This window comes from Dipodomys spectabilis, unplaced genomic scaffold (assembly GCF_019054845.1).
Source record: "Dipodomys spectabilis isolate Male_0828 unplaced genomic scaffold, ASM1905484v1 ptg000373l, whole genome shotgun sequence".
Lineage (NCBI taxonomy): Eukaryota > Metazoa > Chordata > Mammalia > Rodentia > Heteromyidae > Dipodomys > Dipodomys spectabilis.
This window is the reverse complement of record NW_024871050.1, coordinates 1,615,205-1,903,562: the sequence shown is the minus strand read 5'-3', so window position 1 is coordinate 1,903,562 and position 288,358 is coordinate 1,615,205. Positions and strand designations below refer to the sequence as shown.

At 40.4% G+C, this 288,358-nt stretch overlaps 4 protein-coding genes across 7 annotated transcripts in view; 3 read left to right on the top strand and 1 right to left on the bottom strand.

Annotated features, from left to right (window-relative positions):
• Window positions 1–63,995: 63,995 nt before the first annotated feature.
• On the bottom strand, window positions 63,996–144,979 carry Cdk15 (cyclin dependent kinase 15). 2 transcript variants are annotated; one of them, XM_042667018.1, is made up of 13 exons: window positions 144,857–144,979; window positions 143,867–144,016; window positions 143,558–143,652; window positions 138,374–138,453; window positions 126,471–126,565; window positions 125,538–125,600; window positions 118,047–118,170; window positions 116,860–116,980; window positions 105,679–105,772; window positions 99,222–99,285; window positions 80,556–80,604; window positions 75,810–75,949; window positions 63,996–64,105 (listed from the first exon to the last, which is right to left on the bottom strand). In XM_042667018.1, exons 1-13 carry the CDS (start codon window positions 144,977–144,979, stop codon window positions 63,996–63,998), a joined length of 1,308 nt encoding a protein of 435 aa, XP_042522952.1. The 2 variants fall into 2 exon arrangements, with proteins under 2 accessions (XP_042522952.1, XP_042522953.1); XM_042667019.1 differs by having other exon boundaries at window positions 63,996–64,087.
• A 15,128-nt stretch (window positions 144,980–160,107) lies between these two features.
• On the top strand, window positions 160,108–240,629 carry Als2 (alsin Rho guanine nucleotide exchange factor ALS2). 3 transcript variants are annotated; one of them, XM_042666956.1, is made up of 34 exons: window positions 160,108–160,185; window positions 175,182–175,261; window positions 177,867–178,021; window positions 183,170–184,107; window positions 187,822–188,164; window positions 189,409–189,577; window positions 191,199–191,295; window positions 193,613–193,690; window positions 198,035–198,217; window positions 201,766–201,937; window positions 204,337–204,517; window positions 206,853–206,918; window positions 211,015–211,177; window positions 215,123–215,254; window positions 215,636–215,764; window positions 216,743–216,813; window positions 217,193–217,259; window positions 218,257–218,459; window positions 218,573–218,638; window positions 220,067–220,165; window positions 220,689–220,853; window positions 221,716–221,827; window positions 222,299–222,376; window positions 225,565–225,698; window positions 227,161–227,328; window positions 228,815–228,932; window positions 231,130–231,287; window positions 232,777–232,899; window positions 233,916–234,092; window positions 235,090–235,135; window positions 235,751–235,812; window positions 236,342–236,491; window positions 236,731–236,827; window positions 239,352–240,629. In XM_042666956.1, exons 2-34 carry the CDS (start codon window positions 175,242–175,244, stop codon window positions 239,388–239,390), a joined length of 4,959 nt encoding a protein of 1,652 aa, XP_042522890.1. In that variant the 5' UTR covers window positions 160,108–160,185; window positions 175,182–175,241; the 3' UTR covers window positions 239,391–240,629. The 3 variants fall into 3 exon arrangements, with proteins under 3 accessions (XP_042522890.1, XP_042522891.1, XP_042522889.1); XM_042666957.1 differs by lacking the exon at window positions 160,108–160,185 and adding an exon at window positions 160,552–160,646 and having other exon boundaries at window positions 227,164–227,328; XM_042666955.1 differs by lacking the exon at window positions 160,108–160,185 and adding an exon at window positions 160,552–160,646.
• Window positions 240,630–248,102: 7,473 nt separating this feature from the next.
• On the top strand, window positions 248,103–285,509 carry Mpp4 (membrane palmitoylated protein 4). Its single transcript, XM_042667020.1, has 21 exons — window positions 248,103–248,178; window positions 249,423–249,544; window positions 251,036–251,113; window positions 254,079–254,159; window positions 255,065–255,196; window positions 256,586–256,667; window positions 258,005–258,090; window positions 259,627–259,698; window positions 260,093–260,289; window positions 260,830–260,894; window positions 263,862–263,879; window positions 264,913–264,951; window positions 267,749–267,769; window positions 271,923–271,937; window positions 273,766–273,807; window positions 276,097–276,267; window positions 277,503–277,583; window positions 282,479–282,572; window positions 282,956–283,064; window positions 283,966–284,100; window positions 285,009–285,509. The coding sequence occupies exons 1-21, from the start codon at window positions 248,103–248,105 to the stop codon at window positions 285,198–285,200; spliced, it is 1,908 nt and encodes a 635-aa protein (XP_042522954.1). The 3' UTR covers window positions 285,201–285,509.
• Window positions 285,510–287,501: 1,992 nt separating this feature from the next.
• The window catches only part of Tmem237 (transmembrane protein 237), a 19,075-nt gene continuing 18,218 nt past the window's right edge, over window positions 287,502–288,358 (top strand). The window contains exon 1 of the mRNA XM_042666991.1: window positions 287,502–287,644. Coding sequence (XP_042522925.1) covers window positions 287,603–287,644 — 42 coding nt within the window. The 5' untranslated portion in view covers window positions 287,502–287,602. The remainder of the gene's footprint in view (window positions 287,645–288,358) is intronic.

Below are 288,358 nucleotides of genomic sequence, written 5' to 3'. Positions count from 1 at the left end.
TGCCTGAGCAGGCTGCTCTGGGGGAAGAAAGGTGTTATGTACATGCAAGGTGTAATTATTATCCTGTAACTACATGAATGTTTACATTGTGCCTACCCTGGTAATTCCAAGGGGCTTTGACAAGCACCTTGTCTCCAGCTAGAAGCTAGTCCAAGGAGTAGGGACAATTGAAAGATTTGCTGAGGCCCCCTCCCCCCACCCCAGCAAAGTGGTATCTATGCTACCTGGTGTCAGGGGCTTTGTACGCACCAAAGGAACTGGGGTCACTGATGCCGCCACACCTAGGATCTTGTGATAGTCCCTTACGGCTACACATAGCATCTGAGTTGGAATGGAAATTCAGGCATAAGCATAGCAATTTTGTAGCTGGCAAAGATGTTGGTGTAGGTTTTAGCAAATTACAGTCTTGCTCAGTTTATCCTGCCCCGTCCCTAACATGTCCGTCTCTCACTCTCTGGACTGTCAACATCACCAACACTATCTTTATTATCTCTTAGAAAGTACTGCCAAAGGAAAGGACCAAGTGCTGGTTGTTGGCTTTGGTTGCTTCAGAGTTGAGGACTGAAAACAGCACTCTGCTCTTCTTTCTAGAATCCTTCTAGAAATAGTGTGCTAGTGTATTAGAGGGAGAGAGACACAAAGAAATGGTTGTGTTAACCCCTTCTCAAAGTCTTATGGAGAGAGATGAAGGTGGGTAAAGGATATGGCATGGAAAAATGGGGTCCTAGAATAATCTGTGTTTAGTCAAAAATGTGGATGGGAGACAGGAGTCAGATCTGGGTTTGCATCCCAGTCTGCCTTTCATCAGCCTCACTGGCCCCGAGAAGTGACTTATTCTCTCTGTAGCATGGATTTCTTTCTCATCTTGTGAAGACGTGATGTGACCATTATATGAAATAACCCCAGGCGGCACCAGGTCTGGAATGTCATGTGCCCCAGACATATCCCAATGAGTTGAAGTAGACTCCCCTTCCTAGCCTGTCACAACCAGAAGTTGGAGACCTGTGCACACCCATGGGGGAGCTACCAGGAATGAGCTTCCAGAAGACACAGACACTCTTGACCTTGGGCTGCTATAATGAAATACCTTAGACTGTGCAATTTGCAAACAATAGACATTTATTCACACAATTCTGGAGACTGAGGATCTAGATCTAAAATCCAAGATCAAGGCATCAATAAATTGGGTGTCTGAAAAGGGAAAGTGAGAAAAATCAGTCTCTTAGAAAAGATACTGAATGAAGTGATACAATAGTGGGCTATGAAATCCAGACTTCCAAATCCTGGCAATGATGAGAGTAACAAAGTTGATGATGACAGCAATAATAATTTTATAGAACCTTTAATTTTCTTTTTGGATCCAGTACTGGGTTTGAACTCATGGCCTCACTCTTGATCAGCTTACTTGGCTGGCATTCTACCATTTCAGCCACACCTCTAGCCCAGCTTTTGGCTAGTTATTTTAGAAATAAAGTCTCATGGATTTTTCTGCCCATGCTGGCTTTGAACTGTGATCCTTTGGATTTTAGCCTTCTGAGTAGCTAAGACTTTAGGAGTAAACCACCAGCACTTGATTAGAACTTTAACTTTTCAAACTTTTTTTTTTGGTCAGTCATGGGGCTTGAACCCAGGGCCTAGACACTGTCCCTGTGCTTTTTTGTTCAAGGATGTGGCTCTTGAGTGCCTGTTCTGAGGGTGTTTTGACAAGGTGGGAAGAAAGAAATAAAAAATTGGGGTTATCTTGGAGCTATGAGGGTGGAAGAAGCTGTACGTATGAAATATTTATTTTAAACACTCAGTGGGAAACTCTCAGGCCACTGAACAAGAATATTTGGGTGTTAGGAAAATGTGAGTCATCAGGCTTCCATGATTTGATGGAAACATCCCCTCTAGACAACTGGAATTCTTTCTCCTACAGTTCTGTGCTCACCAGACAGGCTGTGGCTTCATGTTGGGAAAGAGGGGTTCTGACGTATATGTGCTTAGTCTGCTCAGCTCTGGGATTAGTAACCTGACATTTCAGTGAGTGTAAGTTTTGCAGGAACCAATCACTTCTGGATGATTGGGCTAGGGTCCAATCATAGTCACAGGGATAAGAAATAAGATCCTTAATGGAGATTGACATCCTCACTGTAGGCCCTGTCTCCTCAGCCATAGGTAGATGTCTGTGCCTAAGGCTATGTGTTTGGAGACAGTGAGCAAGGAGCCCAGCCATACACCTTAGATCCTTTATAGGAGACATGAGATGTGGCAGAGAAGGATTTCAGAAGGGCAGGATCAATTTTTTTTTTTTGGGGGGGGAGGTGTTGTGTGCCAGACCTGGGACTTGAACTGAGGGACTTGGCATTGTCCCTAAGCTTTAAAAAAATGTTTCTTTTTTGGCTTAAAGATAGGACAGTACCATTTGAGCCACAGCTCCACTTCTGGCTTTTTGCTTGTTAATTGGAGATTAGAGTCTCAGCCCTATCTGGGCTAGCTTTGAACTGAATTCTCAGATCTCAGCCTCCCAAAATGTCCAAGTCTAAACCCAGAACCAGGGAATAGATCAGGTTACATGGTACAGGGAAATTTAAGTTGCTCCTAGGATGACTTCCCATAAAGAGATAATTCAGTTGGGTGCTGGTGGCTTACACCTGTAACCCTCAGTATTCAGAAGGCTGAAATATGAGGATTGCAGTTCGAAGCTAGCCCAGACAGGAAAGTCCATGAGACTTATCTCTAAAGGAGCAGAGATGGGGTAGGGGTAGAGATAATTCTACTAACAGAGTGTCCAATGGGGCCAAAAGACACCTCAGCAGGCAGAAGAATAGCAAGTTCCACATCAGCCTGGGCCATACTGGGAGATTCTGTCTCAAAAATAAAGCAAAACAAACAAAAAAAATCAAACCCAAAAACACACCCAAAGAAGATAATGTAGGCTGACATGAAAAACACCAGACCATTGATGGCTTGGAAGGTAAAGAAAGGGCTACTAACCCTAGCTGCAGCGGGCAGCTGCACCATCTCCTCCAGAAAGACACACAATCTAGACACACATGTCACATTTCTGATCTGCAAAACAGAGAATAAAATGTAAATGGTTCTAAGCCGCCAAACTGAGTGGTAATTTGTTACAGCCACAATAGGAAGAGCCTGGGACAGGGTCATACAGTGAAAGGAGGAGAACATCTTGACATTGTGGTCCATGCTGTCCTTGGATCTGAGAGGAGACCAAGGCTGGCTCCTTCCCAGGATGCCTTGTGTCACTGAGTTAATAAGCTCAGGCCTGGAAGTGAGGAAGGGGAGTCCTAAAGGAGGTGGCTGATGAGGCAGCACAGGGCCACACAGGCAGCTTGGAAGTCCGTAGGAAGCATAGCTGGATCACCACAGTCCAGGACTTCCCATGTCTGCCCCGCATGGGGGGCTGTTGATCTCAGCACAGGTTACACTGCTTGCTCCCAAGTGGCTGTAGGCATTTGTAGTCTTGTTGGCAATAAGGAAACAGGGTGCCTTTGTCTTTAAGAGAAGATTCTTTCAAGGTAAGTCTTGGCTTCTCCATATCCTACTTTAGACAAGCTGGTTAGCCTCTATGAAGCTCACTTTCTTCCTACATACAATAGACTGAATAATATTCAACTCAAATAATTTGTGTGAGGAGTCAATGAAATGAGGATGTAACCGCTTGGCACAGAACCTGGCACACAGCAAGTGCCCAATGCATAGGTACTTGATTGCTATTCCTGGACACTCAGAGTGCCTGAGCACTCTGGAAGTGATGTACAGAAAGAGCAGCCACTTGAGATTTACACACATTCACCCTCCCTCTGCACTCTAGAAAATCAGGAGAATTGCAAGTGCCACACTAGCCTGGGCTACACTGCGAGACCCGATCCTGTCTCCAAACAATCAGACACACAAAAGACACCAAAAACATAATCGAGATTGATACAACATGGAAAAAAAGGTGGAGGAAGGGCCACCAGCCAAGGCATGTGGGGAGACTTAATTTACGTGAATCCATCACAACAAAGATGAATCATTTCGTAGTGAGGAAGAACTTTATGGGGTAGGCCGGGAGGGTGTCTGTAACCTCTCACAGATGTAGCAACATAGCTTCAGCAGGGCCTAGCGTCAGAGTCGGGACAGGCTTTGGTGCTCTGACGCCAAGGGCAGCGCACATTCCATTGGGCCATCCTTGAGCCTGCAAGCGTGTCTCACCAGCAGCAATTCCATTCTTCATGAATGGGAAGATCAAGGTCAAAGGTAAGCTTTGGCCTTATGGGTAAAGTGTGTAGGGGGACTGCTAGGGGAATTGAGGGAGGGAGGCTGGGTCTGGGTTCAGACTCCTGATGTGGCAGTCACAAGGCATCAGGCTGCCCTGCTCCCAGCTCCTTCGCTCAGGGTGGAGAGGGCAGGTGGCAGTGGTGGTGGCAAGGAAGTTCCTCAGCCTTGGCCATCCGTCCCTTTCACATTTTCCTCCACACGCTCCTTTTGGATTTTTATTAAGACCAGGAATTGTTTGGAAAGCCCACACCCAGAACGAGCGTTTGTCTCCTTTCCAAAAAGCCTGTGCCAGGCCTCTGGCCAAGATTGATCCTTTGGTCCACAGACTTTTTAGTCCCTGGATGTGTAACGCAGGTCCTGGTATTTGTTTTTGGAAACCAGAGGTGGAGTGAGCAGATATTTGGAGACCACATCAGGCATTCTAAAGGTATGGGGTGGGGGGGGAGAGGTGTTACAGGGGGGAAGGGGCTGAAAAACAAGCAGGAAAGAGGATAATGGCAGAGTGGGAGGCTTTAATTCCACTGGGGGTAACCAGGGGATGTGGCAAAGGCCAGGGCCTTTGGCTTTGTGCAGGCGCTGCCTGAGCTCTTTTGCCACAATTGCTTTCAGTCCTGTGAAAACAAATGATTGTGATTAGGAGGGAGACGTGGAGAGGAGCAGCGTGAGCTCCCACCCACCACCCACGGGAAGCAGCAGAGAAACAGAAACAGATGCTTGGGGCTGGCACTCGGCATCAATGGGCAGGCTGCTGTCATGCTCGACTGGTTTGGCTAGTTAGCCGGAGGCCCCAGGAAAAGAAAGGGCCTCTCCTCACTTGGCTGGTGGAACTGCTCAGGGGGTTCCCTCTGCCCTGGTGGAACCAGCTTGTGGCAAAGGGGCAAGTGCCTAGGAGCAGTTGGCTGTCTTGGATGGGGGTGTTGGGAGGGAGGGTGTTGGGCTGGTGCTTAGCAGAAGGGCCTGGACAAATGGTTCAAGACAGGAGTCCAGTCCCCACCCTACTCCTGAGGCCTCTACAGCCCTCAGATTCTGGCCTCCATTCCACACTGGTCCAGTTGAGGCACCAAGCTCATTAGATCACCTTTGCCCTCTCACTGATGTGCTCATACAAGATGGTAGAAAAGACCAAAGGAAAGCAAGGATTTTCGTGTACTGGAAAAGAACTCAGTAAGGACAGAGTCTCAAGTACTCTTCTGTTTGACAACATGAATCAGCATCCCAGGCCCAATGTACAGTGAAAGAAGCCAGGCAGTCCCCACACCGTGACTCAATGTACCTGGAGCCACAGAACAGACAGAGCTAACCTGCAGTGACAGAAGCCCACAGACTTGTATGGGGTTAGGCAGGAAAGGGGCAAGTGACTTCCCGGCTGCCGGCAGGCACTGTTCTATAACTTGATCTGTGTGGTGGGGGCATAAATGTATGTACTTCTATGAATTTGCCAAGCTGTCTGCTTTAGTTTGGAGTATGTACATACATACATACATACATACATACATACATACATACATACATGTGCTCCTGGGATTTGAACTCTGCTTTTAAGCTTCCTAGGCCAGGTGTTCTACCACTTGAGCCACACTGAACGCTTTTCGCTTTAGTTATGTGTCAAATAGGGACTGTGGATTTGCATGAAACTGCCCTCAGACTGAGATCTTCCTACTTAGGCCTCCCATGTAGCAGAATTGACAAGCACACCTCACTATATCAGAGTTTTGGGTCTCTAACTTTTTGTTCAGGCTGGTGACTAACATCAGGTCTCCCAAACTCCGTGTCTTGAGTATCTGGGATTGCAGGTATAAGCTACCACCCCTGAGGCAAATGTTAAAAAAAAAAAAAGAAGTAAGAAGTATAAAACAAGCCAAGAATACCCTCTTAATCTTACCCTCTTCCACTATCTTAAATCATTCTTTGTGAAGTCCTCTGTGCTCCTCTTGACTTCCAGGAAATATAGTAGTCCCACTTTATCCAGAGGGGACACAAGCTACGCTCCTCAGGGGTTTCTTGATGCTACAAGTAATATCAAACCCCAGATGTACCATGTTTGTTTGTTTAAATATGCTACATAGCAGTAAATCTGTGCTTTTGTGCCTTCTTCGCATCACTGCTCTTGGGATAGGGCCATTACTAAATAAAATAAGGATTAGTTGAACACAAGCCCATAACCCCAGGGGTAGTCATTCTGATAACTAGACAACTACTAAGTGACTAACAGGCAGGCAGCATGTATAGTGTGAATACAGTGGACAGTGGATGATTTATGTCCCATGCATGATGGAGATGAGCAGCATAGATTTCAGCATGCCCTCAGAATGGTGCACAATTTAAAACTTACAAATGGTTCATCTCTTGAAATTTCCCCTTGGTATTTTCAAACCATAGTTAGAACCATGGGAAACTAAACTATCCATAAGGGAGTGACTATTGGATTAGAAAGGTTATCTTTATTGAAAGTCCGTTTAAATTCATTTCTCTATGACTTTTGATTTTCCAAAGCATCATTCTGGAGAGTGTGGGGCTTCATATCCTGCAAAGAAGTCTCTTCTGGATTTTTAAGGTGTGCCTATAGAAGTGAATCCAAATGTGGGATGTAAACCCACTTCCTTCTCTGGATAAGAAACTGGTATGAGGAATAGCATCAAAATTGTCTCTACTCTCTGAGTCTTTCTTAAGAGAAGAGCAGTTGTGGGTGTTTGGTTATAAGAACAACAACTTAGTGGTTGGGCATCTTCAAATGCCTGGTCCTTGATAGTTCACAGATTGCTTTTCCTCCTGACTGACCAGGTATAAGCCATGATAATTCATGGGGTCTACACTTTGCTCCCCTGACCTCCTGCCCAGCCTTTGGTGCAACCAACAAGAGTGAAACGGGTAGAAGGCTGTGGGGGTATGAATGACTGTGGATGACAGTTATTTGTTTCTGGATATTAATTTCTCCCACGTAACTGGGAGCCCTGGTGAATTCTCTCCTCAGTTTCTGTTTCTCAATGACTGATTCTCTCAGGTGACTCCAGGGGCATGGAGAAGCAGCTGGGTTGCAGGCCAGTTTGTGCCATTTCCTTGGCTGATCTTGTGGAGAGTAACAAGCTTTTCTTCAAAGCTTGGAGTCAACTAACTCTGCTTCAGAAAAGTGCTGACACATAGCCTGAATGCGATCAGACACTTTTCTCCCATTTTCTGCTGCTCTTGGTGAAAGCTACTGGTGTTTGATGAACGGAAACAAGCCGCCCTGCTGAGATTTCCTGCCAGTGCCAAGTGTTTCTGCCAAGAGTGCTGAGCGTCCGCCATGTTGAAGAGCCACCTTTGTGTAGTCTGGCTCAATGAGCTGCCAACCTACACATCAGGGGCTCTTCTTCACCATTCCTGGCTGGAGCAGAGGCCTTTCATTTTCCACGCAGTGACCATGTTCAAGGGTGTGTGTGTGTGTGTGTGTGTGTGTGTGTGTGTGTGTGTGCACGCACATATACATATACATCATGAGACTTAAGGCTTTTGAGGAGGGTGGAAGAGTTATTATTATTATTATTATTGTGACAGTACTGGGGTTTGAACTCAGGGCCTGGGTTTTCTTGTTTAAGGCTAGCATTCTACCACTTGAGCCACAGCTCCATTTCTGGATTTTTTTCTTTAGTGGTTAATTGGAGATAAGCGTCTCATGGACTTTCCTTCTGGGCTGGCTTTGAACCATAATCCTCAGATCTCTGCCTCCTAAGTAGCTAGTATTACAGAGGTGAGCCACCATTGCCCAGCTGGAGTGGAGAAAGTCTTAAACTTTCTATGCTTCCCTAAAGCTTTGCTCGGAAATGCTTAATTTTAATACAGTTTTCAGGGAAAGAATAACTCCCTTTTGAGCTATATACTTCCTCCACTTCCGGGTTTATTTTATTTTATTCCTGGTCAAAAAGGAACCCAACCCTCTGGAAGCTTAAACTTCTTTCCCACTGGTATTTCTCCCATGTGTAATTCTGTGCATGTGTCTGTGGGAGTCAAGAGATGCTATGAGTGATTTTTATAATTTTCCGTGGCTCACTAAGCGACCTCATGTGCTGAGAGCAAATGAAAACCTGTGGCTCAGGAGCCCAGGGGAGCTGGGCACGCCCACCCCTCCCACATTTGGTGGTGTATTAATAACTAGGATAATTGCTCCCATAATGATCCTAGCAACAGTAATTTCTTGGGCGCACCCCGAGCAAAGCCTGGGACTGCACAGACAAGATGATATGCAATCAGAGCTTTTTCTGGGACTTTCAGGCCAAGTCTTTGCAATAGATTTTTTTTAGAGCTTCTGCCTTTCTCAGATGTGGGCCTGCCCAGGCGCAAACTGTTCTGGCCTCATGGACTTTTCCACTATTTCCTTTGATCCATTTCTCCTCAACAGCTGGAAGCTTCTGTATGTCCACCAGCCAGTGGGAAGGGAAACAGTCCCCCCATACCATTTCTCCCCACTCTGTCAATACAGCATAATTTTTTGCAGTGTCCCAGGATGGCAGAGAGGAGCCATTGTCTTGAAATCACACAGACTTTCCCCAGATTGCCCTGTGGAACTTGGTTTTCCCTTCCCCTGAAGCCCAAATGTAGACCAGAGGACAAAGGCCAAGCCATGCTGCAGAAGTTACCATGGATAAAAACTGGAATCCCCATTGTTTTTTTTTTTTTTTCTTTTTAAAATACAACTTTTACTAAATACCATGAGTTGGTCACTGTTAATAGACCTGTCCAAGCATCTTGTTTAGAAATCAAGGGGAGAAAGACATTATGGGGCCTAAGAACAGATGAATTGCTCCCAAGAATGGAAAACAAATGAGCTGGGGTATAAATGGATGGAAAAACAAAAGGAAGAGATTTCCTGAACAATGCAGACTATTGAAGGAAAGGGGCTGTGGACAGAGGCCCAGATCGTGGGACCAGCTAAGGAGTGGCGGGACAGGGTAGTTTCACTGTCAGTACACAACAGAGTCTAAGTGTCTTTTCCCACTGTCTTTGTGGGTATTTTTTGAGGGGGAAGGGTTGTTTAATGTGCCGGTACTGGGGCTTGAACTTAGGGCCTTGCACTCTTTGCTTGATGTTTTTAATCAAGGTAGATGCTCTACCACTTGAGCCACACCTCTACTTCTGGCTTTTTGATAGTTAATTGGAAATAAGAATCTCACTGGGTTAGTTTTGAACCAGGATCCTTTGATCTCAGCCTCCTGAGTAGCTAGGATTACAGGCATGAGCCACCAGAACCTGGTTTTCCTTGGTCTGTATCTCATGTAAATATAGTGCCTTGCTTATTGTCTTTGCCACAACTGCAATCATCTTTGCAGGAGTAGGTTTTTTTGTTTTTTTGTTTGTTTTTTGTTGTTGGTTGGTCGTGGAGCTTGAACTCTGGGCCTGGGTGCTGTCCCTCAGCTCTTCAGCTCAAGGCTAGTGCTCTACCACTTGAGCCACAGCGCCATTTCCAGTTTTTGAGTGGTTTATTGGAGATAAAGAGTCTCTTGGACTTTCCTGCTCAGGCTGGCTTTGAACAGTGATCCTCAGATCTCAGCCTCCTGAGTAGCTAGGATTATAGGCATGAGCTACGGCACCAGCTTGCAGGAGTAGTTTTGTGGCTCTGAAAGGGTAGGGGATGCCAGGATTGCTTCCTGCCTCACTTGTTCCCACTCCCAACCTGGTTTGCACTAATGTGTATAATGGATACCAGCTATTACTGTCATACAGGAGGCCTATAGCTAATTTCAGGCTACCATATGGACCCTCATGGAATTTGATCTCCTCGTCCCTATTGATAATGGTGCCAGCAGGAACACATCAATGATCCTGGCTGGCCCCTCCCTCCAGAAGGTGTGATTGAGGCATTTCAACTTCTCTAGACTAGAGATCACCTTGCCCCTTGGGGCACATCCACAAAAGTCAAATCTTTAGACAACGAGGAACTATCCAAAGGAAAATTGTCCATCTGTAGCTACTAAGACTAATTTTTCTTGTGGAGCAAAGATGCACCTTGACTAATGATAGAGCCCCATCCAGATAAACTCATAACCTGAAACTACTGTAAGTTAAAAATGCATTGAATACACCAACCTATTGAATACTATAAAGTTTACTAAGGCAGTACCATAAAGTATTCCTTTCATGGCTGAGAACTGCAGCTCTCTGTCCAGCACTATAGCAGAGGGCATTCTGCCGTATATAACAAGAATCAAATTCAGGGGTGGGGTGTGTGTGTGTGGGAAGATGGGAAGGGCTGTTAAGGGGAAAAAAAGGAGGAGGCAACAATGCTTGATAAGAAATGTACTCACTACCTTGTTCATGTTATAATCCCTCTGTACAGTATTTTCACAATAAAAAAATACATAGAAAAAAAAGAGTCAAATTCAAATTTTCTATGGTTTCTACTGAACACATAGAGTTTTGCACTATTGTAACATTAAAAAAATCACAAGACTGCTGGGTGCAGGGGGCTCATACCTGTAATCTTAACTACTCAGGAGGCTGAGATCTGAGGATCATTGTTCAGAGCCAGCCCAGGCAGGAAAATCTGTGAGACTCTTATCTCCAATGAACCACTAGAAAACCATGAGTGGTACTGTGGCTCAAGCGGTAGAGCGCTTGCTTTGAGTTGAAGAGCTCAGTGATAGTGCCCAGGCCCAGAGTTCAAGCCCCACGACTGACCAAAAATAAAAATAAATAAAAATCATGAGACTAACCATGGTGAACCAAGAACCAACTTGGTTGGAAGTGGAGGATTCCCCACCTCCCACCACCTCCAGAACCTACCTATCAGCGGAGGTCCCAGAAAGATAGCCCAGCCAGTCTACCTCTTGTGTTGACAGTGGCCTTGGGGCTATCATTCTTCACAATCAGAAGTCAATTCTCAGACTCTTTGGGAGGTGTGGGAGACAGACTTCAGCATCAGGAGACAGGGCCAGACTCACTGGACCTTCAAGATGGAAACCATAGATAATTTTGAATCCTCACATCTCACTCTTCATGAACAAACAAGGCCCTGAGAGGAAGCAAATGGCACAGGTATTATCAGAACCTGGCTTATGGCCAAGGTCTCCCAGTACCATATAGCTCCTTAGTCACAGAAAGGCAGTTGTAGGAGACACTGGCAACTATGTGAGTAGTGTTTATAAGATATTGTCAGAGACAAATGGTTCACTCCTGTTGCATCTGTGGCTCATGTTTGTAAATCTAGCAACTAAGGAAACAGATCTAGAGGATTGTGGTTCCAAAGTCAGCCTAGACAGAAAAGTCTTTAAGACTCCATCTCCAAAATAACCAGCAAAAAGTTGAGCTGGTGGTAGGACTCAAATGATGAGTACGACTTAGCAAGCAAACCAACAAGTTCGAGGCCCTGAGTTCAAACCTCGGTACTACCTCCTCCCAACTGTTCACTCTTTCTTATGTGCCTACCAAGTTACAAAGACTCAATAAGCTTCCCATTAAAAAAAAAAAGACTGAACCTCCAATAGCTAAGACTAAAACTTACCAAACTGGAGTTTAGAATTGTTAGAAGACAGTATTATGTCACCCAGCTAATTATTATTTTTAGGGAAATAGCTAAAACCCATTAAGGTAGAGTTTCTTTAAAAAAAAAATTTTTTTTTTTTGATACTGGTCCTGGGGCTTGAAATCAGGGCCTAGGTATTGTCTCTAGGTATTCACTCAAGGCTAATGCTTTACCACTTAATCCACACCTTCATTTTTTGCTTTTTTTGGTATTTAATTGGAGATAAGAGTTTCACAGACTTTCCCGCCTGGGCTGGCTTGGAACTATGATTCTTAGCTCTAAACCCCCTGAATAGCTAGGATTACAGGTGTGAGTGACTAGCACCCAGCAATATGTCCACTTTTTGATTAGATTCCTTTTGTTGTTGTTGTTGTTTTTGCTGTTGAGTTGCTCAAGGCTGGATAGTAATGTCACGTCAGATGAATAGTTTATAAATATTCTCTCCATCCTACTGGTTATCTCTTTACTCTGATGATTATTTCCTTTGTTGTATAGAAACTACTTAGTTGGATAGAATCCCATTTGTCTATTTTTACTTTTGTTATCTATATTTGGAGGGTTTACCTGAAAGGTATTTTTCTACATCAACATATTGAACAGTTTTCCTTATAATTATTTCTAGTAATTTCATAGTTTCAGGTCTTACATTTAGACCTTTGATCTATTTTCAGCTATTGTGTGTTCAGTTGGTGTGTGTGTGTGTGTGTGTGTGTGTGTGTGTGTGTTGAGAGTTAGAGATCTAGTTTCATTCTTCTTTTGCCTGACTTGACAAAAATGTTGTGGCGTCCATGCTCCCTGGCAACGGGTGGGAAAGCTAGTCTCCCCACATCCTCTCTGGCTTCCAGCTTGGTTTTCATTATTCTCTGCTACCACCCTTTGGGGAAGCATTTTCTGACTGCCAAGCAGATGTGCTTATAGTGGCCTGATGAGTTAGTATTAATTGCCTTCAGAGATTTGGCTTCTAGAAGACATCTGTTCTTAAATGACAAATGAAGCTAGCCTGTGAGTCTCAAGTTTTGCTAAAGCTGTGACTGCAACAATATCAGGAATTTGAGTGAGTTTTGATCCACGATCTGCAGCCTAGAAGCTTCCTTCCTTTCATTTTATTGATGCACACACTATGACATGTCTTGGTCTGATGCTATGTATTAACTGGTGCTAAGCCTCTTCTTAGAATAGTACCCATTCTTCTAACATTCTCCATATTTCTTTTTTTAAAATTTTCTATTGTTATTATAAAGGTGATGTACTGAAGGATTACATAAGTCAAGTATGGAGTACATTTCTTTTTGGACAGTGTTACCCCTTCCTTTGCTCTATCCCAGTCCATATTTCTTTAGTGTGTGTGTGTGTGTGTGTGTGTGTGTGTGTGTGTGTGTGTGTGTGTGTGTGTGTGTGTGTGTATTAGACTGTGAGTGACACAGGGTCAGAAAGCAAGAGGACCCAATGAGGACAGACACCTGGCTCTGGAGGGCGAGGGAGTGGCATGTTGGCAGGTTAGGAGATTGAGGTTGAACAGATTTCGCCTCTGGCTCCAGATCTCAGAAGGGAAGCATAACCATGAAATGTGGTCCAGCTGTGGTTGCAATAGCATGGACCAAAGGGCACAGAAGGCAGCAGTCAGGGCACTGGTCAGGTCATTGACATGAAGACTGAGGTCAGCAAGGATGATCAGTAGGGGAAGAAGAAAAAATGTGAACTAGGAAGCAGCTGGGCCTTGGAGGGGATGGCATGACCAGATGGTGAGGTCTTGACTGGCATGACCAAATGGTATGGACTCCACACACTCTTCTCCTGACTTTATGGTAAGGGCCCTATAGAAAGTGGCATCTGTGGGGGAGGGCAGTAGCAGGTGGGATGGGTTAGGGGAGGAGAGCACTAGGGCTTTGGGGACAATGAAGTCAGTACCGTGGAAAGGTGACAAGTCAAGAGGCACTCTAAGAAAGTAAGAGTGGGATTTGGGGCTGGACGAGGATGTGTGGCATGGGAAGGGCTCACCCATGTGCATCCAGGAAAGAGGAGCTGAGAGCTAGGAAAGGAAGCTGTGGTTAACAAAATCTCCCCGTGGAGAGTCTGCAGCTCCAATAGAGCAAAGAAGGGGAAAGGACTCTATTTGATGGTTATGCAAAGAGGAGGGGGCAAAGAGGAGGGAGATGCTAGCTCCCTGGTGGTCCTAGCAGCACGCCCAGCCTCTCCCTCCCAGTATGCTGTCATGGCCCTCTGGCTGACCATCAAGTGAGTGCTCTGGCTCTTGGAGCCTGGGCTCCTGTGCACGGGGCATTGGCCTCCTGCCCTCCCCAGACACGCAACCAAGACTCACCTGCTGCAGATTACTCTGTGCTCCTATTAAAACGGAAGGTTGCCTGCTGGCTGGCAAAGTCATTCTTGGCACCCAGAAAGAAGAAAAGGAAACAGGAAAAGGGGAGCTGCTCAGGAGTTGGACAACCTGGCCTCTGTGGTTCTCACGTATTTTTCAAGAGACATCAAGGCAGTTGGCAGTTCCTTAAACTCAGGGCCTTCTTTGCATTCTCTCTTGTCTCTTTTGCTCAAGGAGGGTGCTCTACCACATCTATCACATCTCCACTTCTGGCTTTTTGTTGGTTAATTGGAGGTGACTTTTCTGCCCAGGCTAACTTCTAATTAGGATCCTCAGATCTCAGCCACCTGAGAAGCTAGGATTACGGACCTGAGTCACAGGTAATTAGCTTCTGGCAGCTTTTCCATGTCCACTGCCAGGCTTCTTGTGGCCTGCCAGAGCTTCAGAGTAGCCTTTGTTTCCCACACACCTGTGGGCACTACTCAGGTAATACTTGTATTTTCAAACTCCTGATGACATCTGAGAGCCATTTGTCCAAGATAAAAATCCTTCCTGGTCTCAGATTTGCATACTTTTTTTCATTTCTAGTTCTTTTTTTTCTTTTCTGCTTAACTGTTGCTCTTAAAAGATCTAGCCAAGCCAGAGTATCCTCAGAAAAAGTTTTGCTTTGTCTCACCTCTAAGTCATCTTCTGTCTCTTTCCACCTGCCTGGATGGCCACTTCCCCTGAAGGAATGCTGGAAAAGACATCAGTTGCTAAAGCATGTGCAGGTACCCCATTCTCTTGACTCCCTTTTGCCACAGTCTCTCCAGAGCCTTCCTTTCCTGGCCTTTATTTATTTGTGTGTTTGTTTGTTTTTGCAACCTCCAGGGCTTTGAGGTTTCTTACTTTTACTGCCTGCCAGTAGGGGCAATTATTGTACCCACTCAGATTACTTTCTTCATGAGACATTTGACTCGCTGAATAAATCAAGCCATTTAAATTTTCATCCACCCCATCCTTGACATTTTATGTCCTTTTGTCTTGCTTTATTTTTCTTTCCTAGCCTTGTCTTCTACATTAGTTAGTGCACAGTAGGGTATTTTAATAGCACACCCCACAAAAAACTTGAGCAAAGAACATTTGGTGATTGATGTGTGTCCTTAGCAGTAGAAGAAATCCAACATTCTGCCAAGTCACAAGGATCCATACAGTTCAGTACAATGCCAGTGACTCATACCGGTCACCCTAACTACTTGGGGTAGAGAGATTGGGAGGAAGAGTTGCAGTTTGAGGCCAACTTAGGCAAGAATGGTTTTGGACTTAGACAAAGCTAGGTGTGGCGGCATATGCCTGTCATTGGTTGGGCAAAAAGCTAGATGCTACATTGACAGTAGTCGGATCAGAAAGGCCACAGGGGTGGCTGTACTGTTATAGATTTTGGACTGTACTTTTGGGTTCTATTGATCTTATTTTCTCTGTATTTTCACTTTTCATTTGTTTATTGCCTGTCTCTCCTTGTTAGGATGCAACCTTCAGGAGGGCAAGACTTTCGTCCACTTGGCTTTCCGTTGTGCCCCAGTGTCTAGGACCTCTCAGGCTCTCAGAGAGCATTTCGTGGATGGATAGATGGTTGACTGCACCCACTCTTCCATGCTTGAACCCTCACACCAGGGTCTTTGTCAATAGGGCCTCAGTCTTGGGTTAAAAGTGTTAGTAAATTTAGGTATTAAGGGGTTCGGGACTTAGCTCAATAGAAAAGCACTTGCCTGGCAAATGATAAAGCCCTAAGTTTGGTTCTCAGCTCTGAAAAAAAAAAAAAAAGGTATTGAGAAGTGTACAAGTCTAAAGAGAGACTCCTTTGATAAATGAGGAAATCAGTCCAGCATGAGTTCTGGGCAGCAGCTGCTCTGAGAAACAAACCCATTGCAGCGAAGGTAAAGCTGTGTACTAGGGCAGGTTTTGCCATCTAGGGAGCAGTACCAGACCAGCCTGGATAGGCCACTTGGATCACGAACCTTCATGGATTGATTTTAAGAACCCCGTGGGATTCGGATCTCGCTCAGAGGAAAGAAGATGAAGATTAGATTTCAGATCCTTCGGGTCTCTCCTGGTCTTACTGGAAGGTACAGTGAAGCAGTGGATGGGGTGTGGTTTTGCAGAAAGCGCAGATGGCTTGGCTGGACCCGAGGTGGGAAGGCCCGAAATCCTATGCATTACAGGCTCAGCCAAAGGTGGGGGTGGGGTGGCAAAGAGGGCCGGAAATGAGAGCCAGGTGACACTCATTATTCTAGCCAGGAATCAGATGGAACAAGCAATTGAGAGAGAACCAGACAAGGGCCTGGGCCTGGCTCAGTCCTTTGTGTGAACTCGAAAGAGGTGCTGCTTTGGGCAGCAACATGAGGGTAGGAGAGGATGCTTCCTCACAACTGTTGGTTGGCAGGGTCCAGGTGGGGACAGGAGACACTGAATCAAGTTCTGGAGTGTCTAGTCTCTGGGGTGACAGAGACTGTGGATGATGAGAATCCTGATCTCTTAGGAAATAGGATCCCAGGCAAGGAGCCCAGAAAGTGAGAACAAAGGTTGAGCTGCAGGTAGTGGGCAACAAGCAAGAAAAATGTGTTTAGTGGGTCAGCATCAAAAGTAACTCTAGGTGATCCGGAGATTGCTACCTTTGCTTGTACACAGATGGCTCCAGCTTGAGGCTTGCTGGAACCACAGATCTACACAGCACAGGCTTTAGATTTGTCCAGAAAGATCCATCGTTGTTGTTTATGAAGGTTGAGAGGCTGAGTGTGGGCAGTGTGCTAGAATTTTTGTCATCTGGGAACTTGTTAGAAATGTGAATTCCTGGGGCTAGTCTCATGCTTATGAATTGGAAATTCTGGGGGTGAACCCCTACCCCAGGTGATTCTGATTCCTTGTGCAGTTTGAGAACATTCTGGTAGCTGAAATGCCTAAGTTCTTGTTTGAGAGGCTACCTTGATGCTGGGCGATGGAATACCCATGTCTGTGTAAGATGAAGAAGTGATGTTTATGAGCTATGTCATCCTGCAAAACAGAGGCCAAGGTTTTGGAATGGAAGCTTAGGGAGGGACTAGTGTTCAGTCCATCCTCACCCAGGGTAGATTTTCCTTGGCCTTGATCTTAACCTTGAGGTCTCATTTTTTATATTCTTATATCAGTAAATTGTTGACTATTCCAGTCCATTAGGCACGGACAATAATATTAGTGTTTGGTTGTATAAAAATGTACATTTTTAGATGAATATTGAAGTAATTCAGAGTGAAATATATTTGTTGCAATTGCATTCAATAATGCATTTCAACAAAGATAGAACAAGGAAGAGTAGGAACCGAACAAATATGACAAAAATCCTGGTAATTGTTGAATGTGGCTAAGGTGCATATGGTATTAATTGTATTATTTCCTCTATACTTTTTTGTGGGTTTATTTATTTATTTTTGCCAGTCCTGGAGCTTGAACTCAGGGTCGGGGCACTGTTCTTGAGCTGCTTTTTGCTCAAGGCTAGCACTCTATCACTTGACTCACAGTGCCACTTCTGGCTTTTTCTGTTTATGTGGTACTGAGGAATTGAACCCAGGGCTTCATGCATGCTAGGGAAGCACTCTCCAACTAAGTTACATTCCCAGCCCTATCTGGTTATTTATTTTGAAAAAGCTAATATGAAATAAGTTGAGGCATAAACAACTGCTAAATGCTCAGCTAAAATTAACCTTATTTTGTACATTTGGCTACTACCTTGGGGTGAGAGTTAGGTCCACTGGGGACACATACCCCCCAACTGCCCAGTCAGCCCTCCTGAATCTCCACGAAGACTTCATAGTAGCCAGAGTGGCTCAAACCAGCACACACCTGTGGGAACCTGAAAGGAATGGCTAGGCTTTAGGAGAAAAGGCAGTTCTACATCATTAATTACCATGGGCCCTGGGGAAGGGCTCAAATGTCAACCAGGACGGAAGGAGAGGTCTCCCTGCTCCACACCTGCCTCCTCCCAGCTCAGCCTCTGCTTTCTTTTGGATTCCTTTGAGGATAGCGTGGTTGCTCACTTTGAGTTCCTGTGGTACTTTTAAGATGCAAGCGTTTCCTGCTCTTTAGTTGTACAAAATGACATGTCATTTTCCTCATTCTCTAATTTCTCTGTGGTGTGTGTGTGTGTGTGTGTATGTGTACAATTCAGAGGCCTGCAGGGGCTCCACACTGAACCTTCATATTTCTTATGCTGACCAAAAAAAGTGTCCATTTTTAAAAGTCTTTGTTAAGAGAATTCATTTCCTTTTATTCCTTGCCTTTGTGGTACGTTGTTCATCATCCTTATTGTAAATTATTTTAAGTCAGAGTCTTACTATGTACCCCAAGTTGGTCTAGAAGTTGCCGTGTAACTGGCCCTGGTCCTGCATATATGTGAGAACCACTATGCACTGTCCCTGATCAAACTGCCATGGTGGAAGTGGAGGTCCGTTCAAGTGGTAAAGTGCCAGCCTTGAGAGAAAAAGCCAAGTGAGGGGGAGAGGCCTTGAGTTCAAGTCCCAGTACCAGCACAAAAACAAAACAAAGGAAAAGAGAGAGAGAGAGAGAGAGAGAGAGAGAGAGAGAGAGAGAGAGAGAGAGAGAAAGAAAGAAAGAAAGAAAGAAAGAAAGAAAGAAAGAAAGAAAAAGAAAATTACACACACATACAAGCCACAAAACAGAAACCTTTTGGTGGTGGAAGTCTGTCTGGTCCTGTTGCTCAGTAATAGGGTAATGGCTACAGGATAGGAGACATAAGAAGATGAAAGGTAAAGTGCCTGCCCATAATCTTTAGATACTCACTAGCCACCACTTGCTGGCTTGTGATGTGTGTACAGAGCCCTGCTAGGTTATAAGCTCTGTAAGGACCACCAGGCCATTCAGCTACACCAGCCTCCTAAACTGCTTCTGGCTTCCAGGCTTCTCTCATAGGCCTCTTGAATATGCTTATGACAATGAAAGCTTGAGTACCTCCCAAAGACCAGGAGCCTTTCTAAGCACTTTCACATGCTTATTTTACCCTCTTTCCATCTGTATGTATGAAAGTCTTAAATTCCCAACATTTACCTAACCTGGCTTCCATAGATCTGGGCCTGGGGAAAGTACCCAAGAGTCAAGGGAAGTCTGAGGGAGGGCTCCCCACCCCCCATTACTGAACCTGCTCAATTATGCTCCTTTATCCATCTGAAAGGTGGTTAATACTGGAAAGAATTCAGCCACTGAGGTCACTTGCCCCCAGGCGACTCAGATAAGAGATTATAATTGTTATGCAGTCTGCTCAGGTCCCAAGATGGCAACAGAGATAATTCTTGGCTATTTAACACGAAGCTGGAGTTCTTTGCAGACAAATTAGAAGAAGAGGAGGGGTGGCAGTAGGGGAGAGGGGAGATCTGTTTAAATCTCTTTATTTTCAGGAAAACAATCATTTTAATGATTCCCCCCCTTTAATTTATAAAACAAACACAGCTGTGGCTTGCTGCCCTTAATCTGATTTCAAAAGTGCTAACCTAGTGTGGCTCCAGCGGGCCCCCAGCACCAAGCCTAATGTGGGGGAAGAAGGCCTTGTCCTAGACTCTGACTTGCCCCAGGAGCTGGGGGGCAGGGGCTGGGAAACCTAACCGCCCAATGCTAAGTTCTCTCCTGCTTTCTGCACATTTACTTGTAGATAGTTTGGGACCCAAAGATGTAGTTCTTGATAATAGATTCTCAGATCCTCCTCGCACACGCACAACTCCCTACACTCTCACTGTAAGGTCTGAACAGGGACACCTCCCTCCTTCTTGGCTAACTTTCCACCCAGTATCTGTTACCTAGGTAACTGGCGGACCTGGAAGCAGTCACCTTCCCCTCCTGCTATGTCACCTCCTGGGTCACCTCTGGTCACAGGCCTCCCATCTGAACTTAGGAGGGTCCCAGACCCTGAGGTCACATCCAGATCCAGTGTGGCCACACTTTTCCCCCACCTGGCCACACCTCTTCCTGTCCCTGGCGTAGATAAGTCCTGGCCCAGAGGTGTCTCCCCGCCTCTCCCTTCCTTTTCAGCCATGCTTCTCCGCCATGCATGGCTGGGGCAGCAGTGGCAACAGTTTGGTAAATAAACTTCTTATCCTGCCTGAATAGCTCATGGTGTTCTCTACATCGGCTACTTAATGAAACCTACCTGTTTAATATACCTTACACTTAACCCATGTTAAAGGCCAAGTGGAATCTTAGGTTGCATTCAGGAGCAGTGAAAAGTCTTTGGTGGAAAAGCTGATCCAGACATTGGTTAATAGTAATAGCCAGTGCTCATTTCTTTTTTTAAATCAGTTTTGACAAAGGTGCTGAGATTATGCAAGGTGTTAACAGTGGAAAGGAGTGCAGAGGAGTGGAGGGATGTTTGGGAATACTGTTCTAGATCTGCAACATTCTTGGAATGTTGTAAAAGAAAAAGATTGTCATTAAGAAAATTTTGAGGTCAGAAAAAAGTTATGAAGGCATATGAAGAAATATAATGTGACGTCAGCAAGCTAGACCCAGAAATATAATGTGATGTCAGCAAGCTAGGCCCAGAGAGACAAAGGGCATGTGTTTTCTTTCACACGTGGAAGTTACATTCTTTTTCTTTAGATAAGGTTTTGCTCTAGATAGTCTCCAACCCGCTCTGGTGGCTCACATCTGTAATCCTAGCTACTCTGGAGGCTGAGAGCTGAGGATTGTGGTTCAAAGCCAGCCCCGGGGGAGGAAAGTCTTTGAGACTCTTATCTCCAATTAATCACCAGCAAATCAGAAGTGATGTGGCTTCAAGTGGTGGAGTGCTAGCCTTGAGCAAAATTGCTTAGGGACAGCACCCAGGTCTCGAGTTCAAGCCCCACAACTGATCAAAACAAACAAACAAACAAATAAATGAAAATCTCCAACTCCTGATTCCTCTGCCTTCCAAGTGTTGAAATTACAGGCATGGGCCACCTTGTGAGAAGGGACTGTCTGTTGGGGACCTTGAATGGAGCTGGGTTAGAAGTAGAGAAAGAACCAGCCCTTTGGAATTGGGACATGGCCCCAATACAAGGCCATACCAATTGGGTCTTCTAGTATAGATACAGGCAAGATTTCTTTCTTTGCCCATTGCCAGGTTCATGCTACCTCAAATATGGGGCTAAGCCCCTGTAGCAAAAGGAAGGTTAAAAGAGGAAAAAATACAAATGTATTTAACTTAAGCTTTGGTTGACAAGATGTGTGCTTCAGATAATTTTTGTGTTTTGCCAAAGGCCATCCTCAGACTATGTAGCAGACTATGGGTTTACAGGTGTGCACCATTACACCTGTCCGAAACTTGTGTATTTCTCCAGGTAAATGTGTTGGAGACTGGGCAATTGTGGATAAATGATTGGAAAACAAAAGGGTGTGACCTAATGGTAACAAACCAGAAGGGACTTAGCAAGGCCCGTTTGTCAGATCCTTCTCTGTGCCCCAGCTTTTCAGACATAGGGCTGCTGGTAGGTCTAAGAATGACACCTCCCCAGAGAGATTCTTAGAACTGCTGCAGGGAGCCACCTCCCTTCCTAGGCTTTATCACCTGCTTTTACTAATTTCTTAAATGTCAAGATGTTGTACTTAGGGCTAGTATGTCTTCACTGGGAAGCAGATGCTAAAATGGAATCAAGTTTGGGACTGGTGGATTATGCCTATAATCTCAGGAGGTAGAGATAGGTGTATTGTGGTTTGAAGGCAGCTTGGGGGGTGGCTGGGGGGTAAGCAACAAAAAGGGCTAGGGGGTGTAGCTCAAATGCAAGGTCCTGAGTTCAAATTCCAGTACTGCCAAAAAAAACCCCCCAAATCCATAAAGTTAAACAAAGGGCCAGAGGGAGAAAATTGGGTAGGAAAAGCTTTGGAACACAAAGCTAATCTGACTGTCAGCTAACTCCAGTGATGGGTTCTGGACACTGTCCTTCGAGGAACTCTGTGCTGGCAGGGTGGCCATGCCCCAGGGTGCCACCACATTCAGTCCAGGCTGGGACCCCCTAGGAGGAGCTGGCTGGGTTCTAAGTGCTCTAATGGCTGGAGGCTGTCAGCTCACTGAAGCCCTAGTAAGCAGAATGGTCCATTGTTTCTCTAGCAGAGGTCTAAGCAGCTGCTTTCACAGCTGCCCCAAGGCAGTGCGGAAGCAGCCAGATTCCTACATCTGGAGCCGTTATTGTCTAGCTTTCCGTGTGAGCCCCAGGCCCCCTGGTCTCCAGGCTCACACATTTCTGAATGTGATGCTTTAGGTACTTAACTGACAACTCCTGGAGGGGCTAGAGCCCTCCACCTTCAATCACTAACCAGACATGTGAATAGAGAAGAAAGAGAAACTTCCAAATTGTATGTGAGCATTCTTTGAAAGGTAGCCCAGCTCTTGCCTCTAAGCAGATCTGATTCTGAGCCTTAGTCTCTGGTATGTTTAGAAATAGTTCTTTTTACTGATAAGGCCTTGTCTCTTCATCATCTAAGCTTACTTTCTCTACCCACTTGCTGCCCCTTTAGCGATAGCAGAGCTAGACTTCTTCTCCCCAACTTTCCAGTGCTGGAAGTCATCCAATCCTCAATGTTCTTAAAGCAAGGAAGAAGGGAGTCTTGTGTTCCTACATGTGGGAGACCCTCCTCTTAGCCCTCCCCCTTCCCACCCTTCCTTTTCTCTCTCCCTGAACCCAGACTGGTGAGAAACAACATCCACAAATAAGTACGAGGTCACATTTAGTTCAGCACCATTGGCTGCTTAATTGGCTGATTCTATTGCTGTTCCCTCATCGACCAACACTGCCTCTAACGAGCAGCTCAGGACAATTAGTTCTCAGGTTTTGAGACTATGGAAGCAAGGATCCGCTCCCCTCCTTATCTGTGAACCTGTTGATGCAGGGAGGAGATTCTTCTCTAAACATCCTGGGTGAAACTTGTATGGCTCAGAGAACTCGAAAAAAGGCTTTGGGAACCAGAAAGAAGCTCTATCTTCTTGGGTCTTAGATCTCAGTGGTTATAGAGAATGCAGAGTCAGGCAGGTCATGGCTATTTTGAAACCTGGCTCTGCCCTATTTTAGCTAAATGACTTTGGGAAAGTTATAGTTACTGATGTTTTCTGGGCTTCAGTTTCTTTCCATGTAAAAACAGGCTAAGGTAGGTGCTAACCATTTACACCTATAATTCTAGCTACTTGGGAAGCTAAGATCTGAAGTTCACAGTTTGAAGTTAGCCACGGCAGAAAAATTCAAGTGTCTTTTATCTCTAATCAACCAGCAGAAAGCTAGAGTAGAATGTGGCTCAAGTGGTAGTATGCCAGTCTTGAGTAGAAAAAGCAAAGGGAGAGCATGAGACTCTGAGTTCTGCCTCCAATTTTCACACACACACACATGCACACACACACACACACACACACACACCCACACACACACACACACACACACAAAGAGCTGGGCACCAGTGGCTCACACCTGTAATCCTAGCTGAGAGGGTGAGATCTGAGGACTGTGGTTCAAAGCCAGCCTGGTCAGGAAAGTCTGTAAGACTCTTATCTCCAGAGGTGGGAAGGTGTCTCAGAGGCAGAGTGCTTGCCTCGCATGCATGTGGCCCTGGGTTCGATTCCTCAGCACCACATAAACAGAAATCACTGGAAGTGGCACTGTGGCCCAAATGGTAGTGTGCTAGCTTTGAACTGAAGAGCTGAGGGACAGTGCCTAGGCCCAGAGTTCAAGCCCCATGACCGACCAGAAAAAAAAAAAAAAAAAAGACATCTCCAATTAACCACCAGAAAACTGAAAGTGGCTCTGTGGCTTAAGTGGTAGAGTGCTAGCCTTAGGCTGAAGAGCTCAGGGACAGGGCCCAGGCCCAGAGTTCAAGCCCCACAACTGACCCTCCCCCCACACCCCCAAAATAGAGGAGACCAATGACAATTACTATTCTATTATCACCTGTAAACAAGGATTATATAATATTATATATGTAGAGTACTTAGTGCCATGCCTGATGCCTATTATTAGGGCAATAATGACATTGGAGAAGCAAGTAAAACCACACAGTCCAAAGCAGATGTTTTTAATCCCAAACTGGCAGAAGGATTTGAAAATGACAATGGCAGTGTCCTCTGCAGGGAACAGGAGACAGCTGTGAAGGTAACTAAGCATAGGCAATGTTGACACTTAAACTTTCATGGAGCCATCTTCTCTCAAGAGGAAAGGCACTTGGGAGGCCCAAGGGCAGGAAATGCCTTGGAGCTATTGAGAGGTGCTGGTACCTTAGGAGGTGGAGCCTAGTGAGAGGTCTTTAGGTCACAGAGAGTAGTCCTCAATGGGAGCTCCAGGCTCTTCTTCTTGTCCTTTCCTGCTGGACCAAGAGGTGAGTGGTTTTGTTCCAATGCATGTTAAAGTTCCATACCAGCAAAGGAGGAGGAGGAGGAGGGGTGGGGGAAGAGGAATGAGAGATAAAGAAATAGGAGATATCTTAAAATACATGTCAAATGGAGCCATCTGAAATGTCCTTTCTGGAATCCTTAGAATCCCTTAAAGCTACCTCTTCCAGATTCAGCTATTTTCAGTGTCTCTATGAAGCATAGGGTGGAGTAGGCTTGGGGAAGGAGGGAATAAAGTTATCACAGATAATGGAACTTTAACTCAATCCCAGCGTGTATCATTTCCTTTCACTTATTCCTCAACAATTTTACTGAGGCTGATAAAGGAGCTAAACTGCTGATTGGGAGTTCTTTGCTTTGCTTTTTACTTTTTTCTTTCTTCCTTTTTTCCTTTCTCCTAGTCTTTTCCTCAGGCAGGATTGTTAATGAGCAGGGTGATAGCTAAAGGGCAGGCAGTAGTAGGAAGAAAAAGGAGTTGCTGTGATAATCCACAAAGTAGATAATTGGCCTGTGGTTAATCAAGGGCAATATGTGGCTGTCCGTTCATGGAAGCACAGCCAGGGAACACATGGAAGAGCTGGCATCTCAAACTCCTCAAGCCCTAATGAAGAATTCTAAGCTCCCAATTAAGAAAGCCCTTGCAAGATTATTCACTCCTAGGAAGTGTGAAGAAGAGAAGAAAATTTGTTCATTAAAGATCAAAACAGCTGGGCATAGTGGTACCTACCTGTAATTCCAGCACTCAGAAGACAGTGGCAAGAGGATCATGAATTTGAGGTCATCCTGGGGCTACATAGTGAGTTCTAGGTGAGCTTAAGCTAACTAGCAAGGCCTTGTCTCAAAATAAATAAATAATAAATAAATCAAAACAACGATGACAAATTTGTCAGCTTTTGTTGGTCAGCTCCCTAGTACTTATTCAGATCCATCTCCCCTTCCTTGTCTTAACAACACTCCTACTTTTATGTGGGAAATCATCCTTTCTCTCATTCTCAGTTTGTGTGCTTCCAAGCTTAGTGTTATTAAAAGGGTAGATTAGTTGGAACCCAGTGCCCCAGACAGCATCTTGGCCTAAGAAGCCAAAACCAGATGCATGCTAAAGAGACATTGTTTCTTGCCTCTGCTCTCCCAAGTTCCTCCTGGTTTCTATTACTTTTCTATCACCCTGGGGAGAGGATTTGCTAAAAGGACCTGGTTAGAAATGAACAGAAATTTAGCAATAAAATGCCACCTTCCAAAAATACCTAATTATAACAAGGGCAGCCAATCAGCACACAGCCCACAGAATAACAACCTCTACACTCAGAGCCACCTACACATGAAGCAGACTTCCACAGGCCTAGATAGAGATATAAGGTTCTTTGCATTCACCCTCCCTGTTGTGGACTTTTTCCCTCCAATTCCTGGGACAAGAAACAGAGAACGCTACTATGGTAGCAGTGGAGCTGCAGTAATGGTAGGCATTGCCTGCCACTGAACTGAAACCCTGGTAGGTACTATCTGCTGCTGAACTGAAACATGAAGCAGGCATTGTCTGATACAGGGCTGCAACCCTAGTCATCTCTGCTAGCTTCAGAGGCAAGGTTGTAATGAGCCAGAGGGCTGAGCGGTCTCTGTCCACTGATAACATCCATTTTATTGTGCTAAAGTCAAGATGTCAACCCATTTCTTCACTTTTATAGAGACTGCTTGCACTCCTTGGCTTGTGGCCTCTTCCTTCATTTAAAAAATACATCATCCCATGCTCTGCTTTAGGTCTTTTATCACTACCTCTTCTGTAGCCAAAGCTCCCTTTGTTCTCCTCTGATGAGGATACTTGTGATTATGTGTAGGAGCCACCAAAATAAATCCATGAATAATCACCCCATCTCAAGATCCTTAACATAATCATGTCTGCCAAGTTCCTTTTGTCATATGAAGTAACATGCCAGGTTCCAGGAATTAGGGCTGAGTATCTTTAGGGACTATGACACACCTACCACAGCAACCAAGACTGGTCCAGGCTATAGTCAGAGGCCTGTTTCTATTGGCTTTGGTGATGGCCGTGTCATAAGAAGATGAAAAAAAAAAAAAAAAAAAACCTTTTCCTCAAAGGATGCCTTTGCTTTACTTTGAGTTGGATTTTCTTTGCTGGTGATCTCATTTTGTGGCCCCTTTTGTCACTTGCAAAAGGCAATGGAAGTCCTGATCGTATTCATCCTGCCATCCCTTTCTGCCTCCAGGATACAGGTTTATGAATGCTTCTGCTGCTGGTGCTAGCATCCTTGGCAGCCCTACACATGGGGTGAACTGTTGTTGGGTCTGGCTATACCTCAACCATTCCCAGAAGGTAGGGGTGACTCTTTCCAGGTCATCAGAAACCTTGCCCTTCTTACTGGGTGTGGCCAGTGTTAGGCAGCCTGTGTTAGGCATCCCCACTCCAGAAAAGTCTTTCTCACACAGACCTGTGCTGGCCTCCCCAGGGGATGGGCATTATGTCCATGAAAACAGCAAAACTACAGGGCCCTGATAGGTGGGGCTCTATTCTGCCAAATCCTGCAGGCTACAGAGCCCCACCCTGCCTCCCCTCTTTGCTGTGACTCTGAGGGATGGCTTCAGAGGATACACTAGAGCACAGAGGAGAAGGAAAGGGAGAGAAGAATCTCTATAAACCATAAAGTAGGAGATAGTTCTTGTTCCAATCAAGATTAAATTTAAATGTGGTTCTGGTTGTTGTTTTTGATCATGGAGCTTGAACTCAGGTCCTGGGTGCTGTCCCTGAGCTCTTTTGCTCAAGGCATGCTACCACTTTGAACCACAGTTCCACTACTGGTTTTTGAACGGTTTATTAGAGATAAGACTTTTCTGCCCAGGCTGGCTTCAAACCATGATCCCCAGATTTCAGCCTCCTGAGTAGTTAGGATTACAGACATGAGCCACTTGTGCCAGGCTCTGGTTGTTATCTTTTGAGTGACTATATGGGCTAATATATTGAGTTTTTTTGTGTGTGCCAGTCCTGGGGCTTGAATTTAGGGCCTAGGCACAGGTTTTTTTCGGGGGAGGTGGTCCGGTAGTGGGGCCTGAACTCTGGGCCTGGGTGCTGTCCCTCAGTTCTTCAGCTCAAGGCTAGCGCTCTACCACTTGAGCCACAGCTCCACTTCTGGCTTTTTTCTTTTTGCTTATGTGGTGCTGAGGAATCAAACCCAGGTAGGCACAGTTCTTGAGCTTTTTTTTTTTTGCTCAAGGCTTGCACTCTACCACTTGAGCCACAGCTCTACTTCTGGCTTTTTTGGGGGTTAATTGGAGATAAGTGTCTTGGGGTTGGCGGTGTGGCTTATATGGTAGAGAACTAGCCAATGAGCGAAAGTGTCAGGTACTTAGTTCAAGTGCTAGTCTCAGACCACAAAAAGAAGAGTTTCACAGACTTTGCTGTCTGGGCTGGATTCTAACCACAATCCTCAGATCTCAGCCTCCTGAGTAGCTAGGTATAGGCATGAGCCATTGGCATCTGGCAACATATTAAGAAGAATGTACATGTTATAACTAACTAAAAAATAGAGCTAGGAAAATATAGTCCCAGATGCTGGGGAATGGAATTTTTAAATGGGCAAATGTGAAGTCTGCATGCAGTTATCCAAGTCCTCAAATGAGCACGAATGAACACAGTTTTATAATCCAAACTAACCAAGGAGGAGGTCTCAGTGAGATGTCTAAATTAATATTTATTAAAAAGAAATGATGTTTTTATGGTTTTCAAGAACTTTGAGTAATGAAGCTAACAAGATGTTACCTAGGAAACATATTTGTGGGTTTGTTTTTGGAGTTAGTAATGGCTTCAATTTAGAATTCAGCTATTGGAGAAGCAAAATTAGTGAATTGAAGGTGGGTTCTTCCTGCAGGTGGGGACATGTTGAAGTGTTTGATTCACAGAAAACACTGACTTGTTTTGTTGTTGTAAACGTCTGGGTCAGAGTTTCGCTACTAGCTAACCTGACTGTCTGTTCCTGTGTGCCACATAATAACAATAGTTCATTAGAACAGGAAGCAAGGTCTGCGGTCATCTGGTCAACCACCATCTCTCAACCCATGAGGAGCTTGAGGCAGAGTAGTGAGGTGACTTCTTCAGCAGGCCTTTATAGAATGGGGAAGGAATAATTTTTGGCTCTTAAGTCAATTCCTTTTCTGTTCTTGCTACCTGTTCAACACTCATAGTCACAGTAGGGAAGGAGGAAGAGGAAAGAGTGAGCAGGGACAACTGAAGAGATGAAGGATTAGCTGACTCAGATTTCTAACAGGGCTTGGAGTAGGATACTATTTTACTTGTTCTTCACTGCTTTCCCTGGAGCTAATGCAGTTGTGACAGCAGTGCTTGCCATTTATCCAGTGCCCTCTCCGTGCCAGACGCTCCTCTTAGTACATGACATAGGGTAACTCATTTCATCCCTAGAATGGACTCTTGGAGTAAGTACTATTATTTGCCTCATTACATCTGTGAGAAACTGAGGTAAGGAATGATTACTCACTCAAGGCCATAATTGAATAAGCCAGGAACTCAAATCCAAGTTCACTTATCTCAGAGACCTTCTCACCCAGCACTGTTCTGTCCCAATCATTCTGTTCTGTGCCCATAGCCTTCCAATAGGTAGCACAAAATATTGGTCCTTCAAACCATTGGGTATCTAGGTGAGGAATGGCAAAAGCCACCTGGTTGATTACAGTAAGTTCCATCTGTTTATCCTAGGGAGTTTGTCACGTGGCATTATCATTTTCTCAGTGAGCCGTAATGTGAAAAAAGCCATGCTCTATTCTGTGACATAGTCTTGATAAATGATTCAATCAGTTTCTACATTATTTGTCTCACCAGCTAGGGATAAACTAGCTGCGGGCTGGTGATTTAGCCTCCCAGACTCTGCTCCTTCAATCTCATAAACACAAGGGAGAAAAGGCAAGAGCATGCTTAGAGTCACATAAACCTATCATCTACCAGAAAGGCAAGTGGCCTGTGAGAACAAGTTAACAGCCTCTTGTATAGAAAGGTCACTACTATCCAATCCATGATGGATGGCCAGAGGTGGTGGTATGTGCTTGTATCTTCAGCTACATGGGAGGCTGCAGCAGGAGAATTGTGAGTTTTCGTTCAGCCTGGGTAATATAAGCAACATAGCAAAATTCTGTTTCCAAATAATAATAAAGCCAACTTTCAAGGAGGAGAAAGCATCAAGGTTCAGAGTTACAGAACCTGAACTGGGTGTCAATCCTTTGTGAAACCTCTCAACCTATTGTATAGAGCCACGTGAATTTCATGCTGGGATTGTAATGGCGTGTTCCTTGAATGAGAGCTACCTGTTCCAGAGATGTCAGGAAGAGTCAGCAATTATGAGCTTATGAGATAATGACATGTGTGTTTCGTGTGAGGGCAAATTATACCATAGAAAGAATTTTTTTTAAAGATTCAGAATGAACTATTTTCCCATATAAACTTACTGCCTCAGGAAAACTGTGGTTAAAATGATAAATTACCAGGAAACATCAAATTTCCCCTAGAGAGCCAAAATAGAAATACAAGAAGCATTGTTGAAATCATCCCAAATTGGAAGTAATGATTATTCAATTAAAAATAAGTGTAGTTACACTTTGTGCTTATATGGTGTCATCTAGCAGCTTTTAGCTAGAGGCTCAAAGGGCAATTTAGTAATCCTAGATGTCAATCTCACCTCCAGGATGGATCATGCTTTCCTATGCAGCAACTAGGCCGTTTCCTTCAAATCTCCAAAGATGTAGCTTTCTCTCCTCTCCCACTTTGTGGTTTTCTTCATGGTTTTCATAGCCAAAAGGTTCCTTCTAATGTCCATTCTGATCTTCCTTCTATGGTTTTCATCTGTAATCTCCTTGCTTTGTCCTAGGAAAAATGGCAGCCACAGTTTCCTTTTAGAGAGGATAACTAGTTTGACCCTTATCTCTCCTTTTCCTTGCCTATAAAGATAGGACTCATATCACATAACTTCAATTTGGGAAGGGAGTTGCCCCTAGGATCTCTTCAAATCCACATCAGAGTGGACTTCCGAAGTGCACTGTGGTCTCTCTGGCTTCTATCAGTTGTCATGATGCATGGCTCCATGTGTAGTGTGTTGACTAGTGTCTGGCCTCCTGAAAGGAGAAACTTGGGGTCTTTCACTTACCACCCTGGAAGTTCAGGGTCTATAGGAAGAAGAGGCTCTGGTGACAAAAGATTAGATCCATGCTGCACTATTGCATGTTGGCCTGACATCTTGGTCAACTTAGTAGAACCTTCTGAGTCCCTCAGTGTCCTTTGCTGTGTAAGGGAAAACAGTACCTGCTTCACACAGCCTCCCAGGTATGATCAAACAAGATATAGGGCTAGAGGTAGCTCAGTGGTAGAGTGCTTTCCTAGCACATTGCAAGCTGTGGGTTTGATTCTCAGTATGTCAAAAACAAAACTAGTCAGGCACCAGTGGCTCACGCCTATAATCCTAGCTACTCAGGAGGCTGAGATCTGAAGAATGCCATTCAAAGCCAGCCCTGGCAGGAAAGTCTGTGAGATTCTTGTCTCCAAAGAGTCATCAGAAAACTGAAAGTGGAGCTGTGGCTTAAGGTGGTAGAGTACTAGCCTTGAGCAAAAGAGCTCAGGGACAGCTAAGTTCAAGCCCCACAACCGACCCAAAACAAAACAAAACAACAAAAAAAAAACAAAACAAAATAACCCAAACCCAAACCAAACCAAACTTCAGAACTTACCACCCCTCTGCCCAATCCCCCCAGTGAGGTTAAGTTGAACCCAGTATCTGAGTCTGGCTGAGGATGGAGAAGGGGTAAAGATTGCTTTGCAATTTCATAATGTCTTCTTTTTACTTCAGAGACCATAGATTCAAAGCAGGTAACAAATCTTATACATCGAAGGGAAAGGTGATTTCCCACTAGGTTAATGTAATTCACAGCACTTGTCTTGAAAGTACTACTAAATAAAAACTGTAGAAGGTCACTGCTTTGGATTAAGCTCCTGCATTAAGCATAAGAAACAGGTGAAAATCAAAATAGGATCACTCAGGCTAAAGTTCCATGTCACCAAGCTAAAACTTAGGTGTTTATTTTACCTTCAGAAAAGTCAGGATTAAAGAGATAATACCCAAATTTCCCAAATGGGGCTGTTTCAACTGGCATGATAATGAGTTTCCTTTGCTTAATCTTTACCCACAAAAAAAGGTAACCTGCAGTAACCTGTTAACTAAGCAACTGTTTTTCCATTGTCCTGTCATCCTGCCCTGCCTTACAAGAAAAGTAACTTTGAAATGACCAATCTGCTTGCTGGTTTTAGTTTCTGCTTTGCTTAGCCCTTCTCAGCTACCTTTGCTCAGTTCATACTTAGCCCATTTTCTTTTTCTGTTTATTTATTTTTGGCCAGTCCTGGGGCTTGAACTCAGGGCCTAGGCATTGTCCCTGAGCTTCTTTTGTTCAAGGCTAGAACTCCTCCATTTGAGCCACAGTGTCACTGGCCTTTTCTGTGTAAGGGGAACTAAGGAATAGAACCCAGGGCTTCATGCATGCTAGGCAAGTACTCTACCACTAGGCCACATTCCCAGTGCACTTAGTCCATTTTATAAAAGAAAGTGTTGCCTAAATCCAGAATAAGTAAATCTTTAAGTTATCACATTTAGTTGCTTGATAATACCCTCACACTGAGCCATTTAGATGAAGGTCATCAAAATACAAATGTTACCTGGAGCTGGTGGTTCATGCCTGAAATTCTAGCTACTTAGGAGGCTGAGACCAGAGAATCCCAGTTCAAAGCCAGCTGGGGCAGACAAATTCTAGAGACTCTTATTTCCACTTAACCAGCAAAAAAACCTAGAAGGGAATGTGTAGCTCATGTGGTATAGTACCAGCCCTGAGCAAAAAAGCCAAGGAAGAGTACAAGGCCCTGAGTTCAAGCCTTAGTTCTAGTGTGTGTGTGTGCATGTGCGCGTGCACACACATACACACAGTATTTTACCTGGCATGAGTAACCCTTTGATAGCAATTTCTATGTTATTACAGATGAATCAATAGGTAACTGGGCCCTGGGGTGGTGCAATGATTAAGTGTTTGGAAATGAAGTTGTTGGTCTATGTATGTACAGGGTACTGGGCAATGGGGGCTTTGTTATAGGAGAGAGAACATTATACTTCAGTCCTAGATCTGTTGTTTGTGAATGATTTGCCTTTGGGTACCACCTCTGTCTAGAGGTGTCTGCCACCTTTGGTGCTTAGGTTTCTCCTCTAGGGGAAGAAGAGGCCCAAGAATACACATAGGTGGGTCTCAGAATTAAACAGCAGTATGTTTGTGCTGTAAGAACCAGGAAGGGAAATGGGAATGTTGGTTATGGCTGTTACTTTGATCTCTGCCACATTCTCAGGACTCAGGGCCACTGGGGAGAGGTGTAAATCATCAGTGAAGATCACTGGGTATTGGGATGTATGTGGACAGTTCAGGAAGGCTGTCAAATACTATAAAAACAGCTTTCATTCTAGAGCACCTGCTGGGGTCTGGCACTGTTTTAATGACCTGGCTGCCTCACCTTGAACATCGTTAATAATCTGATAACAGTGATATTATCAATATACCCTCCAATGAGGAGAGTTTAGAAGAGCAAATAATGGTGTAAAGTCATATGGCTGTAGGAGGTAAGGGGTGGAGTTAAGAGTCAGACTCAGGATGCAAGACTCCAGGGCCCAAGTGTTTGATATTTGCTTTTCTAGTCTCTTTTTAGGTTCCGTACTCCAAAACACTCATCAGAAACACTGTGGTTTAAACAGGAGATGGCAGATCCCAGCAATGCTCCAACTCAGTTTACAGAAACAGCAAGCAAAGTAGAGATCCCCAGCTCTGTCCTAGGAGAAATAAGAAGTGACTGTCCTGTATTTGATGTTGCCCTAAAGCTCCTGTTCCTCATTTGGGGCGTTAGTGGTTGTAACAGAAGTAGCAATATTTCAACAACAGTGGCGATGAGTTGCAGAAGGAATCAAGCAGCAGCTCATCTTCACATAAAAGGACCTCTGGGCCTCCCAGGCACCCTGGCCTGTTCCCTCTCATTCTTGTCCAGTTCCTACTCTGCCTGGCACCCAGCTGCTAGTACAGAACCACAAATCTCTTCCACAAATCCCTCCCAAGTCAAATTGCTTTCAGTCAGCCTGCAAGGTGGGGAAAGGGTAGGGGTGGAGGGAGGAGGGGGCAGGGCAGCAGACCCAGGAATGTAAGCACAGCCAGTGAGGGTGGTAGGAAGGAACCCTTCTGCGCAGAGAAGGTTGGAATAAGCAAGAGGAGTTGGCAGAGGAAGGGGACAGGCACGCTAGATGTCCAAACCCCGGGGTGTCAGCCTAGCCTTGATGTCATATGCTCATTGAGCTCTCAGCCACTGGGTAGGTGTGAGTGGAGAAGAGAAATGAGGGGTGATTTGTTTCAAACACATCATCCTTCATCCACAGGAAGTAGAGGGACTGTTGGTTTCCTCCTGAGGCCTCTGGGACCAGAAGGCCAACACTGTAGGTGTGCAGTTTCACACGCTGGGTTTCTACCATAAGGGGACCAGTGGAGCAGACGGGAAGGAAAACATCCCCTGAGAGGCTGGTTCAGCCTCCTGCCCTGTGGGAGGGCTGGGAATCAGCCTAGGAGGAGGCCAGAGTCAGGAGATGGACGATGGACGGGTGTTAGTGTGTGGCTTGAGCCAAGAACAAATGTGGGTGAAGTAGAGAAGGTCTAATTTAGTAAGGCTTGTGTCATAACTGTCTCTTCAACAACCACAAGCTACAAACTGAGCAAGATGACTGGGCATCCTTATTTAAAGATCCATATATACCCACACGTATTAAAGATCCATATAGACCCAGGAGTATTAATAATGCAAGCAGGACTCTCTCTTTCTCTCTTCCCCTCCCTCTTTTCTCTCTCCCTGCCTTCTTTGTTAAGATTCTTGTTCTATAAATCAGTGGCCATGTTAAATAAAAAAAATAAAGCTAATGAGTTAAATACAAGATTAAAAATAGTAACGATACTCTTGCCTTTATTTTCTTCATTTCTGAGCCCCCTTCTCTTTTTGTAAATCTTGGATCATGCCCAAGTAGTAGTTTCTGTACATCTGCCCTGGGAAAAACGATGCCAATGAACAGTCTTCATTGATCTTACAGACATTTCCATAGCTATTATACTCAAAGCAGAAGGTACCTGCAACTGAAAGTAGGCTATCTCTGTTTGTCTGAGTTCAAAGAGAGAAAGCACAGAAGGTACACAGTGAGGTGGTCAGGGAATCCAAAAGTTTGTGAAGGTCTCAGTTTCCTTCTCTGATCCTAAGGAACTTTCTCAATGTCATCCTTAGTGACTTTCCACATTTAACTTTAGTTATGTTCTTACATTTTATATCATTATAACATTAGTTGCTCACATGTTTCGAGTACTTACCCTATGCCTGGCACTGGGTTAAGCCGACTACTTATATTTTCTCTGTGTCTTCATCTTAGCCTGGTGTTACTCTCCCATTTTTCAGATGAGGAAATTGAGATGTTGACTGACTGACAGGAGGTCATAAGCTTATGATGAGGTTTGTGCTGAAGGCTACCTGATACCTTTGTCTCTGTCTCTGAATTCCATGCACATTTTACTGTATGAATGCCTCACTACAGCAGGCCAATGGAATAGATATTATGCATCCTATAAGAGGGACACTGAAGTTGAAGAGATAAATGTACAGTTTCACCATTAGGAAAAAGCAAAAGTAGAACTGGCACTTGGGGCCATTAGACTTCAAATTCAGTGTTCTTTCTCTTATACTTGCAATTATTAGCCACAAAGATAGGCAGGCAACTTTAGAGTCATACTCCTATATTAACATACCTTCAGAGTGTCCTTTGTTTTTTGTAGCTAAAACTTTTAGGAAGAACCTGCATGCCCCAAAGTGTGCCTGTTTGTTATTTTAACCTTATAAACATGAGCTCTGTGACCTTGAGCTGAGCATACCCCAAAAATGGGTCTGCTATTTTTTCCTCCTTCAACTTTGACCTTAAACTGAGCATGCACGGGAATGTGGTAGCCCCTACCATACTCTGAATAAAATCTCCAGGCTTCCTTTGTTGAAGACAGTGCTGATTTGAAAATACCTCCACTGTTCTCCTTGCTTGCTGCAGGTGCTAAATCTCTGCTCTTCTTGGCCATGCTCTTGTTGGCTTTGTACACACCAAGATGGGAGCTCATGGTGTCTGCTTACACATTGGTCCTCAGTCACTGGCAAATGAATTCTTCCAGGGCCTCTTGCCTGGGTCTTTCATTACCCAAGTCCCAAACTCAGGTGTTTAGTCCTTGGGCTGAGGAAAATAAGTCATAAGACCCTCAGCAGTTATTACCAAGGAACACTTTCCAGTGCATTTTAACCATAATTGTTCTCACCTTGGTTTGGCTACATGATTAATTTCTCAGGGTCCTTGTTGGCATTTTTAATTCACTAATTCCTTTTTGGCATCTCATTTGACAAGCAAGCCTTCCTTCTCATTGGTGTTGGTTTCCCTTCACTCTTCTGCCATGGGCCATTCATGATAGTCTATGCTCCATCCCAGAGATGGTCTCCCTGGAATCTCAAACTCCTAATGTTCCCTGGAAGGACTCATACATTTAGGGTGGGTAGATAACCCAAAGGGAGCTTTCCCAGCTTTTGAATCCCAGCCCTCATCCCCATTGCTCCCATCTTGGCTTCTTCATCCTCCTGGAAAATTTTTGAGGTGGACATAGGATGAACACAGCTCCAGCCTGTGAGGGAGAGCTTGGCATCAGTTCCAAACTTCCTCACTGCTAGGAGGCCTGGTCATCATCGTCTGCTCCCTTTCTCCAAATAAAATGACCCATTTAAGCCAGATTTTTCTGATTAAGGAGCTTCCTACTAAATGGCTTCAGCTGTACTTGTTGATTCATGAGCTTAGAAAAGAGCGCTGTTCAGTTGTGGTCCTCCCCCTTGGTCAAGGGCCTGAGTGAATCATACTGCTCTGGTGTCACCATGGCAGGCACACGCCACCCTCCAAGAGGCAGCTGCTGTGGGGGCGACTTCTTAATATTTTAAGTATGGAAATGTCCAAACATACAACATTAGAGCAAATGGTACAATGCGTTGAACCATCATCTGTCAGTTTTGTTTGATCCATGGCTTCCTGCTTCCCCCACCCACAGCCGGATTGCTTAAAATGAAACCCAAAACATTAGCTCATTTGATCCAAGAGTATTTTTGTATATTTTCTAAGATATAAAGACTATCTCTGCTTTGTTCATTTATTTATTTTCTTGTGACACAGTCTCCCTATTAGCTCGGGCTGATCTTGAACTTAGGATCCTCCTGCTTCATGTTCCTAAGGGCTAGAAGTACAGCCATGAACCACTATCCCAGCTTTGAACAATCATTCCTTAAAGTTATTTGATATCCATTCAATGTTCGAATTTTCTTTAAGGTCTCAGTGGGAGGTATTGGAGACTGAATCCAGAGCCTTTGAGCTCAAGCCACAGTACCTAGCCCTTTTCTTGCCACCATGCCTGGCTTTCCATAAATATCTTTTTATATTTGATTCATTTAAATGAAGATGTAATCAGTTCCTACTGCATTTGAATAATGTGATCACTTGTGTTTTTTTTTTTTTAAAAAATCTATGTTTCCCTTTCCTTTTTTCATCTTTCTCTGAGAGAGAGAGAGAGAGAGAGAGAGAGAGAGAGAGAGAGAGAGAGAGAGAGAGAGAGAGGACTTGTACTGAGGATTGAACTCAGGGCCTAGACACTATTCCTTAGCTTTGTTGCTCAAGGCTGGTAATCTACCATTTGAGCCACAGCTACACTCTGGTTCTTTGCTGGCTAATTGGAGAATGGACTTTCCTGCTTGTACTGCCTTTGAACTGAAATCCTTAGATCTCAGCTTCCTGAGCAGCTAGGATTATATCCTACCCACCAACATCTAGATGTAAACAATTTCCCAGAATATATGTTCACTGTATCTTTAGCAACAAAGAAATTCTCAAAGTGCCTTACCAACAGAGACCTTCCTGACACTGTTGAGTTCATTCTTTGCTGTGGGTATGACATGAAGCCATGCGCCTTTTCCTGATGGCCCTCAGGATGCTGTAAGAAGGTGAAGTCTCATCTCAACTTTGCTCTCAACAATGGAATTCTAGAGTGCTGAACAAATCCATTCACCCCAATAACTCACAGTAATTAGCACCCAAAAGGTGTGTCTCACAACCCAGCAGGCTCTTTACAACCTTCATTTTACAGATGAGGAGCTGGTGGGAAGGAAGAGTCCATTCTTTGCATCCTCAGTGGATTTGGGCTTTGGAATCAGGTTGTCTGATAGATCACCCAGACTTAACCTTAACTTTGCTTTACCATACACGGCCTGGTTTCTTTTGTGGAGTTCTTTGTCCTTGCTGGCTGTGCCCAACCCTGAGGGAGTCAGGAAACAGGCCTCCTACCCTTTCTCTCTTTCACAAGTCTACACAAACCAGTATATCACACATTTTCAGCCCCCACAGATACTTTGTGCATTCCTTTACAGGCACACCATGCACTCAGCCCAGCTACATGGCCCATAGGCCAGCAACATAGGGTGTACTTCTACAAGCACTGCCAAGGAGCGTGCGTGTGTGTGCGTGTGTGTGCGTGTGCACACACACGCATACACACTCCTGTTTGTTTTTCCTTGGTTGTATCCAGAGGAAAGCCTACCTGACTTCAGGTAGAAAGGTTGTCTATCTACATATCTATCAAGCTATCCTTTTTTTAATTTATTTTTAAATGATGGTACTAAGGTTTGAATAGAGAGCCTTAAGCTTGCTGGGCAAGTGCTCTACCGCTTGAGCTACATAGTCCCACATCCATCCATCCATCCATCCATCTATCCATACTTCCTTCCTTCCTTCCTTAACGGGCTTTCTTACATCCTAGAAAAGCTCAAGGATTTGGGGCTCCTGGGTGCTATAGGCTACTGTGGAGTCTGCAGGATTAATGAGGCCAGTGTTAGGAGGCCCATGCACAGTGAGGAGCAGGTTGGTTAAATAGAGCTAAATTGAAATTCCCCCCATCTGAAGGAGGGGAGCTCTCATCTGTGGTTCTAAGCCATAGAAAAAACACCAACTGCTAGCAAGATAATCCAATTTCCTTTCTCCATGGTGGGAAGGGGACTGCCCGGGTCCTCCTGCTCCAACTTCATGCTGGGTCTCAGTCTGGCTAGAACTCTTTACCCCTCCAGCAGAATTCATATCAAAGCCTCCGCCCTCCAGGGTTCATTAGAAGGCATTTATTTCTGCATATTCTTGAAGGGTAGGAGGGAGGATAACTTGATTCGCAATGCAAATGGCTTGGCTGTAATTTCTACTCTCCCTCCCTTCTCACAGGGAGATTTTGCAGGTCATTAAAAATATATGATTGTCTCCAAAATAGCAGTGACAGCCGCTGTGCTGGGCAGGGCCAGGTGCTGGTGTTTGAAGGCTACAGGATGATTCGGAATGGATTCCCCAGGCAATGAAGCCATGCCCTCGCTCACTTGTTTGCCAGCATCTGGGCTCCAGATCACAGGGATGGATAGTAACTTGGTTCTGAGGCCAGTCAGGGCTTCAGCCCTCATCTGTCTTTTGCTCAGTTTTGCCTTCTGCTGCTGAGGGGCACTGGCAGGATTTTCCATCTCTGAGCTCTTGTTTTCATCCTCCATAAAGATGGGGTTAAATAAGGAGCTGGATAGAGAGCAGGTGGTGCACAGTAGGTGGGTACCAGCTCTGCTTGCCAGGTTCTCTCCCACTGCAAGCGTGTTGCCTGTCCTGTTTCTCCCTTCTTTATCCCTCTCCCCTCTCCAGTTGTTGATGATGATCTGGTCTTTCCCATGATGCTCCAGGAAGAATCCCCAGAACTATATAGGCCTTTACCCTTAATCTTGTAGACATCATTGAATAGAGAGGTGGAAGCAGAATGAGAGCACTGATCTAAACCAATAGCAAGAAGAGAGTTTAGATCAGACAGGAGGGAAACTTCCTCCAGGATTCTCTTGGGAAGATGGATGGAAGCCCCTCTACCCTTAGGCCAGCCAGAATCTACAGATGCTCTGATTTGTAAGGATGTTATGATGTACTGTCTAGATAATAAACTGTGAGGAGCACAGATGATCACCTACCACTATGACAGGAAAGCTATATATTTTTAAGGTTCAAAAATACATGTCAGGGCTGGGAATGTGGCTTAGTGGTAGAGTGCTTGCCTAGCATGCATGCAGCCCTGGGTTTGATTCCTCAGTACCACATAAACAGAAGAAGCCCGAAGTGGCGCTGTGGCTCAAGTGGTAGAGTGCTAGCCTTGAGCAAAAGGAGCTCAGGGACAGTGTCCAGGCCCTGAGTTCAAGCCCCAGGACTGGCAATAAAATAAAACGAGAGGAAAGTGATGGTATATAGTTGGTAGAAATTTACACCACCCTTGTCTTTCAAGAGATGGTGTGTTTTGAAAATATGCCAGTGATGTTCAGGAAAGGTTTAAGCAAGTCTGGCTGACAGTGGCAGTCCTCACCTTTGAGGCTGATGTCATGAGCTTGTCAAATTAAACAAATGATACCTTATGTGACATGAGATCTAAAGGAACAGTTATACAAGAATTCCAATTTTTAACAAATTTATTCAGCATGAACTCCAACTCTCTCTCTCTTTCTCTCTCTCTCCACACACACACACACACACACACACACACACACACACACGTTAACATTCACAGTTTGGTTTCACAGTTTCATGAAGAAATTCAGGCATCTGCTCTATAGAAGGGATGTGGAGACAGATTTAGTCCAGGTGTCTGGGAAGAGAGATCTCCTCTCCTCAGCTTGACCTCCTGCTGCTCTTCAATACCCCACCCCTCCACCCTCCATATCTGTCTTATGTTCCAGATGTTCAACTCTTTGCTGCTGAAACCTTCCAGGCCTATGCACATTTTGACCATGAAATGCTTTTCTCCTGCTTTTCTCCCCAGAGACCACCTGCTTGTCTTCTAATAGTGTCTTCTCTGGGCTTTCCCCAGAGGCAGCTGATCTGTCAGCTATCAACTGTGGGAGAGCTGTGGCTGTCCCTGGGTCAGAAGCAGGCACAGGAAAGCTGGACTACGAGCATCCCAGGGACTTACAATAAAGCCCGGATGATGATGGGAAGGAAAAGAAAAGAAAACAAAATATAGGCAGAGGGATAGAAGGAAAAAGGAAATTTTTGTGGTTTTTTTTCATTTTTTATTGTTATGATAAAGCTGATGTTTAGAGGGGCTACAAGTACATCAGTCAGGTAATAAGTACATTTCTTTTTGGATAATGTCACCCCTTCCTTTGCTCCCACCCAGTTTTTCCCTCTCATCCCCAACCCACAGTTGTATAGTTCATTTTTAATGTGTGTTGTTCCTTACATAATTTTTTTCACCAAGAAATTATAACAATTTAAAATTTGTATACAATACACCTAATTACACATCCAAAACAAATAAAACTGAAGTGGAAAGTATTAAAGGATAAACATATAGTAGTTATGATTTTTTTTTTCTTTTGGATCAGTTGTGAGGCTTGAACTCTGGGCCTGGACACTGTCCCTGAGCTCTTCAGCTCAAGGCTAGTACTCTACCACATTGAGCCACAGTGCCACGTGCAGTTTTCTGGTGGTTAATTGGAGATAAGAGTATCAGGGACTTTCCTGCCCAGGCTGGCTTTGAACTATGATCCTCAGATCTCAGCCTCCTGAGTAGCTAGGATTACAGGCATGAGCCACTGGTGCCCTGCAGTAGTTCTGCCCTTGTTTTGTGTTGGTCGTGGAGCTTGAACTCTGGGCTTGGGTGCTGTCCCTCAGTTCTTCAGCTCAAGGAGAGCACTCTAACACTTGAGCCATAGTGCCACTTCTGGTTTTTTGGTGGTTTATTGGAGATCAGAGTCTCACAGACTTTCCTGCCAGGGCTGGCTTTGAACCATGAACGATTATCAGATCTTAGCCTCCTGAGTAGCTAGGATTACAGGTGTGAGCCAAGAGTGCCCACCTTTAGTTCTGATTTTTATACCTAGTATTTGAAAAGGCATTAGTTATAAGAGGCATTAGTTATAAGAAGTCTCAGGTCTATGACTTTTTGTTGGCATGGTTTATTTATTAATAAAGTAGGAAAAGAAAAACGTATATTATACATGTTAATGAAATTCAAATAGCTGTAAGGGCTTGATGGCATGCATCTTCATTTCCAGCTATAGGCTGGAACAGGAGGATAATAAATTTGAAGCCAGCTTGAGGAACCTAGCAAAATCTCTCTCTGTGTCTCTTTCTGTCTCTGTCTCTCTGTCTCTGTCTCTGTCTCTTGCTCGCTCTCTCCCCTTCCTTCCTTCTCTCCCTCCTCCCCCCCCCCTCCCAGAATTGAGGACAGAACTCAGGGCCTTGTACTTCCCAGGCAAATGTTCTTCCACTGAGCTAAATCCCCAACCCCAAGGTTTCTCTTCTCCAAAAAAAGTTAGCTACTGCTGGCACTGGTGGCTCATGCCAGTAATCCTAGCTACTCAGGAGGCTGAGATCTGAGGATCATAGTTCAAAACCAGCTCGGGCAGTAAGGTACTAGATACTCTCATCTCCAATTAACCACCAGAAAACCGGAAGTGGCTCTGTAGCTTAAGTGGTAGAATACTCACCTTGAGCTAAAGAGCTTAGGGACAGGGCTGGGAAGGTAGCTCAGTGGTAGAGTGCTTGCCTTGCATGCCTGAGGCCCTGGGTTCGATTCCTCAGCACCACATAAGCAAAAAGAAAAAAAGCCAGAAGTGGCACTGTGGCTCAAGTGGTAGAGCGCTAGCCTTGAGCTGAAGAGCTGAGGGACAGCGCCCAGGCCCAGAGCTCAGGCCCCACGACTGGACCCAAAAAAAATTTAAAAAAAAAAAAAAATAAAAGAGCTTAGGGACATCCCTCAGGCCCAGAGTTCAAGCCCCAGGACTGACAAAAAAAAAAAAAGGTTATCTACTGAGATAAAACACATACCATTTAAGTCACTTCAGCATTTAAATCACTTTCCATGTACAATTCAATGGTATTAAATAAATTCATAATGTTAGCAACCATCTAAAGAATGGCAATTACAGCCAATATTTATTTCTCCAATACAGAAAAGCTTCCCTCCCCCCCCCCACTTCCTGAATGAATTTGATTTTTACTATTGCTGGAAAAATGGAGTTTGACCACTCTAAATTCTGACCATGAAGCTCACTTTCTTTGTCTAAGAAAACACACACTGAGTCCTTCTCTTTCAGAGCAGAAGGGCTAAACTTTTTGTTCCAAATTCTTCCCACACAAGCCTCATTAAGGCTGTGGACTCCAAGGGGAATCCCACATGAGTGCTGGAGATCTGGGTGCAGCAGGTGGGAATGGTCCTCTTTATTACTTAGCATTTACTGAGCCTTTTAATCATTAACTAGTTGCCCTGGTGGAGTTAATCCCGTAGGCATCAATAAGAATTGTCAAACCTAGCAGAAACTGACCTGACTGGGTAGTCCTGTTCTATTTCCAAACAGGTCTGAGGCATCAGCTGGGGCTATATGATGCTGAGGCAAAAACAGTGAGTGATTCTTGTTTCATCTGCATCATTTACCAGCTGTGTGACCTTGGATGCTTCCTCACCTGTTTTCTTGGTAGTTCTATGGCTGGCTTCAATCAGGGAGTGCAAATAGGTAGCAGATGCTCCACCACTTCTGTGTACCCATCAGCAGGCAGACATTACTAATCAATCACAGTCCTCCCTCTGTTCCTGGACAGAGCTCCATCATCCTGAGCACCTCCAACTGAGTGGATGCTCTGTGGGCTGCTGCTCATGCCTGGACTCCATGGTCTTTACGATTCCTTCCAGGGCTAACTCAGATAATTTTAAGCATTGGAGCTATTGATTGTGTTATGGCAAACACTAGCAACAGACATCATAAAACTGTGTTCTTCTATTCCAAGGATTCCCAAAGAATCTCAATCCTAAAAACACTCCTATGAAATAGGAAAATAAGCATGACATTCTATGGACCCAGAGGTCAAGCTTGCCTGAAACAAAGACGGTGGCCTATTACGCTAAAACAAATTCCAAGCAAAGAACACCTGATTGGTGTTGGTGGCTCACGCCTGTAATCCTAGCTACTCAGGAGGCTGAGAAATGAGAATTGTGGCTTAAAGCAAGCCAGGGCAGGAAAGTCTGTGAGGCTCTTATCTCCAATTAACCATCAGAAAACAGAAAATGAAGCTGTGGCTTACAGTGGTAGAGTGCTAGCCTTGAGCAAAATTGCTCAGGGATAGTACCCAGGCTTTGAGTTCAAGCCCAATGACTGACAGAAAATTAAAAAAAAAAGTAACAGCCACCACTGTAACCATTACCCAGGCATTAGGAGTGAGGACCAGGACCTGGTCCTCCTGTGCAGAGGAGCAATTCCTATAAGAATTTAGGATTAAAATTTAGGATTAAATTGTGATAGGAAACTTGGGGAAACAGTCTGGCAGTTCCTCAATATGTTAAATGTATGAATACCATGTGATCTAGTGAGTTACTCCCTGGTATGTTATATCTAGGAGAAATAAAAATATACATCCACACAAAAACGTATACCATGTTCATAAAAGCATTATTTATGATAACTCCCAAGGTACAAATAACCCAAATGTACATCAATTGATGAATAAATATATACAAATGGTAACTGTGTGTCTGTAATCCAAGTTCTTGGGAGGATAAGGCAGGGGGATTGAGAGTCTGAGGCCAACCTAGGCTAGCTAGCAAGATCCTGTCTCACAAATAAAATAAAACAGGATAAAATAAAACAGGATAAAATAAATAGGTACAGGGGCTGGGAAGGTGGCTCAGCGGTAGAGTGCTTGCCTTGCATGCTTGAGGCCCTTGGTTCGATTCCTCAGCACCACATAAGCAGAAAAAGCTGGAAGTGGGGCTGAGACTCAAGTGGTAGAGCACTAGTCTACAGCTGAAGAGCTGGAGGACAGAGCCCAGGCCCAGAGTTCAGGCCCCACAACCAACAAAAATAAAATAAAATAATAAATAGATAAATAAATAATGGGTATAATATTCAGCCATAAAGAGAAAGGAAGTACTGAATCATTCTCTAGCCTGGATGACACCGGGAAACATTATGCTAAAGGAAGAACCTGATACCAAAGACCACAAAGTGTAACATTTCACTTATATGAAATGCTCAGGCTATCCAAGTACATAAAGACAGATTAGTGATTGTGTAACACTAAAAGAGATACAGATTTGGAGATTTGGGAGTGAAGACTAAGAGCTGTGAGTGTTTGGGGGCAGGTGATGAAAATATTGAAGAGCAGATTGTGAGATAAAGTAGAATATATACTTTTTTTTTTAAGGCAGGTTCTCAATATGTAGCCCAGGCTGGCCTCAAACTCATGATTCTCCTAACTTAACCTTCTAAGTTCTGGGACTTGAAGGGTTATCATACCTGGCTCTATTCAAGTCTTACCTTGCTCCTGTGTAACTTACTAGGTGCCCTCCAACACTTTCCTGACACACTGCTATGGTTCACATTTGTCTGCATGCCTTCACTGGTGAGATGCCTCCTGTCCCCTTGCCCCATGTCTTGCTTTTGTTCATCTTCTTATCAGGCAAAAACTGCCTACTTCCTTGGGAAGCTGGAGCCTGTTGGAAACCTCCAGACCCCAGGCAGCACTAGTCACTGTAATTCTATGCAGGTTTCAAGGTTGATACACTGTGATTCTCTGTTCACCCACCTCCCTACCTCGCTCTACTGTAAGCGCCTCAGGCTGGGATGATGCTTTCAACAGGTAGGGTTCCAGGTCCTACCAATGGGCCTGACACATGGTTGGCCCTCAGAACACAAGTGAGACACTTGGTGTCCCTGAACTCATGGCAGGAAACTGCATTATTTTAGTAAGTGGGCTAGATGTTTGCCTTTTAGAATGGCAAAGTGATCATGGTTCATGTTTAGGCAGAGCCCTTGCGAGTTTAATTTGATCCTACGACCAGCTTTTTCTATAGAAATCCAATTGTTGTATGGAATGAAGACATGTTGCCCCCTTAATTATGGAAATCTCCTTCGGATACAGGATCAATTTCTTCTCTACTGAGGGAAATTCCTGAACATCTCAGTTTTAAACAAAAGAGAAAACAACATCCTGGTGTTTCTTTGTCAGAAAGGACAAAGTGGTTAGAAACATGAAGCATGATGAAAACCCACCATGTGTCCATTGGTTCCGCACCATGGATACAGAGCAATCCAGAGTGATGATCTTAGTTGGTTCTCCAAGCTCATCCCAGTGTATGTGTGGTTTGTGATGTGTGTATAACTGTATAAACTGAACACAATTAAAAGCATACATGGCTTTTACCTACACAGCTGTCCCTCAGAATCCTTGGGGAATTGGTTTTAAGATCCCTACAGATTCCAAAACCTGCAGATGCTCCAATCCCTTACCTAAAATAACCTAGTGTTTGTTCCTATAGACATTTGGTTATTTCTAGATTTCTTAGAATACCTGCCATAATGGAAATGCTGTGTAAATAGCTGTTATACTGTATGGTTGAGGATATAAATAAATATATGTATATATATTTATTTTTATTTTTTGCCAGTCCTGGGGCTTGAACTCAGGGCCTAGGCACTGTCGCTGAGCTTCTTTTTTGCTCAAGGCTAGCATTCAACCACCTGAGCCACAGTGCTACTTCTGGCTCCCCCCTCCCTTCCGCCCCCCCCCCCCCCCCATTGATATGGTACTAAGGAATCAAACCAGGGCACTAAGCCAAATTTCCAGCTCAGAGGAAATATTAAAAAAAAAAAAAAAAGATTTTTCAGCCAGGTGCTGGTAGCTCATGCGTGTAAATCCTAGCTACTCAGGAGGCTGAGATATGAGGATTGTGGTTCAAGGCCAGCCTGGGCATGAAAGTCCATGAGCCTCTTATCTCCAATAAAACCACCCGAAAACAGGAAGTGGCTGTGGCTCAAGTGGTAGAGTGCTTGCCTTGAGCAAAAAAGCTCAGAGATAGTGCCCAGGCCCAGAGACAGCACCCAGGCCCAGAGTTCAAGTTCCATGACTAGCCAAAAAAATCCAAAATTTTGAGCTGAGATTGCAAGAATCCACAGATGTGGAAAACTGCCTACATGAAGGACTAAATTCACACACAACTACATAGGTATATATGACATATAAAACCTTTGCATGATTTTAGATTTTCATCTTTAACAAAATGTCATGTTACCATAAAATAGCATGTAAATACAATACTATTTGTATCTATACTCCAAACTTTATTCAAGCATTTCAATTAATTAATTTTTTTTCCAGTCCTGTGGCTTGAACTCAGGGCGTGGGCACTGTCCCTGAGCTTCTTTTTTCTCAAAGCTAGCACTCTACCACTTGAGACACAGTAGCACTTGCGGCTTTTTCCGTTTATGTGGCATGCAGGAATTGAACCCAGGGCTTCATGCATGCTAGGCAAGCACTCTACCACTAAGCCACATTCCCAAGCACTCTTTTTTATTTTTATTTTTTAAATTGAGACAAGTTCTTACTGTGTATCCCAATCTGGCCTCCAACTCACCATCCAACTCTTGATCCTCCTACCTCAGCCTCCTGAGTGCTGGGATTACAGGTATGTATCACTGCTCCTTAATGGATCTTACTTGGTACTACCACTCTTTTTCCTTTGAAGCTACCTATTTCCATCATCACTAATTCCAAGTCCAAGAAGCAGAGCTCATTGTCTGTCATGTAAGGGTGAGAAAAACAAGGTTGTGAGTTAAGGGAAGCACCACACTTGACAGAGTCAAGTTCCAAACCTTCCCAGGTAAAGTCTCACACTCCTCCCACAGGCCCCAATTGCAGGGGGAGAGCACTTCTCCGCATGCACATTGGAGGAGCCTGAGAACTAGAAAGGGTAGCTACAAGTTGGACACAACCCAATTTGATCCCCATCCCCTCTTGCAAGTATTACAACAAGCAAGAGTTAGTGTTTTAGTAGGACATCACTGTTTCGTACAATTCTTGGGCTTGAAAACTCACATGTAGCAAGCTGTGGGTTGATAGCAAACCAGTCCTCTGTGTATATCCAAAATAAGTGATGGCCCCATAAAAACGTGGATTTCTTTAATCTACTGAGGGAGCACCACTGACAAGACACCACAAGGGCACAGCTGTGTTTACTCCAGGGTCACCTAGTGTTATTTATAATAAATGCTGGCGCTTTTACACTTTGAGTATGAAGTATGTTACTCCAGGACCAGACGCCGTTAATGGGCCCCCAAGGCTATGAACACACCAGCCAGACTGAGATTTTATAGCATCTATCATGGGACATCAGGATCCTTATTAAAGAAGAGAATTTTCTTTTCTTTTTTTTTTCTTTTTTCTTTCTTTCTTTTTTAAACAGCATTTTCCAGAGCACCATATTTTCTGGGCCCAGCCCACAGGGAGAGCACTGCAGTGAACGATATTGCATTGTAGGCCGTTAGACAGGGTCCGAGGCCATAAATGCGAGGAAAGAAAATCATCAAATAGTATTTATTATGTGCTGTCCCAGGCTGATGCAGTGTGAGTGAGCCCCACGAAGCAGGTTAGAATGTCTTGACACTTTTCCCCGAGGAGCTTCTATTCAGAAAGAGAATGCTGAAGCATAAGTAAAAATTATGGCCTAATTCTCCATGTGCAATAAAGAATAAAAATGTAATTAACTTTGATTTACAGTGTGCAGTACAAATCTTGATCTACTCAACCCTCTGGAGCCAACAGAAGGTCTTTTTCATTTCAACCTTTGTTTTATAGCTTATCAACTGGTTCGGAGGCTCTTTTCCTATTTAGGAAGCCAAATTTACCCAATATAATCTTATCTCTCTTTGAGGTCCAAGAATCTCCCAGTGTTAGATTGATGTTTGTAGATGTTAGTTGTTGGATCATGTAGGCTGGCTTTGATGTCCAAACCCAGCTCTGCCACTTCACTAGGTGGGTGGCCTGACACAATTTGTTCTAGCAGTAGGGGATTCTGAGCCTTAGTGTCCTCATCTACAAAATGGAACTAGAAATAGTAACTATGCATTAAACTGATTGATAATACAGTTCGTATTATCTGTCATATCAAGACAAGATGGGTTATACAGTAGCTTGATCCCAGAATGTATGGTAGAAATGTAATTTGCCTGCAGTAAATGTGCTGCTCCCACCCACTCATCCCCCAGCAACTAGGAAAGACAGAAGTGAGTCGCTCAGCCATGTTCCTTACCTAGCTGAGCACAGCTCTCAGCGACGTGGCCTCACCCAAGGTTACATCGCACCTTCCCCAAAATGGAGACTGTGGATAGATACAAAGCTTTACCCTTTTTCTCAGTTTAGGACAAGTTGGAGGAGCCATCCTAGCTCCAGAGTTGCCTGCAGAGCCAGCTATGACTTCAGATGCAACTTACAGGCAGGTGTCTCTCTATTGGGTCCAGCTTTCCCCATCCGAGAGCTCTGTCCGGTAAACCTGCCTCCCTCCCCACACTGCCATCCAAGTCAGAGTCCCCTTCATTCGAAACCAATCTAAGATCTGGCTTAAAAGTAAACTACTGGCTTAAATTTTTCTTGGCATCTGAATATCACTCGAGCAAGGGCTATGAAGAAAAAAAAAAATGTCCATGGATTTGTTTACTGGTTGTTAAGGTTTTAGCTATCTAGATTTGTTTCTACTTTCTGATACTACAAAATGCCATAAAAATGTAGTGGCTTAAAACAAATATGCACTAGTTCTCTTATGATTCTGAAGTTCCTAAGTGTAAAGTTGGTCTCACTAGGCTAAAATCAAGTCTATTCATCTTATTTGGATATTCCAGGGAAGAATCTGCTTTCTTGTTCTTTCCAGCTTCTACAGGCTGCCTGTATTCCTTGGCTCTTGGTCTCCTTCCTTCATCTTCACAACCAGCAATGTAGCAGGGCCAGTTTTCTATCACATTACCCAACCTTCCTGTTTTGCCTCCCTCTGACTCTCCTTCAGGGCCCTGTAATAACACTGGGCTTACCAAACTACTCTCCTTATTTTAAGGTCAGCTGATCAGCAACTGTAATTCCATCTGCAACAGAATTAATTCCTTCTTGTCATGTGATATAACGTAAGTTTGTGGGTATCTTCATCCTGCCTACCACATAAATCCAACCTAAGCCACTAAACCAACAAGACAAATGGGAACCAGACCAAAGCAAGGAAAGATGGACTTATTCAGACAATTACAATATGTGTATATTTTGTCATAAGGGACAGTTCAGGAATGTGAACAGCTGGGAAGCCCGTTATGATAAGGAGGTGTTTGGGAGGAAGTAAGCACCAGTGGACAAAACCAATCCTGCACAAAGTAGAAAGGCTGTGCTTTGAATAAATTATCAAGGGTCCTCCATAGTAAGTAAGCCTCCCTGGCTGAATCATGGAGTGTTGGGGGTTTGAGAAAGTGTAGGGAATGGTGGTCCCCTGTCTCTGACATTATTGATCATCAAATGTCAGGCTACATAAACTACTTGGACAACTTTTGTCAAAAGTTACCTGGGACAGGGCGAGGGAGTGGAGGCTGGGAAGGTAGCTTAGTGATAGAGTGCTTGCCTAGCATGCATGAAGCCCTGGGTTCGATTACTCAGTATCACATAAATAGAAAAAGCCAGAAGTGGTGCTGTGGCTCAAGTGGTAGAGTGCTAGCCTTGAGCAAAAGAAACTCAGGGACAGGGGCTGGGAAGGTGGCTCAGTGGTAGAGCGCTTGCCTTGCATAACTGAGACCCTGGGTTTGATTCCTCAGCACCACATAAGCAAAAAGAAAAAAGCTGGAAGTGGCGCTGTGGCTCTAGCGGTAGAGCGCTAGCCTTGAGCTGAAGAGCTGAGGGACAGTGCCCAGGCCCAGAGTTCAGGCCTCACGACCGGACCCAAAAAAAAAACCAAAAACAAAAAACAAACTCAGGGACAGTGCCCAGGCCCAGAGTTCAAGCCCCAGGACTGGCAAAAAAAGAAAAAAAAAAAGTTACCTGGCACTGTGTGGGCTCAGCTGACATGCCGGGTTTTCTGGGAAGCAGAAAGCATTTAATACAGCTCAGGGCAGTTATACACACAGGCAATAGCTGACTTCTTAAGAACGAGGCTGCACGCCATTCTCAAATTTGCCTTTTTAGAGTCCCGAAACTTTTTTGGGGGGTGGGGTGGGGTGGGTCATGGGGATTGAACTTTGGGCCTAGGCACTATTCCTGAGCTCTTCAGGCTCAAGGCGAGGGCCCTAACACTTGAGTCACAGTGCCACTTTTGGTTTTCTGGTGGTTTATTGGAGATAAGAGTGTCCGGAGTTAGTTTCCTGCCCAGGCAGGCCTTGAACTATGACCCTCAGATCTCAGCCTATTGAGTAGCTAGGATTACAGGTGTGAGCCACCCGTGCCCTGCTGAGTCCCCAAACTCTTGAACTAAGAAATGCTACCTTTGGCTGAGGACCCAGCATTGCAAAAAAGAAATGGGCCAATGTGTTTGTGGGGTGTCTCTGAATAGGTGGAACCCTTCCCTCAGTGATGCGGGCCTTTTGTTCAGTGTATAACCCACTCAGTGGCAGTTTAAAAGGTCAAAGACAGTTCCAAAGGACGTGGCGACCTTGTCCATTTCCCTTGGCTCAGTGGAATGGAGTCCCTTGTGAATCTGTGGAAGGACATTGAAGTTAAGTTTTAAATAAACATACCAGAGCATATGCATCCCACACGAGTCGCCCCTTCAAAGCCGTTTCTTTGGAAGACGAATCACTTAGCCCAAAGATGCTGTTAAAACCCTCTAGGTGGTTTCTTTTTAGACACTGCAGTGAATTCTTGAGAGGATTTTGATGAGGGCATATATTTATCCTTTCAAGATGGGCTTTGTTTTTAATAATAGCCAAAATTCATTCAGATCAAAGTCTGGGGACTGAGGTGCATAATCGAGTGAATGCCAGTTTAGAGTAAAAGACGAGGATGATAATATGGAGTGAGACCAGTTTTCTTGGGAGGCTCTGTGTGCTCCTGAGGGTCAAAATGTGAGGATGATGGCAGCATTGCTGGGGTAATTTGGAAGTTTATGAAGTGACTTCCGTAAACAGAACATACATTTGAAGGTAGCAAAATTTAGATTTTCTTTTTGGCTGGACTGGGACTTGAACTTAGGGCCTCACACTTGCTAAGGCACAGCTCTACTACTTGAGCTAAGTCCCCAGTCCTATAACTTGCTCCTTTTTCTTTCTTTCTTTCCTTTCTTTCTTTCCTTCTCTTCCCTTCCCTTCCTTTCCCTTCCCTCCTTCCCTTCCTCCCTCCCTCCCTTCCTTCTTTCCTTCCTTCCTTCCATCCTTCCTTCCTTTTGTCTTTCCTTCCCTCCTTCCTCTCTCCTTCCCTTCCTTCTCCCTTCCCTCCTTTTTTGGTGCTGGCACTGAGGCTTGAAATCAGGAGTGGACATTGGCCCTTAGCTTTTCCACCAAGACTGGCACTCTACCAATTGAACCACAGCTTCACTTCTAGCTTTTTTTGCTGGTTAATTAGGGGTAAGAGTCTCTCTCATGGCCTTTCCTTCAAACCTCAGTTGTCCAATCTCAGCTTCCAGAGTGGCTAGGACTACAGGTATGAGCCACTGGTGTCTGGTAACTTATTTATTTTTTAAAGTCTATTACTTTACTTCAGGGAAGCCTGCATCATAGTATTTAGAAGTAAGGGCTCTGGTGTCAGTATTGGAAGTTCAGCTCCTTATTTGCTAGCTGTGTAACTACACAGAGTCACTTAACAAAGCTTGTTTTTTTTATCTGAGAAGAGAGGTTATAATACTACCACACAGGCTAGCTATGAGGAATACATTAGGTCACAGATGTAAAGTACATGGTAAAATATGGAGTCTACTATATGGCATGGTATAAATGTTAAAAAAATAATGGTTATCATTTTCTTTCATGGTCATAACATGTACACATACACACAACCATAGATATTGGTTGCAATTGTGATCTACTTGATTATCCTAGTAACTATTATTTATTAAACACTACTGGTTGGTCAGACGCTTGAAGCCTCACTTACTATATAGTCTCTTAGAAGTAGGTCTTTATCATTGACCCATTTTTACAGATGAGGAAATTGAGGTCTAATGAGGCTGAGTAAGTTGCCCAAAGGCATTCAGCCAGGAAGCTGTAGGCTAGGATTTGAGCCCAGCATTCTGACACACAGGCTGGTGCCTTGATCCCTTCCACAGAGCCTGAAATCTTGTCAGTTCTCGTCTGTAGGACTGGAGTCCAGTGTGGTCAGTAGACCACATAGGTGGGATTTGAGAGTAAATCCCTGCTTCCCAAAGTGGTTGAGAACAAGGAGCCACAGGAGCATCATCTTGTACAGAGCTGGCCTAGAAGCAGAAGCTGCAACCTAAAAGGAATGAAAACTTCAAACAAAGAACATACACATTTTGTGGCTTTGGTCACCTCCTCCTACCCCGGAGGTACATACAACCTGCAGCACAGTGACCAGAGCAATGTTCTGAAAGCCTTTGGCGATAACCTAAGTATAAAAACTGCCCTGCTGACACCAAGGATCTCCTGAAAGCAAGGGAAGTGCTTCCATCAGATAACCCAAATTCCAGTGGGGAGTGGAGGAGGTGACAGACACGACCACTTAGTGCTCCTCTTTGGCCCACAAGTTGACACTGTGATCATGCACTTTTCCTGACACACGTTCCTGAAGTGGGTCTTGTTATCTGGGGCTGGCGGGTGGGGCTGGGCATGCCTCTTGACCTCTACACTGGCCCGGGACTCCCCCCATCCCATAGTGCTTCCTCATGTTGTCACCTTAAGTCACAATGGTCAGGGGACACATCTAATGGTGTTCATAGTTTTGTCTCTGGCTGGTCTGGAATATTTATTCATTCCCTTTTTAAAATTCTGCACTTCTGTTGTCTTTCTTCTGTACCTGAGCAATTCCGCACTGGGCTGCCCTGCCTGTAGCGTTCAGACCTCCCGGGAGTGATTCAGTAGATCATGCCTACTGGGGTAACAGATTTTTGTCAAAGGCACTTTTTTATATGGTTCCATCTGCTACGTATTTTTATCTGTTCTTAGTTGTTGCTGGAGTAACACCTGTTAAACAATCCACATTGTGTATGCTGCTTGGCTTGGGAAGGGACAGAGCCATGTAAATTTAAATAGATGCTGGGTAGAAAGTGTTTTGTTTTCCATGACAGGAACTATGTATCTGAAATTGGCAAGGCCTCCAGTGATTTTGCCTAAAATGATTTTCAATCTCCCGGTTTTTCTCCACAATGAAAACCCTGGTGTTTTCTAGTTCAGTATCAACCCTACCCCCATCCCAGTAAGTCACTTTTAGGGCAAGAAATTCTATAATTCTCCATCCATCCATCCATCCATCCATCCATCCATCCATCCATCCATCCATCTATCCATCCTTCCTTCCTTCCATGCAGGCTAGGTCTCACTATAGAGTAAAGGCTGGCCCTGAACTCATTATTCTCCTGTTTCATCCTCCTTGTGCTAGGGACTTCTTTATTAAATTTATTATGTTGAAACTTAAATATTTGCTTGAAGCTGGGTTCCAGTGGCTCAAACCTGTAATCCCAGGTACTTAGAAGCATGACATCACATGGCTCATGGTATGAGAACAATCCAGGCAACAAAGTCTGTGAGATTCCATCTCAACAGAAAAAGCTGGGCATGTTTTGGAGGAAAGCCTAAAACAGGTGGGTCTTTGTCCAGGTGCATGTGTGGGCAGGAATTGAGACCCTATCTCACCTGGCAAAAGACTGGAGGCTGATTTGTGCCAGTATGAGTAGGAAAGCTGAGCAAGTGCATGAGGCCCTGAGTTACAATCCCTGGTACCAACCAAAATAAAATAAAACAAAATCAGCATTATTTTTTTAAAAGCAAGAATTTAGACTGGTATGACCAGTCTAGCATGCTCCAAGACTCCTCCATAGCCAAGCATATGATTCTCTATTTTGAGTGGTGGACATATGTGTGAGTCTCTGTGTCCCAAGCAGCCAGTTACCATTCTAACCCAAACATCCACTTCATTCAGTAACTTAATAAATGCTGGCTGAATGAACAACTGAATTAATTAATGAATGCATACTGTGTTCTCACTCCAGGGAACACACATAAATAGAACAGTTTCCCTACTTTGAGAAGTTTATACTCTGAAAGGGGTGACAAATATATAAATGGAAGTGTTGTTCATTTAGCTTTCTTTTTAATTTTACTTATTATCATAATACAATATCATAATACAAATTTTAATTTACCTAATGCTTTGTGTGTGTCAGTCATGTTGTTGGTATGTAATACATTTTCATACAGTGACTCTTCTTTTGTTCTAAAAAATAATTATTTTGGATCCTGTTTTAAAAGTTAGAAAGAGAAGGTGAGCAAGTGACAGAGCCTAAATGTTGTTGGCCCCTAGGCATGTTCAATTCCTCAATCACCTTGTGCATGTAAGCTGTGTGAGCCCTACTGATTCTGGAAAGAAAAGCAAGATGACTCCATGATTTGACCTCACAGAAAGGAAGCTAGTGGTATTGATATATTTTCAGTTCTTTCACTTAAGTAATCAGGACCTCAAATTTACCTGAATTCAAAATAGGCAGGAGCCGATGACTATATATAGTTAAAGAGTACCCATTTTCTGAAAACATGTTTAATCACTAAAAGACTATGATGTCTTTAGCCACTGTAAAAACATACGTAATAACACATATATAGATTTATTTATATACATAAATACATGCATTTGTATATACACACACACACACACACACACACACACACACACACAGGCATACATATACCATTAAACATCGTTGAGTATGCTTAGATCAAAATATTTAAACTGCATCCACCACATTTTTCCACTTACCTTTACATATACATTTTAAAAGAAAGTAAACCTTTATTCCCTCACTATAGTGACAGGTTTTTTTTCTTACCTGTAAGCAGAGCCTAAGGGCAACTCTCTGAGCCTCAGTTTCCCCATGGTAAAACAAGGGGTTAGGTTTAGTGACTGGCAAGGACCTGCCAACTCCAGCAGCAAGCATTTGCCTTTGATTCTGTGTCGAGATCTCCAGGAGCTGCTAACACTGGGGAAGTTTTTGCCCATTTCAATTTAACTTTTTTTTAGAGTACATTTCTATCACAACACAGTTAGGTCCTATCGTCAGAGCTGTGTCTTAACGCCATTTCCAAACTTGTTTCTTATTCTCACTTGACAAGCACTGTCATAGGGCTCCATCACTCCTAGGCTAACAGCTACCAATAAACACAAAATTATTTCCAACCGGCTAACATGCTGTTTACTTTCCAGAAAAACTGCACTTTCCAATCTGACAGTTGATCAAGGGGTACCCCGCTGCTGTCAGCAGGGAGAAATGTTTAAACACAGAGATGGGAGTTTAAACATTTTCTCATTATCACAGAATAAGGGGGAAAAACACAAATAAATAAATAAGTAAAAATGGCATCCAGACTCTCTAACCCCCCACTGGGAGTGTAATGAAGCTGTGTCATGTGACCAGAAGGAGTGGGCTTTTATCTCTGGGCCCCGGTATCTTATTCAAGTGACACCTGTCACATGACCCAACTTTGGTCTTTTATCTGCCTTCCCCAGCCACCTTTTTGGGCAATTGTCTTTCTAGAAATGTGCAGCCCATTGCAGCCCTTGTCCTGGGCTCAGGGAGTATCAGTACCTTAACCCCTTAGATCTTTCTCCATGTGTTGTTTGAAACAACAAATTATAAAACTAAAACCAGAAATGGGAAAGGTCTCAAGGAAGAAACAAAAATCTATGGCATTATTGTATTTCATGTAAAATTTCAGGAATTGGGCACTTGTCTGCAGAGAACACTTATCTGTATTTTAACAAGTCCAATTCTCAATTTGGGATCTGTTCTCTAGAGCAGGAGGTGAATGCCACTCAAGTACACTTCACTATAGACCTGCTGCAATGGTAACTAGCCAGCCTCACCGAGTGACCTGCAGTCACCACTGAAGCCCAACCAGGTGCCTGCAGCAACCCCAAGGCCACCTCCAAGTCCAGTATTACTCTGGAACCTGACTTTGTTTCTTGATTTCCTTTCTTTTAACATTGCCATTGGCTTGAACTCAGGGCCTCAAGCTCTTGCTGGGTCTTCGTTGTTCATTGCTGATGCTTTACCATTGGAGCCACAGTTCTACTTCTAGCTTTTGCTGGGTAATGGAAGACAAACATTTCTTGGCTTTGTCTGCCTGGGCTGGCTTAAAACCTCACTTTTCAGACCTCAGACTCCTGAGTAGCTAAGATTATAAGTTTGAGCCTGATTTAGTTTCTTATCATTGTCCAGTCTCCCCTTGCGAGGAAGATCCTGTGGTCTTGGGCATATTGAATTCCCCTGTGCCTTTTTCTTCCACTTTACTCCACTCCCTCACCACTTGTGCAGCTGCTGCAGTTGTTGCTACAACTAATAGTACTACTACAATTACTACTACTCCTGACAGCACAAAGCATCAACTCTATTCTGATTTCCTTTGTATGGAATTCTCTTCTTTCTTCTTCAATTACCTGCCGGGCAAATTCCCCCTTGAAGGAAAAGCTTGCCATCACGTCCTCTGAGATGGGCAGATGGGTAGGTTGTCACTGGTTGGCTTTACTTCCACCTAACATTCCAACACACTATAAGGTCCCTGAGGGAAACGTTAATCCAGTGCCTAGACATATGTCAAGTGAACTAACAAATGTATTAGAAAGATGATTTTATATTTTGGTTTATTTTGATTTATTTTGCGCAATTGCAATGTCCCATGATAGTGCTCAGAATGGTGCTAATAAACTTTGATGAATTCATTACTAAGCGCATCAGGTCTTCTCTTCATGCACATTAATCTGCTTAGGGATATAGGAGAGTTAGAAATACAAAATGTGAAGCTCAGCGGCTTCACCTGGACTATGTAACACAATCCTGGAAATTCCTTTATGGAAAGTGTCAAGAACAATAAAAAGAGATCAAATCTTCTTTGTTGATGTAATCATCAGGAAAAGACCTCTGAGCTTTTTGGTTCTAAGAACTGTAATTTCCCAAGATAATATTCTAGAAGTTAACCTCTATTGGATTCTTTCAAAAACTTCATTTTAAAAGATGAAATTCTTCAAGATTAACTTTAAGGTGGTATTAGAAGTACTCACTTAAAATATCAAGACATGTTAGGTGTCATAACAAACTTCCATAAAAATCCTAAATCCTTCCTTCCTTCCTTCCTTCCTTCCTTTCCCTCCTTCCTTCCTTCCTTCCTTCCTTCCTTTCCCTCCTTCCTTCCTTCCTTCTTTCCTTCCTTCCTTCCTTCCTTCATTCCCTCCCTCCCTCCCTCCCTCCTTCCTTCCTTCCTTCCTTCCTTTTTCTTGCCCCTCTCCTCCCTTCTTCTTTATTTTTTTCTATCTTGTGATGTTGAGAATGGAGCCTAATACATGTTCCAACACTGTCCTACAGGACTTTTTGTAACAATGGAAAAGTTCTTTGTATTATACAACATGATCATCACATGAACACTTGAAAACTGGTCAGTGTGATGACTGAGGAATTGATTGTTTAAAAGTTAATTTAAAGCCGGGCGCTGGTGGCTCACACCTGTAATCCTAGCTACTCAGGAGGCTGAGATCTGAGGATTGCAGTTCAAAGCCAGCCCGGGCTGGAAAGTCTGTGAGATGCTAATCTCCAATAAACCATCAGAAAACCCAGAAGTGGCTCCGTGGCTTAAGTTGTAGAGAGCTAGCCTTGAGCTGAAGAGCTCAGGGACAGTGCCCAGGCCCATAATTCAAGCCCCAGGACTAACAACAACAAAAGTTAATTTAATAGATAATCAAACAGAATATAAATAGTTTCTCATGTGGCATTGCGTGGTAGACAGTGTATGTCTATGTTTTATGTGACCTAATATTGGGCAGACCACTGTTACACTGTAGTAACAAATAATTGCCCCCAAATATTAGTGGGTTAAAATATAACAGTTTTATTTCTCTTTCCCAGTAATATTCATCACATATCATCTGGGAACTCTTCCATATCGTCTTGTCCTAAGATCATCTGAAATGCTGCTGGTTACAGTAACAGGCCTGAAGGGCCTTTGACTAGCAATCCAATGACACAGAGTCATTGACTAGACTAGATCATGTTGCTCTGTCCACCTACTAAAAACTCAGGAAGGGCCAACCAGTCACAGATGCCTGGGAGGCAGAAGGATTAGCTGAGTAGCACTGAGGAGTAAGTAAGCACTACTAATCAAATCGGACCCCTGTAAATCAGTTTTTAAAATTTTAACTGTGTTTCTATCAGTCAACAAAATCATGGGAGGAATAAAACCATACACAAATACCAGGAATACTTACATAATTTTATTAAGCTTTTGAACAGGTAACTCCATTAATTAAAGGAGAAAGAAAATGAAGCACAAGCACAATTTATCTTTTATTGTAATTAGAGAGAGTAATTGTATCGATGTAGATTTTAAAATAGCCTTTCTTAGAAAATAAAACAAGTCTACTTATTCTTGCTATGACACAGTCTTACCAAAATTCCAAACATGGTCTATTCACAGTTGTTGAAGAGTTATTATCAGAGAATGTTGGTGGTCAGCAGTTCTTACCTCTGCTATGGAAATCCCTTCTACTGGTCTTCATGTCTTGGGGGTGAGTGCAGCGGAAGTTCACCCCTTTTTTATTTGTGGGAACATGTGAACAGGCACAACTCTACAGACTCTTCCTGCTACATCACTTAAGTAGCATGCTTGAGCTTTTCATCTGTCCTAATTCTGTGGCTACCCTTTTGAGCACACTAGACACTTGCTTTGAATCCCCTAGATGGAATTTCTCTAGCCCTGAGTTTTCTTTTTTGTAGTTAACCTTCCCTACCGATAGCTTGGCCCCATGCTTCTCTTTTCCCCTATAACCTTCCCTGGAGCATGCCCAGAGTTGGAGGTGGGCTGGGGAAAGCACAGGCTTTGGGAATAGAGTTTGTACATCAAACCCTAGCTACTTATATTTGATTCTTAATCTTCTTTGTAAAATGGCAACCAACTGCACTGAAATCTTAGCATTATAAAGAGGATTACTCAGGATTAGGTCTGCAAACTAATAGGTGCACAATAAATATTTCAATATGACATTTAAAATGGAATGCGTGGAGTTGAACATAATAACTTAAATATGGTCCGATCCATAGAGGGGAGGCTATTTCCTTTTCTTAGGACAACATCTTAGCCCTTCATTTATGTGGACTAAAAGCATTAGCACTATCTGTTGGAGGCAGCCAGATTATACCATTAATTCACATTGTACTTCAAAGTGCCATTTTCCACTAAGTCATAGCCTTACTTAAGTTGTAGGCATTTAAAAACCAACATAGAATAGAAATTAAAATCAGATAAAATTTGATAGGAATAAATATTGCTTTGGATTGTTACTCATTAGCTCTTAGTCCTCTGAATCATGTGCTACAGAGAAGCTAAAAGTGTTGCATATTCTACAGATCTGATAAGCCTGTGGATAATAGAAAAATCAGAGATACTGAGACAGCCAGGCCTGAGGTCTGCATCTGAACTCTGGCATCCTACGGACTATGGAGGAGTTAACGTCACTGAGCCTCAGTTTCATCTTTCATAAAATGAAAATAATAAATAAACTATGATAATAGTATTATTTCAATGAGTTGTATTCTAAGTTGTAAGTGCATTCTCTGATTTTATTCAAGTAATTCATAAATATTCGACTAGGGCAAGACTCAAGTATGAGCCCTTTACCACATCACTACTGGCCTTCCGCTAGGTTGAATGAATAACCATTGTTCTCTGAGTCCAGCACCTGTCTGTCCCATCATCCAGCCCATACCACTTCACATGTCAGGTACATCTGGGCAAGCTTTGTCCAATGTCTTACTTAATGCTCATGAAGGCAGATTTCTTTGGTCTAGCTATGCATGTTTCCTCTCCCACCTCAGATACTGGGAGACAGTTACCATTTTTTAATTCTCTCTTAATTGGTTTTCCCTTGCTCTTCAAAAGGAGACATAGAGGTCTCTGGTTTCAAGGCTCCGATATTTCCTGAGATGATACCCCGGTGAAGTAATTTGAGTTTCCCTGGCTTGTTTTAGAAGGAGTCATTGTAGGAAACGGTGTATTGGCACAGGCAGATCTCCTCTTACTTGAGGGGTATATGTGTGTGTGCATGCATGTCTGATGGCTCTACAAGGCCTGAATCGCATCTTTGTAGATACTCTTTTATCGCACCATCAGCTGGCTTATTACTTTTGCCATCACCCTGAACCACAAGGGTGAAATAGAAGGAGATAACCTGAAATTCAGTTCTAACCAGCAGCTCAATTCAAACTCCTAAAATCTGAGTGGGGTGGGGGTGGTAACATTCCCATAGTCCAGTGAGTGAGTGAAGAAGCAGCGCACTCTCCCAGGAAATGATAACAAGTAGTCTTTAACAAGTCCTTGTGTTGCAACGTTATCTAAGAGATCATCTTCCCTGGAGATGTCTAAACTTTAATCCTCTCCTTGCCACACTGTTTTGTTGTTGTTGTTGTTGTTGTTGTTGAGGGTAAATTGTAAATAAATACAAAAGTGACAGGCTTCTGTAAGCACCCGCTCGGTTTCCAAGTTCTCTCAATTGTCTGTCTCCTGCCTCTTATCTTGGAAAATCAACCTTGTGACCTAAGGATGGATCAAAATAATTGGAGCTGTTTTGAAGTCTTCTTAGACTCTTAGTCTGTGTTCACTTTTGAATCCAATCAGCATCAAATTCTAGACAATGAGAATAGCAATTCCACTGCTTTATTTTTAGGTATTATGTGCTTGAGCATCATATCTAAAACATTCCAGGACATAGGTGATGATGTTAAACCCCTGGTCCAGTATAGAATTAGATTTGAGGTTTCTTAGTAAGCAAATAAAACAGAAATAGTCTGAATTTAGCCCTGAAAGAAAATGAGGAATAAACAAAATAAAAATAATGAACAGTAGAGTATAGCGTTGTAAGAAAAACCTAATGGATTGAGCGTTAAATAAAGGAAAAAGTGACAATAAAGTATAGAAGATATAATATCGTAGACCTGTTAATAAGAACAAAGAAGTTTTAAAAATGAGCAAAACCAAAGCCAGGTGCTGGTGGCTCATGCCTGTAATCCTAGCTACTCAGGAGGCTGAGATCTGATGATCAAGATTCAAAGCCAGCCCGGGCAGGAAAGTGAGACTCTTAACTCCAATAAACCACTTGAAAACTGGAAGTGGTGCTGTGGTTCAAGTGGTAGAGGTTCGCCTTGAGCTGAAGAGCATAGGGACAGCACACAAGCCCAGAGTTCAAGCCCTACGACCGACCAAAAAAAAAAAAAAAAAAAGACCAAAACCAGCCGGGGCACTGGGGGCTCACGCCTGTAATCCTAGCTACTCAGGAGGCTGAGATCTGAAGACGGAGGTTCAAAGCCAGCTTGGACAGGAAAATCCATGAGACTTTTCTCTCTAGAAAACTGGAAAACCAGAAGTAGAACTGTGGCTCAAAGTGGTAGAGCGCTAGCCTTGAGCAAAAAAAGAACCCAGGGACCATTCCCACACCCTGAGTTCAAGCTCTACAATGGACAAAAAAAAAAAAAAGATCAAAACCTATCTCAGGGGTCACAACTGAAATTCTAACTCACCGCAACCCATTGTTTGAAATACACCAAGCTTTGAAATAACCTGGGGAAAACACCAGTATAGTACCCAACATGTGGCAGCACCCAGTAAACTTTAGTTCCTCTTCATTTCTCTGTTGTAGACATCAGCATACATTTTTTTTTTCGTGCCTAACACTGACATTTTGAAGATGTATCAAGAGTCTTAATTTTGAGGAATTGCTGCCAGTTACCAAGTCCTAATGCCCCAATTTACATTCTGACTCTCCTAAAAAGTGAATATTTTAACATAAATTCAATTCAGTGCAAAAGATTTACAGGCCCCCAGTGTCCATGTGATTACAGCTTTTAGTCTCTTCAACTTCAGCACTGTTAGAGTTTGTGGATCCTAAGCCATTTATTAAACAGTTTAATTGCTCTAACTTCTCCCTCTGTGGTTCATCTCCTACAGGTTTTATCTCCTTACCTTAGTTCTGAGGCCTCAGGGACATCACAAGATTACTCCAATAGAGGCTAAATCTGCCTCCTCCCTTCTTCAATTGCTGGCACAGGCACCAGGCTTGACTAGCTGCATTTAATTGATTTTCTACTGTGACCAATTTATGTCTACAGGTAATAGTTCTTTGTGAAAGAAACTGTATGTACATCAGAAAAGCAGCATTATCTCTTTCTCTCCCTTCTGGCTGTGTATATAGGACAAAATCTATAATAACAACAATAGAAATAACGATAATGCTTAAAAGGCGCCCATATCAGAGACCATTTTCATTAGTGTCTTTGATAATTTTATGAAGGGTAAACCCTCCACATTTGGAGACTGCAGATAAAATTCATCCTGTAAGGAAACAGCAAAAACTACTCTAGAATATATTTGACCTGAAGACTATCATGTAATTGTACTGCCAGTTAGTAATTCCAATTATTTATTGTCAAAATACAAACATGTATTTCATAAAAATGCTCTAGGGAACAGCGATGTCTCAACTTCCCTGTTCTTTGAAAACAAGATCGTTGTTGAAGAGCCAGAAGGCAGACATCCTTGATATCTATTTGCTTTTAAACGGTGACAGAGATCCAAGAGAAAATGGCAAAGAGCTGAGTCTTGCCCTGTGAGTGACATGGGACTGCACACATAGCATGTGCCAATGGTTACCATTTAGGCCTCAGAATTCTGTTAGGGAGCATGGACAATGTGTGTTTGTCAAAAACGTAGTAAATATCATGCTTGTGGTTTGAGATATGGCAAGTGTCCCCAGAAAAGCTGGTTGGCCCTGAACAGGAGCACCACTGTGATTCCTCTATACAGAGTATTGTCCTTCCTATTCTTCTAGAGGCTTCTGTACTGTGGTGTTTTTTGGCATTGTCCTACCTGGTTTTCTGTGCCTATTAGCAGAACTTCTTTTAGTGTGTGGTAGCTTTGGGGAGATGCTCCACAGTACCCCTTCCTCTCAAGATTACCTTAGAGGATAATTTATACCACTAAGGTGACCAAATATCTCAGTTTACTGGGGACTGTGGCAATTTTTGAATGGAAGGACTGACATCAGTCTTAGGCAACTGGGATGTGGGTCACCTCTGATTTACTCTTGTCAGCTGACACAGAGATCTATCTGGCTAAGAGAAAGCAGCATCCATTCATCAGTGGAAGGTCTCATCATGTGTAGAGGGGTAAACAGCAAATACACAGCTTAGGAATGAAGGTCTAAGTAGTCAGACTAGGCTTCCTACAGTTGGGGATAAAGAGCTAGATCCAGAGCAGAGGTGCTCTCAATTGGTAAACAGTGACCTGTCCACCTGGTAGTGATTGACTTTCAGTTCTGTCCATCAAGAGCAGGACTGGTGGGATCGCTTACCTGGAAAGACCTTGGTGGCCTCGCGCTTTCTTCTTACCAGCATTTGCTAAGCCGGGTTGGGAGGTGACCCTTCCTGTAGGAGGCCAAAAGGTCACACATTTCTGGCTTTAGCCTCACTCCTGAAACTGTGAACAAAGACTCTTCTGTAGGAAGGGAAAGAGAAAAGCACCAACATATTATTCCCTGGGTTCTTTCCCAACAAATGTTACCCGAAGAGACATCAACAGGGGCAGACTTATTTACTGTTTATACTGACTCATCTTGCTGACTCTGCTAATAGTTGTCAAGTGTTTCCTATTGAATTCAGTTCAATCCATATTTGCCAAGTGGAGACTGGAGGCTAATGTTGGAAAGGTTTGGGAGGCACATTGAAGGAAGTGAATGTCATACCAACAAGACTGGACTCTAGTCCCAACAAGGAGACACATCAAGCATCAGGCTGGCTATGTATTTTAGAAAGTTTTAAGTTCTGTTTCATGTATTAGGCAATCTATTTAACTATATACACTCTAGGTAAATTTTATAAATTCAGAAATACACACTGTAGGTGAATTTTATAAACTAAAAACATTATTTAGAACATACACATCTGTGCACACACACACAACTTTCACCCTTACACATGTACAGATAGTCCTCAACTTACTGATAAATCTATTATGGCAAATCCCTGAATTCAATTTCAGCATTAAAAAATGCACTTAACACACTTAACCTAACTTATTGAACATAATAACTTGGCAACATAGTACATGGTAGACTATTGGATGTTTCCTAGTGATTGAGTAATTGGGAGGTGTGGCTCTTTGCCCCTGCCCAGAATGGAGTAAGAATGCCACCATCTCCTAAAAAGATAAAATTTCAAAATTTAAAGTCCAGTTATCCTCTGATCCCTGCTTCCAGGATACTGCAGATACTCACACCTAACAATGCTCTTGTCTCTCATTTAAAATGGCACCATATTTGCCTCTAACCTATACATATCCCCCTCTAGACTTTAAACCAGTTCTAGATGATTATACCTGACACAATGTACATGCTAGATAAGTAGTTGTTATAGTGCATTGCTTCAGAAATAATGTTGAGATAAAAGTCTGTTCATGTTCAGTACAGATACAATTTTTTTCTGACTGGTTGGTAAATATGACATTGATAGAAGTCAGGGGCACAGAACCCTCAGGAATGAAGGGTCCACACTAGGATTTCTGTTGAATGTATATGGCTTTCTCACTCTCATAATGTAAAGAAAAAAATCTTAAATTCAGGAAATCTGTATTTAGTTAATTGAGCACCCCTGCAGTTTGCATTTCCATAAATGACTAGGGGAATCATTAGGGGTCTGCTGTTTCTAAGTGCTCACTAAGCTACAGCTATGAGTCAGGTTCTTTAGAGGTTAAAATGGAGTTCAATGGTGAAGTGGGGAGAACGTGAGGTGGAGGAATAAATTTCCTGGCAGACCGCTGTAAGTTTAAAGAGATAAATGTATGTGTATTTTCCTTAAATGCAGTATGTTTTCAACAAAGAGTAGCCACTGTCATAAGATATCATCTGGAAAAAACCAGCAAAGGATAGGAACCATGTGGGTCACCAAAGTACACACACGTGCACGCACACACACATACATATACATGTACACACATACCCACCCCCACACCCCCACACACATTTTCCTGAGGATGTCTTTTCACTTGGGCACTTCTTTTGCAAGATTTACAGGCCACATGAATTTGAGTTGCTCAAAAATATCCCCTGTTTTACAAAGAGAGAAATTTCCATGTTTACCACACCAAAATCATAAAACTCCTTAATGTTATTGTTTGCTGGAAGCTGCTCACACCCAAAGAAAGAAATAAACCTGCAATGCTGGGCCTGCCTCACTTGGACTGCACTCTGCTTTGATACTGTAAATAATCTGTGGCTTTCACGTCTTTGGCTTGGAATTATAAAAGCTAGAAAGGGGAGACCTCAAATCTTGTTGATATGCATAAGACATTTTCACAGGGACGTTATAATATGCACTTTTGCATTCTACTTTCTTTTAGCTCACATCATAGCATAAACAGTTCAACAGCTAAAATAAACAGTGTGTATACTTTACAGATGACTAAAACCAAACTGTCTTAGGAGCTCCTCTCAGGGAGAAACCTCCTCTGACCCTGGGGACAGTAACAGGAAAAGCCAGAATTTCCCTCAGGCCTTCTTGCCCCTCAAAAGCAGGGGGAAGGAAGGAAGGGAAAGGAGGTGAAAGAAGGAAGAAGGAAAGGAGGAGAGAGAGAGAGAGAGAGAGAGAGAGAGAGAGAGAGAGAGAGAGAGGGAGAGAGAGAGAGAGAGAGAGAGAGAGAGAGAGAGAGAGAGAGAGAGAGAAAGCCAGTTAGTCAAAAGAATTTCAGTTTAGCTGTGGACTGTAAAATTCTCTTTCCCAGCTCACAGAAAAACAAGAAGAAAAAGAGGGAGGGGGAGAAAGAAAGAAAAAGAGAGAAAGAGAGAGAGGAAAGAAGGAAGGAAGGAAGGAAGGAAGGAAGGAAGGAAGGAAGGAAGGAAGGAAGGAAGGAAGGAAGGGAAAGAAGGAAAGAAAGAGGAAGGAAGGAAGAAGGAAAGAAAGAAAATAAGAAAGAGAAAAAAGAAGGGAGGCAGAGAGAGAAAGCAGGCAGGCAGCAGGCAAAAGCTATAGAACTGCTTTCCAGCAATCTCACAAATGCAAGCCTTTCCACTCTGGTGACTCCTCATTAGCTTACTGAATCTGACAGCATAATTATCACAGCTGCTTTGCGCTTAGAATAAATAAATACGAAAGTGGGTGTTTAAAAATTTTTTGAGATGGAAAATTCAGTCATCTAGACAGTCAGTAGGACAAATTTATTTAAAACTTTTAGATTCTTATGTATTTAGATCATTTCTGAACAAGATAATGAGATAGTTGTCTTTCAGTTTAATTGAGTCCCTAAGTTCCTGGCTGCTGGCTGTCACCCCTTTCAAACTTTGCTTTAACTTTCCTCTCTTTAGAAATCTGATCCTGGTGTCTCCATTTACTCTTCCTGGGCTGATAACCTGGGGAAGGTTGGTGCACTGGAGTGCAGAAAGTGACTTAATGGGATTGAAGGGCTAAATAACCTTTCACAGGAAACAAGATAATCAAATCTCCTTTGCTTGTCTGCCACAGCTAAAAGAGAAAGCATTCTTACAAAGAGCTTGGAAATCAAACTGTCCTTTCAAAATGTCCTGTCAGGTGGTATTTGCACTATTCTTACACATCATCAACCCATCAGCTAGAGTCACTGAGTATGTATAATTATTCAAAGTGAACACGTCTTCATGCTGAGGTAGCAATTTTAGCTCATGTGTATGTATGGAAGCCTCCTATCTTCAAAGCCCAAAGGATCACATAGTACCTTAAATTGAAGTTGCTAACTAACACAGAGTGCACTTACGACTCTGACTAGGGGCACAGAACATATGAATTTCCCATTAGAGCAGATGACTTTCCTTTCAAATTAATTAGTACCTATTTATCTTTTCCTCTCCCTCCTGCCTTTCATTCTCCAGGGCCAAACTTCTATGAACCCTTGTAGTCAATGAGTTAAAAGCTTTATAAAGGCAAACATACTGTTCACTCTGGGGTAAGGGATACTAGTTAAGCTCACTCTGTAGATAAAGAAACTGAAGCTTGGCGGGGAAAATAAACACTAAAGAAGAAAACACAGTTCTTTAATTTTAAGTGTAGAGCTCAAATTGCCTGCACCATTTTGAGTGTGTGTGTGCACACGTGCACACGCGTGTGCATGTGTACACCAGTCCTGGGCTTGGACTCAGGGCCTGGATACTGTCCTTGAGCTTTTTTGCTCAAGGCTAGTACTTTATTACTTGAGTCAGAGTTCCACTTTCTACTGGTTAATTGGAGGTAAGGGTCTTAGACATCCTACCTGGGCTGGCTTTGAACCTTGATCTTCAAAACTCAGCTTCCTTGAGTAGCTAGCAGTACAGATGTGAACCACTGGCTACCTTTTGATTTTAACTCATTCTTTCAAATAATAAAAATAATATAGTATCAATATTAAACAAAACATTGAAGAAGAGAAAAATAACCTACAATCCCTCTAACTAGAACATTTTTTGCATGCTATCAGCTTTGCTCATATGCAGTGTAGTTTACACAAGTACATTCCACCATGCAATTTTGCATTCTAGTTTCTTGTAGCAAATGTCCCAGCAAATACTTCCATAATACCATGCACTCCTGTTGATGACTTTAAATGGTTTTATATGCTCAGCTAGTGGGCCAACATAAGTTCAATCAGTTCTCTAGAGTTTAATATTTAAATTGTTTTAATTTGTATTGAATAATTTTAAAGCATAATAGACACCATGGTAATGAATAGTCTCATTAATCTAGGTTTTATTTTTTTCTGTTCTTTGGATAATTTTCAGGAGAATAAAACAAAGTAGAGTGATGAAGGGAGTGAGCTTTCATTTGCATGTTTCCTGATGCGTGTGTCATCATGCTCTGCAGAGATCACCCCAATTTACACTCCCATCAGTGGAGAATCACTGTACCCCAACCTTCATAGCACTGAAAGTCATCTGGCCAAAGGAAAAAATAACCAATTTAACAGTTATTTGTATTTGTTTAACCTCTTGCAAAGCTGTCTATTCCATGTGCTGGTATGCTATTGCCTCTTACGTAAACGGCTACTTCAAGTATTTGTTCCATTTTCCACTTGATTCTTAATGCTTTTCTTATAAAACTATATGATTAATATAGCAAACAAAAACAATAATCACCATTAAGTAAGGAATCTTACAACTCAAGAGTGATGAAATATGGCACAAAGAACAGAATATAAGATCCACGAAGGATGTGAATCGCTAGTAAACGTAAAATTGAGCCCTCCATGGTGAGATAATTAAACACATTACTTAAAGACATGTGGAATCTTTCCCTGGAAGGATTTAAAATAAATGGAACAGTAGAAAGTGCACAGACTGAGAATCAAACTCTTGGTTGTAATTCTGAGTTCGCTATGAAGTTCCTATAGCCTTCACAGGAGCAATGAGTTAGTTGGAAGGAAATGACTTGGAAGTCTGATGTGAAGTCAAATCTTTGCTCTACCACTTACTAGCTGTGTGACTTCAAGCAACTGACCTCTTTCAGTCCTCATTTCATTTCCCCCTCCTTCCTCCTTCCCTCCTTCCCTCCTTCCCTCCCTCCCTCCTTCCTTCCTTCCTTCCTTCCTTCCTACCTTCCTTTCTTCCCTTCCTACCTTCCTTTCTTTTCTTCCTACATCCCTTCTTTTCTTCCTCCTCCTTCCCTTCTTCCTTCCTTTTCTCCTCTTTTCCTTCCTGTTTTCTTTTCTTTGACCTTCTGGACAGGGTTTAGCCACACAGCCAAGGATGCTCTCAAGCTCATGATCCTCTTGCCTCACCTTCCTAAGTGCTGGCTTTACAGGCATGTGCCATTATGCCTCGGCAGCCTCAATTTTCTAATCTATAACATAATGAATGATAATAATCCCAGTCTCACAATTAGCATATAGTTTGAATGAAATTATGCAAAGTGAGCAGATGCCCAACAAAAGGCAGTTACTATGATTCTTCTGTGACACTGCTACATAATGAAGGTATTGGGATAGGTAGGGTCTATGATCCTTACTCTCCGTCTCTAACTCAGAGGCTCTTAACTCTTTTCTGAATAGTTCATCTTGGAGATTCAGCCTATGGGGCTAACATATTTAATCAACTTAAGGGATTGGCAGGGCTGAGGGACTTGGTTTACCTAGATGTCTCCTAATAACAAAAATCTATGCAACTATATTGCAGTTTCAGATCCCTTTAATGTAAAGGAATGAGGTAATGACAATTTTGAGTATAGAAGGTGAATAAATATGCAATGGTAGATATTTCCTAATTTGTATCTTAATATATCGCTTTTTAAATATTGATTAATGGACAATTTAAAAGATGGGAAGAATTGTCTAACACATTATGAAGTCTTAGAAGCAGCATAGAATCAAGAGACCTGGCTCATAATCGCTCTTCCATAACTATCCCCAGCTTCTGAATCTTCAAAAATATTCTGATTAAACTTTGAGTAAATCAGTCAACAAAAACAACAAACAGCCAGGCACTTGTGGCTCAGGCCTGTAATCCCAGCTACTCAGGAGGCTGAGATCTAAGGATCATGGTTGAAATCCAGCCTTGGCAGGAAAGTCTGTGAGATTCTTATCTCCAATTAACCTCCAGAAAACCAGAAGTGGCACTGTGGCTCAAGTGGTAGAGCGCTAGCCTTGAGATGAAGAGCTCAGGGACAGCATCCAGGCCCAGAGTTCAAGCCTCATGACCAACAAAAAAGCAAAAGCAAAAACAAAAACAAAAAACCCCAAACAGATGAAGTCTAAAATCCTATAGAAGTACACTAAGAGTTAACTAAACCTCATTCCTATGTGTTTAAAAATGTTTAAATGGTTGCAAGAACAGACACTAGGCTTGAGAGTAAAAACGGTGATGGAATGAGTTAGGAATGCATCACTATTATTAAAAAGAAGACAACTTTAGGATAATATTCAATAGAATGAAGAGAAATATGGCATTCCTTCCCTGAATGCCCTTCCAGCCCAGCCATCTAGACTCATCATCTTTCAATGCCTACCCAGAGCCACCCTGGGTCCCCACAGGCATTAATCTGGCCTTCTCTGGACATGTGGAATACTTTGCATCTGTTACTTGATCTGTACTTGTTCATATACCTGTCTCATTTCCTTAAGGATTGTAAGCTTTTTGAAGACAGAGTCCATGACTAATTCATTTTTTGTGTCCTTCTACATCACACCTACTAGACTCTCAATTAGTCTTTGATGAATGAACTGCCATATAATTCTCCCTCTCCCATTATGTTAGAAACCTGAGTCTAAGATGGATCCAGAGTCTTAGAGATAAGAAAAATAACTGGAACAGACTGAGATAGGACACAATGAATGAAACACAATGATTTAAAAAGTGTGAGCTATAGAATCTATATTTGGAAACAACAGAGGCAAAAGCTAAGGAAATTCATCCTAGAGAAGTGAACTTTGGGAAGTGATTTTGTCATAGGGATCTTCAAATGTACTAAAGATATAATTGCTCTGTATATTACCTTTATAATAACAATAAAAAAATTTAAAGATATAATTGTTACACTATCTAAAAGAATGTTTGGAGGTGTGTGTTTGTGTGTGTATGTGTGTGCTAGAACTCAAGACCAGGGCATGATACTCCCTTAGCTTTTTTGCTCAAGGTTGGTGCTCTACTACTTGAGTTACAAGTCTATTTCTGGCTTTTTGATGGTTAAATGGAGATAAGAGTCTCCTGGGCTTTCCTGCCTGGCTAGCTTTGAACCTTGATCCTTAGATCTCAGCCTCCAGAATAGCTAGGATTATTCACAGGGCTCACCAGTGGCCGGCCTGAAGTTCCTTTAATGGAGGGAAACAAAATATAGCTCAGATTTTAACAGGACACCAAGAATGGGGCCTGCTGGAGGACTTTCAGTGTAGAGATATTAGGGTGATATAAGAAAAGATAGATTAGAATGCCAGGGTTTCTATGAATCTATCTATCTATCTATCTATCTATCTATCTATCTATCTATCTATAGACAATACACCAGGTGACACACAGCTTTTGTAAAATTACTTGTAAAACAACTGCCAGCTTTTAAGTGTTAGGATTTTATTTTTTCCTAAAATGCTAAGACCTGTTTTAAAGGAGATGGGGGATTTAGCTCAGGAAGGAACAGTAGAGACTCAAGCCTGGGATTTGGAAGGAAAATAGGACCAACCCAGGGAGAGAAAGACAGCCTTTGATGTCTTGACGATCAAGGACCGTGGCTTAAGGACCAGACTCTTAAATCACGTGGCATTTACTGCCCTAGATAAAAAGTATTTTTCTGGATCAGTGTGTGTGCTTCAAAATGGCTAGGTTCCAAGATCAGTCTTAACTTTCCAAGGGCAAGATTTGGAAGGTTTCCTGTAAGGACGGAGTGGAGCCAGTTTCTAGAAGGGGCAGCCTAATGATTTTCTACTCCCCCACCCCCAAATCATTAAACAGTGTTCCTTCCCAGAGCCTAAGTTCATAGTGAGGGCAAAGGGAATTAAGTGAAGAGGATGAACCTGTGGCTAAGATTAGAGAGTTGCCATGGGCCTAATTTTAGGTCCACTGCCCCAGCTGACATCCTGCACTGTTGGCTTGGCTATGAGGACCAGGCTCCCTGGCCATCTGCAGAAGCAATTAACTTGCTGTTGGGTATGTTTTGAGAGGGACTACCAATAATTTCTCCTTCAACAAATGTTTCTTCAGGTGTTCAAGAGTCAAGGAGGGAGAATGTGAGAGCTTTGCAGACAGTCCCACATGCCTGCCATTCTCATATTCACGCTTTTCTACTTAAGAGTGAGCTCCAAAAGGGAACTAATCCTGGAATTCCTGGTTTTTCATGGCAAATAACCCCCTGATAAATTTCCTCTGGCTCCGAGCTTATGGCTACAACCTAGAGAAAACACAATTCAGGACTTGGTTTGATGAAAATCAACAAAGATGGGTAGGGGCCGTTCTTTCATTTTGTGGAAGAATTTCTACAGCACACTTTCCTTGGGATTTTAAGCTGTCCTTCGCTCCACACATATATTTCCCACTTGCAGGTTTCATGCTTTAATTGTCTTCTTCAGAGGGTAGACAATAAGAGCTGGCTTCTTACAGATCAAAGGGGAAACAGAATATATTTTAAAATGACAACTCTGTTATCTTGCAACCAGACTTAAAAAAAAAACCTAGAATAATAAACTGATATAAACATAAGCATCCTAAATGATTCTATACTGAAGTGCTCCCAGAGAAAACCATTTCTTGCCTAATTATGGCAGAGAAATTCTCTTTGCACATCACTCCCAAGAGCAAGTCTTATTTTTATACAATTCTCATGCCTGGGGCAGCCCACCTCAAGGATGGAGGTTTTATATGCCTGTAGGTTGGGATCTTGGATACTCATGGGTCCTCTCCATGTGCAAAGAAGACTCTTAACAAAGGGGTTTTTTTTGGTTTTTGTTTTGGGTTTTTTTTGCCAGGGGCAATGAAAGAGCAGGCTGGCACTGCCAGGCCCAGAGAATGCAACCCTCAGTGGTTGGATAATGTGCCCTTGGCCAGGACCACTGTTAGAAAGAGGTAAACCCCAGTCCTATCAGCTTCTTCTCTGGCCTCCTATTTTCCTTTCCAATTTTCCTGGTAGCTGGCCTTTTTGGGGATCCTCATGTCGCTCTATCTCTATGTCCATTTCTACCCTTCCCCAAACACACATGCATAAGCACATGCGTGCACACACATACACACACAATGCCCCCTCCCTGCTTCCCTGTCTCTTGGCACCGACTCTTTCATCTTCTCCCTCAGGGATTCGAGATGTCGCTGCAGGAAGTGCTTGTCCGCCGAGGCGGCAGCAGCAGAGCCCCGTGGCTTTGACAAACCTCATTTAATTGGGAGGAAGCCAGGAGAATTTGAAAGAACTGAAACATCCACGAAACTCCTTTTATCAGGCATAATTTAAACTCTGCATGGAAAAACCCCTATATGTATAAAGAAAAGTCAACTTCCCTCCTGCTGTGAGCACTCCTCATCTCCCCCCACCCCCCAGCACAGGCAGGCTCCTGCAAGATTCCATCTTTTCATTTTTCTAAAAGTGTCAAAGTAGATTTGGGTTCTGTGGCGGGGTGAACAGAGGAGGAATACAGATTGTTCTGTCTCTCTCATCTGTGTGTATGTGAATGCATACACACACACACACACACACACACACACACACACACACACACACACACACACACACACACACACACACACACACACACCCCTCTAGATGTACATTCACTAGAGCCCCTCTGTTGGTGACTTTGCTGTGGGTTGCCCGGGAAGAATCAAAACCCAAGTTCCTACCAACATATCAGTTTGGACAGTGATTGTTTCATCCTAATTAGCCTTCATCAGGCAAAAAAGCTGGTACCCAGAAAACTTTGAAAAGCGCAGCAGTTTTCCTGTACAATAATACACACTGAAGGAGGACCACTGGGGAAGTAGAAGTGGAGAGCTGTGTGTGTGTGTGTGTGTGTGTGTGCGTGCATGTACACTTGTACAATGTGGTAGAGTTGGAAATCCCAATGCCCAAAGAAGAAAGCTGAGAAGGAAGGATCTAGGTGCTCAGACTGAGAAGAAGGGAAGGGGATGGGAGAGTAGAAGGGGTCCTGCGGAGTAGGGCAGAGGTATGGGGAAGAATTGCAGGTTGGTAGCCATGTCTTTGATCCCACCCATATGCCAAACCCTGTCCCTCCCCTCCTTCCACATTCCTCTTCAGATTCACCTCCAGCCTAATCCATCTCCCTTGAATTATTCTCATTTCTCCAAAGAATTGCCTTTAACACATGCAGTCTCTGCACATCTGCAGTTGATTACACACAGATTTTAGCTGTTTAAATATGATTTGTGCTAATATGTAGACGAGGGTGCCCTGTTTCCTCTTCTTTACCCTCTGTTCCTCCCACTCCACAAGATCCTTAAGACCAAAGACCAGTCCCTTGTTTTCCTTCACTTTTTATAGCATTTCCTATGTTCTTGACACTTCATGGCAACTAAAGAAATTCCAATGACTGACCTTCTTACAGGTTTAAGTAAGACATTAACCTCCATTGTATCATAAGGGTGATTTGGGGAGGTCTTAAATAACTCACTTTACTAATAAAAATTGAAGTCACAAACTAAGAATTTGGGGCTGTAGCAGGACAATGTCCTAGACATGGAACTGTGTTCGCAAACCCTGGCAACTTGTGCCAGTATGCTTCTTGGGTATATGTCTATGCCTCTGGAGCAGTATTTCCTCACCCCATCATACTCCTTCCTTACCTCAATGTACCCCCGCCCCTCATACCCCATCCTTACCCACTGTACCCCAGCTCCATTTTCCCCTTACTCTCATCCCAGACCCTTTCCCCCAGTCTGAGCCCCTAGACCCTCCTCCTTAACTTTCCTTTCTCTGGGTTAAGACTTCAAAAAACTGTTTTCTGTTGAATGAGGAATATTTTCAAAGAGATCTCAGCTAAGGATAGTCTCCCCCTCTTCCTCCAGAGGGCCCAGCCCTGGACTGCCCACATCCTCCACCCAGCCCTTCCTGGCCACATTCTGAGAAACACGAGGAGAGCTCCAGCCACATGACCCCATGGCGGATCTCAGATTTGGAGGATGACTTCAGGCAGAGCAGCAAAGGCTGATTTCAGGGTAACTTGGGTTTCCAGTGGGAGGCCAGCCCGGGAGGACACTTCCCCTCCCCCAGCACCCCACCTCGGCACTTCCTTCGGCAGCATCGTATTACCAATCAAGAAAGGCCCGGCTCTCCTCTCTGACATATCCATGTCACCTATCATCTTACTGTCTTACTCTTGGTGGAAAAAAGAGCAGGGGCTTGTTAGAAACTTTGGTTTTGCTTCTCCTGGCAGATGCTAGCTAAAGCAAACAACTCAGACGCAACTTTCATCTCAGCCAATTTCTAACTGTAAGTGTACGTATGTGAAATGTTTGCATCATCCCAAGGAGGATCTTGTCACCTCTCCTCCCCGGAGCTTTCGAGTTTTAGAGAATTTCATTGGAAACTCAGGCAAGATTGAGTCCTATCTTGCTTCTCTCAGGCAAATCAATCTCTGACTTCCCTGCTGGGTACAAATTCTATGGTTCTCCTATGTTGAGAGAACACTTAAGACATGCACTGAGACTTAGCACATACGAACATGTATGTATGTAAGGTCATATAGACACATGCACACACATACACACTCCCTCACCCACCATCAGGAAGGTGGTACAGCTGGGAAGGCAGGGCACTGAAATAATGGTGAACCAGTGCTTCCTGGGCAGATACTCGGTCTCTGGGGAAACCTTTCAACATCTGGGAGGCCAGGTCTTCAGCTTCAGGAACTCCACCCAGCCTGGAAAGAAAAAATGGGAGAGAAAAATAGTTTCTCCAGAGGCCTCCATTCTGAAACATAAAGGGAGAAAACAAAAACTGAAGAAAAGAGTTGGTGAAATTTAGAATGGTCTCTGCAATAGAACCTTCCCGAGATTACTAACGTTGGTGGCAACTGGAAAAATAACTCCCATGCTAAAGCTCTTAACTAGCCCATTACTAAGATGAAGGGAGAAAACCTCAACATTCTCTCCTTTAGTTCCCCACCCTCTGCTGTGTCTCTGGGTACCATGTGCACACAAAAGACAGAGAACTTGTAATTATAGAAGCAGAAATATGTAATTAAGATTCTTCTTGGAGGGCTACAGTAGTCCCAGCCAAGCAAAAAAGCCTGGCTGAAAATATCTTCCAGGCTCTGGTCTCCAAAGACACCAGGTATTGAGTCCTAAAGAGGTCAAAGGAAGAGAGAAAATTCTGGAAGGTATAGTTTGGTTGGAAAAAAATGGCCCCAATAAACCTTAGAGCTTATTCCATCCCCAGGATGGAGCTAAGGAGCTCCCTTGGTTACTCTGATAAGGTGCAGAGTAAGAGAGATCATTAAGCAGTCAAATCACAGTAAGGACTAGTCCTCGTGTTGAATTTGATATTTGGAGATGAGCAAACACATCTATTGAGCAACAATTGTATGCTAGTAGGTGGTTAGGTTTGGGAGGCACAGGAAAAAATTTTTGGCATCTCAGTCTAATAGAGAAGTCAGATACTCACCAAATTATCATATAAATACTTAAATGGGACTGTGAGGAAAAGGCTTTGCTCTGGTCTGAATGTTTGTATCCTTCTAAAATTCACATCCTGAAACCTGATGACCAAGGTTGTGCTATTAAAAGGAAGGGCCAAAGCTGAGAATGTAATGTTAGAATGTTCAAGGCTCTGAGTTTGATCCCCAACACTACATATAATTTGTGTATATATACACATATGTCATATGTATATGTATATGTGTATGTACATATATACATATATACACACACATATACAGCAGGTGAGGCCTTTGGGAGGTTACTAGGTTATGAGAGAGTAGTTATTATGGGATAGAGGGAGCCCTGAATTTCAGGCATCATTTAGGAAGCACAGAGACCTTACTAAACACCGAATCTGCTGATACCTTTGATCTTAGACTTTCTAGTCTGCAGAACTATGAGCAATAAACTTACATTGATTAGAAACTATCCATTTTGTTATCGCAGCCTGAACCTAGTCAGCCTGGACTTAGAGTAGGAGGAGATGGTCAGAGCAGGCTTTCTTGAGGATGTGATGTTTGAGCTAAGATCTGGAGAACTGGGGACAGGCAAGGAATAGCCACTGCTGGCATGTTTCTATGGTCCTTGTGCAGTCTGGGGTAGTTTAAGGAAATGGATCACTGAGCTGGGGTTCTAGCCAAGAGGTAGAATGTGTGCTTAGCATGCATGAGGCCATGCATAAAAGTTGGGTAGAATCAAGGCTTATTGGCTGGTTTGGGACAAAGACAGGAAGAGAGCCCTGATAGAAAGGTGAAGAAGGTGGTAGGGGCCAACCCTGCAAGCCTTGCATGTTTCATAGTGCCTATTTACTTACAATACTAAAAGGTCTTCCACAATTTAATGCCAATCATTTCGGTGCAACCATCCCTACAACCTACAAATAAGTTTACAAACAGAAAGCCATAAGAGGGAAAACTGCAGATTCCTGAAGATCTGAAAAGTCATAGGACTGATAGCTAACATTTAATTAAGTTTCACGGCTCTAAACTAATAAAGAAAAAAAACAGAAGTGCTTGCTGAGTGTCAAATTTGCATACCAACTTAAAGCACCTTCCTAGGTGCAGGATGCAGAGGTCCTGACCCCAGGTGGTAATTGGACTAATTTTTGCATAATATTTGTGTAAGAAACTTTCAAGTATCTGATTGCCATGAGGTAAAACTATTTCTGCAAATTGGTTACTACTCTCTAATTCCAGAATAACTGATTCATAGACAAAATAAAAAAAGCTTAGGGGGCTGAGAAGGTGGTTCAGTGGTAGAGCGCGTGCCTTGCATGCATGAGGCCCTCCCTGGGTTCGATTCTTCAGCACCACATAAGCAGAAAAAAAAAAAGCCAGAAGTGGCGCTGTGGCTCAAGTGGTAGAGCACTAGCCTTGAGCTGAAGAGCTGAAGGACAGCACCCAGGCCCAGAGTTAAGGCCCACAACCGGACCCTCCCCCCAGAAAAAAAAATGTTTAGAAATTCCTAGTCCTTGCAAATCTCCAGGCCAGTTAGCACAGAAAGGAACCTAATGGTGAAGAGCTATATATGAGCCATGACCTAATGGAGGCTGGCAGGGAACCTCCATCCAGAGTGCCTTTTCCAGGCTCTGTAATAACATAACACAGTATTGGCCAATCCAGCAAAATGAGTGTGTACTTAGTAGGCTCATGTTAAAGAGGTTTTCCATCAAACCCTAATGAAAGTGCTGTGTCCATTAATAGGCCTTGCACAGTTCCACTGCACCTCTGTAAGAATCTTGGAGAAAGGCCACCACATTGACAACCTGATTCCACTGACAAGGTGTATAGACCTGTGTACCAGATATAACTTGTTTACTCCACTTACTTAGCAGCAATTACTTGGTCAGTTTCTTTGAGCCTCACTTCCCTCCTCTTTAACCTGGGAACACATTTTATAAGGATTGAATATACTAATATATGCAGTATCCTGCTGAGCATCTAGTGAACAAAGTGAATAAAGTTAGACCTCTTAGCAGAGCCCTTCACAGAACCAAGAATTTTCTCATGTGATAATCTGTTGGGCAGGTAATCTAACCTGTCCAATAGAATGTCCCATGCTGAAAGAAATGCTGTATTTCTGCTCTGCCCAATACGACAGCCACTTCCCCTATGTGGCTATGTCTCCCAAGGAATGTAGCCACTGGGATTGAACACCTGTCTTACACATGGCCACTGTTTTAGGACAGCTCCAGACATTGCTTCTTGCTTGAAGATTTGAACAGAGAGAAGGTAGAAAATTGAGTGAAGGTCAGATATTACCAGGAGCAGGAGAAGAGGCAGAAGTGGTAGGTGCTATATGGTCAGAAAAGCTCAGCACTAGAAGGAAGGGCTGAGGCGGGCAGGGAGAGACAGCCAGAAGCTGGTAGCACTGTGCACAGCGAGCAGCAGCATGAGTATTAAGGTGCTTTGTAGGTTTGAAGTTAGATTTACTTTGGAAGTCAGCAGTGAAATAAAGCAAACACTTAGCAGGTAGCACAAGAATTCTAATGTCTCAAGCCAGGTACCAGTGGCTAACACCTATAATCCTAGCTACTCGGGAGAATGAGATCTAAGGATCAGAGTTTAAAGCCAGCCTTGGCAGGAAAGACTGTGAGACTCTTATCTCCAATTAACTAGCAAACAGCCAGAAGTGGAGCTGTGATTTAACTAGTAATATGCAAATTGAGCAAAAAAGCTGAAGTATAGTACTTAGGCCCTGAGTTTAAGCCCCAGTAGTGGCACCAAAAAATAAAATAAAATAAAGTGAATTTCTTGAGATATGGGTTAGGGAGTGATTGTGCATCTCCAATAAAATAAATGACAGACAACAGTTTCCTGGACCATGTCTCCAAGACAATGGGGAATATCAGGTTCTACGGTGCTTTTGAAAATAAGCATTTGGGTTCTATAGGGCAGTCTAGGGAATGCTTTTCCTCTAAATAAAAGAAGCTTTAGTAGTATCAATTCTACATTCCTAACTTGTTTCATTCTTTCTACCATGCTATTCATTCTGTGACTTTAAAGCATGTGAACAGTATGTACGGAGCAATCACACAACATTTGGTTAGATTAAACAATTCCACATTTTCAGAGAGCAACATTGAAACGTTCGCTTAGGATCTTGGTGGATGAAACTCTTCCACGTTTCCTCACCTGCGAGACTGTGTTTTTCTTTGACATTTGAGCTCCCTTCCTCTGTCTCTGATGTTTTCCTCGCTGCCCTTTTTGCCTCCTCACTGAAGCAAAAAGAACAGAGCCTCGGCTAATTACTCTCAGATCAAATAATGCTGGTTATTGTAATTGGTCATTGTCCGAAAACACTGAAGTTCTTCTTAGCCCTGAGGTTGCCTGGCACAGCTTAGTTAGCTAACTATTCCCGGAATGTCTCTATTATCTGTTTTACTTTGCAAAAGAAACTAGGGATTTGTTGAAAGCTGGTAATAAAAGTCTGCCCTGGTCTGAGCCGAGACTGAGTTGAGAGGGCCTGGGAAAGCATGACCTCCATGAATCAAGTTCCCCCTCCAATGGCCACTCAATGATGTTATTTGGTTTCTCTGTGTCAGAGAATAATAAACCCACTAGGTTTTCTTGCAGGCCAACACTCCCACAGTTCTCAGGGCCTGGGGCATGGTTGAGGGGCACAAAACAACTTTAATGACCAAACTCACTGAAAGTAAAATGGTTCATAGAGAAAAACTAACACACTCCCAGGGGGCTGGCGGGTTGGCTCTCTCCCAGAGTGGGGTTCAGGGCCCCCAGATGGAGGCACTGGGGGTTGTTGCTCAGTGGATTGAGGTTTGGGGGAATTTCTCTTTGCCTAAAGAGAGCTTCTTGATGTGACACTTACCTGTTCCAGACAATCTGAAGGCTTTGAGGCTTAGGCAGCAGGAACCATTCTGGAAAGCACACAGAGAAACATTTAACCACACACACACACACACACACACACACACACACACACACACACACACACACACACACACACACACACACACACACACACCAAACAAACCAAAAAACCCCAAAAACACAGCCCTCCAATAGGTTGCTAAAAAAAATACTATTAAAATTCTAAATGCTCTTCTTGGCCAGGATAAATGAGGATTCCAATTTTAAGCTAACTAATGATTTTTTTTTCTTTCTCATTGTGAGGCTTGAGTTTAGGGCCAGGGCACTGTCTTTGAACCTCTTTGTACTCAAGGCTAGCACGCTACCACTTGAGCCACAGCTCCACTTCTGGTTTTTGAGAGGTTAACTGGAGTTTCACAGGGATTTTTCTGCTCAGGCTGGCTTTGAACTATGATCTTCAAATCTCAGTCTCCTGGGTAGCTAGGATTACAGGTGTGAGTTACTGGTGCCTAGTGATTTTTTTTTAATGGCAATATTAACTTGTGATTTTTAAGGTAGACTCTCACTCTGAACTTTTGTGATTCAGTGAAAGGTCACTATTATAGGGTGAATTGTGCGCTCCCCCCCCAATCCATATGTTAAAGTTCGAACTGTGAGTACCTAAGAATATGACCTTATGTGGAAATAGGGTCAAGGCAAATATAGTTAGCTAAGATCAAGTCAGAAGGGTGGGCCCTGATAAAACCCAACTGACATCCTCATAACAAGGGAAAACTTGAAGACAGACTTCTATCAGAGAAGATGATGTGAAGACAAACAAGGAGAAAAGAACCATCTATAAGTCAAAGAGAAAGGCCTGAAACAAATTCTCCCTCACAGCCATTAGAACCAACTTCATTTGCAGACCCTCTAGAACTGTGAGACTGTAAATTTCTGCTTCTTGAGCCACTCTGTTTATAGTCCTTTTCTGTGGTAGACATAGCAAATTAACACAGTCAAAATACCCAGTAAAGTCAACAAGCATTTATTTAACATATACTGTGTGCATAGAATTGTGTCAAGTGCGAGGGGGATGCAGATAAATCAAAAGAAAACTTCACCCTTGCAGGGCTTTCAATATTCATCACATGAAAAGTCATGAGATGACTGATAGTACAGAGTCCCAAGGACTCAGTAGTGATAGAAACAAGGAAAGCTAATTTTATATGCCACTATGGTAAAATAGAAGTTAAACCTGGCTTGATTAATCCAAAATAGATGACCATACAAATTGTAATTTTATTTAGAGCCTTCAATAATGTTTATTCACATATATGTGTTTCTATTACTTCTGATATTAGTATCAACCCAAACTAAAATGATGAAAAGGGTAATTTTTCATTCAACAAAATTTCAATGACTGTCAGGTATAGCTGTATATATATGCCTGTAATCTCAGCAGAAGAGGATCTTCAGTTCTAGGCTAATCTGGCCGATATAGCAAGGCCCTTTCTCAAAAAGAAACCAACCAATCATGTTTCCCTGCCCAAGAAACAAGAGTAACTAAATGTCTACTGTATGTGAGGACCATAAGAGAAGCTGTAGCAGACATTAGCTGATGCAGCTTGTAAATATCTCCTTCTGCTCATGCCTGTAATCCTAGCTCTTCAGGAGGTTGAGATCTGAGGATCACGATAAATTGCCAGCCCAGGCAAGAAAATCCGTGAGACTCTTATCTCCAGTTAACCACCAGAAAATCAGAATGGAGCTGTAACTCAATATGGTAGTGTGTTAGCCTTGAGCAAAAGAGTTCTGGGACAGTACCTAGACCCCGAGTTCAAGCCCTATGATCACCACCAACAAAAAAAAATCCCCTCCTCTTTCTTTTGAGATAGGGTCTTGCTACTTCACCCAGGCTGGCCTCTCCTTTTGCCTCAGCTTCTTCCTGGCTTAAATTTCCTGCTTTAATTATCCAAATTGACCAAAGTATATATTGATGCTTGTTTAAAATATTTCCGCTTTTTGTTTTTCTTAGGCTTGAAATATAATTGTTCTGGTTCTGAAAATCTTCTTATTTCTATATGAAAGGAATGAAGTAAGACTGTTTATCACAACTAAGAATTTAATCATAGAGTCACAAAATCGTTTTAAGAACACTGACATATTTATATTGGTATGTGTATAGAAAAAACTAGAAGACTATTGACTAGATAATGATTGTGGTTAAAGGGGCTTACCTTTTATACTTGTATATTTATTTTCCTAAAATGAATTTTCGTTTTCAGTACTGAGGTTTGAACTCAGAGCCTCACACTTGCTAGTTACACTTAAGCCATGCCTGCAGTCCCGAACACAACTTTTCATAAATTGTATATGCAGCTGGCCCTCTGTATCTACAAGTTCTGTATCCATGGATTCCTATCCAAAATTTCCTATCCAAAAATTCAACCAAGCATTGTTTTTAAACAATCATAATGAACCCGTACAGATTTTTTCTCTCACTATTGCCTAAACAACATATTATAACATCTATGCATGTGAATTAGTCATAATAAGTAATGTAGAGATGACTTAAAGTACATGGGAGAGTGTGTTGTTGGTTATACACAAATATTGCATCATTTTATATAAAGGCCTCTACTACCTGCAAGTTTTGGTATTTGAGGTGTACTAGAACAAATCTCTGTGATGCTGAGAGATGCCATTAATATTTTTCAATTTCAAAGATAACTCCAGACAGGGTCAATATGATCAAAGTACATTATATGAATATGTGGAAATAGCATGGTGAAAAATCTATTATGTTTTATTTAATACATGGGAATATTTTTAATTAAGTTTAATTGAAAATTGGAGTTCAGACAGGAACCAGTGGCTCATGCCTGTAATCCAAGCCACTCAAAGGGCTGAGACCTGAGCATTGTGGATCAGAGCTAACACAGGCAGGAAAGTCTGTGAGATTCTGATCTCCAATTAACCACAGAAAGGCTGAAGCAGTAGAGCTTCAGCTCAAGTGATAAAGTGCCAGCCTTGAGCAAACAAAGCTCAGGGACAACACCCAAGCCCTGAGTTCAAGCCTCAGTACCAGTACTAAACAAACGAATAAATATATAAACAAATACTTAAATGTACGTTGGATTTCTAGTGCTAGAGTTGTAGATAGAGAAGTGTGATATCAAAATAGCCTAAAAGCTGAAATTCCAGGTACAATCAAATGTGACCACAAGGCTGGTGGTTTCTAGTTCCAGGTGGATACAAAAAGAAGCAGTAGATTAGAATATCTGGCTTTTTTTTAAAGTATGTTTATTTTCAAACTACTTTCTGCTGCCTATTTCCGGTTTTCTCTGGGCAAAGAAATTAACATTTCTTCACTCGGCTTACATCCCAATCACTAATCTAGGTAATGAAATCCATTTCAATCTCCCATTTTTCATCTTCCCTTTTTAAGAGTTCTGCCCTGTTTTTTTTTTGGGGGGGGCCTTTAACATTGGTCTACGATTTCCAGCTTTAGTGTTATTCATATTGGAAGTTAGATTCCTTTGAGTACTGACTGAAGCAAGATAACTCTATAGCCTTGGTGACCCTCTGTTTCCTCAACCCAAGCTGTTTCCAAATCTGGGGAATGGGAGCCATTTTCCAGTTGTGGGAAAGAGAACATATATTAAGCATTTGGCTCAACAATATTAGTCTCATTCCTTTGCTTCCTATTGTCCTTCCTCCCTGTTTCTGCAGAGGTAGCAAGGTCTAAATAGGAGGCTCTGGAGGAGAGCTGGTTATTAGCTTCACCTGCAGAGCTTTTAAAAGCAAGCAGCCCTGGCTCCACCCCCCAGAGAGTCTGATTTAACTAGTCTGGTAGGGTCCAGGCATTGGTTAGTTGTTGTGCTGTTATTATGTCTTTAATGGTCTCCAGATGTCTCTGGTGAGGCTGAGACGGAGGACTGCTGGTCTTGCCAAGAAGGCAGGGTCTAGCACTCACCAGCAACTCGACATGCTCCCCTGAACTTCAGTTCCTCATTTGCAATCATTCAAGTGAGGCTGCTGAGAGAATTCCATTAATCAACATATACAAAAATGGCATTGCTGAACCTAGTATCTGACGCATACTTGATATGTTGTTCCAGGATATGAAAGAGGAAATGTGACAAGGGAGAAATCAGCTCTCATAAATGCTACCAAATAAAACAAAACAAAAGGATGGCCTGTAAGACTTGTTCTAGGATCCCAGGAGTAACAACATTTTGAACTTGAGGTCCATGTCCTGTGTAGATGGATAGTAAGATTCACCCCACATCTGTTTTGTAGCTGTATTAGCCGAGATAGAGCAACTGATGTGGCCCAGGTCAGCTAGGGAGATGCTAGGGAGCTCAGCCAAAACTGATCTGTGGTCTGCCCTCAAACTCAGGCAGATAACCAATTGCTAAATGACCTTGTATCTCTCCCATCGATTTTTCCCAGTAGTTAAGATGCAGGCAATCAATGTGAGAATAATCCACAAGCAGATAGGCATTTCACACAACACCCTTTCAAGAGGAGACTGTTTCTCTGGCTTCAATAGCCTCTAAAAATAATAGGCCTTGAGGTAGCTTGTTTTCCTGCTCTTTCCAAAGACAGTAGTAAATCATTTTTCCTCTATCTCTTCCCTCTACAGTTCTCTTTAGAAGATGTCTCATTTAAGTTCAATTGGGATTTGGGAAAGGAAAAGCAAAGCAAACTTGCAAAAGAAACTAATAAAAGCAGCATATTTAAATTTCTAAACTAAATGGAGTAAAGTTAAAATGAGAACTGCTGTTGCTATAGCAAATGATAATCCATTTTTTCATACATGTTTAATAGAACTCATTTCACAATTCACTCCAGTTTAAGAATCTTAGTCAACAGAGAATTGTTGGCTGATTGATTAAACATCACTGGGGCATTCTGAGTCTCAGCTCAGGGTAAAACATTTTCCAGTTACTATAGTCTTGCCACAGCTGCCCTAAGGTTATCTTATAGTGTGGTCTACTGAACTATACCTCTGGAATTTCCTGAATACAATACATTCTTGAGATACCATATATTTATATAGTTGATAATGTTGTTAGCCTTGTTTCACTATCTCAAGCAGTAACTTTAAAAGTGTACCACACACATTTGTAGTTTCTTTTCTCCTTCCTGTGCCTCACCCAACCCAAATGCTAGCCCCCTTATGTCTCCAAACTGCTGTCTTTCCCCTTCCTCACTGAGAGCTTGATCAGAAGCTTCCTTAGACTTTGGCTCCAAGGGTCTTGACAAGACTTTATGTTTCTCGGTGTGCATCATCAGCACTTTGGAACGTAGTGTTCTCAGGGACTAGGCTCCTTGGCATTTGAAGCTGGCCTTCCAACTCAGATTTGTGGCCTGTCACTTTTGTAACCCTGCATCACCCAAAACTTTCTGTTGTTCTGAGATATTATCCTTGGAAACCTGTTTCTAAGGCTCAGAAGAGGAAAGAGAGACTAGACATCACTCCTAGAGAATGGAGAGTGAAGAGAGAGGACATAGCCTCTTATAGGTAGCACCATGGTCAATGTCTGTCTACCAAAGGGTGTCTGAGTTTAGTCAGGCTTTTTAGTGTTAATCATATTTAATGATACATCATTTAACATTTGTCACTTTCTTGTAGGCTCTGTAAGTATTCTAGGGCCACCACAGGTAGGCCCTTAAGAATAACACTAAGAATACATACAACTGGCACAAAATAGTATTCTGTGATATTGTAGTTATGATTGTTTGTTTTTCTGCAGTCCATCTGGCTGTTCCTTCTTAGCTTCTGAAGATTCATTTTGGAGGATGATTATTTTTTTGGAGTGGGGGGAGGAGATGGGTGTTAATACTGATCCTGCAGGATTCAGTACTGTCTTTTCTTCTTTCTCTATACCCTTCCTTGGGGGATTAAATTCATAGCTGGGGCTTTGGTACTAACTTTAAACAAATTACTCCCAAATCTGTATTTCTAGATTAGAGCCTTATAATCACAAGCTGTACTTCAAAATTGCTTTTCTTATATTTCCATCTGACTCCAAATGAAAGACCTTATAGTAATGACTATACTATTACCTTCCCCATAAATTGATTCCTTTCCTTTTTTATTTATTGAAGTAAATGGTGCTACCTCACCCAGGAAAATCTAATCAGTTATAACTTCTCATGGACTTTTCCTTATAGATGCTTTAGATTTGCCTTCTCCTCTCCTTCCTCATTATTACTGCTCTAGTGGAGACATCCTAATTAGGTTGTCTCCAATATAAAGTATTGCCACATTGCTTCCAGTCTCACCTACCACCAATTCAATTCTGCATATAGTCTTCTAGACAATTTTTTCTAAAAGTTAAATCATTTCCTTATTTATTTATTGTTTTTGGGGGGGGGTCCAGTCGTGGGGCCTGAACTCTGGGCCTGGGCGCTGTCTCTCAGCTCTTCAGCTCAAGGCTAGCGCTCTACCACTTGAGTCATAGCGCCACTTCTGGCTTTTTTCTTTTTTGCTTATGTGGTGCTAAGGAATTGAACCCAGGGCCTCAAGCATGTAAGGCAAGTGCTCTACCACTGAGCCACCTTCCCAGCCCTCATTTCCCTATTTTTTTTTTTTTGGGTCCAGTTGTGGGGCCTGAACTCTGGGCCTGGGCACTGTCCCTCAGCTCTTCAGCTCAAGGCTAGCGCTCTACCACTTGAGCCACAGCGCCACTTCCGGCTTTTTTCGTTTTGCTTATGTGGTGCTGAGGAATTGAACCCAGGGCCTCAGCATGTAAGGCAAGCGCTCTACCACTGAGCCATCTTCCCAGCCCTCATTTCCCTATTTAAAAACCATCTGATGTCTTCTCTTGGCTAGTAGGATAATGTCCAAACCCTTAGGAGGATGACCTGGCACTTGTCAATGTGGTCCTTGTTCACTTCCAGCATTTTCTCCAGAGATGGCTCTCCATCAAGTCAATATTCTAAATGCCCTGTACAATCAATGTGATTGATTGATTAGCAGATACTTCGTTTTTCTACTCTTCTGCATGTAATTCCTTTATTTGGGACATCTTTTTCCTCTTGCTCACCTGGAGAAAGCCATCTTCCTCCAGTTAATCTTTCTCTGAGTCATTGTGGAGATTCCGTTTATGTCTTGTTCTCTCAAAACCATCCCCAAGTTCCCTAAGTCAAGGGCAACTTCTACCAAGGTCCCTAAAGGTCTTCTGGGATGCTGTTATAATATATTTTTCAGATTGTGTGACTGAATTATTTTTCCATCTAGACTATATTGGTTGAGAGCAGGAATCCATGCTAGATTTCTCTTTTAATTCACTAGTTCTAGAACTTAACATTTAATGAATGTTTGTTGAATGAGTGAGAAAAGCTGATGTTTGAATAAAAAATAAAAATAACACAAATTTACTACATACACCTTACTCTTAAAATGTTAGGTAACTCAAGAGATCCCACTTGTGTGTCCATCTCTTTTACAGAGCTGGCATAAGACGCTGGTCCTGACGGTGGAACACAGCCCTGCCTCTGCTTTGAGTCATTCCCTGGCATGTGGTACCTCTGGGAACTGGGAAAGTCCATTGAAGGATTTTCCTTTGTTTTTATTTTTTTAAACACTTAAAGAGCATTTATTTAATTTTAATTGACAAATAGGCAGAGTTTCCTATTAGAAAGCAATATTTTAGCTACTTCCCTCACACTTTTTCCTCATCTTAATTACTATAAGATCATCTACTCCCCCTCAATAAAAACTAATAATTGCCACCAAATAAATTAAAGATGAGCAAACTAAAAATAAATATGGAAACTAGAAGAAACTATTAATGAAGATCAAAGTGGGCTGTGTATCTAAATTAATTTCACTGACTGATACAGGGGATGGGTTAATAAAGATGTTAATAGGACCTCCCCGGGAGCTTGCGGCAGTGCTGCCCAATGACACAGTAATGAGCCCCGTCGCAGTTTATACATTCTGTGATTGCTGGTGGCTTCATTAGCTGTAGCAAGGGAGGAATGCTGAGGTCCCAGGGCAGGCTCTGTGCTGATGTCACAATCCACAAACACATTTCCAAGTGCATAGACTGGAAAATAAAGTCTGAAAAGACAAAGTAATTTGGAATTGGACCTGGAAAAATATCATTCTCTTGTCTCCAATGTATGGCATTGGTTAAATGACCAAATCACTGTATTTGCTGCTTGATTAGTTAAGGTGATGTGGAATTTTGCTATGAGCACTACTTTGAAGCCCAACAGGTTTAGATAGTCTGAGTCACTCCCTTACTGGCTGGGTGACTCGAGAAAACACACACACACACACACCTGCACATATGTGTGTGTGTATATATATATCTTTTTCTCTATAGATATTTCTAGAGGCAGAGTTAGATGTCTCAACCTTAGTTTCAACTCTTCTGAGTAAAGAGTAGATAATCATATTGTTCCTACTAGATAAGATAGATGTGACTTCAAGTAAACTGCTGTAGGCAAGTGACTCTAACAGTTAGTGCTCAAGGAATTGTAATTATTACCTGGAGACATAGTGATTAGACATCCAGAGCGTTTAGGTGTGGGAAACAGTAAGGACCCCTGGAAACCACTTAGGTATTTGAAAACAGAGTCATTTCTTACAATGTGGGAATCTAAGGAATATTTAGGCCCAAACAAGCAAAATGATAAGTAAATTCTGGTGCCATAAGGCATGTCTGATGTCTAGGAGGCCAAGATTTCTAAGGAGCTAAATATAAAAAATAGAGGCAGCATCAGTATTCCCACACCTGTCATTGGGCTTGCACCACAGTGACCACTGAGCAGCTGAACTACTACACTACATTTCAAAGAAAAAGAAAAAGAAAAGAAAGAAGGAAGAAAGAAAGAAAGAAAGAAAGGGAGGAAGGAAGGAAGGAAGGAAGGAAGGAAGGAAGGAAGGAAGGAAGGAAGGAAGGAAGGAAAGAAGAAAGGAAGAAAGAAAAGAAAAGGTAGGAAGGCTAACTTTGAGCATCTACTAAAAGCTAGGCAACCATAGCTGGGTGCCAGTGGCTCATACCTGTAATCCTAGCTACTCAGGAAGCTGAGATGAAGATCACAGTTAGAAACTTGTCTGGGACAGAAAAGTTCATGAGACTCTAATCTCTAGTTAATCACCAAAAAGCTGGAAGTAGAGCCCTAGTCTTAAGCAAAAAAGTTCAAGGACAGTGTGCAGGCCCAGTGTTCAAGCCCCATGACTGACAAAATAAAGCAGTGGATGCCCTTAATTAATGCCTCTCTTACCATTTTTTCCCCAAGTGCAATCAACCAAATAACTCCTTCAGCTAACGTAATCAAGTTGATAGTGAAGTAGGCACTATCGATGATTATGTTCACAGAAGACACAGAGATTTGCTCAGAAAGTTCCTTAACATCCCAATGGGGAAAAGGCTGACTTTAGATTTCATTCTTCCCCTGTTCCTTAGTGGTACAAGGCCTTCACACTGGATGTAAAGTCAAAACAAAACATTCCAAGAGTGAGATTTCACATTGATCCATTGCTCTAGAGTCACTATTCCAGCCTTGTTATTTCTTGCTTCCACCTGGTGGCCAAAAGTTGAAAAAGCAAGCATGCCAAAAATCAACTGGGCATGGGCAGGACCCGTGGGCCCTCTGTGGGCCCTCTGAGCCCCTCTGGTGGGGCTTTTTGTACTGTTTTCCCGCCTTTTGATTCCCTCCAGCTTTCTCTAGTGGAAAAGTCATGTGAGATGTTCTTTCCTGGGACAGAAAGAACTGGGACAATCCCAGATGCTTCCCTGCAGCTGAACTCATGTCACCAATCAGGCATGATTTTCAGCAGATATTTCTTAAAAAGCTGGAAGTCCTCTGTGGACTCGATTCCTTCTCTATGGGAACAGGCATCAAAGAGACAGGAGTAAAATGCTTTGCACGCACATCAGGAACTAATTGCCAATTTGGCAAATGCATTGACTAATGTCATGCACTGTTATTTCTAAATCCTCTCCTGTCCTTGACCCCCAGTATCTTGATGTAAACTTGGAACCATTAGTGGAGTAGGATAAACTCTTCTGGTGCCTCAAATGGAATTGAGAGGGATTTAAACTCAGCGCTTTTGAGCGGTGGAATGAACTCAGCAGTACATTAATGCTAGGATTTGAGCTCACGCAGCGTGAGCGCTTTCAAAAACCGTGTTTAAGGAAGCAAACAGAGCCACGACAGACCCTTTCAGGAGAGCAAAAGAAGTTTGAAGAAACAATCAATGACACGTTAAACTCCACAACTGGGCTGCAATCATGTGGGCAAAAAAAAAAAAAAAAAAGGTTCTCTTTATCACAGGATCTTTGCATCTAATGAGATGGTGACTGGACACCTCCAGTGGAGTAAGGCCCCCGTTTACTTTAGCTGAGACTTGTCCAAATATTTAGCTGATTCTCTGAAAAGCCCTACATGATTCTTTAGCAAATGGGTTTTTAAGGTATGATCTTATCAGCTCTCCATTGCCTTTGGGAAACCTATTTAAACGGGATTTAGAAAAAGAAAAATCAGAAATATATTGTGCTCAACAGCACACATGTTTAACGTTTTTGTTCCCTCCAGAACTTTTTGTTTTGTTTTGTTTGTGCCAGTCTTGGAAGTTGAACTCAGGGCCTGGGCACTGTCCCTGAGCTCTTTTTGCTCAAGGCTAGCATTCTACCATTTGAGCCACAGCTCCACTTCTGGCTTTCTGGTGTTGATTGGAGGTAAGAGTCTCAGACATTTTACTGGCTTTGAACCTCAATCTTCAGAGCTCAGCCTCTTAAGAAGCTAGGATTATAGGCATGAGCCACCGACACTGTCTTCAGCTTAACTATTTTAATGGTCTTCAGATACCAAGTTTAGGACCAATACCTTGCCAGTTGATAGTTTATCTTCCTTGGATCTAGCTACTGCATTTACAATTGTCTTTCCTCAGAGTTCCAATGGTGAACCCCACAGGGTGGTTAGACATGTCCTCTGCTTAGTTGGTCCTTAAATGTCTGAGGCTCAGATGGTAGTTGCCCTAAATGTATTTTCTTGGGAACAGACAGTGAAGATAAGAAGGCTGAAGGAAGTATTTCTATAGTAATCCACTATTTGAATTCACACAACTAACTTCCTGTCTTAGCAAATTTCAGCCAAGGTGAACGTCAGTTTGCTCGAAGCTTCTAGGATCTTCTGTGCTATGAACCTACTCCATCCTAGTTGGCCATGAAATGGAACTTTAACCTTTTCAAGCTTTCGGAATAGTCGAACCTCCTCCAAGGTTTTTCAGCTTGCTTCCTAGGGTAGTTTACCAAGGCTCACCAAAATTTCCCCCTCCCTCACTTCAGCAGGTCAGCACAGCCCCGGTCCCTAGCCAGTTTGATTAATGCGTCTTGGTTAATTGTGTGAAAGATGGCAGCCCTTTTGCAAGTGTGACCAGTTTATTGTTCAGCCAATCACAGGCATGTAAAAAGGGGGAGTGATTTGGAGTGGGGAAGGGGAGTGTTCTGGCAACTAAGTCAAAGGAGCATTTTGGGGGTCACAGAGCAACACCCACGTCTTTGAGGGGATGTTACTATGCTCTGCTAAACCTGTAAACCGCATGCTCAAAGCACTTTTTTTCTCTTCCCTCTGTTTTCAAGCTTTTTTTCTCCCCCCCTCCATAGTGCAAGCAAGCAAGACACTGGCTACTCTATGGATGGAGTTCACGTCCCAGGGTTTTTAATATTTCACTTTTATATTTCGGTTAGAGAATGATCCTGCTGAGAGTCTGGGAATCTGGGCTCGTCAGAACCCCTCACTGACACTTGGATATATTGCTCTGAAAGCTATCCCAGGAGAAAAGATTAAACAAAAAAAAGCCTACTTTTCAAAGCCTACTTCTCAATCTGCCCACATCAAAATAAGACAACTGGCCCTTTGAAGTAGAGGACACAGTTCTCAGACGTTTGCTTCAAGTGGCGAGTGAAGGGGAAGGAAAGAAAGGAGGGAAGGAAGGAAGGAAGGAAGGAAGGAAGGAAGGAAGGAAGGAAGGAAGGAAGAAAGGAAGGAGACAGATTTTAAAATGATACACCACTCTCACCATCCTAGGTTTAATCGGACACAAAAGTCTGCATTGATGGCTAGAAAGCCTGCAGCCTGCTCAGCAGAGCACCAAGAAAACTGGTAACGCATGGGAGAAGCCTGACAGTAGAGTTAGCACTGGGTGATTTCTTTTTTACTTTTTTCTTTTCTTTTTTTGGGGGGGTGGGGTGGGGTGGGGTGGGATGGGGTGGTCCTGGGGTGTGAACTCAGGGTCTAGGTGCTGTCTCTGCTGAGCTTTTTTTTTTTTGTCAGTCATGGGGCTTGAACTCCAGGCTTGGACGCTGTCCCTGACGCTTCAGCTCAAGGCAAGCACTCTACCGCTTGAGCCACAGTGCCACTTCCAGTTTTCTGGTGGTTTATTGGAGATAAGAGTCTCATGGACTTTCCTGCCCAGGCTGGCTTTGAACCATGATCCTCAGATCTCAGCCTCCTGAGTAGCTAGGGTTATAGGTGTGAGCCATCTGTGCCTGGCTTCTGAGCTTCTTTTGATCAAGGCTAGCACTCTATCACCCCATTGCCAGTGTTCTCTAAGTACTGAATTGGAGATAAGAATCTCTTGGACTTTCCTGCCCAGGCTTCAACCTGTGATCCTCAGATCTCAGCCTCCTGAGTAGCTAGGATTACAGGTGTGAGCCACCAGCACCAGCTGTCTATGAGCTTTTGTGCTCAAGACTAGTGCTCTCCCACTTGAGCTCTACTTCCAGATATTTTTTGTGGTTTATTGGAGATAAAAGTCTCATGGACTTTCCTGCCTAGGATGGCTTTAAAGAGTTATCCTCAGATCTCAGCCTCCGGAGTAACTAGTATTACATGTGTGAGCCTCTGGTGCCCAGCTAGCACTGGGTGATTTTTAAAACCTGTAGGAACAGAGCCTGTATTGTTTTTGCAGACATAGTCTAGACAAAGCCTAGAAATGGTGGAGTGGATGCTGATGGGCTTTGATAGTTTTCCCATGCCCAGAGCAATGGGGCTTCCTCAAAGTGGTTGGATAAAGATATGTCTAAACAGCACAGAACAATCCAATTTTTAAGATGGGCAAATGAATAGACATTTCTCTAAAAGCATACATATGGCCACTAAGTACATGAAAAATGTTCAGTATCACTAATCATCAAGAAATGCAAATCAAAACCATAATTAGCTGTCACCTAGCTAGTTAGAATGGATTTTATTTTAAAAAAGACAAAATGATAAATGCTTGCAAGAATGAGGAAAGGAGGGAAGTCTCATATACTACTGGTGGGCATGTAAATTAGCACAGGCATTAAAGAAAACAGTTGGGTGGTTCTTCAAAAAAGCTAGGATTAATCCTGGAGTAAGTGGCTTATGCCTGTAATCCTAGCTACTCAGGAAAGTGAGATCTGAGGATTACAGTTCAAAGCCAGGTTAGGCAAGAAAGTCCATGATATTTTTTCCTCTAATTAACTACCAAAAAAAAAGTTAGAAGTGGACCTGTGGTTCAAGTGGTAGTGTCCTAACTCTGAGCAAAAGAGCTCAGGGACAGTGTCTAGGTTCAAGCCCCAGGACCTGAACAGAACGAAACCCAAAACAACAACAAAAGAAATCCTAAATACTAAAACTAGAATTATGCTATGATCCCCCAATCCCACTACTGCATATGTAGCCAAAGAAACAAAACCAGCATACCATATAGATATCTGCACTTACATGTCTACAGTAGTACCACAATAACTAAGACATGGAATCCATCTAGATATCCATTAACAGAAGAAGATGAAGAACTGTGATACAGCCAGGCATTAGTGGCTCATGCCTATACTCCCAGCTACTCATGAAGCTCCAAAGTCAGCCCAACCAGGAAAGTCCATAAAACTTTTATCTCCAATCAACTACCAAAAAAGCCCACAGTGGAGCTGTAGTTCAAATGATAGTTCAGGGACAGCACTCAGGCCCTGAGTTCAAGCCCCAGGACTGGCATACATATGCACACACACACACACACACACACACACACACACACAAAAGAAGAAAAGAAAATATGATACACACAGAAATACTATTCAGTCATAGAAAAATGAAATTCTATAATTTGCAGTAATGTGGGTGGAACTGGGATAAGTCAGTGAAGTGAATCAGGCACAGAAATACACACAAATTTTGATGTGTGAAAGCTAAAAAACTTGGTCTCCTAGAAGTAGAGGAGAGAGTTGTGGTTATCAGCATCTGGAAAGTGTGTGGAGGAGAGCAGGTCAAAAAAGATGGTTAGTGGGTACAGAGGAAGTTAGAAGGAATAATTCATTTCTGGGCTGAGGTGTAGAGTGGTAGAGTGCATTCTTAGGACATTCAAGATGCTGGATTCAGTTTCGGCATTGCAAAAAAAAGGTATCAAGAGGAATAATTTCTCATGTTCTATAGCTCAGCAGGATAACTTCAATTGATAACAACTAACTGAACATTTCAGAATAACTATTAGATCACTGGGATATAGTTGAGTGGATGAGCACTTGCCTAGCACATGTGAGGCCCTGGGTTCAATCCTCAACATCCCCAAAACAAAAACAACAAAATAGCAAATGGAGAGGATTTCTAATGCTCCCAGCACAGAGGAATAATATGCTAACTGATTTGATTATTACACATTACATATATGGACTGAAATATGACACTGTACTCTATAAATATGTACAACTATATGTTAGTTTTTAAATGTATAATTACATTACATTAATGTCCAATGTACAATGTTAATTGTGCTGGCTGAATGTGAAGTTGGGAGCTTTATTACTACTTGGAATGAGAAGGACAGGAATGGAAGTCTTGTCCAGAATGGTGTTAGCATAGTTCTCCTCTATGACAATTTTCTGGCTCCCATCACCTCTTCAGTTCCCTTTAAATGATTAAAGTTCAACTGTGTAGCAGCAGCAGCAGCAGCAACTCTGTAATGGGGGTGGGGGAAGCTCAAAAGGACTTACTGATTCATATAAAGGAAGGCTCCTGGAACAGATCTTGATGACCCATTAAGATAGTGCTTAGGATTGAGTTATTAATATAGTCTGATATTGGGCCCAAGATATGCCAGACGCTGAAGATTTGCAGCAGCAGGGTTAGACATCTTGGCTGTGGCTAAAGTTAAACTCCCTTCTTTCTATAAGCTTAGCCTCACCCATAGTCTCGAGCTTCCCAAGCCAATGAAAGCAGCACTCACAAATGAGTATCCAGGTAACAAGGAGAGTGGTTCAAGAGTAGAGAGTCCAAACCCAAGTTCTAGAGACCCACCAACATAGCACATCCTTCTGTGTTGCGCTGCACCCTGTGTAGCACCTAGTAGGTAAGTGCTCAAAAAAGCTGACTTCTCTGAATTAAACACTTACTAGAAAAATAACACAAAATGTGAGCCTTCTTGGTGCTAAGCCTGGAGAATTTCTTTGTAAATAAAAATGGCATATTGCTTGGACTTGGCAAAACAATGAAAAATGTAGCAATTTTCTATTTTATTGGAGCCTTGTTACCCTATTTCACACAGAAATTACAGGGAAACATTTCAGCTAAGTTTCTGTTATTTTCATCAAGATGTTCTATGATTGCCGGGACCCACTTAAAATCCAAATGGGTGAAGTTTGGGAAAACAGCATATGATAATCATGGAAGCTTCATATTTACAGCATCTAAAATATTTCCTGTGACCCTAAATTTTTATACCCATAGGTGGTAGGAAAGTGAGGAAAGTAAGAGGACCAATGTTTACCTGGATGGAGAATTGGGTGGAGGGGAAAAGCGTAGGCAGGATAGAAAGATGAGAGCCAGGTTCTGGAAACCATGGTAACTGGAGATGGACTACTGCATTTTGAACCACATTCTCCACAAAAGGCTTTTCCTTTTTCTCTCAATTTCACAGCAAACAGAAAAGGTACTGTTCTAAGCTCTCTGGCTGGGATAACATTTTCCTTATTGTGTTAAATTCAAGCAAATAGTAAGAAATGGTAAACCATTGTAAGTGGAAAAAAAATATAATCATTCATAAAACAGTTGAGAGGATTTTAGTCTGCTGTTAGTTTGTTTGTTTTCTTTTTGTCAGTCATGGGGCTTGAACTGTGAGCCTGGGCACTGTCCCTCAGCACTTCAGCCCAAGGCTAGTGCTCTACCACTTGAGCCACAGTGTCACTTCTGGCTTTTTCTGTTTATTCCTCATGTGCTGAGGAATTGAACCCAGGGCCTCATGCCTTCAAGGCAAGCACTCTACCACTGAGCCACCTTCCCAGCCCAGTCTGTTGTTAGTTTTATGTAGGATTTAAAAGTAGTAGATGTTATATTAAAAAAAAAAATGAAAAGGTCCCTGCCTCTTATATCTGTTGTTTTCTCCTTCTTCCTTCCTTTCCTTCCATTTATTTATTTATTTATTTTTATTGTGAAAATACTGTACAGAGGAGTTACAATTACATGGGCAAGATAATGAGTACATTTCTTATCAAGCATTGTAGCCTCCTCCTTTGTTTCCCCTTCCTATCCCTTCCCATCCTCCCCCTCCCCCCCCCACACACACATCCTTTCCTTTCTTTAACTAATGGTATTGGGGCTTGAACTCAGGGCTTGGACACTGTCTCTGAGCTTTTTTTACTCAAGGCTAATGCTGTACCACTTGAGCTACAACTCTACTTCCAACTTTTGTGTGTGTGTGTGTGTGTGTGTGTGTGTGTGTGTGTGCTTAATTAGAGATAAGAGTGTCACAGATTTTACTTCCTAGGCTGGCTTTGAACCGTGACCCTCAGATCTCAGCCTCCTGAGTAGCTAGGATTACAGGTGTGAGCCGTTAGTGCCTGGCCCATTTCTCCTTCTTTGACAATCATACTACGTAACCTAGGCTGGCTTTAAAATCCATATATACAAGCCTCAGCCTACTATGTGTATAAGTGACATGAGCCACTATGCCTGGCCTTTTGTTTTCTTCTTCCTCTTTTTTTTTCTTTTTGTTTTTCTTTTTGTTAGTTGTGGGGCTTGAACTCAGGGCCTGGGTACTGTCCCTGAACCTTTTTGCCCAAGGCTAATGCTCTACCACTTTGAGCCACAGAGCCATTTCCAGTTTTCTGGTGATTAATTGGAGATAAGAGGCTCATTGACTTTGCTGTTTGGCCTGGCTTCGAACCTTGATCCTCAGATCTCAGCCTCCTGAGTAGCTAAGATTACAGGTGTGAGCCACTGGCACTTCCTGGGATCTTTTCTTCTTTAATCACTTTTTACTCTCCCTCTAATATTTTGCTCTCAGGAAACCATGTTACTCACATACAGTTGTTTGTAATAACTCAACACTTTGTAATACTAACAACTTGAAAAGGTTTTGGATTTAATAATGGATGAGAAAAGAAAGTAAAGACTAGAAAAATCTGACTTGAAGCACATTCATCTTAATTTGTCCTCCTCAGTACTACTCCCCATTAATCCTATCAATGGAGCTTGGATATAGCTTTTGATTGATCCTCTACTTTTTGATATTGTCATTTACCCTGCCTTACTGCTTATCCCCTCTCTTCTGACTCAACATCCTTGAAATGATTTCTGGGTAATCTGAATCACTTGGTATGACTTCATGACTACTTTTCTGTTTTCATGGATAAGACTTTTTCTTGTTATTCTTTTTGGTAATGGGACTTGAACTCAGGGCCTGGGCACTGTCTCTGAGCTCTTTTGCTCAAGTCTAGCACTCTACCAAATTGAGCTACAGTTCCACTTCCGGTTTTCTGGTGGTTAATTAGGATTACAGGTGTGACACTTTTTTTTTTTTTTTTTGTATGTGTGGTATTGCCATTTGAATTCAGGGCTTGATACTTGTTAGGCAAGAGCTCTACAACTGAACCATGCTCCCAGACCCACAGAGACATTTCAAACACCTCCAACTCTTATGCAGTCAGTTTTGTAGGACAAAATGAACAAGTGTTGGGTCTGGAAGCAATGGATGAATTCTTAATAAGTATAATCTAGAGACATCATACATGGTTTGTTCTAGGTCTAGCAAGGCTCTAACTCCTCTCTGTTGCTTTAGCTTCCCTCCCTGCCCCTCCAGTACTTTGTAAGTTCAATAACCTAGCAAGTCAAATCAATGATAGTCAAGGGGCACAAAAAGTGAGATCATGCCAGGCACTGGTGGCTCACGCTTATAATCCTAGCTACTCAGGAGGCTGAGATCTGAGACTCGCAGTTCAAAGTCAGCTCAGGCAGGAAAGTCCATGAGATTTATTTCCAATTAACAACCAGAAAACCAGAAGTGGAGCTGTTTCTCAAAGTGGTAGACTGTTAGCCTTAAGCAAAAGAACTCAGAGACAATGCCTAGGCTCTGAGTTCAAGCCCCACAAACCAACAACAACAACAACAAAAAGCTATACCATGTCCTCACTCAAGGATTTAAAATCATATTGTTCCTTTGAACTACTGGGTATTAGAAATGGCTGTGAAACTCATGGTAACAATAATTCCAAATGACTTTTTAGCTTGCTACTTGTGTTTCACAGTCTCAACTACTATTTTAATACCTTTCTCATAAAAGGGTGAGTCAGGAAATACAGGAATCTAGAAATCTCATTTTTGTTGTTAAGTTCACAATACAAGATAGACACTCTATGTAACCAATGCTCTCTTGTCATTGCTGATCTTCACCATATTCCAGACTTTGGATCAATATTACCTGGATTGTAGTTAGGTAGCTTGGAGACTCCAGGCCAAGTATCCTCTGTAGGGACACCCAACACCTGTATAAAATAACAGAAAAATGAAGGAAGATGAGGAAGGGAAAGAAAACTAGGTATGGAGCAGAAACAAAGATTAAAAAGGGCAGATGAAGGAAGGAGGAAGACAGAGGAAGGTGTCACCAGACACCAGCTGATATACATGAGAAAGAAATTTTAGTGTCTCTGATCTTGTTTAGTTTATTGGACAATCTCGAGCATATCCCTATGAGCTTGTGTGCTCATGACTGGCTTGTTATCTTGAGGCAGATTACACAGCCTGGCTGAAAGGCTTTCTCATCTGCAAATTGTCATGCGTGAAGATCCATGAGGATCAGCGTTGGCAGCTAGGAATATAGAGAAGCAGCAGTGGCTGTCCCTTCGGCCTTACATCCTATCACCACAAGCATATTGACCGTAGAGACACTTGACAGCTTAAATCATGCCTCAGGATGACCATTCAGCTGTTCCTCCGTGTGCTCAAATTAAAAAGGATTCAGATTACTGACCTCTGGGCAGTGGAATGCTAGCAAAAAAAAATCATTCCGAATTTATCTCTAGTCCCTTCTATAAATTCCATCTCTTCTCTTTGTTTTCTCCATGCTTAGCACCTTAGAATATGGTATTTGATGTTTCACTGGAGGATTGTAATGGCAACCCCCATTGACCCATGCTTTTGGTGACCAAATTGAAACTTAGTTTTTCATGAAGATGTTATATGGAAAGAAGAAAATCTTTGAAAACAGGAAGCCAAAGCAGAGTTTGGATGGAGCATTATTCTTTTAAGATAATCATAAAAGCCCGGAACCAATTACACAGGGAGTCTGTTTTGTGAAATAAAGCACAAGTAACTTTCACTTCATGACTACCATATAGTGCTTCTGCACGGTGCTGAACATAGATGTTTCAGGTTTTATGGTAGGAAATTAATTGCCTAATAATGGCTAAATATATAATCAGTGAGGAATCTAGGATTTTAAATCGATCCATTTGCTGCCTAGGACTCTGACTGAGAAATATGCTTCTGGAGGCCCATGAAGCTTGTCCACAAACAAAAGACATTAAAGTGCTATTTTTGTCACATATAATAATAAAATCATACCACCCAGTAAAATCTTCTTGCTTTGATCCATTCTCTAAACAAACTGGAAAGTCACTGAGAGGATTATAGGCTTTTCCTATTGACCACCCTGAGCCAGAGGGAACTCTGACAAACTAGGAATCCACTTTGAAAAACCAACGGGACTAATTCTTCTTTTGTAGGAGAGCACAGCTCATTCTGCTTTCTCAAGCTACCACCTTATGTATTTGCACAGATGCACTTGTGAATGGGTGAGTGTGAGGCATGGGTACCCATTCATTTGTTGGCTGGCAAATCCCAATGGAAAGAAAAACAAAATAATGAAAAAAATTCAGGAAATAAGTATATTTTCTCTAAGGTGAAAGTTATCAAACTTGTTGGTTACTTTGTATTATGTTTAACTAATGCCAACAAAAATGGATACTAAACTTTTGGGACAGTCTTATGCTCAAAGCCTCAAGGTTAAGATTTTAGAAATTAAAATTTTAATGTATTTTTAATGGAAATTTGATGATCAGTTTCCATTTGGAAGTTATAGAATTCTTTTTCACTTCTGACAATTACTACTAAAGCTTCCCTTCCCTTTCTAAGAAACTGAAGACCAGCCATTGTTGATTTAAACCCATGAGGACTCTTTCAGGACAGCTAGTGAGTTCTGTGTTTTAGACCATAGTGTCTATAGAAGCTGTCCACTGCCTTTGCTGAAATGGAAACTAATGGCATTTGGACTGATAGATTCAAAATTGGAGTAGTTTATTCTCAGTTTTGAACTGAGTCCAAAATGATTTGACCAAAAAACCCCACTTAACTGCAAATTTACATTTTAAAAATTAGCCACAAATCTATTATCTATTACATAGATACTTATTACATAGATATAAATACATGTATGAGTGCACACAGATGAGAAAGATGATCAAATACTCAAGGGGAAGTGGCTCAAGTGGTAGAACATCTGCCTAGCAAACATGAGTCTCAAAGTGCAAACCTCACTAACTGTGGTTAGATGTTGGAAAATTTAGAATAGACTTATTTATGTCAAAGAAGCAATCCCTGCATTAAGTGCCATGAGACCTCAAAAATAAATTTCATATTTTTATCTGTGTAGACCACATTTAGTAAAACTCAAACTCAGGAATGATTTGTAATCTGCTTAATTTTCTAGTTTAGTTCACAGGCAACAAAAGTGAACATAGACAAACAGGACTGCATAAAACTAAAAAGATTTTATACAGAAAAAAAATAGTAGAGTATGGAGACAACCTATGGAATATTTCCAAACTGAATCTGATAAGGAATTCATATCCAAAATTTGTAAGAAACTCTAAAAGACTGTATAGGAAGAAAATAAATCACATGGACTTCAATACAAATTTCTCGAAAGAAGATATGCAAATGAAAAAATGTTTAAAATCAATACTATCAGAGAATTGTAGGTTAGAACAACAATTAGTTATGATTAACAGCACAGAAATATCAACTCTTTCCCATTGGAATGATCACCATAAAAAAGATAAAATGTAATTTTGTACTGTTGGTGAAAATGTATGTTAGAAAAGCCATTAAAAGAAAAAGTCTGAGTGCCAGTGGCTCATGCCTGTAATCTTAGCTACTCAGGAGGCTGAGATCCAAGGATTACAGTTTAAAGCCAGCTAGAGTAGGAAAGTCTATAAGACTCTTATTTCCAAATAAGCATCCAAAAGCCAGAAATGAAGCTGTGGCTCAAGTGGGAAATTAACTTTGTGCAAAAAAGCCCAGGGACAGCACCTAGCTCTGATTTCAGGCCCAGGACCAGCCCACACAAAAATAATGAACTAACTCACTAAGTAATAAACAAAAGAGAAAGAAAAAAAAAGAGAAACCAACCTGTGGGGTTAGAGGCATGGCTCAGGTGGTAGAGTGCCAGCCAATAAGTCAAAGTGTCAGATAACAAATTTGAGTCCTGGTCTCAGACAAACAAACAAACAAACAAACAGTGATTAAGGAAGTACATTGTAAGTTCTTTCAAAATGAAACTACCCTATAACCTAGAAATCCCACTACTGAGTATGCACCCAAAAACATGAAGTGAGGACATAGAGGGGACATTTATAATCTTGCATTTATTGCAGCATTAGTCACAAGATATGGAACTAACAAGTATCCATCAACAAATGAATAGATAAAAATAATGTGGCACATTATCCATAATGGTATAGCATCCAGGCTTAAAAGGGAATCTTGTCATTTGTGGCAATATGGAGAACACTGTTAAGACATTATGTAAAATAAAATAAGCCAGACACAGAAACAATGAATACTTTATGACCTCAAAGGTACAGCCTAAAGAAGCTGAACTCACTGAAGTATAATAGTGGTTACCCCAGACTAAAGGAAAGGGGAGCTGGGGAAATGTTAGTTGAAGGATACAAAATTTCAGGGAGATAGGAGAAATAAGTTCAAGAGACCTGTTGAACAACAAGGTGATGATTATGTATTGAATTATTGAAAATTGCTGAGTAGATTTTAAGATGTCTTATGGGTAAGGGCAGATAAGTATGTGAAGTGATGTATATATTAATTGGCTTGGCGTGGCCAAATCCACAATGTTTATTTAAAACATTTGTTGGTGCTAGAAAATAGCTCAGTGGAATAGCAGTACATGAGGCATACAGGAGGCCAGAGGGTCCAACCCCAGTACTACAAAAATGAATGAATAGTTAATTTAAATTTAGAAACCCACGTCATGATAAATATGTATACATTTGTCAATTGCTAAATAAAGAAATCAGTCCATATGGATATACTTCCTAAAGAAATGTCAAGGTCATCAAATGTAATGTCAGTGGTTTGTTGGTCACTGCTGGAATTCTATTACTTGAACCACACCTCCAGCCCAGTGTTAATGCTTTTGTAAGACATCACATGAAATGTTTTTTCCTGTGACATTTTTGCTATACCCTTATTTATATGTGTTCAGCTGGATTGAAACATTATTTCCTATGAAGATTATACATTGAGCTGGGCACTGATTGCTTACGCCTGTAATTTTAGCTACTCAGGAGGCTGAGATCTGAGAACCACTATTTAAAACCAGACCAGGAAATAAGGTTTGTGAGACTCTTACCTGCAATTAAACATACCTACACACACATACACACACACACACACATATATACACACACACACAGCCAAAAGTGGAGCTTAGCCTTGAACACAAAAGCTCAAGGATACTACCCTAGCCCTAAGTTCAAGCCCCAGGACTAGCACCAGAAAAAAATGACAAATGAATCCAAAGTTCTATAGTCCCTTCTTAGCTGTTTCTTTCCTCATGCACTTTCCACCTGGCCCAAATTTTTGTAAGGTCCACTCCTGGATGGCCAGCAGACTCCACCCTCATCGCAGCAGTCTCCACCCAGTACCTGCGTTACCTAGGCAACTGGGACACCTGGAAGAGGTCACATCTGCATCCGCTGAGGCCACATCTGAATTTGATGTGGCCACACCCTTCTCCACCCATACCCTAGATAAAGCCTAGGGCAGGCCCAGATGCTCTCTCGCTGCTCTTTTCTAGCTCTCTCTGCTCTTTTCTAGCTCTCAGCTTTTTCCTTCTCTTCTCTTTTCTAGCTCTCTCTTCTCTTTTCTAGCTCTCTCTGCTCTCTCTGCTCTTTTCTAGCTCTTTCCTCTCTCTTTCCTCTCTTTCCCAGCTCTCTCTCATTCCCAGGCCTTTCCCAGCCGCGTGCAGTGCCAACCTTGCCTGGTCCCAGCAGGTCTACTGAATAAACCTACCCCTTACCTGAATATCACGTGCGTGCTGCTGTTCTTACTCGGCTACCTCTTTTTAAAAACCTAACAATTTTGATCAAAGTTAAATATATTATTATTATTGTGTTGTTGTTGTTGTTGTTATTTAGCACTTATTTTCAGCCAGGCACTGTAGTAGGAAAAAATAAGTCTAATCTAATTGAGATGCAGTGGTGTAAACGACAATAATGGTATTCAATGTGGTGATTTTCCTCATGGTTTCCCCAGAACTACAGATGCTGGAACAAAACTGCTAGACAGAAGTATAAGAAAATATGACTTAATTAATCTGACCTCCTAGCACCCAAAATGCTTAGCTAAGTAATCTAGAACTATCTCCTTGAAGCACAGGTTGAAACTTGAGAAATAACTAAGGGAAATAAACCTAATAAACAGAGGACAAGATTTAAAAAGACTGAAGCCAGAATGTTCTTTTTTGTATTTTGTTTAAAAACTCACAACTTCATAGAATGAGAGAATCAAACACAATTTAAGACTCTGAGACCTTAGAAGGTTAGCTGTAGTCTTGCTTTACCAGAACTGTGTTCAAAACCCATGAGTTCTGACACCAGACCAGTGTTATTTCTCATCTGTTTACTTATGTTAAATTTCAGATGAGCTGTCACGAATGTTAACAATAAAACCACTTGGCTTTACTGAAGTATGATAGACACCAACATGATTTCCTGGTAGGACTTGTTGGACTGATTTGTTAAGACAGATTCACTCTTTTTTTTTTTTTGGAAGTTTATGTCCAGCTTCAAATCTGACATGTTTTACTTACTAAATCACATAGTTCATTCTTCAAGGGGCCAGGGCTGGTCACCAGTGTTAGCCTTACAACTTGAACTAATAACTCGAGTGGCATTGTTCCAGGAAACATCTAGTCTATTCTTTCTATTCTATGATGGCTGCGACCAAAAGACAAATTTCATGTGATTCCATGGACAGGAGTACCTAGAATAAGCAAGTTCATACAGATAAAAAAAAGTAGCTGCATCCTAGGGACTGAAAGGACATGGTGCATGGAAGCTAGTGTTTAATGGTTGAGGTAATGCAAAGGCGCTGGATGTAGTGCGTTACAATGTGCAAGCACCTTGTAAGACGAACTGTGCACTTGAAAGAGCATGTGGATGAGTGTTGTAATTACTTCTTTTACACTAACATGAGAAGTCTCTGTCTCCTCAGAGTTCAAGGTATACTTGGTGTTTTATCTTCAGTTGGGAAAGATCCAGGGCCAACTATATGGTTGAATTAGTGTTGAGGGTGATAAGGCAGGTGGGATTGAAAGAGATTGCCCCAAGAAGTTGAGACAATAATGATAGAAAACAGCAGCCTGGGTGGTTATCAGTGGGTAGCTTCCTAGGCTGCGTTGGCACAGCAAAGGTTTTCCTAACTACTAAGAGCTAAGGTACTTAGTTCTCCTGTGGCCAACATCAGTTTCTACAACCTTAATATATAGTTCAGGATCTCAAAGCAGATGGACCGTTTCATTTGTCTCTAAGACAATTTGGGTTCAAAGTGTGAAATGAAGATGGAAGTTTTTCTCTTACCTCCCAGATCTTCTCCAGCTGTTCAAGGATGTTGGAAACCCCAGGAAACAAAGGTTGACCCTGCAACATTTCAATAAAGATGCAGCCTGCACCCCTAGCAGAGGAAATAAGAGTTGTCAAGGCAGCCAGATACAAACTGAACAATTAGGGTGTCTCCTTCTAAGAAATATTCTGGGGTCAGTAAAATAAGAGCTACCTGCTTTTGAAAATCTTGGGCAAAAAAAAAACCCTTTGTCAAACAAAAGAACAATTTCAAGATTTTTGTTAAAATGGACAAAACCAGAGGAGTTGGGAGCACAGTTTAGTTATCAAAACTTTCAGGTCATTCAAGCTTCCTAGCTCCCCATTTTAGGAGAGAGAGGGGAGTACTGAATCTCCAAACTGCATATCCTTTCAGCCTAATGTGTTCTTACTATAAAAAAAAATCTGGCTGATGTGTCATATACCTATAATCCCAGCCTTCCAGCAGCTAAGGCAAAGGAATCACCGATTCAAGACTGGCTTGGCTCTATAGTGAGACCCTGTTGAAAGCAAGCAAGCAAGAGAGAGAGACATAGAGAAAGAAACAGAGACAGAGATAGAGTGTGGGAAGGAAGGAGGGAAGTTCTAGGAAGGCAGGAAGGAAGGAAGGAGGGAAAGAGAAAGAAAGAGAGAAAAGGAAGGAAGGAGGGAAGGAAAGAAGAGAAAGAGAATAGGAAGGAAGGTGAGAAGGAAGAAAGGAAGGAAGAAGGAAAGGAAAGAGGAACAAAGAAAAAGAGGAAGGGAAGGAGAGAAAGAAGAAAGAAAGGAAAGAAAGAAGAAAATTTTTTTCAGTCCCCTTCCTCCCACACATGGCAAGTTAAATTATGACAGGATCAGTGTTTTTATTTAACTTATTAAAAGAGCTGTTATAAACTCAATTACAGATTTTTATCATACTATTACATGTAAAATAAAAGGAATATCAAATAAAATAAATTGGCTTCAATATTCCAACATTTTACTTTTCGTACTCAAAACTTGATTGAGACTCTTTGATGTCTGTGTTTACCCACACTGTCATCCTCTGTATTAAAAGGTTGGTGATACAGCATTTCTTAAAATAAATCATAAAAGAACCAAGAGTCATAGAGCTGGGCTTCTAAAGTGGCTTTTGCAATTACATAGTTAGCTTACTTTTGACTCCTGTTTAAAGAATGTTGCTAAACATGTCCGATTCACTCCTCCACAGCCATTTGGTTCATAGGGGTATAAAAGGAGAAAAAAAAAAACTCTCTTGCTTGCAGGGTTTTCTTCCAAGTCACTGGCACCCACTCTGCAAGTTTTGATGCTGGCTCTTTTGATGTTCACACTTGTGCAACCATGCTCTAGTTCCAACTGCAGCTTGGCTGCCTGCTTTCACTGTAGGCTGCTGATAATTATAAAATGTACCCCCAACTTAACAGGAAATGTGCAACTTAAAGTATATTAAACAGAGAAAAATATCTGGTCAAACTGAGGGACAGGAAGGAATGAGAAGTATTTTGTTAACAATGCATGCATATTTTTATGTCATATATGTACTACAAATACATCAGATGACTGATGGCAGAAATTATCCCTGCGGTTCAATATTCTTAGTTTTTTTAAAAATTAGTTTTATGTGTTCAGCATAATGTATAATTTTGCAGACTTCATCATTTTGCCATTCTTTTATGGCATAATAAAAGAAGGACATTTAGTGAAACATTTCATTACAGGTGATCATACTTAAAGATGTATTATCAAGTTCATTTATAATATAGTTTTTTAAACATTACTTATAAGTTTATTACATATGATAAGTGTTTTTCCATCTAACCATAAACACTTTCTATTTAATTTACTTTCATTAATTATATAGCAAGAAACAGATTAGGGGGAGAGTACTGGGGGCTTGAACTCTTTTTGCTTGGCTTTTTCACTCAAGGCTGGTGGTCCACTATTTGAACTACATTTTCACTTACAGATTTTTTTTTTTGGGTCCGGTCGTGGGGCCTGAACTCTGGGCTTGGGCACTGTCCCTCAGCTCTTCAGCTCAAGGCTAGTGCCCTACCACTTGAGCCACAGCGCCACTTCCGGCTTTTTTCTTTTTGTTTATGTGGTGCTGAGGAATGGAACCCAGGGCCTCAGGCATGCAAGGCAAGTGCTCTACCACTGAGCCACCTTCCCAGCCCCTCACTTACAGATTTTTAAAAAAAAATTTTTTTTGGCATGTATTGGAGATTGAACCCAGGATGTTGCTCTTGCTAGGCTAGTGCTCTACCACTTGAGCCACACTCTCAAGTATTAAACTTCCTTTGTCTAACAAATCTAGAATGTAAGGTTACTCATATATACATGTGTGTGAATATATATGTGTGCATAGTGTGTGTCTACACTTATAGAACTCTTACAGGACAGACAAAATTCCAACATCCATGAGTAAAAAACTCATTGGGTGCCATAACAGCATAAGTCTCTGAGTACTATAGAGTACCATGGTTACTTACTATAAGTACATGGTTGCTATAAGTAACCATTATTATTTGAAAACTATACATTTTTCTGCTTCTACATTTGCTTCTAAAAGCTGTTTTAGTTTTTATTTACTTCTTAAACTTAAGAATACAAGTCATGCGGCCTCCTCTGTTTTGCCCACTCCATGCTGGCCTTAAGCAAATATTATAAATATTCTGAACATTCAGGTCCAGACAGGGAATCGGCTCCTATTTCCTTTTATTCTGCTGTTTTGTTCTTAAGTCTTCATTCCCCTGGCTCTTCCTACCTTCTGTATCCTTCCCTTCTCAGTGGATTTCTGGTCTGTGGAGACGCCCTTGGGGCAGCCCATGTAGATAAAGGGAAACTTCACACGAAGGGGAAAAAAGGACCAAGAGGCATCAAACAGCAAATTCTTCCAGAAGGAATGGTTGTACTGGGTCATTTTCTTGCCCCAAATGTGGTCCTTTCGTCAAGTCAGAGGAAACAGCTTACTTGTGGTCTACTTTTTTCTGGTTATCTTGCTAACTTCCCTCTATTCTAAACATGAACAAATTCTTCCATAAGACAAATTCCTTAGGCAATGGCTAGTAAGGAGGGTGACATTGCAGGGGTTTTAAGTTTCTCAGAGGTGCAAGGAGCACATGAAAATTGTGGTGGTAGAAATGAATCAGAATAAGAATTTTTTTTTTGGCCATTGAAGTTAAAAATTCAGAATTGCATAATATATGGCAGTGACAGGACATTTCCATTTGCTTCCCCTAGACCACATTTTACATCTGAACATTTATATGGAGAAGACTGATAGTAAACAACTACACAGGGACAACTTTCTATAGTCTCTAAACCAGCAGCTGCCTGACATCTGTTCTAAAATAAATTCTTCAAGGCCCAGTATATAAGACTGAGCCCTTAAAACATTATGCTAAATGAAGTAATCCATCTACACGAGCTACTAGGACAACCATAGAGACAGACAGATGGAAGTTAAGACATAATAAAAAGTAGAACAGTGCCTAAGAGGTGCTTTGGGGAGGGGTGGAGAAGTGACTGTTTATTAGCTACAGCTTCACTTTCGGGTGATGAAGGGTTACGTGGATGGATAATGGTGCAGTTCATACACACATTTTGGTTGTACGAAATACCACTGAATTATATACTTGAAAATGACTAAGCTTGGTACACTTCATGCCATTATATTTTAGCATAACACAGAAAAGGAAAACATCACCACCAACATGGAGAATTTTCCTCTCTAAAGTCTTTAATGGACTCCTTTAAAGTCTGGAAAGGACAAAGAGAAAAAAGAGGAAATGTGGGGAGCTGAGAGAACATTGATGACTTGCACTGAAATAATCAATATGGCCTAATTTTGCTTTTCTCATAATTAACCAGGACCAGGCTCCTTTGCTCTGGCCCCCTACTGACACTGCACCACCAGGCCTCATTGTCAACGAGAGGCCCTTGCCTGGCAGGCTATAATTGCTTTCTTTAACACAAAGGCACTAATACTTAGCTGAAGCTTACTTGCTGTCATCTATCTCCTAAAAAGACATTCAGCAACCCTCCTATTGGGTTACACAACCTAGCAGAATAGGAATTGTTTTCACTTTTTTTATTCTTTTTCAGTTGGAAATCTCTCTACTCACTGCCTCTTTTAAGACTCTGAAAAGAAAAAATGAGGGAGAAGAGATTTCAATGTAAACATCCACATTCTAGCAATTACTTTGAGAGTGAACAAATGTAGTAAACTCGCTGGAAGATGCCTATTGTTCTACTTCTACATTACTTTTTTAGTGTTATTAGGCAAACAACAATAATGATGGCATGAATTTGAATAATGGCAATAAAATGTGTAGTTGAATTTTTATAAGTGGTGTCATTATTCATGGTAAAATTCAGGGAATACTAATCAATGGTATAATGTTCATTTTCGTGTATGCAGTAAAAAAGGGTATGAGTTACATGTTTTCAGGGAGACTTAAAGAGCTGGTAGAGGAGTTGAGGAAATTACCCAGAAGGCGCAGGAGATGGAATGTATGAAAGAGAGAATAAAAGATAGGACTACTAGACTACAGTTCAATAATTTTGTTCTTTAGAGCTCTAGAAAGACAGAAATAGAGACAATGGAATACAGCCAAATTTTTTTAAAGTTGCTGATGAAAGGCATGAATTCCTAAATTGAAGAAGCATTCTAGACTGATCAAAATTCCACAATGGCCTCATCATAGTGAAGACTGCATAGTAAGAAGGGCAAAGAAAGAATTCTTAACATGCAGAGAAAATGAGAGCTCACTTGCATAAGGAAGGCTCTAAAGCTCAAAGTGAACTTTCGACAGCAACCATGGCAGACAATTCTATCTTCAAAATTGGGAATTAATTCTATCTTCAAAATTTTGAGAGAAAACAACTGTCAGTCTAGAATTACATCCCAGAAGAATTGCCTTCCAACAATGAGGGTTTATTTTCACATAAACTAAAGCCAAGTAGGCCACTAACAGGCCCACACTAAGGAAAATTCTAACCTCAGAAAAATGGAAAGCTACTCCAAAAGTAAGATCTACGGTGCATAAAGAGCTCATGGACAGCTTCAGTTTTATTTGTATTTAATGAATTTAATAAAAACAGCTTCTATATTAGTAAAGTAACTCAGTGTGTGTATATGTAGGCCAGAGTTCTACCACTGAGTTCCCAGACTGGAAACCATATTTTGGAACAATTTTCTTTTTTAGTGCTGGTGATAAAACACGGAGCCTCAAACAGGCTAGGCAAGTGCTCTATTTCCTAGCTACATCTCCAGGTCTTAAGTAATTTTAAACTTACAAAAAAGTAACTCATATCCTTCCAACAGATACTCCATTGCCAAAGTGTTTCACTTCCATTTTAGTTTATCCATCCATCCATCCATCCACCCATCCATCTGTAATCTATCATCTACTTATCTGTCCATCCCTCCATTCTATCTATCTATCTATCTATCTATCTATCTATCTATCTATCTATCTATCTATCTATCTATCTATCTATCTATCTATCTATCTTCCTTGAAGTATCAGAGAGCATCTTGTGACTCCTAAATACTTTTGGGTATTTGCTAAGAACAAAAGCATTCTCTTCTATAACAATAATACTAATTAGCTTAAAAATCAAGAAATTAAACATCAATCCAATAGCAGATGTTTAAATTTCACTCCTTCACAGCTCCTTTACCTCTAAGATCCAATCTAGGACCATACTGTGCATTTAGTTGACATGACAGGTGTCTCCTTTAATCTGGAATGGTTTTTGTTTTTTTTTTGTCTTTCTTTGCTTTTTAAATATCTTTCCTCATGCTGGGCATTGGTGGCACATGTCTGTAATCCTAACTACTCACAAGGCTGAGATCTGAGGATCAAGGTTTAAAGCCAGCCCACTCAGGAAAGTTCATGAGATTTTTATCTTCAATTAACCACCAGAAAACCAGAAATGGTGTTGTGCTCAAAGTTGTAGAGCCCTAGCCTTGACCACAAAATAGAAGCTCAGAGTCAGTGCCCAGGCCCAGAGTTCAAGCTGTTGAACCAGCAAAAGTAAAAATAAAAATAAATCAAGATTTGGTGGTAGACCAACACTAGGAAAATTACACCAATACATTTCTTTTAAAAATGCACCCATTGAAAGCAATGATTGGCAAATAGGAGTGTATAAAATAAAGAGTTTCTTCACAGAAAAAGGAACTATCACCGTGGAATGGGAGAATATACTCACCAGCTATTCAACAGATAAAGGATTAATATCCAGATTATACAAAGATTAAAAGAAAGGCAGCAAGACAACAAACAATCCAATTAAATGGGCAAGTGAACTGAACAGTTCTCCCAGGAAGAAATACAAATGTCTAATAGATCCATGAAGAAAAATAAAGGAAATGCAAGTTAAAACCACACAAAGATTCCATCTCATTCCAGTCTGAATGGCATCTATCAAGAAAACAAAAACAACAAATGTAGGTGAGGATATTGAAGGAGGAGTTGTTGGTGTGAATATAAACTAGGGTAACCACTATAGAAATCAATATTGAGATTCCTCAGAAGACTAAAAATAGGCCTTCCTTATGACCCTATCATACCCTATTCAGTGTATTGCCAAAGAAAAATAATACCAGCATTATTGTAGCATTGTTCACAAATAGCTGAAAGTTGACATCATCTAAGATGCTTAACAACAGAAGAATAGATAAAGATGTGTGTGTGTGTGTGTGTGTGTGTGTGTGTGTGTATCACATCTTTATTTATAGTATATATTATGTAATGAAATATATAATGGGGGGAGATGGGAGGGCAGGGATGATAAGGGGAAACAAAAGAGGAGGCTACAATGCTTGATAAGAAATGTACTCATTACCTTGCTCATGTAATTGTAACCCCTCTGAATGGTATTTTCACAATAAAAAACTTATTAATAAAAAAAGAATAAATGAGATGTAGAACTAAAAAAAAGAAATATATAATGGAATATTACACGGATATAAAAATGAAATCATATCATTTGTGGGGAAAAATGGATGAAATTGGAGAACATCATGTTGAGCAAGACAAGCTCAAAAACAAAATATTGTATGTTTTCACTCATATGTGGAAGCTAGACCTACAAGACATATTCATGGGCATGTACATATGATATATTCATATGTATAATTATATATATGGAAAAACATAGAACATGAATCTAACTAAGGGACTACTTTGGAGGAGAAGGGAACAAAATAGAAGATGAAATCCGTTGAAATAGTTTTGGAAAGGGGAAAAAAAGAGTAATGAGAGAGGCCTGATTAGACTATAATAGTAATGTGTGAAAATATAACAGTGAAATCTACTCCCCTCCCAACACTCCTTTATACATGTAAGCTAAATAAAAAGCACCATTGGGTTGGGTGCTGGTGGCTCACACCTGTAATCCTATTACTCAGGAGTCTGAGATCCAGATGATCAGTTTGAAGCCAGTCCAGAAAAATGTTCACAAGACTCTGTCTCCAAAATAACCAGCATAAAACTTGACAGGAGGTGTGGTTCAAATGGTAGAACACCAAACAAGCAAGCATGAAGCCCCAAGATCAACCCCGAAACTGGCAAAAAAAAAGGAAGATACTATAGAGATGCCGAGTACTGGGCTTTGACCTCAGAGCCTGATGCTCTCACTTAGCTCTTTGACTCAGGCTGACACTTTATTTCTTGAGCCATACTTCTACTTCCAGATTTTTGCTGATTAATTAGAGATAAGCGTCTAAAGGATTTATTTGCCTGGGCTGACTTTGAATTAAGAACTTTGGCTAGGTACCAATGGCTTACACCTGTAATCGCAATTGCTTAAGAGGATGGAATCTAAAAAACAAAACAAAACAAAAAATCTATTATAAGGTTATGCACAAAGAGATTACAGTTCTATATGACGGGTAATGAGTACATTTCTTTTTGGACAGTGTCACCTTTCAAGAGGCTGAAATCTTGGTAACAGTTTGAGGCTAGCCCAAGAAGAAAAGTTTGTTAGACTCTATTTCTAACATAACCAGTGGAAAGCATGGCTGGATACATGGTTCAAGTGGTAGAATTCTGGCCTAGCAAGCATAAGGTCCTAAATTCAAACCCCAATATAACCAAAACAACAACAATAACAACAACAAAACTTTGTCTAAAAGCATAACATCAAGCTGGTTCATTGGCTATAACTGCAATCCTTACTACTTAGTAACCTGAGACCTGGAGGATTGTGGTTTGAAGCCAACCAGGACAGAAAAGTATATAAGACTCCATTTTAACGTAATTGGCAAAATGCTGAATTGGATGTGTGGCTCAAGTGGTAGAGCATCAGCCATGAGCAAGAAAGCTGACCAAGAGTACAAGTTCCTGAGTTCAGTCCTGGCATTAGCACATATACACAAGAAAAGTATAACATTGAGATATGAAAACATAAGCCCTGAATTGAGAGAGGCTACTTATAACACTTATAACTGAAAAATAGATTAGTGTCTAGAATCTATGAAGACCTATAAGTCACTAACAAAGGAAGGGATTCAGAGTCAGGCCAACAGAAAACAAACAAACCACATGAATAAGTAGGTCATAGGAAAAAAACCCATAATGAACAGATGTCCAGTCTTACTAGTTATTAGGGAAATACAAATTTAAATCACAGCATACTATCATTCTATACATTTGATTAGCAAAAATGAAGGATTAGCCCGGCATTGGTGCTCATGCCTATAATCCTAGCTACTCAGGAGGCTGAGATCCTAGGATCACGGTTCAAAGCCAGCCCAGGCAGGAAAGTCCATGAGAATCTTATCTCCAATAAAAACCACCAGTAACTGGAAGTGGCGCTGTGGCTCAAGTGGTAGAGCGCTCTCGTTGAGCTGAAGAGCTGAGGGACAGTGCCCAGGTCCAGAGTGCAAGCCCCATAACTGACCCCTCCCCAAAAAAGGACTATAATACTACAAATTTGGTGTAGATATGGACAAGGTATATCCTTATGCCTATACTGCTGGTATATCAACTGTTAACAACCATTGTGGAAAAACAATTGGCACTGTTTTATAAAATTGAATATTGACATGCCTTTGTTGTATATAGCTCTAGTTATCTCTAGAGCATTCCTTAAATATAAACATCATTCTGTCCAAAGTAACAGAAACAAAACAGAAAAACAGAAATGTTTGTCATCAGGACATAAGTTGTAGGTGCACAGATCGACATGGATGAATCTTAGAAAGATAGTACATAAAATAAAGACAAGTCTTGGAGTATTAAACAATGTAATATCATGTTTACAAATGCTCAAAACAGGTTAAAATAATATTTCTTTTCTTTTCTTTTCTTTTGTGCCAGTTCTGGGGCTTGAATATAGGGTCTGAATGCTATCCCTGAGCTTTTTTTTTTTTTTTTTCCTCAAGGCTAGCACTCTACTACTCTGCCACTTCTGGTTTTGTGGTTGATTGGACATAAGAGTTTCAGAAACTTTCCTGCCTGGGCTGGAACCATGATTCTCAGATCTCAGCCTCCTGAATTAGGATTATAGGCATGATGTACAAGTGCTGGGCTAAAAATAATATTTTAAAGAATGTAAATTAATGCAAAACTGCTATTTTAAAATAAGGAAATAAAGATCAAAAGGGAAATAAACCCAAATTTAAGTAAAAGTCCCCCTCCCCCACCAATGGAGGGCAGGTTGATAGGGAAGGCATGTCAGCTGGTGCTGATTATATCCCAGTGGTTACAGTGGTAGGGGGTCAGGGGGTTCACCATATTATGCTTCTTAATCTATACCAGCTCTTTCAGTCTTGACACCACTGACATTTTGTGCTGGAGAAGTCTTTGCTTGGGAGCTGTCTTTCACATTACAAGATGTTGAACAGCATCCCTTATCTCTCTCTCCAGTAGTGTCAGCGACACTCCCTCCTGCTCCTCAGCCATGACAATGAAAAATGTCTCCAGACATTGCAAAATGTCCCCTGGGGAGCAAAACTGCCCCTGGTTGAGAATCATGGATCTACCTACATAGTATATATGTGCTTGAACATTTGAAATATTCTGCAATAAAACAATGTTCAAAATTGATAGGTAGAAGTTTCACTCTGTCAGTGAAACACAACCAGGAAGACATCATTAAGAGCTGAGCCTCCCTGAGTCTGCTGAAAGCCTTTGATGTGAGCCCGCAGAACTGGGAGAGCTGACAGCTTCAGGGGATTTTGACTAGCAGGTGATATTTCTAGAAATGATATCTAGTACCAGAAATCTATGACTCATAAACACTGGAGGAACATTTTTGCAACCTTTCTCAATTCTTTACAAAATCTAAAAGCTTAGGTTTGCCTTTCAGAGCACTGTTTAATTCTTTTATTTTTTTAAGGAAAAAATCTATTATTGACTGATCGATCGATTGATTGATTGATTGACTGATTGTGTGTGTGAGTGTGTGTGTGTGTGTGTGTGTGTGTGTGTGTGTGTGTGTGTGTGTGTGTGTGTGGTGGAGAGGGAGTCCTGGGACTCAGGACCTACCACTATCCCTGAGCCTTTTTTTTTTTGCTAAACATTAACATCCTACCACTTGAGCCACAGCTCCACTTCCAGCTTTTTGAGTAGTTAATTTGAATGAGAGTCTCATAGGCTTTCCTGCTTGGGCTGGTTTTGAAGCATGATCCTCAGATCTCAGCCTCCTGAGTAGCTAAGATTACACGTATGAGCCACTACCTCATTATGGGTCATTTTAAAAAAATGAGTCCATGTTTAAATTCCTTCTAAAGCCTTAAGAGACATCCATGTATTATATTAACTTAGAGGCACTGGCTACTGAACTCATTCACATGTCTAGCTGATTGTGATAGCTCCAGTGTGTTGTCTCCATTGGTTGTTCTCAATGACAAGTACCTGCGATGCCACATTCACGGCGATGGCCCATTAACCCAAGTGCCTCCTCAGCTATGGGTTCTGACACTTGACTACAATCTCAACTCATCTCTCAGGGGGAGAGGTTATTCCCTTCATTTTTTAAAAAAATGGAGAGACAGCAATTGTGAGGCTATATGACATTTTCAAGATAACAGAATCCATGGTATTTATTAGAAATAGAATTGGCATGATAGCTGGGTGCCGGTGGCTCACGCTTGTAATCCTAGCTACTCAGGAGGCTGAGATCTGAGAATCACCGTTCAAAGCTCTCTTTGGTATTATCTCTTACCATATGTCCAGCTCGGAGGAATATTCAGTGGCTCCCAGCAAAGCATCAGGAGGCCGGTACCAGAGGGTTACAACTTCTGAAGAGTATGTCTGGCTAGGAATGGACTTGGCCCGAGCAAGACCTGCCCAGAGGAAAAAGCATAGACCCCATTGTCTTGGGCCTTCCCAGGAACACATAATGCCCTATACCAGGGAAAGTATAAGTGGGAGAGCAAGCAACATTTAAACACGACACATATTTAAGGTGTTTCTATGAAAACCACTGTATATCTTGATCCTTGGACATCATTATATTAAGAGTATATCTGAACATTTGGCTTGTTTTGTAGCTAGATATGCCAGACAAGTGTGGTCAGGTGACTACATTCTTGCTTACATAGCATGAACAGAGTGACATGTGAACTTCTGGGTCAAGTGCTTAATGGAGGGGTTAAATATTCTGCATCTGTTTTCTCCTTTCTCAGAGCTGTGATGAGCAGGAAGAGACAACCTCCTTCAGCCACAGTATGACCATTTGACATCTGCCCTACAAGGAAGGCACTAGACATATAATGATAAACAAAAGTAGACTTCAGCTGTCTCATAATGCTTATAGTCTAAGTGAAGGGGGAAAATCAGTTATATTCAGCAATATCTATATCTCTCTATCCATCTAAATACACATATGCATACATGTATGTGTGTGCATTTGGGTAAATAGAATTATAAACTTTAAGTGTTAAAGTAGAGAGATACAGTGATAGGGAAATGTACACCATTGTATTGGTGGGAATACAGGCAAGCTTCCATACTTAGGTGAGCAGGAATGAGCTTTCATTCTTGCAGGAGACTCTAATATGGTCTGGTGTTAAGTTCTTTTTCCTCCTTGATCCAGTCTGAGAATTTGTAATATCACTCAGATGAAGGGAAACCTACTAAGTACCCATCTGTTTTCCAAATGTCTCTATATCAAAAGTGGACATGGCTTTGGCCATCTGGCTAGACTGGCAGCTGATGGAATCCTGAGAAGTTACCAAGCTCTCCCTCCTTCTTGCCTCATGTTTCCTGTAGGGTAGCTTGATATCCTCACAAAGCATCATATTCCCAGGCCCCCAGTTTTCAAAGGCCAGGCCTCGTCAATACTTTAGACAAGTGTACACAAAAGGATCATTGTTCACCAGCCAGAAGGCGACTTGAGGAGTAACTTACCGAAATCAGCCAGTTTGAGCTCTCCCAGGTGACTGATGAGCAAGTTCTGAGGTTTCAGGTCCCTGTGAAGAACGTGTTGGTGGTGGATGTATGCCAGGCCCCGCAAAAGTTGAAACATGAAAAGCTGGAAGGAATGAACATTACTGAAGGACATTCGAGCTCCTATGTGTTGATTTCTCCTCTAAATCAAAAACAGTCATCTGAAAGAATATAGTGAAAGTGTCTCTTGAGAGACGAAAGGAAAAAAAATTCACATTTGTTCAGAGGGAGGAAAAAGGACAAAGAAAATTAAGTAACTGGACTATATCTTAAACAAGGGATTCTGGCTTTTCCTGACATCTCGTTTCCTTGATACTGAATTACCCTTCCTTAAAAATCTGAAGTGGAACTTTGAAGTTTCCTGGGAACACTAGTTCTTGATTTAGATGTGAAAGATACAATTTTTTCCCTACTGATGATCTTGGCATATAAGATCAAAGTTGACCTGGAAATGATATTCTAAAGTTTGTAACAGCTTAAGTTTTCTAGACTTTCTGATAGGAAGTCCTTTTAAAAGCGCAATACAAGGAAACTCAAGTAGGAAATATATCTTTAGATGGTGTTGGGAAATAAAACCATCATTATCTTTATAAGCCTTTTTTTTTCCATTCAACTGTGCCTGGGCACAGTTCCTGAACTTTTGTGCTCCAGCTAGTGCTCTACCACTTGAGCCACAGCTCTGCTTTTGGCTTTTTGATGGTTAATAGGAGATAGGAGTGTCGTGGACCTTCCTGCTGTGGCTTGTTTTTAACTGCAATCCTCAGATCTCAGACTCCTAAATAGCTAGAATTAGAGGCTTGAGCTACAACACCAGGCTTATCAACCTATTTTTAAGCCCTTAAATTCAAAGTTAAAAACAGAGACATATACAGTATAGATGAAGAGGAATTAAAGGCCAAAAGATATGAGACCCTCTCCAAAATATAAAATAATAAAATAAAATTATAATAATAAAAAGTAAGATGAAGAAAGAAGAGTGTGATTGTAAAGGGTACATTCTGGCCCTTGATTTTAAAATGTCTCATGTGATGATGAAACTCCAAAACCAAACATATCACCAGGTTTCCATCAACACTGAAGCTTCAGGATGAAAGAATAGGTAGGGCTCTTGCTATTTTCCAGAGCCCTTGGTAGTGGAGACTTCAGACACCTACTTATGCCAACTGAGAACATGTTCTGGCAGTTTAGAGAAGAAAGAGTCAGGCTTGCATTCCGGGGGTCACAGGCAAAATGGCAGAGGAGAGCCATGAGGATAAATCCATTTTTCCCCCCATAGCATCTTGGAAACTATAAACTTCAGAGCTGCTTAGGAATAGAATTAACCCTAACAAATGATATAGAGGCATGGGAGTGAAGCTCTAAGGAGTTTACCTGCTACACACAGCATACCTGCAGATGACTATGGAAGTTCCATGCTCCCACCTCAAGTACAAAGTTATTTAAAAATGATTGAGTCAGCTGCCAGTGGCGCATGCCTGTAATCCTAGCTACTCAGGAGGCTGAAGTCTGAGAATCATTGTTTGAAGTCAGTCTCAGCAGAAAAATGTGTGAGACTTCATCTCCAATGAACCAGCAACATGCCAGACTAGAGCAAGAAGGCTGAATGAGAGCCTGAGACTAGGAATTCAAGTCCTGGTACCCACAAAAAATAAAATAAATAAATAAAATTTAAAACATCAGAAATTTCTTAGGACTTCTTCAAATGTTCACTGATCCTATGAGTCTTCCTAACATTTTTGTCTTCTGAGATTTCCAACACACACACATACATACACACACTATTCATTTAACCACTCACTAAAACACTAAGCAACCAAAGCACAAAATTCTTATATAGCATTTAAGCCTCTCAGTTTGTTAAAAATATACATACAAATGTTAGAAAATCTAAAGAACCAATTTAAACTCCAGCCAAAAGAAAAGATCCCATAGTATATCCTTAAAAATATGTTCCAATGAGAAGACACTAAGGAAAGAGGAAGAAAAGGGCAAGTGAGAGCAGGGATTAGGAAGCCAGTGACCAGGGAAGACTACAGCTTTGGAAGGTAATTTGTCCTCAATTTATAGATGAAAAATCAGGGTTTAAGAAAACTAAAAACATGTCAAGTATGATGGAACGTGCCTATAATACTAGCATTTGGGAGGTTGACTCAGCCTGGGCTATGTAGTTAAACAGACAAGAAGGAGGGAATGAGCTGGCTAAGTCAGAGAGAGCTTCTCAGTCCGTCAGCTTGAAATGCCTTTCATGCCCCAAAAGTCAGCAATTCTAATTAGCCACACCTTCCTGCTGCCCAGTCCCTCTCCTCTCTGCCTCTTCCAGTATTTGTAAGCAAGAGGCCCTGCGGTGTTAAGGTATGTATCTCACAGTCACAATTGCACGCCATGCAGACTAAACTCACCACCCACTCACTCTGATCCCATGACCTGGGATCTTCCTTCATCAATTCCCCCATCATAATACAACCAAATCCTGGGGCATTTTCTCACTCAACTTAAGTCGGATGGTGGGCAGACTCTTTCCAGGTTTCCCAGACCCCAGGGATTAGAGCAGCTTCCAACACAATCAGTAGGAACAGAACAATTCAACTGAGCTAATGCCATCTGGGCTAGGAGTCTTTCAAAAACTCAATTTATTGTTAGGTTCCAGTGGCTCCTGCCTGTAATTCCAGCTACTTGGGAGGTTAAGATTTGAGGATTGTGTTTTAAAGCCAGTCCAAGCAGGAAAGTCCATGAGAACTCTTACCTCCAATTAATCACCAAAAAGCCAAAAGTGGAGCTGTAGCTCAAGTGATAGAGTACTAGCTTTGAGCAAAAAAGCTCAGAGATGGTGGTCAAGCATGAGTTTAGCCTCAGGTCTGGCGCGTGCTAGCGCGTGCACGCACACACACACACAACCAGAACCCATTCGCAGTCAGCCAACCCAATTCAGAAAAGCCCAAATCCTTCCATTCACCAAGGGCCCTTGGACTTGTTCTATTAGAAACCAGAAACAGGTTTAATTCACTTCATCTGCCTTTCTTTGTCATTTTTCAAAATAAGTCTCTAGCTATTGCTTTGTCTTCTAGAGAACCCATCTTCATCCTGAGCTGCATTTCTTCTTTTTGAACTAGTTTCTCTTTTCTTTCTCAAATCTTTTCACTCTTCCTTCTCCATTACTCAATCATGGTTTAAAACTCTCCACAGTTAAATTCTAGCACACTCCTTTCTAGTTCCTCTCAATTGAGACATGACTTAACTGCTTCTCTCTGCATTCTTAAGTGAATGCTACTTCTCCCATAGTTTCTTCATTAGTCTCAATCACTGAACAGTAGAATGAGCTGCCTTTCCTTCTCCAATACCACTTCAATCCCATCACTCTCCAACCTGAGTTCTGGGTGTCCCTTAGATATCCATGCCATCCAGCTACATCTTCCTCCACCCCTGTTCTGGTTGTCATCTACTCATCTGCTTGTCACTACCTTTCACTGACGACTGTATTTGGGCCACAGCTGTTTCTCACAAAACCAGTGCCCTTGAGACTAAGTCTAGCCAAACTCCTCAGCTTCTATGATCTGCTTCTTCAGTTCTCTTCATCCACTAAGTCCTATGATCATATGCTAAATCTTTCCATCCTGTGGAAATGTTTGTCCTCTGAAATCCAAGTTCACCTTCTCATGGAAAGTGTTTCTGCCTCTGCAGTAATCATTTCATTCACATTTTTTAAATTTTTTTTTTGGGGGGGGGTCCGGTCGTGGGCCTGAATTCTGGGCCTGGGCGCTGTCCCTCAGCTCTTCAGCTCAAGGCTAGCGCTCTACCACTTGAGCCATGGTGCCACTTCCACCTTTTTTTTTTTCTGTTTATGTGGTGCTGAGGAATTGAACCCATGCATGCAAGGCAAGCCGCACTACCACTGAGCCACCTTCCCAGCCCGTCATTCACATTTTTTAAAACCATGGTCACCAATGCCTTTTGCTACAAAATCCAAGAGATGTCTCTAATTTCTATATGTGCTAGTGTTAGAAACTTTTCTTTCCCACATTCTTCTGATTTTTTTTCTCCTAACCCCTCTGATTTTCTTTTTATAGGTTCTACTTCTAACACAGATATATAATACATTGCTGTGCTTTAGGGTCCCTTCCTTGACTTTCTTTTTTTTTTTTTTTCCCCCGCTGGTCGTGGACCTGAACTCTGGGCCTGGGTGCTGTCCCTCAGCTCTTCAGCTCAAGGCTAGCGCTCTACCGCTTGAGCCACAGCAACACTTCCGGCTTTTTCTGTTTATGTGGTGCTGAGGAATCGAACCCAGGGCCTCATGCATGCAAGGCAAGCGCTCTACCACTGAGCCACCTTCCCAGCCCCCTTGCTTGACTTTCTTCTCTTATTCTTCTGCCACTCTCTCCTAGTCATCTTACTCCCATACATGGCCACAGTGAACAACTGTATTCTATTCATCTCAAAGTCTTAACTCTAACTTAGATTTCTATTTTGATCTTAAGTCCTACATAGTCTGAAGGTCACCTGAACATCCCATAATCATCTCACTCAGCATGTCCAAAACATAATTGACTATAAATATCCAAAATCCATTTTCTTCCCATTCTTCCATCTCAGTGAATGCACAAACCATTCATCTTACCACTCAAAGCCAAAGAAATTTGTGCTGACTTTTCCTTTACCTGCCCATTCTGGGTAATTGATATCTATCCCTTTTTCTTTCATCTCACATTTGTATCACTGCTGTTCTTATCAGCCTTACTGTCAAGGTTAGAACAAGCATTCAGGGAATAAGTAGCAGGATGTACTAGGAGAGTTAGAGCCTGGGGATATAGCTGGTTAAGAAAAAAAAAAAAAAGGCATATGGTAGGTCAGTGGAGTGTATTTTCGTTTCCAAAAAAGCATTTTTTCTCTTTCCAGTCAAAAAAATACCAAAAAAAACCCACCCACCTATTTTCCTTTCATTGAGATGGGGCCTTGCTAACTTCCTGACTGGGTTGCCTTGAACCATGATCCTTTTCATCTTTGTAGTTGATAATCTAGACATGAGCCACTTCACCATACATTTTTGTTTGCTTTGAGACAGAGTCTCACTACATAACTTAATCTGGCCTTAAGCTTACCACTGTGTAGCCCCGGTTACCTGGGACTCATCATCCTCTTGTCTCAGTTCCATCCAGAGTGCTGGGATTGCAAGCATGAGCTATGACACCAACAGCTAGCATTAACACTGCTAATTCTAAACTCTAGGGTTACTGAATTAATTTTAGTTTTTGGAATATACCAGTCCTTTTCTGAAATTCACTCAGCTCTATGGGCCTTGAGCTCATACAGCTTTCTTACTTATGACTGCTACTCTAGCACTTGAACCCTGCCTCCAGCCAGCATTTTGCTGGTTATTTTGGAAAGGGAATTCCATGGACTTTTCTTCCTGGGATGGCTTGATAGTTTTTACCCCTCATTTGAAATTCGTCAAAAATATCCTATAATAGCATTCCTGTATATTTTTTTCTCTTGGCTTTACAATAAGTCCCTTGTGCAGGAATTACGTGTTCTCTATCTTTTTTTAAAAATCCTTCTCTGCATTTCCTGGTCACTCAAGACTGATAGGTCTTTCTCAGTTACTCTTTCTGCATCTGTTCTATTGACTCAAAATCTCTGATATCTTTGCACGTACACACTCTCTTCACTTTCTACCTCAGGTTAAACTGTCTTCACATTCTACCTTGGGTTAGTGTAGGGACAGGATCATCACTTTAATTCTTCTTGACAAGCTCTTCATCTTTTTTACTCAACTATTTTTTTCCCATATGTCTGATGACCTCCACTTCTGAATCAATCCACATGCCCATCTCCTTCCATTCTTTGCTCAAATTATTAAACACTGCCTTTAAAAAAGAAAAAGAAAATCCCATAGCTATGTGCTGGTGGTTCATACTTGTAATTCTAGCTACTACAGAGGCTGAGGTCTGAGGAGTATAGTTTGAAGCCAGCCCTGACAGGAAAGTCCATGATACTCTTATCTCTAATAAATTACCAAAAAAGCCAGAAGTGGAGCTGTGGTTCAAGTGGTAGACCACTAGCCTTAAGCATAAAAGCTCAAGGACAGGGTCCAGGCTCTGAGCTCAAGCACCAGGACTGGCACAAACAAACAAACAATCATGATCATGCATATGATATAATGATTTTTCATTCTTACCAGGGTCCTTAACATTGCCTTCCTGCTTTCCCTGGCTAGTTCTGTCTTCCATTTTCTCCATAGCTATTTAATTTTTTTGTACTCTCCTTAAGTTCTTGCCCTCAAACTTTCTTTCTAACCTGTACCTCCAAGACTGCATTTAGAACCCTTTACTATGTATTCCTGTTATATTTCTACTTAACATGGCCATCTTACTTTACATTTTCCTGCTATCTTACAAGTCCATATATCTTATAGCTTTTTATGTCACTGAGATGAAGGAACACAACTTTTTCATTATTGAAACCCTAGAACTCAATATAGCACTAAGTACTCAATAAATATTTCTTGGATGAATTAATAAATAAATTCATAAGTAAATATTTGTTAAATGAATAATTACATCATATATGAATCTCAGAGGGTTATTTTAGGAATCAATTAATGGCAATAAAACCAGAGGGAATGAAAAGCATGAAATATAAATGGTTTTGAAAATTCATAGCAGATGTATCATTACAGCTAGTTAAGCATTTATTATTTCTATTCTAATGACTGGGAGAATGGAATTTAGTCCCATATGTATAACAGGAGCAGCTAGAATAAGCAATGCAAATTTTATCATGGACGTCAACAGTCTGCAATGAAGAAGGAATTCATTTTAAAAGTGCCTAGCTTCATGTTTTTCATTTTACTTACTTATTTATTTATTACTTATTTATTTTTGTTGTTGGTCATGGGTTTGAACTCAGGGCCAGAGCACGGTTCCTGAGCTCTTTTGCTCAGGGACTACCATTTTGAGCCTCAGCTCCACCTTTTTTTCTAGTGGTTAATTGAGACTCAAGTGGTACAGTGGCTCAAGTGGTAGAGCACTAGTCTTGAGCTTAAGAGCTGAAGGACAGTGTTCAGGCCCAGAGTTCAAACCCCATGACTGACATACACACAAAAAAAGTCTCATGGACTTTCCTGCCAGGCCTTGCTTTGAACTGTGATCCTCAGATATTAGCCTCCTGAGTAGCTAGGATTACAGGCATGAGCCACCAGCACCCAGGCTGTCGTTCATTTTTAATAGAATTGTTTTTATTGCTTTATATGTCTAAAGATGTATGTATGCTGGCAATGATTGACAGGGTTAGGCTGCCTAGAAAATAGCTAGACATTGCCCCATAATTCAAGGAACTCTTTAAAAAAATTATTTAGAGTATCATTAGTGTCATAGGTCTTTGCTTTGTGGTGGCAGTCTGTTTCAAAATTCTCCTGTGGTGAAGATAGGCTAGAAGAAAGCCTATCCTTAAAGTACTTACCCTAACATTGTGAGGATGAAGCCCTCCTGGATGCTGAGACATATACTGTGCCAGATCCGTGTGCTAAACAAAGCAGCAGAGAAAGACAATACAGAGCAAGGTTAGTGGTGCTTGGACAGGGTCCTAATGCAAAACATAGATCTGACTGTCAAGAGATAACCAAGTTATGGGTTTAATTTAGAGTAAGATATAAAAGGAGGATAACCAGGTTCTCGAAGCCCTGCTGTCAAGGTCAGACAGTGTGTTTTCCTAGCTGGTTGCTGATAGAAGGAAGCTTGGCACAAACAAGAGGCGCTCATTTCAATGACTGGCACTGAACCTGACACAGGAATTTTCTTACTCTCAAAATGTCCTTGGAGGCAAGTCAAGAGCTAAACCTTATGGGTTTTTTCCTGCTCATTTGACTCTTTTTTCTTTTCAAAGTTACAAATGAATTATTCTTTAGTGAGCTTATGTACAATTTTTATATATATTATATATATGTTATATATAATATTTTGTATATTATATATATGTTAAGTTCTGCTCAGATCTGATGAACAGTAGATTTTTTTTTGTCTTTTCTTTTTTGGTACTGGGGATCGAACCCAGGACGTTGCACTTGCTAGGCAAGCGCTTTGCCACTGAGCTACATCCCAGCCCCAACACTAGATTTTTTTTTAAGTGCAAACATTTTATGTTGAAAACAAACTCAAAATCCTAGTCTATTATTGGTGGGGAAAGGGACAGCAAAAACAAAAGAAAAAAATGAGTAAAGAAACAGGACTAAAAGGTAGTTGTAAAAACAGTGTTTCTACTAATCACAATAATGAAAATTTCCATGATGCCTTCTACATTGTAATGAAAGTTTCATTATGCCATAAAATATTAACAGATTTGTTATGTAAGCACTAGGCTTTTCCTTCATGTGTAAGAAAATGCTGGAGAACTCACCATGTATTCAAAAACAAATGTCAGTGTCTCTTTGGTGTGAACTATGTCATGCAGGAGGACGATATTGGCATGCTTCAAACCCTTCAGTAGAGAAGCTAGAGAGATTAAATGATACGTTAAATCAATCACTGATAATCAAAGTGTTCTTTAAAATTATGAAGCAGGATTTATATTTCAAACATTTCAGATCAAGCCTCCTGAGTTTTTACAGCTGGAAATAAATCTCTTTGGAAATAAATAAATGGTAGAGGGGCTTCATTATTTTTTAAATGGTGAATCACTGCATTTATGCAACTTATTATTCTTACAGGCTAGAGTGGTTGCAAAAAAGTATGTTTCCATTTACCTAATCAATTTCATCAGAGCACTCAGAGCACTTTGTGAATGCTCCCCCCCTGGGAATCTCATTATCCCAGCTTCAGAGCTGTAAGAAAGGGACCCTGGGGGGATTACAGCCATTGGAGGAGCAGAAAGTACAGTGTTCTTCCTTCTAGAGCAGACTTTCTAACATGGAATCAGACTCAAAAAAAAAAAAATAGGAAAAAGAAAACACAAAATGGCATCAAGGTCAACAGCACCAGTGGTTGTGATTGATAAGAACATGGAGTGAAGAAACCTGATAAGAGAGGACAGGCTTTCCTAAAAGGAATGTTCCAGACCTCCATGGAAAGGAGAAAATGCAAATGTGAAAAGAGCCGGCCAAACTTGGAGAAATCCCAGAGTGAGAGTGCCAAGTGTCTCTTACCTAGTCAGAAACGGGTTTCTATGAGGTTACCCAGTAGGCAGCCAAGTATTTATTTAATTAGTTGTGCTATGATCAAATGCACAATCTTACCCTATAGATGCTAGGCAAGTGCTGAAGGCACTCTTTAAAAGGGAAAAGCCACCACAAGAGACCAATAATCAGAAAGGACTTAAAAAGGTATCTCTGGGTATTCCAGAGATAGGAAGACTTCTGGCTTTAAAAGGATGGTAGTCAAAAAATGCGTAATAAGAGCAAGGATAAGAACCACATGGTTATCTCAATAGATGCAGAAAAAACATTTGACAAGATCCAACACCCCTTTATGATGAAGGTTCTGGAAAAATTAGGAATCCATGGAACATTCCTCAATACAATAAAGGCTGCATATGACAAACCTACAGCCAGTATTATACTTAATGATGAAAAACTAAAGCCATTTCCTCTTAACTCAGGAACAAGACAAGGATGTCCACTCTCTCCACTTCTCTTCAATCTAGTATTAGAATGCCTAGCTACAGCGATAAGACAAGATGCAGACATAAAGGGGATCCAAATAGGGAAAGAAGAAATAAAACTCTCCCTCTTTGCAGATGACATGATTTTGTATTTAAAGAATCCCATAAGCCGGGCGCCGGTGGCTCACGCCTGTAATCCTAGCTACTCAGGAGGCTGAGATCTGAGGATCGCGGTTCAAAGCCAGCCTGGGCAGGAAAGTCCGTGAAACTCTTATCTCCAATAAACCACTAGAAAACCGGAAGTGGCGCTGTAGCTCAAGTGGTAGAGCGCTCGCCTTGAGCTGAAGAGCTGAGGGACAGCGCCCAGGCCAGAGTTCAAGCCCCACAACCAAAAAAAAAAAAAAAAGAATCCCATAGACTCCACTCCCAAATTACTCAAGCTGATTCAAAACTTTGGCAAAGTAGCAGGGTATAAAATTAACCCTCAAAAATCAATGGCTTTTCTCTATGCCAACAATGAGAAAAGTATGGCTGAAATTAGGAAAGCAACTCCATTCGTAATAGCCCCACAAAAAAATAAAAGACCTAGGAATTAACTTAACCAAAGAAGTGAAGGACCTCTATGATGAAAACTTTAAAAACTTGAAAAAGGAAATCAAAACAGAACTTAGAAAGTGGCAAAAACTCCCATGCTCCTGGATTGGAAAGATCAACATTGTGAAAATGGCAATACTTCCCAAGGCTGTCTACAAATTCAATGCGATACCTATCAAAATTCCAACCTCATTCTTCAAGGAAATAGAAGAGGCAATCCAAAAATTCATATGGAACAATAAAAGACCCTGAATAGCAAAAATGATCCTCAACAGAAAGAACACTGCTGGAGGAATATCAATACCAAATTTCAAACTCTACTATAAAGCCATAGTAATCAAAACTGCTTGGTACTGGCACAAGAACAGACCTCAGGACCAATGGAATAGAATTGAAATCCCACAAATGAACCTACAGACCTATAGCCATCTAATCTTGGATAAGGGAGCTAAAAAAGAATAGAATGGAAGAAAGACAGCCTCTTCAGTAAATGGTGCTGGCAAAATTGGTTAACTACTTGTAGAAAACTAAAGCTAGATCCTTATATATCACCCTGCACCAGAAACAACTCCAAATGGATCAAAGACCTCAGAGTCAAAGCAGACACTCTGAAAACATTACAGGATGGAATAGGAGAAACCCTAGGTCTCCTTGGCACAGGCCCAAATTTTCTTAAAAGAGACCCAGAAACACAACAAATCAAAGAAAGGTTGGACAAATGGGATTGCATGAAATTGCAGAGCTTCTGCATGGCAAAGGACATAGCTAGCAAGATCAATAGAAAGCACACGGATTGGGAGAAGATCTTCACTAGCCATGCAATGGACAAGGGTCTCATATCTAAAATATACCTGGAACTCAAAAAATTAAATCCCCCAAAAACAAATCTTCAAAGAAACAACTGCCCAATAAATAAGTTGACTAAAGACAAAGAGAAACTTCTCTGAAGAGGAAAGAAGGATGGCCAATAGACACATGAAGAAATGCTCAACCTCCCTAGCCATAAAAGAAATGCAAATCAAAACAACATTGAGATACCATCTCACTCCAGTTAGAATGGCTAAAATCAAGAACTCTAATAACAACAGATGCTGGAGGGGATGTGGACAGAAGGAAACCTTACTGCGTTGTTGGTGAGAGTGTAAACTTGTTCAACTACTTTGGAAAGCAGTATGCAGGTTCCTCAAAAGACTCCATATAGAGCTCCCCTATGACCCAGCAATCCCACTTTTGGGCATTTACCCAAATGTTCACAAACAAGATCACACTAAAGCTACCAGCACGACTATGTTTATTGCAGCATTATTTATTATAGCTAAGATATAGAACCAACCCAGATGCCCCTCAGTAGATGAATGGATCAAGAAAATGTGGTATATATACACAATGGAATTCTATGCCTCCATCAGAAAGAATGACATTGCCCCATTTGTTAGGAAATGGAAAGGCTTGGAAAAAATTATATTAAGTGGGGCTGGGAAGGTGGCTCAGTGGTAGAGCATTTGCCTTGCATGCATGAGGCCCTGGGTTCGATTCCTCAGTACCACATAAGCAAAAAGAAAAAAAAATTATATTAAGTGAAGTAAGCCAGGCCCAAAGAAACATAGGTCCCATACTTTCCCTTATTTGCAATATCTAGTATATGTCAGAGTCAAGCAGGTTAGATAAGTTGATGTTAGGGAAATGAATCCTAAGATATGTATTCAAAAAAAGACTTCATAGCAAAAAAAATGCGTAATAAGGAAATCAGCTCAGGTCATGAACAAATAATGCCTTTAAATTTTAAAGGAAAGGAAAAGTTAAAGTATATAATAAGCCCTATAGTGTTCTGTAAGTTATGCCTATAGTTCTCCATTTTAGAAATCTCCTGCAGCAACTCTGTCCTGGTATAGAATTTCATACCATTAAAAACAAACTCAAATCATCCCTTAAGTTTAGGTATAAAATTACCTCACCCATGTTGCAATGACTCTCTGTTGCTTTGCCCTCCTGACAGTCAATATCTTTTCTACTAAGGAGAAGCTTTTCTCCAGGAACCAACCCTCCTTTTAGTCCATTCCTTTCTGGTAAGTTTAAGGCAATTCTAAAGAGTGAACATGTGAAATAGAACTGGCCAATCAGAGCATAGCACCTTGCTACCCACAGTGATTGATTCAAAAACTTAGGCTTGAGAGACCTCTATTTTGTTGGTGCTATTAGCAAAGAAGTACTTTCATTTCCACTGTGTGGGTTGTATTTGTATCCTGATTTAGGCAGGAGCTGTTAGGACCAGATTACCAATGCATAGTGAGAGCATGCCTGGGAATAAAAGTAAGGCAGAGATAGACTGAGGGTATAGCTCTATGGTACAGTGCTTTCCAAATATGCAAAGGCCATGGGTTCCGCCCTCAATGAAGAGAGGAAGGGAGGAAGGCAGGAAAGGAAGAGGGAGGGGAAGAAAATAGAAAGGAAAGGAAAGAAAGAAAGAAAAAGAATGGAAGGGAAAGAAGGAAAAAAAAAACAGTTTGGAGTAATGGAAGACATGGATTCCTAGTCTAGTGTCACTGTAATTATCAGATTTGTGAGCCAGTGAATCCTCTTTTTTAAGTAAATTTAAGCTCTTATCACCAGATGAGTTCTATCATTCTGCTAACCCTTGTTCCTAGAGTCCTTATGAGCAAAACTTACTGCTTCACTTTTGCCAATGCATCGTTTCATAAAGGTAACTGAGCAGTTTCTCAGGCATGTGGGTCGTCTCAGAACGAAGGCTATAGGGGAAGAGAAAGTGACTTTCTCTTTTGGATGCCGACACACCTCCCTGTACAATGCTCAGCCAAGAGTAAGCACTCCATTTATCAAGCATATTTATTGAGTGTCTTAAAGGAGAACTGTCTGGGGAGCCAGGAGCCCTGACATGAATCCTGGCCCTGTCACTTCCTATCTGAGTAAACTCTGGAGAGTCTCTCAACCCAAGTCTCCATTTACTCCTTTGAAAAAAAGAAAGCATCCTCCTAACTTTCCTTCATAGGGCTGAGGTAAGGATGGAATCAGACCCCACACAAAGAACCCTTGGTAAATGGAAAGTGCCTTGTATACGCAAATTGAATTAACATCTACCCCGGTCTTCTTGATCCTCCTTTCACCTTGAACCCATTAAAGGCCCACTCCTAATCTTTTTTTTATTGTCAGTTATGGGGCTTGAACTCAGAGCGTTATCCCTGAGCTTTTCTTCTCAGTGCTAGAGCTTTATTAGCCACGGTACCACTTCAGGGTTTGTTTTTTCTTTCCTGGTATTTAATTGAAAATAAGAGTCTTAGAGACTTTTCTGCCTGGTCTGGCTTTGAACCACAATCCTCAGATCTCACCCTTCTGAGTAGGTAGGATTACAGATAAGAGCCACCAGTTCCCAGTTCCCACTCTTAATCTTAAAGTCTTATTTCTGCTATCCTTCTGCTAGAGTTCTCAACATCTTCCAAATTTACAGCAATGATTTTTAGGAATGCTTGTATTTGTTTATTTTTATTTATAAATTATTTCATTTTTTTCTTTCTGTATACAACATACACTACTTAATAAACACATGTCAAAATTAGATTTTGGGGCTATCTATGTAGCTCAGTGACAGAAACAAATTGCTTAAAGTATTAACGTATTTTAATTTATTTTAATACAATCTTAGTCTAACTTAAATATATTGCTAAAACCCAGATTGTTTAAAACATCATGAAGCTATGTTTTATTAATTATGGCTCCAAACTATCATTTGCTAAAAAGCTTAAGGAACAATATCTACTTGGATGAAGTTTACTGCTAACAACAGTGAGTATAAAACTTCTTATAGTTTCCTTGATAATTTCAGTTTTATAAGAGTTGGAAGAATGTCAATTTAGCCATTTCTCTGTTGGCCACTTATATGTGTTTTATTAGTCTTATCTTCAGTTCACAATAAGCGGAAGTGAGCTTAAGCCATTATTCACTTTATGCAGTTCTAGCACTCAGCTCCTCTCAACTCTCATCCAGCTGATCCACATACCCTCTGGCAATGCCTACAAAGCATATCCAGAACTTGCCATATCCTCAGGCACCATGCTGAGCCAACCTACATACTTACTATCTTAGCCAAATTACTGCAAATGATTCCTAATTACTCTCCCCACTTCTTCCTTCCTTTCTTTGGCCTTGTCTTCATAGAACAGTTAACAACTACCATCATTTTTTTCATGAAGGTCAAGACAGGTCCTTCTAGTTCCCAACCCTATAGTGACCTCTCATCATATTCAATAAAATGAAAGGACTTGAGGTGGTCTGCCCAGATCCTGCTCCATCTAGCTGTGCCCCACTCCTAACCTCCTACCTAACACCTAACACCTCCTCCCACTCCTACCCTGCTCTCTTGGCTGTAGCCACATTCACTTCCTAGCTGTCCATAATCAGCAGCAAATGCAATTCCTCTCTGCAGTTCTATACTTGCCATTGCTCTGTCTGCCACCCTCTCTTCTCAGCCATTCACAACCCTCCTCTTCAGTCCTATCATGGCTGTTCAATGATCCCTGTGAGGACAGGGTTCCTTATCTGCTCTAGATGAAATAGTAACTCTCTAGCCCCACCCCTCCTCCAGGAGCCTCTATGCCTGGGCCCTCTGTTACCTCTTCTAACTACATGGCATAAAATACATACTATATATATATATATATGTATATCCATGTAACTATCCCATAATACATACACACATATGTTTATTGTCTATTTCCACCAGAGGAGTATAAACTTCATTGAGAGCAAGTAGTTTTGTCTATATTTTTTTGCTTATCTATATCCTCAATATAGAGACAGAAAAATGTCTGGCATATATGAACACTCAATAAATACTTACTAGTGAATTTGAGGTTATTCCTTATGTTGAATTGTTTATTTACCTGTGCTTGGCTGGTGAAGGTTGTTTCTGTTGAAGATATTTTTACTCCTTCTTTTAGTTACTTCCTTCAAATAGATCATAAATTTTCTGTTTTATGGCTCAAGACTACTGAAATAACTATATGGATACTGTGAATTTTGCTGAATAATTAATAGGGAATTTTCATGAAAGAACAGATGTTGTTCCAAGCCTTTATCCCACAGTGGTCTTGGTGTATGGTTTGGCCCACCCACAAGTGAACCTAACCCTTCCCTTAGCATTATATGTCTAGGTCTTAAACCCAGGAAGGAAAGGCCTTTTTTTTTTTTTTTTTTCATTTCCAGGGTATCTCATTATCTTTGCAGTAGGATGTGATATCTGTTCTGCAGATTGTACAGGATAGAAATGTAAAAGTCAACAGAAAGTGGAAGATCTGGAAATCAGCATTCTGATTCGGATAAAATTGTGGTTTAAATATGGCAATAAACTTATACATATGGCAAGTGTGCTTATTTTTTGTTTTATTCAAAGAAAAGATGCAAAGATAAACTGGAGAAGGAAAAGTGAGGTCTTTAAAGCTCCAGACAAGTCACAATGGGATTTCTTTGGCAAGAAGTTGGGGGTACTAAGGATCAATCCCAGGGCCTTTCACATGCTAAGCATAATCTCTATTACTGCACAGTACCCTAATTCTAATAAAGTTTTATATTGATTATGATGATTATAGCTAATACTCACTGAGTATTAGCATACCAGGCATTGTTATAAAAATTTTATATGTATTGACTTGGCATAATCATAAAAATCACTGTTCACAAAAGAACATGAAGAAAGTAACATCATCCAAAAAGTCAGGGGAAAATGACCCACAACTAGTCTTTATTCAGCTCATTAGATATATAATGATTTAGATGTGATACTATAATAATGTGAGCTATTTAATAATTTAAGGCGATTCTTTTCATTTGATAGTGGTATACAGATATTTAACTTCTTGGTTTTCCTCATTTTACTGGAGTTTGTAGATGAATCTTTTTTTTTTTTTTTAGAAAAACTGAAGCTTTGCAAGCGCAATGGTTCAGGATGTTCCGTTCTGCTTGTTCTGCTTGGGTTTAGGCAAAAATAAGAAAGATGCTGATGAAAAATAGCAATCATGGGGCATAATGGTATGCACTGACTGCCTGGTAAGTAATGCTCTCTTGAGTTTGTAGGCTCTTTTAGAACATGCTTGCATCTGTCCATCTTTGCTATTCCAGCATGCGGTGCTCAAACAATTGCAAATCGATGAAAACCAGGACACTTGAAATGAGTTTATGGAGGAGTCAATAATGTAGCCTGTCCCAACTCCACTAGGCATTGAATACAAAAGAATTTTTTCATCCCTGATGTTATATTTTTCTTTTACTTAAAAACCACAAATCAAGTCTATGAGTCAAGTTTTGAAGCTTAGGAAAAGATATAATCTAGATAAATATTAAAACAAATGTCAGATAAGTAGTTATAATCTGATGTGTTTTGGAATGATAGATAGATAGATAGATAGATAGATAGATAGACAGACCAATGTTACTATGCTTGTAAATATGCCATGTCCTTGACTTGATTGATTGCCACCAACGGCACACTTTCCACCAGGACTCCCCTCATCTATCCATGGTCATAGGTGACTCAAGAGTTCCTAATCACATGACTTCAGCAAGGTTCCTTAGTCTATTTTTGGCTCAAATTTTCTCATGTGTAGATTGGGAATAATTACTTGGCAATGTTTACCACTAGTGGGTGATCTTAAAAGATTCTCAGCTAAAGCTGTTTCGAATTTAAATATGGTCTTTACTGCTTCTGTAAAATCAATGGTAGAATTGCTGAACACTGAATATTATGTATTTTTTAAAATGTTTCCTCTGCATTTTTCTTCATGTTTATACAGACTGAATCACTAAAACAGACTTCTATTTTTAACTCCTGCTAAAAAGAAATGCTTAAATCAAGCATTTCCAAATTTATATAATAAAGTAGAATTTTAAATAGTATATCGGTGGACTCTAATATATACAAACTTGGGTTACTAACTCTGTGACTTCAGACTAATCTCTCTGTCACTCTGAGGTTGATATGCCTTTATTACTACTGCAACAACAACAAAAATAATGTATTTTTACCCCTAAGAGTCAGCTTGGTGATTAAAAAAAAGATTATGGAAGGGGGTATATCGTAACGCTTGGTTCTCAAAAAAGGTCACTTATACAACTGCTTCCTAAACAAATGCTGATAACAGTTTGAGAGTCCTAGGTTCAAAATAGAAGTTGACTATATTTAGAAAGTAATTAAAATAAGTCATCTTATTAAGATATTAGTATAGCAATTAAGAAAAACAAAAAATGTTTTGAATAAAACCATAAAATATTAACCTATTCAAATAAAGTACTTTTCCTAGCCATAAAAATAAACATTTGAAATATAATTCTGAGAGTTATGAGAGATTTTCTAAGTTGCTATGAAGGTCTCTGAACCTTTTAGCCAAAGAATGAGGGGAGTGGGGGCCATGCCTATTTTGTGTACTGCCACCTCGCAGTCAGAAGAGTGCCTGGCACTGCATAAACATTTGTGGAGTGAAAGTACAGGATAGGGAGTTACAGATGTCTGAATCAGAGAGGCTGCATTCGAAAGACTGCTTTATAGTAGAATACTATTATCGATCTTAAAAAGGCTGTTAAGAGGACTGAAAGAGGTATGAAAAGGACCTGGCACATGTCTCGAGATATGGTTTCCATAGTGCTTTCCATACTTCCACTAATTTCATAAATATATCAAGAGCAAATGAGAACAACTAGTCTATTGGTTAGTCTAGTACTACAAACAATTATGAGGCTAATCAATGGCTATATGTTTTCTACCTACATACTGAGAAGCTGTATATATAGCAAAATTCTCTTCACTAAATCTGGGACAGCCAAGCCATCAGAGCAGCCAAAGTACTCAGGAAAACTAATTCTGCTACAAAGCTTTCTAAAGAAGGCTGCATTACTCCATCGGTCTTTCTGCATGTGGCTTTCAGTTGCCTTTTTAGCTAGTGACCCTGGATTTTAACTAATGAACTCCAGCTGTTCTTATTTTCCTTCCAGCCCTTCTAATTTAACCTCCTGTCTCCCTGGTCTCACATCCTTAAGAGTTCTTACAGGAAAAATGGGACAGTGCCAGAATTCTCAAATGAGGCCTCCCATCTTCTCTCAGAGGGGAGAGAACCCCCCATTACAAGGTTCCAAGCCCTAACACTGGTGGAAAAAGAAACATTCATTGTTAGAAACTGGAAGCCTAACAACCTCCAATGTGTCAAAAATCCTTTTGTGGTTTTTAATATTATACAAGCAAAGCTTTCAGTTAGGGAAGTCCATAAAACAAACGAAGAAAGTCTGCAGCTAAATGCTAAGTGTAATTGTAAACACCTGTGCGGGAGAGGCAGCTCCTGGTAAATATGCAACCAAAGAAACATTTAGCATGCCGAACAATATGGATCCAGCTTTTCTGAACATGCTGAGAACCATCTGTTAGCAAAATACACACACACACAAAAAGTGGTTTCACTGTTAGCACCAAATGTGGACTTGGAAAACTTGGCTGTGGGCAATAGCTGAGCAAAGCTGAGCTTGAGCAAGCAGCAAACGCTGGTTGCCTAGAGAACAAGGTGAGCCTTGACAGCCGGCTTTCAGGCCAGTGACCTGTGGATTTTTACTACCTTCAGCACTACTCTTCAGTCCATCTCCACATCTCTGCCCAGATGCAATCATCTTGTCATGAGGCCTGCTAATAAGTACATCAGTACACGCAGCTTCCATTATATTGAACATTTAAATGCATGCATCTCTCCATCATGCATCTGATCCTTCTGGGGTGAGTCCCCAGCGAAATGGATAGCCATTTGGCTCTTCTACTTTAATTTAAAATGGTGCATTTCCCACGGGCTCTGAAAGACTTTTGAAAATGGCATCAAATTCAGTTATAAACTCATTTTCAGAATTGCTTTTTCCATGGCTGCTTGAATAATCCAGCCTTTTAACCTTGGTTCAAAATCTACTGATTCCATTAGCTAAAGTGAGACCAACTCAGATTCCTTTCAGTTTACCATCTTTTCTACACTTGTTTCTTGAAAAATCTGCTCTAGTAAGACCCAAAACAACTATATAAAAAAAATCAAGGTTTCTTTTCTCCTTCATAATACTCATCAATATTCTTTGTATATAGTATGTGCTCAGTGAAGAAGGAAGATTAACAGTTAAAGGGAAGAAAATAAGGCCAAAGAAGTATGTCATTTCTCTGGATTTTTGCTGTCATTTCAAATAGCTCATGTAAAAAGTTGATCATTGAATGTTTACTGCTTTCACTATATTGACTTTTCAATTGTTTTCTGGTGGTGGGAGGAGGGGTGCCAGCCCTGGGGCTTGAATTCAGGGCTTAGACTCCATCTCTAAGCTTTGTGGTCAAGGCTAGTGCTCTACCACTTGAGCCACAGCTCCACTTCCGGCTTTTCTGGTGTTTAATTAGACGTAAGACTTTCCTGCCTGAGTTGCCTTTGAACCATAGGCCTCAGATCTCAGCTTCCTGAAGAACTAGGATGACAGTTGTGAACCACCAGCAACTGGCTGGCTTTTCAATTTGTATTGTATAAATCATCAGTTATTTCTATGATCAGTAAGTTATCTATCACTAAAGGGAAATGAGGGAGAATGAAATAATAGCCACCATTTGTTTCAATCTGATTAGTCTGTGATAACTGCTTCAAATTCATGTTCTCATTAAAGGTATATACTTCATGAAATAAGCACTACTACTGTCTGCTTTCTGCAGCAAAATGAGTTAGATAGATGCCGGGTGCCGGTGGCTCACACCTGTAATCCTAGCTACTCAGGAGGCTGAGATCTGAGGATCGCGGCTCAAAGCCAGCCCAGGCAAGGAAAGTCCGTGAGACTCTTATCTCCAATAAACCACCAGAAAACCGGAAGTGGTACTGTGGCTCAAGCTGTAGAGTGCTAGCCTTGAGATGAAGAGCTGAGGGACAGCGCCCAAGCCCAGAGTTCAAGCCCCATGACTGACAAAAAATAAAAGAAAATGAGTTAGATAGGTAAGCTAATCTACCCAACATCACACCACTGGAAACTAATAGACCTATAAACCCCAATCCACTCTCCCTTACTTACTATATTGCCCAGGGCACAAAGCAAATACATTTCTCCTGTCTTACCTTCCCGGATAGCTGTGAATGGGACTCCTTCCTCTGCATTCATGCTGATAACTTTTAAAGCCACTAGTTGTCCATTTATCCTAGAAAAGGGTGTGGGAGACATGGCACATGCTTACTGATATGGTTCAAAGCAGAAACCTATCTTTAACAAAAACTTTCCTTCAAATGTAATCCAACATATGGATATACAGTTTTCTCAAAACAAAAAAGTTTGATATACATATTGAATATATACTGCATACAAGTGTTTCAAATCTGTATTTCTCTTTACTAAAGTGGAATGTGGTGGGGTTTTTTTTTTTTAGAATATTTAGAGACAAGTAAGAAACACGGAGAAACCATGCCTCTCATAGTATTCTTACGTGCATTGCTGCTTTTCTTTCTTTCTTTTTGTGCAGTTAGTCTACCCTTATTCTCCATCTGACTTGTGCCACCACACAGTCTCCCTGATTGAACATTTGTACTGCTTTGGTCTGTTTACAGCAGGGGAACAGGAGCATCCTTTCTAAGTAAAAGTGAACACATCCTTTCTCTGCCCAAAATCAACTGTAGGCCAAGTGCTGGTAACTCACACCTGGAATCCTAGCTATTCAGGAGGCTGAGAGCTGAGGGTTGAAGTTCAAAGACACTTTTTTTTTTTTTTTTTTTTTGGCTAGTCATGGGGCCTGAACTCTGGGCCTGGGCGCTGTCCCTCAGCTCTTCAGCTCAAGGCTAGTGTTCTACCACTTGAGCCACAGTGCCACTTTTGGCTTTTTTCTTATGTGGTGCTGAGGAATCGAACCCAGGGCCTCTGGCATGCAAGGCAAGCACTCTACCACTGAGCCATCTTCCCAGCCCGTCCATGAGATTCTTATCTCCAATTATCCACCAAAAAGCTGGAAGTAGAGCTATGGCTCAAGTGGTAGAGTGCTAACCTTGAGCAAGGGACAGTTCCAGGACCTGAGTTCAAGCCCCAGGACTGGCACAAAAAAAATTAAAGTAAACTGTATCTCTACCAGATAACAGCAAATTCTTGCACTGGAGTCCTAGGTACTACTGATCCATCCAGGCCTACCACTATCTGTATCTCTCCATCTTTTCCCCATTTTGTTTATGATAGAAGATGAGTGCTGAGAACAGAGAAATATTTTAATATGATATTGTTAGTAACCTTTTCATTTGACATTTTATCTTATCACTCATTCTTATATAATGTGATATTTAATAATGACTTATTATATATAAATATGCCACAATGTATTGGGCCAATTCCAAATACCTACAATTGTTCCTACCATGATGCTCATATCTGTAACTTAATCTTTTCACACAGCCCCAATTATATTCCCCCTACCCCCACCCCGAGACATGATCTTACTAAATATCCTAGGCTGGCCTCAAATGCACAAAATCCTGCTGTATAGGGCTTGAACTCAGGTCATGGGCACTGTCCCTGAGTTTTTGTGCTCAAGGCTAGTATTCAACCACTTGAGCCATAACTCCACTGTTGGTTTATTTTTAAGTGGATAATTGGAGATAAGAGTCTCAAGGGGACTTCTCTGCCCAGGCTGGCTTCGAACTATGACCCTCAGACCTCAGCCTCCTGAGTGGCTAGGATTACAGTCATGAGGCATGGACACCTGGCTTAATTTTGTTTTAATTGTCCAGGCTCCCTTTCAGGATTACATTTAGTTGCCATGTCTCTTTAACTCCTTTTTGCTCTGACAGTTTGCAGACTTTTCCCTTGTGTTTGATAACTTTAGTTGTTTTGAGGAGTTGTTTTGAGGAGTACTGGTTATATATCTTTGTAAGATGCCCAGTCTTGGAAATTTTCTAATAATGATTAGACTGGGATTATGAATTTTAGAAAGATAAAGAGTCATCTTCATCATTTTGTGACTTAAGACTTGGGAGCAGGGCTGGTACTGAGCTTGAAGGGCAGGGCTTGAATGCTCACCTGGTACTGAATCTTGTGAGCCAAGCTTCCAGTTCTGACTGTTTGATGGCTAGTTGGAGGTAAGAGTCAAATGGTTTTTGTTGTTTGTTTTCCTGCCTGAGCTGGCTTCAAATAGGAATCCTCAGAACTCAGCCTCCTGAATGGGTAGATTGTAGGCATGAGCCACAGGTGCCTGGCTAACTTACAACTTTTTCCTCCCTGGTTGTGTGGCTTGGACTCACAACCTAGGTGTTGTTCCTGAGCTTTTTTGCTCAAGGCTAGTGCTCTACCACTTTGAGCCACAGCTCCACTTGCAGGTTTTCTGCCCCCAGTTTTGAATTGCAGTCCTCAGATCTCAGCCTCTTGAATAGCCAGGATTAATACATGTGAACTACCAGTGCCCAGTAACTTACAACTTTTGAGGTTGACTTTAACCTTTGTCGGAGGTAGCACTTGTCAGGTTCTCTACTGCAAACTTACTGGTTTATCCTATACAGTATGTTAGAACCAGTGTCACTAAGGTGTTGCCTACACTTAAGGAATGGGAAGCTAGATCCACCTCTTCAAGGGAGATTATCTTCATAAACTACTTGGAATTCTTGTGCATAGAAGATTTATTTCCTCTCTCCTCATCATTAATTTAAAAACTGAATCATTACTTGGTATAGACTCATAGATAATTTATTTTTTGGTTTATAATTTAATACTGCCTATTTTGTTTCTCAATTTTGGCAGGGTTGTCATCTGAAAGCTCTGTCAATTGGTTTCATGTTGTTTGCCAAACTCTCAGCAATGTTGATTTGTTTTTACCATCATATTTTGGCCTATTCAATAGGCAAAAGCAATTACCACATTTTAATTTCAACTTCTGTACTTACAGAACTGAATTTTCTATTTTCTTTTGTGCTTTGCCTATTTATCTGCCTTTTTATTGGGATATTTTGCATATACTTTTAACCAGTTACTTTCGTTTGTCTTTTAAGTGTTTGTGTGCATGTGTGTGTGTGTGTGTGTGTGTGTGTGTGTGTGTGTGTGTGTGTGCGCGCACACATGTGGATGCCTGTACTAGGGCTTAAAGTTAAGGCCTCTCAATCAGCTTTCTTGCTCATTGCTGGCCCTCTACCCTAGGAGCCATACCTCCAGTCTGGCATTTTGTTGGTTAATTGGAGATAGGGTCTCAGATTTCTGGGCTGGTTTGAACCTTAATACTCTAGGTCTCAGACTTCTGAGGAGCTAGGATTTGTAGGTGTGAGCCACTGGCACCTGGCTGAATTCAATGTTTAGTATTTTCTAAAGTATTTTGTTTAGAACATGGCTCTGCAAATTCTACTTCATTAAAAATTTTTAAAGACATTTGATCAAATATGCGTGGTAATGCTTTATACTTCATTTTCTTACTTCTTTTTAAGTAGTCAAAATGTACACTGGCATTTTTGAAATGCTGAAAGCATCTATGATAAAGGATTGAATCTGATTTTGTTCAAAGGTTGCCAGTGTTGGCTGGATGTTTCAATGAAACATCTATTGAAGCGTCTTGGAATTGGAACACCCCAGTTGCTCCTTAGAATGTACTTGGATAGATGACATTACATGGAACCCCTTATGGGTTCTGACTTGAATGTTAGACAGAGACAAACCTTCTCAGCCTAAATGTTATGCAGAATTCGCTTCATTATTTTTTCTTCTAGCTCTAGTATGCTTTCTTTTTTTCATTTAATGCTTTAGTCCACCATACCTATAATACATATATATATATATATATACACTTATCCCAAATGGCCTAACAATTGTTCTAGCTCTATTTAATACTGTCTTCTTTTCCTTCTGACTTGAAATACTACTATAATTATAATGTAGATTTATCAATACTTAGATTGTAATTGTTCTAGCTATAGTTGCTCATCATGTTTCTTTTTTTATTATTGTGAAAATATATACGGAGGGGTTACAATTACATGGGCAAGATAATGAGTACATTTCTTATCAAGCATTGTAGCTTCCTCCGTTGTTTCCCCTTCCCATCCCTTCCTATCCTTCCCCCGCCCCCATCCAATCCTCCTCCCCCCATCATATTTCTTTAATGTGTCTTTTCTTCTACTTATCCTATACAATTTTAATTGTTGTAGCTTAGAATATACAGTCATCCCTCTATATCTGTGAATTCTGTATCTGTATGAAAACTAACCACAGATTGAAAATATCCAGAAAAATGCTGTGTTTCTATGGGACATGTACTGACTTTTTTTCTTCTAATCTACTAAGCAAGACAATACAACAATGATTGACATGGCATTTACATTGTATTAGGTATTATTAAGCTATACTCATGCCATTTTATATAAGGGACTCACTTCAGCATCCACAAATTTTGATCTCCAAGGGGATCCTAGAACCAATTCCCAAAAGTTTTAAGGAATCATTCTATTTGACTACATCAAAATTCAAAGTTAGAGAATCAGTAACATTTTTATATACTATTAGATTTTTCAAATCCAAATATCCAATACTTACCACAGGCCCAACATGGTCATCGTTCACACACATTGTGCACACACATCCCCAGCTCCTTCCTTCCCTCATCTTCTTCCATCCCTTTTTATGCCTCAAACTCTCAATAATCCCCCCTCCTCTGATTTCTGCTTATATGATATTTTAAATTAATATCTGACTACTAGTAAGCTATTATTTGGGATAAGAGCACCTAACTTTCCCACCCTATCTAAAAAGCAGTAGAATTTAGATTTCCAAAATACATACTTGACTTTTAGATAAACAGTGTTTTTCATTTCCAGACATTTTCTGTATTTTGCAAGCATAGAAACCTCAAGGTGTCACATTTTTTGCACACTCCATACTTTGCAGAAACCCAACTTCCTTTTCTTCTTGGAAAGCCAAGTGGAAGGAAGAAGCAGAAGCCTCAATAGACCTCCGCAACTATGAAAATTCTAGGAAAATTCTAGAGACACCTTAGCAACTCCAGGCAGTCACTGTTCTTTGGGTCAAGAATAGAGAAAGTCTAGTTGCTTTGAATTGAATAGAAGACAGGAAAGGCCATCAGACATTTTAGTGGGCTGACTTCAATTGGAGCAGAGCAGGTTTGTTTTCCTTTCAAGGCTATTTGAATCATCTGCTCTCTCTCTCTCTCTAATGGCCCCACTGTCTTGCACATGTCAAATGCAGTGAAAGTGGTGTGTCATCTGACTCTATAATGTAAAGTGATGGAGTGGGGCCCTCATTTCAAAAATCTCCCCAGTCCTGCATCAACTCACCTGCTAATCCCCTTGTAAACTGTAGCATAGGAACCTTCACCCAACTTCTCCAAGTTCAAGTAGGATGAGGCTGCCCCAAAAGGAAGGCTCTTCCTCTGCATAAAAGATACAGAGAAGTATGAGAGACTGAAGAAAGGAGCAGGTGTGTGTGTGTGTGTGTGTGTGTGTGTGTGTGTGTGTGTGTGTGTGTGTGTGTTACTCTCCTCACAATCCCAGGACACTAGACAGCATTGTGGAGGGTGTACCTGAGAAAGCCCATCAGGAACCACCTTGTGAGGGGAACAGCAGACATCCATTAAGTTTACTCACCCATTGGAACCGTTGCCCAGCATCCTCCTCCTGAAAAGAATCGCTGTTACTCCGTGGCCTTTTACTCACAAACTTCCGGGCACTGACAGTCTGGGGTCCCTTGGGGTGAAATGAAGTCATAGAACAGGATGCTTCTTTTAGGTCTGCTAGCTAGAGAGAGAGAGAGAGAGAGAGAGAGAGAGAAACAAAACACAAAAGCAAATGCATGGATAAAATGTGTGCAAATCAAGGTTCTGTAGCTTGCAGAACTGATTTTCCTTTGTTTGCCTCATACTTTTTCATCCTATGTTTTCTAAGTTTCCTACTTCCCAGAAGGGGAAAAAAAAAGCAGCTTTCTTGAAAGTCAGATCCCTAAAAGAGACCATAATAGTATCAACTGCTGAAATGCTACATTCCTTCTTCACCTGAATGCTTATAATGCAGAGATTAACCTAAATCTCCTTGATGGATTCTTTCCAATTTTTTCTCTTTGATTCTGACTCCTCTCACTTCCTCCCTCTCCCTCTCCCTCCCTCTCTCTCTCTCCCTCTTCCTCTCCCTCTCCCTCCCTCCCTCTTTCCCTCCCTCCCTTCTTCCTGCTCACTCAATTACTCAATTATTCAATGCATAACTTTAGGAAAGTAATCATTGCTAATAGTTACGAGAAAATTCCTGAAATTTTGAATCCACAACAATACTGCAGCTTGCTTTCTTTGGTTCAGCCCTGTGAGTCAGGACCTTCGAGATCTCAAGAACAGAGCCACTTTCTCTACTTCAAGTCAAGGCACACCACAACCAAAGATGATTTTTCCCTTCTGGTTTACAAGCACATCCCCAAACTTGATAACTACAGCCATAAATTCTCTGTGACTTTAATAGAATTTTTTTTTCTTTTTATGGGCTTTAGACCTACCGCAGAAAAATCAACCCGTGCTACATGGAAGGAGAATGTCTGTCTGAACTCCTGAGTTTATCGTGAAAGCAAGATGCTTTCTCCTGAGATGCAAATACCTCTAGGGCAGCCTCCATGCTCCCAGGCTGAGTCCTCCGGCAGCTGCGTGCCTCACCTCCCTCCGGACAGTGAGAGCAGCCGCATCCAGGCTGTAGTCTCTTTGTGCACAGCTCTTGACCCATAATCTTCTCAGTTCAAGGAGAAAACCTGCACTTGAACCTCTCCCTCTCTGCCTCTCCTTGTCCTTGCTCACTCCCTTTTAGCCAGAGGTCAGCAGTGTGGAGCTTTCATATGACTCACATGAGGGCTCTGCCTGAAGCAGCCTCATGACTTCAGCAGTTTTCCTTATCAGAGCAAGGAAGTCTCCATCAGAAGAGCCGGCTGCTGCTCCAGCCAGACGTGCACAGCCCCAAACAGGGAGGTGCAATCTGGACACAACACAGTTGGGCAGAATGCCAGCCATAGCGAGCGTGTTCGGTATATGTATATATTTTTTAAATGAATTTACCATGTGATAGCGTGACAGTATCATAGTGATATGGAAATTCAGTTGGCTTCCTCCTGCAAGCATGAACACACTGAGAAGTAGTTTGTGCCTTTTATCTGAAAGCAGTTTTTGGTTTCCCAACTTTAAAAACAAATTTGCAACCCAGCCAATTTTTAGTAGTCAAAGAAACCACAGACTCATACAACAGGAAGAAAACTGAAGACATCTAGTCTATCCTTTTGCCTCCAATAAAGCTGCCTAACAGCCCTTAAGGAGTCATTCATTTATTCAGATACTCTGTGTGAACACCTATGTTCTTACTGTATAGATGAGAAAGCTGAGAGAGAGAGAGAGAGAGAGAAAGAGGGAGAGAGAGAGAGAGAGAGGAGAGTTTGTGCTGGGCATGATGGCACATACCTGTAATCCTGGTATTTGGAAGGCAGAGGTAAGAAGATCCAGAATTCAAAGTCACGTTTGAATTACATAGCAAGAGCCTGTCCCAAAAAAAAAAAAAGTCCTAGACCAAGTAAGTTCATGAAGATTTTCTTTTTATCATTCTATTATTATGTCTTACAATCATTTTTTCTTTTTTTTCCACACTTTCATTAGAGGACTTCATTTTGACATGCCCATATATGCATCCAATGGAACTTGTTCACTGCTAGTGCTCTACCACTTGAGCTACACCACCAGTTACACGTACCTTAATCATACTCACAAGTCATAGAATTTTTTTTTCCCCCTGCTGATCCTAGGGCTTGAACTCAGGGTATGAGCACTGTCCCTGAGCTTTTGTGTTCATGGCTAACACTCTACCACTTGAGCCACAGCTCCATGGTTGGCTTGTTAGTGGTCAGTTGGAAACAAGAGTCCCATAGACTTTTCTGCCTAAGCTGGCTTTGAACCATAATCCTCAAATCTCAACCTCTTGAGTACCTAGGATTGCAGCTGTGAGCCATCTGTGCCCTGCTTAGTCCTAGGATTCTTAAAAACCAGTCTTTGTATTAGCGAAGCAATTATATACCTAAGTCACAACTATTCTACAATAGAACCTGATTTTTAAAGCTTTATATTCATGTTTTGATACTAGAAACAACATTTTCTTCTTATTCCAGAGAAATTGTTAAATATCCTTCAGAATTTTAAAACATGTAATAATGTACAGTTTTATTGTTTTGTTGAGAGTCAAGGAAAAATGGCAGATGACTTATTAAAATGTATCCCAGCTCTTATGCCCAAAACAATAAATTTTGTTACCAAAGATTTCTGTGTAAAAAACAAGTCAGATGATTTTCTTTTGGGTCAGCTTGGGTTGGACGTCCTTCAGGCAGCCTGCTGGGCTCTTGGTAAGAAAAGCCATTCTTGCTCTCCACAGGCATGCCCACCCTTATAGAATGCAAGTACTCACCTGGGAGGTTCACAGGTATGGAGAGGCCTTTGTGCCTAAGCCTAAGTAAACTAACAGAGACTGGCTTCAGCAACTTCCTGCAAGGGATGATGGCACAGTCCGGAGTGTGGGAATTGCCTACAGGGCACACTTCCACCATTTGAAACCAGTGTAGTTGTGTATCTTAGGCCAGCTCAGAAACATGCTATTCCCTCCCTTCCTTTCCTCCCCTCTCCTCCCCTTCCTTCTCCTCTGGGCAAGCATGTGCCATCCCCTTCCCTCACTTTCACCACAGGTTCTGTTTCCAGGGAATCTGGATTAAGATAAGTGGTAACCATGGACAATTAGCAGTAAAATGACATGCTATGGACCATGTAAGGCTAGCATGTCCATCCACCACATTTGGGGGATTATTTTTAGCTTGTCAACTGTTGTTAATTTAGACTACTATGTTTGAGAGTTTGCATTTTTCCCCATTTCCTCTTCTGTTTCAATTTTAATCAAGTTATTTGAAATTATGGGCTACTTAAAACTTTTCTAGAATGTGTAGATTATCACAGATGCTTAACAGATAATAACAAGATAAGTAGTATGAATTAATGACAGAAACATTTTAAAAAAACTGAAGAATGCTCAATTGTTACAAAAATAAAACAAATAAAGAGCCAGATTACTAATATTATCATTCTAGCTACTCGGAAGGCAAAAATCAGGAGGATCATGGCTTGCTGCCTAAGCAAAATCTTTGTGAGACCCCACTCTCAACCAATATAAAGCTGTGCATGGTGGTGTACAGTTGTCGTCCCAGCTGTCTGGGAAACATAAATAGGAGGGTTGAAGTCTAGGCCAGCCCCAGGTAAAAACACAAGACCCTATTAAAAATAACTAATGTCAGGCACTGATGGCTCATACTTGTAATTCTAACCACTCAGGAGGCTGAGTGGTTAGGATCTGAGGATCTCAGTTCAAAGCCAGGCCAGATAGAAAATTCCTTGAGACTATTATCTCGAAGTAACTATCCTCCCCTCCTTCCCCCCCCTCCCCAAAAGACACCTGAAGTGGAGCTATGGCTCAAATGGTAAAGCACTAGGCTTGAGCAAAAAAGCTCAGGGAAAGTGCCCAGGCCAAGTTTAAGCCCCAGGACTGGTGTGCATGTGTGCGAGCATGTGTGTGTGCACACACACAGAGTTTTTTTTTTTTAAAGAATGTAAAAAGGGTTGGTATCATTGCTCAAGTGACAGAGCACCAGTGCAGCCATTACAATGCTCTGGATTCAAACTCCAAAACTACCAAGAAGAAAAAGAGTGAGAATTAAAAAGACCTAAACCATACAACAAATGAGCATAATACATTAGGTATTGTATGGAAGCTGATTTGAGTAAATCAACTGTAAAATGACTTTTCTGAGACAAGTATGGAAATTTAAATATGGCATTACATTATTCTAAGAATTTATTTGTAATTGGCATGGTGATTAAAAACAGTCGAGTAGTTAGAGATGCATGCTAAAGTACTTACAGAAGGTATGACATAATTTCCAGGCTCACTTAAAAAAATTCCAGACAAACAATGCTGGGAATAGAAAACACAAAATTGGTTAAGGTAGTAATAATGGTTTATGCTGGCCAATAGTTATATTAAGGTTTGATTTTGAGTTAAATTTTTTTCGGAATAATAAGGAAAGAAAAAGAGCAATATACTTAAAAAATGCATTCACACCAAATCTTTACATTTTGGTTATTTTCCTGACTGTTTTCAACAAGGGTATATGAGGCTTTCAAACAACTACAGCAATCTTCCCCTCATTATCAACTTCATCAAAATTGCTACCTGTCAGTGCTTATTTTGTGCCCAGCTCCATGCTGGTTTAGAGACTGACCCTTGCAACACCATGACAATATCTAGGTTGTCATTCTTATCACTAGGAAAACTGAGTCTTATAGTTTAAGTAGTTTTTTCAAGGTAACCAAACTAAAAAATAGTAGAAACTCATTATAAAGCTCCCCAAAGACTGCATCAAAAACTTTTACAAATTTTATTGAATGAGAAGACAATAATAAATTGTATTGTACATGGTATCTCTCCAGTTGTTCATTTTCCTTATTACTTATAAGGCCTAAACTTCTTTGTGTTTTTATTGTTTGCATATATTAGTGGTACAAGGAGGGTTTCATTGTGACATTTCCTTTTTTTTTTTTTTTTTGCCTGTTGTGGGGCCTGAACTCTGGGCCTGGGTGCTGTTCCTCAGCTCTTCAGCTCAAGGCTAGCGCTCTACCACTTGAGCCACAGCACCACTTGCGGCTTTTTCTGCATATGTGGTGCTGAGGAATCGAACCCAGGGCCTCATGCATGCAAGGCAAGCGCTCTACCACTGAGCCACCTTCCCAGCCCTCATTGTGACATTTCCACACATGTGTACAACAATGTCCAGATCAACCTCACCCACTCCAGCACGTACTTCTCTCTCCTTTCCCCACTTCTTAAAACAATTTCAACAAGTTTGATTGTTCCATTTTCATACATGCAAACAAACCACACTTTGGCCACATGAACTGTATTTATCATGAGGAAAATAATTATATTCAGAATAATCCAGGAATAGGCAAGGACTCCAGTTACTTATTCAGGGACATGTAGTATTGCCTTTGGTAAGATATGTGAACATTTTTGGAAAGAAATAAAAGCTGCAGGGTACAATTCTTAAATCACACTTCTTGTTCCTGGATTACTTTAGCTTGCAACAGTTACATTCTGAGGGTGCTGCCTGCTGACAAGAAATGGAACTGCAAGCAGGTGGTAGCGAGGCCTCTTTTTTACTTTTACATACTTATATTATTATTACACATTATTATATATTTGTAAATTGTGCTTAAATTTCTCTCTGAAGTTGATGTTATAAATTCCTGTGTTATCTTCTATTTCCACTGTCATTGAGAGTACGGTTCAAAACTGTGAATTATTGAAAAAGAATAGGAGAAAAATGCCCATATTTACAAATTTCACAATTTTTGAGACCTTGAAATTTCTGTGCAGAAATGTCAAATTTCCAATTACCATGCCTTGTTTCCTAGATTTAAATTCCGTTTTCTCTAGCATCAGGGGATGCAATTCAGAGATAGTTTACCAATTATGCAGGATGCTTTAGATTCAATACTTAGCAAAGAAAAAATAAATGCATCCACATTTTTTGCCCTAATACTATATTTCTTCCTTTTGTTCAGGCTCTCCTCACATTCTGGTCTTCACCTATAAAAGAGATGATATACTTGTGTGGATCAAAGCTTTTAACTACAGGGGCTGGGAAGGTGGTTCTGTGGTAGAGTGCTTGCCTTGCATGCATGAGGCCCTGAGTTCGATTCCTCAGCACCACATAAGCAAAAAAGAAAAAAAGGAAGTGGCGCTGTGGCTCAAGTGGTAGAACACTAGCCTTGAGCTGAAGAGCTGAGGGACAGCGCCCAGACCCAGAGTTCAGGTCCCATGATTGGACCCCCCCCCCAAAAAAAAATAAATAAAAACACCAACATTTCACAAGTAGGTAGGGAAATCTAATTACAAGGTGTTCCTGTGTCAGAATGGCTTAGCTTATAAGGCAAGGCAATTATACTGAACACTATGGCTAAGAAAGGACCCATTGTCTAAAACCACAGGAATCCTTAGGTGTGTGTAGATGCAGAGAAGGTGGAAGACTTTCTCTTTCCACCTAAGTAAAAAAAAGAAAACTAGGTTTCTGCAGACCAGATATTTTCTCTTCTGTTCTCTGCATGTATAAGATTGCTTGAGTGTTTTGATTTTTTGAGTTTGAAGGGACTAAATTTTATAATTTCCCTTTTTCAGTATAACAGCATGATTTTTCAAAGTCTAGTTCAATGTTCTGTTGTTGTTTTTTAAATTTACAACAGATTTGCCAATATAGCATAATCAGGTCCCACAGGGAAATAATTTGTCACATATTTAATCCAAGTCTTCTGGCCAAAAACTGAGAAGAAAAGTGATATTAATAATAAGACAACAGCCAGGCATGGTGCTATATACCTGTAATCCTAGCACTTGAGAGGCATGAGGATCATGAATTTGAGGCTAATGGGTGATATAGCAAGACCTGTCTAAAGAAAATAAAGAAGTAAGCCGGGCGCCGGTGGTTCACACCTGCAATCCTAGCTACTCAGGAGGCTGAGATCTTAGGATCATGGTCCAAAACCAGCCTGGGCAGGAAAGCCTGTGAGACTCTTTTTTTTTTCTTTCTGTTTATGTGGTACTGAGGAATTGAACCCAGGGTTTCATGAATGCTAGGCGAGCACTCTATCACTAAGCCCCATTCCCAACCAAAAATCTGTGAGACTCTTATCCTCAATTAGCCACTAGAGAACTGGAAGTGGAGCTGTGGCTCAAAATGGTAGAGTACTAACCTTGAGCAAAAGAGCTCAAGGACAGTGCCCAGGCAGTGAGTTCAAGACCCATGACTGACCAAAAAAAAAAAAAAAAAAAAATTATTAATTAAATTTAAAAAATAAAAACATGATTTACTTGTGAAACTTCCATACTAACCTAGTGAGTAAAAGCCTGGGTTTGGCCTCTGGGAGAGCACTGGGTGGCCAGTGAAAGGCCATGACACATGAATGGCAAGCTCTTCTTTCTGTTCACTATGGATTTTGCTGACATAAAGGCTGTCCTCTATCTGGTATTGGGCAGATTCCAGAAACTTAAATCTTTCCTGTATAAAGCTGTGTGAGCAATTGCCTCCTTCTTGGCAAAAGTCCAACTAGAAATTGGGAGATACTTACATATCAAGTAGACAGTTCCCACTGAAGCTTACTTTGTCTTGCACATGAATCTAGCTTTACCGAGTACCAGTACTGGGGATTGAATTCAAGGCTTCACACTCTCCAATGGATTTTTTTGCTCAAGGTTGGTACTCTACCACTTGAGCCACACCTCTATTTCCTCAATACAATTCTGAAAGCGTTAAATAATTTTAAAAATGCTAAATAAGCAAGGACTAGAGTAACCAGGCTTTGACCCAAGGAGAAACCACTCTGAAGTCTGTACTTTTGTTCGTGAGAAAATTGCCCCATGTAGCTCGGTTTGGCCTGGAAGTTGCTATGGAAGCCAGCACAGGCATAGGCTTGAACTCAAACCTTCCTGACTCAGCCTCCTCAGTGTCATACACACACCCCTCTCTCAGCAGCCTCCTTCACAGTCAAAGTTCAGTTAGAACCATGAGTCCAACACACATGCCTATGATTAAAAGGTAATGATATTTTTATGCATCTTGTCATTGTCAGTTTGTATGAAATGCATTAAAATGCTCCCATTACATATGCAAGTTATGAAACCCTGGCTTGTAAATGCTGATACCCATGAATTGTGTATAGACTCCCTGAAAGCCTTGCTCCCCATGGCAATCTCAGATGCCTGAGCCCCATTATGCCCTTATGCCAGAACAACAGCCTTGTACCCACAGCACCGCTCGGTGGCCAACATGAAGAACTTGCCAAATCAATTTCTTTCTCCCAGTTCCTCTTTCTTCACATACTATCTTTTCAAACCTCAAGTATCTTTACTTGCCCCAATTTTCCTTGAAATTTACTATACAGAATGGACTTGATTCCACCACAAGTAATCTTTTTTTCACATTCCCACACATTTATTGTTGTTGTTGTTCCAGTACTGACATTTGAACTCAGGATCTCACACTTGCTTGTTCAATGGTTGTTCTATCAGTTGACCCATATCTCCAGCTGGTTTTTGTTTCGTTTTGTTTTTTGCTAGTTATTTTGGTGGTGGAATCTCAAGGACTTTTAAGCCCAGGCTGGTTTCAAATCATGATGCTCCAGATGTCAGCCTTCTGAGTAGCTTGGATTGTAATCTTATGAGACAGCAGTATGAGACACCAGCACTTAGTCTACACACATTTTTTTTAAATCAACAACAACAACAAACCCCTTTCTTTTGTTTTCTATAATTGTTTCACAAATTCTGCTTACTCCTTTAACTCCCTTTATTTCATACATAAGCCTGGCTAAGCCGGCCTATACTGGGATCTAGCAAGTAAGACTTGGTTTCAACACTGTGAAATGTAGAGGAGTTAACCATTCATTTTAAGATTTAAGGATTTCAGAGCCTTGTGCAAACTGCTTAGTTCACTTCCACTTCAGAAATAGTATCCCTGTTCCATATTGTGGTATTACCCAGAAGCCAGTGGACTCCAACCTCAGTAGTCCTCTGGAATAGCCTGGGAAGGAGGCAGAGACCCAAAGTAAAAAGAGATAATTCCTGAGGGTAGGCAGACAGAAAGAGATGAAGGAAAGAAGGAAATGACATGGGAAGAGAGGGAAAGCAAAAAAGGAGACAGGTGCAGTGGCTCACACCTGTAATCCTGGCCACTCAGAAGGGAGAGGTGAAGAGGATTGAGGTTTGAAGCCAGACTGGCAAAAAGTTAGTGAGACTGTATCGACAAATAAACTGGAACTGGGCCCAGTGGCTCAAATATGTAATCTTAGCTATTCAGAAGGTTGAGATCCAGAGGATCAAGATTTGGAGCCAGTCTTGGCAGAAAAGTCCACAATACTCCATCTCCCATCAAAACACAAGACTTGGAAGCATAGCTAAAGAGGAGCACCAACCAAGCAAGCTTTGGCTCTAAGTTCAAATGGAGGAAGAAGTGGGGGAGGGGAAAGAGGAGGGCGAGAGAGGATAGGGGAGAAGAAAGAGGAGGAGGAAGGGGAGGAACAAAAGAGAGAAGGAAAGCAAGAAGAGAAAAAGAAAACCAAACCTGACATGGTGGCAAGTGTTTGTAAACTCAACTACAAGGGAGGCATAGGTAAGAGGATCCTGGTCCCAGGCCTGCTGGGCAAAAAGCAAAACCCCACCTGAAAAAAATAAACTAAAGTAAAAATGGGTGACAGTATGTTTTAAATTAGAGCATTAGCTTATCACATACTAAGGTGCTGAGTTCAAATCCTGGTACTGCTAAAAAGAAAAAAGAAGGGAGGAAAAAAGGAAGGGAAAAAGAGAAAAGGGAAAGAAAGAAAGAAAGAAAGAAAGAAAGAAAGAAAGAAAGAAAGAAAGAAAGAAAGAAAGAAAGAAAGAAAGAAAGAAAAAGAAAGAAAGAAAGAAAGAAAGAAAGGAAGGAAGGAAGGAAAGAAAGAAGGAAAAAGAAAGAAAGAAGGGAAGGAGGGAGGGAGGGAGGGAACAAGAGAGACAGAAAGAGACAGAGAGAGAGACAGGGGGGAGGGAGGGAGGGAGGGAGGAAGGAAGGAAGGAAGGAAGGAAGGAAGGAAGGAAGGAAGGAAGGAACGAACGAACGAACGAACGAACGAACAAACGAAAGAAAGAAAGAAAGAAAGAAGTAAGGAAGTGCTGGGGCGCTGGTCGCTACGCAGGAGGCTGAGATCTGAGGATAGCAGCTCAAAGCCAGCCTGGGCAGGAAAGTCCCTGAGACTCTATCTCCAATAAACCACCAGAAACCCAGAAGTGGTGCTGTGGCTTAAGTGGTAGAGCGCTAGCCTTGAGCTGAAGAGCTGAGGGACAGCGCCCAGGCCCAGAGTTTAAGTCCCATGACAGACAAAACAGAAGGAGGAGGAGGAGCAGGAGGAGGAGGAGGAAGAGGAAAAGGTGGAGGAGGAGGAGGAATGAGGGAGGGAGAGGCATGTGCAACTTCCTTCCCTCTTGCTTCCTACTAGTTCTGGGATAGACATAAGGCATAGGGAGATAACAAAAATCACTCCATAATTGAGACAAATAAAAATAATGAGTAAATACTCTCATAATGCAACATTTCCAAAAACCAAACATTAAAGCCAAAACAACCTATGGTGAACAAAATACTGTATTTGATTCAGGGGTTGCATTTTTTGATACTAGGTCACCCAAGCTGACCTCAAATTCAATATCCTCCCACCTCAGCCTCACAAATGTTGGGATTACAGTACTGCTCCACTATACTTGGTTTACTATCTGCATTTTAACGAAAATCAAGTGGCTGGTCTGTTTGCTTTACAACCGAGTGTTATGTAAAGGAAATAGTCCTTGGCTGCTAGGTGGCTGTCCACTGTTCTCTAACATGCTCGTCCTCATGTGATCCCACCAAAACAGTAGGTTCATGAGGGTCGACAGTGTTGTAAGAATGGTTTGATAAAATAAATAAAATAAAGAATAAAAAGAATGGATTGATAACAGGAGGCTTTATGTATAGGGATGCTTCCAAATCGTAGAGCTTTCCCCACTTGATGTAAAACATCAGAGACTATTTAGAAAATGTACGTGTAAGCACATTTCTTCTTTGGCCTCAGGTTCCAAAATGGCTGGATTAGGAGTTCAAAAACACCACAACTTACATGGCAGGCTCATCTTATCCTTTCAGAACTGCTTTGCTTTAAATACTAGCTTTTGTGAAAAAATGGTATCAAAGGTTTTTATCTTCTCGTTTCATTAGCTACACAATACTGCGAAAATAATGTTTTCAGCTTACAACAACATAAATCAAATAACCTTTGTAAACTAGCACAGAAATGAACCCATTATTTACCTCATTGTTTCTATGGGAAAATATGTTCTAAGTTTCACACAATGCACTTGCCAATAAATCTCCTAGACACAATTATAAATAGATGAACGAAAGTCCTTTAGCCCCAAACAACCATTCTTAATTTTAAGTTAAAAAAAGTAATACACAATACCCAGTTTACGATTACAATACAAGAATAGAATTCCTTTTTGTCAACAAAACAAAGGCAAGGAAAGAATAAGCCAGAGAAGTAACAGTTTTAGGTATGCATTACATAAAAATTATTCAGATAGGAATATTTTATTTAAACAGATATTACTATGAGTGCTCTAATAGCTATGTCTCAACAATTCCTATATAGCACTTGCCTCTATTCTAAAAATAACAGGTTAGCATCTGCTTACCTGCATCTGGTGGTTAGTCATTCAATCCATTATTTTTTGGTAGAAGATGAATAGAAGCATTCCATCTAAATCATCCCCCAAATTTAGACTACATGCCATCAGTGGGACTTTGCTCCTCATTTCGGTCATGAAGTTGAACTCCACATAAAGTACTCCCAGCTGTCCGTGAGAGGTGGGTGGGCACCTTTGTCTGAAATCTCAGCCACTTAGAATATCAGCACCCATTTCTTTTTTTTTAAATGAGAGTAATCGTGATATTTATGAAGAATAGTAAAGTTCATTAGAATAGAAAGGTATTGTTTTAGAGGTAAAAGTCTCCTCAGAAAGAGAAGTCAAGACTGACCTAACCACTCCTCCTTCCCTCCTTCCACCACCCCCAAAGCCAGGGTTCGAAGTTAGGGCCTCGCATTCACTTGGTTTGCTTACTTGCTTATTTGGTGCTCTACCACTTGAGCCACACTTCCAGCCTTGCTTTTTGCTGGTTATTTTGTTGGTGGTGGTGGTTGTGGGGCTTGAACTCTGGGCTTGGGCGCTATCCCTCAGCTCTTCAGTTCAAAGCTAGCACACTACCACTTGAGCCACAGTACCACTTCTGGCTTTCTGGCGGCTTATTGGATATAAGAGTCTCACAGACTTTCCTGCCTGCACTGAGATCTGAGTAGCTAGGATTACAGGCATGAGCCACCAGCTCCTTTTGGAGTCCTAATAAATGACTGCCAATTTAAATAATAGTATTTACATATATGCGTAAAGGCACACCATATATATATATATATATATATATATGTATATACGTATATATATATGTGTGTGTGTGTGTGTATACAGACACACACACACATACACACACACACAAAAGAAGGGAGCCTAGAACCAGTACTTCCTTGTTACTCATTTTGATCCCTCTGTCGAGGGCCTCATATGATCTTACTCTAGTTTTTATTGCTAGCACTCATGGGCCCAGTTCTTTTCTTTTTCTTTCCTTAAGCTTTGTTGCCTCCTCTTTTGTTTTCCCCCTACCATCCCTTCCCTCCCACCTCCACAACTACTCACCCTTCCCCCTCCCACAGCCGAAGTTGTAAAATTCGTTTTCAACATAGTGTTTTGTACATCTCATTGTTATGATGGGTCAACCTGTATCCTTATTTAAGCATTTTGTTTTCTACTTATTTTTTACAAACAATTCAGACCTCAAGTCCTCTCTTACTCTCAAAGCTCATCATCTGTGAGCACACACTGTAGGTTCTGTCTGTGAAATGCATCTAAGATCTAACTCCTTTTTACCTTCTCCTCTTCGTGATGGTAAAGCAGCAGCTTACAGACCTCTTTACTTCCATTCTTCTACTCTTATGCTGTTCTCCACTGTGTAGGAAGCCCAATGATGGCAGCCTCTGGCCGAAGCCCTCCAAAGATTTGCCCATGTTGGATGTACTGGCAGAGCAAATGTCTGCCTCACTATCCAGTCATTGTACTTGATCTTTTACCCAAACGTTTAATCCATTTTTTAAGACTTAAAAAAAAATGACAAAGCCTGGCACTGGTGGCTCCTGCCTGTAATCCTAGCTACTCAGTAGGCTGAGATCTGAGGATCACAGTTCAAAGCCAGCCCTGGCAGGAAAGTCTGTGAGACTCTTATTTCCACTTAACCATAGAAAACTGGAAGTGGCGCTGGGGCTCAAGTGGTAGAGCACTAGCCTTGAGCTGAAGAGCTGAGGGACAGTGTTCAGGCCCAGAGTTCAAGTCCCATGACCAACAACAAAACAAAACAAAACAGTGTCTCACTTTGCAGCTGGTCTTAACTTCTCCATCTTCCTGCCTCTTCCTCCCCAGTTCCGAGATTCTAGGCATGCCCCGTCATGCTTGACTCCTTTTCTTATTCCTTTCTTGCCTCATGAAACAGTCACATCGTTGTCCTGTTTGCCTTTTCAGTTACCTGCCTCCTTTACCCACACCGCCAGATGGCCACATGGTTCGTGCCATCACTTCCTATTAGGGCTCTGCTCAGGAATCTTCTTAGAAGACAGACATTTGCCATCCACCTTTACATAAAATAGTACCCTTCTCTTTGGATTATTTTACTTTTCTTTAGTCTCACTAATATCACCACTACATGTTGGTTTGCTTGTTATATAGCTCCAGCTGGCCTTCAGCTCTTGGTCTTCCTGTCTCACCCTGAGATTGGAGACTTGTACCACATACCTGACCACATAGAGCATTTGTCGTTTGCCAGACGTCATTCTAAGCACATCACACATGTTTCACCAGTTAATCCTCACACCACCTCCAAAGTGGGTCCTGTTACTACTCTGTTTTATGGATGAGAAGATTAAAGCATACAGAAGTGAAATAACTTGTACCAATGTCACAAAGCCAAATGCTGAAGGTGAAATCTGAATACAAATTCTGTGGCTCCAGAATGCAGTGTTTTAGTAATCCCTCTATTGGTCTGTTTTATGTCTCTAACCATCATCCTATTTTATATTTGTTTATAAGCTCATACTCTTCTCTTACTCTTCTTATTTCAGTTGTTAGCTGCAAAGCCAACCATCACCCCAAATTTAGTGGCTTACAGCAACAACTTATCATGTCTCAGGAATGGGGTCAGGAATTCAGACAGGATGTGATGAGGCGGTTTTTCTGCCCCACTTTGCATTGGCTGGTGTCCCTTTGCTACATTCAGCTGGTGATTGAGTTGGTCTGGAAAGTCACAAAAGCAATACTCACAGGTCTGGCATTCCAGGCTTCCTTCAGGTGGTCTCTTCACATTTTCACATTGTTCCTTACCAAGCTAGAGGACAGCTAGAGCCTCTTTAGAACATTAGTCGGTGGCATCTCAGAGCAGGATATGGATATTACTTGAAGATTTTTTTTTTTTTTGTCGGTCGTGGGGCTTGAACTCTGGGCCTGGGAGCTGTCCCTCAGCTCTTCAGCTCAAGAGCGCTCTACCACTTGAGCTACAGCGCCACTTCCTACTTGAAGATTTTTTTTTAAAGCATGTTTATAAGAAATTGCCATTCTAATTTTTCATAGTAGTTATATAATTTTATGTTCCCATTTGTGTTTAAAATCTTGTTCAAGAATTTCCAGAACTTGTGGGCACCAGTGGCTCATGCCTGTAATCCTAGCTACTCAGGAGGCTGAGATCTGAGGATCACAATTCAAAGCCAACAAGGGCTGGAAAGTCCCTGAGACTCTTGTCAGCAATTAACCACCAGAAAACCAGAAGTGGCGCTGTGGCTCAAGTGGTAGAGTGCTTGCCTTGAGCTGAAGAGCTGAGGGACAGGGACCAGGCCCAGAGTTCAAGTCCCATGACCGACAAAAAAAAAAAAAAAAAAATTCCAGAACTTAATTTCCACCACAATCTGGAGAATATGCATGGTCATATTGCTTAGCAATCCTTTATTATTAGGGTTTATTATTCTAAAGCATGGCAATGTGATGTAGGCCTATTTAAAACACAGGGACAACAGGTGAATTTCAAGGCTTCCTTTTCCCAGACATGCCTTTCCTTTTTCTGTCTCTACCTCAAGAAGTCTTGCAGTTTAAAGGAGAAAGAAGATGCAGACTAATATATGACCACTGTGTAATATTGTTCCGTAAGAGGTTAGCCGAGTGTGAGAGTTGGACCAACCAGAGAAGCGATAGCAGATATTCTGAGTGGCGATGTATAAAGGTGATGGATAGGCTCAGCAATACTGTCTGGCTGCGTGTAAGTTTCGACTGCTGTTGGACACCTTTGGTTTTCAGAGGTGCCACTCTCAGGGCTGGGTGATTTTCTGTACTGGGCATGAGGTTGGCTGACCGGCTGCAAAGTAAATTTTACAGTTGGGCAGGGCATCCGGGCTGCGAAGGAGGTGAGACTTTGGTGAGCGAGATAAACCTTTTCCACGCTTGACTCACATCTGTGGTTGATGGTGTAAATATCGGTTTACAGGTCCCTAGCAACAGGGATTTCGCACTCAAAGAGGGACGTGCAGAAAGGATGGAGATAGAGATGAGGATGGGGCTGCGAAGGGTAGTTGGTGAAACTGTGCTCCGGGCAAGCAGACTAATTTTACTGATTGTGTACTGGGAAGCCTGCGCGGCTTATATCTTCGCAAAAAGATTAGAACGCACACACACACACACACACACACACACACACACACACACACACACACACACACACACACACACACACACACACACACACACACACACACACACACACACACACACACACACACACACACACACACACACGCTCCGGGCCGCCCGTTGCCATGGAAATGCTGGTGAGGCCCGGATGACTACGTGTTGCATCACCGCTGAAGCGCGCTCAGGGACTGGCGGTTCGGGTAAGGCGGTGTTGCCCATATTTCAGTTCGCAGTGCCTGACGCAATCTGAATAATTTTGATCCCAGTCAGACGCCGTCGACCGTCTCTGGCGCCGAACCCCTCCTACTCTGGTAGCAGTCTTTTCCCGCCCCCTCCCCTCGCCTAGCCACTGTCCGGCCCCGCCCCGGCCTGAGGCCCCGCCCCTGTGAATCAGCTGATCTCGCGAATCCGCGGGGCTGTCGGGTTTGCGTCCAGAGCTCAGCGCGGCGCTGCCGGTGGAGCTTCAGGTGAGCGAGTGCGGGTTCCCGGACGGCCCTTGGCTTCCGAGGGCTGGCCCGCCGGGACCTCCTGTGTGCGGGACATTGGGGTCCGGGATCCGGGAGCGACCCGGCGGCTCGGGCCGAGGCCCGGTGCGCGCTGCGGTGGCCTGCGGAGACAGCGCCCGCGTCTTTCCAGCCCTGCGTCCCACCGACCGGCAGGCGCCTGAGCCCGTGGGGGAGCCCGGGACGGGGCCCTGGCCCCGGCCCCGGCCTGGGCCCCAGTCCGGGCCCCGGCCCTCCCTCTCTTCCCGGTCCCGCTCTTCTCAGGACTGGCGCCACTTCGGTAGTCTCAACTGCGTGGGATTCCTTCTCGTCCCCTCTTTCGCCGCCACCCACGGCTTCTTTACACCCATTCATTCCCGAGAATTTATTACATGCCCATAGTAGGAGCTGAGCCGAAAAGACGGGGTCCCTGCCCCTAGACTTCGGTGAGTGAGCCGGGAGAGTTGCCCCAGAGTACAAATCCCGGTGAGGAGTGTACCCAAGCTATTGGGGCTTGAAAAGACAGTTGCGGGAAGGGGGGCTGCTGGTGGTGGTGGAAGAAAATTATATTAGTAATTTAGCCAAATCCTCTAGCAGATTAAGTAATAGGTAAAGTTGTAAGGCGTTCTTAAGACAGGAAAAGAACATAGGGACGATCATGAAAGAAAGGTCCCGCAGGCTGGCGTTGTTCCTCCAGGTAATTGTTGGAGACACCGTTGTAGACTAGTAGAAGTGAACTGCTGCTTAGGAAGAGCATTTTCTTTCTGGTTTAGGATGGAGGAGGAAATAAGTGCTGTCCCCAAATGAAGACATTTACTCTGTTGCTTTTATATCTGTGAGTTGTAAATGCTCTTCTAACAGCTACAAGGAACGAAAGACTGTGATGTTATGCTTATTTTGAGCAGGTACAAAAATTCAGCAAAGCAGTTGGTCACAATTTTTATGTATAACATAATTATATAACATATTTACATATGTGTGATTTGGGGTGACCACTTGATCTTTGAGTTAATGAATCTTAAAGCAGTGAAGAATTGGCTTTTGAAATAAATTGCAGTAATACAAGTTTAGTGATTAAGATCTGGACATACCTTGAGTCACATCCACTTACATCTTTGTTTGAGCAAGTTATTGAACCTCTTTACCTGTTTCCTTATGTCTAAATTGGAAATAAAAGCGCTTTCCTGATATTAATACCTTATATGCAGTGGTTCACATCATATTTATTGCAGAGCCTTAATCATGGTAAATATTCAGTGCATATTAACTTTACATATGTATACCTGTATGAATACAGTGTCTTAGTATATATGGCCCAGGGTGACCTGAACTCTTGTAGTCCAGCCTCGCCTCCAATTTGCCATCATTCTCTTTCAGGAGGGATCGCAGGTGTCCTTCACTCTAGGTTCAGTACATATTAATAATGCCTTTTATAATTGTTGTTCCACTACAACATGAGCCAACTACATCATAACTCTTTTTTTCTCCCTACTGGCGGGCATATTAGCTTAATATTTTACTAGAACATCTATAGTTCATTTTCTTAAATCAAGGAGACTTTCTAGGTATTTTCATGGTATTTATATTTAGAGAAAAGATGATTTCTTACTTCCTACACTGGGATTAGAGTTGATGGGTATTCAAGGTTCAAAGTCGCAGCAAGAAAAAAGGAAAGCCATTTCATAATGTCAAAATTTGGAAAGACAATGGTCTGAAAAATAAAGGATCAAGCAGATATTTTGGGGGGAAAATGAGTAGCATAATGTAATCCATTGATTTTTAAAGTTTGTTTTTAAAATTGATTTAGTGTGGGTCCTGGTAGCTCATGTGTAATTTTAGCTAGCTACCCAAGAGGCTGAGATATGAGGATCCTCGTGTGAAGCCAGCCTGAACAGGAAACTCTGTGAACCTCTTACCTCCATTTAACCACCAAAAAGCTGGAAGTGGAGCTGTGGCTCAATTGGTAGAGCATAGCCTTGAGAAAAAAAATAGATTTGTACTTCATGTCTTCCTCCTCTTCCTCTTTTTCTTCTTTTGGCAATTTGAACTCTAGGAAATTTGAATTCATGGCACTTAGAGTCTTATGCCTTCTCAGCAGGTGTTCTGCCATTTGAGTTATTCCTTTAACCCAGCCCAAATTCTTTCTAAATTTGAAACATTCTGGTCTTTTTTGTTATGAGACAGGGTCTTACTGTATATTTTTGGCCTAGAATTGTTTCTGTTTTTTTTTTTAATTTAATTTAATTTAATTTGTGAACATACTGTACAGAGGGGTTACAATTACATGGGCAGGATAATGCGTACATTTCTTACCAAGCATTGCAGCCTCCTCCTTTGGTTTACCCTTCACATCCCTTCCCAGCCTCCCCCCTCTGTTTTTTGTTTTTGTAGTGCTGAAAATCAAACTCAAGTGCTTTACCACTGTACCATGTTCTCAGCTGGCATCAAACTTTTGATCTTCCTTCCTCAGCATCCTGAGTGGTGAGATTGTAAAATACCTGCTCTTATGTTGGATATTTTGATTGTTAAAGAAGAAAGAATTTGTTAAGAACTTTAAAGAATCCTGATTTCAGTTTTTGTGTGATAAGGTGGAAAGAGAACTGTTCATCTCCTACTTTTTCATGAAAAACAGGTTTAAAGCAATTTTTGCCAGGTCCCTTCTAAAAGTGTTTCTGAAGACTATCACTGGTTTACAGTAACTTTCTCTAATTTTGTACTGATATGAGACTAGGTATGGATAAGTTGAAAAACTGAAGGAAGATGGAATGGTTTTTGTGATTGCTGAAGGCCTGCTTTGATGTTTTTTGATGTTTTTTTTTTGTTTGTTTGTTTCGTCATAGAGTTTGAACTCAGGGACTGAGCAATGTCCCTGAGCTCTTTTGCTCAAAGCTAGCTCTCTACCACTTTGAGCCACAGTTCTACTTTCTGTTTTCTGTGGTTAATTGTAGATAAGAGTCTCATAGACTTTCTTACCCATGTGGTCTTTGAACCGCAGTCCTCAGATCTCAGCCTCCTGAGTAGCTAAGATTACAGGCATGAACCATGAGTGCCAGGTTGCTTTGATGTTTTGAAGAGCTGAGTAACTCCAAAATCATTTTACTTTTTAAAAATTTTGCAGAATTAGGAAGTAGCACTCTGGCTTAAAGTGGTAGAGCCTTAGTTTCAAATCAGGGACAATGCCCAGGCCCTGAGTTCAAGCCCCACAATGACAAAAATAAAAATAAAAAAAAATTAAAAAAGCAGAATTAAACACATTCTATTCTATTAAATAATGGAGATTTTCTTTTATTTTTTCCACAATTTTTAATTGTTACTATATAGGTGATTGTGTGAAGGGATTACAGTTTTATAGGTCAGGTAATGAGCATATTTCTCTATATATATTAAAAAAAAATTTTTTTTGTCAGTTGTGGGGCCTAAACTCTGGGGCGCTGTCCCTCAGCTCTTCAGCTCAAGGCTAGCGCTCTACCACTTGAGCCACAGTGCTACTTCCAGCTTTATCTGCTTATATGGTGCTGAGAAATTGAACCCAGGGCTTCATGCATGGGAGGCAAGCACTCTTAGCACTGAGCCACCTTCCCAGCATGAGTATATTTCTTGTTACTGTTCCTTTACTTTCTCCCAGTTTTCCCCTCACATACACTAGAGATTTTCTTGCGTTGTTTTTTTTTTTTGTTCTTGTTGCCAGGACTGGAGCTTTGCACTTTTGCATGGCTTTTCCATACTACCTGAGCCACAGCTCTACTTCCAGCTTTATCTCTTTGGAGATAAGAGTTCCTTGGTTTTGTCTGTATAGGCTGGCTTCCAACTTCAATCCTCAAATCTCAGTCCCCTGAGTAACTGAGCCAACTGTGGGAGTTTTAGAGTATTATTTTCTTTTATTTTATTTCTTGTGCATGTTCTGGGGCTTGAACTCTGGGCACTTGAGTTTTTTTTTTGTTTTTTTTTTTTGCTCAAGGCAGTCCTCTACCACTTGAGCCACAGCTCTACTTCTAGTTTTTGGTTTTTTTTTCTTTTTCTTTCTTTCTTTCTTTTTTTTTTCTGGTTGTGGGGCCTGAACTTTGGGCCTGGGCACTACCCCTCAGCTCTTCAGCCTAAGGCTAGCATTCTACCACTTGAGCCTCAGCGCTACTTCTGGCTTTTTCTGCTTATGTGGTGCTGAGGAATCAAACCCTGGGCCTCATGCATGCAAGGCAAGCGCTCTACCACTGAGACAACTTCCCAGCCTTGTTTTTGTTTTTTTGTAGTTAATTGAAGATAAGAGTCTCACAGACTTTCATGCTCAGGCTGGCTTTGAACTGAGATCTTCAGATCTCCTCCTGAGTAGCTAGGATTGTAGGTGTAAGCGGCTAGTACCCAGCTAGAGTTTTGTGTTTTTAGTGATTTTTAAAAATCTCTTTCCACTAATGACCAAATGATTCCCTTATTAGGCATAACAAAGTCGTAGATTTTTAAGGTATCAGTGTTTAAGAAAATGCCTGGTAACCACAAATAAAATAGCAACAAACTATGACTGGGTTCTTTTATAGTATTACACTCATCTGTATCTCCTTTTCCTCAAGGTATATTTGATGATGGTATCTGTAGATCATGTCATTTTGCGGGTTTGGGGCCAAGAGGGCTTGAATTCAAAACATTATACTTACTTGGCTTGCTTGCTTGGTGTTGAGCTATCCATCCAGCCCTGCTTTTTTTCTGGTTATTTCTCAAGGGCTTTTTTCTTCTGGGCTGATCGGGAACTGCAATCCTCTAAATCTCAGCCTCTTGAATAGTTAGTTACAGGCATGAGCCTCTAGTAACCAGTTTAATTTATGTCTTGATGTTTTTCTGAATGTAGATGAACTAAACTAGTTGATCCAAGTGGGTTGAACAAAACTATTTAAATCAGTGAAGTATTGTATACTTCTTTGGGTTATTATATAGTTTTTTAAATTTGAAGAATGTGTAATTTTCTCAATTCTAATGAGAAAAAGAGTTTGTGTGACCTTGTGATAGAGTGTTTTTCTGCCAGTGAATTATGCTCAGTAAGAAGATTAGCTTTAATGTCATTACTTCCACATATTAACCCACTCATATTTCCTTTTATTATTATGTTATTAAATACTTTTCTTCTGAGGCAGTTCTTAAGTTCACACAACTTCTGTATCAGGAAGGTGGTAGTTTTAGAGCTAGACCTAGTGTTGGCATCTGGATGGGTTAACATTCACTTCAGGATTCTTTTTTTTCCCCACAGCCTGAATTTTTATGGAGCCAATTTCCTTTCTAAACTTAGGGCAGTTTCTCAAACAAACATATAGCAAGGGTGAGTGATTACAGCAACTTACTAAATCCATCTGTACATTAGAAGAAAAGTGAATAAGCTAGTTTATTCTTACAATTGGATACTTATCATCTAGTAAAAATGAATGAATTACATCTATACTTATGAGCAAGTATACAGTATTGGATGAAAAAAGCAAGTTGTCAAACATATACAGAGAGAACTGTTTATGTACAGTTTTAAAACAATATAGCAGCACACATTGTTCATTAATACACATCTATGAAAGCATAGACCCTAATTATGTTTTAATTGAGATATACTTTTAGGTATATCAGATAACCAAGCGGATGTCCTTCAGCTATGAATATCTTTTTCTTCTATTATGAAGAGCCAAAGCATATAAGAAAATGTGTTCACATCTGTTTAAAGCTGGGTAAGGAACACATAGATTTGTTATTTATTTTATGCATAGCTATGCTGATTTTGAAATTAGCACCCAATATTTTTATTTATAATCAAGACACTTCCAGTGTGTTTTACTTTGTCACCTCAAAGTAGTAGCGACTGGAAAAATAACTCTTCCCCTTACCAAAGAAAAGGAACATGCCAGGCAGATCCACTGTGTAAATCTATTCAGCAGAGATGAGACAGAACAATTATTTGGTCAGTTTTACTTTGTAGTTTGACTTTGTGCTCCTGGGAAATGCTTTCTCTAAGGAAAGAAGGCAAGAACCTTGAAAGGCTGCAGGAGAATTAAAATTCTAGAGATTTTTGGGAAATCCAAGAATCATGATCAACACATGATCATGAGCTCTCAAAGTTATGGAAGGAAATTGAATTGTAAAGAATTTGAACATAGACTGACTCTTAGAATTTTATTGGTTATAAGTTTTTCTTTAAGTTTACATTGTCTACATTAGTTATTAAACTTATTCTGATGGATAGTATAATTCTAGCATTTGAATTCTAAACTTCAGTGATTATAAAAGTTTATACAATATTATAGAATATTTCATGGGAATTTTACTAATTTTAGAAAATAAATTTTGAAAAGATACAGTACATACACAAATAAACTATATTTGTATTGTTGGTCATTTATTTTTCTCATGTTTACACACCCTTCCCTTTCAGAGACATACTACAATGAGAAGAGTAGTTTCAGTAGGGTTCAGCTTGAAATTAGCAACCATTAAAAAAATAAAAGAGAGAGACTATTATTTACATGTGGTGGTCACTGGGACCTGTAGTCCCAACTGGAGGCTGAAGGCAGGAAGATTGTAAGTTGGAGGCCAGCCTGGGCAACTTAGTGAGACCCTGACTCAAACTAAAAGGACCAGAAGCTGGGCTTGGTAGCACTTGCCTATAATCCCAGCTCTCAGGTCGCTTAGGTAAGAGGATCTTGAGTTCAAATTCAGCTTGGGTGAGATCCTGCCTCAAAAGAAAGCTAGAGGTGTAGTTTGGTAGTAGAGTGTTTGCTAGCATACTTGAAGCCTTGGGTTTAACCCCAGTTTTAAAAGAGAGAGAGAGATTGAGAAAGAAAGATTAAGGGTGCAAGAACCTGAGACTATGCGCTTTTCTGTCCCTGAATGCACCAAGAGTTATATTAGGGGCAAAGGAGAGAAAGTGTTATTCCTCTTGTACTAAGGTTTGAACTAATAGCTTCATGTTTGTTAGTCAAACAATCTATGGGATTTGAAAAGGCTTTCGCCATGGTGGTTGATTTGCCAGGCTTCCTTGCATGTTTAGTTTTCCTCAGCCTCCTATAGTGTCTGGTGAAGCACCAGTGACAGGAGATTAAGGAAGTAGCAGTTGTTAGAATGTAGTTATTTGTAAATTGTGTGTTTTAAGATTAAGCTTGCTTTAATTCATGTGTAAGCACATTGACCAAGCTCCTAGAAGCAAATCTTTCTAAAGTATTTATCCTGGGTACAATACCAGATTATCTTAAATTGTTTCTTCTTTCTTTTTATTACTGTGTTCTTAGTGGCAATCCTGGGCAGCACTGGGCAGAAACACTGCCATTTGAGCCATGCCCCAGTCCTTAAATTATTTACTATATTCATAGTTTAAACTCTGGCTTACTACATTGTAATAGAATATAACCAGCTAAAACTTTAAACAGGAAGTGTTAATGGCTACATAAAATCTAGTAACTTTGTGTCCAAGTTACTAGTTACTCTGTGTCCAAATTCTTTTTATGGCGTTATGATACAGTGTGCTTTATTGCCTTTCTATCTTAATGTCTAGTCATTCTAATCACCAAATATCATTACTCATAACCGTAATTGTTGCTATTATTTAATCAAACCAGGGGTTTTGTGCATGTTAGGCAAACACCAGTGTTCTATAGCCCCAGCCCCAAATACTTACTCTAAGCCAGTAAATGACACAAGAGAACAAGATTGAGTGCTCTGTATAGTAAAATTTCTTGTATCTTGAGGGTACTCTATAGAGCACCATCATTCTCACCAAAAAGGCAGAACAAACCAGGTGCTAGTGGCTCATTCCTATAATCCTGGGTAATCAGGAGGCTGAGTTCTGAGGATCCTGGTTCTAAGCCAGCCTGAGCAGGAAAGTCCATGAGACTCTTACCTCCGATTAACCACCAGAAAACCAGAAGTGGAGTTGTGACTCAAAGTGGTAGAGTTCTAGCCTTGAGCAAAAAAGCTTGAGGAGAGCCTCCAGACCCTGAGTTCACTCCCCATGACCCACAAATAACAGAAAAGCCAGAACATATTACAGTGGTCCTGTCTTATGTGCAGTTTTACTTTGTGTTATTTGTAATGCAGAATCAACCACAATCCAAAAACACTGGGTAGAACATTCCAGAAATAAACTGTTCACATATTTTAAGTTACACATTGTTCTGAGTAGCATGATGAAATCTCACAAGGTGCCATTCATTCCTTTAAGCAGGTGAACCATCTCTTTGTTCTTTGTTTCCTTGCTATATATTGCTAACTACACATTTGTCACTTCAATAATCTTGGTTTTATCTTGACTTGGTAATGACAGATTAATTCTGGTACATTGTGGTATTGCTACAGAGCATACAGTAAAAACCATTTATATATGGGAAACCAATGCCTCAAAACTCTATACCAACACTTCACATCCCAGCCAGCCTTCTTTGTTTTGATAAAATATACCCTCTTCTTATGAAATATTAATCCTTCCACACATATTCAGAATGCTATTCCCTTTCACTTTGGCTTGGACTTTGGTTCTGTCCTTTGTCCTTGCCTTCCTTATGTTTTTGCTCCAGTGGTTTTTTTGTTGTTGTTGTTGGTCGTGGGGCTTGAACTCTGGGCCTGGGCGCTCAAGGCTAGCACTCTACCACTTGAGCCACAGTGCTATTTCCAGCTTTTTCTGTTTATGTGGTGCTGAGGAATCAAACCCATGAATGTGAGGTAAGCACTCTACCACTTCCTTATGTTTTTATCCTGGCCATTGTTCTGTAGCTGTGTTCAACTCTCTCATCTCCCCAACTCTCAAACAACAGGAAACAAGACCCCTGATTTACTGCTCCATTTTTATGCCATTTGAAATAACATTTTTCTAAAGAATCTTCTAGTTCTTTGTCTTCGAATCCTCACTTTCAGTTTATGTTCACTTTACTCCAGTCACTGAAATTATGACCAAGCAAGCAGTGTCATCTACAGTAGAAATGTAGTTCACATTTTATATGAGATCCCTGCTGCCTTGACCTAATTGACTTCCTCCTTGGACGCTCTCTGTTTGCTTTCATGTGCTTAAAACATACTCATGTTTTCCCCCTTCCTATCAGAACACTCTCACCTCAGTTATCCTGCGTTGTCATCCTATCCAGCTGCTAGGTACAGGAGCTCCTTACTGCAGGCTCTTATGCCTTTCCTTTCTCTTTACACAGGTTCCAATGACATTATTCATTACACTGAGCTCAAATGTTATTTGTGTCTTCCCAAGTTTTTATCAATAGCTGATATCTATCTTTTAACTCCATGCTTATATATTCAGCTGCTCGTTTGATAAATACTGTTGGGTTTTTCACTTAACAACAAAAAATATTATTTCATTAGACTTGTATCTTTTACTTGGGGATTTTGTTTCCCCCATCTTTCCTAATTTAGTAATTAAAACCACTAAAATAGTGGTATTCAAGACAGAACCTGGAGCCTATCCCTTTCCCCTTTCCCCTTTCCCCTTTCTCCCTTCCCTTCCCTTCCCTTTCCTCCCTCCCTCCCTCCCTCCCACCTTCCCTCCCTCCCACCTTCCCTCCCTCCCTCCTTCCTTCCCCTCCCTCCCTCCCCTCCCCTCCCCGCCCCCCCCCCCTTTTTGAAATGGGTTCTATGTAGCCCAGATTTGCATTAACTCTCTAGCTTCTTTCCTTAGCCTCCCAAATACGCCTTTTCTTTTTTAAAGATAAGTTTTGTTGTTGTTGTTTGGGGGTGTGTGTGTGTGTGTGTAGTCCAAACTGGACTGGAACTCTTGGTAGTAGACCGGCTTTAAACTCATCTCCTGCTTGGCCTCAGTTGTACAGTACATCATTCTTGATACCAATTTCTTTATTCCCCACCTGTGTCTACTCACCAAGTTGTAGTTCTCCCCTTAAAGCACTCACTCCTACCATTCATCCCTTTCTTCCTCGCCAAATTGGCAGCTTTGTATGAAATTGAAGAGCCCAAGATCCCCTTCTTCCACTGTGAAGCTGGGCCATTTTAGCATTTGCAGCCAGAATATTCCTTTCAAAATTAAATGTGGGTGCTATATGTATGTTCACTGTAGGAGACCTGTAATACCAGCACTTGGGAAACTAAGGCAGGAAGATCACCAGTTCAAGGCCAGCCTGGGTTACATAGGGAGACTTTGTCTGAAACAAAACAAAAAAATCTATGAACACATGGATGAAGAAAAATGCATACAAAATAGTTCCTCAGGGGCTGGGGGTTTAGCCCAGTGGAAGGGCCCTGTCCGGCTCGTGCAAGGCCCTGGGTTCAGTCCTCAGCCCTGGGGAAAAAAAAATAGTTCCTCAGTTTTCTATTGCCACTGTAACAAATTGTTACAGACTCTGTGGCTTAAAATAACGCAAATCCTTTGTTTTGGAGTTTGATATAGGCCAAAATGAGTTCCATCCGCATGAGATTTTCTGCAGGCTTTCGAAGAGAATTCTTTTTCGCCTACCTGTAGGTTGATGCTACCTACATTCATTGGCTTATGTCTGCCTCTTCCAGTTTTGAAAGTCGACAATGTAGCGTGTCTCTGACCCAACCTAAATCATCACGTCTCTTTCTGTGTCTGCCTCTTCCACGGAAGAACTCTTGTGATTACCTTGGCTTCACCTGGATAACCAGGGTCTTCTTTCTATCTTCAGGTCAGCTGAATTGTTTCCTTGTAACCTAACATTCACAGTTAGGATCTGAACTTTGTTAAAGACCCTGTTTTCACGTACTGTGTGTGAAAAAAGAAATTGCAAAGCAGCTTGTAGGGTTTTAATTTATTTGGGGCTTAAAAAGTAGTGATAGAAAGATGGATCGAGTTATAATTAACTTAAGAAAACTTTTCAAGAATCTGACACTAAATGAATAAAGATTCATTGGCTGTAACATTTTAAAATGATTGTCAAGGTTTTTGTTTGTTTGTTTGGCTGGATGGCTGGTTTTGAGACTGGGTCTTGCCCAGACTGGCAAGCCTCAGCCTCTGAAGTGCTATGATAACAGAAATGCACTATCCCAGCCAGTTTTGAACTTTTTCTTGCTAGGTCCTAAGAAAGAATTCAGCTTACATATGGTGAATCGATTGTGAGAAATAGGGTGCTCACTTCTTCGTCCTGGAGGAGTTTTCTGGCTTTTCCTAGATATTGTTGAAGGCTAGTTGAGGAGACAGCAATTCCTTGATCACTGACAGATGAGTAGATCTGGCTTCAGAATTTCATTGCATATCATGAAATGCATTTTCAATAGAGCTAATCATTATCATGTACGAAGTATAATTGCACTTGCACTTACTGATTGTGTTAAATAATATTAAATGTATTCATATTTATCTTTTGTTTACCTGGTACCCTTCCTCCAACATTGAGTGATTTAGAATCTTTCTAAAATAAGCACTAGGTAGGAAGTAATTTCCTGTAATTACCAGATGGGAAATGCTAAGAATTCGCAGGCACCTGGAGTAAACAGATGGACCATAGACCATTCCTGCTGGTCTGGACTGTTTGCAGAACACAGTGACCATGTATTCCCTTTTGCAGAAAAATCACACATTTGGCACAGTCATTGTCTTTTTTTTTTTTTTTTTTTCTGTGCCTGTCCTGGGGCTTGAACTCTTTTTTCTTTTTTTTCCTCCCACTGAAGGCTAACACTCTACCACTTGACCACTTGAGCCACAATTCCATTTTTGACTTTTTGGCCCTAGTACTTTTGTGTTTTATACAAATAAGACTTCATTTTTTATGAGTCCTCCCCACCCCCATCTTTGCCTTCTGAGTAACTAGAATTACAGGTGTGAGCTACTAGTGCCTGGCTTCATTTTTCATGAGTTTTGATGCTCTTAAAAAATGTGAATTTCTGGGCTGGGAGCTTGCCTTGCATGCATGAGGCCCTGGGTTCGATTCCTCAGCACCACATAAGCAAAACGAAAAAAAGCCGGAAGTGGCGCTGTGGCTCAAGTGGTAGAGCGCTAGCTTTGAGTTGAAGAGCTAAGGGACAGCGCCCAAGCCCAGAGTTCAGGCCCCATGACCGGACCCGGAAAAAAAAAAAAAAGTGAATTTCTGGGCTGGGCTCTGATGGTTCACACCTCTAATCCTAGCTACTTAGTAGGCTGAGATATGAGGTAATGACTTCAAAGCCCAGGCAGGAAAGTCTGTGAGACTCTTTTCTCTAATTAACCACCAAAAAGCCAGAGGTGGAGCTGGGACTCAAGTTAGGTAAAGCACTAGTCTTGAGCACAAAGCTCAAGGACAGCACCTAGGTCCTGAGTTTTAGCCCCAGGACTGGCACACAAAACAAAAATAAAAAAAGTGAATTTCTTCTTTTTTTTTTCTTTTCTTTTCTTCAGGTTGTGCGGCCTGAACTCTGGGCCTGGGTGCTGTCCCTTAGCTCTTCAGCTCAAGGCTAGCGCTCTACCACTTGAGCCACAGTGGGTTTTTTTTGCTTATGTGGTGTTGAGGAATGGAACCCAAGGCCTCAGGCATGCAAGGCAAGTGCTCTACCACTGAGCCACCTTCCCAACCCCTAAAAAGTGAATTTCTGAGTCGAATTGCACAGCAATTTTTTGTTTCTTTTTCTTTTTCTTTTCAACATTGACTTTCTAAATTTACGGGTCATATTTGTGGAGTAATGCATTGAATGGTGTGTTTTCTTTTTTCAGTCCAGGCTAGCCTTGAATTCATTGCCTCTTGGCTCTCTCTCTCATCTGAATCTGAGATTACCACCACACTCAGCTGTTCAACTGACTGGCTTTTTTTTTTTTAACTTTTTTTTTTATTGTGAAAATACTGTATAGAGGGGTTACAATTACATGGGCAAGATAGTGAGCACATTTCTTATCAAGCATTGTAGCCTCCTCCTTTGTTTACCTTTCCCATCCCTTCCCATCCTCCCTCCCCCCCCCATACTTCCCCCCCTCCCCCAAGTTGTAAAGTTCGTTTTTGACATGACAATTTGTACATCTCATTGTTGCAACAGGTCCACCTGTATCCTTATTTAAACGACTTGTTTTTCCCCTTCCCCTCCACAAATTATACCGACATCAAATACAGTGAAAGTAGGGGTTATACTGTGGGGGAGGGACATACAAAGCAACAAAGAAATAATCTTATAATTGCGTTAGAAACAAATGCATGAAAGAAAAAATCATTTAAAATACATATCTTAGGGTTCATTTTCCTAACATCACCTTATCTGACCTTTTCTGCTTGACTCATATATATGCTGGATATTGCAAATAAGGGAAATCATGGGACCTATGTTTCTTTGGGCTTGGCTTACTTCACTTAATATAATTTTTTCCAAGTCTTTCCATTTCCTAACAAATGGGGCAATGTCATTCTTTCTGATGGAGGCATAGAATTCCAAATTGGTTAACTACTTGTAGAAAACTAAAGCTAGATCCTTATATATCACCCTGCACCAGAATCAACTCCAAATGGATCAAAGACCTCAGAGTCAAAGCAGACACTCTGAAAACATTACAGGATGGAATAGGAGAAACCCTAGGTCTGACTGGCTTTTTTTGAATGGTGGATTTTAACTGTTAGCTCTTTGGATTATGAGGCATGTTAGTTTTGAATTGAGGTTGATTTTGAGGGAAATACTGGTATATACTTTTTAGGGGTTGGGGGTGGGGGACTGGTCCTGAAGCTTGAACTCTCGGCCTAGGCTCTATCTTTCTGAGCTTTTTTGCCTCAAGGCTAGTGTTCTACTACTTGAGCCACACTGCCACTTCTGGCTTTTTGTGAGTAGTTTATTGATGGTAAAAGTCTCTTGGACTTTCTTGACTGAGTTGGCTTTGTACCACAATTCTTAGATCTTAACCTCTTGAGTAACTAGGATTACAGGCATGAGCCACCAGCACCTGGCTAAGTTTTACTAAGTAGAAAACTACTTATTTATTTATTTATTTCCATCAGTCCTGGGGCTTGAACTCAGGGCCTGGGTGCTGTCCCTGAATTTTTGTGCTCAAGGCTACTAGTACTCTATTACTACAGCCACAGCTCTACTTCTGGCTTTTTTTAGTGGTTAATTGTAGATAAGAGTCTCACGGACTTTCCTGCTTGGGCTGGCTTCAAACCGTGATCCTTAGATCTCAGCCTCCTGAGTAGCTAGGGTTACAGGCAATGAGCCACTGGCACCCCGCCAGTAGAAAAAATTTTAATAATGTATTTTTTTGTACATTACTAAAAAATGTAATTAAAATTATTTGAATCTGGGCCATTAATAAATTAATATATACTTCTTCATGTATTCCAGAGGCACTTAAAATATAACCTTAGTGGGCTGGGAAGGTGGCTCAGTGGTAGAGTGTTTGCCTTACATGCATGAGGCCCTGGGTTTGATTCCTCAGCACCACATAAGCAGAAAAAATCGGAAGTGGTACTGTGGCTCTAGTGGTAGAGCACTAGCCTTGAGCTGAAGAGCTGAAGCCCAGAGTTCAGGCCCCACGACCAACCAAAAAAAATAAAAATAAAAATGTATATATAGGACACACAGATATATATATATATGTGTGTGTGTGTGTGTGTGTGTGTGTGTGTGTGTATATGTATATTATATATATATATATATAATATACATATATATATTTGGACATTGTCCAAAAAGAAATATACTCTTTACTTGATTTATGTAACTATAGCCCATTACCTGTATAATAAAAATTAAAAGTGGCTTTAATGTATTTGTAATTTTTGTACTTAAATGATTTCTAGGTTGAACTAACTTCGAAACAAAAAAAATTTGTTGGCTGGAACAGGACAGATGTTGTAGATAGGCTTTCCTTTGACATGTTTGGTACTCAATTTGCATTTTCATAAGTTCAGTGGGCAGGCTTAGTCTAGATATTTGACTTTGGTAGGCAGGATAAGAAATAGTTTGAATAGTTTCTCTGTATATTTTTTCCCCAGTCAATGTATATTTGTTAGAGGCCTGCCTTTTTTTTCTCCCTCCTAATACAAGGAATAAAATAGCAAGGCATTCTTTTATTGCTTTTTATGCTTAACTAATGTTTTCTCCTTTAGGTCTTAATGTGCTTTTTGCAAAAAGGGAATGATTTTGTGATGGAGAATTCCCCGTGACCGATGGACTCAAAGAAGAAAAGGTAAAATCATATTTTCATTCTCCTTTATTCTTCCTGGAAAAAAACAATAGGCAACTCTACATAATCGTAATTTTTCTTCAGTTTAATTTTCTTTTTGACAGTGAGAGTACAGTGTGACAATCATAGTTGATTGGTAAAGAAAAAACTATTTAAATGAAGCCTATTAATGATGAGCTTTGTTGTTAGTTTGTTATGCTTATTACAAAGGCATTGTCTTCATTTCATCATTTAAAATTCTTGTAGTCATTTTTCTTCCTCACAAATAATTTTAGACTTAAAAGGTAGCCTTATTACTTATTAGTTTCAGTACTCTGTCCTTAGAAAATGAATTGCAGGGCCAGAGGCATGGCTCAAGCAGTGGAAATGGAGTGCCTACCTAATAAGCATGAAGTACTGCCAATAAAACTAGTTACAGAAGATGTTTTTTAAAAAAGGTTAAATTTGTAATTTACCTCCTGTAGATCCATGGTTTAATAATTTAGCATCTATGTTCTAGAAAAAGAAAATTGAGAAATTCAAAAAATCCCCACGTGTGACACATAGGACAGTTCTGTAAAGGAAATTGAAGATATCCTAATATGCCCTTTTCTTAGAAGGGGAACTGTTATGGTCATTATCATATAGCTACTTTGTATTCTTTGACCTGAAGTCATCAGATAGATAGAATTCTTTGGCTAGATGATAAGTAAAACATAAAGTATTTTATTGTTATTTGTTATGAATTTGATTTAAAAAATTAAAATAATGAGCAAAATAGTATAGGAGACTCCTTAAAAACAACAACAACAATGGAAAGTAGGAGTACTGTGTATCTGACAGTCTCACTGTGGAGTAAAGAAGGAAATAAGTACATTGAAAAGCATCTGCACTTCTTTGTTATTGTAGATGTATTCATGATAACTAAGGTGTGGAATCAGTCTAAATGCCTGTGGAGGTAAAATTGGGTAAGAAAATGTATGTATGTTCACAGTGGACTATATTCAGCCAGAAAAAAAGAATAAAATCCTCTCCCTTTCCTCTGTCTGTGTCTGTCTGTATGTTTCTCTCTCTCTCTCCCCCCCCTCCCCCAGTCCCTCCCTCACACATACGCACACACACAGAAGCTATAAAGGTGATTGCATAATGGAGTGGAATAGTGCTTACCAGAAGTTGGTAAGAATGAGAATGAAGCAGGAGTGGAGAGAAGATGGTTAACAAGTACAAGGTGCAGTTAGAGTAGCTTACAGTGGTCTGTTGAACAGGATGGTAGCTATGAATGACAAATGATACATTTCAAAGTTGTAGAGGGCTTTGATAAAATATTTGAGATAGTAAATATACCAGTTACCCTGATCTCATCATTACACACATTGTATACATATATTGAAATGTCAAATTGTACTCTGTGAATTTGTGCAGTGTGTCATTTATACATCAAAACATTTTAAAAGTTTAGTAATTATAGATTTAAAGTCAGCATAAAGTGAAATAAGAACTTCTTCGTATTGTTCTCTTTTTTGTGTGTGGTAACTGGGATTTGAACCCAGGGCCTTGTACTGTTTCTTTACCCATCTCCCCAGCCCTATTCCTTATATCTTTCTAATCGAATACTCATCAAATACTTTCTATCAATTATAAACAGAATTTAAAAAATAATATTCAACCCGTGATAACTTTACTATCAATCAATTATAGCAACACTAGGTTTTGGACTCAGCCTTGTGCTCACAAGATAAGCACCCTATTTGAGGCACACCTGCAGATAACTTTAATATTTAAGCAAGTGTTAATGTATTGAGAAGTTGAATCTTGATATTTGATGCTACCAAATCATAAAACTTCTAAAAATAGCCCCTTTTATGTACTACTTAGAATTAACTTGTGGGTTTCAATTATCCTCCATCATTTCATTTAGATACTTTATCTTCGCTCCTGTGACATTGCCAAAGTATAAGTAGGTGCTGTTTATGGGACCCATCTGCTGGTAAAGGTCTAATCTGATGATGAGAATTAAGAACAACACAATGTTTTTTTCTTTCTTGCTATTGTTTCTAATGTATTTATAATGTACCATGTGATTTTTTTGTTGCTTTGTATGTTTCTCCCCCATGGTATAACCTTGTTTTCGCTGTATTTGATATGGGTATAATTTGGGGAGGACAAGGGGAAAAAACAAAATGTTTAAATAGGCATACAGGTTGACCCATTGTAAAAATGAGATGTACAAAGCACTATGTTGAAAAACGAACTTTACAATTTAGGCGGGGGAGGGGAGCACAGGGAGTGTAGTTGAGGAGGTGGGAGGGAAGAGATGGTAGGGGAAAAACAAAGGAGGAGGCAACAATGCTTGATAGGAAATGTACTCATTACCTTGCTCATGTAACTGTAACTCCTCTGTATCGTATTTTCACAATAAAAAAAACTTATTAAAAAAAAGAATTAAGAACAGAAGATTCAGTTCTGAAGTTCTAATCTACAGTGGACTGCAGGTATGTCTCAAGTGGTAGAGTGCCTGTCTGACAAGTGCAGGGCCATGAGTTCAAACCCCAGTACCTCAAAGAAAACAAATTAGAACAATTACAGAAATAGTTAAGCCTTCTTACCTTTTTTTTTTTGATGTTTGTAGCTCTACAGAGGCAGAAGGATCCAAAGAAAGAGGCTTGGTCCATGTCTGGCAGGCAGGATCCTTTTCCCTAACACCGGAGAGGTTGCCAGGCTGGGGAGGAAAGACTGTTCTACAAGCAGCCCTGGGAGTGAAGCATGGAGTTCTTCTGACTGAAGGTATTGAAAAGAATGCCTTGGAATTGGAGGCATGGCATAGTTGGTAGGGTACTAGCCAACGAGGGAAAGGGTCAGGTACTGAGTTCAAACCCTGACAAAGCAAACAAAGGAAAGAAAAGAATGACTTAAAAAATATTTAACTGAATGTTAATAGATGCCCAAATGGATTATTAGATACTGGAGGTTCTTACTGATCTTTGCTGGAGCTGATACCCTTTTGTTTTTGAAAATATGTTTTATTCCTTTGATCAGAAATCATGCTATTTCTTAAGACATCCCATAAACTAGAACAGATGGAAAAATTACAGCTTTGACACAGTAAACACAGTAACTTTATAAAAGATTTTCTGTTCAGGGACCCCTTTGCTATAGCTTTTGTTCATTTACTATATCAGAGCAATATTACTAATAATACCTAATGTTTATTATCCAATACTTGCCAGGACTAATTATACATTTTCCCTATGTTATCTCACTGAGCGTTTACCCTGTAAGGTAGATAAAACAAAAGTCAGAGAGGTTAAATAATGATCATAATTACCCAAAGACATTAAAAGTGTCAGAGTTAGAGTCAGGATTGGAACTCAGTCTGATTTCAAAAGCTTTTGTTTTTTGTTTTTTCTTCTCCTAGTGCTAGGGATCATATACAGGATTCACATGGCTAGGCAGGCTGTCTACTGCTGACCTATATTCCTGATTCTCAAATCCTGCTCAAGCCACTTGGCAATACTAAGTGTACTTTTTTTCAGGCATAAATAAGAGCACACAAGAGCATGTTATAAAAACTGGTGCATCTTTTTTTTTTTTTTTGTCAGTTGTGGGGCTTGCACTCAGGGCCTGGGTGCTGTTCCTGAGCTCTTCCAGTTTTCTGGTGGTAAACTGGAGATACGAGTCTCACGGACTTTCCTGCCTGGGTTGGCTTTGAACTGCAATTCTCAGATCTCAGCCTCCTGAGTAGTTAGGATCATAGGTGTGAGCCACTAGAACACAGATTTATTTTCAATAAATATTTGAAATATCTTTATTAAGATACTTGGGAGGTTGGGAATGTGGCTTAGTGGTAGAGTGCTTGCCTAATATGCGTGAAGCCCTGGGTTCAATTCCTCAGTACTGCATAAACAGAAAAAGCTGGAAATGGTGCTGGGCTCAAGTGGTAGAGTGCTAGCTTTGAGCAAAAGAAGCTCAGGGACAGTGCCCAGGCACTGAGTTCAGTCCCCAGGATTGGCAAAAAAAAAAAAAAAAACGAAAAAGAAAAAAGATATTTGGGAATTTTCAATAAAGTATTTGGAAACCCTTCATAAACATATCTTTAAAAACTATAGTCATATCTATACAATTGGGACAATTTTGTAAAATTGCATACATAACTAATTATTGTTTATATTTAAACAATACCCTGGTAATAAAAGGCACCAAAAACTTAGCTTGGCTGGCATCTGTGTAGCTCAGAGGTAGAATGTGTGTGTTCAGCATGTGGAAGGCCATGGGTTCAGCTTCCAGTACCAAAAAAAGAAACCAAACCAAACATGAAAGATCTCATCTCACACAGGATGCTTAAGATAGTGCAAAGATCTTCAGTGCAATCTTTTGTGTGTGAGGAAATGGTACTGATTAAATGCCAGAAATTTTCAGGTTTTGTCTACTTAGTTTGACCAAAGCTTAAAATTCTATGTGTGTCTTTCATTGATTTGCTATTTTTTTTTTTTTTTTTTTTTTTGTGTCAGTCATGGGGCTTGAACTCTAGGCCTGAGCGCTGTCCCTCAGCTCTTCAGCTCAAGGCTAGCACTCTACCACTTGAGCTACAGCACCACTTCCAGTTTTCTGGTGGTTTATTGGAGATAAAAGTTTCATGAATTTTCCTGCCTGGGCTGGCTTTGCATCTTGATCCTCAGATCTCAGCCTCCTGAATAGCTAGGATTACAGGCATGAGCCACTGGCGCCCAGCTTCACTATTTTTTTTTTTATTTACTCTAGTTTAGAAACAAAGTGGAGATCTAAATACTATTTCTTTGAAGTATTGCTCTTGCTAGTTAGAATAATATTAATTGAAAGACTTTAGTGTGCATTTGTCACTTGGGAAAAAACTTTAAAGGAATTTAATCAGTTAGCATATTTTCTTAATATTCTATATCTTAAAATTATATTCCCTACTAGCAGTTCCTGTCTTCCCTCTAGCTGCTATTGTGTTATTCCTTACACAATGGTGTGATGTATTGTTGTTTATACATTTGAATGTGTAAATATATCTGCCACACAGAATAAGTAAAAAATAAATGTGTTTGTATCATTATCAACTCAATTGTTGGTTTGTGAGAAAAGATTTCTCTATTAGGGCTGGGAAGGTGGCTCAGTGGTAGAGCGCTTGCCTTGCATGCTTGAGGCCCTGGGTTCAGTTCCTCAGCACCACATATGCAAAAAAGAAAAAAGCCGGAAGTGGCGCTGTGACTGAAGTGGTAGAGCGCTAGCCTTGAGCCGAAGAGCTGAGGGACAGCGCCCAGGCCCAGAGTTCAGACCCCACGACCGGACCAAAAAAAAAAAAAATTTAAAAAAATAAAAAAAATGTAAGTGTCAGTGGCTCATTCCTATAATCCTAGCTATTCAGGAAGCTGAGATCCAAGGACTGTGGCTCAGCCAGCCTGGGCAGGAAAATTCATGAGACTTTTATCTCGAATAAATTACTCAGAAAAAGCCAGAAGTGGCTCTGTGGCTCTTGGTGTAGAACACTAGCCTTGAGCACAAAGACACTCAGGAACAGAGCCCAGATTTCAAGCCCGAGGATGGGCAAAGAAAAACAGTCTTTAGTCTTACGACAAAGAAAGGATAGTGGATTTAGTTCAATATTTTTATTTTTTGGTTGGTCTTGGGGCTTGAACTCGGGGCCTGGGTGCTGTCCCTCAGCTCTTCAGTTCAAGGCTAGCTAGCCCTATACCACTTGAGCCACAGAGCCATTTCTGGCTTTATCTGCTTATGTGGGCTGAGGAATTGAACCCAGGGCCTCAGGCATGCAAGGCAAGCGCTCTACCACTGAGCCACCCTCCCAGCCGCCCCCCCCCTTTTTTAGTTCAATATTTTTAAAAACCTGGGGCCAAAGTTAGGTGCCAGGGGGCTCATGCCTATAATCCTATCTTCTGAGATCTGAGGATTGTGGTTTGAAACCAGCCCAGCAGAAAAGTCCCTGAATCACTTACCTCCAATAAACTACTCAGAAAAAGCCAGAAGTGGTGCTGTGGCTCAAGTGGTAGAACACTAGCCTTGAGAACAAAGAGGCACAATGCCCAGGCCCTGAGTTCAATCCCCACAACCAACCGAAAACCTGTGGCCAAGTCTTCATTCTATTTATTTTTCTGGTTTCTTTTAAAGACACAGTCTTGCTCTATTGGTTCTTTTTTTTTTTTTTTGCCAACATGGATTAGGTACACATGCCCCAAAGTCCTACAAACTTATTCAAAAATAAAATTAAGACTTATAGCATACCTGGACACATTATCATTCATGTATATCCAACTCACTCATACCTTTCATTTAGTTCTAAAGCTAGCCAGTCATTTGCTACAGTTTCCTTTCTTAATTTTGTTGGGATGATTTGTTTTTTAAACAAATCACATCTCAGAAAAGCTATTTTGTATATAGCATATGTGTATTTTTTTTTTTTTTTTTTTTTTGGGTCCAGTCGTGGGGCCTGAACTCTGGGCCTGGGCACTGTCCCTCAGCTCCTCAGCTCAAGGCTAGCACTACCACTTGAGCCACAGCACCACTTCCGGCATTTTCCTTTTTGCTTATGTGGTGCTGAGGAATCGAACCCAGGGCCTCATGCATGCAAGGCAAGCGCTCTACCACTGAGCCACTTTCCCATCCCAGCATATGTGTATTTATACCATAAAAAATTACCTGTAGTATGCTCATGTCTTGATACAATACTGCTGCTTTCTGTACAATTTGGAGGCATAAAACTAGCTTTTTAGTTTTAGCAAAAATGTATCTCTATTTTTTCTTTATTGGTCATATGAGAATTTTATTTATTTATTTATTCATTCATTCATTTTTTTTTTGCCAGTCCTGGGGCTTGAACTCATGGCCTAGGCACTGTTTTTGAGCTTCTTTTGCTCAAGGCTAGCACTCTACCACTTGAGCCACTGTGCCACTTCTGGCTTTTTCTGTTTATATGGTACTGAGTAATCAAACCCAGGGCTTCCTGCATGCTAGGCAAGCATTCTACCACTAAGTCACATTCCCAGCCCTCATGAGAATTTGATTTAGGACTTTTATTTTCTAGGCAGGACTCTTAAGAGTTGAACCATTCCTTACATTTCTTGCTATAGCTGGGGTGACTGAGCTATAGGTTGAGATAAGATCTCAAAAACCTTTTTTCCAGGGCTGGCATCAAACCTTCAACCTCCCATTCTTCACCTCCCAAGTAGCTAGGATTACAAGCAATGAGCCACTAGCACCTGGCTCACATTTTAAGGTTTTTATTGCATGTTTTCTTGTGTTCTGACCTGTTCAGTAGTGAATGTTGGAAACATTAGTGAATGTTGTTTCTTTTATCTTCTTACTTTATCTTAATATCTTTATGATTCTATCTTTGAGTGCTTGCTTAGATACTGCTCATGTAGTTACTATTAGTAGTGGTTTCATGCTGGAAGTTTGTAGGATGTCTGAAGAAAAGAGTAGTGCTGTCCATTTGAAAGTAACTCCTTATAGTTTGCAAATTTTAGAGTATTAGAGAGTTAAAAGATGTTATTTCTGTTGAGCATGGTGATAAATGTCTGTAATCCCGCATCTTCAGGATGCAGAGTAGCAGGATTACAGTTAGAGACTGGCCCTTGGCAAAGAGTCAAGAGAACCTATCTGAAAAATAAAGCAAAAAGGATTGGGTATATGGCTTAGGTAGTAGAGTGTTTGCCTTGCAAGTGTAAGTCCCAAGTTCAAACCCCAATATTGGCTGGGGGGCGGGGGAGAGCGGCGAGAAACTTATTTGTTAAAAAATGAAGTACTGTATGCTTGAACTAAATGTCTACAACTGTGCTTTTGAAATTAAAAGAGAAAAACAATCTGTTTTGTTAAACTAGATGGAACTAGAAGTTTGCTGATAACATTTGTAGTTAATTCACTTAACTTGTTATTCCTTTTTTTTTTTTTAATCTTTAGATGGTGAGGTCTACAGCTTTGGGACCCTTGCCTGGAGAAGTGAACCAGCAGAAGTTTGTCCAAGTAGCCCCATTCTAGAAAATGCTTTGGTTGGGCATCATGTTGTTACTGTGGCTACAGGGAGCTTCCACAATGGAGCAGTGACAGATGGTGGCGTAGTGTACATGTGGGGGGAGAATTCTGCTGGCCAGTGTGCAGTAGCTAACCAGCAGTATGTGCCAGAACCGAACCCTGTCAGCATTTCTGATTCTGAGACCAGTCCTTTGTTAGCAGTCAGAATTTTGCAGTTGGCATGTGGCGAGGAGCATACTCTGGCATTGTCAATAAGCAGAGAGATTTGGGCCTGGGGTACCGGTTGCCAACTGGGTCTCATCACCACTACCTTCCCAGTGACAAAGCCACAAAAGATAGAACATCTTGCTGGGCGAGTGGTGCTACAAATTGCCTGTGGTGCTTTCCACAGCCTAGCCCTTGTGCAGTGCCTCCCGTCCCAGGATCTGAAGCCAGTCCCCGAAAGATGCAACCAGTGCAGCCAGCTCCTAATTACTATGACCGACAAAGAAGACCATGTGATTATATCAGATAGTCATTGTTGCCCTTTAGGTGTGACGCTGTCAGAATCCCAGGCAGAAAACCATGCCAGCACTGCCACCAGCCCCTCCACCAAGACCCTTGATAGTCAGGGAGAAGTATTTGAGAACACTCTTGTAGAAACTGGTCTACCTGTTCCAACTGAATTGAACATGGGAAGTGTTGAGACTGCAAGTGACAATGCCATTTCCTCCCATCAAAATGATGAGGGAACAACTGAAATTTCTTCCGCCAGAAACTTACCATCATACCCCGACACAAAGGCAGTAAATGAGTACTTGAAGAAACTGTCAGATCATTCAATAAAGGAGGACTCAGAGAAGGGCGAAAAAACACCACCACCTCAGGTACCCGCTCAATTTTATAATAAAGATATTTCAGAAGTAAAACCTTACATCCTTTTCCTCTAGGTGCTTTGAAATGCTGAGGTTTGGTAACACTTTTTGTTTTGTAAGTTTGATTATAATTCTGTTTTATTAGGCAAGCATAGATAAAGAATCTATATTTAGAACTCTATATGTTTAAGTTCTAGACCTTTATAATACTGAGAGATGTCATGGTGAGCCTGTTTTAGAAATAGCCAAATCCTATTTTTTTTTCTTTTTGTTTAAAGTACTTTATTGTAATTTTTTGATAAAGATTGTATACAGCAGGCCAGGTACCAATGGCTTATGCCTGTATTCTTAGCTACTCAGCAGGCTGAGAACTGAGGATTGCATTTTGAAGCCAGTCCAGGTAAGAAAGTCCATGAGACTCTTATCTCACACCAAACAGTCAGAAGTGGGGCTGTTTCTCAAGAGGTGGAATGCTAGGCCTGAGAGAAAAAGCTAAGGGACAGTCTCTCGGCCCTTAGGTCAAGCCCCAGTACTGGCACACAATTTGTTTTAAAGATGGTATAAAACACGTGTCCTTGGTCAAGTGAATAGGCAGTTTTCTGCTTAATTAAGTTGATAGTTGTGCATGGATGAATCAGAAAAGATAAAAGCTCCTGAGATAAAGGTTACCCTTTGTATTGGCAAAGTCCATAGCAAGAAAGAGCTTGCTTTCTACTTGACATAGCCAGTAGCAATAGTAGAAGCCATTATCTAGGCATTCTGGCCATTCCAAGTCTCTAAGGGGGTAGATTGCCATCTTTGGAAACTTTAGGATTCCAGTCCTTGGTTTAGTACAAAATCTCTGCAAAGGGGAACCACCCTGTGTGGGCCTCTAGAGCTCTCACTTTTTTCCCCCCAAAGATAACATACTTTTGAGCATCTTAAAGCCCCTTTGTGATACTGCAGATCCATTTGAGACAAACAGGGACCTGCACATGGGTTACTGTATAGAGGAGGGCCTGGTGTCTTTTCCTAACATGTCAGTAGGGATTACAGCAGGTGACCACATGGTCACCAAGGACTCCATATTTAGTATACCGAGAGGGACACAAAGAGCAAATCCTGTTTGGTTTTTTTCTTATTAGCATTTTTTCCTTCATTTGTATGGAATAACTTTGGTAGATCTCTGAATAGTTACAGCTAATAGATGCTCAAAACTATCACTGTACCACTTTGAGCCACAGCATCATTTCTGGTTTTCTGGTGGTTAATTAGAGATAAGAGTCTTACAGACTTTCCTGCCTGGGCTGGCTTTGAACTTTAATTCTCAGATCTCAGCCTCCTGAGTAGCTAAGATTATAGGTGTGAGCTACCAGTACCTGGCTTCATTGTATTTTTTTGATAGTTGATTTTTAAAAAATATTGGAATAAGCTATTTGGAGGAAGATATTGCAAACTATAAACAGGAAAAATAGAAATTTAATTGAGAATATACGAGGAAAAATTCTAGACTACATATTCTTATGAAGAAGTCTCCCTTTACCAGTTCTCTGGAGGCTGGGGTAGGACAATTATGAATTTAAGGTTAGCCTGGGCTACATAAGGAATGTCTCAAAATCAAAACAACAAAAAAAAGTTTGGATTTGTGAAAGTTATTTATGTATTCATTCACTCATTTAGTCAATGCTTGAGACTGAACCTAGGGCCTGTGCCTGCTAGGCAGGTGCTATATTATTGAGCTCTATCTTTAGTCATTGATTCCTCCAATTTAAATTAAAAGTTGGAAGTTTACTTTTGAAACCAGGTTTTGGTGGCTCATGCCTATAATTGTAGTTACTCAGGACGCTGAGATCTGAAGGATCATGTTTTGAAATCAGCTCAGAAAGTTCACTAGACTTCTCCAATTAACTGGCAGAAAACTGGGTTAGAGGAATGGCTCAAGTGGTGGATCACTAGCCATGAGGAAGCAAGCAGAGAGTGCAAGACCGTGATTGAATCAAGCCCATACATGCATACTCAAATACACACACAGTTTCCTGTATATAGCTATTAAGGTACCATTGAAATTAATATTTTTAAAAAATTTATTTTACTAAATACTTTTTTGTTATGCTAGTTTTAGTATCATGTGTTCCTTTTAAATTCATTCTTTGTAAATAATATTTCAGTCTTATAACCAACTAATAAAGAATTTGGTGTTTGGGGGTAGAATTAGAAGCACATTTTTCCTTGTAACTATTCTTGTATGCCAAAAGCTTTTGTGTATATGTGTATATTACATATATCTAATGGCTTTCCATTTTAGTAAATTGATATTTGGTAAATTTAGCCTGTTTTTCACTAAAATATTAGAAAACTTCAGTTTTTCTTTCTAACAGACCTATGAAACACAGTAAAAATATTAAAGATGTTTAATTATTAACTTGTCACATTTATCCTCTCTAGTAACCAGAGCAAAGTTTAATCCTTAAGCTTGTTTACCTGCTTGTTCATGGAAAATAATTCATTGATAAGACAGTGAGAGACTTGAGAGTATGTTTTCAGGACTGATACATTATGAGAATATATTAGGCCTGAATTTCCATTATAAAACATTTTAGAAAAGGCTTTTTCCCTTTAATAACTAATTTTTTCTGCTAGGTGTTAGTGGCAATTTTCATAAAATTTGTGGAAAGCGATCATTAATACAGGTTGATTTTGTTCTTTTTTGGCCTTTTCTAACCAGAGAGCCACTTTTTATCCTTCTCTCCCCCTTTCTGTGTTTAATTTTACAAGAGCAGATAGAACTTATTTTTAAATATGAAAGATAAGACCTTTGAAAGGGGGAAATACTTATTTTTATGTGTCTTTCTAGTACTGGATCTTGAACAAAGCTTTGGCTTTTTCTCTCATGGCTGGCACCTACCACTTCTAGCTTTTTTTTTTTTTTTTGGCTACTCTTCTAGCTTGAACTCAGAGCCTGGGCGCTGTCCCTAAGCCTCTTTGTGCTCAAGGTTAGCACTCTACCACTTGTTCCACAGCACCATTTCTGGCTTTTTCTGAGTAGTTTATTGGAGATAAGAGTCTTACAAACTTTCCTGCCTTGATCCTTGGATATCAGCTTCCTGAGTAGCTAGGATTACAGGCATGAGTCACCTGGCTCACTTCTAGCTTTTTGCTTGCTAATTGTAAATAAGAATTTGCCTGCCCAGGCTGGCTTTAAACTGAGATTCTCAGCTCTCAGGCCCCTCTGAGTAGCTAGGATTATAGTAATGAATAACTGACAAAGAACTCTATTTTGAATGCAATTTTTATATTATCTGTTAGGTCTGTAATTGGAAGAGAATACTTTTAAGTTGAAGATGAAACATCTCATGTTTTAGATTAAAAAACAGATTCTCACTATGAATCCCAGGTTGGATTGGAACTCATAATCCTCCTATTTCAGCCTCCTGAATACTGAGATTCTTAACAGGCACCATGATTACTGGCTTGTTTTAGATTTTTATGTGCAAGTAATGTGAACATTAAATTTTCTTTTTATTGACTTCTTGTTTTATAAGGGATTGCATTTTTGATTAGCAAGCATTGTACCAAGGAGGTTTCCTTGTGACATTTCCATATATGTAGAAAAGTATCCCAGTCTCCCTCAGTCTCTCTTACTCCTTACCCCTTCCTAAAACCATTTCAACAGGTTTCATTGCTGTATTTTCATACATACAAACAAGGACTAGTATTTTTATGTACTTTTATATGTGTATGTTTTAGCCTCTTGTAGAAGAAGCAGTTCCTAATCTTCACAGCCCACCAACCACAAGCACCTCAGCCCTCAACAGCTTGGTGGTCTCTTGTGCATCTGCTGTTGGTGTGAGAGTGGCAGCTACATATGAAGCCGGAGCCTTGTCTCTAAAGAAAGTTATCAACTTTTATAATACAGCCCCTTGTGAAACTGGAATTCAGACAGGCCCTGAAACTCTGAAAGATAGTAGAGAAGAACAGGTTAAACAGGAATCAATGCAAGGAAAGAAAAGTTCAAGTCTCGTGGATATCAGAGAGGAAGAATCTGAGGGAGGCAGTCGCAGACTCTCCCTCCCTGGATTGCTGTCACAAGGTAAATCTTTGGTGAATCCTAGATACTCCCTCCATCAATATTTTAAGAAGTTAGGAATTTAGTATTGATAACTGTACTGATCAGCAAGTCATTAATTTCATTAATATCAACTAGTTAATAACTATTAAATAAATATTAATTAATAACTTAGGAATTAGTATTCCCAAATATTTAAGCTGAGCTTTTCATTTAATAGTCTTTTACTAAACAGTAGTTTTTAAAAGAAAGCTTTTGCTTTAGGTATAACCACAAAATAAAACTTTTCCTTAAAGCTTAACCTGCCATTGATTGGTATACAAGATCTAGATAAGTTTGTGGGGAAAAAATGCTTTGAAACAAAAAAACCCAAAACACCTTTTTGTAAAAGACATCACTTTTTTTTAATTAGCATACACTAGTTGTTAAAGGAGGGGAGTTTCACTATGACATTTTCATACATGTATACAATGTGCCCCTTAGCCTCACCCTCTCTGTCACCTTCCCTTTCCCCTCTTATCCCACATCTTAAAACAGTTCCAACAGTTTTTTTCTTTTATTTTCATACATATACACACAGACATACATGCATGGGTATTTTCATACATGACCACATTCAAACTCTTAGTTTTTAACTACTTTGAAGCAGAGAAAATACTTGTCAGCTTTAATGTAGTACTTTGTTTAGCATTTTTTTTTGGGGGGGTCCGGTCGTGGGGCCTGAACTCTGGGCCTGAGCTCTGTCCCTCAGCTCTTCAGCTCAAGGCTAGCACTCTACCACTTGAGCCACAGCGCCACTTCCGGCTTTTTTCTTTCTGCTTATGTGGTGCTGAGGAATCGAACCCAGGGCCTCAGGCATGCAAGGCAAGCACTCTACCACTGAGCCACCTTCCCAGCCCTTGTTTAGCATATTCTTAAGAATTGAAATTCTATAGGATGTCGCTAGATTTTTACATGGAAAAGTATTCTGTGACCAAGTGATTGGCAGTGTGGATGTGTTAAATTTAAATGGTGTCCTTAATTTCTGGACTTGACAGCACTTTCTGTACTAATATGTATGAGTCTCTTCAGGGAGATAGCAGGTGAATAAAAATTTAGTAGGGAACATTTACCAAACTCATTTGTCTGTTATAAGTCCCTTTTGTAAAGACTTTATAGAATATACTTCAAATTTACCATGTTAGTGTATTTCTTTGAAAATTTTGGCTTATCAAAACATTGTCTTCCATACTTTCTATTCTGTCTCTCCATCTCTTGATTGTTTTCAGTTTCCCCCAGGCTCTTAAGAAAGGCTGCTCGGGTGAAAACGAGAACAGTGGTTCTGACCCCCACATACAGTGGAGAGGCAGATGCACTTCTGCCTTCTCTGAGAACTGAGGTGTGGACCTGGGGAAAAGGGAAGGAGGGGCAGCTGGGGCATGGCGATGTGCTGCCCAGGTAAGTGCAATCAGCATTCACTGATAAGGACTGGCTTAAACAAATAACCTGTCTCCTACAAAGGTCTCTACACATCCATTTCCTCTTTCAGGAAATGGGGTCCCATCCAGCTCCAGATTACAATGCATTAGCTGATTTAAAAAAAAAAAAAACCTGACATACATATATATGTGTATGTACATATATCTACGTATATGTGTGTGTGTGTATGCTAATCTTTGATATGTATTAATCTTTGAATACAGAAAATAGTGTTGGGGACGACATGGTATTTCATTGAAATAGTTGAATCATTAAAATGTATAGCTTACGTTGGGCACAGTAGTATATGCCAATAACCCAGCTCTCAGGAGCTGAGTTGAGGTCAGACCCTTTCTCACCCTCCTCCAAAAAAAATGCCAGTGCCCAAAGAAACATAGGTCCCATGGTTTCCCTTATTTGCAATATCTAGTATATGTATGAGTCAAGCGGAAAAGGTCAGATAATGTGATGTTAGGAAAATGAATCCTTAGATATATATTTTAATTTTTTTTCCTTTCATGCATTTGTTTCTAACGCATTTATAAGATTATCTCTTTGTAGCTTTGTATGTCCCTCCCCCACAGTATAACCCCTGCTTTCACTATATTTGATGTCAGTATAACTTGTAGAGGAGAGGGAGAAAAACAAGTCGTTTAAGGATACAGGTGGACCTGTTGCAACAATGAGAAGTACAAGTTGTCATGTCAAAAACGAGCTTTACAATGTTGGGGGGGGGGGGAAGCGGGGAGGATTGGGTGGGGGGTGGGGGGGAGGCTGGGAAGGGATGTGAAGAGTAAACAAAGGAGGAGGCTGCAATGCTTGATAAGAAATGTATGCATTAACCTGCCCATGTAATTGTAACCCCTCTGTACAGTGTGTTCACAAAAAATAAAAAAAAATGCCAGTGGGTTTATTTCTTTTAGTGACTTTCTTGCCCATGCTGGCTTAGAACTATAATCCTCCCAATTGTCTAGGGTGACAGGTATGTGTACCACCATGCCCAACTATTGATTGAGAAGTAGGAGTTCTTACATATATGCCCAAAATAACCCCAAAACAAAATGCTTCTAAAGTGTAGCCCCAGTAGTTCACATCTGTAATTCTACCTCCTGAGAAGATGAGGTCTGAGAATTGCTACCCTGGGTTAGAAAGTCAGTGAGACTCTTACCTTAACCACCAAAAAGCTGGGAGTGGAGCTGTGGCTCACTAGCCTTGAGCAAAAAAGTTAAGATATAGTGCCCAGGTCCTGAGTTCAAACCCCAGTACACACACACACACACACACACACGCACGCACGCACGCACGCACACACACACACACACACACACACGCACGCACCCTTCTGATCTCAGCCTCCCAACTAGCTAGAATTACAGGCATTATGGGGGTTATTATGAATTATGGGCGCTAATTAGTGATTGATAAAGACTGAAGTAAAGCCTTCCAAAAATGATTTACAATGTTTAAAAGTAGTGTGAACATTAAATCCATTATTTTTATTTTAATGTTTTATTTCTTTTGCTTGAAGACATTTACTGTAATTTGAGAAAGATCATGGTTCTTGCTGAGAATACTTAATACTTTGTGTTTTTTCTTTAAGACTTCAACCATTGTGTGTCAAATGTCTGGATGGTAAAGAAATCATCTATCTGGAGGCAGGTAGTTACCATTCTCTTGCACTTACTGCAAAATCTCAGGTAAGAGGCAAACTAAAGTATTTAATGCTGATCTTATTTTCATGAAAGGCCAACATAGTATGCCTGGACCATCACTTACTGAGTATCTTTAGTGTCAAACAGTGCCTTACTCATTTCAGCTTTCAAATACTTTTAGTGTGGTTCTTATAGGCTAAGAGAAATTATTTAACTTGTCTTAAGTCCCATACTTAATATTGACTTGGATTTAACACTAAACTGCTTGATGAAGAAGTTTGGGTGGTAGTTGAAAGCGAGCCTAACAAATACAAGGTCCTGAGTTCAAATCCCAATACCACCAAAACCTCCCCCTGCAAAACAACAAATAAAGCTATTAGCTTTCCCTATGTTCTGTCACCTAAAAATGAAATTCAGAATTTCCAGGGTATTGATTTTATTTTTTAAAGGTTTTCTGCCCCCCACCCCTAGTTCTGGGGCTTGAACTCAGGGCCTGGGCACTGTCCTTGAGCCCCTTTGCGCTCAAGGCTAGTGCTCTACCACTTGCGCCATAGCCCCACTTCGGGCTTTTTCTGTGTATGTGGTACTAAAGAATCGAACCAGGGGCTTCGTGCATGCTAGGCAAGCACTCTACCGCTAAGCCACAGTCCCAGCCTTAAAAGATATTCTTGAATGAAGAAAATCTATAGTAGACATTAAAAATACAAAACACATTTTTCTTTTTCAATTGTGAGATCTAGAAGGGACATCTGGCATATTTAAAATAATTTTTTTCTCATTTATATAGAAATCTTCCTAAGAAATTGCTTTTAGTTATTGTTTTTATCACTCAAGGGCTTGGTTCAATGCCCAGTACTGCTGTTCCGCCCCTTCCCCAACTATACACAGTTTAGTAGAACAGAAATAGGTCTGTAGAAGAAATAGACTCAATCGTATGAGTGTTTTGGATGTTATCAAAGTAGTCATATTAGTTCAGGAAATAACACTGAATATTTAATAAATGATGTTAGAACACTGTCTTCTATTTATAAAAGAAAAAAAGTTAAAATTTATGTATTCTACTTGTGCATAGACTACATATATAGTTTAAAAAATACATGATCAAGAATAAAATCAGGTGATTTTTTTTTTTTCCCAAATAATCTCAAGAGTAGAAAAAAGACATGACATTAAGTGGCAGACTTTCAGCTGAGCAAGCAAGCACAAGGCCCTGGGTTTAAGCCTGGTACTGGCAAAAATAAATACATACATGAAAATTTCTGACCTCAATTTTATTTTGCCTAGAAATTTTTCTTATAGAAATAGATAAACATATATCTTTACAAGTATGTATATTCAAGAATTGTTAGAGCTAAATATATGGTTCAAGTGGTAGCATGCCTGCCTAGTAATGCCCTGAGATTAATAAAAGGGGGGAAGATTTTTTGCTAGCATTAAAAAAAAAATTTAGTAGGTAATTGATTAAAGTATGCATATGATGGAGTTGTATATAGTTGTTAAAAATGGTGTTGTAGATGTAGGCTTATTGATGTTCAAATGTTAATTCATACCATTAAACAAAAAGAAAAAGCAATTCGATTTAGAAACAGCATTAGTAGTATGGTTCCATGGGCTAAGAATACCAGCTCAATGGTAAAGTGCTTGTCTAGCCTAAGGCCTTGAGGCTCTATTCCCAGCATGGCAAAAAAGAAATAATACTCTGTTTTATACTATATATATATATATGGGGGGTGGAAATCAGTTTTAGGATTAAATTGTGGCTATGCAGCTTACAATTTGTTACTTCGGTAATATAGTTAGCTTATGTGGGCCACTTTCCTTATATTGAAACAAAAAACAATTGTTGAAGGAATGAAACATTAAATAATACACAGAATGTGGGACCGACAGGGCTTGGTAGCTAGTAAGCACCTAAGAGGTTACTGGTTATTGGTAATCTCTGGATTCTGTGCTCTATGTGCCCTTTATTGCTGATTTTGTTCAGTTATGAATTTTTATAGTTTGGGCATTGTGGCACATGCCTGCAATTCCAATATTGGGAAGTAGAAACAGACGGATCATAAGTTTCAGACTAACCTGAGTTACATAGTGAGATTATCTACAAAACAGATTTTAATTTTCTTATTTTTTTTTTTTTGAGACAAGGTCTTGCTATGTAACCCAGACTGGCCAGGAACTCTCAGCTGTCCTGCCTTCTGAGTGCTGGGTGTAGAGGCATGGACTATCATACCTGCTAAATATTTATTTTAAATATCTAATATGAGTAGTTTATGCGTAACTATTAGTATATGATCATAGAGGCCCAGAGTTGGCCTGTAAGATCAAGATTCATACCTTTTACCGTACTTTATTTTTCTGATAGGTTTACTCATGGGGAAGCAATACCTTTGGTCAGCTTGGGCATTCTGATTTTCCAACAACAGTTCCTCGACTTATAAAGGTATTTTTTTTTTTACTTAATAGCAATTTATCTTCAAATTCTATATTATAACTATATTTGCTCATTGTGTTGAACAAATTTGTAGTCTAAATTTGTTATTTATTTACTTATTTATTTACTTTATTACTTTATTACTATTTGAAGTCAGAAAGCTGACTTCAAACCTCTAGAGGTACTAGGCACTGTCTCTGAGCTCTTTTGCTTAAAGCTAGCCACTAGGCACTGTCCCTGAGCTCTTTTGCTTAAGGCTAGTCACTTAAGCCACAGCTTCACTTCTAGCTTGTAGGTGGCCAATTGGAGATAAGAGTCCCTTGGATCATTTTGGCTTTGAACCATGATCCTCAGATCTCAGCCTCCTGAATATATAGGATTATAGGCATGAGACACTATTGCCCAGTCTTGCCTAGCTTTTTTGATGCTCTTGAACTGTGATCTTCAAAATCTCAGCCTTCTGAGCATTAAAAGCATGGCCACCAACACCTCGCTCCTGTTTAAAAAAAATTTTTTTTTGCCAGTCCTGGACTTGAATTCTGTCCCTGAGCTTCTTTTGCTCAAGGCTAAAACTCTACCATTTGAGACACAGTGCCACTTCTGGCTATTTCTGTTTATGTGGTACTGAGGAATCGAACCAGGGCTTCACCCATCTACTACTAAGTCACGTGTGTGTGTGTGTGTGTGTGTGTGTGTGTGTGTGTGTGTGTGTGTGTGTGTGTGTGTGTGTGTGTGTGTGTGTGTTTGGTAGCTCTGGGGCTTAAACTCAGAGGCTTAGGTTTGCTAGGCAGGAATTCTACCACCAGCTTCCAGCCTTTAGGTGTTCTTAATTTTTTTTTTTTTTAACATGAAACCACTTCTTTTCAAACTAAATGCACTTGTAAGAAATGTGTTTTTTTTTTCTTGGCCTTATTCACTGAGTATATTACCTTATTCTTTTTTTAAACAAAAACTTAGAGTACTTTCACTTAAACTGAAAGTTTTTAAGAATGTGATATTTTCTGAGCTTTTGCTATCAAATGATTACTCTGACTTCTCACTTTAATTTGCCTTTTACAAGCCATTTTTTTATGGTGTTGCATTTATAACAAATATAATAGTAAACCTTTTTTGTGAGCTAAAAATATAGGTGACATTTTCACTATTGAATGGATTTGGTTTAGTTTATTAAATGCTACTTCTAGGTCTTCATGTAATTCTTTTTTTTTTTTTTTGCTGGTCATGGGGTTTGAACTCAGGGAATGAGCACTATACCTGAGCCTCTTTATGCTCAGGGCTAGTACTCTGTCACTTGAACCACAGTACCACTTTCAGCCTTTTCTGAATAGATTATTGGAGATGAGTTTCATGGACTTTCCTGCCCCAGCTGGCTTCAAGCTGTAATAGTCAGATCTCAGCCTCCTGAGTAGTTAGCATTATAGGCTTGAACCACCCGTTCCTGGCTTCATATAATTCTAGAACAGTGTTCTTCAGCCTTTTTTTTTTTTTTATTTGCTGTACCATCCTGAGTTGTTAGCTTTTCTTTTCTTTTTTTGTTGGAAGTACTAGAGTTTGAACTCAGAGTCTTGTTCTTGCCAGTTAGGCACTTTACTGTTTGATCCATGCCTCTAGTCTTTTTTTGCATCGGTTGTTTTGAAATAGGGTCTTGCTTCTTGCATCATACTTGGACTTGAATCCTTTTATTTTGCTTCCATAGCTAGGATGATAGGTGCACACCACCATGTCCAGCTCATTCCATTGAGTTAGTCTTCCCAAGCTGGCCTGGAACAGTGGTCCTTCTAATCTTAGCCTCCCACAAAGCTAGAATTACTGTCTTGACCCAACATACTATACCACAGCTTCTTTTCCTCCTCCTCCCTTCTCTTCTTCTAGAAAGAAAGGTTTGGATTTTTTTTTTGGTATGAGACAGTATAGTGTGCATCTGAAGAATCATAGAAGAATGTGATATGGAGCCTGTGTTTATGTAGTTTGCTTATGATAACACTCTTGTCCCAGGAGAAACTCTTTTATTGAGAATAGCCTAAAGAAAGGGTAGTTACCTCAATGTGAGGATAATGATCCAAGTCTATACTACAGTATTACAATTATTCATGTGTCAAAGGCACACTCTGTATTTGTTACCAAGACTCTTATTGATGCTTTTCTTTTCAGTGAACTTAATTTTACTGGGAAGAAATGACAACAAAATAGTTAAGAATAAGCTACTGATTCTTGCCTCAGTCTTCAATAATAAGCCATCTGGTATCTATTACTGTTTTTTTTTTAGTTACTTAAAGTAAGAAGTGAACCTATCATACTAAAGAAAGTTTTGTAAAACATTGTTGGAGATCCTAGAAAGTAAACATTTATTTAGCATTTTAGAGATGAGAGAACAGAATTTGTTACAGGGTTTTACTTCATTCTTTCATGGTATATACAGAAAAGTACAGTATCAAGATTTTGACTTTTTAAAATACGTATTTGGGGAAGAGGACAAAGGGTTGTAAGTGGTGCTGGACATTGAACCTGGTGCCTTATGCATGCTAGGTAAATGCTCTAGAACTGCACTATCCATCCTGCATAGATAGAATGATTTTTGAGGGGCCGAGAAGGTGGCTCAGTGGTAGAGTGCTTGCCTTGCATGCATGAGGCCCTGCGTTCGATTCCTCAGCACTACATAAGCAGAGAAAGCAGAAGTGGCGCAGTGGACCAAGAGGTAGAGTGCTAGCCTTGAGCTGAAGAGCTGAGGCACAGTGCCCAGGCCCAGAGTTCAGGCCCCATGACCAAAAAAAAAAAGAATGATTTCTGAAGTCATTCTAAATAACCTATGAAAATTAAAAGTTAAGACAGTGAGATTTGCATTTGTTAAGAAATTAAGATTACATATTTGGAATCCTTACAAAACAAAAACAGGAGGATTGTGAATTTGAGTTCAGTCTGGGCTATGTAATGAGGCCCTATCTCAAAAAAAGAAGGGAGGGAAGGTGTACTCTTTTCTTCTATGGATGTTTTAATTCACTCATTTGGATAACTTGAATTTGAGGACTTCTTGTCAGAAGAAGATAGTCATGTAGTAGTGGAGATAGACACAAGTACACACAGGTTCTCACAGTCCCCTAGTATTTGGATCTTATCTAGACATAAAGAATCTAATGGATTAGGGTTATCTATATAAGAGTCAAGGCTGAATCTAGATCAAGAGACTTGGGGTAGTAGTTTTGAAACAGTACACTTTGTTCTGTGAAATCTGTGGAATACCATGTACAAAATAGATCAATGTCAACTGCTTTAATTGAAGAACTGGAAGGTACCTAGATCCCTGGTACTTGCCTTTGCATTGTAGCTTGTAAATCACTCCATGGGTCCTAAGGTTTGAAATTCAGTTGTTTAAAGCAGTGATTCTTAAACTTCTGTATATATGTTGGAATCTTCTGGAGGTCTTGTTAAATCAGTACTGGATCCCCTTCTAGGTAACTGTGGGGCCTGAGATGTTCATTTCTACCATATTCTAAGTGATCTGCTGCGGCTGTTGCACACACCACTCTTTAGAAACCACTAGTTTAGAGGTCCACATACATGGACTGCTCAGGGGTTCTTGCCTGTTTCAACATCAGAGAAGTAGTTAGTGAGTTACCATTGGGGAACTGAATATTAGCACCTCACAGCTTAGTTGTCAAGAATGAAATTTACCCTAATTAGATTTTTTTGGTTTGCTTTGATTTTTGTGCACAGAGCTGAATGTAAATTGACAAATGTGCATCCTAGACATCAGTTTTAGAGTAGGGCTCTAGAAATTTCTGGAATTGTTGATTGTAATATTGAATATTTATAGAGACTTCAAAAACATAAAACCTTAAATCCATGGGTTTTTCTTTTTAAATTCTATTTTTCTGATTTTTATGAAAATCAACCAGTTCATGGCCAGGTTCTGGTGGCTCATACCTAAATTCCTAGCTACTTAGGAGGTTGAAATCTAAAGATCACAATTTGAAGCCAGCCCAGGCAAGAAAGGCTTGAGATTCTTATGTCCAATTAACTACCTAAAAACAGGAAGTGGAGCTGTGGCACAAAGTAGTAGAGTGCTAGCTGTGAGCAAAAACAAAAACTCAGGAACAATGCCCAGGCCCTGGGGTCAAGACACATGACCAACAACAAAAAAACAAATTTATTTTTTAAAGTTCCAATTAAAAAGCTGAACATGGGGTTTCTTTTTACTCTTACATTGGTTACACTGCTGAGTGCATGTTGCCCTCTGCGGTATAGCTGACTTTGTATCATACCTGCCTAAGTAACCTAACATTTCAGTTCCTGTGGATCTCAAGCTCTCTCTGATTGACTTTGTCTTGGACCAATAATACCTTTCTGTTATTACAGTTAAGCAGTGAAAATGGAGTCTGGAATGTAGCTGCAGGCCAGGATTTTTCCCTGTTTTTAGTGGATACAGAAGATTTCCAGCCTGGATTGTATTACAGTGGCCGACAGGACCCTGAAGAAGGTGCCAGTCTTCCAGAGAATCCTAGTGGTACTAAGACTCCAGTACTTCTCTCTTGTAGCAAGGTGAGCAAGAATTGGATTCTAAGGTCCACATTCCAAAATACAAGAGGAGTCTCTTTTATTTAAAATTGAAAACTTTTAAAAATTGTATCATTTCACCCCTCCTCCTACCTTATTCTTTCCATAAGCCCCATCACCATTCAGAACACTGTAACTTACTCTTTCTCTATTATCTGTCCTTTGTTATAATGTTATGCCCAGGGAGTAGGATTTAGGCTCTCCTGTTCATTGCTGTGTCCTCAGTACATATATTTTTAAATTTTTATTTATTTTATTTTTGAGACAGTGTCTTACTGTGTAGTTGAAGGTGGCCTTAAATCTCAGTCTTTCTGCCTCCACCTTCCAGGTGCTGGGATTATAATTATGCTGTGGCACAGTATATACTTTTTAAATATTTGTTGAATTCACATCCTCTTGCAGGATTATTGAAAAGCGCTTTTCACAAATAAGTTCCTTTGTTTTATGGATCCCTCACAGGTAAATAGAGTAAAAGTAGAATAGAGGGATTTGTAACTGTAAATGGGAAGTAAAAACTGCAGGGGCCTTAGGTGGGCTCATGGCAGACCAGGAAAGCCTGACAGAGCTCTGTTGTTTTTTTTTTGTTTGTTTGTTTGTTTTTAACCACTCACCTGTTCTTAGTTTTATTTTATTTCCTGCTGTTATATCCTTTTCTTTTGAAAATCTGAAGTTCTTCCAAACAACTCACATGCTACAGGAATTTAATTGTCAATACTAGTGCATTCTAGATTTCTTATTCTTACTGAAAACTGTTCTCATATGGGTTATGTTTTAGTGTTTGATTTGGCCTTGACCTATAGATGGCTTGTTTTTTCAGGCATGCAATTTGGTTCTTTGTGTTTGTTGGCCCTGGCTCCACATTCTTTGTAAAAGGTCTACAGTTCTGATAAAGGATAAAATAGATTGAAATAGTGGCAAAAGGGAAGAGGTTCTAGAGTATCAATGGCTATCATGGATTGTTAGTGGTCTGCTGGGTGTGTTATACCTGGCCTACCTAGCTTAATAAGGTTTAGTGAGTAAAGACATGGAATGGTTTTGTTTATGATAAAAAAAAAGGGATAAATGAGAAAAAGTTTCTTTTAAAGGAAATCATTCCTTCTTCCTCCCCCTCTTTTCTTTTGGAGGAGAAGGGATGGGGATGATTATAGTACTGGAGATTGAACTCTAGGCTCTCTCTTGTTTGTTGTGTTTTTTTCTTTGAGGTAGGGTGTTAGAGCCTAGGCTGGCCTTGAGCTCCTAATTTCAAGTGATTTTTTTTTTCCAATCTTAGCCTTTTAAATGCCAAGACTACAAATCTGTGCTACCACGCCAAGCCTTGAAAACTCTTTTAAAAAATACTTTTATTTGATTAACACATACTAATTATACATATTCATGGAGTACAGCGTGGCATTTCAGTACACGTATACAGTATGTAATGTAAGATCAGGGTAACGTGGATCTATCACCTCAAATATTTTTCTTTTCTTTGTGTTACTAACATTTAACACCCTTTCTTACTTGTTTTAAAATATTCAGTAATACTTGTCAACTGTAGTTATCCTATTGTACTGTATGTAGCGCCTTAGAAGTTATTCTTGCTATCTAACTATCCCCTATACCATTAACCATCCTCCCTTCTCTATACTCTTCTCAGGCCCTGCTAACCACTATTTTAATTTTCTAATTATATAAGATCAGCTATTTTAGTTTTCACATATATTATTTGTCTTTCTGTATCTGACTTATTTCACTTAATATAATGCCCTCCAGTACTGACAATTTATTCACTTTTTTTGTGGCTTAAGAGTACTCCATTGTATAAGTCCTATATTTCTTTATCCATTCATCTGCCAGTGAGCACCTAGGTTAATTTCATATCGTGGTTATTGTGAACAGCACTGCAGTAATTATGAGTGCAGATGTCTCTTTATTGTATTGATTTTGATTCCTTTGGGAAACTGTCCAATAGTGGGAATCCTGGATCATAAGGTAATTTTTCTGCTTTTTGGGGAACCTCCAAACACTTTTCTATAATGGCTCTATTAATTTACATGCTTACTAACAGTATCTTGAGTTCCTCTTTCTTTATATCTTTACTATCATTTTTCTCTTTGACAATAACATTTCAAATTGGGGTAAGATACATCATGGTTTTAATTTACATGAATAGTGATAGGATTATTTTTCATATATTCACCAGCCATTTGTCATTTGCATACTTTCCTTTGAGAAATGTGTATTCAGGTTGTCTTTTTTTGGTGACAAGGTTTTACTATATAGCCCAGCTGGCCTGGAATTCACAATTCTCTTGCTTCTATCTCCCAGGTATTATTCATTTGTATTTTTATTTATTTATTTATTTTTGCCAATCCTGGGGCTTGAACTCTGGGCTTGGGCACTGTCCTTGGGCTCCTTTTAGCACAAGACTAGTGTTCTACCACTTTGAGTCACAGTACCACTTCTGTTTTTTTCTGTGATTAATTAGACATAAGAGTCTCATGGACTTTCCTCCCTGGCTGGCTTTGAACTGTGATCCTCAGATCTCAGCCTCCTGAATAGCTAGGATTACAGGCGTGGGCCACCACCCTGCTATATATTGCTCATTTTTTAACTGGATTATTTAAACTTTGTGCCTTTTTGCTATTGGGTTTTTTGTTTTCTGCAAATCCTGGGGCTTGAACTCTGGGCTTGGGCACTGTCCCTGAGCTTCTTTTTTGCTCAAGGCTAGCAGTCTTACCACTTGAGCCATAGTACTACTTCTGGCTTTTTCTATTTATGTGGCCCTGAGGAATCGAGCCAAGGCTTCATGCATAATATGTATTAGTGTGTGTTAATCAAATAAAATTCATTATATATATTATATTACATTAACTATATTATATATATAAATCCCATGTTGAATGAATAATTTACAAGTTGTCTGTTCACTTTATTGTTTATATTCCTTTGCAGAATTGAGTTTGATATTCCATGTGTCACTTTCTCCTATTGTTGCTGATACTTTTGAGATTCAAAAACATCTTTCCCAGACCAATATCCTGAAGCATTTCCTTCATATTTTCTTAAATAAAAGTCCTTTATGTCCCATTGTTTAGAGGAAGATAGCTTCTGGGTCCTTGATACTTTTATGTGCAGTGTGGGGTTCCTCTCTGTTCTCATCTTATTTCATGCAAAAGGAGCTCCTGAGCCATGTAACATTTGGATCTCTATGTTTCTTGGGTGTCTGTGTTTCTAATCACTTGTAAAGTGAAATAAAAAAAAAATCTTGATTATAGCTGAAAGTAGATTTATATATATATATATATATATATATATATATATATATGCAAAACATTGCACCATTAAGCAAACAAAAAAGATCCTACCTATCTTGTTTATAAATTTTCACCGTCTCATTTCAAGCTCTAAATGGTTTAATATTCTGCTTTAAAAAATGCCTCCATATTTAACTGTTTGCTCTAGCCAGGCAAAATGAGTCATCTTTGCCATACCACGTTGCTATTCATACACTATGTTTTATTTTTACAATCTTTTTCTTTTTCTTTTTTTAGCTTGGATATATAAGCAGAGTAACGGCAGGAAAAGATAACTATCTTACATTGGTAGACAAAAACATTATGGGGTATATCGCCAGTCTCCATGAGTTGGCTACTACAGAAAGACGGTTCTATTCAAAACTAAGTGATATCAAGTCTCAGATACTCAGGCCTCTTCTCGGTTTAGGTAAGTTGAGACTTCTCCCTACTCAACCCCAAGTCATGAAAATTCTAGCTCTATCTGTTCTTCCTTATATCATAAACCAATAAAGCCATGCTGGTGCCAATGGCTTACACCTGTAATTCTAATTACTGAAGAGGCTGAGACCTAGAACATGTTGGTTTGAAGCTAGCCCAGGCAGAAAAGTCTGCAAGACGCCATCTTAAATTAACCAGCAAAATACTCAGCTGGAGTCATGATTCAGGTAGTAAAGTAATGGCTGTGAGCAAGAAACTCAGTGAGAATTTGAAAACTACTCTTTTTCTTCCTTTTTTAGAAAGAGACAAGATCCCTCTAAGTTACCCAGGTTGACCTTGAACTCCTAGGTTCAAGCAGTCTTCCTGCCTCAGCCTTCCTCAGGGCCTGGGCAATGTCCCTGAGCCTCTTTGTGTTCAAGGCTAGTGCTCTACCACTTGAGCCACAGCACCACTATCAGCTTTTCTGAGTAGATTAGTGGAGATAAGAATCTCACGGGTACTTTTCTGCCCTGGCTGGCTTTGAACCTTGAACCTTAGATCTCAGCCTCCTGAGTAGCTAGGATTACAGGCCATGAGCCACTGGCACCCAGCTAAGAAAATCTTTTGAGTTGTGGGTTTTTTCTTTCTTTTCATTCTCTCTCTCTCTACCTCCCCCTCCCCCTCCTTCCCCTCCCCCTCTTCCTCTTCCTCCTCCGCCTCCTTCTTCTCTCTCTCTCTCTCTCTCTGTACAGGTCTCTCTCTGTCCTATCCTACTGCTTCTCAAAATACTTCTGCTTTTATTCTGTAGAAAGTAGAGCTTTTAGGATATGTACAACTGAAAAGGAGAAACTGCATTAGTGAAAGTTGGCCCTAGAATCTGGACTTCGAGGAAACACTCTTGGGTCCACTAGTCCTTAGATATGTTCCATGCTAATTTTTCCTTTTCTTTGGTAAAATTATACCAGGTGAAGAGTCATTGGGATTTACAAGTCATTAGCATCTTATTCTACATTAGTGTGACTTGATTAAATCTGGAAACCTGACATGTTTTTGCTTAGTTACAAAGAGGGATTGGGAGTAAGGCTATGTAGAGGTTGAGGTTATAGGTTTACCATAGTACTCAGTTGGATACCACTCTCCAGGTGTACTAGGTACTTGAGTCTGTAGGACAGTAGAAAGGAAGGCAGCATAGAGATGGGGCTTGATTGGCATGCAGAAAATGGACAGGGAGTTTTCTTTTATACTCCCTCACCATTTTTTTTTAAAATTTTTTTGGTGCTAGTCTTAAGGCTTGAACTCAGGGCCTCGCACTGCTCCTGAGCTTTTGTGCTCAGGGTTAGTGCTCTACCACTTTAAGCCACAGTGTGATTTTTCAGCTCTTTTAGTAGCTAATGAATTGGAGATAAGTGTCTCAGGGACTTTCCTGTCTGGGCTGGCTTTGAACTGCAATCCTCACATCTCAGCCTCCTGAATAGCTAGGATGAGTAGCCATCAATGCCCGGCTTCCCTGGACCCTTCTTAGGATGCAATTTAGGCTAATACTCAGAACATTTTGCATTAAGATGATATTGGTTGATATAGATGGGTCCTTCTTTTTAAAATGGAAAAACATCTACTTTTCACATAACTAATTTACAGTTTTTGTGAATACAATCCCTGTGTAAATTGGGGACTCTGCTTTGTTTTGTTTTTATTATGTTTTGTTATGTATTGTACAGTCCCTTTCTGAATGTTCCTCTTGTTATGCTGGGACTATCTGTAGGGTTTAGGCAAAGAAAAGGCAGCCCAAACTGAAAGGAAAATGCAGCTTGCCCTTTCCCTGGGCCTGCTTCCTGACTTCTATTATCTTACCTCGTCTGCTCATCAGCCTCATTGTTTCGAATAAAGTCTTAGAAATGAGGAACTTGGTTTTGGAAAAGACAGATAATATGCTGATGCCATCTGAGTTTTAGATTTTCTTCTCTGCACTGAAGACGTAGCCTTGTAGGTCAAATAGAGTAAGGCTGAGTAGAGCAGAGGTTAGAATAAGAAGTTGGAAATATTATCATAATTACAGAAGTAAATTAAATTAATTCCTGCTGTCACTAATTATATGAAATCAGTGAAATTGTATGAATTATGAAATGGCTTTAGCTCATTTTCAAATTTTCAGGAGTATTTGGCTGATATCATCTGAGAAACTTTTTGTTTGTTTGTTGGTTGGTTTGTAAAATCCTGAGATCTTAATACTAGATCTTTTGGGTTAGAATTATAAGGTTCCTGTGAATGTGTTTTGAATATATGTCTTAGATGACTGGGTTTGGATTCCATAGGTAAAAATATACCCCAAAAAGAAGTATTCTTAGAAAAGTTCATAATATTGATCTTAGGACCACAAGAAAATATGTCATCATCATTATTTTGTTACAGAAAATTTGGGTACTGTGACTACAGTCCAGCTGTTGCAGGAGGTGGCAAGCCGATTCAGCAAGCTGTGTTACTTAATTGGCCAACATGGAGCCTCACTGAGTAGCTTCCTTCAAGGGGTAAAGGAAGCCAGGAGTTTGGTCATTCTGAAGCATGCAAGTCTCTTCTTGGATAGTTATACAGAGCAAGTATCCAGTCCTGTGTCATGTTCAATCTCTACAGGGTTATTCTGCCAAAGGAGAGCAGGTCCTTAATCAGAAGAGACTAGATTAGGGAGAGTGACAAGGTAATAGAAATTAAAAAGCAGTATTTTAATCTTAAACCAACTATAGTTCTGCATTGCCAAAACTCATTGTTCTTTAAAAGGGGGAAAATGGTTTAAAAATAATAAATTCTTATTTTTTTATATTCTAGCATAGTGATTGATAGAGTACTTATTTGCATAAAAGAATTGGAAGCAGTGGTGCAGGCCTTATGAGACTAAGGCTGGAGGATTTTTGAATTTAAGGCCTGCCTGTGCTACATAGGAAGGCCTTCTCTAAAAACCGAACACCTCTGCAGCCAGCAAAACAAATGTACTGCAGTATATCTGGTCATTTTGTTTTCTTAAGTAAATTATACTAAAATTAGAGGAAAGAAGTAACTAATTTTAAGACCAATTGTAAATATGCAGCTACTCTGATGTCTGCATTTTTTTTACTGTTGTATAAATGAACTTAAAAGGACTGACTACATTTGACATAAAAATATTTTCTTGGGCTGGGAAGGTGGCTTAGTGGTAGAGCGCTTGCCTTGCATGCCTGAGGTCCTGGGTTTGATTCCTCAGCACCACATAAGCAGGAAAAAAAAAACCGGAAGTGGCGCTGTGGCTCAAGTGATAGAGCGCTAGCCTTGAGCTGAAGAGCTGAGGGACAGCACCCAGGCCCTGAGTTCAGGCCCCACAACCGACCAAAAAAAAAATTTTTTTTTTCTTAACAAGACCTACCATAGTTATATCCAAGGTTTTTAAACATTTTTTAAACATTTTAAATTAAAGTATTTGAAGGCTTAAATATTTTTAAATAAAATATCTCAAGTATATTTGATAGTTAGCTTAATTTCTTTTTTCTTGATTTACAGTTTGATACTATGATTCAAAGCATAATTGAAGTCTTATTCTAATGTGCCCTAGACTCTGCTGTCCATATGAAATATGTATTGTCTTTATTCCTTGTTTATTCATACCTCATCCTAATAACAAATACTGAGTACCAGCAAGTGCCAGACACTGCATGGAGCTCCTCATTCACTGTAGCCACAGCATGGTTCAACAAGAAGCACCTGCCCTCAGGGGGTTCATGCTCTACCTGATTTTTGTTAGGTTATTTAAAGCATGAGTAATGTATGCTTGTTATTGAAAACTTAAAGCAAAGATAACCAAAGGGATATTTAAAGTTGCCCTGCCAATGGAAATAATTCTGTTAATCAGTTTAGTGTTTTTCCTTTCAGAGTTACAGATATAAGGAATTTCAGTTCTAAGCAAATTAAATATACTTAAGACTGTTGTTTGAGATGTACCATCTTGGTTTGAATATTTTAAGTCCCATCTTTCAGACATGAAAATAATAATACAACTTGATACTAACTTTAAAATTACATTTTTGTTTGTGTGAAGAGTTCAGTTTTTATTAGTATAATTTTCTTTTGACTTGTATTTATCTAATAATACCTCTATCCATTTCTTTTTCTTTTCTGATACTTTAGGACAGATGCTTGAAAGAAAATTTATTTTGATATCTTGAGCTGCTTTTTGAAACATTTTAGATAGGGCAAATAAAAGTAGACATAGATGCATTTAAAATTATTTTAATTATAAAAAATACCTAAAATATATTTTAGGTGATACTGTAGTAGTATGTAGATTCTATTATAGTAAAATAACACCTAAACTTACCATAATAAACCTTTTCAAAGAAAGACTCCAGCATGTGGAGCTGTTATTAGCCTTTTTCTTCTCTCACAGAATTGATTGATTGCTAGGCTCAGGATCATGAAAGACATGTAGCTGATTCACGTTACTTTATCAACATTTGTTCCCTAGCAGTATTTCATTATTTAATCAGTGTATTCTGATTCTTATGCAAACTCTTTTAACATGCTTAATTACTTCCAGTCTACTTTCTGAAGACTTAATTGAGAAACCTGAAGTGAAGAGAAAATTTTCATTAAAGATCCAACAATTTTAATTATATTTTCTCCAGCTTGTTAAGTTACCACCTAACTTACCTGCTGGGCAAATTCTGGCAACTTCTGTTCAACTTCAGGTGTTTTCAGAAATTTCTTTTTTTATACTATTTTTATGAAACTGGTGTTCACTCTTTGCCCCCACCTGCTGTTTTTCTCAGTCCTTTACAGTTTTTGAATGTTCTGAGACTCATTGGTAAGATTTTAAGATGTTTGTTCTAGACACTTGTTTGAGAACTGTTTGTTCTAGTTTAAATTTCACCATTGATGTAAATTTATTTTCTTCTTCACTTAAGGTATTGTATATCAATTACAAATTTCCTGGTTATGGGTGGATTCCAACTTCTTGCTAAGCCTGCCATGTAAGCAAAACATACACCTTCCAGTTTTCCTTGTAAAACCAATGATTAAGTTTTATACTGTTTATAAGTTTTATACTGTTGTGTATTTTAAGGGGGATGTGGTTACAGTTACCTAAGTCAGATAATGAGTATATTTCTTTTTGGACAGTAGTATCACTCCTTCCCTCACTCTCTCTCAGTTTTTCCCTTTAATTTTTTTTTTCATCTAAAAAAGAATATGGCTGGAGGCATGGCTTAGTGGTAGAGTACTTGCCTAGCAATCACAAAGTTGAGTTCAAATCCCATTAACTCCAAAATATAAGAAAGAGAATATTCTCTCTCATGTTAGTAAATAGTAAATAATGTCAGAGATGGTTAAAACAAAACATACATTGCATGAATATAAAGTGTTTGCATGTAGCTTTGGGTAAACAATATGAAAACCCTTTGTATGAGACTAATAAGCTTGAACTTCGTTTCTCAAGACATGTTCTAGCAATAAAGGCAAGTTAAAAAAATTCTACTTTAGTAGAAAGTATTTGAGTTGTTTGCTTTTATTCCACATTTAACAAATGTTAAGGTTTGTGCTTTTTTCTTTTATTCTTCTATCCTAATAGGAGTATTAACATCTTTATCTCACTTCTGATTTTAGAAAATGCTTTTTTCACCATTAAAGATGATTAAGTTTTTGTATATATTATTTGCAGGGCTAAACACTTCCATCCTAAAAGTTAGAGAAGGAGCTGGGAATATGGCTTAATGGTAGAGTGCTTGCCTAGCATGCATAAAGCCCTGGGTTTGATTCCTCAGTACTACATACACAGAAAAAACTGGAAATAGAGCTGTGGTTCAAGTAGTAGAATGCTAACCTTGAGTGAAAGAAGCTCAGGGATTGTGCCCAGGCCCTGAGTTCAAGCCTGAGGACTGGCAAAAAAAAAAAAAAAAGTTAGAGAAGAGTTGATTTTTTTGTTGTTGTTGTTAATGTTTCTAGGCTAGCACAAAAACCTAGGGCTTACCTTGCACTCTTCTCCTGAACTACAACTCCACTCCTTGAATGATTCTTTTTTCTTTTGTGCTGGTACTGGGCTTGAACTCAGGGTCTAGAGCTGTCCTTTAGCTTTTTTGCTCCAGGCTGGCACTCTACCACTTGAGCCACAGCTCCACTTCAGGCTTTTCTGGTGCTTAGTTGGAGATAAGAGTCTCATGTACTTTCTTGCCTGGGCGGGCTTTGAACTGCAATTCTCAGATCTTAGCCTTCTGGGTAGCTAGGATTGCAGGTCTGCCACCAGCACTCCACTGAGAAGTTCATTTTTTAAAATTTGTTTGAACTCAGGGCGGCAAAGAGTGTCTGGCTTTCTTCCTTTGCTGGTGTTCTACCATTTGAGCCGTGCCTCCAGCAAGACTTTGCTGGCTATTCTGGAGATGGAGTCTCATGGCGTTTTCTCTTCCTTTTCTGATTTTGAACCAGCTCTTCTGGATCTCAGCCTTTGGAGTAGCTAGGAGATTATAGTTGTGAATGAATGACTCCAGCTTAATGACACTATTTTTTCAGTTCTTTTACATTCAGCTTTTCTGTATCATCTTCTAATATTTTTGTGTATTGTAAGAAGCACATAGATGTACTTTTATAAAAATACTTTATTGTTATTATAAAGATGGTAAATAGAATGACTACAATTACACAAGTCAGGTAATGCGTACATTTCCTTTCATACAGTGTCTTCCTCTCTCTCTCTCTCTCTCTCTCTCTCTCTCTCTCTCTCTCTCTCTCTCTCTCTCTGCTCTCTCTCTCTGTCCTTCCCTCCCTCCCGTCTCTACCCATGGAGTTGTATAGTTCACTTTCATCAGTGTCCAGTGAATCCCACTGCACTTTTCACCCTTTTTCCCTCTAGATGGGCTTTTTAACCAACTTATATTTTTCAATCAAGCTTCTGGCTTTGACAAGTTCACAATTGTCGAAGTATGAACTTAGAATTGTGGGTTTCATGTTTATAATCTTTTATGGGTTTTTTTGTCATGGGCTTGAACTCAGCCTGGGATCTGTCCCTGAGCTTTTTCACCTAAGCTCTACCACTTTGAGCCACAGCGCCACTTCCAGTTTTCTGGTGGTTAATTGGAGGTAAGAGCCTCACGGACTTGCCTGTCCAGGCTGGTGTTGAATTGCATTCTCAAATCTCAGCTTCCTGAGTAGCTAGGATTATAGTGCCCGGCTTTATAATCTTTTTATTGTCTTTTTTTTTTTTTTTTTTTTTGTCAGTTGTAGGTCTTGAACTCTGGGCCTGGGCTCTATCCCTTAGCTCTTCAGCTCAAGGCACACATTCTACCACTTGAGCCACAGCTTCACTTTCAGTTTTCTGGTGGTTAATTGGAGATAAGAGTCTCATAGATTTTCCCACCTGGTCTGGTTTTGAACCATGATCCTCAGATCTCAGCCTCCTGAGTAGCTAGGATTATAGGCATGAGCCACCAACACCCTGCTTAATCTTTTTATTATAATGATTTAAAAAAGCTCTAATGTTGATGAGATGCTGAATTGTAGCCAATCCAATAATTAAAAGTAGAAAGAACACTAATTTTTTTTTTTTTTTTTTTTTACAAATAATGTTGCTTGAAGAAAACCAGATTTAATCACAGATAATACAAAAGTATACAAATATTCTTGGCAATGTAAATGGGAAGCTTGAGGGCTTTGTTGCTAAGAATTATATGCTATATCTATAAAATATCAGCATGATGCCCAGCATATAATTGTGACTCATTCACTGACAAGATGATTCTGTCCCACCAGTTTTTCTTTATAAATCTTTTTTGTGTCTTGGTCTAGCGAGCATGGTCCAATTATTTTTTTTGATCAGCACTGAAATTTGTTAATAAAAACTTAAGAATGAGCTCGGTGCTGGTGGCTTACACCTATAATCTTAGCTACTCAGGAGGCTGAGATCCAAGAATCATGGCTCAAAGCCAGCTCAGGGAAGAAAGTTCCCAAGACTCTCATCTCCAATTAGCCACCAAAAAAAGCTGGAATTGAAGCAGTAGCTTAAGTTGTAGAGCACCAGCCTTGAGTGAAAAAGCTAAGGGACAGCACCCAGGCCCTGAGTGCAAGCCCCAGAACTGGTGTGTGTGTGTGTGTGTGTGTCTGTGTCTGTCTGTCTGTCTGTCTGTATGCATGTGCATGCACACACACATAATCATGAAGTCATAAAAAATTGAATATAAAAACTAAGTGTTAGCTTCAGTTTGAAATGGTTTTGAAGACCTCAGTATTAAAATCCTTACCTACAATTTGCCTTACCATTTCCTGTTAATTGTGGTACTGATTTTTGAAATTTTTTGTTGTTGTTGTTGTGCGGCTTGAACTCAGGGTCTGGGTGCTGTCCCTAAGCTATTTTGCTCAAGGCTAGCACTCTACCACTTTGAGCCATGCACCACTTCCAGTTTTAAGTAGTTACTTGGAGATCAGAGTCTAATGGACTTTTCTGCCCAGGCTGGCAGAAAACTGTGATCCTCAAATTTCAGTCTCCTGAGTAGCTAGGATTAAAGAGCTACTGGCATTGGGCTTTTTGCAAATTAAAAAAAAAACAAAAAACAAACAAAAAAAACCCAATGTCTTTCCTGTCATAAACTGTTAATAGTTAGTGATGAACAATTAAAGGAAAAGAGAAGAATTTAAACCTATTTATCTCCTTGCTAATTCTTGAAGCCAAGATCTAGTTGTTTATCATCCATTGTTCCTGGGATGAAAACAATTAGAGCAATTAAACTTGGAGTACATTCCTATACTTTGGGCTTTGTAAATGACAGATGTGATGTCATTTGGTCTCTGATTATTCTCTGCATATATGAGATGCATGCTACATTTTTCTAGAACATAGAATCTGTGATTAGCCAATTGTATTAGTCACTATTACTACCATTTGTTACATTTTATATTAAAAATCCTATTTTATGGAGAAATTGTTTACTTATATCTAGGTATTTTAGTGTATTTTTATTTTGTTTTCATTATACTAAAAATGCACATTCTAAACAAAAATATTCTACTGAAATTTTCTGTGCTATATTGCACATACTGTGAATGCCACAATGACTAATTGAATCTTTTCCACCTTACCTCTAGTGATTTCCTAAATAAAAACCAGGAATTGTTGCAAGATTTATCAGAGGTGAATGATGAAAATACTCAATTAATGGAAATACTGAATACATTGTTTTTCTTGCCAATCAGACGACTTCATAATTATGCAAAAGTTTTGCTAAAGCTTGCTACTTGCTTTGAAGTGGTAAGTTTCCAGATATATTCTCTTTGGGTATATAGGAAGTTGTCAAGATTCATGATAATTTGGATTAAGCCACCATAAGATCTCCATTTCTACTGACCTTAATATTGTATGTATCTGATTAAATGCCTTTCTCTTCGGGTAAGTGAAAGCCAAAAGTATGACTAGGTAAATATAGTTTCCTTTGCTGTAGATTTAGTTTTCCTTCAGGACTTGATCTACATTGATTGCATTCATTTTATGCAACTGTTTCTAAAGTTGAAACCCTATTAGGAATGCTACTCACTCAGGAGTTGTCAGAGTTTATGAAATGTGTGCTCAGAATGACTCACACAAAGCTCGGCTCTTTAGAAAAACAATTATTTTTTTTTACTAACATGCATTAATTGTACATGGAGAGAGAATTTCATCCTGACATTTCTATACATATATACAATGTATCCTAACCAAATTTATCCTGTAACTCTCCCTTACTCCCCTGCCCTCTTAAAATAATTTCAACAAGTTTTAATGTCCTATTTTCACACATGCAAATAAACTACTTTGACCATATCATTCTCATTCACCCTCTCTATTAGCCTTCCTCATCTTTCTGGTACCTACTCTCCCAGTAGAGGCTATTTTACCATCTTGTCATAGCTATTGTATTTTTAGTTTGTATTAATTGCACCAAGGAGTTAGTTTAGCTTTTCAGACATCCATATATTTTGCTTTAATCAGTATAATCTTTATTGCTTTTTTTCCTCCACCCACCAATTCCAACTGATCAACAGCTTTCATTAGATTTCTTATGTCATCTTCATACATAGTTGTGATGTATTTCAAAATTATTTACCTTCTTTTTTCCTTTCAAGTATGTCTCTCTCTATGTATATTACATACACACACATACATATGTATATCTGTGCACTTATACATGTCCATAAGCATGTATGTCTTTTAGGCCTAGCTTCCACAAATTAGTGAAAACATTTGATATTCAGCCTTTTGACCCTGGTTTATCTTGCTCAACCTGATGCTCTTCAATTTCATCCATTTTCCTGCAAATGATTTCATTTTTCTTTATAACTGTGGAATATACCATAGAATATATGTATTCCATATCTTATTTATTCATTTGTTGTTGGGCACTTCAGCTGATGCCATTATTTGGCTATTGTGAACAGCAATGTAATAAACATGGTTGTACAAGTATTTGGTTTGGGGCATTCACTCCTTCACATATATACTCAATAGTGATATGGCAGAGTCATAAGGAAGGTCTATTTTTAGTTTTTTAAAGAGCCTCAATAGTGGTTGCACAAGATTGCATTCCACGAACAGTGTATGAAGGTTCTTTACTCATTCCTCCTCCTCAATCCGTGCTAGCATTTTTCTTTGCTCTTTTGCTATTTAATTTTTTGAGCTATTTGTATATTCTGAATGTTAGTCCTTTATCTCTTTCATAGCTGGCAAAGATTTTCTCTTATCCTGTGTGGATGATCTCTTGGTTCCGATGATTGTTTCTGCTACTATGCAGAAACTTTTTAATTTGTCTCATTTATCAGCTCTTTTGTTTTCTGGGTAATTGGAGTCCTATTCAGAAAGTAATTACCTGTGCTTATAATTTACAGAGTTTTCTTTATGTTTTCCCATAGTAGATTTAAAATTTCAGCTCTACTTTGGTTATTTGATCTATTTGGGGTTTATTTGGATACAGAGTGAGAGATAGTGGTCCAGTTTCAGTCTCCTGCATTTATAAATGTTGCCTATATATTTGTCCCAGCACCATTTGTTGAAGAGATTGTTTTTCTTTCAGTGGATGTTTTTGACTCCTTTCTTGGTCCTCTATTTTGTTCCTTTGGGTTTGGGATCCATTTTGGTGCTAGTATTAAGCTGTTTGTTACTGTGGCTATATAGTTTAGTTTGATGTCTTGTGATACTACCAACATCAAATTTTTTGGTCAAGATTGCTTTGGCTATTTGGTTCCTTTTATGCTATGTAGAATTTTGGGATTTTTTTTTTTCTATTTTGGGGTTTTAGTGGAGATTACTTTGAACCTGTTGATTGCCTTTGGTAGCATAGCCATTTTCATGATATTCTGCTAACCCCTGAGCATGAGTGGTTTTTCTATTTTCTGATGTCATCTTCACTTTCCTTCTTCAAAGTTTTATAGTTTTCAGCAGCAGTTTTTCACTTATTTGGTTAGGTTTATTCTTAGGAATTTTATTATTTTTGAGGCTAATAGATTATTGTCCTGATTTCTTTCTTAGCCTGTACATCCCTGGTGAACAGGAAAGCTACTGGTTTTTTTGTGTGTCAATTTTGTATCCTGATACCTTTTGCTGAAAGTGCTTAGGGGTACTGGGGTAGAATCTTTAAGGTTCTTTAGGTATGGGGTCATATTATCTGCAAATAGATACAATTTGACTTCTTTCATATTTGAATTCTTTAATATTTGAATTCCTTTAGTCTTACCTTATTTCTCTGCCTAGGAATTCTAATACCATATTGAATAACAGTGGAGAGAGTAGATACCCTTTTTTCTCTTCTGACTTTAAGGAAAATGATTTCAGTTTTTCTCCATTTCATAAAATGTTGCCTATATATTTTCCATATAACCTTTATTAAGATTGGTAGGAAGAGGTCAGGTAGGAAGGTGAGTGAGAATGTTAAAAGGGATGACAGTGATCAAGAGGCACTGTATTCATAAATTGCTTTGCTGAATGACAACTCCAATGTACAACTACTTAAAAATAATTTTAAAAAGATCAAGTATATTCCTTCTAAGCTTCTTCAGTTTTTTTTAAATCATAAAAGGAGATTGGATTTTGTCAAAGGCTTTTTCTCTGTCAGTTAAAATGATCATGAGCCTATTTATATGATACAGTAACATTTATTGATTTACATTTGTTGAGCCATCCTTGCATCGCAGAGATGAAAAAAACTTGATCATGGTATGTTAACTTTTTGATGTGTTGTTCAATTTGGTCTACAAGAGTTTTGTTATCAGTATTTTGAGAATTTTGTTATCAGTATTTATAAAAGATGGTTCTATAATTCTCATATATTTGGGGATCATCTTGGAACTCCTTGCTGCCTTTGTGGCCATTATTATTATTGTACCTGAGTTTGAATTAACTTTTTGCTTGCTATAGGCATGCACTGAGCCATAACTGCTTTTCTTTGTTGTTTTCTGTCTCCTTGCAGTCTCCTCCGTGGTTTCTGATTTTCTTCCTGGTTTTATTCAAATTCTTACAGTTCTTTTTTTTTTAACTTAATTTTATTTAAAGGGTGATGTCAGAGGGATTGGCAGATGCTTCTAGTCCACCATTTTGCCCTGCCTCCCAGCCCTTGTCTTTTTGCCAAATAATAAAAAGTTTTGAAAAATCTAAACCGATGCCTCTTTTCTCATTAAAAATAATTTTTGGAAGGGGGGTGTTTTGAAGTAAGGTCTCATTATGTAGCCTAAACTGGTTTAGAACTCACTGTCCTCCTTTCTCAGCCTCCTGTATGCAGGAGGACATGCTCAGCTATAAAAATTCTTTTGTTTTGGGAAACATAGTTATTTGTTATTTAAAACCTTATTTGAAATTAATAAATGCTTAAAAGTTTTAAAGTTTTATTTACTAATATGGCAATCAGTACTTATATACCATATATACAAAATAAAGGGCCTGCAAACCTTGAGGCACCTCCTACCCTCTCCCAAGTTGTCAGCTGTTCTCACCAATAACTGACAGTGTTTGTTCCTTTCCTTCCTTGAATTATTTCTCTTGTTCCACATTTACATTAGTGGATTTATTCTGAAATGAACTCAGTTCCTTTTCCAGTTCCCTGCAGTTTACCTCTACTGTTCTCAGGGTGAATTTCCTTCCTAAATTAAGTCTTATATAGCTAAATCACACACTGAGGCTGCAGATTCTGGACAATTGTTCTTTTCTTTCCCTTTAATTATTGGCCTCTAGACATCTCCAGAGTATCAGAAACTGCAGGATTCCAGTTCTTGTTACGAGTCTCTTGCTCTCCATCTCGGCAGGAAAAGAAAAGAAGCAGAGTATACATTGGGTTTCTGGAAGACCTTTCCAGGAAAAATGACGGTAAACCATGCCAGCTATCCTTTGTTACTACCCCAGCAAACATCACCGTCACCTACTGTTCCTCACTTGTATATAACAAAACTGTTGTAACAACTCCTTTTTGCAAATGTCTTAATGTCTATAACAATGGGACTTCTAAATAGCAAAACCCTCCTTCATTTCTAGAAATCCTCTCTGAAGACTTGCCTTTAGTTTGTTTCCGTCTTTTGGGTCATCCTGGGATCCAAGTTTATGAAGTGTTTGGGTCCTGTCTAAACTTAGATTTAACACATGTTAGTAAGATATGACCTACAAATTCCCCTAAATGTGATTTGTGTCTGTTTCATTTTCTCTTCCATATTAATTTTTATTGTTTGCTTTATTATTTATTTTTAACTGTAGGATTCCTTGAGGAAGCCAGAGCGCCGGCTGCTGTGTGAGAGCAGTAACCGAGCCCTCTCTCTGCAGCATGCTGGCAGGTTTTCTGTGAATTGGTTCATTCTCTTTAATGATGCCCTCGTCCATGCCCAGGTAGGCTAGTCCCTAACCTGTAAAGAGGCCCTGGAAGGTGGGCTGCTGCATTTACTAACATCACATATTCTGTATCATTATTACTGAACGAAAGTTCATTATGTGACACATGACTGTATAGATTGTGATTCTCTGCAACTTTTTGTTGTTGTTGTTGGCCAGTCCTGGGGCTTGAACACAAGGCTTGGGCACTGTCTCTGAATTTATTTTGCTCAAGGCCAGCACTCTACTACCTGAGCCACTGTGCCACTTCAGCTTTTTTTTGTGTATGTGGTACTGAGGAATCAAACCCAGGGCTTCATGCATTCTCGGCAAGCCCTCTACCACTAAGCCACATTCCCAGCCCTCTCTGCAACTTTTGAATAAAAGAAATATTTAAGAATAGCTTCTGTGGTATGAGCTGGATATCACACAGCTTTTTTTCTTTTTGGTGTCAGAGATCAAACCATGGTGTTCAAGGTACAGCCTAAGCAGACTTGTTTTTTGCTTTTTGGTGGTCTAGGGTTTGAACTCAGGGCTTCATGCTTGGTAGACAGGCATTTTGCTGTTAAAGCCATATCTTCAACCCTTTTAGCTCTAGTTATTTTTGAAATAGGATCTTACTGTTTCCCCAGGCTGGCCAGTACTTTGATCCCCCTATTATACTTTACACCATAGCTGTGATGACAGGTGTATACCACCATACTCAGCTATTGATGGAGATGGGATCTTGAAGACTTTTTGCTCAGGCTGGCTTAGAACCACAATCTTCTCTATCTCTGCATCCTTGGTAGTTAGGATTACAGTGTCAGTTACTGGCACCACATTAGAGAGCTTTTTTTGTTTTCTGATTTGAGCATGAGTATCAGCCATGTGGAGGTCCTCTCTCTAGGACCTTGTGCAACAGAGACTGCAGGACCACATGGGCTAATGATGGGAACAGGAAGAGGTTCCAGGTTGACATAGACTTCACAGACGTGCCTTCATGTTCTCTTTCAGTTCTCCACACACCATGTATTCCCTTTGGCCACACTGTGGGCAGAGCCACTTTCTGAAGAAGCTGGAAGTGTGTAAGTGTGCTCTCTCTTCCTGCCCCATTTCTGTGGTTCTCCATTCTGTACTTAGCTCATTCCCTTAAATGTGAAAAAATACTCAGGAGGGTTGGGAAGCTACCTGCCCATTCTTCAGAAGATTCATTTCCTAGCACATTGGATAGTAAAGTGGCCAAACCTGTGATGATGACAAGTCATGGTAAATGGTAGAGGGGCCTCACTATTCTTCACATTCCCGTTGTTAACAGAGAGCAATTATATCCTTTTCCCACTGTGAGATGCAAATCTAGGGCATAGCATTTAAATTTAATTGACTTCTACTTAGACAACTTTTTGTACAGAGGTATTTTATGACAGGTTATCATACCTATGGTATTTATCCTTGTGAACATTTTAGGAATGGCTTGAAGATAACTACCCCTGAAGAGCAGTTTACTCTCATATCATCAACACCTCAGGAAAAGGTTAGTCCATTATGATACTTTCTTTGAATCTTTGGCCTCTTACAGTAGTAAAGAAGAAATAAAAGTTGTTCTCATTTACAAAAATGACCCACAGTTATGGTAGAGATTTCTTGGGATGTTGAGATGTTGTGAGGTAATAAGGACATTATATCAAAAGACTCTCGACAAGGCAAAGTTTATTTCTGTATAAAAGTGCACCATCAGCCAACATCTGGCAGGCAAGCACACAGAACTGGCAAGCTGGCTGCTCCTCTTTAATCTCCTTAAGCAGCAAGCCCTACCCTTCTGCTTGGTGGCCAAACCAAAATTCTCAATCGGCCACAGGATGTGGCTTAATTAACAGGAACAGGATCAACTAAAATTCAATGATTTTATAACAGGATTTTTGAATTAAAGTGTAACTGGAATAGGATATAATTAAAATATAACCAGCTAGGGCCAAACCACCTGACCAAAGCAGGAACTTTTCAGAAAAACAATTTTTCTTTTCAGAAAAATCTTCATTAAGTGAAACTTTTTAAAAATAAGTTAAAGCCAAGTGCCTGTGGCTCACGCCTGTAATCCTAGCTACTCAGGAGCCTGAGATCTGAGGATCACAGTTCCAAAAGTCCAGGCAGAAAAGTCCCCATGAGACTCTTATCTCTAATTAACCACTCAAAAATCAGAAGTAGTGCTGTGGCTCAACTGGTAGAGCACTATCTTGAGCACAAAGAGGCTCAGGGACAACGCCTAGGCCCTGAGTTGAAGCCCAAAAACTGATGACACCCCCTCCCCCCCAGAAAAAGTGACAATTTAAATCATATAGCAATAAACTGATTTTATCTACTTAATTTTATTGACTTAAATTTAATCATATGACATATGTAGTATTAAGCATGTAATAAGAAAAGCATTAGGATACAAAAATTATTCACTCCAAGTAAAGGTGGCATAAGCCAAAAGCGGTGCTTGACAAATTGTTACTATAAGCCTGCTGACAGTTGTGTTTTGCTCCTAGACTAAGTGGTTACGGGCTCTAAGCCAAGCTGTGGATCAGGCTTTGAGGGGGACTTCTGACCTTCCACCTTATGGAAGTAGCAGCAGTGTTCAGAGGCAGGAACCACCCATTTCACGCAGTGCCAAATATACTTTCTACAAGGATCCCCGCCTAAAGGATGCCACTTACAATGGGCGCTGGCTCTCAGGAAAGCCTCATGGAAGGTGAAAATACTTAAGCTTCTGCCTAGAAGGAGGACAGTAGTCACATTGCAGAAAAAGCATTTATTATCTGAAGCATTCACTGACATGAATATTCTTTGCATATTCCTTCCCAGAGGGGTTTTGAAGTGGCCGGATGGAAAGATGTACACTGGCATGTTCAGGAATGGCTTGGAAGATGGGTAAGAAAGTTGTTTAAAATATGACAAATTCAAGTTTGGTCACAAATGACATTTTTTAATGTTCAGAGATGCAATTCAAATAAGCATTAGATTTTTGTTTTTTTAATTTAAATACGCATTAGGACCCATAATGCAGATGTATGAGCATGAAAAAAGTTAGGATCTGGAGGGTAGCCTTTGATTAACCTTGACTGAGTCATAGCTATGTGACTTCAATTCCATAGGTTCCCATCTGTTAAAGGGGGACTGTGTCTCTAAATTTCTCAGTTATGAAGACTAAACTTTGGATAATGTTGATGAGGAAACTGTTAAAACAATAGGGCCTCTTTTACACAAGAGACAGAGAAATTTTCCTTTTAGTAGTTTCAAATCTGTAGTTATATATGTTAAAAGAGAAACCTGTCGGGGCTGGGAAGGTGGCTCAGTGGTAGAGCACTTGCCTTGCATGCCTGAGGCCCTGCGTTCAATTCCTCAGCACCACGTAAGCAAAAAGAAAAAAGCCGCAAGTGGGGCTAAGGCTCAAGTGGTAGAGTGCTAGCCTTGAGCTGAAGAGCTGAGGGACAGCGCCCAGGCCAGAGTTCAGGCCCCACGAACGGACCCAAAAATAAATAAATAAATAAAGAGAAACCTGTCCAGTATTATATTATGGTAATGATACTAAAATGATATTGTATAAGCTTGCCTGTCATATTTTTGTCACTGTATATACATAATTTTTTGGGGGGGGAGGGGAACTCAGGGTGTGGGCACTGTCCCTGAGCTTTTTGCTCAAAGCTAGTGCTCTACCACTTTGAGCCACAGTGCCACTTCCAGTTTTCTGGTGGTTATTTGTAGTAAGAGTCTCACGGACTTTTCTGCCTAGGCTGTCTTTGAACTGTGATCCTCAGATCTCAGTCTCGTGAATCGCTAGGATTATAAGCTTAAGCCACTGACACTTGACTTAATTGATAAATTTCTGGCAGTGAGATATTTTGTCAGCTACAGAAGTAATTTGATTGTCTACATAAAAATATATATATAAATTGGATGATGAATTTGTTTGATAATGTTTTATGATGTCTTTTACTCTTTAATAGATTTTTAGAATGATAACAGCTTTAGATAATCTGCTTTATACCTATTTTATATAGATGAGAAAGCAGTATACTTGGACTTACCCAAAGTGATGCTGCTAGTGACAGAGACAGGTCAGACATAAGTCCTCTGCTTTTCATTGGCCTTTCTCAGAGACTTGACTCATTCCTCTAAGATTTGCTAAACAGCTTAGGTAATGGATATAGGTTAAACCAAGACCCTTTTTGCCCCATTCCTCCTATTGGTAAATCTTTTCTCTGTTCTTTTTATTGAAATGCTTACTGATGTACACATATAAAAGGTGAAGATGTCATAAGTACATCTTTAGATATTTTTTTCCATTTTCCTTGATAGGTATGGAGAATACAGAATCCCAAACAAGGTTCTGAACAAAGAAGATCATTATGTGGGCCACTGGAAAGAAGGAAAGATGTGTGGCCAAGGTGTCTATAGGTAATAACATTAGAAAGACTGTTGGACTGGTGTTACTTTTTCCGCGAAAATGTAGAGTTTGGGTAGCCATGATTTCTAAGGAGTAAATTCAGTACACTCCTTTAATCACTTTAAAGTCTTCCTTTAAAGTGCTATTCCTATTTCTCACAAGATGACAATAGTAAGTTAGTAAATTTGTTTCCTAAGTTCTATATGTTATATATAACATTCTTATATATCCTGCCTATTAATGTAATTTCATTACTCAACTCTAAGACAGACTGATCATCTTTCTTTCTTCTCATTGATAACTAATTACTTCATTTTCCAGTCAAGTGACTAAACATACAATTTCTTCCTATGTAAATGCAAATATACCTTCATTATGTAGTAACATTTTAAGCTATATTATGCAAAAATGCAACATTGTTATTTGTGAAAAATAACCATATAAACAAATAATTACCATTGAGAATATCACTGTGGATTTTTTAGACTTTGTAATAATGTTCATTTGATGGATCTTTACTGATCCTTTCCACAGTTACGCCTCTGGTGAAGTGTTTGAAGGCTGTTTTCAAGATAACATGCGTCATGGTCATGGTCTCCTCCGAAGTGGAAAATTAACTTCTTCTTCTCCCAGCATGTTCATTGGCCAGTGGGTGATGGATAAGAAATCAGGATATGGTGTCTTTGATGATATCACAAGGTACTGTATTCTGTTTTTGATCTCAAGTATAGTATAAAAGGATAAGGTTCTGTACTTCCCTTAAAATAATGATAATTTTATGAAGTCTGAGGTTTTGTAGCTTAGTCTAACTTTGCTGTATAGCCCAGAGCAGTCTTGAACTTTCCATTCTCCTGCCTCAGTGTCCTGTGTATTAGCACTACAGGCATTTACCACCATGCTAAGACTAAGCATCTTAACTTGGTAACATTAGAAAACATTTTCAGCCAGGAGCTGGTGGCTCACGCCTGTAATCTTAGCTACTCAGGAGGCTGAGATCTGAGGATCATGGTTCAGAGCCCGCTCAGGCAGGAAAGTCCATGAGACTCTTTATCTCCAATTAACCATCAGAAAATTGGAAGTGGCACTATGGCTCAAGTGGTAGAGCGCTAGCCTTGAGCTGAAGAGCTGAGGGACAGTGCCCAGGCCAAGAGTTCAGGCCCCACGACCAGACCCAAAAAATAAAAAATAAAAATAAATAATGTAGGGCTGGGGAGGTGGCTCAGTGGTAGAGTGCTTGCCTTGCATGCATGAGGCCCTGGGTTCTATTCCTCAGCACCACATAAGCAAAAATAAATAAATAAATAATGCATATGGAGATCCATGTCAGGTAGACACTCTGATGAGAACATAGTTTTGAGTAAGGTATCTTCAGCTGTCAGATAGTCTGGTGTGTGAGGGGACAGAATTCAGAATTCACCACTGTAACTAGAAAAGTAGAATAATTGGTATCTACTAACCTAGAAATAATGTCTTGGGGGATGTCCTTTGTAAAATAACTTTTATCCCTTTTCTCATTGCCATCACCAGTATCTGTTTTCATTCTTCTTTTCTGTTTATTCAGGGGAGAAAAATATATGGGAATGTGGCAAGATGATGTATGCCAGGGGAATGGAGTGGTAGTTACCCAGTTTGGATTATATTATGAAGGCAACTTCCACGTTAATAAAATGATGGTGAGTGTGATTTTTATATGCAGCTGCTACTGACTTTTAAAAATCCCTATATCTCTTAATTTTTTTTTTAGGGTGGTATGCCAGTATTGGGACTTGAACTCAGGGTATTATGCTCAGTTGGCTTTTTTGCTCATAGCTGTTACTCTATCACTTAAGCCACACCTCTGCTTTCAGCTTTGTATTGGTTTATCGGCAATAAAAGTCTCTCAGATTTGTTCGCTTGGATCGGCTTCAAACCATGATCCTCAGATCTCAGCCTCCTGAGTAGTTAGGACTATAGGAGCAAGCCACGGGGCCCAGTGTATCCCTAACTTTATAACCATCTTTTAATATTCTGCCTTCTTAGTACAATTTTCTTTGTCTTTTATATTATGGAAGACTTTGACGATTTGACCACAGGAACACTTTAATTTACTCTGCATTTTATTGTATTGTGATTTTTATATTGTTTTTTTATTTTTTCTCCCACAGGGAAATGGGGTTTTACTTTCTGAAGATGACACTATCTATGAGGGAGAATTTTCTGATGACTGGACTCTAAGTGGAAAGGTTGGAAATGTACTACTTTTTCTTTCTCTACTACATTCTTCTCCTAATTTTTCTTGAGTTTAAGAATTTATGTACCATAAGAGTCACTAATTTTAAATGTACATTTCAATGACTTTTTAAATATATGAAGTTGCATGACCCTTAGTTTAGATATATACATCACTTGAAAAATATGCTCCTGCTCTTTCAGTTACTTCTATTTCTGCCTTCAGTTCCAGATCTTATCTGTAAGACTTGCCTTTTTTAAACCTTTCTTATAAAGGGAATCATACATATGGCTTATTCTGTATAGTAAAAACAATATTACCATATTATTTTTGAAGTTTTCCTGTATAGTACTTGATTTTCTTTTCTCCCCTGTATAGTATTTCCAAACCACATTTTATTTATCCCTTCACTAGTTGATGGAAACTGAATTATTTCTTCTTTGTTCTTGTTGAGGATTGATCTCAACTTTGTTCTTGTTATGAAAGCATTCTGCCACTTGTACCATGCCTCTAATTCTTTTGCTTTGATAGTTTGTTTTTCATATAGTGTCTTGTACTATCTTTGCCCAAGCTGACCTTGGACTTCCAATCCTTTTATCTCTGCCTCCCTTATAGCTGGAACCATAAACTTGCTTCACCACACCTGGCTTGTTTTTGCAGTGTGGTTTCACTCACTCACAAGGCCCCAGACTGACCTTGAACTGTGATTTCCGTATCTCTGCCTCCCAAGTAACTGGGTTTAGAGGAGTGCACCACCATGCCTGGCCTACCACTGTCTTATTTTTAACTCAAGACTATTGTGAACAATGCCAATCTGAACAATACCAATATGAACATTTGACCTACAACATTATGTTTTAATACATGTTTTTGTTTCTTTTTAGTAGTTAACTAGAAATATAATTGTTGGGTTATGTCATAAATGTTGGATGACCTATTAAGAAACTTCCCAAATGATTTCCAAAGTGGTTGCTCTATTTTGCATTCTCATCAACAAAATGTGAGGACTTTAATATTTTCATTTTGCATGTGGATACCCATATGCAAAAAGAGTAAATTCTTAACTCACAAAAGTTACCTGCATTTTTCCTATTTTCTGTTTTCCTCTTACAGTTAGTTATTCTATTCCAGTGAGTATAAAGCAATATTACTATATTTAATTTGCCATTTACCAAATGATTAGTGATACAGACATGTTTTGTTTACTTAACGTATCTGTTTTACTGAAATGTCTATTCAAATCTTATTGTTGAATTGTATATGTCTTTTATCAGATATGTGATTTATACATGTTTTTCTATAGCCTGTGACTTGTTTTGTTTTGCTTTCTTCTTCTTCTTCTTCTTTTTTTTTGTTTTTGATGGTTGTGGGGTTTGAACTTTGGGCCTGGGTGCTATCCTTGAGCTCTTTAGCTCAAGGCTAGGGCTCTACCACTTGAACCACAGTGCCACTTGCAGTTTCCTGGTGGTTTCTTGGAGATAAGAGTCTCCCAGAATTTCCTGCTTTGAACTGTGATCCTCAGATCTCAGCCTCTGAGTAGCTAGGATTATAGGCATGAACCACCAGCACCCAGCTTGTTTTCTGAATGGTGTCTTTTTAAAGCATAAAAGTTGTTAACTTTTTATGAGGTCTAATTTATCATAAGAATTTTTATAACTCAGACTTTGGTGTCCTATTTAAAAAATATTTCCAAGAAATTTCTGGGATTATTTTTCTTTGTTTTTGAAGACAGAGTCTTACTATATAGACTTAGACTGTTCTGGAATTCACAGAATAGTTCAAACTGGCCTTGAACTCATGAGCCTCTGCATCAGCTTTTTGTGTATTAAGATTATAGGTATGCACCCATTGCTGGGAGTTTTTTTTTAGTTTTATACTGGACTGAGGATGTAGCTTAGTGGGTGAATGTTTGCCTACCATGTGCAAGGCTGTAGGTTTGATTCTCACTACTGTAAAAAATAAAGGTTTATAGTTTTTATATCTTGTATCAATAGATTAAAGATTTCCTGTAAGTGAAATTTTATGAATAGTGTAGATGTCTTTTTATATGTAAAAACTACTTGCCCTACTACCTTTTCTCACTGAATCTTTTTGACATATTTGTTGGAATTAATTGGCCATAAAATATGCTCATTTCTGGATCCTCAGTTATGTTCCTTTGTGCAGTATGTCTCTCCTTATGTTAACACTTCCTTATCTTAGCCAAGCATGGTTTCACATTCCGGTAATCCTGACACTCAGAAAGCTTATACAAGAGGGTCATGATTTTGAGGCCTGCTAGATACTATCTCAAACAAAAAATAAAGTTAAAAGATGATTTTGAGTTACATTATGAAATGAAGTATGTCTTCCAGCCTTGTTCTTCTTAAAAATTGTTTCAGCATCCCAGATTATTTACCCTCATCTCCTGTATACTAGGTAAGCCCTCTACCATGTAAGCCACATTCCAAAATTAGGTTCTTGCTCACGCTGCCTTGGCTGGCCTAGCATTCATAGTACTCCTGCCTCTACCTCCTGAGTATTTGGTACAGGTGTGTACCAAATAAACTTTAGGATTAGCCTGCTGAGATTTTGATAGCAAATACATTGAACATATAGGTAATTTGGGGAGAATTGACATCTTAATATTATTGACTCTTTTAATCCATCTTACTAATAAAATTGAATCTTCTAATCCATTAACATAGAATATCTCACATTCGTGTTTATCTTTAATTTCTGTCAGCAGTGTAATATAGTTTCAGTGTACATGTCTTGCATTTTTTGATTAAATTTATTCCTAGATATAGTGCTATTATAATGACAGTTATTTTTTAAATTTTTTTTAGGTTGTTCATTACTAGAATATAAAAACAAAATTGATTTTTTTTTTCTTTTTTGGTAGTATTAGGCATTGAACTCAACTTCATGCTTGTTCAACTTTGCCTGTTTGGCTAGCACACTACTACTTGCTTGTTCATTTGTTCGATACTCTATCACTTGAGCCATGCCGCCAGCATGGCTTTTTGTTGGTTATTTTGAAAGTAGGATCTCTTGGACTTTTCTACCCAGGCTGGCTTTGAACTGCAACCCTCAAAGAGCAGAGATTGGTAAAGAGCAAATTAAAAAATATGTTAAAATTTAATGCTTCTTTTCCTCATAATTTTTAAAACTGAAAATACTTCCTCTAATTCTACTTTTTTCCCCTCTCACTTCACCTAGGGAACACTGACTATGCCAAATGGAGATTACATTGAAGGCTATTTTAATGGAGAATGGGGATCTGGGATAAAAATTACTGGAACTTACTTCAAACCTAGTCTGTATGAGACTGATAAAGACAGACCCAAAGTTTTGTGAGTAATTCTTCTGACTTAACTATTGAATTTTTAGGTAGTCTTGTTTTCATCAAACAGATTAATATTTTAAAAGCAGAATCAAGTTTTTAAAAACAAAAAATCTATATAATTTCCCTGAGTTGTTAACTGACACAACTGTAGATACTTAAATCTATAGTCTTGGTTTAAATTATAAATAAGCCTTATCAGGTAAATGTTTAAAAGTTATAGGTGTTATGCTGAGAGTATGATGAGAGTATGACTTAAGTGGGAGGCTTTGAGTTCAAATATCAGTAGTACAAAAAAGAATGTTACAAGTGTGAGAGCAGTCCTGTTAATACTACAGTTGTCCAAACTGATGCAAGAGAGGTACTGGGAATTGAACTCAGAGCATATAACTTGTAGGCAAGTGCTCTACCACTTGAGTCATGCCTCTAGTCCTGAAAGGGTGTTCTTAAATGGAATTCCTATACCACTTGAATTTCAATTTAAAAGAAAGACACACACACACACACATACACACACACACACACACACACACACACATCCCCCAAATAGAATAGTAAAATCTTCATATACGAAGAAAAAGAACAAAGTCTACATTACTAATAAAAAAAGGAAAGAAAACTCATCAACCTAACCTAAGCCATTGCCGGTGTGGTAAAGCTAATCCTAGATTCTGACAGTTGACAGAGGATTCAACACCCCAACCCCACAAAGTCCAAAATGCAGAGTTTTTTCCTTTTTCAACTTAATCCTTAGACTCATAGTCTGGATTCCTGTTTCTCCCAATTCCATGTCTGAGGCCCCAGCATTCCAGCCCACCAATCCACCATGGGACTAAGGGGTAAGATTAGGCAGAAGTCCCATGGTCTGAAATCACTCACCCAGCATAAGAGCTGCACCTCTGGGTAGGCCTCTTCTGGGCCCACTACTTGGCATTCTTATGTCCCTTTCTAATCACCCCCTACTGCCTGAAGCTCAGACTGCCAAGTGAGTGAATGTACTTCACTTGGTTGCTGCCATATTGACAAGGGCTAGTATCTTTTTGCTTGCAATGTTAGCTTTTTCTTCTTGTTATTGCATCTCATCTATGTTCCAGTGGAGGCTTTATGTATTTTCTGTACCAAATTTTTTTTCTAAGAGTATTTTTAAAATTCCATGTGTAATGAATACATTTCGCAATTCTCATCATGCAATGTGCAAAGTACAAAAAGTCTTCATTTTAATAGGAATTGTGTTTCTAAAATTAATTCTGTGGAGATGTAGAAAGCAGGTATCAGTTGCAGTATCTAAAAAACAATAATTGGATAAAAACTATCTCTTCCAATTTTTCATTCAGAATTTTAAAATAGAGCTGCCACCAATTTAGACAGTATGGGTCAGAATTATTCTCAGTTGTATATTAGAAAGCTTCTATAATTTGAAATGAGTTTACAAAAAAGAAGTGATTAATGGAAGGTTGATTTGGCTTTATTAGCAGGAAGCTAGGGAACTTGGCAGTGCCACCAGATGAGAAGTGGAGAGCAGTGTTTGATGAGTGTTGGCATCAGCTGGGCTGTGAGAGCCCAGGCCAAGGGGAAGTTTGGAAAGCATGGGATAATATTGCTGTGGCTTTGACCATCAATCGGCGCCAGCACAAAGACAGGTGAGTGAATACCTGCCCAGCATGTGGTAGAACTGCTCAGCAGATGAAACTGAAAGCTAGTAAGTAGCCAAGGTTCACTACATTTAAACTCCACAAATATAATTTAAAAGTTAATGACGTACTTCTCATGAGTAAACTGGGTTAAAGCACTCATCCTTTATCTTCTCTTGAACTCCATTATGAAACCAGGACAGAATATATGGACAGCTATTTGAGAGCTTGGTAAAGCAGATATCAACAGATAATTGAGGAAGAACACCTAAATTCATAGTATCACCAAATCAATGAGTTTAATGAGTTTTTGCTTCAGTATTCTTCAGCCTGAACTCAGGCAGTCTGAAAATAAGCACTGTGGTGCAGATAGCTGGAGATCCAGAGAAAAACCCTCTAGCAGCCGGGCGCCGGTGGCTCACACCTATAATCCTAGCTACTCAGGAGGCTGAGATCTAAGGATCGCACAGCCAGGGCAGGAAAGTCTGTGAGACTCTTATCTCCAATAAAACCACTAGAAAACTGGAAGTGGTGCTGTGGCTCAAGTGGTAAAGCGCTTGCCTTGAGCTGAAGAGCACAGGGACAGCGCCCAAGCCCAGAGTTCATGCCCCAAGACCGACAAAAAACAAAAACAAAAATAAACAAATAAAAAAAGAAACCTGTAGCTCTAACTCTAGGAGAGAGACAAGGACTTCTAAAACACTGAATGGAGGCTACTTAACTGGTCTTCATTTTTGTTCTCCGGATTCCCATGCCCTAGCCACTAAGTAAGGTACCTGTGTAGCTAAATGGTAATGGCAGTGAATAAAGCAACTATGAGCAAGAAGTTTGCAGGAGCCACAACTTCAAAGAAGTAGAACCTTTTTCCCTGTGTTGGTTATTCTCAAGTTCAAGAGGCAAGATCAAACCCTATTTACTTTGGTGCTTCTCTGTTTATCATCCCACCATTGGGCCCTACGTCTGGCCTGTTCACAGAAATGGGCAGTTTCTGGCTGTAGTACCTAAGAGAAAAATTCTGAGAACCTAAACGTACAAGGGAAGTAATGGAGAGACAAGAAGAACAACCTCAGGAAGTTGTCTGTGATCTCCCATGTCTCCTGTTGTATTATTATGAGCTCCTTGCTTCTTGAGCCTATTTTCATTTCTTCCTTTGCTCTTTGACTTAGTTTTCTTTTCCTTTAGCTTTTCTTACTCATTTTCCTTCTTATTATAACAGGTCTTAAAGCTAATGTCATTAATTTCTCAACAGCATGGTTTACTTTGGAGCACAATTTTCATTAACTCATTATAGTATGTATAATGTTAAATGTTGCTTTGGATAATATGTAAACAGAGTGCCTCATGGCAATTCATCCACCCTTTATGAACTCACTTGGGCCTGTGCTGGATGTTCCATTTTATCCTGAGTTGGTGATATGTTTCCTGTGTACATTTGCAATTATCTTGCTTTCTTGATGTGAAATATACAATGGGCTTTCCTTTTTCCTTTTTGTAGTCCAGAAATATTAAGTCGTTCACAGACTCAGACACTAGAGAGTTTGGAATTCATTCCCCAACATGTTGGTGCCTTCTCTGTGGAGAAATATGAAGACATTAAGAAATATTTAATAAAGGTAGAGTCAAAATTATATTGGCTTTGTTAATTGATGTTGTTATTACAATAGATCATTCAAATGTTAACTTGATCCTGGTTTTACTTTCTTAGTATTTATTTTGCTACCTTTACTAGTAAGGTCATATTTCTTCATGATTATAAACTCTTTAATAAGATAAAGACTTTTTAAGTTTTGTATGATGCTCAAGGAGGTTCCTAAGGATTAAATTCAAAGTTTAAAATAGGTGTTTAAAAAATCTTTAGCTGGGTGCTGATGGCTCACACCTGTAATCCTAGCTACTCAGGAGGCTGAGATCTGAGGATTATGGTTCAAAGCCAGTCCGGGCAGGAAACTCTGTGACACTCTTATCTCTAATAAACCACCAGAAAACCAGAAGTGGCTCAGTAGCTCAAGTGGTAGAGCACTAGCCTTGAGCTGAAGCTGAGGGACAGCGGTCAGGCCCAGAGTTCAAGCCCCATGGCTGACAAAAAAAAAAAAAATCTTTTAAGGTAAAATTAGCAAAGTAGAGGTTTTATGAGCAAAGCATGCTAAAATGCTGCCTTTGCTTCTTTCTCACCCCTCTTAGATCAGCAGAATTTAAATTATGACATGCATTATTTTCTGTTATATTCAGGTTTCTGAATATGAATGTTAAACAAGTTTGTTTTGGGGGTGAGTACAGTTCTGGAGGTAGAGGTGATTGGAAAGGGTATTAGAGGTGAATATGAGTGAAGTGCTTTATAGACACAGAATAATGAACAGAGAACAGAATAATGAAACCTGTTGAATGTTTTAAGAAGGAGAGGAGGAGAATGATAGATGGTGAATTTTGATTTGGTACATTGTGTACATAGATGAAAGTACCACAATGAAACCCTTTTGAACTAATAAAAGCTAATAATTATGGGAAAAGTATCAACAGTCAGCATTTATATTTCTCTGAGGTAATGGTTTACATACTTTTTGTGAAGGTTTTTGTTTTGTTTTATTTTGTTTTAAGCAAGGTGTTACTGTGAAGCCAGGCTGGCCTGGATACTTACTTGCCTGCACTACCTCATGTACAACCATGCCTGGCTCATTTTTGTGAACTTTAAAATTCACTGGAATAGCTGGGCACTGGAGGCTCATGCCTGTCATCCTAGCTACTCAAGAGGCTGAGATCTGAGGATCATGGTTCAAAACCAGCCCAGGCAAGAAAAGTTCATGAGATTCTTATTTCCAATCAACCCCCAGAAAACTGGAAGTAGTACTGTGGTTCAAAATGTTAAGAGTGCTAGCCTTGAGCAATAAAGCTCAGGGACAGTGCTTAGGCCCTGAGTTCAAGGCCCATGACCACCACCAACAAAAAAAATACATTAGAATGTTTATCTCAACATTCATATATATATATATATATATACACACACACACATATATGTATATATATACATATATACATATATATACATATATACATAAAATATATATACATATATGTCAAGATTAAACATATGTGAACATTTTCAAGAATATTTTCCCAAGTCAAAAAAGAAGTCAGATTAAGATTAGTAGTCTCAGTAACCACTGTTTTGTCTTCCAGTTCTATAAGTTCAACTTTTTTAAGTTTCACATATGAGGGAGATCATGTGTATCTGTCTTACTGTACCTGCCCTTCTATACCACTGATATTGCTGCAAATGACAGGATTTAGTCTTTTTTTTAAATAGCCAAATAGTTTTTCATTGTAGAAAAATAAGTGGTAGTATTCTATTAAACAAAAGGTGATTGTGAGTAGCTTAGCAGTATGGCATCATTTAATTCAAAATATCTATATGAAAGAATTTGAATATTCTCATCACAAAGATATGATAACTATTTGAGATGATGGATAACCTAAGTATTCTGAGTTGATCAAACACAATATATAAGTATATCAAAACACTATATTGTTCCCTATAAAAATGTGCAAGTATTTATTACCTGTCAATTAGAAAAAAAATCATTAGGAACTAAAGCAATGTGTAATTTAAGGAGATTCAATGTTTGGAATTAACTGCTGACAATTTTTTTAAATTTTATTTTATTGTAATGGTGATGTACAGAGGGGTCACAGTTCAATAAGTAAGGTAACTACTGACATTTTTTTAATGATCATTTTATGAGATTGTGTATCATTGATGGCTTGTTTCTGCTCTTAATTATTTTGACTGATTTACTTGATTCTCTTTCTGCTCAGGCCTGTGACACTCCACTGCATCCACTGGGCAGACTTGTGGAGACACTAGTCGCAGTATATAGAATGACATACGTAGGTGTGGGAGCCAACCGTCGACTACTGCAGGAGGCAGTAAAGGAGATTAAGTCATACCTTAAGCGACTTTTCCAGCTAGTGAGGTAAGAGATTTGTTTCACTGAAATCTGAAAGCTGTAAAACTGTAGTTTACATTAATCCTTTGGTATTATCACCCTAAATCTACCCTTTATCACAGAAATTATTCAAGAAAATGGTTTAATGCCATAGGTTCTTAAAGAGATTAATTGGCAAAAGTATTCTCAATTTATGTTTGTGTTAGGAATGCAAAAAAAATAAATCTTAGCCAGAGCTATTTACTTCCTTTAAACTGAAGTTCAATATGTTTGTTATTTTGATTCTAATTTGGTGTGAAAGATACTTTTTATTTGGATATAATTTTTTTAGGCAAAATCATATTCCTAATCCCTAGTCACAGAGTAGATAAAGCTCTGTTCTGTGAATTTACTCTGTCCTTCACAACAGCATGATATACATTTATTTATTCAACAAATACCCTTGGAATGTTCTATCTCTTAGCATCAGTGAACAAAAAAACAAAATCAGTGTTCTAGTGGCACTTACATTCTAATGGGAAGAAAGAGTAAGATATAAAACATACATTATGTCAGTATGATTGTACTTTAGAGAAAAATAGGAAGGAATGAGTATGGCTCTACTATTTTATATGTCTAGGAAGATGACTATTAGGGTGATATGAAAACAGTAGCTGAACAAGCCATGAAGAATCTTGGAGATGGTAGTTCTAGGCAGCTTGTTAGATGCAAGATTTCTTAATGTTTTTAAATACTACATTGAATTAAATATATAAACATTCATGAATTTGACAGAAGCTTCATTATACTGTTATCCTCAAAATTGATGAGTGTATTGCAAATATTCCAGGTTTTAAAGAGCAGTATGTCCTCCAAAAATAACACTGCATATAGAGTGTTGCAGCTCCAACAGTTAGCTAGATGTGTATGATGAAGATAAATTTCTTGATCTTTTTTTTAGCTTTTCCAACTATAAAATTAAAACAGAGGAAGGAGCAAGAAATAGATAAAAATACAAACTACCTTTGAAAGGTCAAGGTTTAAGTGTATAAAAATATGGTAGTCTCCCAGCCTACCAGAGTCAGAGATAAAATCTAGGGTAAAACCCAAGGCTATAAAACAAAAACAAATAAAAAATCCTTCAATAATTTAGTCCCTTGATCCCTAGAAAAAATAACTTTCAGCAAATCAGCTTTAACTTTTAAATTTATGTTGAGATTTCTATAATTAATGATTCTTAATATTGAACACAGTTTCAACTGATATTTGCTTACCTAAGAATAATGGTTTCTGCTTAGAGTTAGTATAAATTGGCTTCAGATAAGATACATATTTTTAGGTAGATTAGAATTCTTCATTTCTTAGTAACTAGGCAGGAAAAAAAAACCCACAGCACATCAGATTAGAATTCTGAACCACTAAAATACTTGTTAAGTTTGCTTTCATAGGCCCTGAGATAGATTAACAACTAGAGATATATTTTTACTTATTTCAGCTCCTCTGGAAATGTAATTGTATAGCTGTACTTATGTCTTAGGTTCTTATTTCCTGAACTTCCTGAAGAAGGAAGTACAATTCCTCTCTCTGCTCCTTTGCCAACTGAAAGGAAATCATTTTGCACTGGGAAGTCAGATTCCAGATCTGAATCTCCAGAGCCAGGGTAAGTAGAATTAAGTAAAATGGTGTAGAAATGGGTTAGAGGCTAGATAATCTATCCAAAAAGGCCCACTTTTGGGGCTGGGAAGGTGGCTCAGTGGTAGAGCGCTTGCCTTGCAAAAAGGCCCACTTTTAAGTTGCTTTCTCTAGACCTGTTCCCTCATTTCTACAATGATATAGACAGATTAGATGTCCTCTAGGTTCTCTGAGGTGTCTAGTTTTCTCTCAACAAAGAGCAACCCCAATCAGGAACAATCAGCAACAAATGTTGCTTAGCAACTTCATGCCAACATAGAAAGAGCCTCAGAGAAAAAGCAGCCTTAGGGTGGAAACAAAAGCCAGTGGCATAGATCTATAACCCTACTTTCATAAGGGGCTGAGACCTGGAGGATAGAGGTTCTAAGCTAGTCAAAGCAGAATAGTCTGCGAGCCTCCACCTCTAGTTAACCAGCAAAAAAGCCAGGTCAGAGGCTTGGCTCAAGTGGTTGAGCTCCAGCTACTGTGAACAAAGAAAACCAAGTTAACCAAGCACTAGTACCTGCAAAGAGAAAAGGAAACTAAGATTTTGGGTTTGATTTCCAGTTATTGAATAGAATTTGTAGTTGGTCCAAGACAAAGCAATAGATAAGTTGCTCCTGTTAATTCTATATTTAAACAGTACAATCACAGGCCAGACTGTAACAGAGCACACCCTGCAGCCATAGCTACTTGGGAAATAGAGATCAGATGAATCACAATTTGAGGCAAGCCTATGCAAACCTGAAAGCCCATCCAGGGCAAAAATATGAAACCTTATTTGAAAGTCAACTAAAAGAAGGGCTGGGGGCATGGCCCCAGTGATACAATGAGCAAGCAAGAAGCCAAATTCAAACCCAAGTACTGCCCCAAAAGAGTAGAGTAACATAACTTCTTTAACATGTCATGTTTGCACTTTTAAATTTTAGGAAAAGAAGCTCTATTTTTTATTTTATATTTGGTTATAATAAGAATACTTCTATCTTCCCACTCTAATATTTGTAGTTACGTCGTAACAAGTTCTGGATTACTGCTTCCTGTGCTACTACCTCGGCTCTACCCACCATTGTTCATGCTCTATGCCTTGGATAATGATCGTGAGGAAGACATTTACTGGGAATGTGTTCTGCGTTTAAATAAGCAGACAGATACTGCTCTCTTGGGCTTTCTTGGAGTTCAGAAGTAAGTATAGCAGTTAAGAGTGCTACTAAAAGCTTTTAATTTAAAATCTATCAGAGGCCAGACACAGGTGGCCATATCTGTAATCCTAGCTACTCATGAGACTGAGATCAGAGGGTCGTGGTTCAAAGCCAACCCGGGCAGAAAAGTCCCTGTGAGACTCTTTATCTCCAGTTAACCACCTCAACAAACCAGAAATGGCCCTGAGGCATATGTGATAGAGCACTAGCTTTGAACACAAAGAGGCTCAAAGACAGCATCCAGGCTCTGAGTTCAAGCCTCACAACCCCCCACCCCTCAAAAAAAAGTTAAATGACTTGTTTTGCTTGGTATTTTGTAATCATTTAAATAAAAATACGTATATAAACCTTCCTTATAAAAATTAATTGTATTCAAATTTGCTACTGTGCTTCTTTCTCTTCCTTCCCTCTCCATTAACAATTGATTTCAAAGTCTTAGAGGTGCTCCTTCTGTCCTAAGGTATTATTTCTTGCTCCGGGGAAATACTATGAAAGACTGCAGTGAAAAAGCTGATCCCCTATAATTATGTGTTTGTGCTTTCAAAAGTGAATAAAGAACTGGGAATGTGGCTCAGTGGTAGAGTGCTTGCAGGAAGCCCTAGGTTTGATTCCTCAGTACCACATAAACAGAAAAAGCCAGAAATGGCACAAGTGTTGAGTGCTAGCCTTGAACAGAAAGAAGCTCAGGGACAGTACCCAGGCCCTGAGTACAAGCCTGGGACTGGCAAAAAGAAAAGTGAATAAGCTTTAGTTGAAAAGTAATTTTTTTCAGTAGAGTAATTTAATAGTAAAAATGAGATAAAACTGAATGAAAGAATTTAGCCAGTATCACTAGTAATTAGTCACAAATCTCTCTGAGATATTATAGATACTTCTAGTCATGATCAGAACAGAGAAGCCAATTTAGCTATCAGCTTTTTAATGGGCATATATCTACAATAGTAACATCTTATATTAACCACTTATGGATTTTATTATAGGAAATTTTGGCCAGTGACCTTGTCAATCCTTGGAGAGAGTAAAAAGGTATAGTAGATTTAGTTTTCTTACGTATGCTCTTTTCCTTTGTTATGAAGTTTCAAGATAGAAAAAAAATTCTTACATGAACATTTTGTCTGCATCCCTTGCCCTTGGGTCCCCAGTGAAGAGTCTGAAATAAAGGTATATGAAGCATCTACATGACAACAGTCAGGGCACACTGAGTTTTAAACCAAGAGTAGGGATTTAACATTGAAGCTGGGTATGGTGGAATGAACCTGTCTTCCTGTCTTCAGACATAGGAGTGGAAGATGAGTTTTAAGTCCAGACAGGACTACATGACAGAATCCAGTTTAAGATCTGCAGGTGGACACTTCATTTGGAAACATTAGAGGATGTTCTGTAGGTCAGCAGCAAGATTGAAACTTACATATTATAAGGTGCTCTGGGATAGAAAATTACAAACATGTCATGGATTTTTACCTTAAGTTCTATGAACTACTTGGAAAAACAATTCATTTTACTTTGGTAGGATAGTATTCAGACTTGTGTTAGTATCAGTTACCCACCAGGGAGCTGCACTCACCAACTGTTATTTCTTTTTATTGTTGTAATCTCCCCTCTTTGATCTTTATTAATTCCTTTTTTTTTTTTTTTCTGTAGGTTTTACCAACTACGAAAGATGCTTGTTTTGCTTCAGCAGTAGAATGCCTGCAGCAGATCAGGTGATATCTGAGTTGTTGAAAAATTACAAATAACAGTAGTGTTTAGTCCATTCCGATGTTGATAAGCTCTTTTCTTTTTTTCCCTCAGTGCCCCCTCTCCACTCCCAAACTTTGCTATACTCAATCTGGAGATCAGAAAGTCTCTTCTTTTACTCTGAAATACTCTGCATTTTCAAAAGTAGTGGACAGCCTACTCCAGGAATTTATCTGTATTCTCACATCTTTAGCCAAATAGAAATTCCGTGAACTTAATTCCCACTTGGTTAAAGAAAAGAACATATAATAAAAAAAAAAGATTTCATATAGGTAGAAAGAAATAACATTTAATTTACAAACTCTTTGTATGAACTCTTGTTACTTGGAGGCCTTTTCCCTTGAGATCATCCCTTTCCATGATTCAGTAGGCTTCATGTCCAATTTGAGACATGTGAAATTCAGAAGAAATATTGTCAAAAATTTAATAAGACCAGTTCCAAGCTTTATTAAGAAATTAATGGACTTTTTTGTGTGATTTTATTTTTCACAACAGCACAACCTTTACCCCATCAGACAAACTTAAGGTCATCCAGCAGACTTTTGAAGAGATCTCTCAGAATGTCCTGGCATCACTCCAGGAAGACTTCTTATGGTCCATGGATGACCTTTTCCCCGTTTTCTTATATGTGGTGCTACGGGCCAGGTATCTAATGTTTTCTGACTTCCCTAATACTGAGCTTTATTATAATGAGTCTGCTGTTGAGTTTTTCTGAAATGATGACAGGATTGTGTTCTCCTTATAGAGAATAAAAATTTACTTCTGTTAACACACTCTACTATGGTATTACCACCTTATTTCACTTTTTCTTCCTGTCAATTGGTTCAAAAAGAGGAAGGCCTTGTAAATGGAAATGACTTAGCATCTTTTTCTCTTTCGGGCAGGATTAGGAATTTAGGCTCTGAGGTGCACCTCATTGAGGACTTGATGGACCCCTATCTTCAGCATGGGGAACAAGGTATAATGTTCACCACCTTGAAGGTGAGTGTCAGTATTATTTAAAAATAATGCTTATCTTGTAAGCTATACTTCATTTACTATATTGTAAGGCTTCCATTAATCACTTTCTTTTTCTTCTTCTTCTTTTTGTGCCACTCTTGGGCTTGAAATCTGGGCCTGGGTGCTGTCCCTGAACCTTTTTGCTTAAGGATAACACTCTACCACTTGAGCCACAGCTCTACTTCCAATTTTTTGGTAGTTTAGTGGAGATAAGAATTTCACTGATTTTCTTGCTTGGTCTGACTTCAAACTGCAATCCTCAACTCTCAGCCTTCTGAGTAGCTACAATTACAAGTGTGAGCCACTGGCACTCAGCCATTTTCTTTTATATAGGAAAATTGAATGAAAATGCAAGTTTTTGATATTTAAAAGTATGACAATATATTAAATTGGGTAAGCCAGTTATTCTTTAAAATCTGAAAGCAAATTATTCACTTACTTAATGTCTCTGTAAATTGATCATTCAAAATGTTGTAAATACTTACTTTTATAACTGTAGAAAGGAAACAGAAAGGTATTGTAGTCATGGCTCAGTAGGTAAAGTGCTGAGCAGTGAATGAAAGCATCAGGTACTGAATTGGAGTTTGAGTCTCTGACCTAAAAAAAGAAACAGAATTCTTACAGATACAGAAAGTATCCAACAGCAAAGGAGGAGGCAACAATACTCAATAGGAAATGTACTCATTACCTTGCTCATGTAACTGTAACCCCTCTGTACAGCATTTTTACAATAAAAACGTACAAAAAAAAGTATCCAACAGAACTTTTTAGTGGAACTAAAATAGGAAACAGGACAGTGTACAAATAATGAATTTGAATAGGATCTCACTATGTATCTTAGTCTGACTCCCAGTCTTTCTGTCTTTACCTCCAGAGTACTGAGATTATAGCATGCACCACGATACCCAACTGATTTGGTCTATTTTTGTTCCCTTGTATCTACTGTATCCAGTATGTTACAATAAGGTTCTCTGATCTGGATGTACTCTAGGGATTGTTGAAGTATTTTAATTTCCCACATTGATTTTTTTTCTTGGAACTTAATAGAATCATTCTAAGGTTATTGGAAGAACAGCAAATAGAAAGTAGCAAAAACCACCTTAAAAAAGAGGGAGAGCAGACCACTCTGCAGTTAGCAAAACATTATAAATTAAAATAATTAAGATGAAATAATATGTTACTGTCAATTGAATAGACAATACCTAAATAGAAAGGATAATCCTTATATAGGAACAGTCCTGTTCTAAGAACTTCACATGAAAATTTTAAAAAATGGAAACCCAAAATGGAAAATAAAAAACATTGAATAAATGGTAAAGTAAGTATTAGATAGTTTATTAGCAGTTTTGGAAGAAAGGTTGAATAGTAAATTTTATTTAGAGTTTATGGAAAAAAGAAAAGATGGGTAAAATGATGAAAAATTTAAGTGAATGTTAAATTTTGACTTGTGTTGACTTTTCAAACTTTTAAACCAAACAACATTAACATTTTTATTAAACTGAAAAAGAGGAAACCAGGGGAAATATTGGCCACAAATTACTTACATTATTATTTATGAAGAATATCTCTAAACAGAACAAAAAGAAAGAAACTGAATCAGTGTATTTTCCAATAAAAAATGCTCAAACTGACTCAAAATAGTATTGAAGATTTAAATAATACCACTTTGTGTCTTCTCAGTTTAGCAAAAATGTTTCTAAATTATACCCCATTCTGGCAGATTTAGAGTAAAGTCATCATTCACAAATTATGATAATGGGGTAATAGCTATTTGTCACTTTGCTATTGCAATATAATAATTCCTATAAATTGGGCTGGGATGTAGCTCAGTGGCAAAGCGCTTGCCTAGCAAGTGCAACGTCCTGGGTTCGATTCCCAGTACCAAAAAGGAAATGACGAAAAAAATACAGTTAAAAAAAAACCCAAACAAAAATAATTCCTATAAATTATTACTAATGTTTGTATCTACAACAGTAAACATGTTAATGAGGTTTGATCAGTAATCCTATTCCTGAGAATTTATCCTAAGGAATTAAAGAAGTGGGAAACATTGTTCATCTGGATGTGGTATTCCTTGTAATTCTCAAACCTGAATTTTTAGAAACACTTCAATGCTTCTTAAGGTAAAAATTCTGATGCTCTAGGGTGCAGTGATGTTTAATTTCTAGGCTTTTTGAACATGTCAAATGATTCTGATTGTTCTTGTCTAAGTAACTGTAAGTGACCAGCATGCTCTAGATACCTGGTTACCAGTAAATATCGTGGCATTTCTACTTGATGAAGAAAATAGGTTTATTTGTTTGTTTAAAGATTAGAGAGAAGATATGCAAAATCTTGTTAATTACCAAAAATAGCCATTGGATAAGGGACTTGAAATAGGGAAAGGTGTAAGCTACTGTATTTGTTGGGCTCTCAGTATGAAGGAGTTTTCTTTCTTTAGTCCTAAGTGTATGGCTCTATGTAGTTTCTTTAAAACTAAAATTGAACTTGTTTTGAACTCTTTCAGGCATGTTACTACCAGATTCAGCGTGAGAAGCTTAACTAAACTGCTTAACAGCTTGCAAATGGGATTATCTACCACCAAGCATTATAGCGCCATCTGGAATCTTCTTGCAGTGACAAAAAAGAACAATATTGAAATTGGAAAGGACTTTGTATTATTTGGTCATTATTTCTGAGCCTTACTAATAATTAGAATCCTGAGCCCACAGGGAAGACAGAGACTATAGCTTTAAGAGAGAATGAAACCTAATTAGATCAGTCCTTGGGCTGTGTTCAGTTCCAAAGGTTTCATACATCTACTACTTGGAAAACAAGGCTATCCATTCCCACAGAGAAGGATATGTCAACCACATGATATTGTAAGAAAAATTCCCAGCATGGTCAGCTTCTTACATTAAAGAAGTTGGTGAATATTTTTGAGTTTCTGGTTTGCCTGAATCCATCTGCAGCTTCCCTGGATCCCTTGGCAAGAAGCAGGCTGAAACTACGGCAGCCACACTGCGCCTCCATAGGCCCTTTCCAGTCACGTGTGCAGCATGCTTCTGTGCTAGGGATGGGAAAAGAAATTTTTAAACTGCAGTTTTAACTTTTTCTAAGCTTTTACACTAGAGTAGTGCAGAGACTACCACACCCTAACCCCAAACATGGAGAGCATCCACATAGCAGTGTTCTGCCACTTGATTAAAATCAACATAGGAATTTTGTTTTTGGTGTCCTCAGTAACACAGAGTCAATACACTGGAATTAAAATGCCCATCAGCATTTGTCTGTACGCAACACTGGATTCCAATGCTTGGGACTAAAAGTCTGACAAGCTTCTGCAAGGAACCTGTTATATGGAATACCAACGAAAGAACTGCAGTATTCCCCGGCCTTTGTTGTGGTTCTTTACCTCGCACTGAATCAGATGGGAAGAAAGAGGAAAGAAGCTTTGGCTTTTCCCATCTCAAAAGTATTATGGCACCTCAACATTTTAGTGTTTTGTTTTGTTTTGTTTTTTCACTGTCCTACTGTAGGTTGTTGGTGTACACTGTACTAGTGACACTAGTAGCTGTTATGGATAATATAGGTGCTCTTTATCATCTCAACCCATACGTACCATGGTGAGCGGACATAATGTTCTGATTAGGTGAAGTGACTCCGCAGATGTTAACAGCTTCTGAAAAAACGATCATGGTTCCTGCTCTACTTTCTAATCAAGACAAATGTTTGTTAAAATATTGTTTTGGAATGTTGGCTGTAATGTTACAGCAATTTTCATAATAAATTTCATTCATCTTTATAAGGTGGTTTCATGATTGTGGAAGAAATGACATAGGGCAGACTTGAAAAGAAACCCAGGCTCAGTGTTCCTTTTGCCAACATTGTGAGACCTTTAATATAAGCAGTAATCATCTTTGCTGACAAAGAAGGAGTTAGTTCTGATCCTAATGACCCAAGGACAAGAGGCCCAAAAGAAAGCTATTATAAAAGGTATATTTGATACTTAATCATTTTTCATTTTGTTTTTGTTACTTGTTTTTCTGGTTAGAAACAGATGATCATCTCACAGTTATGTAATGTTTCAAGGAGCTTTTCCACCTTGCCTCTGCCATCGGCCAGAACATAACTGTTCTATTTGGAAAGGAACCAACTCTCAAAAAGCTGTCTATGTTAAGCACTTCGCATTTCCATCAGGGATTGTTTAATTTTTCTGTACAAGTACAAATAGTATAATTGGCTATTAAAACAAATTTATTAAATGTTTACCTCTTTAAGACAGACAAGAATATTTTGGGGAAGTGGACAAACTTGGACTGTTTGAGACAAGTAGACTTACTGAGAAATTCTCAGGTGATGGTAGTCAGTCTCCATTCTAAGGAAAATGCTGCAATCCATCATTTTATTGGAGTCATAGATTAAGCCAAACAATTGCTTTAGAGTCTTTATGCTATATTTAGGCTTCTTGGGTAATAAAAATGATACATTTTGAGTTCACTTGATGGAAAACTGAATCTCCTCCAGGCCAGGTTTGTAAATAGAAATATTTAGCGTTCATGCAACAAATATGATCATCTTTCATATTCACAGAGAATGATTGATCACAGCAGCCCTGGAAGGCAGGAATCAACCCTTTTGTCCCTGTTTTGCATCAAAGAATAGCTGTGATTTCCTCATTTCCAGATCTAGGACTTCAGCCTGACTATCTCCATTCTAGTTCCAGTGCTCTTTCCAGATTTAGCTGCCACATGGCTGAGTTCTACATTGGTAGTTCTCAAAAAATGAGTTAGACATGAAAAATCCATTAAAAGTAAGCGCTTTTGATAAAATACACTGTGCTGAAAAGCTCACAAATGTGTTAAGTTTCCAAGTTTCTGTTTTTCCTCTACAATTGGGAGATGAAGCATCTTTAATTTTGAATCTAGGTTGGATAATGCTCAGTGCTGTCTTCTATTCTTTCTGTGAAATCCAGAACTAGTCTCTCCCCCCACCACTCCAATACTGACAGACCTGACTGTAGCTACAATCTGAGGTAGAAGAATGAAATATTTGTTAAGTTCAGAAGAGAAGCTTGATAGGATGGATCAGAACAATCTGTTTCTGATAGGTCTCATTATTGGCCTGATATTTTTCACCAGAACATGAGAAAACAAAGGTTCAGAAGTTGATTTTCTCCGGGTGCCTTCACAGTTTTACCTTTCATTAAAAGTATCATCTTCCGGGCTTTGAAGGTGGCTCAGTGGTAGAGTGCTTGCCTCTCATGCATGAAGCCCTGGGTTCAATTCCTCAGCACCACATAAACAGAAAAGGCCAAAGTGGCACTGTGGCTCAAGTGGTAGAGCGCTAGCTTTGAGCTGAAGAGCTGAGAGCTGAAGAGCTGAGGGACAGTGCCCACACCCAGAATTCAAGCCCCATGACTGACAAAAAAAAAAGTCTTCTATGGGAGGCCCATTATCAACAAAGATATTAATATTTTTAGTGATAATTGTGCTGGTAATGTGTGAGAAGAGACAAGTTTAAGAATGGTATAAATTAGATGTTTTGATGCCAGGAATGCTTATGATTTGTGACAGGTGAGGATTTTGAGTAATCAGGCGGGGTTAGATCTGTGGATTAAATCAAAGAGGATGTGCAGAGGTTTTACCTAGAGCAGTGAGGTGACTTTGGTCGCTAATAGCCCATTATTATTTGCTACTCAGTCTTTCATCTGAATAGGAGCAACATTGCATGTTTATGCTCTTGGAGGTAAGAGACTGCCCAAAAATAATCCTCAGAGGATATCTCCAACAACTGTCATTTTTAATAGGTAAAGATAGAATTCTGGGTAATCGAATCTACCTGGTTGAGTTTCGTAGTAACTCAGATTACATAGGAAATTGTATAATTTTTGAAAGAGTAGATTCCTCTGAGAAGCCATTTCTTAAGTATGAAATAATGTATTGTCATGTGTCTTGAGTAAAACAGCATTTATTCTAATCCTAATCAATAGCAGTGACTCCAAGGAAACAAACCATTTTTTTTACAGAGCATTTCTTATCATTAAGTTTTCAAGTCCTTTTTTTTTTCAGAACCTGTCTGCTTTAAAGAATTATTTTGAAAAACAAACATATTAAAACATTGAGTAGTTACCAGTTCATTTTTGAAAGCTAATAGAAATACTGAAGGTAATGTTTAGGACCAATGCCTTCGAACTTAATAGTAATGCAGCTTGTAAGTCAGTGACACGAACCGGCAAACTGTTCTTGTTATTTAATTAGCTTTGAGTTGTATGTGGGTGAGTGCTTGCAATCTCAAACAAGAATTCCCATCCTTGAGACAGCAGAAACAGGTAAGTCTCTGCTAACAAAGTTGATGCAAAAGTTATGATAAGAAAAAAGAAGCATCACAGTCTTTTTCCAGATACCAGCACCTTTAAGGACTAGGTAAACAGAGTATAATATTTTGGGTTTTCTATTCCTGAACTCTACTAAATTCCTCTTTAACTGTGAAAATCCTTATCTGGAAAAGGTATAGGTTCTGTTTTATTATCTCTTGAAGATTCCCTTCAGCTCCTGATTTTAAAGTATGGTGGAAAAAGAGGTTAAGGTTGGTATAAGCAAGACAGGGAGGAGAAGAAGGGCACACACCTGGAGAGTTCAGCTCTCCTGCACCTCAGGAGGAAGTCCCAGCTGCGCTCAACTCTATGTGGGTGAGATTAGCCTCTTATATTTTCACTACTTGTTTCTCACTACTTGTTTTTCTGACCTTAGCAACATCTGGAAATACTGGAAGTACTGTGTACTTGCTATATAGTTCAAGCACTGTTCAGGTGAAGCTGCAGCATGAACAACTCAAAATTCTCTACTTTACCACATGCTACAGATGTAATACCTGGGAGATGGAAACAGAAAACTAATGAATATGATAATTGAAACAAATGATGAGTGCTATAAGCACAACATACTGGAATTTCTATTTTTTCTAATTTTAGAGGGTTACAACAAAATACCATAGGATTATTGGGTAGTTTAGACAATAGAATCCTTTTTTTCTCAAATGCTGGCATGGTTCGTTCCTATGAGGACTTATTTCCTGACCTCACAAGTCAGCACAGAGAGAATAAGCTTTCTGTGAAGGGCACTAATGCCATCATGGAAGATCTGCCCCTGTAAGCTCACCTAAACCTACTTATCTCCAAAGGTCCAGTCTCCAAATCACATCACTTTGGAGACTAAGGCTCCAAAATACAAAGGGGAGAAGGAGGATGACAAAGTTCAATCTGTAGTAAATTTGTCATAGAAGCCTGAAGATGATTAGGCAAGTGCAATTTTTAGAATCCATTACAGTTGGACAGAAGAGAATTATTAGTTATATCTGTAAGGTTGAAAGAGTTAGTCAAAGGAACCTTTTAAAATAGATAATCCTTGGGCTGGGAAGATGACTCAGTGGTAGAGTACTTGCCTTGCATGCATGTGGCTCTGGGTTCCATTTCTCAGCACCACATAAGCAGAAAAAGACGGAAGTGGCCCTGTGGCTCAAGTGGTAGAGCACTAGCCTTGAGCTGAAGAGCTGAGGGACAGTGCCCAGGCCCAGAGTGAAGGCCTCACAACTGACAAAATAAATTAAATAAATAATAAAATCGATAATCCTGAAGTTGCCTGTAGATTTACTAGAAGCTTTTTTATATTTATCTGTTTATTTTTGGTGCTGGCAGTGGGGCTTGAACTCAGGGCCTTACACTCTTGTTTGACTTTAGAAGCTATTGTAATTGAAACTCACTATAGAAACCACTGCCTGATCCATTCATCTACTAAGGGGCATCTGGGTTCGTTCCATATCTTAGCTATGGTAAATAATGCTGCAATAAACACCTTTGTGCGGGTAGCTTTAGTATGGTCTTGACTGTGATCATTTGGGTAAATGCCCAAAAGTGGGATTGCTGGGTCATAGGGGAGCTCTGTGGAGTCTTTTTGAGAAACCTCCATACTACTTTCCAAAGTGGTTAAACAAGTTTACACTCCCACCAACAGCGCAGTAAGGTTTCCTTCTGTCCACATCCCCTCCAGCATCTGTTGTTGTTAGAGTTCTTGATTTTTGCTGTTCTAACTGGAGTGAGGTGGTATCTCAATGTTGTTTTGATTTGCATTTCTTTTATGGCTAGGAAGGTTGAGCATTTCTTCATGTGTCTATTGGCCATCCTTCTTTCCTCTTCAGAGAAGGTTCTCTTTAAGTCTTTAGCCCACTTATTATCGGGCAGTTGTTTCCCTGAGGATTTGTTTGTTTGTTTGTTTTGTCTTTTCTTTTTTGGTACTGGGAATCGAACCCAGGACGTTGCACTTGCTAGGCAAGTGCTTTGCCACTGAGCTACATCCCAGCCCTCCCTGAGGATTTGTTGTTGGAGGATTTAATTTTTTGAGTTCCAGGTATATTTTAGATATGAGACCCTTGTCCATTGTATGGCTAGTGAAGATCTTCTCCTAATCCGTGGACTTTCTATTGATCTTGCTAGCTATGTCCTTTGCCATGCAGAAGCTCTGCAATTTCATGCAATCCCATTTGTCCAACCTTTCTTTGATTTGTTGTGTTTCTGAGTCTCTTTTAAGAAAATTTCAGCCTGTGCCAAGGAGACCTAGGGTTTCTCCTATTCCATCCTGTAATGTTTTCAGAGTGTCTGCTTTGACTTCGAGGTCTTTGATCCATTTGGAGTTGATTCTGGTGCAAGGTGAATGGATCAAGAAAATGTGGTATATAGACACAATGAAATTCTATGCCTCCATCAGAAAGAATGACATTGCCCCATTTGTTAGGAAATGGAAAGACGGAAAAAATTATATTAAGTGAAGTAAGCCAGGCCCAAAGAAACATAGATCCCATGGTTTCCTTTATTTGCAATAACTAGTATATGTCTAAGACAAGCAGAAATGGTCAGATAAGTTGATGTTAGGGGAATGAACCCCAAGATAAGTATTCAAATGTTTTTTCTTGGTATTGTTTCTAACATTTATAAGATATTTCTTTGTTGCTTTGTATGTCCCTCCCCCACGGTATAATCCCTGTTTTCACTGTATTTGATGTTGGTATAATTTGTGGAGGGGAAGGGAAAAAAATTGTTTAAATAGGGATACAGGTGAACCCATTGCAACAATGATATGTACACGATGTTATGTCGAAAATGAACTTTACAACTTTGGCATGGGAGTGGGGGTGGGAAGAGTGGGGGGGGGGAATTAAAAACAAAACACTGCCTGTTTATGAATCACAATATGTTCATCTAAAAAATCCTCAGTCTCCAGTGCCACTATCTGCTGAGTGGGTTGGAAAATAGTCTTGGACATTAAATATAGCAGAAATGCCCTCCCCTTCTGATATGTATACAGCATTGTTAGTGTGATATACACCAAGGGCATGTGACTTGGAAGACACGCTACTGTGACAGATAAAGGGATTGTCTGTCGTCCCCATTGTCCTGATTTTTGTTTGGCAGCTACTCCATTGCTTTTCCCAGCTCCCTATCACAGGAATCCTCCAGGGAGGAAGATAAGTCATACATGCAACTGTTGTGCTGAATGAATTCATAAACTTATTTGTTTGTTTGTTTGGGTCCAGTCGTGGGGCCTGAACTCTGGGCCTGGGCACTGTCCCTCAGCTCTTCAGCTCAAGGCTAGCGCTCTACCACTTGAGCCACAGCGCCACTTCCGGCTTTTTTCTTTTTGCTTATGTGGTGCTGAGGAATCAAACCCAGGGCCTCAAGCATGCAAGGCAAGCGCTCTACCACTGAGCCACCTTCCCCACCCTGAATTCATAAACTTAAAAAGCAGGTCCCAGAGAAAGGCTCAGAATCTCAGTCGCTGAGTGGGTCAATGAGCAAGGGGAAGGCCCAACAATACCAAATTTTGATTGAATCTGGAATCTAAACTGATTTCTTTAATTCCACAAGCAACATTACTATTAATGACATGATTTCCCTATTGGCAGACAACTTTGTAAAGTTTCATTTGTAAAACAAAATAAATTCATTTCTCAATTATGTTGGTAGCATTTCATTAAAATCAATGCATAACCAACACTGGCAAAATATGTGTGATTATATATAGAGAAATGTGGGTTCCAGGTTCAGATATTGAGGGGGATTTTTGTTTTTGTATTCCCAGTGTCATGAAAGTTATTGAGACATTTGAGGAATTGATATGTTGGGCAATTTTTGGAAAAGTTTCATGAATAGCAATGGGCATGTCCCTTTGCCATTGGTTGCTTAATCCCTTCCCTGAGCTCCAGCCACCATATTGGAGCAGGAAGATGAGAACTGTACCATACTTTCCATGTGGTAGAACAGTGAACTGGAAGGAGCCTATGCCCTGAGGACTTTATGGAGCTAGGCTGCCCTGCCAGTCCTTAGCTTCCGAGCTTTCCCATGGGAACAATTCCCACTTTGCTAAGCCAATGTTATTTTGGGCTTCTATTTCTTGGAACTAAGACTATCTAAAGCAATGTAGAGAACAATCCGTAAAAATAAGCATTTCAAATCAATCGTTAAAGATGAGCATTGTAGCTGATACATTGTGGGATTGAGGCATGAAGACTACATAGAAAACATTAGATTATTATCATGTTGCCTCTAAATTCTGAGTGGATGCTACAGCAGTAGCCTATGGTTACAATAAGGTCACTAATGACAAATGGGTGATTGCGGCCAGGTACATCTTTATGAAAAACTACAAGGTGCAATATAGGGATCCTGTGTGCATTTGGGGTGGAGAAAGCCTTTATTTTAATGATAGGTAAGATCAACACAGCACAACATGGATGGTAAATAAATATAACATTATCACTTGTTTAAAAAAAACAGGAGTTGAGAAAGTGGAATCATTTTCTTTCACAGAGCTGTTGATGGTTAGTTTGGAAAGGAAGTGTCACAGAGAAGGGTTTTGTTTTGTTTTGTCATGGGGCCTGAACTCTAGCCTGGGCACTGTCCCTCAGCTCTTCAGCTCAAGGCTAGCACTCTACCACTGAAGCACAGGGCCACTTCCGGCTTTTTCTGCTTATGTGGTGCTGAGGAATCAAACCCAGGGCCTCAGGCATGCAAGGCAAGCACTCTAACACTGAGCCACCTTCCCAGCCCAAATGGGTATGTTTTATTTGACTTTGTCCCAATGTGTGGCACCATGCCTAGTCTGTTCAATAGATGCTGCTAAAAATTCATTTCTGTGTACTAAGAGCTGTGTGGTCAGTGTGCTTGAGCAGGCTATGTGTTGTCTGTTTCCTAGTTCTGAGTGGCCTTTGGAAGCTTGAGCAGAGAATGATACACTCAGACAAAGAAGCAGACCTGCCAGACAAGGACAGGAAGTTTTCTACTGCAACCAATCCAGAAAATGGTATGTGTCACCAGGCTTCCTTTCCTAATCCAGAAAGGCCTTATAATTTCACTCTAGATTGTGCTCAAACGCACAGAGCAAAACCTAAATGATTTACTGGGATCCCTTCAAAGGGCTTGTTCTGCAGCTTTTGATTTCCACAATATAGCTACTAGTGATAGTTTTGAAAGCAATTTTCTTTTTTAATTATATTTTTATAATCTTTAAGTAGTTATCCAAAGAAGTTGCCATTCAACAAAGCCATTTATAAATACATCTTAATGAAGGCAGTTTTCAAGGCAGAGAGGAAAGAAATTTGACATGGTAGATTCACAGTCCTCCCCATACCATGTTTCATATAAAACTTGTTCATATTCAAGTTATCACTACAAAATAAAATTTTTATTTACTAAAATCTATTTAGCCCTTTTACTCAGAATACTGAAATTTGTGTTAAAAATATGTAAACTGGACACTGGTGACTCAGGCCTGTAATCTTAGATACACAGGGGGCTTACATCTGAGGATCAAACTGCAAAGCAAGTCCAGGCAAGAAAGTCTGTGAGACTTTTTTTTTTTTTTTGGGTCCAGTCATGGGGCCTGAACTCTGGGCCTGGGCGCTGTCCCTCAGCTCTTTAGCTCAAGGCTAGTGCTCTACCACTTGAGCCACAGCGCCACTTCCGGCTTTTTTCTTTTTGCTTATGTGGTGCTGAGGAATCGAACCCAGGGCTTTGAGCATGCAAGGCAAGCGCTCTACCACTGAGCCACCTTCCCAGCCCCAGTCTGTGAGACTTTTAATTCCAGTTAACTACCAGAAAACCAGAGTGGAACTGTGGCTCCAGAGACAGTGCCTAGTTCCTGAGTTCAAGCCCAATGATCAACAAAACAACAAAAGTTTTCAATAAGGACTTCCAAAAAGGGATGAACCATAGGCTGGTAAGACAAAGGAGAGGAAAGCAATCCTCCTATTCTCATCATATCTTACATCTGTATATTTTCATCTATTTTGTATAATGCTAGCCAGATCTCTATAAGAAAACAAGCATCCTTGCATTTCCCACAAGGAAATATCTTCAGATAGTCACATGGCTTTCTGAAATTCTTAACAGCTTGAAGCCAGATTTTTAGCCTGAAATCCAGTGTCATTTCCATTCATCATGAGACCCTCTGGCATGCTCAGCAATCTGATCTGCCTTTCATACTCACACTTGACTTTCTTGCTAACCCACACCTGCCAACTGTTCTTTGCTCTTTTCTCCTTTTAGGCCTGTCCAGTATCCTCAGGCTTCTGCTGCAAGAGCTGAGTCTCTTCTACAGCCGTGATGTGAATGGATTATGTCTCTTATATGATCTCCTCCACTCCCCGTGGCTGCAGGCTCTGCTTAAGGTGAGCACTCCAGCTTAGAAGCTGGCTTGCTATGATGGTCAAAAAAACCAAAACTATCTAATTCTATTAAACTGCTGTGACAATATACCACAAAGTGAGTGGCTTATAGTCAACAGGCATTTATTTCTCAGAGATCTGGAGGCTGGGCAGTGCAGGTCAAGGTGCTGGCAGATGTGGTGTCTGGTTTCCGTATTCTTAAGAGGTGGTCTTTCCCTGTGACCTCACATGGTAGAAAGGACTAGGAACTCTCTCCCTCTCAGGTGTTTATAAGTACTAATTCCATTCCTTTTAGCTGACCTAATCCTCTCCCAAAGTCCTTACCTCCTAATACGTCAATGAATGGTGAGGGTGTGTGTGTGTATGTGTGTGTGTGTGTGTGTGTGTGTGTGTGTGTGTGTGTGTGTGTGTGTGTGTGTGTCATGAGGGCCCTAATCCTCTCCCAAAGTCCTTACCTCCTAATACGTCAATGAATGGTGAGGTGTGTGTGTGTGTGTGTGTGTGTGTGTGTGTGTGTGTGTGTGTGTGTGTGTGTGTGTGTGTGTGTGTGTGTCATGAGGGGCCGAACTCTGGGCCTGGGCACTGTCCCTCAGCTCTTCAGCTCAAGGCTAATGCCCTACCACTTGAGCCACAGCACCACTTCTGGCTTTTTTCTGCTTATGTGGTGCGGAATGGAACCCAGGACCTCATGCATGCAAGACAAGCACTCTACCACTGAATCAACTTCCTAGCCCCGGCGGTGAGGATTTTAATATATGAATTTAGTGGGGATAAATATTGAAACCATAGGAGTTACCCATTGGTGTCACTTGTCCCTTGGCAAGAAATTTCAACATTGAAAAAAATTCTGAGAAGACAATCCTCAGAAAAGAGTTCTGCACAGCTCTTAGCTTAAAGAAGAATTCACTTAGGTGGAAAAGAGCAACCTTTCCTTCCTTTTTTGCCTTCAGTTCTTTGTTTCCAGGGGTTCCTAGGATAACAAAGCAGCCACAGAAGTGGCCACTAGCAGCCCCTTATTAGCTGTGTACAACCTTTTGTCCTTGAGGCCAACTCTGGACAAATAAAAATGCTTTTAAAAACTCACTTCTTGTAAAAATTCATAAAGTGCATCTGTAGTTCTGTTTGGACATTGTAACATTTTCTTACCCTAGTGGTTTCTTCTTTTTAAATCTGGTTACAATTTCACACACTATACAATAATAGGTGCTTCTACTATAATTATGTTCTGAACAAATAGAATTAAGAAAGATCCTTTTACATAGCTATGTATAGAAGAGGTTAAGTATTTGGAGGGATCCCTACTTTATAACAACCCACTTCCATGAGAACTAGTTTGATCCTGTCAACAGCCACCCAAGATTGAGTATGGAAGCATCTCCTCCATCATCTGAGCCTTAAAATAACTGCAGCCCTGGACCATGGCTTGATCAGAACCTTAGGAATTAAGCCCTTTGTCCCTTTGAGAACCTTAACTCCATTCTTGCCTTTCGGCAGATTTATGACTGCCTCCAGGAATTTAAAGAAAAGAAACTAGTTCCTGCCACACCCTATGCCCAGAAGTTATCTCATGAGGTAAGTGATTTTACTCCACAGACTGGTGGATCTTTCACTAATTCCTTGTTATCTCTCCTGACTATTTAAATGACTGGAAGCTCTGTTGGAAGATTTGATGATTATGTATCATCCCTCTTCCCCCCCCCCCCCTTTCTTTGTAGTACTGGAGATGGAACCCAAAGCCTTGTGCATGTTAGACAGTGCTCTACCACTAAGGTACATCCCCAGCCCAATTATGTGTCTCAATAAAGGTTTTTAATTGAATTTTAAGGAGGAAAAATTATCTGGCTATAATCCAAAATTAAAATACTTCCCTAAACACGTACACATTTTTTGCATATTCCCATTTTTCTCTACCTTTTAGGCTCAATTGACCCTATGTAGGCAAGATAATGTTATAGTAATTTTTCTTTCATTTATATATCTAGCCTGGACTCTATATTAGTGTCAAACTACCTCTCTACCTCAATCTATTTGAATGTTTAATCAATACCCCAATCCTAGCTACTGTTGCCTCTCCAATCTGCATCTCTTGAAGCCATTTATATCTCATTTCATAACATTAACTCTATCTCATTTCGTAACATCTCTATTCATGCAGTGCCCAAAGGGGTCACCTTTGACTCTTTCTTTGATACCTCACACCCAGTTTGATGGCAAATCCTGTCAGCTCTATTTTCAAATGCATCCAGAATCTCACCTCCCCTATCATCTCATACTCAGGTCGTTGCAATATAGTCTCCTACTTGGTCTCCTGGGTCTACCCTGGTCTCTTCTAGTCTATTCGCAACAAAGCAGCCAGAGATCCTCTTAAAAACAAGTCAAATTATGTTGCTTCTCTGCTCAAATCCTTCTGATGACTTCCCATCTCTGAGAAAACACTGAAGTTCTTATATAGCCAAACATGGCGGCTACTTGTTCTGCCTACTTGCCCTGCTGCAGCCACATTGGTTTGAATTCATAGACAATCTCCTGCTGCAGGCCCTTTGCGTTTGCCACTCCGTGTCAGCTATGCTCTTGCTCATGTATGCATATGATTTATTCCACTCAAAGGTCATGTCCTCAGTGAGGCTTTCCTTGGTCACCCATCTAAAATTGCATTTCTGGGGCTGGGAATGAGGCTCATGCCTAGCTTGCAGGAAGCCCTGGGTTTGATTCCTAGTACCACATGAACAGTAAAGGCTGGAAATAGCATTGTGGCTCAAAGTGGTAGAGTGCTAACCTTGAGCAAAAGAAGCCTAGGGACAGTGCCCAGGCCCTGAGTTCAAGCCCCAGACTCGTAAAAGTTAAAAACAAATACATAAATAAATTTGCATTTTTCTCCTGGCACATCCTAGCCAACTTCACTGGTTTAATTTTCTTTCTAATCCTTTGAATACCAAACAAAATTGTTCATTTACATATTTTAATCTTGTCTTTGTTTCCTCTCTGGAATGTAAACTGAATGCCAATTTTTGTCTCTTTACTGCTATTTCTGAACCACCTAACATTTTTGTGTACCCAGAACACAAAAAGTGTTCAGTAGGGCTGGAAATGTGACCTAGTAGTAGACTGCTTGCTAGCATGCATGAAGCCCTGGGTTCGATTCCTCAGTACCATATAAACAGAAAATGCCAGAAGTGGTGCTGTGGCTCAAGAGGTAGAGTGTTAGTCTTGAGCTGAAAAAGCTCAGGGACAGTGCCCAGGCCCTGAGTTCAAGCCCCTGGACTGGGAAGAAAAAAGTGTTCAGTAAATATTTGTTTAATTGAACGAATAAATGTGATCTATTTATTATTACCTAGATCATGAAAAATTCAAAACAAGAAAGAGGGAAAAAACTATACACTTAATTCCAGTAATCAACAATTCAAATCATTCTCACTTGTCTACAGATAAACACACATGTGCTATTTTATTTATTTATTTTTGTATATTTGTGTGTATGTGTGTGTGCATGTGCATGTGTGCGTGTGCATGTGCGGGTACTGGAGCTTAGACTTTGGACTTCGCCCTCTCAGCTTTTTGGCTCACAGCAGGCATACTCCCACTTGAGCTATACCCCCAGTTCACACATGTGATATTTTATTCAGGTCTAGTCCTAGTGAGGGGGGGGGTAAACCTTTGTAAACTGCTTGTTTTCACACATGTAATGATGCTTGACTTCTGAGGATTCATGGGTACACATCTTGAAAGACTTTATGTCCTCTGAATGAAGGTCTACATTTAAAGCATAGCAAAGAGATCAGGACTTATTCTATCACTTTTATATTGCAGTAAACATTAATACTGTTATCAAATAATATATCCTGAAATAGAAATTCTTATTCTCATTTTGTATTTGGAGGTAGAGCATCCTATAGAATGGGATGTGAATCCCCTCCCCTTTACTTGAAACCCAGTGTTATTTGCTCATAAGAGTTGACTTTAATGAACAGTTACTTCAGTGCCATCAAAGGAAATGGGTCTTGGTTCACATGCTATCAGAAAATTGTGCCAGGGTTGGGCACTGGGGTTTAGATTAACCCTCAGTCTTAGATTCTACTTGCTATCGTAAAGTTTAATGGCATGTTAGCCTGTCTGCTATTTAGCCAGGGTGAGAGTGACTGGGCAAAGAAGACTTTTTTGATTAGCCTATATTGGTTGTCTGAAGGGCTTTCACTGTGATGTTTTCACACATGCATACAATGTGTGACCTTTATCAAATTCACCCTCTCTATCACTTTACCTCATTCCATCTGCCCTTCTATTAAGACAATTTCAACAGACTTCATTTGTCCTTTCTTTGTATATGCTTATAAAGTACTTTTACCATGTTCACTCACTTTAACTTTATTTGTTTTCCTCCTGTCTACTCACTAGAACAGAACCTGTTTTACATTCCTGTCATTCATTTTTAAGTATACATTAATTGTACAAAGGGTTTTTACTGTGATATTTCACACATGCATACAGAAACAAAGATCTTGAATTAAAATTGTATTATATTTGCTTGTCCATGAATCAGGTTGTGGAGCTGTTATGTGAAGCCCCTCAAAGCCCTGAGATCCAAGAGCTGAGACAAATTCTCCAGGCTCCACACTACAAGGCAAGTTCTTGGTGACATAGACAAGAAATGTCCATCAGGCACTTCTTAGTCAGAGTTGGGAAGAATGAGTATATGTGAGAGAAAATGTGCTTTCTGAACAGATGCTTTATCACTGTACACAGGTGGCCAACAGATTATATTTGAAACCATGGGTTTCCCATGTGACTGGCTCAATGCTATCAACCATGGAGCCAAGTTTACCGAGTTTATGGGGAAGCATCTAGAACTTTTCATTGTGCCTAGCTTCCAGCACAAATTCTAGAGGACCATCAGGTCAGTTAAAAGAGAAGTGATTTCTATAATTTCTTTCCAACTGGGGAATACTTTGAATTTTAGATCCAGTGTGAAAGGCATTTGGAATACACAGTGTGATGATTAACTCCTGTGAGGTGCTGTGTGAATGACATTTCATTGCACAGTAGACTTACCAACTACAGAGCCATTTTAAATCTTCCTGCAACCTTACCTATGAAGTACTTCTACCATATTCACCCTCCTTCATACTCTCCATTTCCAAACTCAGAGCTTGGAAGCGAAAGCCAGCCTGAGCTACATAGTGAGACCCAGTCACAAAAACAAACAAAATACCAACCAAACTTCCAAACAAACAAAAACAACCTCATAGGGGTTAATTCATCAACAAATTAGAACTCTAAGAGAAGGGCTCCATTTGGAAGAGTAGAATTGATGGGCCATGGATCGCTATTGGTTATCAAATGTCCTCAGCAGTATCTGCAAATTAGAGAATTTTCTTTGAGTTCTAATTGAATCCTATACAGCACTGTCACGCAGGGCTGTAGAATGAGCCTGAGATTGGTAAAAAGGGTTTTGATGTCTTGGATAGTGTTGAGTCACCATCTTCTATGCATATTTCCCATGTGTGACTTTTTCTTTCCTGTTCCCAGGCCTTGCTCAGTGCCCATGACACAGTAGCTCAGAAAGACTTTGAACCCCTTCTTCCCCCACTGCCAGAAAATATCCCAGAGAGTGAGGAGGCAATGAAGATTGTGTGCTTGGTGAAAAACCAACAGCCTCTGGTAAGGAAATAATTTTGTCTTTTATTTTACTTTATTTTATTTTATTTTTTTGTTTGTTGTGGGTTTGAATTCAGGACCTGGGCGCTGTCCCTGAGTTGTTTTTTTTTCTTTTTGCCGGTTCTGGGGCTTAAACTCAGTGCCTGGGAACTGCCTCTGAGCTTCTTTTGCTCAAGCCTAGCAGTTTACTACTTGAGCCTGAGTGCCATTTCCCACTCTTTTTGTTTACTGAGGAATTGAAACTAGGGTTTCATGCATGTTAAGCAAATACTGTACCACTAAGCCACGTTCCCAGCCCTGTCCCTGAGCTTTTATGCTAAAGGCTAGTGCTCTAGCACTTGATCCACAGCTCCACTTCTGGTTTTCTGGTGATTAACTGGAGATAAAAGTCTCACACACTTTGCTGCCTAATCCTCAGATCTCAGCCTTCTGAATAGCTAGAATTATAGGTATGAACCACCAGCACTGGGCTATATTTTGTGTTTTTGTTTAGAATTATACAGGGGCTAATTGGGAGCTAAATTATATGTATTAATAGCTTGGGCTGTGTGTGTGTGTGTGTGTGTGTGTGTGTGTGTGTGTGTGTGTATGCTAGTCCTGGGACTTGAACTCAGGGATTGGCTGATGTCTCTTCACTTTTTGTGCTTAAGGCTAGCATTCTACCATTTGAGTCACAACTCTACTTCCAACTTTCTTGGCGCTTAATTAAAGAGAAGAGTCTCATAGACTTTTCTGCTCTAACAGACTTTTAACTGCAGCCCTCAGGTCTCAGGCTCCTGAGTAGCAATACAGGCGTGAACCACCGGCACTCTGCTTTGGACAGTATTCCTATCTATGGTCACACATAGTGATAATACAATAATGGTACAATAAACTATGATTTTGCCTGTGGTTTCAAAACATTGTATAGTTTAATATTTTTGCTATAGAAACATTTCTGCTTAGTGCTTTTCTTTTTTGAAAAACATGACAAAAATTATTGTCTGGGAAATCAGATACATTTTTATTTTATTATTTGGCTTCTGATATATACATATATTAATTCCAATGTACTTGCTTCATTTCTCTTCCTCTACTAATAGGAAGCTAAGTAAGCCACTGATTTGGTTTTCTAAGAATAGACCTTGTAATTACATTGTAATCATGGGCGCTTGCTTTATCTTTCGAAGAATCTAAATATTTATCCATGTGGTTGTATGGAGACCTCCAAGAGCCAAAGTCAAAACCTTTCCTTTTTAATGTTATGTGGACAGACCACAGGGCACTGTGTGGCTTCTCTCTCCTTGGTTGGTATACGTATCCCTGTCTGAAAGATCAGATATGTCTTGATTGAGAGAAACCTCCAGAAACATAGTCAGGTGAAAGAAAAACCCCATTGTGTTCTTTCTCCAGGGAGCTACCATCAAACGCCATGAAATGACAGGAGACATCCTGGTGGCCAGGGTCATCCATGGAGGGCTGGTGGAAAGGAGTGGTAAGCTGGAACAACACAGTGCAAGTGTAATCAGAAGATGCTCAGTTGTGTGGTCTTCTTTCCAAAGAACCCCTTCTCTGACCTAGAGCAGGGCTTTTGCTTGATTAAAGCAGTAAAGAAAGTAGGACACATATTCCAGGGAAATTTTGCTCCCTTCCTTCATTTAGACTCTCCCATTCTGGCACCATACTAACTTTCTCTCAACATTCTCATGGCAAGCTACAAGGTAAGTCTTACTGTATTATGTTACAGATGAGGAACCCGAGACTCACAAATCACGATTCAAGGACCTGATTCTATGTTCCTAGCCTTTTGACCTTTTGGCTTTCTGAAAGGCATAATTCTTCCCCATCTTGAAATGTCGTTTGCTTGCTCTTTCCACCAGTTAAGCAAACTTTCCTCCTTTTATTGCCATGCTTCTGAAATGAGTGCTTCTATACCTCCACCTCATGTCCTTGCTACCCACAACCCCCTGCAACTTGCACATGGCCAATAATCCCATAACCCTTTCAGCAAATATTAAGGAATTCCTAATTGCCAAGTGTCTTGGCCTTCCTTCACTGTTAGGTTCATTTTGAGTTCTCAACCACATTGAATGCTGGTGACACCTTCCATGATGTTTTCATCACCCTTAGTTTCTGTTCAAGACACTACTCTGCTTCTCAGGTCACCTCTCCAACACCTCCTGTATCTTACTTCTTATTTTTTAAGGCTTCATCATTTTTACATGCGTGAAAATCTGACACATAGTGACTATGCATACTAATGGAGTACAATGTGACCATTCGGTTCACATATATAATGTATAATGATCAGATCTGGTAAATTAGCATTCCATCACCTTATACATTTATCATTTCTTTGTATTGAGAAACGTTGAGTTCCTCTTTTCTAGTTTTCTAAGTAAAATACAGAAAATTGTTGTACTGTGTTATAGCATATTAAAGCAATTTCCTTCTATAGAACTGTATTTTTGTACCTTTTACCAAAACCCACCCTCAACTTCAAGGCTTCATCTATCCTCGACTTTCTCTACGATTTCGATTTTTAAGAATACTTTCCTACTTTTTCACTTTTACTTATCATTTACTCTCAACTCTGACATCTTAATTTTTAGTGTTGTCTTCTTACCAGTGTTGTGGTTCCATTTTATATCCTATTAGCTAAAACAAAAATATCACCACTGGTATTGGTAAAGAGGTAAATGGAACATTAATCAATTTCTGTGGTGGTGTAAGTTGAAACATGTTTATGTTAGTGAGTTTGTTAAACATCTATTGGGATAGAGACATCTGTTTTCTTTGGATTCTTTGTCATTTTGTGTTCCTGTTGCCTAGGGCTGCTGTATGCTGGAGACAAACTGGTGGAGGTGAATGGAGTTTCAGTTGAAGGACTGGACCCTGAGCAAGTGATCCACATTCTGGTAACTGTTTTCTCTGGATTTTTCTGATCTGGCCTCAATGAGATGCTTAGGTTTTGGTATGTGCCTTCTGCAATGGGAAGCTTCCTACTTCTGGTCCCCATTTCTTATCTGTTGCCATATAGCTTATTGATCATCCTCCTTTATCCCCTAGAAACTCCGGCCCTCCTGGGAAATATCCTCCTTCAAGATTCTCCTCAGGAGAATCTTCTGGACCCCCTTCTCATTCCCTTAGAGTTCAATGGAAACAGCCTGATTAGGCAGAATGAGGTTTGGAGGAAAGTCTCAACCTGAGCAAACCAACCTTTGTTCCCCTAATGTTTTTATACAGTCTGATCTGTTTACCATCATCCTCCAGGAGAGCTTGGAAGGAGAATGAGTGACTGATGGCAGTATATAGGAGGAGACATCCTTGCTTGGCCCTACCTCTGGGTTCCTTGGTGGTTAGCGTGAGAGATTTGTAGCCAGGTCCCATGGGCCTTTGGTCCATCTTAAGGTCCATACCCCACCTCAGCCCATTCCTTGAATCACAGTTCAACTATTAGGAGTCATACAACACAACCACACCCATCTTCTCTATGCATACCTCAAGTATGGGATCTGAGATGGATTATATACATTAAGTAGCCCAGTAGTTCTCAAACTTAGTGCATGGCCTCTAGGCTTTTACAGTAATGGCTTGGAAACTGACCAAGGTAATGAGTGAACCATAAGGAATCATTTACAAGCTACTGCTGCAAGATTCTGTGTGGCATGATTCTATGTGACATTCAGTGTGGTATGCAAAGTCCCTACAAATGGGCTTTACTATAAACCACAGATATACATGCCTCTCCTGGGCCCAAGTAAGAATGGAGTCTTTTTATTCTCTAGAGTTTTGATACCTGTCACAATGAAGTTAACAAGGGGACTCTTACCTTCTGTATCAGGCTAGGAGGGTTTCTTTTGTCCTATCAGCTCAAGAGGTTTCCCTCTTTTAAAAATTATTATTATTGTTGTTATTATTTAAGTAGTTATATGAAGGAGTTTTAATTCAGTATATCAATTTATGTGTATAATACATCTTCATCAGTATCACCCCTTCTTTGCTTTGTTCTCCCCATCTCTCCCAACTCCACCTCATTTCCACCATTAGTTTGAAAGCTTGTCAATTCTTCTAGAAGACTTAGGCCCCCCATTTTCCCCAAAGACTGGAACATCTGGTGCAGGAAATGCCTTTGGAGTGAGGGGTGAGGAAAGAAGGTAAAGAGGAAGAAGAATCAGAAGATGAGTGACCTGTGGGAAGAAGGCCTTGCTGAGTGAAGCATTAGTGATGTGAAAGGTCCTGGGGAGAAACGATCCTCAGTGTGGATTTTAATAACAAATGACCAGTGCAGACACAGAGTTACATTACTTTCTAATGTCTGTTGCTCAGTGTGGAGTGTGACAGAGTACTATTAAAGTCAACTATTTAGACCTGGACACATTCATTTATAACTCTCATCTACCAAATCCCAGTAACTCTACTAATTCACCCTCCCCCATGATGTCATTTTCTAGGCTATGTCTCGTGGCACAATTATGTTCAAGGTGGTTCCAGTGTCTGACCCTCCTTTGAATAGCCAGAAGATGGTAAGATTTGATTGTGTCCTTCACGCTGTACACATGAATCCCCTAATGATGACAGTGACTCAATGTGATGTGTAATCATCTGACTCTCTATGCTGTTTTGAACATGTTTTTAATACCAATGACCTAAGAGACAAAAACAAGGGAACATACTAAAAGGATCCATATGGGATACCACCAAGTCAAGAAGCAACATCAAACATGCTGAAAGTTGTAGCATAAACATTTCAGTGCTAGGAGATTCTAGTCTCCCATAAACTTTTCACTCACGGTGTTCAGTGGTGAGGGTAGGGAGGAATGATAGAAGCAGTAAGTGGAGGAGTGGGAACAATGGTTTGAAGTCGTGACACCTACAAGCAAAGTTCTTCTCTTGGCATCATTATGCATCTGTCCTCAGGTTCACGTTCGTGCCATGATGGATTACTGGCCCCAGGAGGATCCTGACATCCCCTGCATGGATGCTGGATTGCCTTTCCAGAAGGGCGACATCCTCCAGATTGTGGACCAGAATGATGCCCTCTGGTGGCAGGCTCGGAAAATCTCAGATCTTGCTACCTGTGCTGGGTTGATCCCTTCTACCCACCTTCTGAAGAGGTAAGTGTGGGCATCCTGGCAAAAATGCATGGCCCATCAGACTTCTATTAGTGAAGGTAACAGGTTTCTCAGATAGTTGAGGTTAGGAAGATGGAAGGTATTGGTAGGAAAAGGACATGTTAGGAGTTGAAATCATGGACCAATTACAGTATTCTCCCTGCACAGGTGTGGGGTGTGAGAGTGAAAGACAATGGCTGAGGTAAGATGAGAGAAGATCACTGATGGTAGGAGAGGAGGTCAAGGTTCTAAGAAACCAGGACAGGTATTTCCAAGATTTACAATCGAGTAGTGTTGAAAGCATGAGAGAAGCCAGGAACAATAGAGGATGATATTCAAAGTGGCAGCTATTAAGGGAGAGAGAAATGGCAGTGAAACCCAGGACCCTTTTCCCTCTAGCACAGCGGGGTGCTGGAGCCAGCTGAGACAGGCTGGCATCCCTTCTCACATCTGTGTTAATTACAGTCAGGGTAGGCCTGAAATTGGTTTAGTGAGAGCATGGATACTAAAGATGTCATCAAATCACTGCTTTCTTTTGCCTAGGAAGCAGCGGGAATTCTGGTGGTCTCAACCCAATCAGCCTCATACCTGCCACAAATCCACCCTATGTAAGTATCCATGTGGTGATTCCAAACCCACCATGAGTACCCAGGGAAGCTACTCCCTGGATTCCTGCCTGAGACAGAACTCTAAATGCCCCCACTGCCCCCTAGTAATCTCGGATATTACACATTCAAAACCCTACCACAGACACTCATTCCTCTGGATAGAGAAGAATTTTCAGATTGTGAAAACCCAAAAGTTCTTTGTTGGTGACAGTTTAAGTCATCCTTCCTCAACTTAAAGCCCTTCAGGTGTCTTCAGTTAGTTTCGCACAAGCTTTCAGCTGAGTTCTATTGACTTAGATTAGTTTCACACTGATCAGAGTGATTTGATGAATAAGAATGGGATTGAATTGTTATTTAGTGCATGTAGTTTGAGTAGATAATAATATTCCATGAACAGGAGAGCTGTTAGTAAAGAGGCCCATGGTGGCAAATGCTTGTAAACTCCTTAATAAAGGCTGATGTGACAGTGGGAGACAATGGCTGAGGTAGGATGTGACCCCTTTAGAAATGGCATTCAAGCAGACCCTGAATAGGAGTGAAGGCCAAAGAGACATCAGAGGAGGAGTATCAGCAAACTCACTGAGCTGAGTGAATGCAAAGCCAATAAGCACAACCAGAAGATGAAAGAATGGAGAAAGATTTATTCCCTACAGCAGACAAGAAAAGAACCGGTTATTCCGGTTATACTCCTATAGGATCCCAGTTTTACTCTGGGATTCTGTAGCCTTTCACATAGGAAAGAATTTTATGGGTGGTAGTATGTCTTCCATTATATTCAGTTAGGAAATGCATTAGTGAGCATGCTCAGTTTAAATCATAATTAAAAAAAGATGACATTCGGGCTGGGAAGGTGGCTCAATAGTAGAGTGCTTGCCATGCACGCATGAGGCCCTGGGTTCCATTCCTCAGCACCACATAAACAGAAGAAGCTGGAAGTAGCACTGTGGCTCAACTGTTAGAGCGCGAGCCTTGAGCTGAAGAGCTGAGGACAGCACCCGGGCCCAGAGTTAGGCCCCACGACAAGAAAAGAAAGAAAGGAAGGAAGGAAGGAAGAAAGACCGCATTCACTGCATGTTTAGCTCAAGACCATGAGCAATATTTGAAAGGTCAGAATGGTATACAATAACCCTGTGGGCATGCTCAGCTTGTATCAATATGATGGTGGACAGGAACACTTCTGGGAAAATTTCCTTTCTTTTTCTCAAAAATATATTTAGTTGAAACCAAAAGAAAAATGCCCAGAAAGTGCATTAATAGAGGCATCTTCTCTTAAGAGTATCTGCTTTACTTAGCTGTTAACAAAAGGGTATTAAAGTAGAAACAGCACCAGTGTCACAGACTTGCTCATGGCATCACGTCCTCACCCACTTTAGGATTTCACACTTCTTCAGTGTGAAAGTTTTATCTTTGTGTTGCAGAGATATGACAAAAATCACAGAAACTTTTAAAGAAGGTATTCTTGTCTATTCAGATTTTTTTTGGGGGGAGGGGGTCCAGTTGTGGGGCCTGAACTCTGGGCCTGGGCGCTGTCCCTCAGCTCTTCAGCTCAAGGCTAGCGCTCTACCACTTGAGCCACAGTGCCACTTCCGGCTTTTTTCTTTTTGCTTATGTGGTGCTGAGGAATCGAACCCAGGGCCTCAGGCATGCAAGGCAAGTACTCTACCACTGAGCCACCTTCCCAGCCCTCTGCTCAGATTTTTAAAATTTTGTTTTGTTTTGTTTTCTGAGACAATCATGCCATGTAATGCAGGATAACTTTACATTCACGATCCTCCTGCTTTTGTCTCCCAAATGCTGGGATTAAAGACATGTAGCCCCATATCTGGCTCCTACATGTGATTTCTGTTAGGCTTTTTGGAAAGTTCATACTGAAGTAGTTTGCATCACTTCTTTCCTGTCCTCTTACCCCTGGAGTGGGACCACAGACTCAAAGGATCACTTTCACAGGGAATGTTTCTTATGGAGCATGATCATTTTGAAAAGTACTGGATCAATTCCTTATAATTGTTGTGGATGATGCTGCAACAAATATCCTAAAAGGTTGTTTTGTATCTCTCTCCTCTGCTTAATTCTTAGAGTAGGGGAAGCAAATATCAGGCGCAAGGTACTACATCAAGAAGTTTAAGCAATTTTATTAATCAAGAGAGTTTGAAAATTTTGAGACTTGTATTTACAGATGAATAGTAAAAAAAAAAATTTTTACTGAAAATTCTTGTGGTTGTGATTGTCTCTACCTCCTCTCTTCCTACCTCCTTTCTTCCTACCTCCCTCTCTTTCTACCCCCTCTCTTCCTACCTTCCTCTCTTCCTCTCTCTTTTCCTTTCTTCCTTCCATTCAAGACTTGAGATTCTAAAATTTACTGAACTGTGCATTAATTGGGAAATGAGTAGAGCCGAATCCTCACAGAGCTGACTGGGATGGAAGATGTGCATTTGCCAGCCGCAAGCAGATACCCATTTCCAGCCAGCCTCACAGATGTACTAGTTTCTATAGGGTTTCCAGTGAGCATTTTTACTAAATCCTCACTGTTGACACTTTTTAAAATTTTTATTTTATTTTAAAGATGCTGTACAGAAGGGTTACAGTTACATGAGTAAGGTAAAGAGTATATTTCTTGTTGAGCATTGTTACCCCCTTTTGCTTTTTTTTTTTTTTTTTTTTTTCTTTTTGCCAGTCCTGGAGCTTGAACTCAGGGCCTGGGCACTGTCCCTAAGCTTCTTTTGCTCACGGCTTGCACTCTACTGCTTGAGCCAAAGCTCCACTTCTGGCTTTTTCTGTTTATGTGGTGCTAAGGAATGGAACCCAGGGCTTCATGCACATTGGGCAAGCACTCTACCACTAAGCCACATTCCCAGCTCCGACACTTTGCTTTTTCTTACTGTATTTTACTCTGAAAGAAATGTGAGGGCATTAATTATCTGTACAATTCATATTTTCTTCCTGCTTCAATGATTTGTCTGTATCCAGTGATTTCTATGGAAGAAGGTAAGAAATGGTATTCAGAATCTCATCAGGTATTTTATTTTAACTACTTCATACATTTTTTAAAAAAACACCATAAGTAAATAGATGTTATTATTTCCACATTATGGTAGAAAAGGTAGGGTTTGGCAAAGGTAAAAATGTTTGTAAAATATTTCAGGTAATGTATTCTGGATTTAAGTGTTCCCTCAGTCTGATGAACCCTGTGTTAAAAATTAAATTGAGCTATCATTTTTTCCCTCTCCTTTATCTCCATACCCAACAATCTGAATGGTACATTATGATCAAGATCTCTCTCTCGCTCTCCCTCCCTCCCTCTCTCCCTCCGCCCGCCTCTCTCTCTGTCTCTCAAAGCCAGGTATCTTTGCAGAGGAGTGAGAAGAGAGAGCAGCAGTGCCCTTAAGTTGTCATCTTTACCTCATCTTTCAACCTGGAAAGGGAGAACAGACTTACAGATTGACTTTTAAAAACTGCTCAATTATATGAGCGCCTGCCCATGTCCCCCAAGACCAGGAGCAGTATGACATAGATATGTAATGACAGATATGGGATCCGAAGGAGGTAGAGAGGGTCAGGTTCTCAGCTACAGGTTAAGCCAGTTAGCAATTATTGAACAGTTACCATATGAGCTTTCCAGGCATTATCCCAGTGAATCCTATACTCTGTGGTAGGTATGATTTATATTCACATTTACAGATACTGAAAAGAAGCTTCAAGATAATTTGTCTAGCCTTGAAAATTCTTTTTTCTTTTTGTGCTTTTGTTTGGTTTTTGAGATAGGGTCTTAATATGCAGCCCAGGCTGGCCTAAAACTGTGATAATATGCAGCCCAGGCTGGCCTAAGACTGTGATAATATGCAGCCCAGGCTGGCCTGAAACTGCTATCCCTTTGCTTAGCTTCTCAAGTGCTAGGATTACACGTGTGCACCTCCCTGCCTGGCTGCCTATTGCTGTTTTAGTTTTAACCACTTTATTTTATAATGGACATAACTTTTATATTAAGCTCTAACTTCTACCTCTCTATGCTCTTTTATAGAAGATGACATGAAAATTGATGAGAAATGTGTGGAAGCAGGTAACTTTTCCTCCACATTGACTTACCTATGACCGTGAGAACTATGATGCTCCTCAGCTATCGATTATCAGAAGCAGAGGTGTACAGAGACCACAGGCCCTTCCTCGAAGAAATATGCAAAATGCCCTCTTTGCCCCTTCCCCCAACCACAACATGCCTTTCGCTGTGAGTGTACATTTGGAAAGAGACGTACAGCTGGAGAAGTGCTCCTAGGCTAGCCTAGGAAAATATTCTAGAAAATAGCCTCTTGTAAAAGATCTAGAAACAATTTACAATAATCAGTGTTTCAGATGGTGCTCATCTGAAACCCTTGTGCTCCTTGTGGAACAGTAGAGAATAGTGTTATGCCAAAATATATCATTATTTTAATGTTAAGTTTGGTGCAATCTTCTGGTAGATTTTTAGTAAAGATAGATGGTAGTAGGTTCCAAATTTTTGAGAAATATATGAAAACTTTTAATATTTCAGTATTTAAATTTCTTTTGTGAATTAGAAAAAAGGTCTTTTGTTTTCAAATTTATGGTGGTACTACAATTAGATCAAGCCTCACTAGAAAGCTGGTGACTCAAGCCTGTAATCTTACTTGGGAGATAGAGATGGAGGATCATAATTGGAGGCCAGCTGGGGCAAAAGCTCTTGAAACTTCATCTCTCTCAATGACTGAACATAGTTGCACATGGCTGATATCCCAGCTATGGGAGAAGCACATCCCTGGTGACACAGGGAGGCACAAGTAGGAAAATCAAAGCCCAGGTTGGCCCAGGCATGAAGTAAAATCCTACCTCAAAAATAACCAATGGAAAAAAATGGCTAAAGGCATGGTTCAAGTGATTTTTGTGTGTGTACCTTGCAAGCTCAAGGCCCTAGATACAACCCCCAATACCACAGAAAAGGAAGAGGAAGAACAGGAAGAGAAGTAGGAGGAGAGGAAGGAGGAAGAGTAGGAAGAAGGGTCATTAGGAACAAATTGGACACGATGGTGTATACCTGTAATCCTAGCTACTTGGGAAGAAGAGATAGGAGAATTACAGTTAAAGGTCAGTCCAGGAAAAAGTTAGAGATGCTTTCTCAAAAGTAGTGTTAGTCTCTCATCTCCGCTACTCATGAGGCAGAGGCAGAAAGATCATAGTGTGAGGACTACCTGGGCAAAAGTGTGAGACCCTATCTGAAAAGCCGACTAAAAGGAAAAGGACTAGGGGACAAGGTTCAAATGGCAGGGTACCTGATCAACAAGTAAAAGGTTCTGAGTTCAATCCTTAATACCGTCAAAGGGAGGAATCAAAGGAATCTGTGTATCAGGGAAAGCAGTTGCATAGATGTTAGCTTGACAAATGAAATTTTTCTTGACTTTAGTTGCTGGTCTAGTTTCTACAGATCAAACAATTATTTCAAAGACTCACATAAATTTTTCCAGAACAATTGCAGAAAAATTCTAATATGTTTATTTTACTAAGCATGGATTCTAGTTTTTAAAACTTTGGGAAATATTCCCTTTCTTTTTAAAATTTTAATTAAAATTTTATTGAACAACATGTTTGCATGTTTCAAAATTTGAAAACTACTAAAGCATATTCAAGTTCGTCTATTTCCTTGTTTTCCTATTTTTTTTTTTTGTATTGGGGATTCAACCCAGGGTCTCCAACATGAAGGCTTTATCATTGAGTCACATCACTGGTCCTTCAGTTTTCTCTTTGGAACCAACAAATGTCTTCTGTCTCCTCGTATCCCTCCAGACATATTCTCTGCATACAAAAACAATGATGCACCTCCAACTTTTTGTCCCCAAATATGAAAGCATATACCTTTTGATCTGTACTATATACACTATTCTGTTCCTGGCCTTTTAATTAAATGATTCTTTTACGTTTAAAAAAAGCCAAATTGTGGACATATGATTATGTCCAATTATTTCAGTTATAAGAAGTGCTATTAAATAGCTTTATAAATATATCATTTAACACATGTGAGCAATGCTTAGATACAATTTTGCCTGATAAAAGGATGTGTATGTGGATAAACATAATAATCCCTATATATTTCAAGTTGGTCCATGTAAATTCTAGTTCCTTATTCTCTCTCGCCGTTTTTTTTGTTTTTTGTTTTTGCCGGTCATGGGGCTTGAACTTTGGGCCTGTGCGCTGTCCCTGAGATCTTCAGTTCAAGGCAATTGCTCTACCACTTGAGCCATTTCTGATGGTTAATTGGAGATAAAAGTCTCATGGATTTTTCTACTTGGGCTGGCTTTGAGCTGTGATCCCAGATCTCAGCCTCCTGAGTAGCTAGGATTACAGGTGTGAGCCATCAGTGCCTGGCATAGCTCTTTGTTCTTTAAGAAATTGTCTCAGCTAATAAGATCTTTCTCAGTTACCTTAACAGACTTCCTCAACCAAGCCATTCATGAGCTCTTTCTTGCCATGCTTCCTTACTGTGGATGACCAGCTGTGCAGGCAGGGTGCAGCCCTTCCACCTCCACAAGCTATCCAGCAGAAAAGCTATGCTGTACTCAATTATCTGTCAGTGACCCTGCGATGATCCACTTTCCCTTCCCTCTAGTCTCTTTTTCAAGGTTGTTGAAATGAATGACATTTTCTTATGTATTTTATGTTCATGCAGCATCATAGACTGTCATAACATTCTTGTCATAACTTATATGAAACTGTATCTCATATGTGCCATAGAGAAACTGCTGACTTGACCATGATATAAGGAAAAAGGCAATTAGACTGCTAAAATGTCAACTTGATTTAGGTAGCAATATAATAACATTTTTGCTTTTTGCTTTCCTGAAAAACCACAGATGAAGAAACATTTGAATCTGGTATGTACTAGACATGTGTTTGGTAATTATTTTTAAATTATTTTATATTCCCTAACTTTGTATAACTTAAACACATATCTAGGGCTATGATATACTAATTATTCAAATGGAATAGTAAAATAATAGTAAAAGTAAAAACCATATTGGATGATAGCTATTTTAATTTGCTTCACTATAGCAACCATTTTACTATCTATATGTGCCCCCGTAACATCATGTTGCAAATCTTACATATACATATAACATTTATTTTAAAAATGAATTAACAGTAAAGTTCTGAGCTATTGTAGATTTCAATTAACCTGTGCTTCTCCTAGAGTCAAAATTGTCCCCAACGGGGCATTTTGGAGCACTATAGGGGTTGACAGGATTGTTTCATAGATTGGGGCACTACCAGCCTTTAACTGGTAGTATCAGAAATGCCAGGCATCTTACACTGTATGCAACCTCCCTGACAATGAAGGGGTGTCTCTTCTTATGCCATAGTGATATAAGTTTTCAGAAGATCTAACAAAAAAAGTCTATTCTGGAGGGAGACATTCGCACAGAATGTTCAAATACTTTATTAACACATTCTGTAAACTCCACATGGATAATGAATCGAATTGAAAATGTGCCATCTGGGCTGGGAAGGTGGCTCAGTGGTAGAGCGCTTGCCTTGTATGCCTGAGGCCCTGAGTTCCTCAGCACCACATAAGCAAAAACAAAAAAGCTGGAAGTGGCAATGTGGCTCAAGTGGTAGAGCGCTAGCCTTGAGCTGAAGAGCTGAGGGACAGCACCCAGGCCCAGAGTTCAGGTCCCATGACCGGACCCAAAAAAAAAAAAAAAGAAAATGTGGCATCTATACTGAATCTGTTTTCTTCTTCTTTAATACATTGTTATTATTGATGACATCTAGTAAATATGAAGTATCTATTCCTCAAAATAATGTTGATGTCATGAGTAATAAAATAGGTCCTACAGAGTGGTTTAAAAAAAACATCTGGGTGCTAGTGGCTCATGCCTCTGATCCTAGCTACTCAGGAGGCTGAAATCTAAGGATCATAGTTTAAAGCCATCCCCGTAGGAAAGTCTGTAAAGACTCTTATCTTCATTAACCATGAGAAAGTCAGAAATGGAGTTATGACTCAAGTGGTAAAGTTGTAGCTCTGCACAAAAAACCTCAGGGACGTTCCCTCACCCTGAGTTCAAGCCCCAGGACTGGCACAAAAGCAAACAAAAAAAGAAAAAAAACACTAAAAAACAAACAAACTGGTAATCTGTTAGAGCATGTTAACATTTCCTTATCTTCATTTTCTACATTTTATTAATCTTGAATTTATTTGGCAAATTATTCCTACTTTGATTAAAGCAGTTTCCCTTTTTTACTGTATACAAGTAAATTTGGTCTATCATTACTTAGAAAAACAATTCTTATTTTAGTGTCCATCTATTCCCTTGGTTATTCTTTTTTTGGGGGGGGGTTCAATGTACTTTAATAAGTATTAAGTGCTAATTGTGCAAAATAATTACACTATACATTGTAGATTGCATTAACATTAATACTGAAAATTATTAATAAAAATTTTACAATTGAGAAATTAAAATCTTTTAAATGATATTTGCATAATATTATATTTTATTAGGCAAATAGCACATTTGCTATCTGTACTCTTTTTATTGATAGTTTGAAATCTTTTTTTTATTTTTTAATTTTGTGAAAATACTGTACAGAGGGGTTACAATTACATGGGCAAGATAGTGAGTACATTTCTTATCAAGCATTGTAGCCTCCTCCTTTGTTTACCCTTCCCATCCCTTTCCAGCCTCCCCCCCCAACCCCCCCACCCAATCCTCCCCCCCCACCAAAGTTGTAAAGTTTGTTTTCGACATGACAACTTGTACTTCTCATTGTTGCAACAGGTCCACCTGTGTCCTTATTTAAACGACTTGTTTTCCCCCTTCCCCTCCACAAATTATACCGACATCAAATACAGTGAAAGCAGGGGTTATACTGTGGGGCCCTTTGTTATTCTGTGTATATATATATATATATATATATATATATATATATATATATATATATATATATATGTATGTATATTCTATAAGGAAAAATGTTCTAATTTTTCTCATGGCCTTTTCTATGGCCTTTTCATTTAAGTTGATAGAAATAAACATGCAATAGTTGTTTATATTTTCCAAAATAGTCATAGCCCCAATTTTATGTTTTGATATATATATATTTTTAATTTTTGCAAGTCCTGGGGCTTGAACTCAGGCCTGGACACTGTCCTGGAGCTTCTTTTGTTCAAGGCTAGCACTTTACCACTTGAGCCACAGTACCACTTCAGGATTTATCTGTTTATGTGGTACTGAGGAATTGAACTCAATGTATGTATGTGTCTATATATATAAAAGAAGTGAATTTTTTAAATTTTTTCTTTATATTAGAACATTCTATTGATTTTTTTAAATTACTGATTTTTAAAAAATTACATATATGGTATATCACCTATGAATTAATTTACTAATATTAGAGTTGGGTGCCAGTAGCTCACACCTGTAATCCAAGCTACTCAAGAGGCTGAGATCTGAGGATTGTGGTTCAAAGCCAGGAAAAGTCCATGAGACTCTTATTTCCAATTAATCACTAGAAAATGGAAAGTGGCGCTGTGGCTCAAGTGGAAGAGCTGAAGAGCTTAGGGACAGCGCCTAAGCCCAGAGTTCAAGTCCCACGACCAACCAAAAAAAATAGTATTAGAAAGATTGCTATTAATACTAGTTCTAAAAAGATAGTATTAAGACAGATGGAGTTGAGAACTACTTCTACTTATATTGTTTCCAAATTCCTATGTTCCATTAGATGCTTGGCCTATTAGGGGTAATTTAATGATCTACACTTGGTGTTATATTTGCAGTTAGCTTCATTTTAATCCCTCTATTATACTCATTCTTCTTTATTCTGTTCATTATTATACTGGAAAATCACTCCATACAACTAAAGCTGTGTCTGAGGCTCAGTTGTTTGAAAGGTTTGAGAAAAGAAAGGCAGTGTGATGTAATGGGTAAGGTCAGGGATTTGTGCCACATTATCCAGGTATCAGTGTTGGCCCTATTCACCGTGAGCCTTCTGACACTTTCTTAGCCTTTTGACCTTTATGTCTCAAATCTCTAAAATAAGCCAAGTACTTAGGATGGAACCAAGCACAACAGTAAGTGCTCCATGAGTGTTATCTTGCTCCTTAGGGTGGCCAGCACCTGGTCCAGCCCTTAACTATGGTGAGGCAGCCCTACTTCATGGTTCTCAGTTGAAAGAGTGAGAACTCTCAAGAACTTTCTGGCTCTCTTAGGAGCTCAATTAAGGAGCAGTTAGCACCCAGTTGGCCTATTTTCCAAGTAGATAACCCTTGGCAGTCATTCACACTTTCTCTTGTTACTCAGACCACTTAGCAGGCTGTTAAGGATCTTTTGTTTCTCTCTCCGCATTGAATGAAGTATAAAGTAACCTTTTTGAGTTTCTCCAGGAGGTGATGTGTAGTCTAGTTAGGAAGAACCTGGACAAAACCCAGAAAATATGATTGTTACAAAATGTAACAACAACAAAACAAAAACAAAACCCCCAAATCCCTCAAACAATGTGTTTAGTACTCAGATTCCCTTGTTCTTAATGGGCCTGCTGGAGATGGAAGTGTGTGTGAGGTTAGACCTACCTAGCCAGGATTCAGGAATGAAGAGGCTTAGATGGGAGACTACTACAGCATCTGCCCCACTGGCCTGGCATCTATCCCACCCCTTCTTCCCCTTCATAGAACACAGCAATATGGCCTGTGGGGAGGAATGAAGGTACAATCCATTGCCTTGTAACTTCTGTTTCAAGACCTGTTTTGTGCTAATCAATGGGACATTTAAAAAAAAGTATATTCAGGGAAAGTTTTGATAGGTAATATATAGGAAAAAAAATACTGCTTCTAGCAGCAGAGTCAGGCCAACTGGATTTCTCGGTTTCCAATGACACGGTCATTTGCCTTGCCAAATTGTACCCAACTCACAATCTTTGCTAATGGTGATAGGAATATCTTGACATACCATTTACCTATATTTGATTACTAATTTGATCTTCTCAATGGCTTAACTTTTTCATGTTTCTGTCTGTACTTGACCATATATCCAGAGGAACTTTCAGAAGGTAATTTTCCATTTTTATTTCCTAACTGTACCAGATCGAACTATTTAAGGTCTTTCAGCAGTAACTTGACAGAAAAACTTTTAAGAGGAAGAGATGGTACTTTCAGCATGAAATCAATGATTAAATAAATGTTCAGTTTCATAGAACATATTTTAACTGTATAAGGAAAGTAATTCTACTTTACACATATGTAACTTGGGAGACATTTGTATTTAAACTTATTGACATACCTCAGTGAGAAAATATGCTTACTTACCAGAAGATGGAATAGATACAGATGTTTTCTGTTTTAAAAAATGCATTGTTTAAATAAGGTTAAGAAAAAACAATTTTATATATCTGATCATCATATGAACAAATGTTCTTCTTATATCAATGATCAGAACAGTTGTAAAAATGATAACTGACATAGTAAGAATAAAACAATCTGGCTGGGTGCCAGTGACTCATGCCTGTAAATGTACCTACTCAGGAAGCTGAGATCTGAGGATCATGGTTCAAAGACAATCATAGGCAGGAAAGTCCACCTCCAATAAGCTACCAGAAAACCAGAAGTAGTGCTGTGACTCACGCAGTAAAGCACTCACCTTGAACTGAAGAGCTGAGGGATAGTGTCCAGGCCCAGAGTTCAAGCCCCAGGACACCCAGAAACAATTGGCTGCCAAAGAATAAATATATCTAGCAAACTGATTAACTAGGGCTTTCAAGAGCACACCATATCTGCAAGTTAAAGCCAACACCAGTTTCTATTTATTTAAAATAAGTTTTCTTGGGTGTGTTTAAAACTGCACCCAGTTTTTATTGTGACTCAGTATCTTTTCGGTGGTCTGTTTTTTGTTTTTGTTTTTTTTTTCGGTGACAGAGTCTCATTGTGTACATAGTGTAGATAGTTCAGATGGTCTCAGACTCAGCTGATCTTTCTGCCTCAGTTTCCTGAGTGCTGGGATTATAGGTGTGTACCACCACTCCTGCCTTCTTTCTTATAACTTTAAACAAATCTATAGAAGTTTCACACTGGACAGCAACCATTTAGTATAATGAAGTTCTGCAAGTATCTGTAGTTTGTTGGGTAAGAATAGGATGGAAAGTGCTGATAACGTTTTTTGAGCAGGGAAGATGCTATTAGAGATTAAACTGAGAGCCTCTTGCTTGCTTAGCAGGTGTGTTATCACTTGACCTCCTCATCTCATGCCCCTTTTGCATTTTTTTGTTAGTCGTGGGGCTTTAACTCAGGGCTTGAACGCTGTCCTTGAGCTTTTTTACTGAAGGCTATCACTCTATTACTTTGAGCCACAGCTCCACTTCTGGTTAGTTGGTGATATGAATCTCACAGACTTTCCTGCCTAGGCTGGCTTCAAACCATGATCCTCAGATCTCAACCTCCTGAATAACTAGGATTACAGGCATGGGCCACCAGAGCATAGTACATTTGTTATTTTTGAGGTAGGGTCTCACTTTCACTTGGGCTAACACAGGCTGACATGTATGCAACACTATGCCAAACCACTGGTTGAGATGGAGGCTCCAACTGTGATCCTCCATCCCTATTTCCCAAGTATCTAGGATTATAGGTGTGAACTACCATACTTGGCTGCTGAGAACAATCTTTTTTATAGCATCAAATCCAAATTTAATGAAAAAGAATGATTAAATTAACACTATACAGTAAGGACTAAGATGCACAAGATGATAGTCTTGTTTGTTTTAATCAATAATTCTGTTGAGAACAATCTTAATAAGACATCCAAGGATAAATAATGTAAAGATGATTTAACATTCATTCTCTCTGCTCTTACATATTCTGTTTCTGCCATTCTCTGTGTTACAGATAAGGATGAATTTGTTGGCTATGGGCAGAAGTTCTTTATTGGTAGGTGATTGTGGGTGAATTTTCGTTAGCCTGTTAAGTGATACTCATCCTAGCCTTATGCCCTGATGAAATCTTTCTTTGTTATTGAACATTTCCAAACTAGTTCCTTATCCTGGTTCTTCTATGTCTGCTTCTGTCTTGGCAATAGTATAATCTATTGATTATTGTTGCAGTTAATAATAATCAATAATCTATTGATTATTTCCAAATTTACTGAATAGCTCTTAATTATTTGTCAAAGCTCAATCTTTTGATTTTCTGCCAGAAGTTTCTGTTTCCTATTTATCATACTCTAATGATATAATTTTTCTAATTATTAAACTCATCTTTTATGACCACTTCATCTCACCTGGGCAAAGTTTTCTTAATGGAAAAGCATCTGCTATTTAAAGCTCTCTGGACTTCCTTTTTCATGAGGCAGGAGAGAACAACTGAGCTACAACTAGGAAATTGGAACATTGGATCCCAAATGTGGATGCACCATAGGGTCAATGGGAGAGCTTTAAAAATACCAGTGGCCACCGTTATGCATTGCTTCCAGAATAGATAAAGCCATTAGATAAAGTTAAGCAGTGGAGGAAACCCCTAGGTAAGGCTGAATGGGAGAAGCAGCTGCAAAAGCCTGAGTGGAGTCAGGAGGGTATGTGTGTGGAGGGTATGTGGAGTCAGGAGGGCACAGTGGAGGCCCAGTACTGGTCAGACCCAGAGAGACATCTCACAACCTCGACAGAGATGTTCTCTCATCTCACTTGTGCTCCAACACTGTGCCAAGCTCAGTAATTGTTGGCCCATCTAACAAAGGGGCTGATACAATAAAAGCAAACATATGAAAGATGATAAAAAGCCAGAGAAGGGAGTTATAGATATGGAGCGTGCAAGGCTACAATGAATCCTGTAGTAGGGAGTCATAGTGTGGATATTTGTATAAACTCATGGTTTTCAATATAAACAAATACAAAATACACAGAAAGAAGAGAGACAGAGAAAGAAAGAGATAGTTTCTAGCTCTACATATTGAGAGGACCTGACAACAGCTCTGCAAATTCCAAAAAAACCTTCTAATTCAACTAGCAGATAAAGGGGTTCTGGGAGTTCAGAAATCATGATCAAGAGGCCCAACTTTGCCACTAATCAACTACCTAGGCTTTCTGTGTCTTATATATTCATTCATCTGAAAAATGTGAATGAGAGAAGCCTGTTTTGCTATTTCCACCCTGGCCCAAGCCTCTATCATCTTTCACTCAGACCACTGCATTGGCTTCTTTCCTAACCACTATACCCTGAGACTATCTCCCTAGCATTTGCATCCTCCCCACAGTGACCAGAGGAACTCTTCAGTCAGAAATCACATCACATCCTCTCTCTCCCTCCCTCTCCCTCTCTCCCTCTCTCCCTCCCTCCCTCTCTCCCTCTCTCTCTCTTTCTCTCTCTTCAACATTCAATGGCTTCTCACCATACTTTTGTTTGTTTTGGTTTGGTTGAGAGAGGATCTCCCTATGTAGCCTCGAGGATTCTCCTGCCTCAGCCTCCCAAATGCTAAGACTATAGGTGTGTGTCATCGTGTCCATCTTTCTAATCTCACTTTAACCCAACAACTTGTCAAGGTCCTCCGTGATCTGGCTGTATTTCCTTCTCCTACCATGCTTTCTTGCCCCTTCTCTGAGCACCTCCGTGTCTGTCCTTTGAGTTTATGCTTCCCTCAGGTAGGATTGCTCTTCCCCCCTGGTAAGGAGGTCAGCAGACCTCCTTACTGCATCAAGACATCTGCTCAATGCCATCTTCTCAGACACTTTAACTGAGATGCCCACCCAAAAAGCACCTTGTCATTCTCTGTTCATTTATTCTTTTCCTAAGCATTTAGTTTTGCTGTTTATCTTGATATCTTCTCTCTCAATAATTATGGAGTTATAAGAAGATGGACTTGAATTAGTTGACCACTGCATTCCAGCAACCCTGGCATATAATGGATGTAACTTCTTCTGCTTTCCCTTGATATGCTTTTTTAATCTTCTAATTTCAGACAGACATATATATGTTTGTTTATATGTATATATTTGTATATAGAGGGTTATGTATGTTTTATATTTATATACATTTGCTTTTGTTTTTTGTAGCAGTACTGAGAATTGAGCTCAGGCCCTCATGCTTGGCCTGAGAGTTTTACCACCCAAACAAGACTATATGAATGAGCACTCTAGGGTCACAGGCATGACCACATGCTTGATCAGACTTGCAGCAAGAAAGCATCTGTGCTGGATCTTACTGTCTTTGTGTTCACACCCTCCCCAGCTGGTTTCCGCCGCAGCATGCGCCTCTGCCGCAGGAAGTCTCACCTCAGACAGCTGCATGCTAGCGTGTGCCATGCAGGGAGCTGCTGCAGTGCAGTGGGGGCTCCCTATGAGGAGGTGGTAAGATGCCAGCGGCACCCCTCGGACAAGCACCGCCTCATAGTGCTGGTCGGTACGTCCCAGTGTGCACTGTCTGCTCTTCTTTGGCAAGCTGTCATAGATTTAGTTGTCTTGCATTGGGAGTTGTAGCAAAAGTAAGACCCTTTATGGACTTCTGTATGATTACCTTTTAAAAAGTATACAATTAAATGTGATATGCCATGGCATGTATGAACTTGTATAATAACAAGTTGCTATTTGCTGCGGTTATAACTGATAAGGTTCTGCCTGTTAAGAATTTGTTCTATACTCATAGTATATTCTCAGACTGGATCATTAGTCTGTATTAGGAAAACAAATCCTTATAATACATTTCTCTAAGAAAGTTGTAGCCATCTCCTTTAAAAAAAAGTATCTTAATATGGTTTTTTTCTTCTATTTTTTGCATTGGTACTGGGGTTTGAACTCAGGGCCCTACACTTACTAGGTAGACACTTCAGCCACTGTCCCATTGCATATACCCTCAGTGCCAAGGGACAGAGCAATATTGAGCTGAGGTGATCTGGTTTTGTGATCAAGATCTGCAAAGTTGGTCCTTTGTTAGTATACCCTTCCTTACATTGACTACCATCCTGGTGGTCTGTTCAGCGTGAGCCAGGCAGGTGTCCCAGGGTAGAACATGTTTGACAGCCAGAACCAGCTCTGATATTTGCAGCACCTGTAGAAAAATGAAACTATAAGGCCCTTTGTTCAAAGGTAGAACAGCAGAGCATCAAGCTAAGCCCAGTATCATCTCTGAGCATGGTCCTTACATTACTACTTAGGTTCTATGCCTGTGAAGTCAGGCTTGGCTTCAGATTACACACAGGATGCCCACTCATCCAGCCCATCAAAAATGTGACCCTGGATTCTGAAAATCTCAGAACAGTTATCATCAATTTGCCTTCTGATTGTGTCTCCATAGCAATTTCATTTGAAGAAGAAAGGCAGGATGTTCAGATTATCTGAAATGAGACTAGCAGTCTTGTAGCATCCAACATTGGATAAAGTTTTCTGAAGGCGACAGAGTTCTACAATGACCCTACTTTGCCTCTGAAAGTTGGAGCAGTGTGGGTTATTCCATGAGTCACCAGAAAAATCCCCAAGAGTTTTCTGTTGCTGTTCCAGTTCACAAGAAGGGATATCATAGTGATTTCCCTAAAAACGTTTGTTCTCAAATTTCTGTGATGGAATAACTGAAATGATGATTTTACCATAGGATTATATTTCCACATCTAATGATTGCTGCTTGTGATTGCTTTGGTTTAGGACCTTCTGGTGTTGGAGTTAATGAACTGAGAAGACAACTTATTGAATTCAATCCCAACTATTATCAAAGTGCTGTGCCACGTATGTATGTTAATTTTTCTTTCATAGAGGTTCATGCTTTGTTATAACTTTATTTTCACCTTGAAATGTACTTCCTTTATGAAACTATGTCATACTACCTTTCTTGCAAAAGTATAAGATATAAGGGATAATCCCTCAATATTTCTAACTATATTTATTAAATAAAGAAAACTGACTTATCCACATGTACTCAATTAGGCTTTATAAAGGTGACTTTGCGGGCTGGGAAGGTGGCTCAGTGGTAGAGCGCTTGCCTTGCATGCCTGAGGCCCTGGGTTCGATTCCTGAGCAACACATAAGCAAAAAGAAAAAAAGCTGGAAGTGGCGCTATGGCTCAAATGAGTGGTAGAGTGCTAGCCTTGAGCTGAAGAGCTGAGGGACAGCGCCCAGGCCCCCCTCCCACACCCAAAAAAAAAAAAAGGTGACTTTGCCTTTTTCCCATCTTAATAATCATACACATGACCATTCAGGAAATATAATGTTTAGCAATAATGGCTAACATTCCTTTAATACTGTTTTTCTGGCATTGTACTTGACTATAGTGTTATTTTTAAAATTTACATATAAAATTTTAAGTAAATTTATGAATAAGATTATTTAATATATGGAGGCTTTTAAAAAGTCATGTTTTCTAATTGCCTTTTATCAAAGACTCCTTTCTTTCAACTACCAAGACATAATCTTCCTTATTTTTCTCTGCACTCACCAAATTTTAAACACTTAGAGGTGTGTGTGTGTGTGTGTGTGTGTGTGTGTGTGTGTGTGTGTATGTGTGTGTGTTTAAACTTTAAGATACTAGAGAACTACAATCCTAAAAATGTAAGGTATTGTTATTTGCTTATTGGAATTAATTATTGGAATAATCCTTCAGAGAAAAAAATACAAAGTACTCTAATAACACTTGTATTGTAAAAGTAGGGAAGATTAAGACTTGAGATAGAATTCCTAATTTCAAGAAAATAGGTTTGGGGAGTAACAATGTTCAATAAGAAATATACTCATTACCTTACTCATGTAACTGTAATCCCTCTGACATCACCCTTGCAATCAAATCAAATTAAATTTTAAAAAAATAAAATGAAAGGTCTATAATATCTGACCTCTAATATGTGTAAAAGGAGGTTCAAACTTTGACTGAGACATTAAATGAAAATATTTAAATAAGGAATATGAGAATTAGGTAAGTACCTCACACATATCAGCATTTGAAATAGCTGGGAAGGTTAATGGGAGATTTAAAGAGACTGTTCTTGAATAAAGCCATGATATGGGTCACTTCTGAGCCAATGGGGTTGGGAACAGCATGCAGATATGGCTGCTTCTTCTTCCCTTCAGGAAGTTTAGAGCTTCATATTTATTCCCTGCATTTAGGGGACACAAGAGACTGGTGTCAGGATTGTACTTGGACAATCTAAAGGACAAAAGCTTCCAGAAAGTAGGTGGCCAATGGCAGTAGTCTGTCTCAGCAGGACAAGAGATAACATATGTAAAAGTCAGTCAAGGGTTTGTCTTGGCACCTCCCCAAGAGGAAATCTCAGTAGAAAGCCAAAAGTAGACCCCAAAATACATCTGGATCTGGAAGGAATCACCAAGGTCTTGCAGAAACAGAGCTTGAATTTGAGAAACCCAGTTATTGTTTGTGATGATGGTGGATAGTAGGGTTTACAAAATAACCCATCTCATCTAAGAGAGAAAGAGCCAGATTTTTTTTTTTAATCTGTCAAGTCAAAGGAAGACAGCAGTAGCCTTGGTATCAGGCAACTCAGAACTTCCTGCTTCCCTCTGAACTCTAACCATGGGGAGAGAACACTAGCAATAGAAATGTATTTGGGGGGAGTTGTTTTGTTTTTGTTGTTGTATGGTAACTGGGCATCAAGCCTGGGGCCTTGCTTATGCTGGACAAGCACTCTACCACTGATCTACTGAGCTACATCTTCACTTAGGAGCAGTAGAAATGAATGACCGGAAAGAAAATTGAGTCCTACTCCCTGTCCCAATCCAGCTTCTCTAACTTCTGTCTTCCCTGGGTACAGCAAGTCTGAACAGATGTGTGAAGTCCAATATAAATACTGTTCATAATTCTGATTATTACATGGGATTGGAATTTTAATTACTTAATGGAGTCCCGATGATGAAAAAGTAATTATGACATGAATGATGACAGATTTTTAAAAATTAAATTTAAGAATAACCAGAAGAGTCGTTGAAGTTGCTAGATTTTCATCCAGTGGCAAGAGAAGACCTTGCCTCAAAGGATGCCATGGAAGACCAGCAATGTTATTTCTTGATCTCATCCTATAAGCTGTGCTTCCTGAAGTAATGTCTTCATATGCAAAAGAAAAGGCACTCATTTCAAATATAAAAGCTACAAAAGAAGCCACAGTTTCTCAGTAGTCTCGTCAAAGTAAAATACCCACAGACACAAAATTATTTTAAGAGGCTCAGATAGTCCTCCTTCAAAGAGAGATTTTTTTGTGTTTATTTTTGCTTCTTTCATTTGTTTTTATTTTGGTGCTGGGGATTATATACAGAGCTTTGTGAATACTAGACAGTCACTGAGTTCAAACCCTTGTACCACCAAAAAGAACTGGTATTTGAGCCCTTGAAGATTAATTCCTTTGATCATGTGGGGCCTGTATCGGGCTCCTAGTTGGGCATTTCCATGTGTTGACATCATCAGATGTTGGTCTATTTCATTCTTAAGTTTTGTCAAATACAGAACTTTTTTTTTTTTTTGGTTGGTCGTGGGGCTTGAACTCTGGGCCTGGGAGTTGTATCTGAGCTCTTCAGCTCAAGGCAAGTGCTCTGCCACTTGAGCCACAGTGCTACTTCCAGTTTTCTGGTGGTTAATTGGAGACAAGAGTCTCAGGAGCCGGGTACCGGTGGCTCACACATGTAATCCTAGCTACTCAGGATGCTGAGATCTGAGGATCGTAGTCCAAAGCCAGCCCAGGCAGGAAAGTCTGTGAGACTCTTAACTCCAATAAACCACTAGAAAACCAGAAGTGGCACTGTGGCTCAAGTGGTAGAGAGCTTGCCTTGAGCTGAAGAGTGCAGGGACAGCGCCCAAGCCCAGAGTTCAAGCCCCATGACCAACCAAAAAAAAAAAAAAACAAAAAAAAAAACCCAAAAAGAGTCTCAGGAATTTTCCTGCCTGGGCTGGCTTTGAAACTTGAACCTCAGATCTCAGCCTCGTGAGTAGCTAAGATTACAGGTGTGAGCCACTTGCACCAGGCTTCAGAACTTTTCTTTTTAATAAATAAGGGAAAATTGCTATAGCAGAGACTAATGGGTATGCTTTGCAGCATGTAGGATACAGAGTTAGAATTGTGAATTTTTCTTCTTTGAGTTCTAAGAACCTAACATAGTAAATACATAGTAGGTGCTATGTACTAGCTGAATAAATATATGTAGACGATAGACAAGTCACTTTTAGGTATTTGGTGAAATTAAAGAGTTTATAATTAAAATGGCCCTATCAGAAAATCAGATTGGAAAGTTATCTGGATTGGCCAAGGGTTTTTTTTTTCTTCTGTTGTTGTTTGGGTGTTTTTTTTTTTCCTGTTGTTTGTTTGGTTTTGTTTTCCCAGAACTCAGGTGGCCAGGTGCTTGCTCAGGTTGCTTATGGCTAGAGCTCTACTACTTGAGTCAGGCCTCCAGTCTAGTATTTTGTGGGTTAATTCAAGATGGAGTTTCAAAAACTTGTCTGCCATGGCTAGCTTCAAACGTTGGTACTCCAGGTCTCAGCCTCTCAGTAGGTAAGATTACAGACAGGCATGAGCCAACAGAACCTGCCTAGGTTTGGCCAAGATCTTGATAATATCCAAAACTCATCATCACCTCCACTTGGGTAGTGATTCATCTAGGAAGGACTGCAGATTGTCATGGGCTGTCTCTATTTCATATCTGAGACAATCAGATTTGATATAGTAAAAAATATTACTCTAGATCAGGGTAATTTGGTTATTTATAACATCAGATGAGGGCAATATAAAACTGTCAATACGGGCTGGGAAGATGGCTCAGTGGTGGAGCGCTTGCCTTGCATGCATGAGGCCCTGGGTTCGATTCCTCAGCACCACATAAGCATAAAAGAAAAAAGCCGAAGTGGTGCTATGGCTCCAGTAGTAGTGTGCTAGCATTGAGCTGAAGAGCTGAGGGACAGCGCCCAGGCCCAGAGTTCAGGCCCCGTGACTGGACCCAAAAAAGAAAAAGCAAACAAACAAACAAAAAAAAACTGTCAGTACAAGCAGATGACCACCAGCAGCCAACAGCATTGGAGAAGCATATGTTCTCTTGTGTACTACATAATTTCTTAGACATCATCTGGCCTGTGAGCCACACATTCCCCATCCCTGGGAAAGAAGCACAACCGGTAGACTCTAGTTTTAGCTTTGCTCTTCATTGATCTTAAGAATGTGATCAAGTTAGTTACGCTCCAAAAGCATCAGTTACTCCTCAGTAAAAATATGGGACAGCATTTTACCTCGCTAGAAGTGTAGAGAATGAAATCAGAAATGCATTATCTGTATAAATAATATTGTTGGTGTTGCCACATGTGAGCATACAGACATCTTAGTTAGGGTTCGCATACAATTCAGTATTGTCTGCTTAGAAGTAATAGAATGTGTTCTTTAGAACTCCTTATGCTGGCTTGAAAACATTTGTTTCCACACTATGAACAATCAATGAAGATTTACAGATTGACTGATTTTGATAACTTCCACTTTCTTATAATCAATTCAGTATTCCACTTTTTGGTCCTAGCATTTACCTGTGTATGGATTCATTTATTTGTTCTGATTGGGCTTCTTTATCCAAATGCATATTGGTAACAAGTCTAAACATTTTGAAGACATTGAAACTTTTCATTATCCCCCCTTTTTTTTTGACAGACACTACTCGTTCCCCAAAAAGTTATGAAGTGAATGGACGTGAGTATCACTATGTGTCAAAGGAAGAATTTGAAAGCCTCATATATAGTCACAGGTAAGGTCTAGTAGAAAAGCTAATTTTTGCCTAAGGTTATTTGACCTACAAAATAACCTCCATTTTTATGGACTTTCTAAAGCTCCTGGTGGTGGTTTAATTCCTCTTCTTTCTGGAGAGTTATGCAAGAAGCATATGTTGCTACATTGGTATAACAATTCATTGAGTTTGGAAAGGAAGCAGAATTGAGCTGCAAGCTTAAGAGGATTTAAGGAAGTAGCTATGTCTTAGGTCTCCCAATATATTTGTTTCTACTGCTGAATATCCATTTATACTAGCAAAGTCTATTTAAATTCAGTTCTATTGGAGTTTGCCTTCATGTAACTATGATTAATATTTCACTTGTTGAAAGAATTTTTGTTTCTTTGGTTCCATCCTGGCAGGATGCTGGAGTATGGTGAGTACAAAGGCCACCTGTATGGTACTAGTGTGGATGCTGTTCAGGCAGTCCTTGATAAAGGAAAGATCTGTGTCATGGACTTGGAGCCTCAGGTGGGTCTGTGGTGGAATGTTTCTCATCTCTTCCTAGTCATGAGTACATGTCAACCTATGTTGTTCATGTGCCAAGACATTGTATTGTAACCTTTTGAAGAATAAGACCACGTCTCATGTCCCAGAGCCAGGCTGTTACTTGAAGTGTTGGTTGCTAACATTCTGTTTTGAGTTGGTGAGGGAGTCTGCTCTTCAGATACAAAACCAGAACTAGGTGCTCTACCATTTTGAGCCACAGCACCATTTCCAGTTTTCTGGTAGTTAATTGCTGATAACAGTCTCATGGACTTTCCTGCAGCAGCTGGCTTTGAACCTCGATTCTCAGATCTCAGCCTCCTCCTGAGTAGCTAGGATTATAAGCATGAGCCCCTAGTGCTCAGCTAGGCCCAGTTTTTATGATCAATGTTCTTTAGTCATTCAAAATGTATACTTTGTGTGCTAAAGGGAATTGTAAGAAGAGAGATATGTTCTCCTTGGGTCAAGGCCTGTGATCAGTGTGAAAATGGCAGTAGTATCTAATGTGAAGTAATGGCAGAAAGAGAGGGAGTGGGAGTGGAATAGAGTTTCTAGCTTGAGTTTCTAGTTTTGCCTTTGTTGTAAGGTATTATGCACTGGAGTGTCTCCTCTCAGAAAGTTTATGTTCTGGATAGGACTTATTTGCTAGTTAGATTTTAATAATTAGAGCTAGAAAAAAAAAAGAGCCTGGATTTAAACCTAATTTTAAGTGCCCTACCTTTTATTATTAAAATATTTTTTATGATGGAATTGTTGGGATACATAAGACTATATACTCTTACTAAAATGCAACTGCTCATTTCTGGCTTTAGAAAATTTGAGAACATTCATGATGACTCTAGGTAGTACTTCTGCTTTTAAATGAATATTTAATATTTCCCTGTAGGATATTCAAGTGGCTCGGACTAATGAACTGAAGCCCTATGTCATATTTATAAAGCCATCTAATCTGAGTTGTATGAAACAATCTCGGAAAAATGCTAAGATTATTACCGACTACTTTGTGGACATGAAGTTCAAGGTAGATAAAGGACAAAATCATCGTATTGCTTTCATGCTGGCCAGGCTGGGGAAATCCAGGTCAGATTGGGCCGAGCTGAGGACCTTGGATCTCATTGTCTACCTCACTGCTTCTTTCACTCTCTCCCTAAAAGCATTTCAATGAATGGTTTGACTAATTATTTTCACAGGAACTTAAATAATGTAATTTTGTCTCTAATGATAACTCTATCACACCATCCTCATGTTGAAGGCGGCTATTTGCTATCTGCCAAATAGTGTCATTCCTAATCAGATTAATTAATCTGCTCATCTGGAATTGTTTTATTTAAGCTGGTGATTTTTTCCTTTGGCTTTATGCTATACGTGGTTGAGAGCTTCAAGTGTGTAGGTAACGACAGACTATTAAACAAACTATTACAAATCTTACAAAACTGATCAGAGACACAAAGAGAAAGATTAAAGGTTGAAATGTAAGTTTTGTAGTTTAATAGAAGCTGTTTAGCTGTGCTTTGTGATACATACTCGTAATTCCAGAACTCAGAGGCAAAGGCAGTAGGCTCACAATTTCCAGATCAGCTTAAGCTACAGAGTATACCCTGTCTAAAAGTGAAATATATTTGACTTACATTTTGTTGTTGTTGTTCTTATTCTGGTCCATGAGCTTGAATTCAGGGCCATGAAAGTATACTTCCATGCTAGTTACTAAGAGGTAGAGTCTCCAAAATTTCTCTGCCCAACTTGGCTTCAAATGGAGATCCTCCAAGTCTCAAGCCACCTGAGTAGCTAGGATTACAAGTGTGCACTTTGGGGCTGACCAAATTGCTCTTATAACAAGCTTCACACCTGAATGTGCAAGCACAACAGACTGGGTTACTTTTCCATTTGTGTCGCTAAGTCCTTAGCATCTCTATTTTATTTCCCCTGAAGGATGAAGACCTACAAGAAATGGGAGAGATAGCCCAAAAGATGGAGATTCAGTTTGGTCAGTTCTTTGATCATGTCATTGTGAATGACAACTTGCAAGATGCATGTGCCCAGTTATTGTCTGCCATACAAAATGCTCAGGAAGAGCCACAGTGGGTACCAACAATATGGGTCTCTTCTGATACACAGTCTTAATCTGTTCTTCTGCTCAACATTGCCCTGGCTACAAAGATCTGGATAGCTGCAATTTAAAACAGTATTTGATCCACTATAATGTGTGCAACTTACAAAGTACTACTTATTAATTTTTCTATTTTGAAAATCATTATTGCCAGAGTTGGGGTTTTTTGCACAGCTGGAGCTCTACCATTGATCCATACCTCCAACTGTGCTTTTTGTAATCTCTTAACTTTTCTACTTGAGCTGGTTGTGGACTGTGGTCCTCTGGATCTGTCTCCAGAATAACTAAGATTACTCGTGTGAGCCATGGGCACCCAGCTAAAAATTTGAAATTTGTAAAAAAATTATATGGTTATAAATGGTATTGTACAGTTATATGGAAGTTATCGATTTGCCTTTTAGGCGAAACTCGCTCCTTTTACCTTACATAAAAGACTATGAACAATGTTAACTCACTGAACCTATGAGAACTTTTCGTAGATTTCATATGGTCTTTATAAGATTCAGGTAAGAATGCTTTTTTAAATAAAACAAGCAGTATAGAACTTCAGAAACTTTTTTTTTACTTTATAAAAGTTTTCTATTTTGTGAAATTTCTTTCTACAAAAAGTGCCTAACCATCTCAGCAAGAGAAAAGTTAACATACATATTTCACACCTATAGGAACAATATTGTCTTTTTTTGGACTACAAGTAAAAAATCAAGTCTAATAATAATTTTCCTAAAAGCCATTATCTATGTGTACACCAAAATTAGGAAAGGGCACGGGCCTCGACCTGGAAGAGACTTGCATGCGAGCAGGCAACAAAACGAGCATGTTACCCAAAGCCCTTTTTCCCTTTTCCCGCACTCGGGGTCCCCCCTCCCTGCCCCCCATTTCTGCATCGCTTCTACACCTGCATAACTCTAGAAGTGTGCACGATTCAGAAATACTTGTAGTTCGTAAAGTGAACAAGCTTGCTTAACCCCCCCCCCCAAATCAAGTGGTTTTTAGTGATTACTCCGAATTTGGGTTGTAGTTCTCCGTGGAAAAGCTCTCCTAACTTAACTTGTGGGATGGAGGCTGAGCACCTGGAGGGAAAGGGCGAGCACCCGGCCCTCACGGAAAGCTGCCCTACAAGGAAAGCATCCAGCCGTGAGCCCCAGCCCAGGAACGCGACGGCGGCGGAGGAGAGGCCGAGGCGGGGCTCGGCAGCGGCGGAGAGCCGGCCCGGATTCTCCGGGGGCTCAGGCGGGGCCGGAGACCGCGTGCAGACGGAGGCGGGGCCGGAGACCCGGCCCGGGGCCGGAGACCTCGGGCAGACGGAGGCGGGGATGGGGACTCGGCTGGGGGCGGAGACCGTGTGCAGGGGGAGGCGGGGCCGGAGATTGCGCTGAGGGCGGAGGCCGCTTGCGGGCGGAGGCGGGGCCGGGGACCGGGCTATGGGCGGAGGCCGCGAGGAGGCGGGGCCTAAGCCGGGCTGGGGGCGGAGGCTGCGCTCAGGGGAAGGTGGAGGCGGGGCTGGGGATCGGGCTAGGGGCGGAGGCCGAGCGGAGGCGGGGCCGGGCTGGGGGCGGAGCCCGAACGGAGGCGGGGCCGGGCTGGGGGCGGAGGCCGCGCGCAGGCGGGGCCGGGGATCCGGCTAGGGGCGGAGGCCGAGCGGAGGCGGGGCCTGGCTAGGGGCGGAGGCCGAGCGGAGGCGGGGCCGGGCTGGGGGCGGAGGCCGAGCGGAGGCGGGGCCGGGCTGGGGGCGGAGGCCGAGCGGAGGCGGGGCCGGGCTGGGGGCGGAGGCCGAGCGGAGGCGGGGCCGGGGATCGGGCTAGGGGCGGAGGCCGAGCGGAGGCGGGGCCGGGCTGGGGGCGGAGGCCGAGCGGAGGCGGGGCTGGGGATCGGGCTAGGGGCGGAGGCCGAGCGGAGGCGGGGCCGGGCTGGGGGCGGAGCCCGAACGGAGGCGGGGCCGGGCTGGGGGCGGAGGCCGCGCGCAGGCGGGGCCGGGGATCCGGCTAGGGGCGGAGGCCGAGCGGAGGCGGGGCCTGGCTAGGGGCGGAGGCCGAGCGGAGGCGGGGCCGGGCTGGGGGCGGAGGCCGAGCGGAGGCGGGGCCGGGCTGGGGGCGGAGGCCGAGCGGAGGCGGGGCCGGGCTGGGGGCGGAGGCCGAGCGGAGGCGGGGCCGGGGATCGGGCTAGGGGCGGAGGCCGAGCGGAGGCGGGGCCTGGCTAGGGGCGGAGGCCGCGCGCAGGCGGGGCCGGGGATCGGGCTAGGGGCGGAGGCCGAGCGGAGGCGGGGCCGGGCTGGGGGCGGAGGCCGCGCGCAGGCCGGGCGGGGTCCCGGCGAGGCCTGGGGTTCCTTCGTTCGCGCGGCGCCACGCCGTCCCCGAGTCCTGCAGGCCCGGGAAGGCGCAGCATTGCGGCGAGCCGAGCTCCGACCCGGGCGGGCGCCATGAGAGCAGACTCGTGGCCTCCGCTGGGGGACGGCCACGCGGTGAGGCTCGTCGGAGTCGTGGGGAGACGCGCAGCCGCCGCCGCCGCTGCCCTTGGAGCGGGAGCGGGACGGGACCGACGCCCAGGAGCCGGAGATTAGTGGGAGCGTCTGCCTTGCCAGTGGGGTCCGCGGACGTTCGCGAGCCTTTGTGGGGTGGGATGGGAGCCGGGGAGGCCGGGACCCGAGCCCGGAGCCGCCGGGGCCGGGCGGGGAGTTCCTCCACGCCGGAGTCCGCGTTGCCATGGCGACCCCGCTCCGCCGTCCCGGCGGGCCGGGCGGGGTCGGTGCTGCCGGGAGGTCCCTGGCTCCGGCAGCTCCGGGGGCTTTAACTGCCCCGACCGGGCGCCACTTGCTGGCGGAGGTTTTCAAAGTCTTGTCAGGCTTCGCCCGCCCCTGCAATCACTTCAGCCCCTCAGAAAAACCGGGGGGCCGTGGCTGCCGCCCTCACTCTCCGGAACGTCTGCTCCTAAGCACATCAGCCCGGATCCCGAGGCCTTTGTCCCCCAAGGCTACTTCGAATAAGACAAACCGGGCCTCGGAACCTCCCTCCCTCCGTCACCCTAACAGCTACCCCGTCCCTCCCCATCGGGAGCTTGCAGAGCCACGCCACCGGCACCCGCAATGACGCAGTGCGCACGCGCGGCAGCCCCCTCCCCCCCCCCTCCACCCCTCCTCCTCCCTCTCCCTCCCCCGTCTCCTCCCCTTCTCCCCCCT

What these genes read in the sequence shown, in the direction of transcription:
- Cdk15 (XM_042667018.1), bottom strand. Translation starts at nt 144,979, where the DNA reads ATGGGTCAAGAGCTGTGCACAAAGAGACTACAGCCTGGATGCGGCTGC. An exon ending in GTTTACAAGGGGATTAGCAG is followed by an intron (nt 138,454 to 143,557) that starts GTGAGTTGATGC and finishes ACCCTTTTCTAG; the next exon opens with GATAAATGGACAACTAGTGG. An exon ending in TTCATCCTCACAATGTTAGG is followed by an intron (nt 118,171 to 125,537) that starts GTAAGTACTTTA and finishes CATTCCTTCCAG; the next exon opens with CTTTTCATGTTTCAACTTTT.
- Als2 (XM_042666956.1), top strand. Translation starts at nt 175,242, where the DNA reads ATGGACTCAAAGAAGAAAAG. An exon ending in CATGGCGATGTGCTGCCCAG is followed by an intron (nt 189,578 to 191,198) that starts GTAAGTGCAATC and finishes TTTTTCTTTAAG; the next exon opens with ACTTCAACCATTGTGTGTCA. An exon ending in CAGTTCCTCGACTTATAAAG is followed by an intron (nt 193,691 to 198,034) that starts GTATTTTTTTTT and finishes CTGTTATTACAG; the next exon opens with TTAAGCAGTGAAAATGGAGT.
- Mpp4 (XM_042667020.1), top strand. Translation starts at nt 248,103, where the DNA reads ATGATACACTCAGACAAAGAAGCAGACCTGCCAGACAAGGACAGGAAG. An exon ending in TGAAAAACCAACAGCCTCTG is followed by an intron (nt 255,197 to 256,585) that starts GTAAGGAAATAA and finishes TTCTTTCTCCAG; the next exon opens with GGAGCTACCATCAAACGCCA. An exon ending in TTGTGGACATGAAGTTCAAG is followed by an intron (nt 284,101 to 285,008) that starts GTAGATAAAGGA and finishes TTTCCCCTGAAG; the next exon opens with GATGAAGACCTACAAGAAAT.